Source organism: Eubalaena glacialis, chromosome 3, assembly GCF_028564815.1.
Source record: "Eubalaena glacialis isolate mEubGla1 chromosome 3, mEubGla1.1.hap2.+ XY, whole genome shotgun sequence".
Taxonomy (NCBI): Eukaryota; Metazoa; Chordata; class Mammalia; order Artiodactyla; family Balaenidae; genus Eubalaena; species Eubalaena glacialis.
The window spans coordinates 112,454,966-112,672,606 of NC_083718.1; the positions used below are offsets into that span (position 1 = coordinate 112,454,966).

The following is a 217,641-nucleotide window of genomic DNA, read 5'->3' on the forward strand; positions in this document are numbered from 1 at the left end:
ACAGCCATAATTTTTTTAAAAAAAATCTACAAATAACAAATGCTGGAGAGGGTGTGGAGAAAAGGGAACCCTCCTACGTTGTTGGTGGGAACGTAAATTGATGCAGCCACTATGGAGAACAGTATGGCAGTCCCTCAACAAACTAAAAATAGAGTTGCCATATGATCCAGCAATCTCACTTCTGGGCATATATCCAGATGAAACTATAATTCAAAAAGATACATGCACCCCTATGTTCATAGCAGCACTATTCACAACAGCTAAGACATGGAAGCAACCTAAATGTCCATCGACAGAGGAATAAAGAAGATGTACATCTATACAAACGGAATAATACTCAGTCATAAAAAACTATGAAATAATGCCATTTGCAGCAAAATGGATGGACCTAGAGATTATCATAGTAAGTGAAGTCAGAAAGAGAAAGACAAGTACCATATATCACTTATAAGTGGAATCTAAAATACGACACAAATGAACTTATCTATGAAACAGACTCAGAGACACAGAGAACAGACCTGTGGTCGCCAAAGGAGGTGGGGGGTGAAGGAAGGATGGACTGGGAGTTTGGGATTAGCAGACGCAAACTTACAGAATAGATAAACAACAGGGTCCTACTGCATAGCACAGGGAACTATATTCAATATCCTGTAATAAACCATAATGGAAAAGAATTTTTAAAAGAATGTATATATATATGTATAACTGAATCACTTTGCTGTACAGCAGAAATTAATGCAACATTGTAAATCAACCATATTACCACAAAACAAATTTTTTTAAAAATGTGTATTTTCCCATCCCCCTATCTTTTGGCATCTCTTATATTTTCCATAGTTTCTTAGATTACAGACAGTGACTATACTCAGGAATATATTTGATCCCAGGTATATGAGCTCATTGAAATAGGCTTGGTGGGTTTTTTTAGTATTTTTTTCACCTGCACTAATACCTTCTTCACAAAGAAAACCTATCCTTTTCAACAAGTCTGAAGATCCTTTTCCTTTTACTGTTTCCTTAATACTGTTATGAGGATGTTATCTCTCCCTACCAAGTACGATTTGACTTCCCTGATCTTGGTTCAGATAGTAAAAGTCCTTTTCATTGTTGAGTTTTCTGGTGGACACTGTTTTCCTGCTGTTTTGTTTTGTGTGTGTCCCTACTTCCAAGCTTGGCGTGGATCTCTAAATTTTCATCTCAACAATTGCAACCTTTCATTGTTCAGAATAAAACCCTGAGTTTTATTCCCTTTTAGGGTTTCTAGAAGTTACTAGTCATAGTTTCAGATTTGCCCTTTTAAAAAGGTTAATCTTCTGAAATTAAGACTTCCTAAAATCACTGATGTGACACTAATTGTGGCAAACATTCTCTTTCCATGTTTTGAAATGCGATGAAGACACAGGTGCTCTCTCTGACTGATCAGGAACTCAAGCAGAAGCACGGGAAACGCTGACCAACCTGAGGCTAGATCAATCTATGTAGTATAGGGACAGTTCCTATGGATGCAGAGGCTAAGATGGTGTAAAAGCAAAGTCTGTGTAACATAGCTACTGTAGAACAAAGATTAAAAAATACTATTACCTTAACTTAAATTCACTGTAAAGAAAGTTAACTTTTTTTTTCCTTTAAGAAAGCTTGAGAGAAACTAAAACTAGAATAATATTTTCAAAACTGCTTTGCAAAAATTATTGCCCAACACAGATGCTTCCATTTATGGAACCTGGTCATCTACTTTGTATTACCTGGAACTTAGCATATTCAAGAACAAAACCATTACATCTCTTTAGTTCACACAGCAGTAAGAGATAATACTATACACCTTAACTGACCATGAAAAGATTATTTTATTCCATGAAAATATTCTCAACAGAGAACACTATCTTAAACAAAGCATTTACATTAAGAAATCAACATGTGCACAAAAAGAGTAAAAATTACTGAAAAATTAAAGACTTCTTTTGGACAATTCACATGTTCAAATTTAAGAATGATTTAAACTGTGCAAGTACAAATGTCTCTCCTATTGTAATAACCCATACACAGGTTGCACTATTCCACGTGAGGGAACTTGCCTCCTACGGAAGCAAATCCTGCTTTAAGAAAAACAAACAGTAGCTTGAAAAGAACAGTTAGTCCTCACAAGAAAGCCTTAAACTTTGCCCTCTGTGGCTGCTGCCAAAAAGCACAAGCACCTCAGGCTTTGTACAGAAGACAAACACAGCCAGCTCACGTCGTTTCCTCTTCATTGCTAACCTTTAAAATAAAAATAGCACTGGATCTGAAAACTACTTTATGTAGTCTGTCAGTACTGAATAATGTCACATTATATAAATAACCCTGTAACGAGATTTAAAATCTAAAACTTCATAGTTTACTAGCCTTAAAGGTAATACACTATCATGTCAGCTGTGTAACGGGCGTACTTGATCTTACGAAGGCATCGACTTTCACACAATTGTCATTCAGCTTTAGTATAACTGGTAGTACGATTCAAATAACACTGGGAAAAATTATTAAAGCAGTCACACAGTTTCTAAAATATTGCTTGAAATCCAACAATACACAGACCATTTCACGTTCTTTCTTCCTTCAAAACAGTAAAGAACCAAATTAATGAAGCTTCCATGTTACAAATATCCCCCCACCCCCACCCACCTCCCTATTAAATGCCACTAAGAAATTAGTTAAGATACAAGTCATTAACAGAATCACAAATGCGAGGGAGGACAGCATGAGCAACATGAGCATAGGGGCACTGATGACAACTATATTTACAAGTATAAACATACAGAAACTCCCATTTTACAAGGAAAAGTGCACACAGATCATTACAAAGTTTCACTAAATTGTATGTGGTTCAAATAAAATCATCACTTGGAAACAGACTATCATTGTAATAATTAAATGAGAAAACAGTAACCCCAAATTAAAAGACAATGGGAGGGAGGTCCATAAAACTTCTCATGAAAACACTAAGTAAAATGGACTCAGACATGTCTTTAGTTTGATGCGTAAATTTGAAGATGCACCAACAAACATGGTAGAGCTCTAAAAGCCACCTACCGAGGTTGTATCGGCAGCTACAGCAGCACTGCCGAGTTAATGGAGGTCGCACTGAGCTGACACATAAAGCCCTTTGTGGGATACTGTAGTGGTAGTGTTGGCAATCAGCAGATTTAGGCACTCTAGTTTAAGGCAGCGTTTGAATGGAAGCAGCTGACTTCTGACAACAGTCCTTTGTCTTGAGGTGGTGAGTTATCTTCTGTGTTTATTATGCCAGGATTTCAGTGCTGACTATAGATTCTTCCCAGACTGAGGTGCTGAAGATGTATCATGTTTCAAAGAGTTCTTTCAACTGGGCTGTAGGCTAGAGCAGAGATGTTTTTTCTTCTGATCATAAATACTTCAGGTTCACAAACTGCTTCTTCATAATGCCAAAACTGGAATGTTTTGCAGTGGGGAAGTTATAGCAGCGTACACAAATACTAGGATGGAAACATTAGTGCTGGAGATGTTTGACAAAGTGATTTGCACTACAAATGTAAAACAAAACAAAGGCTTTGACAAGAACAAGGGATTATAAAGACATGCCTGAAAAATCTAAACCTGATCACTCTAGACATGCAACAGGATGTTAAGCAAGCACAGAGGTGACGCAGGCAGACACTGACAAATGGCAAGGATTCTAACAGACAATGGGTCTAAAAGCCAATTAAAACAGAGCTGCGATGGACAGTCCTGTTGGGACAGTCAAATATGACAAACTTAAGGACAACTCTGCATTCTTTCTGATTTGGAGATCAGTAAAATAAATGGAAAAAAAGGTTAGCCATTGTTGGCTTTTTTTCCTTTATGTGAATAACTGTAATTGACAAGTTTAAGGGTTGGTATTACAATGATTTTTTTAAACAATGTACAGAAATGCTAATGAAGTTAGTAAAAAATAATCATGTCTGCATGCACTCATGCAACTTGCTTCTCTCACTCTCTCTGAGCCTGACAACTCTAATACCCTCCCCCCAAAAGCAGCTGCATGTAACCTCCTTCAACATCTTGCCCATTTCCTCAGAAACCCTCTTCAGGAACCTGCAGTCCAGGAGGAAAAAGAAAAGAACAATTACTGAAGACCTTTGGTAAGACCAAAAGGAGTGTTCAGTTTAAAGTGTCCATCCCAAATGTCTCTAAAATCATTTTACAGTCAGCTATTAAAAACACCAAAACATGTTGGAACATGAGCAAAATTAAGGACCAGTCTCTTAATTGCTTCCTCACTTTACTCCACTACACAACTAGCACTGCACATGTCTTGATTATACAGTGTTTCCAACAAATGCTTATTAAAATTAATTGGAAAAAAAACTCCTAATAATTGACGATTCAGCTAAAATGAGGAAATGCCCTCAGTGATGGTAGAGATATAGTCCTCCAACCCAGTTAGTGAAAGAAGTCATTTTTCTTTCAAGCAAAATTTGCCAGTACTTCTCCTCCACGCAAGATTTCCTCTATCTTAGTTTATTTAGAATCCACTTTCCTATGTATAATTGCTAAATGCTAGTATCACTAAAGTGGTATTTCTCAAAAGACATTTAAAGATGAAAAATACAAGCATTAATTTAGAAGAAAGTTTGTACATTATTGAAAATTACTAGAAAACCTGAAAATATCCTTGGGTCTCAAAAGAAAGCCATTTTATTCACTTAAAGAGCAAGACCAGGCCCGTTTATTTTGCACGTCTCTTGATTAGCCTACTACTAAAACAGATTATGCGTTAGGTGCCTGTTTTCTTCCTTTAGGAAACCGAAGTTGAGAATAAGGACAAAAATGAAAATGATTACATTCGTATTTTATCCAATTAGCCAACTATTATTACATTTTTCCTAGAAACTGTAGGTACAATTTCAAACTCCTAGACCAAACCACTCTTTTGGGCATCAGCTTTTTATAGCAAGCATTTCAGAGCAGTTTTACTTGAGTTCACTACAGTCACTGTGTTTCCTGAAGCAAAGTGTAGAGGGGTAGGGAGCTTTCTATCCCTACCCCTCTACAGGATGGATTCCTGCCCAGTAGATTAAATTCTATGATTTATAAGGCAGAAAAACACAAATCCTTCACACAGACTTAAGCAGGACATAAAGCAAAAGGCATCAATTAAGCTTCACACCAACATCACTCAAATGGTAAAGCGTCACGAGAACAGTTTCTTGTAATAGTCACATCTCTAAGATCGAGCCTACACTCAGCTCACACAGTGAACAAAAAATCTTGGATGCCCTTTCAGCTTTCTTATGTTTTCCCACCCACTGACTGTTTTCATCTTGTTATCGTTCCTATGTCATACACGTTACAAAGCTGCTGGGTTAGTTTAGATGTAAGTTACTGCACCTTTACTGTTTTTCTCTAGAGTTACATCTATGTATGATGTGGGAACGTAGCCTTCTTCACCATTCTGTCTCCGAGCTCTTGTCCATCCATCACCCTTGTCCTCCTCAATAATGTATAGAACTTCACCTTCTTTCATTGCCAGAGTACCTTCATTATGTCCTAAATGAGAGTTTTCACAGCACAAGTATAATTTAAGTATAGCAATAATTTTGAATAAAAGTTACAAACACAACAAAAAACAACATGGAACCCTACTAGATTTCAATGTAATAGAACTATGAGCCCACTGACTCTCATTACCAACACCTCTATGATGCTTTGTAGTTTACCCAACAGTTTCATATACTTACCTCATTTGAACTGCACAATAACCCATGAGGCTGGCATTAACAGCAGCACCATGTAACAGATGAAGTATCTGAGCTACAACAACACTGTATGATTTGACAGGGTATGCTAACTCCTACTTCACTACTCCAACTCCTTCCCCAAATTTGAGTGGCACTGCTATCTAGAAAATTCATGAAGTTCAAAATAGTAACAAGACAGTGAGAGGGTTGGAAGAAAGAAGGAAAGAATATAATTTGAGGAGATAGCAGAGAAAAATACAGGTCCAACTCTGGTGATGGTAGAAGCAGAATGATCATAGCCACAAAGCACAAACTTCCTTCAAAACTTCATCAGCCTCAGGCCTCTCTTTCTTCCCAATCCTTCAACCATTCCCAACCTGCTTAGCAGTAACAGTTTTCACAAATGAATATTTATTTAACATACGCTAAATCCTTCCCTTACTCTCTGTAGCAAATTATAGCAAGATCTTATTTAATACTATTTTCTCAGAATGAGCAGCAACTAAAAACTACTCAATTTAAAAACCAAAACAATGGATGGGTAGGGAAGGGCCTTAAATTCATATACCATTTTATAACAACTTCTTTGTAAGGGTGTTACTCTGCTCCTCTGTGAAATGAAGAAAATGATTTTTCAAAGTCCAAGAGAGGGAAGGGTAACTAAAAACCTGTAAGAGAGGGCCACAATGCCTTTCTCCCCTCACAGAGTCTCTTCTCCAACTATCACAGGGGGAAGGATGGCATAGTCAGAAGCTACCACGTTTCCTCCTTCCCTCACCTGAAAATATGGCCTACAGCGTCAGCATATGGTGGTGGCACTCAGCTATGCCATTTGCCTAGTACCTGCCGCTCAATGTTAGCAAGTTACAAGGAAGAGCCTAAAGTGATATCTACCAGCCTTCCACTTTCTGGGTTGAGCTACATGCTCAAGCGGCTTCAACTTTGATGAGTACATCAAAGTTGGGAAATTCTGTATCAACCAAAGTTGATAATTAAATAATAATCTTTATTAGGATGCTGATAACATTGGTAATTTTCTTTCAATGTCATGTACGGAAGAAAAATCTCTATACTTGCAATGTAGTTAAAACAAAAATATTCACATTAATGAACTGGGATTATAATTTTCTGGCACTTATAGTTTTCTTATTTAGCTATAAGGACACTACAGTGCATGACTCTGTATGTAGACTTTAAGGAACCAATTTTATCAATTACAGTGTATTAAGAAAATCATACCATCGAAAGGGTAGATAGCTTTGCAGTGTCCAATAGCAGGCAAGGGATCGTCATCTTCAAACTCATCATCAAACTCACTGTGGTGACCATGCTGTTGGGGTGGCCCACGGACTTCTTGGTTTGCATCATCAGTATAGCTTCCCTCAGGGCTATGAAACAAAATTATCTCTGATCAAGTACATGGGAACTTTTTATACTACCTACAAGTTGATCTCCTCAGGATCAATTCAGAGAATCAAATAACCATGACACAGTTCCAAATTAAGTCTTCATTTTCTTAAATGTTGAAATGTGTGTGTGTGTGTGTGTGTGTGTGTGTGTATGGCTTCTAATTCAAAATGCTTTTGTTGAATTTCCTGAAATTAAAAAATTAAAAGATTACAATGTTCTAGGCACATAACATGTATTCAGTAAGTATGTCTCATTATCACTGGGTCCAGAGATAAAATGGAAAAATGTCATGGACATTTGGTTTTTATCATCCTGGATTCATCACCCCCTCTTTTTGCAAGAAAACCCTAAAATTTCTTAGGGGACCCACCCAGACCCATGTTCAGTTCACAGGCTTCAGGTAGAGTTGCTCTGTCCTGGTTCCAGAGGGTCCATCTTAGCACAGAACTTGTATTACCAGAGTGAATAGTTCACTAGTAGGCATGTAACCCGGTAAGATATGAGAGATAACACAAAGACTTTTGCTTGGGACTGTTCAGAGAAGCTCCCTTCCTTTTCCACTGGACGTGAACCTGGAGAAATATGAGCTTAAGAGCTTTGGAAGATCACCATATAGAGCCTTTAAATGAAGCCAACACAGTGTAAGGCAAAACTGGAAGGTGGAGAGAAACGGAGTACTGAAGATATCATCTGAGTTCCTAGATCAAGCTCTCCCTGAAGTCAGCCAATAAAATCCCTTTTCAGTTTAAGCCAGTATGGATAGAGTATTCATCCTGTCACTGAAAACCAAAAGACTCCTAGTAAAATTAATTTCCAATTAATCACGTTAAGAGGAAAGTTAGTAACTAAGAAAATCCCAGAAAGCAGGTAATCCAAAGGCATTTTTTCTGTAAATTTTTACTTCAAAAAGAGAAAAAATGTTGATTTTGCTAAAGAATCAAATGACTGAATAAGATTTTAATAATTTGCATGATGAGATTTAGCAGTACTTTCAGTATGCCTGGAAGCCAAGTTCTTAATAACACAAACCAGAGGGACTAGATTATTTTAATCTAGGTTTTACCTAATAACAAAAACCAGTGTATTTGTGACTATCTCTTGATATATTAAGGATATATACTCTTTCAAAAAGTGATAATGGAGAGGAAGAGAAGGAGAAATTAACATTTGTCAAGCACATACTAGCACAGGTATTTTACTAGTAGGTGCTTTATGCACGTTTTTTCAGCGGTCCCCAACCTTTTTGGCACCAGGGACCGGTTTCGTGGAAGACTATTTATCCAGGGACCAGGGCGGGGGTGGGGGAACGGGATGGTTCAGGCGGTAATGAGAGTGATGGGAAGCGGTAATGAGAGTGATGGGAAGCGGCAGATGATGCGTCACTCACCCGCCCACCCGCCGCTCACCTCCTGCTGTGCGCCACCCCTGCAGTTCGGGACTCCTACATTATTTCATTCATTACTAATAACCCTGTATGACAGGTATTTTAATCTTTATTTTATATTTTAGGAAACTGAGACTCAGGGAGCATTAAAAATGAACTGCTAAATGTGGAGGGGAGGGATAAATCAGGATCTTGGGATTAACATACACACACTACTATATATAAGACAGATAACCAACAAAGACGCACTATGTAGCACAGGAGACTCTACTCAATATTCTGTGATAACCTATATGAGAAAAGAATCTGAGAAAGAATGAATATATGTATATGTATAACTGAATCACTTTGCTGTACACCTGAAACACACTGTAAATCAACTATAATCCAATAAAATTTTTTTAAAAATGAATTTGCTCAAATTACAATGTAATTAGGTAGTAAACCAATATTTGATACTAGATCTCTCAAATTCTTCTCTAAGGTGAATCCAAATTTGTTGGATTTTATTATGAGGGGGAAAAAAAAACATTACCCAAAGGGAGAAAATGTCACAAGTGGTATGAAAACATGGAAATTTAGTAAAATGCCTTTTGGAAGCTCTGATCCAATTTAACAATATGAATTTTTTTCCTTCACAAAACTTTGTGTAATTTGACAGTTAAATTTTTCTTTGGCATAAGCTATCCAACTCCATCTAAACCTAAAGGCAATCTTCCCAGGCCTGGGGAGCCTATGCCTCTAGACTACAGCTCCCAGAATTTTCCAAGTTCCTACCTCTCTGTTTGTAGATGCATTACAAACTAGAACTGAGCAGCAATATGGAATTTCATACTTCACCTGTAGCTATTATAAAGAAACAGAAAATTACTTAGGTTCAAAGATTGAGTTATTAAAAGCCAAACTTGTTAAATTAGGAAAAAAGAGAATTGTATGAAGTTTAGGACAAAACAGTGAGAAAAGTCTGGGGGAAAAGGAGGAAATACAAATAAAATGCAAAAAATAACCTTTCTCGTCCCTGTGTTACAAGGTGATTTATGTCACTGCTATGTCTTCTGTCTCCTCTTCCACCTGTTTTGCCTTCAACTTCAGACAGCCAAGCCTTAGGGAAAAAACAAAACTGAGCTCAATAAATATATATATATTTTTTTTTAATTTATTTACTTTTTGTTTTATTTTCTATTTTTGGCTGTGTTGGGTCTTCATTGCTGCGCGTGGGCTTTCTCTAGTTGCAGCGAGTGGGGGCTACTCTTCGTTGCAGTGTGCGGGCTTCTCATTGCGGTGGCTTCTCTTGTTGCAGAGCACAGGCTCTAGGCGCGTGGGCTTCAGTACTTGTGGCTCACGGGCTCTAGAGCGCAGGCTCAGTAGTTGTGGCACATGGGCTTAGCTGCTCTGAGGCATGTGGGATCTTCCCGGACCAGGGCTCGAACCTGTGTCCCCCGCATTGGCAGGCGGATTCTTAACCACTGCGCCACCAAGGAAGCCCAATGTATATATTTTAAAGCTCATAAAATATTCTACATTTAAAATGTGCTTTGGGTCTTTGTAATTATGTAATTCTTAGATAAGGGAAACCTTTATTTCGTCAATGATCAACTTGATAGCTGATTAAAAAAATAGTACGTTTAGTTTTACATAAAGTTTTAAATAAGGAAAAAAACTTCAAAGAAGGATTAATTCTAAAGATTATGATACCTGAACTTCCCTGGTGGCGCAGTGGTTAAGAAGCTGCCTGCCAATGCAGGGGACACAGGTTCGATCCCTGGTCCAGGAAAAGCCCACATGCCGCAGAGCAACTAAGCCCGTGCACCACAACTACTGAGCCTGCGCTCTAGAGCCCATGAGCCACAACTATTGAGCCTGCGTGCCACAACTACTGAAGGCCATGTGCCCTAGAACCTGCACATCGCAACTACTGAGCCAACGGACTGCAACTACTGAAGCCTACGTGCTCTAGGGCCCGCATGCTGCAACTACTGAGCCCGCATGCTGCAACTACTGAGCCCGCATGCTGCAACTACTGAAGTCTGCGCCTACAGCCCATGCTCCGCAAAAAGAGAAGCCAATGCAATGAGAAGCCCGCGCACGGCAACAAAGAGTAGCCCCCAAGCACCGCAACTAGAGAAAGCCCTCTCGCAGCAATGAAGACCCAATTCAGCCAAAAGAAAAAGAAACAGAAAAAAAAAAAGAAAGATTATGATACCTTACTTTTAGATTATGGTACCTTACTTTTAGATCATAATGACACCTTACTTTTAGATCATAAACCCTAAAATATTTGAAGATAATTCTAGCAAAATCCAATCTATCATAATGAAGTTTATAAAAATGAACTTATCTTAGACAACTGCTAAATAACAAATCTACCTCATTCTTGTGGATTTCCATTCGCAGGCGGTCAATGTTATTCATGGTCTCTGCTAATTTAGGCTGCAAACTCCCTGGGTCCCCCATTTGTGGATTTTTCTCATATACATCTTTCATTTTGTTGAGTGCTTCTCTGAAAATGAGCAGGAAGACATAAAATTAAACATTTACTTCACATGTTCCCAGATAAAAGAGTTTCATTTGATTCTGGAGACTCACATGCAGCCTAATCTTAAAAGTCATATCTCTTTAACTTTAATCAAACATTACCTGATTAAAGATAATCTGCACGAAGCTGATCATGTATATAGTTAGTAGTTTATGGAGGCAGTCCTTTAAAACATTTAGAATTAAAAAAAAATGATTTCATTTCTCATTTCTTGCTTCCTAAATGAGATTGTATATATTTAATCAAGGACTGAAAGAATATTCCTCAATATTGTTAAAATCATCATGTCCTAAATCAAACTCATCATATTCTCATCCAGACACATTATTCCACCAGTGTTCCTTATCTTAGTTCACAGCATCATCATCCTCCCACTCATCTATACCATCTTTAACTTGCCCCTCTCCCTCTAAACTCAAGTCATTCATCCTCTTCACTTCTCTAATCATATCACTATAGATTATGCCTCAATTAGCTCTCCTTGGCTCTAACATCTGATATTACTAACACTCCTTAATACTCTTTTTTTCCTTGATTTCCTGGAGGTTACATTTTCTTTTCCCTTCCCTTCACCTCTGTCTCATTATTTCCCTCACTGGTTCCTTCTCTTCTGTTTATCCTTTAAATGTGTTACATAAAATGACAAGGTTTCTTCTCATCTCATCCTACAGTTCTCCTTTTTAAGGGTGATCTCTTAATGCTTTGTTTTTTCCAGTTTTATTGAGACAAAATTGACTATTTTAATATCACCTATCTTCAGATCATTCTCAAATATGAATCTCTTCAATCACTCATGTCAGAGTTTAAGCTCCAATGTTATCTTCAGTGTAATAGCAGATAGTAAGTTACCAATCCACTGTAATAACCCTTTATTCATCATATATAAATCTCTATATTCATTAAAACAAAATTGAACTAAAAGAAACTTTTTATAAAATTGAAAAAAAATTAAAGCTACGAATGAATCTGAAGCTGTAAGTAATCACTGTTTTCCAACATTCTTGCTGCAAACAAAATAATTATAGCCTCAGATTTCTATTGAGCTCAATTTATATACTAAAGCAAAATAAAAATTTATCAAAATATAAGAGGTAGTTAGTGTTGGTGAAACTACCCTTGATAATCATCAAACTATTTTGAAAATTTATGGAAGGCATAAATATATACTATTAGCATCCAATAAGTAATCTGCAACCTAAGAAACTCTCTAACATTTCATTTTAAAAATATGACAGAGCACAATTTTCCAAAGTTTAGGACTGTATTTTTCCCTCAAAAGATATTTCAATTAGGATGTATAATTTTTAAGCCTTTTATACATCACATTTAAACATATCATTCAAAGTAGACTCTGAAAGGAATAATGATGGCAGACAGAACTTAATGGGAAAATACTTTTGGTCTGATTCTTTTTGAAGTTCTCTGTTAAGTTCATCGATGCGCTGCTGTAGTTTCTTACGTCTCTGTTCTGGTGGCAGATGACTGAAATCTTCTAGTGCTGGGCCCTGAAAAGAGAATCTAAATCATTATAAAAGATATTTTCATTAAATTTTATTTCTAAAATATACTCACTATAAAGTAAGAATATATATCAATTTTAAGTTTAATTTCAAATTAGCCCCGAACACCTCCTTTTAAGAAAAAGAAATCTACATAGATATGTATGTGTATGTTAATTAAAACAATCGTATTGAAGAAAGAGCTCAGATGCCAGTCACTTTTAAAAAAATCATGAAATAGAATAGGTAAAAATATCAGCAGATACAGATAATTGGTAATTACCAGTATAACATTATATTCAGGTCTCGGCAGAGTTAAAATAAATACAGATGAACCTTCTTACAGCAACAACAACGAAATGGAAACACGTAACATTTCTCACCTATACAAAGTATTTTTTATATAACATACTGCACCACATTCCCAAATCAAATCTATTGCCGTGATACTCGGGATGTTACAAATGTTCAGACTGAAAATATGAAGTTCATATAACTGAGTTAAACAACTTACCTCATAAAGGCAATATAACTAATGAAAAATATTTTAATATTACACAGTCTTTGAATGATTATATTTATTAAACCATTCATTAGAACCGAAACATACTTGATCATTAAAAAATAAAAGGTAGAACTATCCACCAAGTGAAATGTAAGTAGAAATTACATTCCAATAAGGAATTTATTTTCAGTTATCCTTTGTACAACCAAATAGCATACCTCAGTTGTTCTTGAAATAAAGATATAATCCAAAGAAAGATAAAATCATTATTTAGGAAGGATGCTTAATGTCTGAAAATTTTTTAATGTTTTGATATTCAAGAAACTATATCATTTAAGAAACAGTTCTAGTATTTAGATGTAACTTCTGATTCAAATGATGTCTTTCTCCTCTTAAATGTTAATCATGTCATTGTTACCGTAGTTATCTTATTAGAGATTATACAACCAGACTAATGTTAGCAACTATTGATTCCATTTAACATGAGCCCATATTTATGTAAGATTTTACATACTCAAAAATTGTTGACAACTATTATTCTTCATTTTTCTCTTTAAAATGGGGATTTTAAGAATATGCAATTCAATTTTTTAAGTGTTGCTGAAGTGAGCTCCCACAACAAATGCATCCTTGCTCCTTGAACCACTGACTCCTATAACACATCTAAATAGCTTTATTTCACCATCTGTAAGAGTGCTTCCCTTGCTTTTAAAAAAGATAAAACTCACTTTTCAGATAAGCCATGATCAAATGTAACATTTAATTCATATGAAAATTTTTTGCAAATGGCCTGAACATTATGGAGATTCAACAAGCCTGTCTTAAAAAAAAAAGGAGGACATCTTTTCTAAGTGGCTTTTGTTTTTTAATCTACCAGTCACCAGAAATAAAAATCTGTCAATCACCCAAATCTGACCTAAATAAACAAATGGCAAAATTTCCTACAAGGTGCTTTCAAATTTAGTGGTCAATTATCAATGTAAGTTGTCAGTACAACTTTGGGGTACAGGTATATAATAGTTTGAAAACTATTATATTGTGCCAAAAGTAAAACTTTCTAATTTATATTTTTAAATTTAATGAAATGAATAAACACATTTCAATATTTTTTTTTGATAGTATTGTAATAAACTCACAATTACCTACAAGTAAATCCTCCAGATTTCCACTTATCCTTAATCGAACTTGTTCTCAAATTTATTAACAGCAGATAGCTAGGCACTTGCATTTTTAATATCCCATTTTGACATTATAACATATTCCTTTATAGAATATGAGAACTAAACTCACTCTATTTCCTATTGCTGTAAAGAAGACTCTGAGACATTTAAAAACCTCTCCTACTACATGGGAATTCATAAAAGGCCAAACTGAAATAGTCTGAAAAAGACTCATTTGTTTTCCAAAAAATGAGAAACTACATAAGCACCCAATAATTTTTACATTAGGTCTTCACAATGCAGTTCCATTAATTTGTTTGAAACATATGTATAAAGGAACATCACACACATGCGCAAGCACACATGTGCACACACACACGATATTTAAGTCATTTGTGCTTTTATTCCCATTCATTAGTAGACAAGAAGAAAGCACTGACTCTAATGAAACTAGCAAGAAATCTTTCTTTCTTGCATTTTGGAAAATCTAATGATTCTTGTGATAAACTACAAAACAAACTTATATGATCTTTTTAAAGAGTGTTAAGAAAAATCATTTTTGTTTAATTTTTCTTTTGTAAAAACATAAACTTTTGTTCTACCATGTAACTTTTAAAATGATGTTTAACTATAATTTCATTCTCTGTTACATGACAAAGACTCCACCCAATAACATTTAAGAACTTAATGAGTTACAGTTAACCACATTATTATTAAATTTTATGACATCAGAGGTACTGGCATGTGTTGGACTATGGATTAAATTATAAAAAGAAAAGACATACAAGGTAACATGTGGGGATGTACGTTACCACTTTGTTTTGAATTAAACAAAACAATGTTTTGTGATTATTTAATGTTGGCACAGTATATAGATCAGCACATAAGGCTTACCATCTTCACCGACCACTGAATAGTTCAATGGAAAACAGAAAGAAATGGTATATTATTCACATGAAACCATAATACAGAAGATGCAATAACTTATACTTTTTTTTACAATATTAAAATAAATCATGTACATTCCACAATCCAAACAATTATGCCAGAAAAACAATTTTAACCACACTTTTGGGAAAGTAAATTACTTGCAAAAAAATATATACACTGATGATAATGGGCAGATATTTTCCAAGTGCAACTGAAACTCAAAAGTAAATAGTAATCATTCCATCAGTAAACACGTATTTTCTTCTTTAAAAAACAATTTTTACATAAGTGGATTTCACTTACATAGCTCTTTACTCTCAAAATACTAATATTTGAAAAGGTGAATATAAAAGATTTAATATTAGCCATTTTAAAGAAATATTATATGTAGTATTAAAGAATGGAATACTTTTCCCAATGCATTAAACAAAACACCATTATCTGAATTATTATACTTCAAAATACTGTTTTGAATTTAAATATACAATGGGTCAGTAAGGGTAACATTTCTACTTTAGTTTTAAGGTGCTATTTTTAATGTACGGACACATTAAAAAACACACTATTATCAAAATAATGAGTCACCCAGCTTCAAGTTTCCCATACATATTTGCTAATGGACACAAACATATGGGTTGAATTTTGCTTTGAAGATATAGCTTCCATTTTTCAGTTTTCATTCTGAAATCCATGTGCTCAAAAAGCAACACTAAAAATACATAACTTCAATTTTTAGAAAACTGGTTAAAATTTATTCTTTCTGAAAATGTGAAATGACATAGCACAGAGTCCTCTCATATTGTGAATATATATATGCGTATTTATATATCACCCACGTTCTATGAGTTACCAGGATTCTGCAACTGGCACTGCATTTGTCTGCCATCCACACTAAACACACGTGTATACATGCACATGCGTGCGCACAAACACACTCACACACACATTGTGACCCATAATACTCAGTAGAGCTTTGCAAAGTTCATCTTCATATCCATTTCATTTGTTTAGCGGCCTCTAAAATTTTTACTTGTCCCTATTTTCTAAGTCATGATGTTTTAGAGAATATGGAGGATGTCAGGTAGAATTTCACATAAAAAATATAGATTTTAACAAATAGCTGACAAAAATATCTACCCTTTATCTCTGATGAACTGGCCATATATATTAATGGTTACGATGATAAGAAAAGATGACATACGCTATCCATTATCTTTCCAAATTAAGCTTAACATTCTTTAGACTGTCAGTAGTTTCAGGGAACAAAAACCACAACTTATTTTGCTATGACAAAATTCCTGGTAAGAAGATTAGAAGGTTTAAATTTTAAAAAGATATTTATGGTCTTCTATAAATATTATTAAAACAAAATCATATAGATGATAAGAAACAAAATAGGTAAAGCATTTGAATTTATCTTTTATGATAATCTCCACCAGCTAAATTTCTAAGTAATACAAATTATTTTTTCAGTTTCTATATTAATAGTTTTAGAGAAAACAATAATATAATTATAACTGAAATATCAAATGCTTCAGTTTTTAGCTAACCTAGTTTTACTATCAATTAGAAAATAAATTCATAGTTCATTAACCTTAGATTTGGGGACATTAAAAACTCAAGTTCTTTGTAAAATATTAGAAATAAACTTTGTCTTTTTTTTAAGCAATTCACGTTCAATAGAGAAATGCTATATTCTCATATGCAATTTTCATATCCCTATAACTAGAAAATTTCACATACCCACTATATCTTAATAAATACATAAGGGACCTAAAAAGGAAATCAGTCAGGCAATTCAAATTATTATGTGTATTTAATTTAAAGATAGGAAAATCCTGAGAACTGTATTCTGGATAAATAAAAGCTTACAAAAATGACTCTAGAAGTCTATAAGATCATGAATAATTTAAACAGAAAACATGGACTTGATACTGCTAGATAAATATACTTCTTAAAAAAAAAAAAAAAGGAGTACCCAGTAAGCTCCCATGAAGTAGTTATAGAGTAAAAATTATTCATTTTTATATTAAGTAGTTAAGTTTGGGTGTGCACCAAATATCTATTTAAGGTTAGATCTTGATGTCACAGAAGGAAATTATAAACCCTCGTCCCTCAGAGAAAGTCTACCAGTACCACCATCAAATTCAAAAACACTGGTCCAATATAACATTTCTCATATCCTTAAAGAAACTGCAAACTGTATACAACAGGTTTTCTTAAGAATGAAAGAAAAAGAAATTATAAATTTTTAGAAAAGCCAAAAGCAGGTACTTAGGAAAAATGATGTAACAAATATAAGTCAAAACAAGAGCTTCTGCTTTGAATGGTACAACTCATCAGCTTTATGAAACCTTAAGACTTTGTAAGTTTAATGGACTTACATGGAAATCCATGTAAAAACACATAAACTGGCTTCTTAAAGCTTATCTTCTTTTTCTACACTGAGAAAATTCTTAAGTGGAAGAAAACATAATTTCGAAATAGTATCTAGTAAACTACCAAATACCAATCAAAATAGAAAGAAACTTCTCAATGCCAAGGTAATAAACTTTACTTCCTGCTCTATTCGCCAATCTCTAGTTGGTTTGTCTGTCATATTTTCCATCGTGCATACTGCTTTTTTCTTTGGCATGATAACTAATAATAAAAGTGGGACCATTTTGGCCTTCTGGAACTAGCCCCCCACTCCCCCCGCCAAATGTACTAATATTTTAAATTAAAGCAATATGTGGAAATACGATAATGACCCCGCAGATACTTTTAAGTTCTACGGTTATATAATTCTACCTATAGATTTATTCAATAACAATGAAGATGGCACATATTTAAGCTTCTCTCTCCAGGGCTCACAGTTCTAACTGCCTAAACTTTTTTCAAAGAATTATATTTACTTCATATCCCTATGACTATACTGTGTAGGGTACTGTAACTGGGCCTGGTAGACTTGATATGTAGGACACATACGTGATTACAAAAATATGGCTACTAGAAATTACTATTTGTAATTTCTCATGATTTATGCAAAAGCATAATATTTAACGAAGTCTAAGTCATCAAAGAGAAGAAAGATGGGAATTAATTCTACTCTCATAGTTCAGGCAATAGAAATCCCAAGTATGATTTCTTAAAGTCTTTTAAACAAGTGATAAGAGCTTTGAAAAGTGATAACAGGCACCTATGGTGCTTGTAGGTATAATACAGACTCATTCACAGGGACTTTTCAAAATGTCATGAAATTAACCTATAATATCATTCACATACAGAATTAGGAAAGGTAGACGCAAAGAAGTTCATGTCATTATAGGAAAAAAGGAAGTCCCAAAAAGAACATAATACACTAGGATATTTCTGTTGCGTTACTGATACCAATTGTTTGTCATACTGTTTCAATGGAAATGTAAATAATAATGTAATCTTGCCCTAAATTAACATATCTTGTCCACATGTGGCCAGAAGAGAAACCCAACTAAAGCAATTTGAAGATAGAAAGGGCTACAAACAGTGAGAAACACACAGGCTAGACAGAGAAGGAAAAAGAAGAAAGAAATGAAAGGGAGAGAAGGAACAAAGGGAGAGAGGAAGGGAGGAGAAGCAGGAAAAGGGAAGGAAGAGTGAGTCCAAGAGTGAGTGTATTGCTGTTAATGATTAGAGTTCTTATGACACTAATAGACTCTGAGTTCTCATCGGTGGGTTATCACACCTATGTTTTTTATATGTCCAAACAAATGCTCATACAAATCTCATTAATGTATCTAAATTATGAGCTATGAATATTACAAACACGGCCTTAAAATCAGATCATAAAAGAAATTAGCCTAACATAATGAAGTAACACTAATTTATCAGTAGTATAACAGTTGTCGCTAAGAAACAGTTTAATATTTGCTTTTTACTATTCTAAAACTTTTCATTTGCAGAGTATCTTTAGTTTTAAGTAAATGCCAAAGGCTAGCCTATTGAAAAAGAAAAGGAAATATTTGGTAAAAAATACTTCCTGTAACAATTACTCAATACAAATTCCATATAACCATTATTCAATAATATCTAGTATTTTTACAGGCTTTACAACTTACAAAGTACTTTCTGATATATTATCTTAATTGATCTACAATCTTGATATTTAACATGCCTATCTTTGATTTTTTATTTAACTATTGGAAATTGTGTTTTATGCTTCTGAAAGTAGGGCAATTAAAATTAAAATAGAACTTGATTTTTTTGGCCAACAAAACTTTATAAATTCGCAGAGGTCATCATTAGTGACAAATTATTACATGAGTAACTCCAGTGACAAATTACTGAAAGTCTTAAAAATGTAAATACATTACAAGACAATGGCGGACATATGACTTCACATAAACAACAACAACAAAAAAAATAGCTAATATGATTGTACCCAGCACCCTCTTTATAATACCATTCTTTTATGGGTGAGCATTTCAAATGTTATAAAGAGGAGTTGTTTTTAACTTGAGGGCAGCTATACTTAATTCTGTCGTGTTTTAAACTACATATATATAGGAGAGAGCCTTATAATGAGGGTGGAGAGTATTAAAAGCCACACTACACACACAATAGGCCATCATGCATTTTAACCCATTATTAAACTTACCCCTCTTTTGAGACTTCTGAAAGAAGGAATTCTGGGCTTCCCTGTTTTTATTTCATTCATACAATAATGCACGGGCTCAATGGAGAATGTGAGAAACTGGGACCCATTAGGAGTACTGGATGTGAATAAACTAGTAGGGGTTAAGGGTGGGGACTGTGGCTAATATGGAAATAAAGAAAGGAATCAATAAGCCAAATGTGCATAGCTTTTTTTCCTAAATGAAAATTCTATTTTTGGCAACATACTTTTTACAAAATATATCTCAAATAAAGTTTTCTATAAAAATATTATAAGAAAGTTAACATAGCTTTGCCAAAACTGTCATTTTAAAAAGTCAAATTTACTTTTAAAAATGTACCACTTCATCACTTTTTTACAAGCTGACAGACTGAAAATATAGAGTATACAAATTATAAGGTTAGAGAGAGCAATATGACCTAGACAAAAAAATTCTCTTCTGATTTCTAGAATATTAGCACCACCTAGTTAGTTATACTTAACCTATAATACTTGTCAGAGATAAAGGCAGCAGCTACAGTTAGAGTTATCTAAATAGTCAATGTCTATTAAAATAAAATATTAAAATTGTAACTGATTATCATAAATAGGCAAAATAATTTCATTACGTTGTGGCTTTCCTCTCAAAACTGTTTCTATTTCATCCCTGTTGCACCTCTTTTTTTAAAAAAAATTCAGTATTCCTTGTTTTTCTAAGCTCTCCTAGCTACTCTTATCTGACTTTAAAAAAAGTCTCACCTCTCAACTTCTCAATGGGACAACATTATGAAAAGCATGAATAAAGCTTGAGTTAATTATAATTGTGCTTTTAAAGATATTTACAGGTATATTATAATGAGTTAAATTTTATCTACATTCCTATGTCAAGATCAGAAAAATGAATTAAAATAATCATGTATACTTTAATAAATACAGAACATCAGATTAAAAGTACATATCTATTCTCCTACTGATTATGACACTTTGTAGTCATTAAATTGATAAGAAGATTAAGCACGCATCTATTCCATTTGCTCACCTGCTGAGCTAAATTTATCTATCTAAAATAAACAGCACATCAAAAGATGGGTTTCAACAGGAGGTTAAGAGAGATTCTCTTAGTAAACTAGAGATTTTTTTAAACTTCATATAACACACGCATTGAGCCCTTCCCATTAAATATTCACACAGATGATAAAAATAACCTTATTAGTATGATCTATAAAACCTAATCTGACATTTTATTATTGCTGTGGCCAATTGTTCATTCCAACTGAGAACTGCAATTTTTGTGATCTTAGAGTCAGATCATAATGATTCTGAAAAAATTTGAACTGAAACTACATACAAATGAAATTTCAAAAGCATATAATTTAAGAGATGTTAACAACTTATTTAATATTTTTACTCATTTTTATATGGCAGTCAAATGTTAAATCCAGAAATAATTTTTACTATTAAGGTACAAAATTCTATGTTTCTACTAAGTGAAAAGTTAATTGAATCATTCAAATCAAAATATTTATTATCTATTAATAGTAAACCATTAACCATTCAATACCTACATCATTTTAAATGACAAACTAAAACAAAATTATTAGCATAGAGGAATTTTATGACTTTTACCTTTGGCTTCTTTCCAAAGAGCCACAACTTGCCCTTGGCCTTTCCTACTGTGGTTTTGGCATCCACCTTCCCACTTTCCTGTTTGGATGCACTGATAGTCCCATCAGAAATGGTTCTATAAATATGCTGACTGTAATCTTCAAATGGAAAGTCTCCTGGAGGTTCAAATCCGGACTTAAAGGAGTCTACTACCATCTGAGAGTCCTATACACAAGAAACATGTTTTTTTTAAACCATTTTATTTGCTTATGATACCATATTAGCTTTCAAAAACCTTAATCAGTGTTAGAAAACAACAAATAAAAATTTAAAGAAATAATTCTACAATACTTATTAAAGGTTTAAAGTGAATAATTTCTTCCTGTGAATATGTAATAAACCATAAATATTTTAATTCCTATAGAAAAATAATTTACAAACAAATTACTACTTTATTAATTTGTAATATTCATGGATGTTTTCACTCCATGGTTATTCTCAAGTAGAAATTCTAAGTTTTAAAGGAAAAGGGTTTTCTGTTTTACAGGATGTCTCCAAAGAAGGTGACCTATGGAACAGAGGAAAGGGCATCTAATTGTAAAAGAGGGTAAGAGACAAGTAGAAAGGCTTTCATTCACGCAACAGGGGAAAGGATAAATAAAATGTATTAAAGACATACGAGGGAATGTTAACAGAGGAATGAAAAAAGATCTCACAAACAATACTGAGTGCAAAAAATAACTCTGAAATAAAGTTTAGCACCATTTACCCAAAACTTTAAAACTCACGTTAAGTATTATATATTGATTTTGGACATACATACCTCTATCTGAATGTTCTACTGACACCTTAAACTCATTATTTGCAAACAGAATACTTTATCTCTACAAACTCCTCCCCCACCCCTACCCTAACCACCTCTCCTCTTTTATTCCCTATTTCTGTTGGTAGTACATTTTGCCTACCATTTAGTCAAAAGTCATCCTTAGGTCATACCTTTTTTTTTTTTTGTCACTAATGCCACCCCCACCAATCATCTGCTTAAGGGTAAGAAGAGGGAGAGAGGAGGAGGACCTAACTATATTTGTAACCTTGGATGCAGCTATACCAAAATATAAATGTATGTTTGAATTCCCAAAGAACCCCAAAATCTTCTTTCCTTTTTAAAATTTAAGTCAGAATTCTGTTACAAGAAAGACCTTCACTCATATAAAACCAACTTGCCGTGAAGACTAAAATACGTAGTACATATTTGGCACTCCCCAAACACTGGTTCTCTTCTCTTCCTTTTCCCTCATATCCTCTTTTTCTGTTAACCTTAGCTTCTCAGTCACTAAATCAACATTTACTGAAAAATGACCAGGTACAAGACCTTTTCTAGACCTTAATCAAGATATAATGTGATTAGATTTATTTCTTCAAGAGGAGCAGGGCTTCTTGAAGGCAGTACCTTCTACTCATAATGCCCTCCTTCTTTTCTCATGAGCCATCATTCCATACACTACTCAGGCTTCAAAATGCAGCTCAAGTGCCAACTCCTGTGGTTACAAGCAACTCTTACAACTCTAGATCTGACCATTTCCTTCTTTAAACTTTCACTAGACTAACAGTATCATACAGTTTGTAACATACAGTTCATAGGTTAGTTATACTCTTGGAGTAGAACTGAAAAATTAGTGGGGAAAGGAAAGAGAAGCATTAGAACTCTTTCCTTTTAAACAATTAGAATTTTAGTGTTTAGAATGATCCTTACAGCCCAAAGGAGTCTGGCAATAAGTTACTTCTACAGAATATAACTTAAAATCAGCTAACCATCAATTACTTCCCCCCTTTCCCAATTCATTTCACTAACTTAAACCAAATATATTATTCAAATTAATTATAAAACACTTACTCTTCTTTCGTCAACTGATTTTGCTGCAAGAATCATTCCTTCCAAACACTTTGAAATGATAGGAATAACTTTGCGTTCTGAGTCTGCAAATCCTCTGTAACACTCACTGAGTTTAACAGTCCTTCGTTCATCCATTTCTTGTAGTTGCTAATAATTAGGAATTTTAAAAAAAAAGGAAAACTGAATTTTCTTTTCATTCTGAAGCAGCCCCCTTCCAAAAAAAAAAAACCCACAAAGATTCTACCCTAACATTTACACTGTTGTAAATACCTTTTAACAAGTGCTACAGACTTAAAGTACTTAAAACTTGAGGCCTGTGAAGTAGCAAAAAAAAAAAAAACAACAAGGCTTTTAGTATATCCTAAAACCAGGTGACAACAGTTTTCAAGCCTTCTAAGGGACCCCCTACAGGCTACCAGATCTCTGCCTCATACAACCTCCACCTTTCATTCTTCAGTCAGAGCAGTTATTGTTGTTTATGCTTCTAGGAAAAGTTTCATTTTAACACAGAATTTTGACATTTTTTTTCCTTTTTAAGCAACTGGCATAAAATACATACAAGTGTAAGCATTCTAAACCCTTAAGTTAGTTCAGAACATTTTGGTAAGATCTGAATGGACCAAGAATCCACAGTTGACCGCATACCAATGGGTACCCAAACCTACCACATTCTACAGCTCAAAGTGACTATCGAAAGGTTGGAGACACAAGAGGAAAAACAAGAAGCCACAAGGTCAAAGTGATACATGTATGGAATCCCTACAATTCAAAAATTCATTGGCACACGCCACTAAGAATTATGCCAGGACACAATTATGCCAAATAACTTAAAGGCATTTTTTGACACTTCTTATTTGTCAACAGTGACCTTTCTTTCTCGTAGGAAGCAACTACGCTGCTCAAGTCCCCTAGCTCCCAAAGCCTTCATACTACTTTTTTCCTCTTTACTTCCCAAAGCCTGGGAATTTATTTTGAGACCTGCATTTTCACAAAAGAACTGCGCCCAGCATCACAAAGTGGCAAGACTGCTCCATAGCAAAGTACAAACAAAAGGATCAAGCCCCAAAACACAGAAAAGCAGTGGATCTCCAAGTTAAGGTCTCCCCAGAATACGAAGGCATAGCTAGTAAGTTTAGAAAAGCACCACAGAGTGAGGACAGGCTGACAGACGCTCTGGATTAAATGACTGAAATCTGATACCCTCTCTAGTCCACCACCTCTCACTATGCTTCCTTTGTACTTCTAACTTGCCTCCAAGAAAAAAAAGGTGTATTTGGACTGACACTCTTTTCACAGAAGCTCTGCTCTCCCAGGTACTACTGTTTTCAACACTGTTTTACTAAATCCCTTTTCTCTAATTTCTCTTCTTTCTAGAATAGGCGGTATCATAATTTAACCTCCGGTGTCTTCACCTGAGGGCCGTTTGGCAATTAGTATCATCAAATGATGATGGATGGGATTTATAAGCCTGAATTACATTTATGATCTGGCAGCTAGGAAGATAAGCAGGCAAAAACCAGTCTAGCAAATGCATTTCTTAAGATTTATTTCTGCCATCTGGACTAATGCCAATGATTCTGTTATAGTGTCAAAAAGCTACATCCAAATTCTAAGTGAGCAGACTACAATACACAATTCCAATGAATTCTCCCATCTCATAATACTTAATAATGTAGTATTAAAATTTATCTAGAAAATGTCATTGTTTTAGTGAACTGTTTAATATACTACTAATAAATCTGTAGAAAAATCTGTGATTTCAAAGTCAGAAAAAATCTACTTTTCACATCTATAATCATAAATTTCTTATCACCAATCTTGATGACTAGTGAATCTAGAAACATTCTGATTGATGCCTGAAATTTTAAAGTTTTACATTTAAAGACTAGCTCTTCCGTATCTAAAGTTAGGTTAATTTCACATCTCTAAATTTTACCTTGTAAATCTGAGGAATCACTACGTAGAAATGTTTGTGCTGTTCTCCATTGAAGTTTTGTAATTGTGCAGCATATTCATTCTTATTTTCGTCAGCCATATGTGTACGTAGATTCAACTGCTGTTTAGCCTAGAGGCAATTTGGTCCAAATCATCACCAACGACAAGACGAGCAACAAAATCACAGCTAATTCACTTTTCTAGAAGTTATACTAAAACGAGACTTTTTCTAACTACTGATATCATTTAAAAGTAGAGGCTTACAGATCTTATGGCCAGTCTCTCTGTTGCAATATTCCCTTTCTCTTACTGCAATAATAAATCCTCTCCCTTACAATAATCCATTAAAATAAAGTTTCTCCTTAACAAATTCAGATTTTTTAAATTAAATAAATGACAACATTATGGTTTGAAATAGTAAGCTTTTAATCAGAAGAGAAAAAAAGCATCAGGAATAATTTAGACAGTTACAAAGTTAGCAGTAAAACATTTCTTTAAACATAATCCAGTTATATACAACTCAGAACCACAGTGAAACCAAATAATAGTAAAAATGGGATTTGGGGATAATGTAATGCTTAACAATAATTTCTACCTCTATACAAATCCACAGGTACTTTAAGGAATGCTTATTTAGAATATAGTTCTGTTCATCTCAAGGAAGGTGTTATAGAAATGCTTTTTGAATGAGAACATTAGTACCATCTACTGATACATTGGTGAGAACATCAGAATACAAACAGCACAAATCTAGATTTATTGGAGGGGAATCTAAACAATTTTCTCAATTGTTATAAAGTAATAGAAAAAAACAAAATAAGAATTGAAAATTTTTCAGTGTTCCAAGCTATAAATCATGTTAGATGAGAGTGCTTTGAAAATTATATCAATAAAAGCACATTGTGAATACACTTCATTATTCTAATTCTAGAATGTTTTTACAATTGTAATCCCTAACCTTCTAATAGTAGGTCTACAAGTTAGTTCTTCTGAACTCAGAAACAAACTGATCTACAGAAATACATGGTAGTCAAGATCTCAGATAAGTCCACAAAAATCCATTTAATCCACAGTGTACTTGAAAATTAAAATAAATAAGTACTATGAAAACTAAACGCCATGGCCCAAAATATTTCTACAGAAAAATACACTTCAAGTTCTAACCTGGGATCGTAAGTACACATTCATTCACTCCTTTCCCTTTTCTCCCTCCTCTCACAAACTATGATGGAATAAAAGGATTCCAAAATATCCCCTACCCACGATGGTTCTTTCAGGGGAAGCTCCTCATGTTCCAAGTCACTGGCTGTGATTCCCAAGGCCTGGGAGAAAGGCTCCAGCAGGTTATGTAAGAGAATAAGGCTAGAAGCTAAAACAATTGACACCTTCCCTGGCATACTCTGGGCTTCACATCTACTGCCTTTCCTTTCTTTCTTTCTTTTTCTTTTTATATTTCATTAAATTTTTTAAAATTTTAATTGTGGCAAAATATACAATACACATAACATAAAATTTACCATCTTAATCATTTTTAAGTGTACAGTTTGATAGTGTTATGTATATTCACGGTTTTGTGCAACTGACTTCCTTTTCTTTAGGAAGATACAGTAATCGGCCTGCTCCCTCTTCACCTGTTTTTTTATGCTTTTTTTTAAACTTTCATAAGTAGTTACTTGAAACTATGTTCCCTTCCCTTCCTGGTCACTTAAAACAGAATTCCTCTACTCTCTGGTATCTAAAGTAAAACCTCAAAGTTTTCCTAATTCTCTAATAATTAAAGGGGTTGCAAACAAATAAGAATAAAAAAGGAAGATATAAACATTAAAATTCTGAACTAGTTAGGTGAAACTAACTAGTAGACATGTTACATTTAGATTTCAAGATGTCTGACCTGTCTCTAAAGATATCTTCATAGACAAAATGAGTAAGTTAAAAATGAGAGTCCAGTTAAGGAGTTCGCCTAACTTGCCTAGTACATAAACTATGTATTCAATTGATGTTTGATAATAAGTCAAAGGAGTTCTTAAGGAGTCAATGTCAACCAGCAAGGAAGTTTCCCATATATAAAATGGTGATGTTTGCAAGTGTTGTGGTCCACATTTTTATCAAGTAATGATAACACATTATGTGTATGACATGATGCCTGGAAGGAAATTAATATAGTGGATGATCAAAATCAGGATCCAAAAATCTTAACAGCAGGATCGAACCTAATAATTGATACAGATGTAGCATATACATTTAAAAGACCAACAGTACACGTTCTGTCTGAGACACATATTCTTATACCATACCATATGTGAAAAGACATGGGGATTTCAGTTAACCATAAACTCAATGAGAGTCAAGCCAAACAATGTGGTTGCCCAAAAAGCTGATATACATTTAGGGTATAATTAACATAAATTTAGTGTTCAAAACAAAGGAGGTAATCAAACTCAGAACTGATCAGACTGAACTATACCCAATTTGAGGTAACAAAGAATATTGGTTAATTAAATGGTATCCAAAGGAAAGTAGTAACTTGAAGATATCTGAAAAGTAACTTGAAGATATTTCATATGTGCAATAGTTGAAGAAACACAATAGTTCATCTAGGGGTAGAGAATCTGCTACAAATATCTAAAAACCTATTTTGAGAAAAATATAGATTTGTTATTTTTCTAGTACCTCAAAGAAACTAAAGCTGAACAGGGAGACAAGTGGGGTCAATATAAGGAAATGGTAATTTTTTTTAAAAAAATGAACAGACTATTTTAAGACTCTATATTCCCAATAACAGGGAACTTACTATCATAAGAAATATGTTATTAAAAATAGGGTAGACAAGATAAACGCCATCATAAGTTATACTAGAAGAACTTTAAGGTAACTGTAACCTGAAATGTATATGATTTTGGGGTTTTTTAAAAACTGGTAAAGAAAATGGAAGGTAGAAAATAAATTATTCCTTTCTTCTTGCTTTTTCTTGCTCTGATGCTATAGGAAATTACAAAATTCTAAGGAGAAAATATACTAATGTTGGGCCTTTGTATATAGAAAAACATGGAGTGAGGTTCATCTATTTTTCAAAATCCCAACATTTCAGCACTATCACTGTGTCAAATGTCCTAAGATAAAGAGCATACAGCAGGGGAGAAGGAGAAGCTAAGCAGCAACAGATACAGGGCTGATCCTACCAACAGTAATGTTACAGAACATCTGGCCCAGAATCAGTCAGTGAATGACAAGAGAGAATTCAGTTTTCCAAAATGAATGACTGAATTAATCAAATAATAAACAAATAGTTGATATCACATTTCTGACAGTTTTATCATGTTTTCCCTTCTGTATAATTGGGAAGCACACTATCCAACCTCTATTTGCATACCCCATCAACATACCTTAGACTTTCTTATTTTTAAATAGGATAGAAGCTCATTCCTAATAGCAACTATGTCTTTCCTATACACTCAGAATGCAGTTGACATTAATATATTAATTTTATTCTAATTACTTTCTCAGACCAATATGTGTAAAGTATGCAAATATTTGTGTATCTTAGATTTAGATGTAGTGTATCTCTTGAGGAAACTAATACCAACACAAATATTGTAACTACTCTCCATATGCAAGTAATAATATTTTGATATTAAAGTCAGTTTAGATTATTTCTTACCTTTTCAACATCTGCCTTGGTTGCATTAGTATCATTATCCAATCTTTCGTAACTCTGTTGTGCCTTCTCTGCCTCTCTACATTCTCTTTCAAATTTCTTTTTACTCTGTTAAAAAAAATTAAAATGCTGAAAAATAAAATTAGATTTATCTCATTTAGAAGTTAACAAATAATACTAAAATTTATATGGAATCATAAAAGACCCAGAATTGCCAAAGCAATCCTGAGGAAAAAGAACAAAGCTGGAGGCATAACCCTTCTAGATGTCAGACAGTTTGTTTGGTGTTTTTTGTTTGGTTTTTATATGTTTGGTTGATTGGTTTTGGTGTTTGCTTGTTTTCTTTTCTTTTTTTTTTTTTTTGATGGAATCCCAATGTAGCTTAGAATGTGGAAACATCCCTCCAAAGTGGTTTTGTGTTGTTTCTTCCAAGTGTCCCAGGAATACCATCTGCCCAGAATGGCCTCTAAAATTTTTTAAATTTAATTCAAATTACTATGACTTTGCAAAACCTATTCACAACTGAGCATGTGATATATTTACTTTCCTATTTTTTTATCCTGAAGTTAATGTCTTTTTCTTAAAAATTTGCTTTAGTTTTCAATGTACTTTTCTCTAATTCAACCCTAGTGTCCCCAGTTCTTTACATCTCTCCTCAGTTAATTCAAACATATGCAGAATTCTATCAATTTTGTCTTCTTAATGAAATCAAGAACCCAGAGGTTTGTAACCTGTTAAAATTTGAACTGGTTACCAAACTAGGCCTACTGAATAACTGTTACCTTGGGATTTCCCTTCACCATTTCCTGGGGGATTCCTTTCAATTCTCCCTTAATTCGAATCTCCTATTTCCTAGTTCCACATCTGCCCCTTTCTTGGTTCATTTCTCTATTTTGCTAGAACACATTCAGCAGTAGCTTCCTAAAAGAAGCTTCCTAAAAGAGATAATTGTTTAAGTCTCATGACTGAAAATGCCTTTCCATCTATTTTAATTGATAAAATTTGGCCAGGTATGAAACTCTGAGTAGGAAATCTTCTTTCTTCAGAAATGTAAAAGTACTACTCCACTGTCTTCTGGCTTCCTGATCCCATTCTGATCCCTGATCCTTTGCATAAAATATGTTTATTTTGTTTTGTTTTTTCTCTCTGGAGGTTGGTAGGATCTTCTCTCTCTCCTAACTGTTCTGAAATTTCATGAAGATATGTCTTGCTGTGAATCCACTGTGCTGAGCACCTGGAAAATCCTTTCCATCTGGAAACTTATGTCTTTCTGTTCTGGGGAAATCTTCTTGAATTAATTTTGCGTATCCATTTTCTATGTTTTCTCTTTTTTAAGATGCTTATTATCTTGAAAATGAACCTACAGGATGAGTCCCTCTAATTCTCTTATATTTTCTCTCATATTTTCAATCTCTGTCATTTTGCTCTACTTTGAGAGATTTCTTCAATTTCATTCTTTCTAGCGAGCTTTTCATTTCTGCTACCATAAAGTTCTTTTTCGTTCTTTATACATTCCTTTCTTTAGAGTATCTTGTTCCTATTTCATGGATGTAATAACTTCTCTATTCCCTATGAAAATGTTAATAATAGTTCTGGGTTTTGCTTGTTTGTTTTTGCTTTTTAATTTCTATTTCCTTTCACAGTCACTGTTTCTTCAAAGTTGCTTTTTTTCCTGCATACTAGCTTTTCTGCATACTCTGGTGTTTACATTAGATGTTTTCTTTAAATGTCTGGGGATACCTGCCTATCTGCTCTTATTTTAAAAGCTAATTGGATTATGGCCTTTTCCTCTACAGTGATAAGGCCAGGCAGTTTCCTTGGAGAAACCATGGTGCCTGTATCTTTAAGTCTTTCCTCTCAAACTAATTAAATTCCACAGAGGAGACTCTTCCAATTTCTTGTCTGGAAAATATATGCCTTGCTACCTGTATTCTGAGAATTACTCAGAAGAAAGCACAGGATGTCAACATTTTCTATTTACCTAACCAGTTACAATGTCAATTTCTTGTCTTGAGGATTACAGAACTATTCAGATAGTGCAAACCTCATAACTACAAGGTCAAAAGGTTTAAATTTCTCACAGGATACCTCCTACTCCTTGACCTTCAGACAGAGACAAGGTTCTTCGCTACCTCCCTTGGCCAGTGGGCAGAGTTCCTGCCACCTTTCACTAAAGGTTTAGTCCTTCAAAGAGTCAAACTTTATACAGGGATTTCAGTTCCAACTCTCCAAACATACAGAGCTAAAACCTAAACTTTGTCAGTGTGTGAGTACTAAACCCCAAGCCCTTAGCAAGGTCCTGTAAACCATACCCCAAAACCTCTAGAACCACTTTTCAAATGCCACTGTATCAGCTCACACAACTATTGCTCTGGCTTTTAGTTTACCCTTAGTTTCCAGCAGTTAGAAATTTCCCTTTCTTTCAGGTAGCTATGCTAAGAACTTAAAATACAATAAAAAATATTTTAGCTTTTATATCTAGGTATTTGTAGCCAAAAGTTGTCTGAGTTAGTTCAGTTTGCCTTATACCTAGAACCAGACATACCTGTAACTTACATCAAATAAACGTACTCAGAAATTTCTTATAAAAAATTTAAAATGTACTTACTATTTTGATTAGTATGAGATATCAAACGAGATACATAAAATTTATTCAAAGCATAAATATATCTGAATATACATAATATACAGAATGTCACTTTCCTGTGAAGATTAAAATTAAATTTCCACACTTAAGTCTCTGAAACTCAGTTCAGAGCTGTGTTTTCAAATTGAACAGCTATAGCTACTAATTTTGGTGTAATCTGAGGCAACTCATATACAAAAATACTTTTATATTAAGTGTCCTATTGTTTGTGAAAAAAATCTACCTACTAATTTTCTTGCAACAGCAAAAGAATCATGAGTACAGTAATATTAAAAATACTCCTTCCCTGAAAGATATTATATCATTATACAATACAGGGATATACTCCAGAAAAGATTCTCCTTTCTTCATCCTTTGTGTCGCAGACTAATCAACGGCCACATCTACTCCCCTATTCTTTCTCAGAAGAGCCCACCTCCCTGTATGGAGGCTGAAAACAGCTGATAACTTGCTTTACCAGCCTTCCCACAGCTGGGGCATGGTCAAATAATCTAATCCTGTCAAAGGCACCCATGAAGAATTCTGCTGGGGTTTTCTGGGAAAGCTTTCCTTCCCTGATAAGAGGAAACAGAAGAGAAATGTTTCCTCTCTCCTGCTTCTGCATGCAGCTGAATGAGGATGTGGTGCTTGGCTGCTTAAATCAACTGTTGACCATAAAGGGACAAGCCTGAGGGAAAAGGCCATGGTCAAGCCAGCAACGTGGACAGACAGAAAAGGCAGCCTTGGTGACATCACTGAGCTAGCTACTGACCAACTCTGGAACTGACCTGTTTCTGAGCTTTGTTCTTATAAAGTCATATGATCTGTTACTTGGAACCACCTATCTGATAGACCTGGCATTTCTGATGCTTCAATCTTCTCAATCTCTGACCATTCCTTCAAAATCTTCTTCACAGGCTACTGTCTTCTGCCCTCAACTTAAATGTCAGTGGGGCCTATTTTGTTTATCCTGGGTTAATAACTGTCTTTAAAATTTTTTTTTCTCAATGTTCAATACTCTGTCACTAATTCAATCTTTCTCTCCTAGTTCTTTAAATATCCTCTCAATTATTGCAAACATGTTAGGAATTTTACAATTTCATTTTCTTGGTTAGACATGAAGACATGGGACTATAAAAGGGATCCTGCACATATTTCTACATATTACACAGAAATTATATTTGTGTCTCTTTCTCACTAGACTGCAGGCTCCACAAAAACAAGACCATATCATATTTGCTTTTGTACCAGACTCAATACATGTTACAGATGCCTTCAATAAACATGAGTTGAGCTGAACTCACCTTTATTTCACAATATTGTTAACGCCTTAAAGAAATCTCTCCTACATTTTTTGACGCTTGTTTCTTATGACCCTTATGACTTTTGCTTAATAACTAACAATTGTTCTAAAGGTAAGTCAGCACATATCAACAAGAATGATTTGTGTCAACTCAAGTTTTTAAAGGGACCAATAACTCATGAGTGTAGGAGTCTGTTATTTTGTGCAAATGAAAGACACACATACATACACATTCACTGGGTGGCAGATACTAAGGATGCTAGTTAAGGCAATTTAAAATTTAATAAATGTAAACACTCCCTAGAAGTCTTTCTGAAACCAATTAGAAAGAAAATCAAAACAAAAATGAAAACAGACTATTAATATACCTAAGAATTCTCAATCAGTACTGGTGATTAGAATCTTACATCAGTGACAGTTATATAGTAGAAATTTAATCTAAGCTTTTAATCCATGTCTTTAAAAAAGAAAGAAAAAAAGCTGAAAACTGTACACGTATATGCATACTTTATTTTTAATCTCAAACTTGTCCTTTTTCCAACAACCACAAGCTAAATTGATTAACATGAAAAACTCCCTTCAGCATAATTTTCAAGGAATACAGTGTCCATCATAAAAATATGCAGGGAAAGAGTAAACTGCTTGCTAACATGAGGGTTCAAGAAAGAATATTAACCTTATACGACAGCACATCATTTGGCAGAAAGTTTTAAATAAAGATAAAATGTTCCATGTAAACATCCTGGTTTTCAAATGACTGTATGCCAGGATATTTAAGAAAAACCACATTAATAAGTACCTTTGGAAAGTTTTTAAAGTAAATAATTATTATGCTTTTATAATTTTGCCCTATAAAGTACTTTATTTCCTACAGTGAGACAGTCTATGACCAGCAGCCCAGTACTAGAAACACTCAATTATAGAATCACTGAACTGGAAGAAACATTTCATATAATCTAGTCCACTGTCTTCATTTTTCATTTGCTAAAACTGAAGTCAAGAAAAAATCAGGTGCTAAGGAAAAGGCAGAACTAGAATCTAGTTTTTCTTAGTCTCAGTCACATGGTCTTCTAAGATATCAATATTTCCTTATTACTTCTATCCTCTATCAATATTTTATAGTAACAACGGCAAAGTCAAAAAGAATCTTCCTAAATGTTTACAATTATCTGAAGATTATAGAATTGGTACAAGTACAGAACCATGAAGAAAAAAAGGAAAACGGACAAAATGGTCTCATATTCTCTATTTACACCAATGTCAAATTATAAATAATACTAAATTGAGAAATATTAAACTCAAATAGATATGAAGCATAAGAGCATTTAGAGCTAAATGCTACAAAATTTTATGTTAAACATGAAAACACTATATCTCACATTATCCATCTGCTTCCAGCACATGTCAAGGTATTGCTGAGCTTTTCGTCCCTCTTGAAGATGCTGAAGATCATAACAACAACCAAAAAAACAAACAAAACAAATTTTTAAATTACAATTAAATACCAATTAAAGCCTAAAGTCCACAAAAGGCTTTTCACTTAATTTTTTTTCAAGGTACTAATTATGTAAACTTTATCAAGACTTAGGAAGAGATTATTAGTAAAGCAAAAATTCTCTAAAATGCATTTTATAGACTATTATTTAAATACTTTAAATATAATCTTTAAGACAGATATAATCTCTTGGAAAATACATGATTATCTAAATAGGGGTTGACAAAGTTTTCTATAAAGGGTCAAATAAACATTTTAGGCTTTGCAAACCACACGGTCTCTGTCTCTGTTACAAACATTCAACTCTGCTAATATAATGCAAAAGCAGCCACACGCAATATATAAGTGAATGAGTGTGCGCCTGTTCCAATAAAACTTTACAGTCACTAAAATTTGAATTTCATATAATTTTCACATGTCATAAAATATTCTTTTTTTCATTTTCTTTTCAACTATCTAAAAATGTAAAAACCATTCTTAGCTCATGGTAACTAGGAAACAAAAACAGGCAGTAAGCTAGATTTGTCCCACTGGCTGGAGTTTACCAAACCTCAGTCTTAAATCCAAAAGGATCACAAATTAGCAAGAATGTCTTGAGATAATTTTAGCTAGAAGAAATTTAGAGAAATAGAAAACCAGTTTATGCTGTATGACTATACATTATTTTAAAAAGCAAAGTAATTACTTCATTTCTGTGAAAATATTTCATATACTATAACAACTGTATAAAAATGATAAGAATTACCATTTTTCTTTCAGTTTTCAGATCATGAGCGTATCTCATTAATTCACCATAAACTCTGTGCGCCATTTCTTCTGCTACTACTTCTCGCTGTCCTGCATAGTCATTTAACTCGTTAAGGATGTTAAAAAAGGCTATACACGAAGTAAACCTGACAAAAACATATTAAAAATGGTAAAAATGGTGAAATTTGTTTTTACTTTCATTATAAATGTTCTTGTGAGGTAAGATTGAGCCTGATACTTAACAAATTTTAACATATTCAACCTAAATCTCAGCTACTAGCTCTAAATTAACTTTGTATGAAAAGAATCCTGCTTAAGCTCAAGTTGTAGATGTTTATATATCTTCGGGTAGTCTTAATTTATAAATAAAAGGATATTTGGGGTCAAAAAATAATACTACTACTACCTGCAGGCTCTTTTAGCATACTGGAATCTCTTAAGTTGCCAATTAACTGGCCTGAGCTTGAGAATGAACTTGGTTGGATTCCTAGGCTTGGCAGCTGAACCTATTACAGAGATGATATGCTTGCTCTAGAGGACAGAACCTGCCAATTATACCACTCAAATGCATCTCGATGGGTGATCTACAGAACAATTTTGCTATCAGCTCTGGACACAGCTGCCTGTATGCCTGCCCACATCCTGAATGCAAGTGAAGTGCCGCTATGGTTGGCACCACAGAGGGGTAAGAAGGGGCAAAAATAAGGGTAAAAAAAATGTGTGTGTGGAGGGAAGGAGAGAAACAAAGAGAATCACTGTATTAAAATTTATAGATCTACTTGAATACACTGCCAGAACACTCTTACATAAGCTGAAGGTGGACAGCTCAGCTAGGACTCCGTTAACACTAAACCTGAGACTCCTCTAACAACTGACAATTACATACAAAGTTGTTTTAAGTCTAGTCTCCTTTTGTTTCTGCACTTTACAACTATCCATGTATCCCCATTTAAGAATGCCAAAAAGCTCATAGGCAATTCCTAACCTTTTGTTCAGAGTTCCAAAATTACCCTGAAAACCTTATTCCTTTTCATTACCCCTTTAAACCAACCAGCCAAATTGTTTTACTAACTGTAAAAGTAAAAGCAAGAATCTAACAAGCTGACAGCTACAAAATAAAGCATGGAAAAAATACCCTTTTCTTCTGGACACTACATCATTCAAGTGGAGTCCCAGTCCACCTATTACTTAGAAATCACACTTCAACTATTCTAAAAAGCTATTATCAAGCCCACTGAAGTATGCAAACTCATAAGAAAAAATAGTAGTTTCCTTTCATAAACATTATGATTTTTTATTACAATAAACTTTTAAAAATCTTTATAAAAAGCTAATAGCATAATATCTATTTTACTAAATAACAAAAATATAGGTCTTCTTTTAAATTTCAATATGCAACAGTAAATAGGTATATAATTTACCTTGGCTCTTCATCTTTGGTGGAACGTTTGGGACAGTACTTCTTAACCAGATTTCTATAGGAAGAAGATTTTTTAAAATTTACTAAAAATACTGTTGTTGAAATTCAAATACTCTAAGTTTCCAATTTCATTAAATCAAGAATTTAATGATGTAAAACAATTAAGACAGCAACATGATCATCTATTACCATCGTAATAGACAATCATTACTTACATTTTCTCCTTAAAATACTGATTCCTGTAGAAAGAAATATTATTTCTATGTTTATACGAGTGTAATAGTAACAATTTGGTTGATTATACTATCAAACTAAAAAGAATTAAGAGGAAGAATAAAAGAAACAAAGTACTCGGTATATGAAACAAAGTACTCAGTATATGAAACTGAGTTATGGCAGAAAGACACTTATTTCAAGGAAATACTATCATTTTGTTTTGTAAATCAGGGATTATAATACTAAGGTAAAATGTAAACAGATGCGGACTCACTACAGGATAAAAGAACAGTTCATCAGTATCCTCTGTAACTCTACTTTTATATGAAAATCACTGTGATCCTTAACCTTCTCTTTTTTTAGGCAAATGAATTAATTCCAATTTGTAACTTTCTCTGCCTGTATCTATGTCCATTCTTGACAGTCTCGGACTAGAATGCTACCTCATTTCATCTTTGCAAAATCAGAGGCAGACAAGCACATGGACTCTGGAGTCAAACTGGACTACGTGAGTTTTGTGTGGCATCTGTGTGACCTTGGGCAATTTATTCACACTCTTTGTGCCCAGTTTTCTGTAAATGGTGATACACAGTACCTCTAACCCATAAGGTTATGAGATTAACGTAGATAATATTTGCAACGGATTAACCACAGTCCTTCATACCACGCTCCTGAAAATATGATCCATGGACTGACCAGTAAAGGTCCACAGACTCTTCGTTACCTATCCCACAACAAGCTAAGTACAGAAGTTGAGAGTAGTTTTATAACTGTTGAATCTAACAGTAAAAAAAAGTAGGGCCCGTATTTCATATGTCTCTTTTTATGTCATTTTGTCTAGCATTAAATTTTTATTGTATTTTATAAAAGCATCAGTAGAAACTTTAAAAGAAACTAGTCCATCATGACAAATAATTTGAGATGTACTGGTTTAAACTATAATATCCGTGGAAATCAGCAATTATGAGGTAACTGATTAACTTATTATGGTTATAACCACAGTCTCCAACCTATAAATGGGTTGCATTCTGGAAATTAGTTTTAAAGTCAGTGATTTTCAACCATGAGTCCATGAATTACTTTAAATAAAAACAAGTCAAACTTGGGCGAAGAACATTCCAAAGAGCAAGTAGTTTCAAATTCTGAACACAATTTTGTATATCAACATTTTAAGCATTGTTTAGAGTTATAGGCTATAATTGACATTTGTCATCTATGCCTACCTGCATCACTCAGGTGATGCTTTTTTATTCTGTAACAGTTTGTGGCAGACATATTTCTGCTCATCAAAGAACCCTATTATTTCACACATTTTCCAGCACACTTGCAGTTAGGCAGAACCATGTGGCTAATTCTGTATAATAGGCTGTAAGCTCTGTGTCAGTACCAAGCTAAAGCATTATAGCTCATGCATAAACGTCTGGGCTTCTTCATTCCCTGATGAAGCAACTGTGGAGGCTTCATGTTAAGATCAAGATGAAAACAGTATGGATTCTTGAGTTACCACATGGACTACTAGAGTTATCACCTAGCCTTGTGGCTGACTTTGCATGAGCAAGAAATAGGCTTTTGCTGCGTAAAGCCCCTGAGATTTGGGAGTTATTATTCTAGTACAGCCTAGAATAACCTAAACTACAGCTCCTCTATTGTCATGTCTATGTAATTGTGGTGGGTTGGTCACATATAACAGTCCAGGAACACTTATTTGATCCAGGCCCATTAATCCAGGCCAAAGTCAATGCTAAAATTTCCATTGAAATTCTTGGTAAGATACGTTCTTTTTCTTTTTTTAAATTTTTATTTTATATTGGAGTATAGTTGATTAACAATGTTGTTAGTTTCAAGTGTACAGCAAAGTGATTCAGTTATACATATACATGTATCTATTCTTTTTCAAATTCTTTTCCCATTTAGGTTATTACAGAATACTGAGCAGAGTTCCCTGTGCTGTACAGTAGGTCCTTGTTGTTCATCAATATGTTCTCTTTATGCTGAAGCTAAGTTGATAGAACACAATCCTGGAGCCCCCACGTGTAAAGAGCCTACTTGGGTATTAAATCAACAGAAAGGATAACAAAACCAAGAGAAAAAGAGAGAAATTCTTACTTTTCTGAGTACCCAGATCCCTAAACTTTTCAGTCAAATAAGCCACAAATTCCTTTCTTTGCTTAAACCAATATGACTTGGGCTTCTGACACTTCAAAGAATTATGACTACTACCACAGACATTAACACAAAAGTCTTAACATACTCATAGCTTAAACACAGCATAAACAACGCTAATTTGAACTCTAACTTATGGGAGGAAGAGCACATATATCACAAGAGGGAAAGGGAAGAAGAAGAAAGTAATATTACTTTTACCTTTTGAGCATGCACAGTTAATCCTCAGCAATTTTTTAAAATTTGTCTTGCCTCTCTTATGTAAAAGTCACCCATCTATGGGAGACTCTTCCCAAGCCCCAATAAAGCCCTCAGAAACCATATACAAGCCACTAAGACTCCATCCAAGCCTACCCTGCCACTAGAAAAACTACAGCATGGTCCAAAATGTTCTTGTATTCCACTAAATCAAAATTTCTATTCTAGGAAAACATATGCCCTAGAAGAAGACACAACAAATTATTTATAGTACTCATTTCTAGGGAGATGGACTGGGAAGTGACTCAAATTTAAATGTGTTACAGTGATCATATACTGTTTTTTTAATTTAAAAAAAAATTAACGATAAAAGCATACCAAAAGAATTTATCCCCTCAAATCAGCTGATCTCAATTGGGCTTTCTAAGAAAACAGTCTGAAGTCAGCAAAAATACATGCCAAGGTGTGACTGGTTACTAAGTCCCACAAATCCTTGCTTTGAATTTTTAACATAATATGCTTATTAGGTCAAATAAATCTCTGGCTTGTCTTAAATATGTAAGTGTAAAACAGGCAGGTTCCTCCTAAACTAAAAATATTTTAGGCAATTCATCTCTCTCAAGAAATCTGCCCTTAGAACCCTCTTGCACTGTTGGTGGGAATGTAAATTGATACAGCCACTATGGAGAACAGTATGGAGGTTCCTTAAAAAAACTAAAAATAGAACCAAGATGGCGGAGTAGAAGGACGTGCTCTCACTCCCTCTTGCGAGAGTACCAGAATCACAACTGGCTGCTGGACAATCATCGACAGGAAGACACTGGACTTCACCAAGGAGGATACCCCACGTCCAAGGACAGAGGAGAAGCCACAGTGAGACGGCAGGAGGGGCGCAATCAGAGTAAAATCAAATCCCATAACTGCTGGGTGGGTGACTCACAGACTGGCGAGCACTTATACCACAGAAGTCCACCCACTGGAGTGAACGTTCTGAGCCCCACGTCAGGCTTCCCAACCTGGGGGTCCGGCAACAGAAGGAGGATTTCATAGAGAATCAGACTTTGAAGCCTAGTGGGAATTGATTGCTGGACTTCGACAGGACTGGGGGAAACAGAGACCCCACTCTTGGAGGGCGTACACAAAATAGTGTGTGCATCGGGACCCAGGGGAAGGAGCAGTGACCCTGGGGGAGACTGAACCAGACATAACTGCTGGTGTTGGGGGTCTCCTGCAGAGGCGGGGGCTGGCTGTGTTTCACCGTGGGGCCAAGGACACTGGCAGCGGAGGTTCTGGGAAGTACTCCTTGGCGTGAGCCCTCCCAGAGTCTGCCATTAGCCCCAACAAAGAGCCCGGGTAGGCTCCAGTGTTGGGTTGCCTCAGGCAAAACAACCAACAGGGAGGGATCCCAGCCCCACCCATCAACAGTCAAGTGAATTAAAGTTTTACGGAGCTCTGACCACCACAGCAACAGTCAGCTCTACCCACCTCCAGAGCCTCCCATCAAGCCTCTTAGATAGCCTCAACCACCAGAGGGCAGACAGCAGAAGCAAGAAAAACTACAGTCCTGCAGCCTGTGGAACAGAAACCACATTTACAGAAAGATAGACAAGATGAAAAGGCAGAGGGTTATATACCAGATGAAGGAACAAGAAAAAACCCCAGAAAAACAACTAAATGAAGCGGAGATAGGCAACCTTCCAGAAAAAGAATTCAGAATAATGATAGTGAAGATGATCCAGGACCTTGGAATAAGAATGGAGGCAAAGATTGAGAAGATGCAAGAAATGATTAACAAAGACCTAGAAGAATTAAAGAACAAACAAACAGAGATGACCAATACAATAACTGAAATGAAAACTACACTAGAAGGAATCAATAGTAGAATAACTGAGGCAGAAGAACGGATAAGTGACCTGGAAGACAGAATGGTGGAATTCACTGCTGCAGAACAGACTAAAGAAAAAAGAATGAAAAGAAATGAAGACAGCCTAAGAGACCTCTGGGACAACATTAAACGCAACAACATTCGCATTATAGGGGTCCCAGAAGGAGAAGAGAGAGAGAAAGGACCGGAGAAAATATTTGAAGAGATTATAGTCGAAAACTTCCCTAACATGGGAAAGGAAATAGCCACCCAAGTCCAGGAAGCGCAGAGAGTCCCATACAGGATAAACCCAAGGAGAAGCACGCCGAGACACATAGTAATCAAAGTGGCAAAAATTAAAGACAAAGAAAAATTATTGAAAGCAGCAAGGGAAAAACGACAAATAACATACAAGGGAACTCCCATAAGGTTAACAGCTGATTTCTCAGCAGAAACTCTACAAGCCAGAAGGGAGTGGCATGATATACTTAAAGTGATGAAAGGGAAGACTCTACAACCAAGATTACTCTACCCGGCAAGGATCTCATTTAGATTTGATGGAGAAATCAAAAGCTTTACAGACAAGCAAAAGCTAAGAGAATTCAGCACCACCAAACCAGCTCTACAACAAATGGTAAAGGAACTTCTCTAAGTGGGAAACACAAGAGAAGAAAAGGACCTACAAAAACAAACCCAAAACAATTAAGAAAATGGTCATAGGGACATACATATCGATAATTACCTTAAACGTGAATGGATTAAATGCTCCAGCCAAAAGACACAGGCTTGCTGAATGGATACAAAAACAAGACCCATATATATGCTGTCTACAAGAGACCCACTTTAGACCTAGGGACACATACAGACTGAAAGTGAGGGGATGGAAAAAGATATTCCATGCAAATGGAAATCAAAAGAAAGCTGGAGTAGCTATACTCATATCAGATAAAATAGACTTTAAAATAAAGAATGTTACAAGAGACAAGGAAGGACACTACATAATGATCAAGGGATCAATCCAAGAAGAAGATATAACAATTATAAATATATATGCACCCAACATAGGAGCACCTCATTACATAAGGCAACTGCTAACAGCTATAAAAGAGGAAATTGACAGTAACACAATAATAGTGGGGGACTTTAACACCTCACTTACACCAATGGACAGATCATCCAAAATGAAAATAAATAAGGAAACAGAAGCTTTAAATGACACAATAGACCACATAGATTTAATTGATATTTATAGGACATTCCATCCAAAAACAGCAGATTACACGTTCTTCTCAAGTGCGCACGGAACATTCTCCAGGATAGATCACATCTTGGGTCACAAATCAAGCCTCAGTAAATTTAAGAAAATTGAAATCATATCAAGCATCTTTTCTGACCACAACGCTATGAGATTAGAAATGAATTACAGGGGAAAAAACGTAAAAAACACAAACACATGGAGGCTAAACAATACGTTACTAAATAACCAAGAGATCACTGAAGAAATCAAAGAGGAAATCAAAAAATACCTAGAGACAAATGACAATGAAACCACGACAACCCAAAACCTATGGGATGCAGCAAAAGCAGTTCTAAGAGGGAAGTTTATAGCTATACAAGCCTACCTAAAGAAACAAGAAAAATCTCAAGTAAACAATCTAACCTTACACCTAAAGAAACTAGAGAAAGAAGAACAAACAAAACCCAAAGTTAGCAGAAGGAAAGAAATCATAAAGATCAGAGCGGAAATAAATGAAATAGAAACAAAGAAAACAATAGCAAAGATCAATAAAACTAAAAGCTGGTTCTTTGAGAAGATAAACAAAATTGATAAGCCATTAGCCAGACTCATCAAGAAAAAGAGGGAGAGGACTCAAATCAATAAAATCAGAAATGAAAAAGGAGAAGTTACAACAGACACTGCAGAAATACAAAGCATCCTAAGAGACTACTACAAGCAACTTTATGCCAATAAAATGGACAACCTGGAAGAAATGGACAAATTCTTAGAAAGGTATAACCTTCCAAGACTGAACCAGGAAGAAGCAGAAAATATGAACAGACCAATCACAAGTAATGAAATTGAAACTGTGATTAAAAATCTTCCAACAAACAAAAGTCCAGGACCAGATGGCTTCACAGGTGAATTCTATCAAACATTTAGAGAAGAGCTAACACCTATCCTTCTCAAACTCTTCCAAAAAATTCCAGAGGAAGGAACACTCCCAAACTCATTCTATGAGGCCACCATCACCCTGATACCAAAACCAGACAAAGACACTACAAAAAAAGAAAATTACAGACCAATATCACTGATGAATATAGATGCAAAAATCCTCAACAAAATACTAGCAAACAGAATCCAACAACACATTAAAAGGATCATACACCACGATCAAGTGGGATTTATCCCAGGGATGCAAGGATTCTTCAATATACGCAAGTCAATCAATGTGATACACCATATTAACAAATTGAAGAAGAAAACCATATGATCATCTCAATAGATGCAGAAAAAGCTTCTGACAAAATTCAACACCCATTTATGATAAAAACTCTCCAGAAAGTGGGCACAGAGGGAACCTACCTTAACATAATAAAGGCCATATATGACAAACCCACAGCAAACAACATTCTCAATGGTGAAAAACTGAAAGCATTTCCTCTAAGATCAGGAATGAGACAAGGATGTCCACTCTCACCACTATTATTCAACATAGTTTTGGAAGTCCTAGCCACGGCAATCAGAGAAGAAAAAGAAATAAAAGGAATACAAATTGGAAAAGAAGAAGTAAAACTGTCACTGTTTGCAGATGACATGATACTATACATAGAGAATCCTAAAACTGCCAGCAGAAAACTGCTAGAGCTAATTAATGAATATGGTAAAGTTGCAGGATACAAAATTAATGCACAGAAATCTCTTGCATTCCTATACACTAATGATGAAAAATCTGAAAGAGAAATTATGGAAACACTCCCATTTACCATTGCAACAAAAAGAATAAAATACCTAGGAATAAACCTACCTAGGGAGACAAAAGACCTGTATGCAGAAAACTATAAGACACTGATGAAAGAAATTAAAGATGATACCAACAGATGGAGAGATATACCATGTTCTTGGATTGGAAGAATCAACATTGTGAAAATGACTATACTACCCAAAGCAATCTACAGATTCAATGCAATCCGTATCAAATTACCAATGGCATTTTTTACGGAGCTAGAACAAATCATCTTAAAATTTGTATGGAGACACAAAAGACCCCGAATAGCCAAAGCAGTCTTGAGGGAAAAAAACGGAGCTGGAGGAATCAGACTCCCTGACTTCAGACTATACTACAAAGCTACAGTAATCAAGACAATATGGTACTGGCACAAAAACAGAAACATAGATCAATGGAACAAGATAGAAAGCCCAGAGATAAACCCACGCACCTATGGTCAACTAATCTATGACAAAGGAGGCAAAGATATACAATGGAGAAAAGACAGTCTCTTCAATAAGTGGTGCTGGGAAAACTGGACAGCTACATGTAAAAGAATGAAATTAGAATACTCCCTAACACCATACACAAAAATAAACTCAAAATGGATTAGAAACCTAAATGTAAGACTGGACACTATAAAACTCTTAGAGGAAAACACAGGAAGAACACTCTTTGACATAAATCACAGCAAGATCTTTTTTGATCCACCTCCTAGAGTAATGGAAATAAAAACAAAAATAAACAAATGGGACCTAATGAAACTTCAAAGCTTTTGCACAGCAAAGGAAACCATAAACAAGACGAAAAGACAACCCTCAGAATGGGAGACAATATTTGCAAACGAATCAACGGACAAAGGATTTATCTCCAAAATATATAAACAGCTCATTCAGCTCAATATTAAAGAAACAAACACCCCAATCCAAAAATGGGCAGAAGACCTAAATAGACATTTCTCCAAAGAAGACATACAGACGGCCACGAAGCACATGAAAAGATGCTCAACATCACTAATTATTAGAGAAATGCAAATCAAAACTACAATGAGGTATCACCTCACACCAGTTAGAATGGGCATCATCAGAAAATCTACAAACAACAAATGCTGGAGAGGGTGTGGAGAAAAGGGAACCCTCTTGCACTGTTGGTGGGAATGTAAATTGATACAGCCACTATGGAGAACAATATGGAGGTTCCTTAAAAAACTAAAAATAGAATTACCATATGACCCAGCAATCCCACTACTGGGCATATACCCAGAGAAAACCGTAATTCAAAAAGACACATGCACCCGAATGTTCATTGCAGCACTATTTACAATAGCCAGGTCATGGAAGCAACCTAAATGCCCATCGACAGACGAATGGATAAAGAAGATGTGGTACATATATACAATGGAATATTACTCAGTCATAAAAAGGAACGAAATTGAGTCATTTGTTGAGACGTGGATGGATCTAGAGACTGTCATACAGAGTGAAGTAAGTCAGAAAGAGAAAAACAAATATCGTATATTAACGCATGTATGTAGAACCTAGAAAAATGGTACAGATGAGCCGGTTTGCAGGGCAGAAGTTGAGACACAGATGTAGAGAACAGACATATGGACACCAAGGGGGGAAAACAGCGGTGGGGTGGGGATGGTGGTGTGCTGAATTGGGCGATTGGGATTGACAAGTATACACTGATGTGTATAAAATCGATGACTAATAAGAACCTGCAGTATAAACAAACAAATAAAACAACTAATACTAAACTTTCATTGGGTTATTTGTATGGAAATATGTTAATATAAATGTTTCAGACATTACATGAAATTTCTAAAAATCTTATATGTTCTGGTATAATGTTATAAGTCATAATCCTAGTTATTACTTTAAAATGTATATCTCAGAAATAACTAATTTTCTTGTCAACTGCATTATTATGAACTTTCATCAAATCGTTAACCGTGGTCATTTTTAAGTCTTTTGTCATTTACAGACAGTTCTGGGTGTACTCTGATGCTTTTGTAAATATGTTCCTATAAAAGGGTTTCATCTTCAGGAAATTCACGGAAAAGACTCTGACAAGTACAGGTTTCTGGCACCTGACTGTACTGCTGAACTGAATGAATAAGCATTTTCAGAACTCTAATGAAAAACTGATGAGCTCATAAAAGTGCTAAGAAAAGATCAAGATAAAAAAAAATTAATTAATTAATTACATGGGACTGAGTGAACTGATGAGGATGAGTATAATTTTTGTGACTTTCTGTTTGAATTTAAAAAAAAGAAAAAATCCCACAAGGAGTCAGAGGCAAAGAATATACAAATCAATTTTCACTGCAAAGTAAAGGAGCTGTTACAGTGGAGGATTACTGGACTGAATGTCAATATTACGAAATAGTATGAGTGTGTTTCATGTTTGGTAATTGCAATCATTGTTGCTTTTGTTGTGGTCATCCATGTACAATGCTTGGTGTCAGTCTATCTCTTGTAAAAATAAAATACAGTGTGTGTGAAAAAAAAAAAAATATGTAGAAGAAATGAGGTTTCTCAGAAATGAAAATTTTCATTGATTACATGATTCCCAGAAGCATATGGATGTTTATTTTGCTTTGCTTTTTTTGTGTCCTTTGATATTTTTCAAAAATTTTTCAAAATATTACTAGACTGGAGCAAACAGAAAAAAGAAAAAAAAAAAAAAAACTAAAAATAGAACTACCATACGACCCAGCAATCCCACTACTGGGCATATACCCTGAGAAAACCATAATTCACAAAGAGTCATGTACCACAATGTTCACTGCAGCTCTATTTACAATAGCCAGGACATGGAAGCAACCTAAGTGTCCATCTACAGATGAATGGATAAAGAAGATGTGGTACATATATACAATGGAATATTACTCAGCCATAAAAAGAAACAAAATTGAGTTATTTGTAGTGAGGTGGATGGACCTATAGTCTGTCATACAGAGTGAAGTCAGAAAGAGAAAAACAAATACCATATGCTAACACATATACATGGAATCTAAAAAAAAAAAAAAAAAAAGGTTCTGAAGAACCTAGGGGCAGGACAGGAATAAAGATGCAGACGTACAGAATGGACTTGAGGACACGGGGAGGGGGAAGGGTAAGCTGGGATGAAGTGAGAGAGTGGCAGGGACATATGTACACTACCAAATGTAAAACAGATAGTTAGTGGGAAGCAGCCACATAGCACAGGGAGATCAGCTTGGTGCTTTGTGACCACCTAGAGGGGTGGGATCGGGAGGGTGGGAGGGAGGGAGATGCAAGAGGGAAGAGATATGGGAACATATGTATATGTATACCTGATTCACTTTGTTATAAAGCAGAAACTAACACACCATTGTAAAGCAGTTATACTCCAATAAAGATGTTAAAAAAAAAGAAGAAGAAATCTGCCCTTAGAACCCTCTTACACTGTTGGTGGGAATGTAATTGGTACAGCCACTATGGAGAACAGTATGGAGGTTCCTTAAGAAACTAAAAATAGAGTTACCATATGATCCAGCAATCCCACTCCTGGGCAATATACCGGAGAAAAACATGGTTCAAAAGGATACATGCACCCCAGTGTTCACTGCAGCACTGTTTACAACAGCCAAGACATGGAAGCAACCTATACAATGGAATATTACTCAGCCATTAAAAAGAATGAAATAATGCCAGTTGCAGCAACATGGATGGACCTGGAGATTATCATACTAAGTGAAGTAAATCAGACAGAGAAAGACAAATATCATATGATATTGCTTATATGCAGAATCTAAAAAAAAGATACAAATGAACTTATTTACAAAACAGAAACAGACTTAAAGAACGAACTTATAGTTATCTGGGGTGGGGGAGGGGCAGGGGGAGGGGGAGGGATAGACTGGGAGTTTGGGATTGACATGTACACACTGCTATATTGAAAATAAATACCCAACAAGACCTACTGTCTCAGCTCAGTACTCTGTAATAACCTAAATAGAAAAAGAATTTGAAAAAGAATAGACACATGTATATGTATAACGGAATCACTTTGCTGCACATCTGAAGCTAACACAACATTGTTAATCAACTATACTCCAATATAAAATAAATATTAAAAAAAAGAAAGAAAAGAAATCTGCCCTTAGTGTCAGTTTCCCTAGGCTACTGTTTTTGAAAAAATTTTCCTCTCTTCTAAGTCCAGAGATTCTCCAAGTAACCAATTATGATAGTAGTTTTTATATGTAAGACATGTTTTGAATAGCATGTTATGAATCAGGAATTAATTAAAACCAAGTTTTATACAGATACAATACATATTATAGAAATTATAATAGATGTCATAGATAAGCTGATACTTTGTTTTGATGTGTGTGTTTCATCCATGTTTTCTAAGAACCTTAGGATCATGCATTATGGATACAGAGGAATTAACACTCTTCCTTCAGTAGCCTGAGAAGGCTTCTAAATGTAATGGGTTTCTCCAAATATTATAGTATTCTCTATATATCCTAATTATATATGTGATATTAAATATATCATACTACTTAATTTATATTTAAATTGCTGATTTTAATATTTTTTACCCATTCTAGTTTTGTCATGTTTATATTTGAGTTTTAGTGAAAATTATAAAGTATTCCAAATGATTTCTCAAAACTTTAATTCACTTTTATTTTAACTACATTTTACAGTTAAATGATGAGGTACAAGATACCTCAAAAAATTTTAAGCAGAAAATCACCTCTACACGTTTTCAATCTTTCAACATTTGAGAGGCTCTGAGTTCTAATTGCTGTTTAACAGGTGATCAATACCATATTTATTTGTAAAATGGGACACAAATCATACTATGGCAGAAGGGTAGTATTAGATATCTGAGACTGACTAGTATCCCTTTTCTTAACTGCTGTCCCTATATCTAACGGTTACCATGCTTAGGAATTACCAGATTAAGACAAATGACCCTATTTGTGGGCCTCAGTTAAGTGATCCAGAGATAGAAAACTGAATCTAGGGCCAAAGAGTTCTCTTACTGGAATTTTTAAGTGTTTGGACCTGATACAGCTTTGAGATCAGTACGAGAGCTGAATCTGAGACATAAAACTGAATGATGGTGAGTATATTTCCTGCCATGTGGAGAAAAAAGGCCAGTCTGCACTGAAAGAATGAAGCCAACACATAAAAAGAAGCCCAAAAAGGAGCGGGGAAGGGTGGGCGCGGAGGAAAGGAAGGAGGGGAGGGAGGGAGGGAGGAAGGAAGGAAGACAACAAAGGTCTCTGGCTCTCTGGCTGTGTTTCAGATCCTGACTTTTTTTTCCCCTGTGACCTAGCTGCATCCCAGGACTTCAGGCAGCTGAACTGTTCAACCTCTTTTTGAACTCAAGTTAAAAAATCAAATCAATAAAAGATATCAATAAATATCTCTTCTCAATACATTTACCATTAAACTGAAACTAGCTCACTGGGGTTTCCAACACTTACAGACACAAATCTTTCCTCATATAGTAGAAAACTGAATGTAAAAGATATCCACATACAAAAGAATGAAGCTATACCCCTACCTTACAACCATATAAAAACATTAACTCAAAATGGGTCAAAGATCTAAACATAAGAGCTAAAACTATAAAACTCTTAGAAGAAAACATAAGGAAAAGCTTTACAACATTGGATTTGGCAATGATTTCTTGGATATGACACCAAAAGCACAGACAACAAGTGAAAAAATAGATAAACCAAACATCAAAATTTAAAACTTTTGTGCATCAAAGGCCACGATCAACAGAGTGAAAAGGCAACTGTGGAATGGCAGAAAGGATCTGTAAGTCATGTATCGGATAAGAGGTTACAATCCAGACTATATAGAGAACACCTAAAATGCAATAATAAAAAAACAAATAATCCAACCTAAAAAATCGGCAAAGAACTTGAATAGCATTTTTCCAAAGATACACAAATGGCCAGCAAGCATATGAAAAAATACTCAGTGTCACTAATCATTAGGGAAGTGCAAATCAGAGCCACAATGAGATTTCTTACACCCATTAGAATGGCTACTGTCAAGAAAAAAGAAAGAAAGAAAACACCCAGAAAATATTAAGCGTTGGCAAGGATATGGAGAAATTAGAACCCTTGTGCATTGCTGGTAGAGATGCAAAATAGATCAGCCACTGCAGAAAATAGTATGGTAGTCCTCAAAAAAATTAAACACAGAATTACCATAAGATCTAGCAATTCCTCTTCTAGGTACATAGCCAAAGAATTGAAAGTAGGGACTCAGATATTTGGACACCATGTTCATAAAATCATTACTCACAATACAGAAAAGGTGGAAAAACCCCAAATGTTCATCAACAGATGAATGGATAAACAAAGTGTGGTATTATCCATACAATGGAATAATATTCAACCTTAAAAAGGAAGGAAATTCTGATACATTTCCCAACATGGATAAGCCCTAACAACATTATGCTAAGTAAAATAAACCAGTCAAAAAAAAACAAACAAATACTGTACGATTTCACTTATGTAGTACCTAGAGTAGTCAATTTCGCAGACACAGAAAGTATTAATAGAATTGCCAGAGCCTAGAGGAAGGGGAAAATGAGGAGTTGTTTAATAGGCAGAGTTTCAGTTTTTCAGGATGAGTAAGTTCTAGGAATTGGTCACAGAGCAGTACGAATATACTTAATATACATATTTATATTTCAGCTTAAGATACAGCTGAAATACACACTTAAAAATAATTATGAGAGTAAATTTCACGTTAGGTACATTTTACCACAATTTTAAAAAACTGAAATGTAAAAAAAGTGATTACTACAAGTAGTATTAGACAAATTCTGAATACTGTATTTGTTTTTTTAAGGGACATGCTTCATTCTCATTATACCTCTACTGGTGGTAAATGGTGAAATAGACTGATAACAAGAAGAAATAAGAGGACTTAAGTATTTATGCCTGAAAGACCTAGGAGAAGAAAAACCAAACAAGCTTCAATGGATGTGAAGGTAAACAAAGTATCTCATTTCTTAAAAATGCCAGTTCCTAATTTTGTTTGATCTTTAGCATGTCAAGGATACACAGTACCTAAAATGTGAAGGGGACTACGCATTTATGGTATCAGCTTCATAGTCTATACCCAAAGAATATATTCAACAACTCATTGCTATTTAGGATGTGATAGGCATAACAATGTGATCTCTAATCAACTGCAAATCTTCCAGAAGAATATTTTCAGGCATGTTCAAGACAGAAAAGAGGAAAATTATTTTATGGCTCAATTTAGACTGAGGAAGGAGCAGACTGGCACAGACTTAAGTATTATACTTTTCAGAGAAATTTTGTTCTGCAAGTTGATAACTTCTGTTTTCCTTCTAAATATTAGATTCTTAAAGCAGAACTATATAACACAGCCCTAGCTTCAAGTCAGCAGCTTAATCTATCTGATTTGCCTATATTTTAAACCTATAGGATGATGAAATAAACACTGTCTCATTTTAGACACTCCTACACAATTCAAATGGCTAAACAAATAACTTAGAAATAAAACTATTAAAGGCGTTATGAAAGAGCTAAGAGATTAAGTGATCTATATAGCCAACATTATTGACAACCTTATTTCTTTATAGTTGTTTAAACAAGATCTTTAAATCCTTTTCACTGGAGAGCTCACTATCGAAATGTTTACCACAACTGGGTTGAACTTATTTTCTTTCTTAAGAGCTTTATGTTTTACTTGTTAGGTTCTGCTTCATCTTTTAAGAAAACAGTTTAATATAAAAATCAGGAATAGGCTTCATGATTCTTGTTAAGGTGATGAGCTTGAATTTCTTGACTAGTAAAGCAGAAGAGTTCATTGAATCATTCCACAAAAGTTTACTGTTGTATGCTTACTACAGGGCAAGTACTCTACAGGTCTTAGAAATACAATGACAAAGATCAACAAACTCTTGAGGAGATTAAATGAGATCTCAGCCTACATAAACTGAAAATGACAAACAACCCTACTGCTGCAAATGTAGGTTAGTAGTCTGGTGGATAATTAAGTTGGAGGTTGGAGGCATCTTTTAGGTATAACAGAATGAATTGAGATAAAATTAGAGCTCCATGGCACACAAAAAGACAAGGATAGGAGCAGAAAAAATGCCAATGATCAAAACACAAACAGCTAGAAAACTGAAAACAAAAATAAATAAATTTTTTAAAAATTTTAAAAAACAAATAAAAACAAACCAAAAAACCAAACAGCTAAAATATTGTAATGATAAGTATATGAAGTCCAAATCAAACATAACAAGAAAATATAGTTATATTACATTAAAAAAATGTTCTCCAATTGTCATGCTATTTCCTCTCCTCTGATAAACCACCAGAAGAAAATAGCTAATAGAGTTAAGGAGAATATTAAAGGCAAGAAGCAGAGAGAGCTAACATTATGCTATCCCTAGCTCCAATTTATAATAGGTTATAGGAATAATAAAAGTAAAAAGTATTTATCTTAAATTCTCATAATTACATTTTTAAACTTCCTAATGACAAGTACACTTTCTTAAAAGGAAGGACTTCTAAAATGTTAACCTTTTATTTTAACCTGTTCTTATCTTTATGGAAAAAGATACAACTAGCCCTAAATTTATGAAGTACATAATTTAATTTATATTTAATTAAATTTCTATAATTTAATTGTTTATAATTAATTGTTACATTATAAACAGATGTGTTAGTTGGAAAGAGTATGTTATGTAGTTTTTAGATAATTTATTATTGTCCCTAGTAAAATACCTTAGAAACCCAAAGATGTCTCAATGGCACTAGGTACTGGTGATAGAAAAAAATCCTCTTCAATGAGAATCAGTCATTCTCCCTATGCTGAGAGGCAGCACCAAGTACTCAGACTCTGCAGCCAGATTTGAGCCAGCTAGCTCTTTCTTCACCTCTCTGTAACTCAGTTTCTTAATGTATAAAGTAATACCAACATCTCATTGGGTTTTTATGAAAATGAAATATATTATAAGATGTGTAAAAGCACTGAGAATAGTGCTGGCACATTAAATGCTATGTTAAGTGTTAAGTAAATACCAAAAAGTGCTTGTTCTGTGCCAGGGACTATTCTAGAAGTTAGGAATAAGCACTGCACAGAACAAACAAGAATCTTTCTCCTTTGTGGAGTTTATCTTTTATTAGGGAGACTATTTTCTAGAATTAAGAGGCAAAAATTATTTAGCCAGTAAGTCATCTGGATACAGGCACCTAGATATGTACCAGGCAGGCTCAGGAACTACAAGAGACTGACAAGAATGAAAGAGTTCCCACAAGATCTAATTCTATGAAGAAAATTAATATAGGGAATAGTTCGTCCTGCTTGCATCCAGATGCCACTCTTAGGGTTTACTACATTAAGCAGTTTGATCAAAAACTCAGGGGAGGCCAAAGAGTCACAAGTTAAACAATGGCCAACCAAAGAATAAAAGTAATCTCTACTTTCCACAAGTCAGTACAAAGATGAGCTCCCTAGGTTCTTCGGAGACTAAACAGTGACATAGGAATAGAAAATTCTGATAAAGAGACATGAGAAAATAAAGACTAAATAGAAAATAGAAACTGGTTTTATTTTCATTATTCTATATCTAAGCCTATTCTAAATATTCGGGACAGCTCTTAGTAGAGCAATCTCTTCACATTGATGTATATGACATAAACTCTAGTATGGACAGAAAGCAGTACACGGTCAAAGGTTCACCATATAGTTAGAGATCCTAATTTCTAAACTAAACTGAAACACAGGTCATTCAATTATTTATGCATTCAACTTACATTCACTCAGCTCTAGAAGTACCAGCTATGTTGCCAGGGTTGGCAAGGTACAGAAATAAAAATAAGATCCAAGAAATTTGGAGAGATTTCTGTTCTGGTTAAGGTAAGAGGAAGTTTTAGGCTTCCCGTTGTCCAATCTATTTCTCTTCCAGTACCACGCTGTCATGTTTGAGCCAAAAAGGAATGATCTGGGGTGGAAGTAGGGGAATATAATTTCATGCAGCAATCTCTATGATAGAATTTAATGCTGTAATTATTTTTACTAGAAAAAAATGATATATACTATCAGGTATATATACCTGATATATATACCTGATATATATATATAAAAAAGAGCTTCTTTTTTTCACTTTAGAAAACTTAGTCAATCTCTGTCATACAAATACAATATTATAAATTTATTAGAAGAATGACTGATTTCAGTTTTTTATGTCCACAAACAAAAAACATTCTACCAAGTGATTCAAAGTCACCACTTATTATCCATCAAAATGGACATGGTTCAACTGTTTTTGGGGTTGTTTTTTTTTTATACAGCAGGTTCTTATTAGTTATCCATTTTATACATATTAGTGTATACATGTTAATCCCAATCTCCCAATTCATCACACCACCAGCACCCCCCCCGCCACTTTCCCCCCTTGGTGTCCATACGTTTGTTCTCTACGTCTGTTGTCTCTATTTCTGCCCTGCAAACCGGTTCATCTGTACCATTTTTCTAGGTTCCACATATATGCGTTCATATACGATATTTGTTTTTCTCTTTCTGACTTACTTCACTCTGTATGAGTCTCTAGATCCATCCACGTCTCTACAAATGACCCAATTTCGTTCCTTTTTATGGCTGAGTAATATTCCACTATATATATATATATATATATATATATATATATATATATATACACACCACATCTTCTTTATCCATTCATCTGTCGATGGGCTCAACTGTTTATAACTATGTCTCCAAACATGATTAGATGCTTTATTTTTTTTTTTATTCCTGTCCTCAAACCACTACCAAAAATGAAGCAATACCAAACTAAAATAAAGTTAAACCAAAGCCATCAAAAGAGACAAACAGAAGACAGAGAATAAACTGGGAGTGCCAAAATTATGCTGCAAATTAAATTTATGCAAATAAAAAATATATATTTACAAAAAATATATTGCAAAATTTAATCCTGCAATATATTTGAAATGTAAATGTTTAACATTCTGAATATAGTTGTTATTCAGGAGACAAAAGATCTGCCTCACTATGAAAAGAAACTGTCCTCTGCAGTAGCAAAAACAGGAGGGAGTCAACCAAAAGAATTTCCCATTAAAGAAGAGGAAATAAACAAGGCACACTTCTTCCCTTTGGACAAAACAGATACTATAAAGAGTAGCTGATAATCCAGTCATTTACTAAGCATTCATCCAAAGCAGCAAATCTCAATGTAGAGAAAGGGAAGGGAGTTGATGGTTTTCAAGTTACACAAGCCTCCTCCCAACTCTTCCTTATTGGAATTCCTCAACACCTTCCAATAATCCTGCTCTTGCTGAGAATCACTGCAAGTGAGAGCCATTGTTAGGATGACAATGTACTAAATTTCTTTAGTCTGCTGGGACAGAAAAAAGATGCAAATCACTTAACCTGAGCATCTGTACATGACAAAACCTACTTTCTCACTACAAAATTATATTTTCATATCAGGGAATTGTGGGTTCTAGCCACTCCTGCTTCAAAGAAGTGGTGTTAAAATCTCTTTTTGCAAGTTAAGTGAAAATTATAACCGTTATTATCAGTCACAACACAGAAAGGCAAACAAGTTTGCCATTTGATTATAGTCCTGTTACTCTGGTAAAACCTTGGCCATCCTGAAACCCTTGAGGCCCAAGTTATTCTGGACAATTAAACATTGCAGATTGCTGAAGGTTTACCTTATAAACTACCAATTTTTATTCTATAATTTGTGATAGGATTCTTTTGAAATATACCATCTTCTTTGCTTAAGATTATACAATTGTTGAAAAGACTTCAATAATTTAAAAATACAAGTAAAAAGTGTAAGTTCCTTCCCTTCTCATCCCCCCACTCTCATTCCTTAGAGGTAACCAGTGTAAAACAATTTGGGGTGTACGCTTTTAGACCTCTTCAGAATACATACAAATTTTACATATAGCTATATACTCAAGCTAAAGTAAGCAAGGAGGTCTTGCTGTACATTCAGTTCTGCAACTTGCTTTTTACACTGACAGACTGAGTAGCCTTTTAAATATGCTGCTACACCTGACTTTTTCAAATTGCATATTCCACAGTATTTTTCATCATTCCCTTACTGACAGGTACCTTTAGGCTGGAAACAATTTTTTCATCTGTTGTTTGCAATCTTTTAATCTTTTCTTTATTATTTGTCACTTCACACTGCCATCACATCACTGTATTGTCTGTAGCATTTCTTTTCTTCACTTCTATTGGAATACTTAGAAACCAGAAAACTTAATGTGCTAGAGTTGAGATCAAATTATAAAGTAAATGAGGGAAATTTTTCATTGTTTACACACGAATACATTTTTTTATTGTTATTTTAACTTTTCAGAGGTCCTTAACGCTTCCAGATTCCTGAACGGTAAAGTTCCCAAGTCAAAACTTTTGGACAGGTAAAATATCATCACAATTATTATTAATATACTAGTAGGTTCCCTGTTTATATTTTCATATGGAAATTCCTTTGTTTAAAAAAAACATAGGAAGCAAATGGATCATGAAATTAGCATGATGCTACTATTTCAATAGATGTCATAATAGTAGTATGTATATCATTATAAACATAAGTAACCTATTCATCATACTAGTCTATTTCATCCCTACACCCAGTCAGCTCCTTGCATAAACTGCTACAAATGGTGGACATATGTGGTTTATCACTCAAATATCCCCCTTCCTTCTGTGATCTACTACCTTAAATTTCTTTTGGGCACCTATCCCTCCCCCCACCATTAGCTATAAATCAATCTAATATTCTCATTTCGGTGAATTGTTCAGGATAAGCATATAATCTAACCAGGGTCAGCAAGACAAAAGGAGACTTTTGCTGGGATTTCTGGAGAAAAGAAGCTGATACACGCTTGTACTCTGCTCTCCTTCCATCTTCTTCCTCTCCCTTCTTTCACTTTCTTCTTTCCCCCTTTCCTTCCCTCTCTCCTCGCCCAAATGCACAAAAGAGAAGACCATCATTCTTCCCCAGGATATGGGGGTATGAAGATATGAAATCTAGAGCTATGGGGATAAAAAGGATGGTACTGAATGAAATCTGAGGATAAAAGCAACAAGGGGAAGCAGAGCCAAGAAATGGAGCCTAGACACATTTGACCCATTAGTCAAAATATGCCTAAACTTTTTACTCATGTGTGCCTTGTGGGTTGGATTTTTCTGTCACTATGCAATATAAAGAATCCTAACCCCTACAGCTAGAACCTTATATTGTTGTCTAGTCTTCAGGCTTCAAACACCATTTTTATTGAATAAGTTGCAGCAAAACTACTTGTCAGGTTGTGGTCTAACGACAATTTTCTGCTTGAACAATATCTTAAGATAAATTCCATTTAAGATTAAAATTTTCCCTTTATTTTTATTTCCTAACACATATTTTTATTTCCTAACACATATTCCAAAATCACTTTCATCAGTAATATCTATCTATCTCTTTATTTATGGCCGCGTTGGGTCTTCGTTGTTGCACGTGGATTTTCTCTAGTTGCGGAGAGCGGGGGCTACTCTTCGTTGTGGTTCACGGGCTTCTCATTGCGGTGGCTTCTCTTGTTGCAGAGCACAGGCTCTAGGTACGCAGGCATCAGTAGTTGTGGCTCGCGAGCTCTAGAGCACAGGCTCAGTAGTTGTGGCACACGGGCTTAGTTGCTCCACAGCATGTGGGATCTTCCCGGACCAGGGATCAAACCAGTGTCCCCTGCACTGGCAGGCGGATTCTTAACCACTGCACCACCAGGAAGTCCCTGTATATCTAGTTTTTGACAGAAACTCAGCTCATCACACTCACTTTCTAAGTCTTCGAAACTCTGAAGAAATGAGAAACTGGAGAACTCTTCAACACTTTGCAAAGATTACTAAAGCAAAAAGTTACAGGGGAATAAAACTGTAAAGCACAGAATTAATACCCAGGTATTTCTTTTTCCTGGAATTTTGCTTCCTGATTTTATGACTTTAAGTATCTTTCTGGAATGAAAGCTACTCATGATCTAGCTAGCCAATATTCCTTCTGATACTAGGCAATGATTTAATTAAATGAGTCATTAAAACAAACCAGTTACCTAATTCAATCTAACTCTGATGAAAAACACAGAATTTAACCTCTGGTATATCACATTTATCTAATATCCAACTATTTAAACATGTAATTTCATTTCTGAGAACTGAAAAAAAAAATGTAACTTACCTCAATTGTTTTGCATAGTTCTGTTCAATTTCTATCCTCTCTTTAACAAATTTGGCGTATCTTTCCAAGAAGTCAATTCCCCATTGTGTATGCTTGTCTAAGCTGTCGAACTGATCCTAGAAAAGGAAGGTAAAACCACACTGAAAAGTCTAAAATTTTATCCACAAATATTTTAACCAGCTTCTGATATCTGTACAGGCAATGAGGTATGAAAAGAGAAACTTAGGCTCTTCTGCTGGTCCCCACCAATCTCATCCTTTAAGGCCTAGACAGAAATAGGTTCTTCAGCATAAATCATGCTATTTTTATGCCTGAATATCTTTACACATGTGGTTCCCCCTGGCTGCAACACTCTCCACAGATCATCTCCTTTCAATTAACTCTTTATTCCTCCTTTGAGATTCAGTTCAGGCACTATGTCCTACAGAAAATGAGGCACTATGTCCTACAGAAAATGGCCCTAAAATCTCAGACTGGGCTAAGTGGTCTTTCTCTAGCTCCCCAAGGCTCCCTATAAATTACTGTCTTATTCACTTGCAATACTATATTGAGAGCAGGAGCCATGTATTATTCTACTCTGAACTCCTAAGGCACAAGCACTATGCCCGGCACCACAGCAGGCTCTCAGTGAAGAATAATTTGAACAGAATCAAATAAACCTGGGTTCAAATTCTGGACTCTGCATGTTTACCATATGTTTTGACCTTGGGCAAGTTACCAAGGCTCTTTATACTCTTTCCATCTTAAAATGGGAGTCCCATCACCCACCTCAGTAGGATTATACTGATGTCATAAAGTGTTATGCAGTGAACATGATACTAACACATAAAGATCACTGTCCTGAAAGGCTCTTTGCCTTCAAAAGATATTCCCTTCTACCTGTTGCCTGAAAAACCATTATCTCCTATTTTTCAAGAATAGTCTCCAAATTGGCTAATAACTTGGTGCTCTCTACATCTCCCATATCAAAAATCTGTAATTCTAGCAAAATATTCAGATATCATCCCTTTCTATATCTCTAGTTGTTTTATCTTTCCAAATCATCCATGGTTTAATCACATGTGTTATTTACAAATGAATCATCTCAAAATCTTTGCCTTTTATCTCTTTCCCTACCTTAAATCATTATAAAATTCTACCTATAAAGGTAAAGTCTATCTAAACAGCAGAGATAGAATTCATCTAGCTATCATAGTTTGGTATTACTACTCTAATTCTATTCTTTCATGCAACTTTTTCATTATTATTTGGCTACCAAAGTAGATTTGAAAACAGCAAGAGAATGCACTGCTCAGTAAACTTAATTGGTGTATTAGTAATATTTCCCATTATAAATTGGAATTCTATTTCAAATTGAAGAACTCTCAACAACAACAAAACATTCCAGAAAAAGAATAGTCTGAAGCTGAAACAGTCATCCTTCATTTTCCAAAATGCTTCAAAGGCTTCTTCCCATCATCCTCTTCATCAAATTTTATATTAAACTTCCTTTATCTTCTAGATGAAATCTCCAAAAATTTTTATTATATACCCTAATCAGTAAAAATTCTGAACAAATACCCCTATATGTATATTTATCTATAAATTATATACTATTCTATTATGTTATTATGAAATCCACAAGAATAGAAATTTTAAAAAGAAATGAAAATGAAATAAACATTATTTTAAATAGTTTTTTAAAACTTATTTAACAAACAAACAAAAGCCCTGGGGCCATAACTTTTTAAAATATTAACAACAATTTTAGTGAAAGCAATGAATTCAGCAAGCTTCATTACTTCTAAAATCTTGGTTTAATACTTAATGGCAAAGCAATCTGAAAGCCTTGGTTCTAAACTGGAACATTTAGATTTAGTGGTTGTCACAGCTGGGGAAACAAATGACACTTCACAAAGATATAAAGATAAAAAGGTCTAAATGGAAGAAGTCCACTGTTGACTATACCTTCCAATTCCTTTTTATGCAAAAATTTGGCTTAATCAGAAAACACTGCATCTTTATATTTTAACAATAATTTCAGTGCAGTTTTAAACTCTGCTGAAACTGACTGTAATATGATTTTATGTGTCAATTTGGCTGGGCCACACTGCCCAGATATTTGGTCAAATATTATCGGATGTTTCTGTGAAGGTGTTTTTGGATGAGGTAATATTTAAATTGCTTAATTTGGAATATGTAAAGCACATTACCCTTCATAATGTGGGTGGGCCTCATTCAATCAGTTAAAGGACTTACTAGAACAAAAACTGACCTACCCCCTTCAAGAAAAATGCTGCCAGTAGGCTGCCAACAGACTGCCTTTGGGCTAGAACTGCAACTCTTCCCTGGGCCTACCTGGCAGAGTTTGGACTTGTCAAGCCTCCAAAATCATGTGACCCAATTACTTATAAATCAATCTCTCTCTCTCTCTCACCCCCTCTCCGCCCCCCCCCCCCGCCACACACATCCTTGGTTCACACTGACTTTAAAACAAGCAATAAATTTCTTTTAATGTTTTAAGTGTGCAGATACAGTAGTTGCAGGTGACAAACATCATTTTCAGCAACAAAATTCTACAATGATAGATGCATTTCCAAACATTCATCATCAAAATTCTTTTTCCGTAGCTCAAGTTTCTTTGGAAAAGCAACTATACATTCACTATTAAGGTTTCCCTTTTATCTTGAAAAACCAGATTACATTTTCTCAAAAGTACCTGCTAGGAAAGTATATTACTAACAGCCACTTATTAAACATCAACACATTAGAAACAACAGGAGATGAACAGCAAACCTGTGTGAAACAAAGTTTTTCAATAGTCCCTCCCCATTTCATTTGGAAATACTGTAAAAAGTCTACTATATTTCAAAGGTATTATTTTTATAAAATTAACCATAATAAAAATATGCTGTAATATTCTGTGGACTTCTCACTTTAATTTCCTTTGCTTACCTATAAATGATGAAGTGAATAAATTGCAACCATATCCCTATTTCCTTTTTAAAGGAAATTATTAATGCACTGCTTTATCATGGTTATTACATGGTTTTTTCATAAAACACTGTTCAAGTCACTTCCTGTTGAGAATAAATCTTCAACACATCTTTCCTTTAGTGGTTCACAAAAACAGTACTTCAAAATATAATTCACTATCAAACCAGAATCTAGCAAACGTTGTAAGCTGAGATATTAGAAATATGTGTACTATAATAAACTGTATAGCAAATTTTCAGCATATAATTTTTCCTAAAATATATTGCTTTACTCAACAAACAGTATTTGTTGAGATCATTAGTTAGTCACCATGTTGTTTTACACATATCACCACTTTTACCACAAAAGGAAAAGTAAGGACATTTCTAATAGCATGCTTTTTTTTTTTTTCCCCCACACCACGATGTTGTGGGATCTTAGTTCCCCGACCAGGCACTGAACCTGGGCCCTGGGAGTGAAAGTGCAGAGTCCTAAACACTGGACACCAGGGAATTCCCAGCATGCTGTCTTTTACCATTAAGTTTGAAATTTCAAGAGGATTCCAGTCAGTCAGGTTCACTGCAGCATTATTCATAATAACCAAAAGTTGGAAACCACATGTCCATTAACAGATGAATGGATAAACAAAATGTAGTGTATACATACAATGGAATATTACTCAGCCTTAAAAGGATATTCTGACACATGCTACAAAACGGATGAATCTTGAAGATATTATGCTAAGTGAAATAATCTAGACACAAAAGGACAACTACTGAATGACCTCATTTATGTGAAGTACCTAAAGCAGTCAAATGCATATAGACAGAAAGTAGAAGGTGGTTGGTTCCCAGGGGCTAAGGGTAGGGAAGAATGGGTAGTTACCATTTAATGGGTAGTTTCCATTTGGGAAGATGAAAAAAGTTCTGGAGACAGATGGTGGTGATGACTGCACAACACTGGGAATATACTTAAAGCCAACGAACTGTACACTTGAAACAGTAAACGTAATGTTACCTATATTTTACTACAGTGAAAAATATTTGTCAATAAATTCAATGAAATTTAGTACAGTCTTCATTGGTTATCACATGATTTTAAGCATCACTTTTAAAAAAGAGCAGAGGTCAGGGTGGCCAAGGTGCCAGAGTAGGAAGGCCCTGAGCTCACCTCCTCCCAAGGGCACACCAAAATTACAACTATTTACAGAGCAACTATTGATGAGAAAGACCAAAAGACTAGCAGAAAAGATCTACCACTAAAGATATAAAGAAGGAGCCATAATGAGACAGGTAGGAGGAACAGAGATGCAGTACAGTCAAGACCCATAGCCCCAAGTAGACCCACTTGGATATATAGGAGGATAATTACAACTGCAGAAGTTCTGGCCAAGGAGCCCCACATTGGGATCCCCAGCCCAGGTGTCCTGCACCAGAAGGACAAGCATCCAGAACGTTTGGCTTTGAAGGCCAGTGGGGCTTACTTTCAGAGAGCCAGAGAGCTGAGGGAAATAGGGAAACATCCACTCTTAAAGGATGCACACAAAATCTCACACATTCCTGGACCCAAGGCAGAAGCAGTAATTTGAAAGGAGCCCAGGTCAGAACCTACTGTTAATGTTGGAGAGACTGCTAGAGGGGTAGGAGGCAACTGGAGCTCACCCTAGGGACATAGACAATGGCAGCAGCAATTTAGTGGAGCTCGTTCTACCATGAAGACATTGGTGCCGGCAAGTGCCATTTTGAATCCTCCCTCTAGCTTATTAGCAGGGACCCAACCCTGCCCAACACCCTCTCAGCACCAGTACTGGGATGCTTCACGCCAAGCAGCCAGCCAGGCAGGGATACAGTCCCACCTAACAGCAGGCTGACACCAGCCCCGAGAAACCTTGGACCCAGCCCCAAACACAAGCAGGCCAGCACCAACTTTACAACACTCCAGATCCTGCAGCCAGCCATGTCAAGAACAGTCCCCACACACCAGCAGGCAGACAATAGATCCGGAACCCCAGCCCTGCAACCACCCACATGAGAAGCTAGCTCCACCCACCAGTGGGCCAGCACTAGCCCGGGGACCACCCAGGGCTCTGCAGCCAGAAGCCTCATTATCCAGCTCCACCCACCAGTGGTCGGCAGTCTCTGCACAAGGCAGGGCCTGGCAACCAACCAGACCAAAGGCAAACCATGCCTACCAGACCACCCACAGTTGTCAGCCCACCAAAACAGAGGGACCCACACAGCCCATATAGTGGCTACCACTGGAGCATACAGCTCTGGTGACCAGAGGAAAGTGTGCTGCTGGGATGCATTGAATGTATCCTACAAAAGGCCACTTCTCCAAGGTCAGGAAGTGTAAGCAACTTACCAAACACATAGAAATAAAAACAGTAAGTTAGGCAAAATGAGGCAAGAGAGGAGTATGTTCTAAATGAAAGAACGAGATAAAACCCCAGAAGAAGAACTAACTGAAGTTGAAATATGCAATCTAGCTAATAGAGTTCAAGGTAACTATCACAATGATGTTCAAAGAAACTGGAATAATAATGGACAAAGAGAATGAGAAGTTAGAAGTTCTAACAAAGACTTAGAAAATATAAAGAAGAATCAGAGATAAAGAATACACTAACTAAAAAATATACTACAAGGAAACAACAGTAGATTAGATGATACAGAGGAATGGATCAGCGAGCTAGAGGAAAGAGCAGTGGAAATCACTGAAGCTGAAGAGAAAAACAAACAAAAAAAAGAATAAAAACAAATGAGGACAATTTAAAAGACCTCTGGAACAACATCAAACACACTAACATTTGCATTAAAGGAGTCCCAGAAGGAGAAACAAAAGCGAGAAAGTGGCAGAGAACACATCTGAAGACACAATAGCTAAAAACATCCCTAACCTGGGAAAGGAAACAGACATCCAGGTCCAGGAAGACAAGAGGATTAACCCAAAGAGGACCACTCCAAGACACACTATAATTAAAACAGCAAAACATAAAGATAAAGAGAGAATATTAAAAGCAGAAAGGAAAAAGCAACAAGTTATGTACAAGGGAACTCCCATGAGGCCATCAGCTGACTTTTCAGGAAATGCTCTGCAGGCCAGAAAAAAGTGGCACAATATACTTAAAGTGATGAAAGGAAAAAACCTACAACCAAGAATACTCTACCCAGCAAGACTTTCATTCATTCAAATTTGTTGGGAAATCAAAAGTTTTACAGATAAGCAAAAGCTAAAGGAGTTTAGCACCACCAAACCAGCTTTACAAGAAATGTGAATGGGACTTCTCTAAGTGAAAAAGAGAAGGCCACAACAAGAAATATAAAAATTATGAGAGGAAAAATATCATTGGCAAAGGCAAATATAAAGTAAGAGTACAAATAAATAAATAAATAAATAAAGTAAGGGTATTAAATCAACCACATATAAAGCTAGTAAGAAGGTTAAAAGACAAAGAAGTAAAATCATCTATATCCACAATAAGTAATTAAGGAATACACAAAACAAAAAGATGTAATATACGATGTCAAAACAGTAAACGTTGTGGGGATAGGGGGAGTAAAAATGCAGAGTTGTTAAAATGCATTCAAACTTAAGAGATCAGCAACATAAACTAATCATACATACATATATATACACACACAGATTTCTACATGTAGACCTCACAGTAACCATAAACCAAAAATCTACAATAGATACACACACAAAAAAGAAAAAGGAATCCAAATATAATATTAAAGACAGTCTTCAAATCAGAAGGGAAGAGAGCAAAAGAAGAAGAAAGGAACAAAGAAAGAACTACAAAAACAACCAACAAAATGGCAGTAAGTACCTATCAATAATTACTTTAGTGAGAGAGTGGCATGGACATATATACACTACCAAACGTAAAATAGATAGCTAGTGGGAAGCAGCCGCATAGCACAGGGAGATCAGCTCGGTGCTTTGTGACCACCTAGAGGGGTGGGATAGGGAGGGTGGGAGGGAGGGAGACAAAAGAGGGAAGAGATATGGGAACATATGCATATGTATAACTGATTCACTTTGTTATAAAGCAGAAACTAACACACCATTGTAAAGCAATTATACTCCAATAAAGATGTTAAAAAAAATAATAATAATTACTTTAAATATAAATGGACTAACTGCTCCAATTAAAAGACTCAGAGTGGCTGAATGGATACAAAAACAAGACCCATATACATGCTGCCAACAAGAGACTCACTTCAGATCTAAACACACACACAGATCAAAAGTGAGACGATGGAAAAAGGTACTGCATGTAAATGGAAATCAAAACAAAACCAGGGAAGCAATATTACATCAGACAAAACAGACATTAAAACAGAGACTATAACAAAAGACAAGGATATTACTTAATGACCAAGGGATCAATCCAAGAAGACATAACAATTGTAAATATATACGCACCCAACATAAGAGCATCTAAGTACATAAAGTTAATATTAACAGACATAAAGGGAGAAATTGACAGTAACACAATAATAGTAGGGGACTTTGACACCCCAATTACATCAAAGGACAAACACTGAGACAGAAAGTCAATAAGGAAACACTGCACTTAAATGATACATTAGACCAGATGGATTTAATTGATATATAGAGAACATTCCATCTGAAAGTAGCAGAATACACATTCTTTTCAAGTGCACATGGAACATGCTCCAGAATAGATCACATGCTAGGCTTCAGGACAACTCAATAAATTTAAGATTAAAATCTTATCAAAAATCTTTTCCAACTACAACACTATGAGACTAGAAATCAACTATAAGAAAAACACTGCAAAAACCACAAACACGTGGAGGCTAAACAATATGCTACTAAACAACCAATGGATCACTGAAGAAATAAAAAAAAGAAATAAAAAAATTACCTGTAGAAAAATTAAAATGAAAACACGACGATCCAAAACCTACAGGATGCAGCAAAAGCAGTTCTAAGAGGGAAGTTTATAGCAATACAAGCCAACCTCAGGAAACAAGAAAAATCTCAAATAAATAACCTAACCTTACACCTAAAGGAACTAGAAAAATAAGAACAAATACAACCCAAAGTTCACAGAAAGAAAGAAATCATGAAGACCAGAACAGAAATAAATAAAACAGACTTAAAAAAAAAATCAACGAAACTAAGAGCTGATTCTTTAAAATGAAAAATAAGCCACTAACCAGACCTATGAAGAAAAAAAAGAGAGAGAGAGAGAGGGCCCAAATCAACAAAATCAGAAATGATGAACAGATTTCTAGGTACGTACAATCTCCCAAGACTGAACCAGGAAGAAATAGAACTATCAACAGACCAATTACCAATAATGAAATTAAATCAGTAAACAAAAAACTCCCAGCAAACGAAACTCCAGGACCAGATGGTGTCACAGACAAATTCTACCAAACATTTAGAGAAGACTTAACACCTATACTTCTCAAACTGTTCAAAAAACTACAGAGAAGGAACACTTCTGAACTCATTCCATGAGGCCACCATCACCCCGATACCAAACCCCCAGACAAAAATATCACAGAAGAAGAATATTAGAGGCCAATATCACAGATGAACACAGATGCAAAAATCCTTAAAAATATATTATCAAACCGAATTCAACAAGACATTAAAAGTATCATACACCATGATCAAGTGGGATTTATCCCAGGGATGCAAAGATGGTTCAATATCCACAAATCAATCCATGTGATACACCATATTAACAATCTCAAGAATAAAAAAATTACATGATCATCTCAATACACACAGAAAAGGCTTCTGACAAAATTCAACATCCATTTATGATAAAAACTCTCAACAAAGTGGTATAGAGCAAAAGACTTCTCAACGTAATAAAGGTCATATATGACAAGTCCACAGCTAACACACACTCAATGGTGTTCCTCTAAGATCAGGAACAAGACAAGGATGCCTACTCTCATCACTTTTATTCAACATAGTATTGGAAGTCCTAGACACAATCAGACAAGAGAAAGAAATAAAAGGAATCCAAACTGGAAGGAAGATGTAAAACTATCACTGTCTTCAGATGACATGATACTATACGTAGAAAATCCTAAAGACAGCACCAAAAAACCACTAGATCTAACTAATGAATTCGGTAAAGATGGAGAATACAACATTAATACACAGGAATCTATTGCAATTCTATACACCAACAACAAACTATCAGAGAGAGTAATTAAGAAAACAATCCATTTACAACTGCACCAGAAAGAATAAAATACCTAGGAATAACCCTAACTAAGGAGGTAAAAGACCTTAACTCATAAAAGTGTAAGACACTGATGAAAGAAATTGAAGAAAACACAAACAAATGGGGAAGATATACCATGCTCATTGATAGGAAGAATTAATACTGTTCAAATGCCCATACTACACAAGGAAATCTACAGATTCAATGCCAGGCCTATCAAAATACCAATGGCATTTTTTTTTTCACAGAACTATAACAAACAATTCTAAAATTTGTATGGAAACATAAAAACTCCCATATAGCCAAAACAATCCTGAGAAAGAAGAACAACGCTAGAGGTACCATGCTCCCTGGCTTCAAAGTATACTACGGAACTACAGTAATCAAAACAGTATGGTAGGGACGTTCCTGGTGGCACAGTGGTTAAGAATCTGCCTGCCAATGTAGGGGACATGGGTTCGAGCCCTGGTCCAGGAAGATCCCACATGTTGCAGAGCAACTAAGCCTGTGTACCACAACTACTGAGCCTGCACTCTTGAGCCTGTGTGCCACAACTACTGAAGCCCACGTGCCTAGAGCCCGTGCTCCGCAACAAGAAGCCACCACAATGAGAAGCCCGCACACCACAACAAAGAGTAGCCCCACTTGCCGCAACTAGAGAAAGCCTGCACGCAGCAACAAGGACCCAACACAGCCATAAATAAATAAATAAATAGATAACTTTATTTATTTATTTTTTAAAAAAACAATATGGTTCTGGCACAAAAACAGACACAGATCAATGAAACAGAACAAACAGTCCAGAAAGAAACCCACCCTTTAATGGTCAATTAATCTTTGATAAAGACGGCAAGAACATACAATGAAGAAAAGACAGTCTCTTTGATAAATGGTGTTGGGAAAACTGGACAGCTACATGCAAAAAGTCAAACTGGAGTACTCTCTCATACCATGCACAAAAATTAATGCAAAATGGATAAAAGACTTAAATGTAGGACCTGAAACCATAAGGCTTCGAGAGGAAAACACAAGCAGTAAGCTCTTTTACATCAGTCTTAGTGATATTTTTTTTTTTTGGATATGTCTCCTCAGGGAAGGGAAACAAAAGCAAAAATAAAACAACTGGGACTACATCAAACTAAAAAGCTTTTGCACAGCAAAGTAACTATCAACAAAATGAAAGAGCCACCTACTGAATGGGAGAAGATATTTGCAAACAATATATTAAATAAGGGATTAATATCCAACATATAGAAAGAACTCATACAACTTAAGATCAAAAAAACAAACAACCCAGTTTTACAAAAAGGGCAGAGGATCTGAATAAACATTTTTCCAAAGAAGACATACAGATGGCCAACAGGCACACAAAAAGATGCTCAACATCACTAATCATCAGGGAAATGCAAATTAAAACCACAATGAGATATCACCTCACACTTGTCAGAATGGCTATTATCAAAAAGACAACAGGGGCTTCCCTGGTGGCGCAGCGGTTGAGAATCTGCCTGCCAATGCAGGGGACACGGGTTCGAGCCCTGGTCTGGGAAGATCCCACATGCCGCAGAGCAACTAGGCCCGTGAGCCACAACTACTGAGGCTGCGCGTCTGGAGCTTGTGCTCCGCAACAGGAGAGGCCGTGACAGTGAGAGGCCCGTGCACCGCGATGAAGAGTGGCCCCTGCTTGCCGCAACTAGAGAAAGCCCTCGCACAGAAACAAAGACCCAACACAGCCAAAAATAAAAAATATAAATAAATAAAAATTAAAAAAAAAAAAAGACAACAAATAACAAGTGCTGGTGAGGATGTAAAGGGATTCCTTGTACACTATTGGTGGGGACGTGAACTGGTTCAGCCACTGTATAACAGTATGGAAATTTCTCAAAAAACTAAAAATAGAACTACCATATGATATAGCAATTCCACTCCTGGGTATTTACCTGAAGAAAACAAAAACACTGATTAGAAAAGATATATGCACCACTATGTTCACTGCACCATTATTTACAACAGCCAAGACGTGGAAGCAACCTAAGTGCCCATCAATAGGTGAATGGATAAAGAAGATTTGGCATACATACACAATGGAATATTACTCAGCCATAAGAAAAAATGAATGAAATTTTGCAATTTGTGACAACATGGATAGACCTAAACAGTATTATGCTGTTAGTATTATGCTAAGTGAAATAAGTCAGACAAAGACAAATACTGTATGATTTCACTTATGAGTGGAATCTAAAACAAAACAATGAACAAGCATAACAAAACAGAAACAGACTCAAAGATACAGAGAACAAACAGGTGGTTGCCAGATGGGAGGGGGATGGGGGCAGGAAAGAAACAGGTGAGGGAGATTAAGAGGTACAAACTTTCAGTTGCCAAATACATTAATCATGGGGATGCAATGTACAGTGTCGGGAATATAGTCAATAACTATGTGATATCTTTGTGTGGTGACATGTTGTAACTAGACTTACTGTGATCATTTTGAAGGGTAGGGAAATATCAAATCACTATGTTGTGCAACAGGAACTAACATAGAGCTGTAGGTCAATAATACTTCAAAACAAAACAAATTCATAGAAAAAGAGATCAGATTTGTGGTTACCAGAGGGGCAGTTGGGGGAATTGAATGAAGGCAGTCAAAAGGTACAAAATTCCCTTGTAAGATAAATAATTACTAAGGAATGTAATGTACAACATGACAAATATAATTAACACTGCTGTGTATTACATATGAAAATTGTTAAAAGAACAAATCCTAAGAGTTCTCATCCCAAAGAAAAAAATGTTTTATATTTCTTTAATTTCATACCTGTATGAGATGATGGATGTTCAATAAACTTGTGATAATGATGTGACTTACATACATCATTAAATGATTATCACAAGTCAAATCAATATGCTGTATATCTTAAACTTATACAGTGCTGTGTATCAATTATATCTCAATAAAACTGGAAAAAAATGCAGACGTCATAATCTGGATTCTTATTTTTCAAACTCCCGATAATTATGATGGCTTCACATTATCAGTATCTGATATCAAAAGATACAAAATACATTCAGGGCAAGTTTCATGATGAACACGAACAGATTAGTGGCCATATTTCAAATAATCTTCTCAATAATCTCTGGGAGGGAGGCCACCTCTAGTCCACATGATTATATAACCACTGTGTAATATGGAAGAACAAATATGACTCCATACTGGATCTGTTTCTTTTACTTTAACCTTTGTATTCTATCGATTGCTTTTACTGCAAATTAAGAATGTTGCTTATAACCTGAATTATACAGGATAGCCCATTCTCAAGGCTAGTCTGACCTTTCAAGGTATGACACTTTTCTATTCATGTAGAGATAAAAAGTTGCAGAACAGAGAATAACATTTATCTTGTTGGAGGTTTATAGGAACATTGTGACTGGACCTACATAGACAGCTGCAAGAACAAAGGATCCGGCACCAAGAAGTTTGCAGCAACCAATCACTGTCCCTCCCCTTTTAGTATAAAAGAAGCCTGAATTCTAACTGTGGTAAGATGGTTCTTTGGGACACTAGTCCACCATCTTCTCGGTCTGCTGGTTTCCTGAATGAAGTCACTATTCCTTGCCCCAACAATTCACCTCTTGATTGACGGGCCTGTCGCCTGTCGTGAGGTGAACAGCATGAGCTTGGACTTGGTAACAACTGTATTTTCTTTTCTAATAAACACTGTTTATATTTTTTCTCAAACACATTAACACGAGAAACATCAGTTTTGCCATTCCTTACCGTTTGCCTATGATCACATTATGGTATTCTATTTAATCCATGGTTTGTTTGTATAAAATGTTAAGTCAGCAGACAAGACTGCAGTGTCAATTCATACTTAAAATACAAGTAAAGTGCTGTTTCTTATATTTTAGATAACATATATAAATAGAAGCTCTAAGCTCTTTTCTCCCTATCTCAGTGGATCATCTTGTGTTCTACTTTGAAGACTCCTGCTTTAAAGTATGCATTAACATCTGATCTTTATCAAGTCCTCCTTACCCTACTGATATGGTCTTACTGTTTTTCTGTTATCTTTCCCTTCCCTTGTATCCACATAGAATTCCAGTTTTCTATTTTTTTTTTTTTATTTTATTTATGGCTGTGTTGGGTCTTCGTTTCTGTGCGAGGGCTTTCTCTAGTTGCGGCAAGCGGGGGCCACTCTTCATCGCGGTGCACGGGCCTCTCACTGTCGCGGCCTCTCTTGTTGCGGAGCACAGGCTCCAGATGCGCAGACTCAGTAATTGTGGCTCACGGGCCTAGCTGCTCTGCGGCATGTGGGATCTTCCCAGACCAGGGCTCGAACCCATGTCCCCCGCATTGGCAGGCAGATTCTCAACCACTGCGCCACCAGGGAAGCCCTCCAGTTTTCTATTTAAGTTAATCACCTTCCAAATTAAATTTAGAATACACTGCGCCAAATTTACATATTCCCCTAAGTCTATTTCAAGCTCTTTCAGGTTTCCCAAAGAAAAATTAAATCATCTAAAGGATTTGGGGGACTTCCCTGGTGGTCCAGTGGTTAAGACTCCGCTTCCACTGCAGGAGGCACAGGTTCCATACCTGGTCGGGCAAACTAAGATCCTACATGCCGCAGAAAAAAAAAGAATTTGGTATCTGAGATCTGTGTCAGACTATTTAAAAAGTTTTAATGTCATTCCTATTTTCTCCAATACTGAAAATACTCATACTATAATTCAACTGGACAGAACCTTGGGCTATATCTATATATTAACTCTCTAAAAGGTATTTTTAGAGTTGCTCACCCTAACAAACATATAAAAGCTAAACTATTCAGAATACTGAGAAAGTACGGTCCAATTTTATTTTTCAGTTAGTGAAGGTTAAGTTACAAGCTATAAAATCTCTTTGGATACAATTCTTAATTTTTAATGTTGATTTTGAAAATGTTCAAAAATATCACTGGAGAACTGAACAAACAGAAGATATTAGAGAAGCCCAATAATTAATTATATTTGACTAAGCTTTACATATTTTTAAGTAAATAGATCCCCAATAAAAGCCAACTAAAAGCATAGCAATCAGCATTAAAAGGTAGCATAGGACTTCCCTGGTGGCACAGTAGTTAAGAATCCACCTGCCAATGCAGGGGACACGGGTTCGATCTCTGGTCCGGGAAGATCCTACATGCTGTGGAGCAATTAAACCCGTGCGCCACAACTACTGAGCCCGCGCTCTAGAGCCCGTGAGCCACAACTACTGAAGCCCGTGCATCTAGAGCCCATGTTCTGCAACAAGAGAAGCCACCACAATGAGAAGCTCCCACTCACCGCAACTAGAGAAAGCCCTCGTGCAGCAACGAAGACCCAACACAGCCAAAAATAAATAAATTAATTAATTAAAAATAAATAAATAAAAGGCAGCATAAAAGCAAGATATACATGTTTGAATACAAGCAAAACAAAGTTCTCTGCTTTGTAAACACTTGGGGGAAAATGTGACTTAAAAAAAAGTGCCTCTAAAAAACGGAAGTCTTGAAATAGAAAAATTTAAATATTATCATACTATATAGCCCTGTTATAAATTACTTTTTGCCTCAAATTGTAAATCCACAAACTGTAAATAAGACTTTATGTCAAATACAGATTTAATGTCATACCATTCAATACAGAAGAAACATTTTTTATTTTAAGATAAATTTTATTTAATCCATTGAACAACAGATCTGGGTTTTCAACTAGATGTTTCAATTACAATACATTAAGAAACAATAGAAGTGTGACAACCTCTAAACATTCAAAAGTGAGTGATTAATATCTTAAAAGGAAGTGAGGAGAGAAACTGACTTAGCATTATTCATATAAATAATAAAAAGGCAAAGTAAATAGTAAGAGATCCAAACAAGATTCTTGCTTGAAATGTTAAAACATTCAGTGAACAAATGTCCATTTTAAATTCTGTAACTTTACTAGATATTTTACATTTTTCTAAGCAGGACTCAAAGCAGACCAATTTTGAAATTCCAAGGGGGGAAAAAAAAAAAAAACACCACTCTAAAGTTGGTCTCATTACTCTGAATCCAAGGCACAATGTTCGATAACAAAGTACAAGTTTACTTTTCATTTTTATATACCAGTTTCCAAACAATCATTCAAATAGCATCATTTGTTTCTTTTGGAAATTAAGCCCTTGTCGGTTGCATCATTTGCAAATATTTTCTCCCAGTCTGTAGGCTGTCTTTTCATTTTGTTTCTGGTTTCCTTTGATGTGCAAAAGCTTATAAGTTTGATTAGCTCCCATTTGTTTATTTTTGCTTTTATTTCTATTGCCTTGGGAGACTGACCTAAGAAAACACTGCTACAAACCATGTATGTCAGAGAATGTTTTGCCTATGTTCTCTTCTAGGAGTTTTATGGTGTCTTGTTTTAAGACATACATGGTAGCAATGTTTTTGAGTTTATTTTTGTGTATGGTGTGAGGGTGTGTTCTAGCTTCATTGATTTACATGTGGCTGTCCAACTTGCTGAAGAGACTGTCTTTTCCCCATTGTATATTCTTCCCTCCTTTGTCAAAGATTAATTGTCCACAGGTGTGTGGATTTATTTCTGGGTTCTCTATTCTGTTCCACTGATGCAAATGTCTGTTTTTGTACCAATACCACACTTTTTGTTTGTTTTTTATTTTTTATTTTATATTGAAGTATAGTTGATTAACAATGTTGTGTTAGTTTCAGGGGTACAGCAAAGTCACTCAGTTATACATATACATGTATCTATTCTTTTCCAATTCTTTTCCCATTCAGGTTATTACAGATATTGAGCAGAGTTCCCTGTGCTATACAGTAGGTCCTTGTTGGTTATCTATTTTAAATATAGCAGTGGGAACATGTCAATCCCAAACTCCCAATCCATCCCTCCTGTTCTGATTACTTACTGTAGCTTTGTAGTATTAAGTCTGGGAGGATTATGCTTCCAGCTTTGCTCTTTTTCTTCAGGACTGCTTTGGCAATTCTGGGTCTTTTATGGTTCCATATAAAATTTAGGATTATTTGTTCTAGTTCTGTGACAAATGTCACGGGTATTTTGATAGGTATTGCATTAAATCTGTAGATTGCTTTGGGTAGTACAGCCATTTGAACAATATTAATTCTTCCAATCCAAGAGCATGGGATATCTTTCCATTTCTTTGACTCATCTTCAATTTCCTTTATGAATGTTTTATAGTTCTCAGCATATAAGTCTTTCACCTCCTTGGTGAAGTTTATTCCTAAGTATTTTTTTTTTGATGTGATTTTAAAAGGGATTGTTTGTTTACATTCCTTTTCTGATATTTCATTGTTAGTGTGAAGAAGTGCAACCGATTTCTGTATGTTAACCTTGTATCCTGCTACCTTGCTGAATTCATTTATCAGTTCTAGTAGTTTTTGTGTGGAGTCTTTAGGGTTTTCTATATACAGTATCATGTCATCTTCATATAGTGACAATTTTACCTCTTCCCTACCAATTTGAATACCTTTTATTTCTTTTTCTTGTCTGACTGCTGTGGCTAGGACTTCCAATACTATGTTTAAGCGGTGAAAGTGGGCATCCTTATCTTGTTCTAGATTTTAGTAGGAAGGCTTTCAGCTTTTCACCATTGAGTATTATATTGGCTGTGGGTTTGTCATAAATAGTTTTTATTACATTGAGATATGTTCCCTCTATACAGCTCCTACAGTTCAATAACAAAAAACAAACAACCCAACTGAAAAATGGGCAGAAGACCTAAACAGACATTTCTCCGAAGACATACAGATGGCCAATAGGCACATGAAAATTAGCTCAACATCGTTAATTATTAGAGAAATGCAAATCAAAACTACAATGAGGTACCACCTCACACCAGTCGGAATGGCCTTCATTAAAAAGTCTACAAATAAATGCTGGAGAGGGTGTGGAGAAAAGGGAACCCTCCTACACTATTGGTGGGAATGTAAATTGGTGCAGCCACTATGGAAAATAGTACAGAGGTTCCTCAAAAAACTAAAAATAGAGTTGCCATATGATCCAGCAATCCCACTCCTGGGCATATATCCAGACAAAACTATAAGTCAAAAAGATACATGCACCCCTATGTTCATAGCAGCACTATTCACATTAGCTAAGACATGGAAGCAAACTAAATATCCATCAACAGGTGAATGGATAAGAAGATGTGGTATATATACACAATGGAATACTACTCAGCCATTAAAAAGAATGAAATAATGCCATTTGCAGCAACATGGATGGACCTAGAGATTATCATACTCGTGAAGTAAGTCAGAAAGAGAAAGACAAATACCATGTGATATCACTTATATGTGGAATCTAAAATGTGACACAAATGAACATATCTATGAGACAAAAACAGACTCACAGATATAGAGAACAGACTTGTGGTTGCCAAGGGAGAGGGGGGTGGAGGAGGGAAGGGTGGGGAGTTTGGAATTAGCAGATGCAAACTATATATATATCCTATATATAGGACGGATAAACAACAAGGTCCTACTGTATAGCATAGGGAACTATATTCAATATCTTATGATAAACCATAATGGAAAAGAATATGAAAAATATATATGCATAACTGAGCCACTTTGCTGTACAGCAGAAATTAAACACAACATTGTAAATCAACTATACTTCAATAAAATTTTAAAGAATTAAAAATAAAAAAGCAGAGAAACAAACAAAAAACAAATAGCTTCATTTGTTCATAATGATTTTAGTATTTTTATGGAATTCAATGACTTAATAAATGTTAAAACCAGAAAAGATAACAAAGTGAACTTCATCACACAGCCCAGCACATACAAGGCACTTACTCCCTGATTGAATAACCATTCTATTTATATATACTTTTGAATTTGCAAAGTGTCTTCACATATATTACCAGATATCACCTACAAAACTCTATTGATAAGGCATTTTACAAATGAGAAAACCAAGTTTCTGAAATTAAGGACATCAACCTTTGACTCCAGTCTCATTTTCTTTCTACTACAACATGCTATTATTTGATAAATAAGTATATAGTAATTAATGTTTATTAGTAAATAATGGTCCCAGACCCTTCATTTTATAAATATGGAAGCTGATGCCCTGAATGCTTACCTGATTTGCTCATAGATGACTAGCAACCAAAATGGGATGGCACTAGACAGATTATCTTTTTAAATCACTGCCAGTTTTGTTTTGTTTTTTTTTAATTTTATTTATTTATTTATTTATTTATTTATATTTATTTTTGGCTGTGTTGGGTCTTCGTTTCTGTGCGAGGGCTTTCTCTAGTTGCGGCAAGCGGGGGCCGCTCTTCATTGCAGTGCGCGGGCCTCTCACTGTCGCGGCCTCTCTTGTTGCGGAGCACAAGCTCCAGACGCGCAGGCTCAGTAGTTGTGGCTCACGGGCCTAGTTGCTTTGCGGCATGTGCGATCGTCCCAGACCAGGGCTCGAACCCATGTCCCCTGCATTGGCAGGCAGATTCTCAACCACTGCGCCACCAGGGAAGCCCCCCACTGCCAGTTTTATATTCTTAGTATCCAAATGAATAACTGTTATAAATACTGTTATTTAAAATGATGCATTACTTTCACCAGGAGCGAAATATAAGACTGAAAAAACTTTTTGATCACTGGGGAGCTTTGATAAAAGGAACAAATTAAAAATCTCAAAGTTAGAAACTGTCTAATACAAACACACACTGAATGCCATAACCACTCTTTACAACATTCCTGATAAGAAGTCGTTCAGCCTTTCTTTAGTGGTCTTACCATTAGTGAGTAAAACAACTTGGAAGCATGACAGAAGATGGCTGGAGATGAAGGAATGACTTCTACTACCACGAAATAAAGTACAAAGTACAAAGGTCTTAAATAAAAAAATAAGAATCAGAATCCTAAGGCTTTAGGCCTTCAAAGGTAATACCTTCCAATCCCTTCGTACATCTCCCTGCTCCATGCCAGCAAATATTTTAGACTATGGAAAATGTTGGGGAAAGACGAACTAAAGAATTAAGCATTATTCTGAAACCACCTATGGATTAGAAATAAGTAAGAATATTAAGTCATCAAAATAGGCAACTTATCCTCACTTTGCTATTCTTTCCACTTTCAGCACTGCTCTTATTTCTAGGATTTGTTCTGGATTACTATAGCCACGTCCAACTTCTTCCATTTCCTTGCCTTAATCATCCCCTTACTTCCTTTTCCAAAACATTCATTCTTTCCACAGCTTCTGTGAAATGTATCTCTCCATCAGAGGTGTGCCAGGATTAAATGTTACCATTTCATATTTAAACTCAAGAAAGCTCTTGTTTCCTTCAGGCATTGTCTTTTAATTTTGTAAAATGGTTAAAGTTATTTTACCCTATTCATTTGGGAACAAAAGGAAAACACTAAATTAAAGCTGGCATCAACACCAACTTAAATGTCCACACCATTCAGCATAAATCAAGTGAATTATATGTTGCGCCAAGATTCTACTGAATAGTAATAAGGGTGGTAATAAATTCTATATTTACTCAATCTTCTTACTTTTATCTATATGATGATATATTTAATGTAGTTTAAATAAAAAGAACTATTTTATGTATCACAAAATATTGTAATTTTTTTAGAAGTCACTACTAAATATTCAATCCTTGTTTCTCTAATTACTTTGACACAGCCTTGCATCCAAATGAAGTCCCAGTGAAGTGCTTTCAGTAAAGCACCAAGGGTCACAACTGTTTAAAAAAACTTTCTTCACTAAAAAGCAGAATAATGACTTTGCTGTCCTAGTTTGGGCTTACTCTATGGCTCCAATTTTCTGCCAAAGTTTCTCCAGCACTTCTGAATACCAAAGTACTACCAAAAACATTTTTAAGATCTAACACAACTGATTTTTCTCATTCTTTGATTCATAAGGGACTGTGGAAATTTCTTCTTTTTGTTTAAGTCTCATGGCACTGACAAGTCAATTTACAACTGAGGGTCAACATCTACCCCCAAAGTAAATTGATGAATATTCTTAGTTTTTAAAAATCAACTTAATTATTTGGATTTATTTTGTGGTTTTGTTTTGTTTTTTAAAAGATAGATGCAAACTTATATATTTGAGAAATTCACATGATACCTTTTAATTTTTACTTACATTTTTAAATTAAATTTTAAATTAAGCTCTTAGTGACTTCAAATCTATCCAGGTGATCCTTCCAACATCCTTCTACATATTTTTTACTTCTCTTCACAAACTTTCTCCTCTGCTACCTCAGGAACTCACTCCAATAGTCATCTCCATTGTCATTAGCCACGCCCCTCTCCTCCCAATAAATTTCAAGAATCTTATTCTCAGCTGGCCCTGCCAACTCAGTATCTCTAGTACCCCAAGGCCTATAATTTTCACTCCCCGCTAAAGACCTCAATCCATTGATTCTGACACATTATTACTATTCCTCACCCCACTCCTGTCTTCATTTCCATCTTCACAGCTTGGATTCCATAAGCCATCATTATAATCACTCCTTGCAAAGAGCCTCACTGTCCTTGCCCTCTCTCACTTTGTCAAATTTCAACCCTAGTTTTATATTCAACTCTTCATCAACCTTTCACACCCCACTGAAGAAAGGTGAAAAAAAGAAAAAGAAATAACCTTGCTGACTGGTCATACTTTGAAATCTGTGCCTATTAACTTAATAGGCTTTAATGCTACCTAGCCTGAAGTGATTCACTATGCCATTACCCTAGCCAACTATCTTGAACCTTGTTCCTTCACTTTAAACTTAGACCATCATCTATCCATCTCACTCTCAGCTAATAATCTTGCTTCTTACCTCACTAAAGAGAAGCACTCAGAACATATTTCCTCATTCTCCAACTCTATTTTTACCACAAACACTTATGTGTTTTTATTCTGCCTTCCTGCCTATATTACTTTGGATAACAGTCGTACCCTTACTGCTTCTGCTTACCTAAAGAACTAATACAGTTTCAGGTTTAGTTGTTAAAATGTTTAAGACCTTGAGCCTGCATATGCTTGATATATTCCAGGAAGAGCTAGAAGCTGAATAAGCAAGCTATGCTGAATGAGCAGGAGGAAGAGGAGTTGAAATGGAGGTGTGAGGGGTCAGAATGCAGATCACACATGCCTTATCTTCCACCATAAGGACTTGGCTTTAAGCTGGAGTAAGATGAAAACACACTGCATGGTCCTGACATAAGCCTGACAGGTTTTTTAACAGATCACTCTGGCTTCTGTTGATAAAAATTGCTTCAAAGCAAGGGAGACTTTTGGGGAAGGCTACTGCAATAATTCAGACCAGAGATCAGGCTGGCTTAGTCCAGGGTGGAAGAAGCAGAGTGGTGTGAAATGGTAAGATTTTGGATATATTCTGAAGGCAACATCAACAAAATTTTCTGATGTTCTGAGTGTGGGCTGTGAAAGAGAGACATCAGTTCTGAGCACCGTGAACTAGAAGGATACAGTGCTTTGAACTAAACTGGGGCAATTTAAGTGAACAAGTTTGGTCAAAGGGAAGACAAATATTTTGGTTTCAGACAGTTATGTATGAGATATCCTTAGGCATCCAGGTGGATATGTTGAGTAGGTGGTTAAATACATGCCTGGAATTCAACAGAAGTGGTCTTCCCAAAGATATATGGTAAAACATGATCCTGGATGCAATCTCAATTAAGCTCTGTTGCACACCAACAATCAGAAGTCAAGGAATTGAGGAGGAACCAGCAAAGGACATTGAGAAGGAATGAATGACCAGTGAGCTAAGAGTAAAACCAGAAAAGTTTGGTATCTTGGAAGCCAAATGAATAATGTATTATTTCAAGGAGGAGGAAGTGATCTACTTTGTCAAGTGCTACTCAAAGTAAGATGAGGACTGAAAAGTGACCATCAGGATTTAGCAATATGCAGATCACTGACAACCATAACAAGAGCAGTTTTATTGAAGTAGTGAGGGCAGAAGTCTGACTAAAATGGGTTTAAAAAGATTAGGAAGAAAGAGATTAGAGACAGTGAATACAGACACCACTTTCAATGAATTCTGCTTTTAAGGAGAGAAGAGATATGGGATGACAGCTAAAAAAGAAGTGTGGTTAAGTGTGGGTGGATTTTAGATGGAAGAAACAATATGATTGTATGCTAATGGAAATAATACAAAAGAAAGGAAAACTGATAATATAGAAGAAAGAGAAGAACTGGAGCAATGAGCACTGAGTAAGTAAGGGTAGATGCATGCATAAGTGAAGGGACTAACCTTTGCTAAAAGCATGAGCAGTTATAGTAATAGGAGAGAAGGCAGAGTAAATGGACTCAGGTTTAGGCAGCTTGGTGGCAGTAGCTTGTGGAAAATTCTCTTGTGATCAGTTCTATCCTTTTCAGTAAAATAGGAGGCAAGGTAATTACTTGAGAATAAGGATATAATAGGTATTAGAGATTTGAAGGGGAAAAAAAGAGCACCTCTCCCTCTTTTGCATTCATAATTTAAATCAATAAGCATCAAATATATATAAATATAAACAAATATATATATATGACAACACAAAAATATTACAATTCTTCAACTTCCCCTCCAAGTATGGTTTATAAATGAATACCAAATGTCCTTAATTAATAGAGCCATGTCTTTTAAAGGCAATGATTTAGCAGGTCATAATAGATTCCACACAAAGAATAAAAAATAACTTATAAAAAGATGGTGCTGCGGTTATGAGAATATTGCTCTCAGATTTCTAACCACAGGGAGCTAGCTGACCACGGCCCCAGCTGCCAGGCTTCCCACCACCAGCTGTTCCCACATAATGAAGGCAGGGATACAAAGAAAGATCTGGTTGAGGGAGACCAAGGACTCTTCCAACAGATGAATTTGGCTCAAGAACTCCTTGGCAACTTTGTCAAACTCTCCTTAGAACTTCACTGCAGCCTAAGGTACTTCTACTCAATCTTCCTTCCTTCCCCCACCTCTTCCTCCTTTAGGGTCAGACTTGCATCCTGGTCTTATGGCTCTCTCAGTCTCATTTGGCTCCCTCTCCATTTCCTCTCACATGCATTTCTTGCAGGTTAAATCCCATTTGGGAGGTTGCTTCTCAGAGAACCTAAATTAATACAGATGAAATTTCTTTAAATGCAACAAATTTAAATCTTTGGGAACAAAATCCTTGTCTCTGAAAATCAAAAGGGTACTTTTACATCATGTTTCTAGTAAGGCTAACAAACATAAAAATCACTGAATAAAAACAAAGCCTCTAGAGAGAGGGTATACAAATTTGAATATAATGTGTTTCCTGTCCTCTGCCCTGCTCTTGTTCTCAAGAAACAGCAAGCTAAAGTCCTTCAGAGTAAGGTACAAAGTGACTGAACACAAGATCATTTGGAACCTTCTCACTTCAGTGAAAAGTCAGTTCAGTACAATTTTTCACTAGTTCAGTACATTTTCACAAACCTTACACTACTTTTTATGTGACTAAAATTTTTGGATCTCACTTGTCACATTATGGCAGGGTTTTATTGAATATGCTTTTAAAAAAAGAATTTGATGTCAAGGCTAGAGTTCTATTTGCATTCATAATTTAAATCAATAAGCATCAAATATATATAATATATATATAAATATATATTATATATATTTATATATATAAATATAAACAAATATATATAGTTTATATATATAAATATAAACAAATATATATATATGTGACAACACAAAACTATTATATTTATATTTATTTTTGGCTGTGTTGGGTCTTCGTTTCTGTGCGAGGACTTTCTCTAGTTGCGGCAAGCGGGGGCCACTCTTCATCGCGGTGCGTGGGCCTCTCACTGTCGCGGGCCTCTCTCTGTCGCGTGTAAAGTTATCTTTTAATTCATTAAAAATAAGCTAAAGCTCTGAAATCAAAAAATTAAACTTGCTATTCAAAGTTATCTGCTCTTTTATAAAGTAGAAATAGTTACTAAGTGGATATATAATTCCAAATATGAAGCTACAAAGAAAAAAAGACATTTCTAAACAGTGTTGTTATACAGTTACTGCATTTGATTAGTTAGGTCGATTAGGTCAACAAATGCCCAAGACATTATTCTTTTTTAAAAAAATTTTAAACTGAAGATGTTTTACTGATTCCCTTCAATATCATTTTTAAATTGTAATAACATATACATAACATAAAATTTATCATCTTAACTATTTTCAGGCGTGCAGTTCGGTGGCATTAAGTACATTCACACTGTTGTACAACCATCACCACTATCAATCTCCAGAACTCTTTTCATCTTGCAAAACTGAAACTCTGTACCTATTAAACAGTAACTCCCCCTTCTCCCCTCCCTTCAGCTCCTGGAAACCATCATTCTATACTGTCCCTATGATTCTGACTACTCTGGGCCCCTCATATAAGTGAAATCATACAGATATTTGTCTTTTGTGACTGGGTTATTTCACTTAGCATAATGTCCTCAAGGTTCTTCCAAATGGTAGCACGAATCAGAATGTCCTTTCTAAGGCTGAATAATATATTCTATTGTAAGTATATAATACCATTTTGCTTATCTTTTCATCTGTCAATGGACACTTGTGTTGCTTCTACCTTCCAGCTATTGTGAATAATGTTGCCATGAACAAAGATGTACAAATATCTCTTCAAGACCCTGCTTTCAATTCTTTTGGGTCTATATCAAATGAAATTGCTGAATCATACAGTAATTCTATGGTTAATTTTTGAGGAACCACCATATTGTTTTTTCCCCAGTGGCTGGAACATTTTACATTCCCATCCACAGTGCACAAAGGTTCCAATTTCTCCACATTCTTGCCAACAATCGTTTTCTGTTTTTTTTTAATACAGCCATCCGAATGGGTGTAAAGTGATGTCTCACTGTGGTTTAGATTTTCATTTCCCTAATGATTAGCAATACTGAATATCCTGTCATGTGCTTATTGGCCAATCATATATCTTCTTTGAACAAATGTCTATTCAAGTGCTTTGCCCACTTCTTATAGGGTTGTTTAGGTTTTTCTGTTGTTGTTGACTTGAAAGAGTTACTTATATATTCTGGATATTAATCCTTATTCATATATATGATTTGCAAATATTTTCTCCCATTCTGTGGGTTGCCTTTTCACTATGTTGATAGTGTTCTTTAATGCACAAAAGTTTTATGAAGTCCAAATCTGAAGTCCAATTTATCTATTTTCTCTTTTGTTATCTGTGCTTTTGGTATCACATCCAAGAAATCACTGCCAAATCTAATGTCATGAAACTTTCCCTGTTTTCTTCTAAGATTTTTTATAATTTTAGCTTCTATTACATTTAGATCTTGATTCATGTTCATTCTGAGTTAATTTTTGTACATGCTGTATTCTTTTGTATGTGGATATCCAGTTTCCCCAGCTGAAAAGGTCCCACTGAATGGAGTTGGCACCTTTGTTGAAAATAATTTGATCATGCATGTGAGGGTTTATTCTGGACTTTCTATTCCATGCCATCAGTCTTTATGTCTGTATTCCAGTACCATACTGCAGCTTTGTAATAAGCCTTAAAATCAGTAAATGTGAAGTCTTCAACTATGTTCTTCTTTTTCAAGATTATTTTGGCTATTTGGTGTCCCTTGAGAACTCATATGAATTTTAGAATTGATTTTTCTATTCTGCAAAAAATTTCATGGGGATTTTGACAGAGATTGCATTAAATCTGTAAAATGCTTTGGATAGTATGGACATCTTAACAATATTAAGTCTTCCAGTCTATATACAGGGACATCTTTTATTTATTTGTGTCTTGTTTAATTTCTTTCAGCAATGTTTTATCATTTTCCGTGGATAACTCTTCCACCTCCTTGGTTATTTATTCCTAGGTATTTTATTCTTCTTGATGCTATTATAAATGGAATTGTTTTCTTAATTTCCTTTCAAATTGTTCATTGTTAGTGTGTAGAAACCCAACTGCTTTGGGAGTGCTGATTCTGTACCCTATAATTTTGCTGAATTTGTTTATATTAGTTCTACAAGTTTTTTGTGCAATATTTAGTGATTCTTACATATAAGATCATGTCATCTGTGAACAGAGATAATTTTACTTATTCTGATCAGATGTGGATATCTTTTATTTCCTTTCTTGAATAATTGCTCTGGCTCAAACTCCCAATACTACGCTGAATAGAAGTAATGAAAGCAGGTATCCTTGTGTTGTTCCTGTTCTTAGAGGGAAAACTTTCAATCTTTCACCACTGAGTATGATGTTAGCTATGGGCAAACAGATAAATTTTAAACTGAGTCCTGAAAAATAGGTAGGATATGGACACCTAGAAACAGGAGAAGAAGGCATTCCAGGAAGAAGGAACTATATTCAAAAGCAGAAAAAAAGAAAAGAAAGTAATTTTCAAAACTTCTGTTAAAATCAGCCACAATCAAAATGGAAAGTATCACCTAGGTCTATACTGTTCATTTTCCAAGAAATAACAGAAGTGGCTACCAAAAATAGGTATGCTATTGTCCAAATTCTCTATATCCTTGTTAACAAAATTATATGATACAGAAATCCTGTGTTGCCAATCTACAAATTCTACTGAACAAGATGGATTAGTAACTAGTGCTAAAACCAAAAACAAAACAAAACAAAAAAAACCCTGTGAGATGCAACAGCATGAACTCTTCTTACTCTTAGCAAACGCCCTTCTAAGTTAAATATAGAGAGCATCTTTTTTTAAAAGTAACCACCTCATTAGAACAAAAAAATCTGGTTAATTTCTGAAATAGTTTTACTGTGAGCACATAGAAAGCAAGTGATGTGGTTCTTGGGTAAGTCGCACTTGAACGGTTTTTATTTTAAGCTACAAATTTCTAAAATACAGGTTACGTAGATAGCTTGATATACAATATTTTCAGAAAGGTGACAAAATTTTAAAATTGTTATTCCATATCTTCTAAAATAACTGAATTCACTAGAGTTCTCTTTTCTATGAATACTCAAGTATAAAGCATAGTTTATGCAGTGTACTTTTTTCAATTATATATTTTTCTTTTTTATTGCAAAATATACAATACATGCAAAGAGTGTATGCAATGAATATGCACCGTTTCTACTACAAAAGTATTTGTTTTCAGTATTTATTTCATTTAATACTAAAATACTAATTTTAATACCCGTATTTCTTTATTTTGGCATTTACTTCATTTAATATTAAAACATCAGTTTTAATCGCAGTATTTTAAAGTGTTCGGAATCCAGTAACTCCTTTAAAAAAAAAAAGTGAAACTAAAGCATTTAAAATATAGATTATAAATACATTTCTGCATATATAAAATTAAATATATTACAAAATGGCAACTACAAACATAAATTTATAAAATGTGAAACATACATGGTTATTTTAACATAAACTAGCATAAGTAATAAAATATTCTAAAATGAACTAAACAGTATATACACTGATGACCATTACTTATAAAACATGAAAATGAAATTTCATTTGACCTTTTTTTAACATAACCTTTCAGTGAAAGATCCAATAGCATCATTTTTATTATGCATATTCTTATGCAAAGTTTTCTAGCTGCTGATACATTTTCTATGTGAAGAGAGCAGTGAGGAGAAAGCTACAAGCTAACACTACATATTTTCCTCTGATGCTTTAGTCTTCAAATAATCTCATCTGCATAACTTTTAAGAAAATCTTTTTAACAGACTTTTGTTTTCTTTTTAAAAGGGACTAAAATCTTTTTTACTGATAGGGAGCTACAGCTTTTACTTCAAAAAAGCATTTTTGGTTTGGTTTTTATCTCCTTAATTTCATCATGTAGAGATGGGAGGGTCCAACAGCTACTATATCATTTTCAGTGCTTTCATGTTTATATTCTACTTATTCAGAAAGTCTTTGAATTAAATTACAATTATTCTTGCCACAGAGCTATGCTTTATCAATTATTTTTTTCTTCCTCTTGAAAATTGTGGAGTTGACCCTTGCTCAATCTGAAATTCTAATGTAGAGTATGTAACTAGCTGGGAACATCTCAAGATGCAAATGATTCCAAGAAAACTGCATTAATACCAGCAAAAATAGTGCTACATCAGTGCATTAAAATAGCACGTGGGGGACTTCCCTGGTGGTCCAGTGGTTAAGAATCCGCCTTCCAATGCAGGGGACGCGGGTTCGATCCCTGGTCGGGGAACTAAGATCCCACATGCCACAGGACAACTAAGCCCATGCCACAACTAGAAAGCCCAAGCACCGCAATTAGAGAAGCTCGCACGCCACAATGAAGAGAACACACGCCACAACGAAGAGACCACACGCCACAACGAAGACCCAGCGCAGCCAAAAAAAAAAAAAAAAAAAAGCACATGGTATATCAGACCAAATATCAATACTGCAATAACTATGCACAAATAGTATGTTAATGTTTTCTGTGTTCACTTAAAGCATTTATTCAGCTTTTAGTAGACTATAAGCTCTATATGCAGGATCTTTTTATAATTCTCTGTATCTCCCACCTAGCCCAGTATCATCTACTAGCTCTTGATCTCTGAGCCAAAGCTGTAAAACTGGAGTAATTACATGACTCTAAAGTGAGAACATTAAATGAAATGTAAATAAAGCATTCAACACAGTGCTTAGAACTGGTGGCTATTATTATTCATTCATTTAATTCAACAACTGAATGAGTGTTGAGCTTGCCATTAGGGGTACAATATGAGTAAAAATATACTTAGTGGGAAGAAGAGTTATTAATCAAATAATCACAATTTCTCTTTGATTTCATTGGCCGGTACTCCCAGAATAATATTAAATACAGTAGTGATGTTAACAAATGTGGTCAGATTTGTACATCTGAACCTGGACAAACATACAGGTTTTATGTCTTCAAGCAAACTGAATAAAGAATGCTGGGTTTATAAAAAATTAGATTACAGTATAATTGTTCTCTGTAAGGAGTCCTTTAAAATAGTATGCATTTTTAGCACAACTAAACTGATTTTACTGATCCAAAATAAATTTACATACTATTAGAACATATCTGTTGTGTGAAGCAAGGTCTGACGCAAGCTTTACACCTGTATATTATCTAACATCTTCCTTGTTTAATTATATAATTTCCGATAACACAATGGCATCCATATTGATGATCTATCTTCCTACCTGTCCCTCTCATTTCACAGTTCTTTGTAATTTGGGGATCCTACAGATTTTCATTTCTGTTTCACATTAGTCTCTCTATGTTCAGTACTACTTCCCAAATCTCAAACTTGAGCCCAGGGTAATTCAGTGGTTACTTAAGATTAAAGCAGGAACTACAGTTTGGGATAAACAACTTTAAATCTAGTTTTCTTTATGTTATACTGTTTTGGCCTGGCTCAGATTCTCTGGTCATCTACTTTCATTGTTGTCCTTGCTACCTACTATCCTGGACCACTTCCTGCCACTTTTCCTCTGCCCTCACACCAATAATGCAGCTGACATATTAGCCTTTGTACTGAGACCAGAGAATATGATTAGCAAAACGGAGAGTCAAGAGCAGACACAGTCTTGCAAATTATAATATTCAATATATAGGATGGATAAACAACAAGGTCCTACTGTACAGCACATGGAACTATATTCAATATCCTGTGGTAAACCATAATGGAAAAGAAAAAAATATATATATATATCACTTTGCTATACAACAGAAATTAACACAACATTGTAAATCAGCTATACTTCAATAAAATTTTAAAAAGTAAAAATAAAAATCAGAGCCCAATTTGAAAAAAAAAGAGTAGAGACAGTCTTTACGTACAGGCATTCATATTTTTAACATGAAAATCTCTAGAACGGTGCTAACCATCCCTTTGCATTTTTCTCTCTTTGATTTCTTGGCTTTCTTTCCCTCAGGCTCATTTTCCTTTTTACTCTAGTCTCTTTCCCTTTCCTCTGTTTGAGACTCTTAATCTACCCCAGGAATGCAATGTAAGTGTGAAATCTAATCATAGGCCCTTCTGGCCAGAAGAGACTTCAAAGACCAGCCTCTTTATTTACAGATGAGGAAACTGAAGCCTAGAGATTAAACTATTTGCCCAAGGTAACAGAGCTGAGTAACAGAGCTGAATCAAAGATCCAAATGTCTTAATTACTTTTTCCTGTTTTGCTCCTTCAAATCAGTACACTTAGTTAAGTAAATGCTCTCAAACTGTATTTACTATTTACAGAGCAAATGGACTTCCTGGCTTTAATCTAACCTAAAGAGATACTTAGTTGTTGGCATATTCATGGCAATAACTCCAAAGAGTGACCTCATGCTACTCTTAGCATAACTATGGTCTAAATATTGACACAATATAGTTATATCTATATATGCTCTATTATATTTTGGAAGAAGCTGAACTGGCTCAGAAAGAAATTTTATGGTTTATTTTCATAAGTAGTACTGGAAAATCTTAATATTTAGAATTAACAAGTTATATAATAGCTAATGTTAGTATTAAAGTAGATTTTTATATGATAGGAAAATATTCCACATTAATCTAATCAGAGGAGTATCTAAGCTGCAAAAGCAAGAATATTCAGAAAATATGTACATAACAGCTGTTCTTTATTCTTTCTTATATGTAATGTAATTATAACATTGATGAGAGGCACTGAGTAAAGGGAAATGGTCAAGTAAGTGAATTATTCGCTTGCACATTAACATAAATTAGGCACTATTAATAACACTATTTTAATTTTACATGGCCAACTTTGTCCTTTTCATATCAATTCTATGTGATTTTTATTTCAACCTCAAAAACTAGCTTGTGAGCAGGTAAGGTAGCTGTTACTAGCTTTCATTTCCAATACTGTGCATAGTACTCTGCATGAATACATAATTTCAGACTTTTTAAAAGAAATTCATGTTAAGACTGATTCTTTTTCACTCCTAAAACAGCACTGGAGTAAACCTTGTACTGCATAAAGATTACTTACAAGTATTATAACTATGAAATAAGTTTTAAAGGAGACTATTAGAATTCTTACTAGACCTTTAATGTCTACAACAAAATGACTGTCAACAGAAAAAGAATGGCTTCTATTTGCTAAAGTGAAATAAATCATAATATTATGATAATATTGAAATAAATCATATATTTAGAATAACAATTAAAAGATAAACTAGGAGAAAAGTAACCACATGCAGGAAGTTTAGCAACTAAGAAGAGACATAAATAAGGCAAAAAAATTTCAGGTTAGCACTATGTTTTTCTAGTAGATTTGTAGTGAAATGGAATAGACTGAAATTTTACATATAGACCAACACTTTTCATTTTTTGTCTTTCTTAAATTTATTTCCCTGTCTACTTCCAAAAAGGATTGAGGAGAATGACCAACATTTATACAGAATTAGACTGTTTATTCACAGATGGCAAGAAAATATAAAAATGTATTACAAAGGTATTATTTGTAAAAATGTAATACAAAGGTATTAGTATAAATGGACAGCAGTCTGTTACTTTTTGCTATATTCCCAGCTCAGAAGTAAAATCTGACGCCAACAAGTTAGCCAATCTAGAAGAAATGAACAAATCCCTAGAATCATACAACCTTCCAAGAGTGACAGGAATAGAAAATCTGAATAGACCAATCACTAGTACAGAGGTTGAAACAGTAATCAAAAAGCTCCCCCCAAAGAACAGTCCAGGACCAAAAAACAGCTTTACAGATGAATTCTATCAAACATTCTAAGAAAATCTAATACTCTACCATCTCAAACTATTCCAAAAAATTAAAGAGAAGGGAACACTTCTAAACTCATTTAATGAGGCTAGCATTACCATGATACCAAAATTAGATAAGGATGCTACCAGAAAATTACAGGCCAACATCCCTATGAACATGAATGCAAAAATCCTGAATAAAATATTAGCAATCTGAATTCAACAATATGTTAAAAGGCCCATACACCATGACCAAGTGGGATTTATTCCAGGGAGACAAGGATGACTCAATATGCGCAAATCAATCAACATGATATGCCACATTAACAAAATGAAAGACAAAAGTCATATGAGCCTCTCAATAGATGCAGAAAAGGCATTTGAAAAGATGCAACACCCATTTATGATAAAAACTCTCAATAAAGTGGGTAAGAAGGGGGACTTCCCTGGTGGTGCAGTGGTTAAGAATCCACCTGCCAATGCAGGGGACATGGGTTCAAGCCCCGCTCCGGGAAGATCCCACATGCCACAGAGCAACTAAGCCCATGCACCACAAGCACTGAGCCTGCACTCTAGAGCCCGTAAGCCACAACTACTGAACCCGTGTGCCACAACTACTGAAGCTCACGCGCCCAGAGCCCACGCTCTGCAACAAAAGCAGCCACCACAATGAGAAGCCCGTGCACCACAACGAAGAGTAGCACCCACTCGCCGCAACTAGAGAAAGCCCGCACACAGCAATGAAGACCCAACGCAGCCATAAATAAATAAATAAATAAATTTTTTAAAAAAACTTATTAAAAAAAAAAAGTGGGTAAGAAGGGATGTACCTCAACATAATAAAGGCCATATATGACAAACGTACAGGTAACATCATACTCAATGGTAAAAAAAAAAAAAAACCAAGTTATCCCTCTAAGAACAGGAACAAGACAAGGATGCCCACTCTCACCGCTCCTATTCAACACAGTATTGGAAGTCCTAGCCAGAGCAATTAGGTAAGATAAAATAAAAGGTCTCCAATCGGAAAAGAAAAAGTAAAAGTGTTACTATGTGCAGATAACATGGTTTTATATATAGAAAACCCTAAGAACTCCACCAAAAAAACTATTAGAAATAATAAATGAATACAATAAACTTGCAGGATACAAAATCAATATACAAAAATGTGTTGTATTTCTATATGCTAACAATAAGCCACCAGAAAGAATAATTAAGAATACAATCCTCAACAAAAAGAATAAAATACATAGGAATAAATTTAACAAAGGAGGTGAAAAACCTGTACACTGAAAAACTATAAGACAGTGTTAAAAGAAATTGAAGAAAACACAAATAAATGGAAAAACAGTCTGTGCTCATGGGTTGGAAGAATTAACATTGTCAAATGCTATTATCTAAAGCAAGTCTACAGATTCAGTGCAATCCCTATCAAAATCTCAAGGTATTTTTTCACAGAAATAGAACAAAACATTCTAAAATTTATGTGAAACCACAAAAGACCCTGAATAGCAAAAGCAATCCTAAGAAAAAAGAACAAAGCTGGAGGTATCACACGCCCTGCTTTCAAACTATACTACAAAGCCATGGTAATCAAAACAGCATGGTACTGGCAGAAGAACAAATACATAGATCAATGGAATAGAACTGACAGCCCAGCAATAAACCCACACATATAACAGCAATAAATGTATGACAAAGGAGCAAAGAACATACAATGGAGAAAGGATAGTCTCTTCAATAAATGGTGTTGGGAAAACTGAACAACCACATGCAAAAAAATGAAACTAGACCACTATCTCACACCAGACACAAAAATTAACTCAAAATGGATTAAAGACTTGAACCTAAGACCTGAAACCATAAAGTTTCTAGAAGAAAGCATAAGCAATATGCTCTTTGACATCAGTCTAAGCAATATCTTTCTATATATGTCTCCTCAGGCAAGGGAAACAAAAGCAAAAATAAACACATGGGATTATATCAAACTAAAAAGTTTCTGCACAGCAAAGGAAACCATCAATAAAAGGAAAAAACCTACAGAATGGGAGAAGATATTTGCAAATGATATATCCAATTAAGGGGTTAATATCCAAATATATAAAGACCTCATACACTAAACAACAAAAATACAAACAACCTGATTAAAAAATGGGCAGAGGAGCTAAACAGACATTTTTCCAAAGAAGACATACAGATGGCCAACAGGCACATAAAAAGATGTCCAACATCACTAATTATTAGGGAAATGCAAATAAAAACCACAATGAGAAAAAAAAACCCACTATGAAATATCATCTCAGCCCTGTCACAATGGCTATTAACAAAAAGACAAGAAATAACACGTGTTGGTGAGGATACAGAGAAAAGACAACCCTGATGAACGTAAACTGGTGTAGCCACTATGGAAGACACAGTATGGAGATGTTTCAAAAAATTAAGAACAGAGAAACTAACACAACATTGTAAAGCAATTATACTCCAATAAAGATGTTTAAAAAAAAAAAAAGCTGCTTAAAAATGAAGTATGTTCTAGAGTCACAACTACACAGAAAAAAAAAAAAAAATTAAGAACAGAGCTACCATACGTTCCAGCTATCCCACTCTGGGTATTTATACAAAGAATATAAAAACACTAATCCGAAAAGATATCTGCACCCCCATGTTGTTCACTGCAGCATTATTTACAACAGCCAAGATATGGAAACAACCTAACTGCCCATCAATGGATGAACAGATAAAGAAGATGTGGTATATATATACAATGGAATACTACTCAACCATAAAAAAAAAAGAAATCTTGCCATTTGGAACAACATGGATGGATCTTGAGGTACTATGCTAAGTGAAATAAGTCAGACAGAGAAAGACAAATACTATAAGATTTCACTCATCTGTGAAATATAAAAAACTAATAAACAAACAAAAACAAAATAAAGGAACAAACCAAACAAATTAAATATGTAGAGGGACTTTCCTGGTGGTCCAGTGGTAAAGAATCTGCCTTCCAATGCAAGGGACGTTCGTTCAATCCCTGGTCAGGGAACTAAGATTCCACATGCCGCGGGGCAACTAAGCCCACAAGCCATAACTACTGAACCCGCGCGCCTCATCTAGAGAGCCTGCGTGCCACAAGCTACAGAGCCCACGCGCTCTGGAGCCCACGTGCCACAACTAGAGAGAGAAAACCAGCACACCACAACTAGAGAGAAACCCAAGTGCTGCAACAAAGATCCCGTGTACCGCAACTAAGACCCGACGCAGCCAAAAAATAAAAAATAAAATAAATATTTTTAAAAAACATATGCAGATACAAAGAACAGAGTAGTGGTTACCAGAGAGAAAGGGGGGAGGGTGAAAAGGATAAAGTGGGTCAACTGAATGGTGACAATGGAAAATAAAGTTTGGGTGGTGAGCACAATGCATGGTATACAAAAGTAGAAATATAGTGTTATACACATGAAACATGTTATAAATCAATGCTGCCTCAATAAAAATTTAAAAAAGAACTATTGTCTACTTTGAACCTCAATTTCTCTTGAATTTTACTATGCTTTCATTTTAGCATAGGAATTAAATTAATTACATGCTTATAAGTGTGACTCATAAATTGGTTAAAATTTTGGACTACTGTTATTTTATCCCCCAATTAATGGGCTACTCGTTTCCTTAATTTTCGCTCTTAAATATTCTTAAACATTTCAAGTATCAATACTGTTTTCCTTTCTGATGGCGTTAATGCCAAATGACTATTGATAGGCTGGCAGTAGTAATAAAGACTGGGTCTGAAGTTCAGTAAAATATTCAGGGAGTAGTACCCGACAAATGGCTCCCTGAGATTTTTTAGCCAAAAGAAAAAAAAAAAACGGCAACATTGACCTCTGAGGCCTAACTGCTTATAAAGAAATTAAGAAGTCTGTTTCACAATACAGTGGGACACCTACAACAAAAAGAGGGAAGTTTCAGCTGTTTGTTAGTTATGCACCTCTTCCACCGCAGCATTTACCTGAAGGGTTTCCATGGTAACACAAGTAAGATTAATAATATCATGCATTGGAAGAAGTGATCAAGATTATGGATTTAAAAAAAAAAAGATTTTTTTTTTTCACAAGCATTATTTGCTCTTGTGCTAATTGGAAGATTTGAAATACAGTCTGGAAACTTTATTATGTGGAAACTTGTTGAAGAGATTTAATAAGCTGCTTCCTTAAATTAGCAGGTTTTAGAATTTAAAGACCCTGAGAGACCCAACTTGTAAAGTGCCCCTAGGGTCATCAGTAAGAAAGTATAAAGACACCTGAAGGGAAATACACTCCAGTGCCCAAAGTGTGGAGGAATCTTATATGCATTATCTCATTTAATCTTCCACCCACAACTCTGTGACATTGGTGGTATTATCCTTATTTTATATAGAGAGAAATGAGTTCTCAGAGGTTAAGTGATTTATGAGGGGTACAGAGTGTCTTTCCATTTGACATTTCAGGAAAAAGACAAAAGCGTTATTGATTTGTCCAAGGTATTTAAATTCAGGCTGGTGCATGGAGCAAGTGGCTACTAGAGGTTTACTCATTTCTCCTTGCTAAACTGTCCTGAGTTCAGTAAAATCATAAACTGTGAAGAACTGCAGTGCTCTGGAGGGAAAATAAAAAGATTTAGGAAAGTTACAAATTTTGATGTATGAATCAATGGCTGCCTTTTGGAAAGCAAACCTCAGGATTTATCTGAATCACCAAGCATCTTTCCTGTCATCGTGACTGCATGAATTAAAGAAAACCTGAGCCAAAATTAAACTCCCCATTAGAAGAAATATTCTGAGATTTCTGGAAATAGCTACATAAATCTCAGCACTCCCCAGGAACTTCTGAATGACTAAATTCTGTGTAATATTTGTGTCTACTTGGCTTGGAAAAAGCATATTCTCTTTCATAAAATTGCTAAAATAAAAGCTGAAAGATGCAATATCTAAATCGCAGCATGGATTTGGGCCCTAAACATAATGCTGTAATTCCTGATAACAGTTAAACCTATGAAAAGTATTGAGGGGCTCTCACTTTTCTATGAATATAGTTGATTGCCTTCTTACTGCTTTTTTTTGTTATTGTTGTTTTTGGTGGTTTTTTTGTTTGTCTGTTTTTTGTTTTTTTACAGTAGGTCCTTGTTGGTTATCTATTACTGCTTTTTAAACTTACCAAATATTCATTTGACTTACAGTCTAATGTTTATCATTGTTATCAATAAAAAATTAATGACCTGTATACATTAATTTTTTAACATGAAGTTCCCACAGTTGGAAGACTTGAATGCCCCAAAGTAGAGACACTTAACCAAGTGTCCAGGTTACAAAGTATAGGGCATAATTCTGAGGCTATCTGGGGTGGAAAGCAGGAAGAGAGAACAGCCAACTGAAACTGGCGAAATTGGCCCTAGGGGAAACTGCCTGGGTGTCTTACTTGACCAGGCAGTTGAGTAGTCTAAGGCAAGGGGTTCCTGAACTTTTGAATTTCATGGACCAGTATAATTTCATATTAGATTTTAGAGACTGACAAAAGATTGTCAACCTTGTATCTGTTGTAACATGTTTACTTTAACAAATAAAATACATAAATTAGTGCCTCTACTCACCATCATTTTATAAAAGAAACAATTTAATACCCCCCAAGAGAAGATATAATCTCAGAATAAGACAGTCCTTTAAATTAGTATGATTAATAGCTTACTTTTTTAATCACCATGTAGTACTTATTTTTCTCATTTTTTGCAATATTAGTGAAACATTTGTTATGGGACCAGCATTTAAGAATCAACAGTCCAAAGCAAAGATTCCCTAACACTGATCCTCAAATAAGAAGTACCTAGGGTGCTTTAAAGGTAATGAATTTGGGGCCTCATCCCAGACCTACTGAATCAATCTCTGGGGTAAGGTGTCCAGGAATTTTGAGCTACAGTTGGGTTTGGGGACACTGGTCCACAGTATATATAAACTTAAGTATGATTTAGGCATTCTTGGTAACAGGAATGTCCAATCTAGTCTATCTGGGCAACAAAAGTTCCAGACAGAAATCCTTTTGAGAAATCAAGTGGAGTGGTGCTTGGGGCTCAGGTACCTGTTTATCTGGCAGATTTACTAAGAATAGTACATCTCACTTCAAGGAGTGAGGTCTACTAAGAACAGCAGGATGCCAGGAGCTTGAATGTTGGCAGGGACTAGGAAAGGGTAGTAAGGCCAGTTCTCCAGGGGGATTAAAATACTAAACACAAGCAAGATATTGGGAATAAACTAAGGCAAAAACCTAGGTTTTTAACTGGAACCACCATGATATATAGAGTGTTGTTACTTATATGAGTTACTAACTATTGCAGTAAGTCCCAGATTTGGAGAATGGGATTTATTTTAAGCCCTGTGATTTTAAAGCTCTATAAGGATTAGCTAAGGAAGTGTTTGACACAGTGTTTGTGCATAGTAAATGCTCAATAAAAATGTGTTGAATAAAGTCAATTTTTACTTTTAAACATTTTTTAAAACTCTATTTTTCTTCCACGCCTAGAAATGATTTTGAGGTTCTGGGAAATGTACACAATTAAAAATAGGATAGGGTGATAGGTTTAATATATCACACTCATAATTTCAGCATAGGAACCTTGCCCTTGTTGAAAGAAACATTCAGAACAAAAGTAAGTAATACACACAGCTCTTTCTCAGTTATCAAAAGCTGTAGAAGAAAACAGTATTGTTTATGATTTTTTTTAAGTCCCTAATATTTGACTCTGGAACACAGTTAACATTAAGTTTTTATGGCAGATTTACTTTCCAAATATTTTGTTCAGCTGGTATCTATAGTAATGTGTATTTTTTCAGGTTATATATACCTGTTTATTTGGGGAGATCTGGCTGGCAGATGAAGGTTAATCCAGGATTGAACATTTGCCACCAGCAGTGTCTGCAGGAGACAGAGCAGCAGAGTAGTCTAGAGTTCAGATCCTGAAGCCAGACCATCTGAATTTGAATTCCAATCCCACCTCTTACTGACTCTTGGATCTTTCTCAAACTACTTAATCTCTGTGGCTAACTTTACTCATCTGTAAAGTAAGGGATAATAATAATAACCTATCTTGTAGGGTTTTTTATGAAAAGTAAATGAACATGTGTAAACCATATATGTATATAAGTGTTCAATTATGTCAGTTACTTTTACTAATTTGGAACGATCAATACTGACTGTAGTTTTACAGAACCTTTAGACTTTTTTTTTTTACCTGAATAAGAATTTTTTTAATTCTCATGAACATATAACATATTCAATGATGTAACAAACAAGTTGTGTCAAACTTTCAATACATCAAAAATCCTGATCTTATTTTAAACAAACTTTGATTCTTTTTTTTAAAGATGGCATGTACCCCAACTCTAAGTCAACTTATACATGCTACCAGACAAAATTAACAGTAGGAAATGCAAGCTGCCATGGCTTTGAACATCGGTACGAGTTCTTACTAGATATGCCAAAATGCAAAGCATTGACTAACCTGAGAACCTTTTGACTTTCGACTTTCCAAAGGAGCTTTGTGTTGTTCCACGGTATAGATTTTTTAGGAAGAATGATTGTCCTTCCTTGAGACTATAGATACAGATTATAAATTAAATCATCCAGTGATTTTCATTTTTTTGTGGCTAAATATCAGATTTTTTTATTTTCATATCTTTGTAAAACCAGAATAGTTTCTATTTGCAGACTAGTATTTGAATATTGTCAAATATTTGAAAAAATATTGTCAAATTTTTAAATTATAAGCAAATCAAGTTACCTTTTTCTGACTCCTACTTCTGTTCTTGCTAAAGTCAAGGTATAACATAGAAGCTATAAAAGTACAGAAACTACAGAGAAACTTCATCTCCTAATAGCAAATAGGTTAGTATTAGATGCTGACCAATCTTGTGGCTTTAACTGAGCACAGAAAAAGATTCATTCAGGGTAGTTAAGAAAGACTATTGCTCAGTCATTACATATGTGTATGTATACACTGTCTTTGAAGAAATTCAGATTTTTTTTTAATTACAAAAACTAAATGCACAGGTTTAATGCTTTAAGAAGGAACTCCTAGCAGATTTCCTTGAGAATACACTGTCTTCACTCATTTCAAGTCAGTAAAAATCTATCTGGGCCTGCTATCATATTAGAGGTATATTCATCCAGTTCACTTAAAATGACTTAAATTCATAAAAATTAAGCTTGTATCCAAATTTTCATTAAGATTTAAAGACCAATCTGTTTATATACACGTAGATATATGCCAGACTTGATAGATACACAATTTTTACTAGTTAAAAAACAATCAATCTACGACACAATTCTCAACCGGGGTCAATTTTGACCCCTCCCCACCCAAGGGACATTTGGCAATGTCTGGAGACATTTTTGGATGTCACAACCGGGAGAGGAGAGAGGGGGAACTGCTACTAGTATCTAGTGGACAGAGGCCAAAGATGCCGCTAAACCTCTTAGAATACACAGCTCCCCCTCCACCTCAACAAAGAAATAGCCAACCCAAATGTCTATGGAGCCATGGTGGGAAAACCCTAATCTACCCTTCTTCTAGAAGAGACTAGAAGCCCAGACATTATTTTAAACTACTTAAAAGAACAGGAATGCTCTGAAGAACTGACCTGTGTGGGAAGAGAAAGTAAGAGAAGCAGTTGTGCCTTCTATGAGCCCTCACAGATGTAAAAGACACATACATAATCAAGACGAAGCCAAGAGTTTTAAGTTAGACTTTTTAAAGGATGAAAATGGGGGTGATGAGATTCTGGGTAAGATGCTGAAGAGGAATGACAGCAGCCAAAACTTGGAACTGGAAATGAGCACTGAATGTTGAGAACCATTAGTGAGAGAGACACTTGACCTCCATGATGAATATTTTTGGTATGAGCAAACAGAATCTTAGAATTAAACAATTTCAAAACTGTAAGATATCCAGAGGTACTATTTAATGTTTCTGCCTCAAGATAAAAGAGATGAGAGGGGAGGGTGTTAAAAACAAGACAACAAGCTCAAAACGGAGTTCCTTATGCTAGGCCCCAAGTCACCAAACCAAGACTTCACTTACAATTTCAGACTATCCCAGAAATGGAATCTTAAACCAGTCAATCAGGAACTGCCTGATCAGCACGAGTTATATAATCTGCTTGATAGACCCCTGACATCACCTAAGGAAAGTAACTTTGCAATAACCAATCCACTTTTTTGCCTAATATAACTTACTTGTTCCCATTCCCTTCTACCTATAAAAGTCTCATTTTGTACAGCTCCTTGGCGCTCCTTTCTATCTTCTAGGCTGAATGCTGCCTGATTCATGAATCGTTGAATAAAGCCAGCAAGATCTTTAAATTTTACTCAGTTTTTTAACAGAGGAAAGAATTATTTGGATTCCCAGGCATTCTATAATGAATTGAATTAAAAGTAACCTTAATACAGTTAGCACTTTGTAGGAAGTCTGATTAGTTAGTAACCGCTGGGGAGAGCCAAACTAGCTACCTCTTTTCATGAGAGTCTTAGAATAAGTGAGTCAATGAGAAATAAGTCCCCATTCTGATATAACATCAAGGGGGAGAGGAACAGTAGTGAGTAGTCTCATTTAGTCATTTATAATAATCACTCCCTTGCAAGCACCCTTAACTCTTTTGTCCTTCTCTCACTTTGATGTACTTTTGATAAAACCCCAACCCTGGGAACTAGACAATATCCAGTTGTCTAGCTCCTCCATATGACCATATCCAGTCAGCTAAATGTGGCTGGAGGAAAAACAGCCATTCGTACTGCTTGGTGTCACCTTTAAATTTTTGATCACAAACCTCATGAGGGCCTTCAGGTTACCTTTCAATCCCATTACATTTTCCTGGTCTGTTCACTCTCCTACTCTTCACAATGACTATTTGCCACTTCTTCTTTCTCATGAAACCTCCAGTACCATCTTTCCTTTCCTCATTCTCAGCTGTTAATCTAGATTCCATTTTTTCACTGGGAAAATTGATAATTACCTATAATTATAGGTATATAATTATAGATAACTATAGATAATTACCTCATCTTCGCATCATTAAACTATCAGCCTGTACTCTGCCTTCTCTGTTCCACTGGTCCCTGCTCCTAAGATCAATTCCTTCATTTGTGCACTGATCCCATGCCATTTCTTAAGTACATTGCTTCTGAAATTATACCCTCTCCTGTATCATCATTTTCTTTCCTCTACATCTTTCTCATTCCCAAACATATAATATATCCTGTAACATCATTCACGTTAAAAAAAAAAAAAAAAAGACAAAAACCAAGAAAGTCCCTTACTCCATGCCCTCATATAGCTCCATTACTCTGCTTCCTTTCTTAGCAATTCTTCCAAATAGTTGTTTTGTGTACTTGCTGTTTCTATTTCTCACACTTCCCACTTACTTCTTCTCACCCCCAAATGCTTTATTGTGTATTTTCTACAAACAACATTCTCCTACATAACAAAAAGGTAACCATCAAAATCAGAAAATTAACACTGATACAATACTATCACCTAACTCTCAGACCCTATTCAAGTTTTCTCAACTGGTCCAACTATGTCCTTTACAACAATAGGATCAAGTCTAGAACGATGTTACAATTATTGTCACGTTCCTTTAGTCTCCTTCTATCTACAACAGTTCCTCAGTCTTCCCTTATCTTTCATGACTTTGACACTTTTGAAGGTTCTGAGCCAGTTATTTTATTGAATGACCATTGATTTGAGTTTGTCTAATCTTTCCCTATGATTCAAATTATGCATCTTTGGCTGGAAATGATGGAGTATCCCTCTCATTGCATCCAATCAGGTGGCGAATGACTTTAATTAGTCCCATTACTTGTGATGCTACCTGATCACTTGATTAAGGGGATAAATGCCAGGCCTTTCCTGTATAAAGTTACTTTTTACCTTTGCAATTAACTTTGAAACTATGAAATATTTTTTCCTCATCAAACTTTCAATTTATTCATTTATTTATTTATATCAGCATGAACTCATGGGTTCCTATTTTACTCCATGGACTATCATTCATAACTATCATTATTTATTTTGATGTTCAAATTGTCCCATAGTTGGTCAGTGGGAGCCCCTTTAAGCTGACATCTGTTTTTGACATATCCTCATCATTCTTTGAACACTTCCTCACTTTCTAACACAAGATACTTCAGGCTCGTCTTTTACCTTCCCTGTCCCAGCCCTGGAAAGAGCTATTTCTCCAAGGAACTCTGGTTCCTTTTAGTGGAGAAAGATATTCAGAAGCCAAGAGTTGAATTTCATTGATTGCTATAGGTGTATCACTACTCCAAGGCCCTCTCAATGAACAGACCTTGAATACATGTACACACACATACACATAGGTAGACAGATACAGACAGACATATACACACATTTACCTCTTTATCTATCTAGTATATTGAAAACCTTGAGTTCACGCCAATTACCTCCAATTCCAATCTAACACCACCAACACCCTTTCAATATTTGTAATTCCCTTCTGCAAAGTGAAAAACCTGGTTCCCTTTATCCTTAATATATTTATTTACTCATTTAAATAATCCCTAATATGTAACCAATCTCCCTTTGTTACTGCCCCTACTCCCCACCTAGATATCTTCCTGACTGTACTCAGCCTTCACATCCTTGTTAGACTGATGCCACCGTCCCCTTCCCTCAGATTCTATTTTATATCCCCCATCTGTCACTTCCCTGCTTATCCCTAAATGAAAGGATTCTTAATTCATATAGTTTGCTTATTCTAGAACCAAAGTGAATTTGAGTGTGTTACAGATAGGCATTTTAAAAAATAAAGTTTCTCACAATTAAATAATTAGGAAGTCTGTGTCTATATGGTACTTAGAATTATAGAAAGGATTAGAATAAAGAAACAAAAGGTAGAATATTAAAAATGATGTTAATGTCTTATTACACCTTCCAGCTTTCTAGGATAAAAATGTTTTAACCACAAAATGCATTAATGCAGGATATGGGTGCATATGGATGGCTGAAACAGAAATATGGATTTTTCAAACTAGACCAAAGTATTTCTTTTCTGCCCATCTGCCTTTATTGATCAGGAAGCCTATGATTCTCAATTTTACCATGAGTTATCTCTTCCTTTAAATTCACTTATATTCACATTTTGAGCATTTTTCCTTTACTTCCATATCTTAGAAGCAATAATAGCTTTGTACTGTAATTTATTTTTGTGTTAAGAGTATTTAAAGGTTTAGGGCTTCCCTGGCAGCGCAGTGGTTAAGAATCCGCCTGCCAATGCAAGGTACACAGGTTCGAGCCCTGGGCCGGGAAGATCCCACATGCCGCAGAGCAACTAAGCCCGTGCGCCACAACTACTGAGCCTGTGCTCTAGAGCCCACGAGCCACAACTACTAAAGCCTACGCGCCTAGAGTCCATGCTCCACAACAAAAGAAGCCACTGCAATGAGAAGCCTGCACACCGCAACGAAGAGCAGCCCCCACTCGCTGCAACTAGAGAAAGCCCGCGCGCACAGCAACTAAGACCTAACGCAGCCAAACTAAATGATAAAATAAATATTTTTTTTAAAAAAGAGTATTTAAAGGTCTAATAAGAACGAGAAGAGCTTTATAGCTTCAAGTACACCAAGAAGTTTATAGAATGAATACATACAACTTATTATTTTGTAGATTAACATCTTTTCACATTTTTAAGATACAAATCTTGGTTGGTAGTAACATAAGTAAATCTAAACGGGTTTTATCTGCCTCATAATTTTTATTCCAACAGATAATTCAGCAATTATTGCTTATAAAAAACATATAGTAAGGCAGCATATTGCCATATTTATACATGTGTTTCAGACTCACTTTTCTGCTCATTTTTCACTTTATTCACCCAGGACACACTCACTTTGTATAATAGTAAACCACCTACTTCTCTGCATTTTCCCTATCATCACGCTACACCAAGCTACAATTACCTTTCTTAGAATACTTTAGTAGTTTCTTAACTGGTCTCTTCAAGTTTCTAGTCATCCTCTAATTCATTTTTCAATTGTAGCTACAGTGATCTTTTCAAAATACAAAAAGTTATCATGTCAGACAATACAGTACAATTGTTAAGAGCACTGATTCTGGAGCCAAGCTACCTGGATTCAAATCTAGACTCTACCATTTATTATCTGTGTCACCTTTGACAAACCACCTAACCTCTCTGCCTCAGTTTCCTCATCTGTAGAATGGACAACATGTGATTCTTAAATGATTATAAGGATTAAATGAACTAACAACGTAAGTGCTCTGTGAATGGCAGTCTACCTCATCAACCTCAACCACATCTTTACCTGTATTTTATTGTTCTAGCCATTCTGGAAGGTTCTTGTTTTGTTTTGTTTTTCCCATTTGAGAAAAGGGCCACACGCCCTGATGTTTGAGGGCCTTTGCACAGCTACAGCCTCTATCTGAACTTACCCTTCTGCTCTCTCACATACACTTGTTGCCTATTAGATCCTAATCATTTTTCAGATCTCTGTCAACATCTCTTCCACAGGCAGACCCTCCCTAGTGCTAGGTTAGGTTTTTATGTCACTATCACCTTAAAGAATATTGCTCCTTTCAGTCATAGTACTTACTGCTTTGGATGACTATTTGCCTAACAGCTATCCTTTCCACCATGCCTGTTTTTGCTCACATTATGTGCTTAGCTCAACACTCAATCATTTGTTCAATTAAATAAATGAATAATAACTGACACCTGTGCCAGGCATTGTGTGGCAGGCTCTTTTTTTTTTTTTTTTTTTTTTGGCTGTGTTGGGTCTTCGTTGCTGTGCGCAGGCTCTTCTCTAGTTGTGGCTAGCGGGGGCTACTCTTTGCTGTGGTACGCAGCCTTCTCATTGTGGTGGCTTCTCTTGTTGTGGAGCACGGGCTCTAGGCGCGTGGGCTTCAGTAGTTGTGGCACACGGGCTCAGTAATTGTGACTCATGGGCTCTAGAGCACAGGCTCAGTAGTTGTGGTGCACAGGCTTAGTTGCTCCGTGGCATGTGGGATCTTCCCGGACCAGGGCTCGAATCCATTTCCCCTGCATTGGCAGGCAAGTTCTTAACCACTGCGCCACCAGGGAAGTCCCTGAGTACTTTATACATTTCATTTAATCTCACCTGATGGCAGGTATTATTTTGCAAATGTTATAGTTTTTCGGTTTTAATATGTATCGTGATTCTAGATACCAAGAAAAATTTTAAATAGGTAGAGGTCACTTCACATTCTGCTCACTTGAGAAAACCCAAAATGGCCACAGCTCTAGCCTCCACTGGAAATTAACAAGCTTTAGAATGCAATTACTATTCTAGGGCTCAAAAGAGAGCAGTGCTACTGTTCTCACTACTTTTAACTTTATTTCTTCAGTCTCCTTAATATCTATTTCCTACTGAGGAATTAGAGGTTCAGGTATCAAAGAAAAAAAGCCAAGTGTGGGAATGAGAGTGCTGTGGAGAGAGGAAGAAGAAGCTAGACACAGAGCTAGCAAGGTAGCTTGGGAAAAAAATCCCCAATGTCTACCTACTAAGAATAAGGTCCAAAATTTTTAAGAATTGCCTTCAAGGTTCTGCCCATCACCTTTCTACCTTCATCTCACACCACTCTCTGCCCAAACCTCTAAGCCCCAGGCAAACTGGCCTCTCAGTAACTCTAAAAAATAACTGACAGAATCACCTGGGTAAGATTTTTTTTAAAAAAAAAACATACTCCACAACCCCACTGCAGACCTAGTAAATCAGAATCTCTGGAAGAGGGTACCAGGTATCTGTTTGGTTTTTGAATTGTTTTAAAAGAACCAGGATGTGTGAAGAACATTCCACAGAGAAGCCCTCTGACTCTTCAGACTAGGTACATCTATATACATTTCCACAGTACTCTGTACTTAGCACTCATCACACTTGTAACAATTTGCTCAATACCTATCTTCCCTGCTGGATGGTACACACTCCTTCAGAGCAGTGACCATGTCTGTGCTCCTTATTATTTCCCCCTCCAGAACCACACTCTACCTTTCATATTTCTATGGACCCAGTTGACTGCATCAATGGGTTCCCTTGCCCTCTAACTTCTCCTTGGGTTCAGTCAATAGGAAGCACAAGCAGGATGAAAATAAGGTTAAGGTTTTTATTCCTCCAACTCTCTTCCTGCCAGGTAAGTACAAATTTCCTACGTTCCTCTACTGAAGGCCAGAGATCCTATCAGGCAGCCTTAACTTACAGCTCCTGTTAAAGGTCTAGTAACTATTCCTTCTCCTTGCCCATTAAGACCTAAGTAATAACAGCTCCCAACTGTTACTAACTCCAGGGTAATGCACCATCCACCGTGATTCCACTGACCAGGCTCACACCTTTATAAATACTAATATCTTTATTAAACTCTCCCATGTAACACTTTCAAGTGCGCTATTTCCTACCAGGGCCCTGATACAATGTCCATTCAAAGATATGCTAAGCTGAAGATGACTTACACCTGTCAGTCATCAACAAATGTTTGTTGAATATATGAATGACCCTCAGTATTTTGAAGTTGTTGGGTAAATTAGATCCATTAGAAGCACTTAAAAAAAAAAAGGGCTTTGGAGTCAAACAAACCTTTAGCTTTGCATGACAAAGGTTAACCTTTCTTATTAGTTTCAACTTCTATAAAATGGGAATACCACCACTTACTTCATAGAGCTGGCATGAAAATAAAAGAATATCTACCAGAATGCCTGGCACACAGATATGTTCCAAATTCTAAGTTCCTCCTTTCCTCAAATTCAACTCTTTCAAAAAGACATTTGGCCAGAATTATATAAAATGGCTTAAAATCACTTATTAATTTATTACTTCTTAACACTTCCCTTTAAAATGACTTATAAAAATAACACAGCAAGATAAAATAATTTTAAAAGAGATGAAAAAAATGAAGGAGACAGAAATTTAAGATGATAACAAGAATGAACTTGTAAACAGAATGCAAACAAAAAACCCTATACACTTGCTGACAGTGAACCAGAAATCTGAATGTAAGTTTTCTAGCAGCAAGTTCAAAATGGGAAATGCAAAATAGTCATAGGAAACAGTTTCTATACAATAAAAAAGCTTGAGAGAAATTTCTCCCATGAGTCTCACAGAGGACACATTACAACACAGTGGACAATATTCTAAACAAAGTCCTTACGGTAAACTGGCAAATTATTAGGCCCTTCAAAAAATAACCTCTTTGCACATACACTGATGGCTGGCTTCTCAACCAAGCAATTCGATAAAGGTAGTGAGTGTAATATTCATGGTAAAGAATGAAGGTTCTGGGCTTCCCTGGTGGCGCAGTCGTTGAGAATCTGCCTGCCAATGCAGGGGACACGAGTTCGAGCCCTGGTCTAGGAAGATCCCACATGCCGCGGAGCGACTAGGCACGTGAGCCACAATTGCTGAGCCTGCGCATCTGGAGCCTGTGCTCCGCAACAAGAGAGGCCGCGACAGTGAGAGGCCCGTGCACCGCGATGAAGAGTGGCCCCCACTTGCCGCAACTGGAGAAAGCCCTCGCACAGAAACGAAGACCCAACACAGCCATAAAATAAATAAGTAAGTAAATAAATAAATAATTTTTTAAAAAAAAGAAGAATGAAGGTTCTGAATACAAATACCAGAATTCATATCCTAGTTCTGCCACTTACTATGAAGTAGTTTTAGACAGGACACTTAACCTCTCTGAGCCCCCAAAAGTAAGATACACTGCCTCAAATATACTAAGTATTCAATAATCATTCAATTATTCATAGTAATACTGCTAAAAGCAATATAATGGGAGTAGTAAGGGAATATGATGCAATCCAAGTAAAAGGAGTCTCCTAACATCCTGGCTTAACATAAACATAGATTTTGGAGCATGTAAAGCAATGGTTCTCAAATCTTGGTATTATCAGAATCACCTAGGGTGTTTTTCAAAAATACAAACTCCTGGGCTTCATTCCCAGATTCTGATACAGGAGGTTAGAGTAGGGCTTGGGAGTTTGTTTTGCTTACTTCCTTTAAATTCCCGAGATGCTCCTAATGATCATCCAGATTTAAGGACTGCTAGTTAACAGCAATGTTTCTCAGCCCCGGGTAAGAACCACAATCACCGACAAAGCCTTACAGAACTCCAGATGGCTGACCATGCATCACCCCCAGAACTTAATGAATCAGAATCTCCAAGCCAAACTGGCCAAATTATGAACAGCTGGCTGAAATAAGAATTATTGTTGCTGTTGTTCAATACAGTGTATAAAACCCACAAAATAAATCAATAACCTCTGGACTATCAGAAGTTCAATGAAGAAAGAGATCAACTTAACCCGGAAACAATTAGGACAGATAAGAAAAAACTAGGTTCTCAATCTAGAATAGAGTCAAAATACTAAGAAATAGAAAACAAAGATGTGGCTTCCACTAACAGAACAAATAACAGTCTATCTACAATACAATGAGTAAATAAGGACCAGTGCAGCATTTGTAGCTTTGCATCACTAAAAAAGAATATTGCCATTACTCTTCTTCGAACAGAACTATAGAAAAGCCAAAATATCTTAGTTATGGACATTAACTAAATTCTGTAATAAAATTCAGAATTCAAAAAGTCATGCATGGTAGGGAGCTGCAAGATGGCGGAAGAGTAAGACCTGGAGATCACCCTCCTCCCCACAAATACATCAGAAATACATCTACATGTGGAACAACTCCTACAGAACACCTACTAAACGCTGGCAGAAGACCTCAGACCTGCAAAAAGGCAAGAAACTCCCCACGTACCTGGGTAGGGCAAAAGAAAAAAGAAAAAACAGAGACAAAAGAATAGGAACGGGACCTGCACCAGTGGCAGGGAGCTGTGAAGGAGGAAAAGTTTCCACACACTAGGAAGCCCCTTCGTGGGCGGAGACTGCAGGTGGCGGAGGGGGGAAGCTTCAGAGCCACAGAGGAGAGCGCAGCAACAGGGGTGCGGAGGGCAAAGTGGAGAGATTCCTGCAGAGAGGATAGATGCCGACCAGCACTCACCAGCCTGGGAGGCTTGTCTGCTCACCCGCTGGGGGGTGGTGGGGGGACCTGGGAGCTGAGGCTCGGGCTTCGGTAGGATCGCAGGGAGAGGACTGGGGTTGGCTGCGTGAACACAGCCTGAAGGGGGCTAGTGCGCCATAGCTACCAGGGAGGGAATCCGGAAAAAAGTCTAGAGCTGCCGAAGAGGCAAGAGACTTTTTCTTGCCTCTTTGTTTCCTGGTGCACAAGAAGAGGAGTTTAAGAGCGCCGCTTAAAGGAGCTCCAGAGATGGGCGCGAGCCACAGCTATCAGCGTGGACCCCAGAGATGGGCATGAAACGCTAAGGCAGCTGCTGCAGCCACCAAGAAACCTGTGTGCAAGCACAGCTCACTGTCCACACCTCCCATCCCGGGAGCCTGTGCAGCCCGCCACTGCCAGGGTCCCATGATCCAAGGACAACTTCCCTGGGAGAACACACGGTGCGCCTCAGGCTGGTGCAACGTCACGCCGGCCTCTGCCGCTGCAGGCTCGCCCCGCATCCATACCCCTCCCTCCCCCAGGCCTGAGTGAGCCAAAGCCCCCGAATCAGCTGCTCCTTTAACCCCGTCCTGTCTGAGCCAAGAACAGACGCCCTCAGGCGACCTACACGCAGAGGCGGGTCCAAATCCAAAGCTGAACCCCAGGAGCTGTGCGAACAAAGAAGAGAAAGGGAAATTTCTCCCAGCAGCCTCAGAAGCAGCGGATTAAATCTCCACAATCAACTTGATGTACCCTGCATCTGTGGAATACCTGAACAGACAATGAATCAGCCCAAATTGAGGAGGTGGACTTTGGGAGCAAGGATATATTTCTTTTTTCCCTTTTTCTCTTTTTGTGAGTGTGTATGTGTATGCTTCTGTGTGTGATTTTGTCTGTATAGCTTTGCTTTTACCATTTGCCCTAGCGTTGTCTGTCCGTTTTTGTTTTGTTTTTTTTTTTAGTATAGTTTTTAGCGCTTGTTATCATTGGTGGATTTGTTTTTTGGTTTCGTTGCTCTCTTCTTACTTTCTTTCTTTTTTTAATTACTTTTTTAAAAAAATTTTTAATAATTATCTTTTACTTTTTATTTTAATAACTATTTTATTATTTTATCTTATCTTCTTTTTCTTTCCTTCCTTTTTTTCTCCCTTTTATTCTGAGCCGTGTGGATGACAGGCTCTTGGTGCTCCAGCCAGGCGTCAGGGCTGTGCCTCTAAGGTGGGAGAGCCAAGTTCAGGACACTGGTCCACAAGAGACCTCCCAGCTCCACATAATATCAAACAGCGAAAATCTCGCAGAGATCTCCATCTCAATGCCAAGACGCAGCTCCACTCAACAACCAGCAAGCTACAGTGCTGGACACCCTATACCAAACAACTAGCAAGACAGGAACACAACCCCATCCATTAAGAGAGGCTGCCTAAAATCAGAATAAGGCCACAGACACCCCAAAACACACCACCGGTCGTGGACCTGCCCACCAGAAAGACAAGATCCAGCTTCATCCACCAGAACACAGGCACTAGTATCCTCCACCAGGAAGCCTACACAACCCACTGAACCAACCTTAGCCACTGGGGACACACACCAAAAACAACAGGAACTATGAACCTGCAGCCTGTGAAAAGCAGACCCCAAATACAGTAAGTTAAGCAAAATGAGAAGACAGAGAAACACACAGCAGATGAAGGAGCAAGGCAAAAACCCACCAGACCTAACAAATGAACAAGAAATAGGCAGTCTACCTGAAAAGAATTCAGAATAATGAGAGTAAAGATGATCCAAAATCTTGGAAATAGAATGGAGAAAATACAAGAAACGTTTAACAAGGACCTAGAAGAACTAAAGAGCAAACAAACAATGATGAACAACACAATAAATGAAATTGAAAATTCTCTAGAAGGGATCAGTAGAATAACTGAGGCAGAAGAATGGATAAGTGACCTGGAAGATACAATAGTGGAAATAACTACTGCAGAGCAGAATAAAGAAAAATGAATGAAAAGAATTGAGGACAGTCTCAGAGGCCTCTGGGACAACATTAAATGCACCAACATTCGAATTACAGGGGTCCCAGAAGAAGAAGAGAAAAAAAAAAGGGACTGAGAAAATATTTGAAGAGATTATAGTTGAAAACTTCCCTAATATGGGAAAGGAAATACTTAATCAAGTCCAGGAAGAACAGAGAGTCCCATACAGGATAAATCCAAGGAGAAACACGCCAAGACACATATTAATCAAACTATCAAACATTAAATACAAAGAAAAAATATTAAAGCAGCAAGGGAAAAACAACAAATAACACGAAAGGGAATCCGCATAAGGTTAACAGCTGATCTTTCAGCAGAAACTCTGCAAGCCAGAAGAGAGTGGAAGGATATATTTAAAGTGATGAAGCAGAACACCTACAACCAAGATTACTCTACACAGCAAGGATCTCATTCATATTTGATGGAGAAATTAAAACATTTACAAACAAGCAAAAACTAAGAGAATTCAGCATCACCACACCAGCTTTACAACAAATGCTAAAGAAACTTCTATAGGCAGGAACCACAAGAGAAGGAAAAGACCTACAATAACAAACCCAAAACAATTAAGAAAATGGTAATAGGAACATACATATTGATAATTACCTTAAACGTAAATTGATTAAATGCTCCAACCAAAAGACACAGACTGCCTAAAAGGATACAAAAACAAGACCCATATATATACTGTCTACCAGAGACCCACCACAGACCTAGGGACACATACAGACTGAAAGTGAGGGTATGGAAAAAGATATTCCATGTAAATGGAAATCAAAAGAAAGCTGGAGTAGCAATTCTCATATCAGACAAAATAGATTTTGAAAAAAAGACTATTACAAGAGACAAAGAAGGACACTACATAATAATCAAGGGATCAATCCAAGAAGAAGATACAACAATGGTAAATATTTATGCACCCAACATAGGAGCACCTGAATATGTAAGGCAAATACTAACAGCCATAAAAGGGGAAATCGACAGTAACACAATCATAGTAGGGGACTTTAACAACCCACTTTCACCAATGGACAGCTCATCCAAATTAAAAACAAATAAGGAAACACAAGCTTTAAATGATACATTAAACAAGATGGACTTAACTGATATTTATAGGACATTCCATCCAAAAACAACAGAACACACATTCTTCTCAAGTGCTCATGGAACATTCTCCAGGAGAGATCATATCTTGGGTCACAAATCAAGCCTTGGTAAACTTAAGAAAACTGAAATCGTATCAAGTATCTTTTCTGACCACAACGCTATAAGACTAGATACCAATTACAGGAAAAGATCTGTAAAAAATAAAAACACATGGAGGCTAAACAATACACTACTTAATAACTAAGAGATTACTGAAGAAATCAAAGAGGAAATCAAAAAAATACCTAGAAACAAATGACAATGAAAACACGATGACCCAAAACCTACGGGATGCAGCAAAAGCAATTCTAAGAGGTAACTTTATAGCAATACAATCCTACCTTAAGAAACAACAAACATCTCAAATAAACAACCTAACCTTACACCTAAAGCAATTAGAGAAAGAACAAAAAAATCCTAAGTTAGCAGAAGGAAAGAAATCATAAATATCAGATCAGAAATAAAGGAAAAAGAAATTAAGGAAACGATAGCAAAGATCAATAAAACTAAAAGCTGGTTATTTGAGAAGATAAACAAAATTGATAAACCATTAGCCAGACTCATCAAGAAAAAAAAGGAGAAGACTCAAATCAATAGAATTAGAAATGAAAAAGGAGAAGTAACCACTGACACTGCAGAAATACAAACGATCATGAGAGATTACTACAAGCAACTCTATGCCAATAAAACGGACAACCTGGAAGAAATGGACAAATTCTTAGAAATGCACAACCTTCCGAGACAGAACCAAGAAGAAACAGAAAATATGAACAGACCAATCACAAGCACTTAAATTGAAACTGTGATGAAAAATCTTCCAATAAACAAAAGCCCAGGACCAGACGGATTCACAGGCGAATTCTATCAAACACTGAGAGAAGAGCTAACACCTATCCTTCTCAAACTCTTCCAAAATATAGCAGAGCGAGGAACACTCCCAAACTCATTCTATGAGGCCACCATCATCACCCTGATACCAAAACCAGACAAATACGTCACAAAAAAAGAAAATTACAGGCCAATATCACTGATGAACATAGATGCAAAAATCCTCAACAAAATACTAGCAAACAGAATCCAACAGCACATTAAAAGGATCATACACCATGATCAAGTTGGGTTTATCCCAGGAATGCAAGGATTCTTCAATATACGCAAATCAATCAATGTGATACACCACCATATTAGCAAACTGAAGGAGAAAAACCATATGATCATCTCAACAGATGCAGAGAAAGCTTTCGACAAAATTCAATACCCATTTATGATAAAAACCGTCCAGAAAGTAGGCATAGAGAGAACTTTCCTCAACATAATAAAGGTCATATATGACAAACCCAAAGCCAACATCGTCCTCAATGGTGAAAAACTGAAACCATTTCCACTAAGATCAGGAACAAGACAAGGTTGCCCACTCTCACCACTATTATTCAACATAGTTTTGGAAGTGTTAGCCACAGCAATCAGAGAAGAAAAAGAAATAAAAGGAATCCAAATCGGAAAAGAAAAAGTAAAGCTGTCACTATCTGCAGATAACATGACACTATACATAGAGAATCCTAAATATGCTACCAGAAAACTACTAAGGCTAATCAATGAATTTGGTAAAGTAGCAGGATACAAAATGAATGCACAGAAATCTCTTGCATTCCTATACACTAATGATGAAAAATCTGAAAGTGAAATTAAGAAAACACTCCCGTTTACCACTGCAACAAAAAGAATAAAATATCTAGGAATAAACCTACTTAAGGAGACAAAAGACCTGTATGGAGAAACTTATAAGATACTGATGAAAGAAATTAAAGATGATACAAATAGATGGAGAGATATACCATGTTCTTTGACTGGAAGAATCAACATTGTGAAAATGACTATACTACCCAAGGCAATCTACAGATTCAATGCAACCCCTATCAAACTACCACTGGCATTTTTCACAGAGCTAAAAACAAAAAATTTCACTATTTGTATAGAAACAAAAAACACCCCGAATACCCAAAGCAATATAGAGAAAGAAAAACGGAGCTGGAGGAATCAGGCTCCCTGACTTCAGACTATACTACAAAGCTACAGTAATCAAGACAGTATGGTACTGGCACAAAAACAGACATACAGATCAATGGAACAGGATAGAAAGCCCAGAGATAAACCCACGCACATATAGTTAACTTATCTTTGATAAAGGAGGCAAGCATATACAGTGGAGAAAAGACAGCCTCTTCAGTAAGTGGTGCTGGGAAAACTGGACAGCTACATGTAAAAGAATGAAATTAGAACACTCCCTAACACCATACACACAAAGAAACTCAAAATGGATTAAAGACCTAAATGTAAGGACAGACAATATCAGACTCTTAGAGGAAAACATAGGCAGAAGACTCTATAAATCACAGCAAGATTCTTTTTGACCCACTTCCTAGAGAAATGGAAATAAAAACAAAAATAAACAAATGGGAGCTAATGAAACTTCAAAGCTTTTGGACAGCAAAGGAAACCATAAACAAGACAAAAAGACAACACTCAGAATGGGAGAAAATATTTGCAAATGAAGCAACTGACAAAGGATTAATCTCCAAAATTTACAAGCAGCTCATGCAGCTCAATATCAAAAAAACAAACAACCCAATCCAAAAATGGGCAGAAGACCTAAATAGACATTTCTCCAAAGAAGATATACAGATTGCCAACAAACACATGAAAGGATGCTCAACATCATTAATCATTAGAGAAATGCAAATCAAAACTACAATGAGATGTCATCTCACACCAGTCAGAATGGCCATCATCAAAAAATCTACAAACAGTAAATGCTGGAGAGGGTGTGGAGAAAAGGGAACCCTCTTCCACTGTTGGTGGGAATGTAAATTGATACAGCCACTATGGAGAACAGTATGGAGGTTCCTTAAAAAACTAAAAATAGAACTACCATACGACCCAGCAATCCCACTACTGGGCATATACCCTGAGAAAACCATAATTCAAAGAGTCATGTACCACAATATTCATTGCAGCTCTATTTACAATAGCCAGGACATGGAAGCAACCTAAGTGTCCATCAACAGATGAATGCATAAAGAAGATGTGGCACATATATACAATGGAGTATTTCTCAGCCATAAAAGGAAACGAAATTGAGTTATTTGTAGTGAGATGGATGGACCTAAAGTCTGTCACACAGAGTGAAGTAAGTCAGAAAGAGAAAAACAAACACTGTATGCTAACACATATATATGGAATCTAAAAACAAAAACAAAAACAAAAAAAAATGGTCATGAAGAACCTAGTGGCAAGACGGGAATAAAGACACAGACCTACTAGAGAATGGACTTGAGGATACAGGGAGGGGGAAGAGTAAGCTCGGACAAAGTGAGAGAGTGGCATGGACATATATACACTACCAAATGTAAAATAGATAGCTAGTGGGAAGCAGCTGCATAGTACAGGGAGATCAGCTCGGTGGTTTGTGACCACTTAGAGAGGTGGGATAGGGAGGGTGGGAGGGAGGGAGACGCAAGAGGGAAGAGACATGGGGACATATGTATATGTATAACTGATTCACTTTGTTATAAAGCAGAAACTAACACACCACTGTAAAGCAATTATACTCCAATAAACATGTTTAAAAAAAAAAAAGAGGACTTCCCTGTTAGCGCAGTGGTTAAGAATCCGCTTGCCAATGCAGGCGACGTGGGTTCAAGCCCTGGTCTGGGAAGATCCCATATGCCACAGAGCAGCTAAGCCCGTGCACCACAACTACTGAGCCTGCACTCTAGAGACCGTGAGCCACAATTACTGAGTCTGTGTTGCCACAATTGCTGAAGCCCGTGCGCCTAGATCCCATGCTCCGCAACAAGAGAAGCCACTACAATGAGAAGCCTGTTCACCACAACGAAGACTATCCCCCGCTCGCCGCAACTAGAGAAAGCCCGTATGCAGCAACGAAGACCCAATGCAGCCAAAAATAAATTAATTAATTAATTTTAAAAAGTAAAAAATAAATTTTAAAAAAAGGTATATTGTACAACACAGGGAATACAGCCAATATTTTATAATAACTATGAATGGAATATAATCTTTAAAAGTTGTGAATCATTTTATTGTACATCTATGACCTATATAATATTGTACCTCAATTATACTTCCATTAAAAAATAAAAACAAATTAAAAAAATAAAATAAAATAGAAAGTCATGCATGGGGAGACTGGTTCAAGATAGCAGAGTAGAAGGACGTGCACTCACTCCCTCCTGCAAGAGCACCAGAATCACAACTAACTGCTGAACAATCATCAAAAGGAAGACACTGGAACGCACCAAAAAAGATACCCCACATCCAAGACAGAGGACAACACGCAATGAGACGGTAGGAGGGGCGCAATCACAGGAAAATCAAATCCCGTAACAGCAGGGTGGGTGACTCACAAACTGGAGAACACTTATACCACAGAAGTCCACACACTGGAGTGAAGCTTCTGAGCCCCACGTCAGGCTTCCCAACCTGGGGGTCCGGCAACAAGAGGAGCAATTCCTAGAGAATAAGACTTTGAAGGCTAGCGGGATTTGATTGCAGGACTTTGACAGGACTGGGGGAAACAAGACTCCACTCTTGGAGGGCACACACAAAGTAGTGTGCGCATCATGACCCAGGGGAAGGAGCAGTGACCCCACAGGAGACTGAACCAGACCTACCTGCTAGTGTTGGAGGGTCTCCTGCAGAGGCGAGGGGTGGCTGTGGCTCACTATGGGGACAAGGACACTGGCAGCAGAAGTTCTGGGAAATACTCCTTGGCGTGGCCCTCCCAGAGTCACCATTAGCCCCACCAAAGAGTCGGGCAGGCTCCAGTGTTGGGTCGCCTCAGGCCAAACACCCAACAGGGAGGGACGCACACCCCACCCACCAGTAGACAAGTGGATTAAAGTTTACTGAGCTGTGCCCACCAGAGCAACACCCAGCTCTACCCACTACCAGTCCCTCCCATTAGGAAGCTTGCACAAGCCTCTTAGATAGCCTCATCCACAAGATGGCAGACACCAGAAGCAAGAAGAACTACAATTTTGCAGCCTGTGAAGGAAAACCACATTCATAGAAGTACAGGCAAAATGAAAAGGCAGAGGACTTTGTACCGGATGAAGGAACAAGATAAAACCCAGAAAAACAACTAAATGAAGTGGAGCTAGGCAACCTTCCAGAAAAAGAATTCAGAATAATGATAGTGAAGATGATCCAGGACCTCAGAAAAACAATGCAGGCAAAGATCGAGAAGATGCAAGAAATGTTTAACAAAGACCTAGAAGAATTAAAGAACAAACAGAGATGAACAATACAATAACTGAAATGAAAAATACACTAGAAGGAATCAACAGCAGAATAACTGAGGCAGAAAAACAGATCAGTGACCTGGAAGACAGAATGGAGGAACTCACTGCCATGGAACAGAATAAAGAAAAAAGAATGAAAAGAAATGAAGACAGCCTAAGAGACCTCTGGGACAACATTAAATGCACCAACATTAGCATTATAGGGGTCCCAGAAGGAGAAGAGAGGGAGAAAGGACCCGAGAAAATATTTGAAGAGATTATAGTCGAAAACTTCCCTAACATGGGAAAGGAAACAGCCATCCAAGTCCAGGAAGCACAGAGAGTCCCAGGCAGGATAAACGCAAGGAGAAACACGCCAAGACACATAGTAATCAAACTGACAAAAAGACAAAAAAAAATTACTGAAAGCAGCAAGGGAAAAACGACAAATAACATACGAGAGAACTCCCATAAGGTTAACAGCTGATTTCTCAGCAGAAACTCTACAAGCCAGAAAGGAGTGGCATGACATATTTAAAGTGATGAAAGGGAAGAACCTACAACCAAGATTACTCTACCTAGCAAGGATCTCATTCAGATTTGATGGAGAAATCAAAAGCTTTACAGACAAGCAAAAGCTAAGAGAATTCAGCACCACCAAACCACCTCTACAACAAATGCTAAAGGAACTTCTCTAAGTGGGAAACACAAGACAAGAAAAGCACCTACAAAAACAAACCCAAAACAATTAAGAAAATGGTTATAGGATCATACATATCGATAATTACCTTAAATGTGACTGGATTAAATGCTCCAACCAAAAGACATAGACTGGCTGAATGGATACAAAAACAAGATCCATATATATGCCGTCTACAAGCGACCCACTTCAGACCTAGGGACACATACAGACTGAAAGTGAGGGGATGGAAAAAGACATTCCATGCAAACGGAAATCAAAGGAAAGCTGGAGTAGCAACACTCATATCAGATAAAATAGACTTTAAAATAAACAATATTACAAGAGACAAGGAAGGACACTACATAATGATCAAGGGATCAATCCAAGAAGAAGATATAACAATTACAAATATATATGCACCCAACATAGGAGCACCTCAATACATAAGGCAACTGCTAACAGCTATAAAAGAGGAAATTGACAGTAACACAATAATAGTAGGGGACTTTAACACCTCACTTACACCAATGGACAGATCATCCAGACAGAAAATTAATAAGGAAACACAGCTCTAAAGACACAATAGACCAGATAGATTTAATTGATATTTATAGGACATTCCATCCAAAAAGAGCAGATTACACTTTCTTCTCAAGTGCTCATGGAACGTTCTCCAGGATAGATCACATCTTGGGTCACAAATCAAGCCTTAGTAAATTTAAGAAAATTGAAATCATATGAAGCATCTTTTCTGACCACAACGCTATGAGATTAGAAATGAATTACAGGGGAAAAAATGTAAAAAACACAAACAGATGGAGACTAAACATTACATTACTAAATAACCAAGAGATCACTGAAGAAACCAAAGAGGAAATCAAAAAATACCTAGAGACAAATGACAATGAAAACACGACAATCCAAAACCTATGTGATGCAGCAAAAGCAGTTCTAAGAGGGAAGTTTATAGCTGTACAAGCCAACCTCAAGAAACAAGAAAAATCTCAAATAAATAATCTAACTTTACACCTAAAGGAACTAGAGAAAGAAGAACAAACAAAACCCAAAGTTAGTAGAAGGAAAGATATCATAAAGATCAGAGCAGAAATAAATGAAATAGAAACAAAGAAAACAATAGCAAAGATCAATAAAACTAAAAGCTGGGTCTTTGAGAAGATAAACAAAATTGATAAACCATTAGCCAGACTCATCAAGAAAAAGAGGGACAGGACTCAAATCAATAAAATTAAAAATGAAAAAGGAGAAGTGACAACAGACACTGCAGAAAAACAAAGCATCCTAAGAGACTACTACAAGCAACTCTATGCCAATAAAATGGACAACCTGGAAAAAATGGACAAATTCTTAGAAAGGTATAACCTTCCAAGACTGAACCAGGAAGAAATAGAAAATATGAACAGACCAATCACAAGTAATGAAATTGAAACTGTGATGAAAAATCTTCCAACAAACAAAAGTCCAGGACCAGTTGGCTTCACAGGTGAATTCTATAAAATATTTAGAGAAGAGCTAACACCCATCCTTCTCAAACTCTTCCAAAAAATTGCGGAGGAAGGAACACTCCCAAACTCATTCTCTGAGGCCACCATCACCCTGATACCAAAACCAGACAAAGATACTACAAAAACAGAAAATAACAGACCAATATCACTGATGAATATAGATGCAAAAATCCTCAAAAAAATACTAGCAAACTGAATCCAACAACACATTAAAAGGATCATACACCATCATCAAGTGGGATTTATCCCAGGAATGCAAGGATTCTTCAATATACACAAATCAATCAATGTGATACACCATATTAACAAATTGAAGGAAAAAACCATATGATCGTCTCAATAGATGCAGAAAAAGCTTTCGACAAAATTCAACACCCATTTATGATAAAAGCTCTCCAGAAAGTGGGCATAGAGGGAACCTACCTCAACATAATAAAGGCCATATACGACAAACCCACAGCAAACATCATTCTCAATGGAGAAAAACTGAAAGCATTTCCTCTAAGATCTGGAACAAGACAAGGATGTCCACTCTAACCACTATTATTCAAGATAGTTTTGGAAGTCCTAGCTATGGCAATCAGAGAAGAAAAAGAAATAAAAGGAATACAAATTGGAAAAGAAGAAGTAAAACTGTCACTGTCTGCAGATAACATGATACTATACATAGAGAATCCTAAAGATGCCACCAGAAAACTACTAGAGCCAATCAATGAATTTGGTAAAGTTTCAGGATACAAAATTAATGCACAGAAATCTCTTGCATTCTTATACACTAATGATGAAAAATCTGAAAGAGAAATTAAGGAAACACTCCCATTTACCATTGCAACAAAAAGAATAAAATACCTAGGAATAAAACTACCTAGGGAGACAAAAGACCTGTATGCAGATAACTATAAAACACTGATGAAAGAAATTAAAGATGATACCAACAGATGGAGAGATATACCATGCTCTTGGATTGGAAGAATCAATATTGTGAAAATGACTATACTACCCAAAGCAATCTACAGATTCAATGCAATCCGTATCAAATTACCAATGGCATTTTTTACAGAACTAGAACAAAAAATCTTAAAATTTGTATGGAGACACAAAAGACCCCGAATAGCCAAAGCAGTCTTGAGGGGAAAAAACTGAGCTGGAGGAATCAGACTCCCTGACTTCAGACTATAGTACAAAGCTATAGTAATCAAGACAATATGGTACTGGTACAGAAACAGAAACATAGATCAGTGGAACAAGATAGAAAGCGCAGAGGTAAAAACACGCACCTACGGTCAATTAGTCTATGACAAAAGAGGCAAGGATATACAATGGAGAAAAGACAGTCTCTTCAATAAGTGGTGCTGGGAAAACTGGACAGCTACACGTAAAAGAATGAAATTAGAACACTCAACACCATACACAAAAATAAACTCAAAATGGATTAAAGACCTAAATGTAAGACCGGACACTATAAAACTCTTAGAGGAAAACATAGGAAGAACACTCTTTGACATAAATCACAGCAAGATCTTTTTTGATCCACCTCCTAGAGTAATGGAAATAAAAACAAAAATAAACAAATGGGACCTAATGAAACTTCAAAGCTTCTGCACAGCAAAGGAAACCATAAACAAGACGAAAAGACAACCTGCAGAATGGGAGAAAATATTTGCAAACGAATCAACGGACAAAGGATTAATCTCCAAAATATATAAACAGCTCATTCAGCTCAATATTAAAAAAACAAACAACCCAATCCAAAAATGGGCGGAAGACCTAAACAGACATTTCTCCAAAGAAGACATACAGATGGCCAAGAAGCACATGAAAAGCTGCTCAACATCACTAATTATTCGAGAAATGCAAATCAAAACTACAATGAGATATCACCTCACACCAGTTAGAATGGTCATCAGAAAATCTACAAACAACAAATGCTGGAGAGGGTGTGGAGAAAAGGGAACCCTCTTGCACTGTTGGTGGGAATGTAAATTGATACAGCCACTATGGAGATTCCTTAAAAAACTAAAATTAGAATTACCATATGATCCAGCAATCCCACTGCTGGGCATATACCCAGAGAAAACCACAATTCAGAAAGACACATGCACCCCAATGTTCACTGCAGCACTATTTACAATAGCCAGGTCATGGAAGCAACCTAAATGCCCATGGACAGATGAATGGATAAAGAAGATGTATATATATACAATGGAATATTACTCAGCCATAAAAAGGAACGAAATTGGGTCATTTGTTGAGATGTGGATGGATCTAGAGACTGTCATACAGAGTGAAGTAAGTCAGAAAGAGAAAAACAAATATTGTATATTAACGCATATATGTGGAACCTAGAAAAATGGCACAGATGAACCGGTTTGCAGGGCAGAAATTGAGACACAGATGTAGAGAACAAACGTATGGACACCAAGGGGGGAAAGCCGCGGGGGGGTGGGGGTGGTGGTGTGATGAATTGGGCGATTGGGATTGACATGTATACAGTGATGTGTATAAAACAGATGACTAATAAGAACCTGCTGTATAAAAAAAAAAAGTGATCAAATGTATTCTATTGGAAAGAAGCAAAAATAAGACCATATTTACTGTCCAAATTATATAATAATTTAATGATAAAAAAAAAAGTACATTCAGGGGAGTTCCCTGGTGGTCTAGTGGCTAGGATTCAGTGCTTTCACTGCCGTGGCCCATGTTCAATCCCTAGTCAGGGAACTGAGATCCCACAAGCTGCACCGCATGGCCAAAAAAAAAAAAAAAAAAAAGTATGTTCAGAAAACAAACAAAAAGCATCTCTCAGAAATTAAAAATATAATAGCAAAAACGAAAATCTCAATGTAAGAATTTCCAGTTTCCAGTAGTGTCGGGCTAGGTTATTTGGATCAACTATCACTATTCCACTGGATAAGAACTTTAAAATATGGATAAAATATATTCCAAAAATTTTAAAGCACCAAAAAACAAGCCAAGACAATAAGGAATTACAAAGTCACAAGTGAAGTAAAAATGAGAATCCAGAAAGGGAAAAAAGCACATACCACCTATTTTTGCCCTGAGGATATTTTGGATTTTTTGTTTTGATAACATTGCAAGAGCTATGGGGACAAAAACAAAATCCAACAACCACAGGAGGGAATTTCAAGCCCTGAACTTGGTTTACGGTGGTCCCAGACTAGGAGTGACCCCAGGCACATGGCAGAAGAAAATACAAATCCTACATATACAGTGAAACACTACAAACTAACCACAGAAGGATGATTCTCAAAGAGACCATATTAAATGGAAGAAGTCAGGTGAAGTAGAGTACATACCATATTATCATTTTTGTGAGGTTAAAAAAACCTACAAAATTAATCAATGGCAATGCAAGTCAGAATAGTGATTGATTACCTTTGGGGGATACTTACTGGGGATGGCATAAGTGAGACTTCCGTATCTTGCTCTTGGTTGGGAGTGACATGAATGAGTGCATTTATTTTATTTTTTCAAATCTTAACGTACATATAAAAACTGTACACTTTAATGTATGAATGTTATAATTTAATGAAGCTTTTATTTAAAATGAAGATGAAATAAAATTTTCAAATTAAAAAAGTTAACAAATATTAATTATATTCAGCTTTCACAAATAGTAAAGGATGTTAATTTAGTTCATGGTCTAAGTCTAGAAGATGATTTAAAAGTAATGGTTGCTATTTACCATAGCAGTTTCAATGATTTTGATTTTTATAATTTATAATGGAAAAAAATCTCAACTAGCCACCATTAACATTTTTTTATTTTTTATTTTTTTTTAGTTATTTCTGAGATATACATTTTAAAGTAATAACTAGAATTATGACATATAACATTATACCAGAACATATAAGATTTTTAGAAATTTCATGTAATGTCTGAAACATTTATATTAACATATTTCCATACAAATAACCCAAAGAAAGTTTAGTATTAGTTGTTTTTTTTTGTTTGTTTGTTTGTTTATACTGCAGGTTCTTATTAGTCATCAATTTTATACACATCAGTGTATACATGTCAATCCCAATCGCCCAATTCATCACACCACCATCCCCACCCCACCACTGTTTTCCCCCCTTGGTGTCCATACTTTTGTTCTCTACATCTGTGTCTCAACTTCTGCCCTGCAAACCGGTTCATCTGTAACATTTTTCAAAAATCTCTCAGAATCACCGTAACTTTTGTACTCTCTGAAAAATCAATCTTTTATGTTTTCCCAATTCATTAAGTCTCAGACCATTTACATTCATATCATTCATACATGACAACCCTAATGTCAAAGCATAGAACAACACTGTTTTCATTTTTAGAATCCAAAGGGCCATAAAATAGGCTATAAATAAGATAATCATTTGTACTCAAATAATTTAAGGAGACGAGAACTCAAGACCTAAATAAATTGAGAAAAATTTCATATGAAAAGACAGAAGTAATTAAATTTCAGATTATAAAAAGGATCCCTAAGATTAAACAAAGGTATTAGACGTATACATGTTGGGGAAAAAAACATTAAAATAACCTTAGTTTTCAAAACATAGTTTGATGATGGAGTTCTAACAATTCATTGATTCCCTCATTTAACAAATATTTCACTGCTTATTATATGCCTATTCATTTTCTACAAATTAGGAATACAACAGGGATACAAAAGGAATAAAACAGATGACTTTACGCTCTAGAAACAACAAAATAATGGTGTGCCAAAAACAGGAAAATCTGATTCTATACATTTATGTTTTTGTCAACATATAACAAATATATACTAATATTTCACATATTTCACAAGGTATTGTTAAAAGTCTGATGATTAGTTCTCAATCAAGAACTTAAGGAAAAACTGCTAATGCATGGAAAAAGTTTTTGCTTCCTATAAAACAAAACCTTTACATAATATTTTCCTACTAGTTTTTAATACGCATATGACTATGTTCCCCAAAAAAGAATATTTTGTTTTTTGCTATTGAGATGAAAATGCTTAAAGTTGAAGATTATTAAATAAGATACCACTTGTAGGTACACATAGAAGATGTTCCATAATTACAAACCATTATTATTCTCTTGTCCTATTTCCTGCCTGCAAACAGGAGCTGATAAGGAAAAGTAGGCAGAACAGGCTTTTAAGTTTCTAGCCAAACCTGTATTTTATAGATTAGGGGAAGAAGAGAGTGCATTTTTTAAGATAAAAGGCAGGGAAGGGGAGTAGAAATGAGTGGTTTAAAGAATTAGCAATGAAGAGGAGATACTGGTTACAGGCAGCTCTCCAGCTTCCACCTTATTATTGTCAGAGCAGAATGGTGGCATAAATGGGTGTCTTGATTGCCTGTCACCCTCCTTAACTAGTAACAACAATACCTGTAATACAGTTTTGAACACAACAATTTCTACCCAAAAAAAAGGGATGTAAGATATAAATATTTATACCATTACTATTTTCCAAAGATTTGAATATATAAGAAATAAATATAAGGTGGTAGTCCCATAAGAAAGATAATATCCAGAATGTGTACTCTGGAGGGAAGGGGTGGGAAGGAACTGGTCAACAAAGGATATTCTGAACAGTGATATCAATGTAGGGGAATATTCTAGAGTTAGGAAAGTAATATCACCTCAAAATGACTCTAAGTTTTTCCACAGCAGGTCTGACATTATAAGCCTTAATAAATCTTACCATACATCACACAGCGCTTCCCCATAATAGACACTCAATAATTATTTCATTTTTTAAACCAAATTCCTACACTAGTTTCATGGCCTTTGAAAAAACAATACAGCTCACATGATAAGGAATTCTCTTTGTCAACCTCCTCTAGATAAGCACCTTCTAAAAAAATCTTAAGTAAAACTAAGATTTGGTCTAACCACTATAGACTACAATGGGACCAAATTCCTTTGTTCTAGAAAAATCTACATGTGGCCTAAGATTTCATCAGCTATTTGGGGGGTTTTTCCCCCTTCAGTTTTATTGAGATATAATTGGCATGCAGCACTGTATAAGTTTAAGGTACAGCACAATGATTTGACTTACATGCATCATAAAATGATTACCACAATAAGTTCAGTGAATATCCATCATCTCATACAGATACAAAATTAAAGAACTAAAAAAATTTTTTTTCCTTTGGGATGAGAATTCTTAGGATTCACTCTCTTAACAACTTTCATATATAACATACAGCAGTGTTAACTGTATTTACCACCTTGTACATTACATCCCCAGTACTTACTTATAACTGGAAGTTTATACCTTTGGGTTGCCTTCATCCATTTCCCCCTTCTCCCTACCCTCCCCCCACGACAAATCTAATCTCGCCATGAGCTTGTTTTTGAAGTATAACTGACCTACAACACTGTTAGTTCCTGTTACACAACATAGTGATTCGATATTTCTAAACATTTCAAAATGATCACCACGGCAAGTTGAGTTACCATTTCATTGGCTATTGTGGCAGTCACATCATCAGCCTATCAGGTAAACTCACAACAACTACCTTTAGAAGTCAGTTCTTCCCCGATCTGTAAAAATTGTTAACCGAAATACTAAAACTTAACTTCATCATTTTGGCTTCAGATTGTTAAGACCTTCTTGAATTGTTAACTAGACCACTAATTTATCATCACCTACGAAGGCCTTCAGAACCATAAAAACTTCCTCAAGGATGCAATTATTAATCAGTAATCAATACTCTGGGTAATGCAATGAACTACTAATTCAATTGGGCGAAACATGTATGATCAGCAACAGGCATTGTATTAGAGAAAACAAAAAGATTAACCCAGTCCCTACACTCAAGGACTCAAAAAGTCTAGTAAGTTTACAATTTAAGTGCTATATAGAGAAAAAAGATAAAGAAGCATTAAATTAAAGGGTTAAGACTAGGAGTGTAAAATAAAGGATCCACTGAATCTATCATGCAATGCACACTTTTCACTTTCTTCCAAAAAGATATCATGAGCTTTGTCAAATGCACCTAGCTAAAAAATATGATGAAAATAACAATGGCTTTTAAATTATACACTCTGAAAACTAAGGACAAAAAAATCATAGACCGGGAAACTAAGGCATAAAAAAGGTTTATATGTTTCCTATAAATTAAGTCAGACATTTGAACCTACTTCCTAATTTCCAGACGAGTCCCCTCATTCCCCGGCGGGGGGAAGGGAGGGGAATTTTTTAATAAATCATGATTTGAATGTGATGTGCTCAGCCATTTTCTTTCCTATCTATACACTCGCAGTCCATACATACACTGATTTTTTTTTCCATTGAACTTTAACTGGCTCCTCAAAAAACTAAAAGGCTATCTGCTAATAAATAAAACTTACTAACTAAACATAGAACTTCTCCAATCTCTAATTTCCTTATTTGTAAAAAGAGCTAATAATTACAAAATCTATGCTTTGCAAAATCATTAATTCATATTTAGACTTCTTGATCCAACCATTCTTCCTATGGTAATAAAGAAATCAACACAATAAACAATGCATCCTGAAGAAATGAAGACGCTGCCATCTCTTTGCGTTATATTACCCAGAACTGAGTCTCTAGCATATATTCACTACCTTGCTTAAATGCTCATTCGGAACACAAGAAATCCCTTAAAGCACAGTTCAAATTTATTACCAGTTAATTCATATCCCCTCACAACTACACAAACAAAAGTCTAACACAACCAATTTAGCCTATCACTATCAGTTCTGTCCCCCAGAGTCACTATTAGAGTGGTTTTAATTTTTTTACTTTATTCTCAAGTTTAACATAAGACTGAGATAGCAATAAACGCCAATGAATATTATAAGAAATAAACTTAAGTTTGAGTGCATAACTGCATTTTATCATAATTTTTTTTGTAACATGTTCTCAATAAAGTTTAACTCTGGGACAGTAAGGTGATCCTACACATGAAAATAATATAAGAACTGGTTTCTAAATTCAAATTTTCAAGATAATTTTCCCAACCTCAAATTCCTCAATGGCAAGAGCACAGTTCAGGTGTTTGTTACAATCTACTGGAAACACAATATCCTTTTTCAAAACTGAGATTAGTACAAAATAGGAAATCTAGTCAAATTTTTCTAAGGTCTCTTCTGGTCCCAACAATAGTCCTCTACACCAACTTCTATTTATGTAAGGTGTAAGCATCCAACTGATATTAGCTGATTCCACATTATTTAACTCCTAATAAATGTTTCTCTCAAATCCTCAAACCACTAAAAATAAATTTAAAACATGGAGATATATTAAGTTTTACGAGAAAAATTTTAAAATTTTTCATAATTTCCAAAAGGATACGAAACAATTTTTAGTTAGAACAGAAATTCCCATCTCTTCTATGGTTTACCTTTTTAAATTGCTGAAAAACTACTCAAATGCTGAACGTAAATAACCAAACTACAGGAGATGGGTAATTGCTTCTGATTGTATTATATTCTTAAATTAAAATTTTTTTAAAGCTTTAAAAATCACATTTTAGTCTTCACTAAAATATTTTGTTCCTCCTTAAAACTGCTTTTCTACAGTGTGATACAAAGCAATTTTTTCCAGTCTAAATTAAGAGTTACATCTAAATAATATTCCTCCACTGTTTTATTACTTGTACTTTCTAAAAGTATTCTGCTTATATTTTTGCTCCCTCTGAAACATGGATCATACAAGTATGTAAAAATAAAAATATTTTCTAATTATAAAAATGGAAAATGAAATATATCCATCTCCTTTAATTAGGAAATACTATAATCAGTTAGAGAATGTACTAAATCAAAGGGAAGAGATCAATAATGCCTGAGAATCTAACCAAAGTAAAAGATTAAAGCTCACATAATTTACTATACAATCCCCCCCAATACAAGAACGATTAATGCTATCTAAGAACGTAATGGAGAGGCTCCTAGGTAATTTCTCTTGGGTGGTGTGTTTACAGACTGGGCAAACACTTGTCCAGAACGCTGCAGATTCCTGGGCTTGCTAAGGAGGTGTTCAACTAGACGAACTCTAAAGTCTCTTTCAATTCTAAGATTCCCAATCTGTGAATAAAATGTGAAAAATAACATAAAACACTGTGCCCAATGAAGGCTGATCAATTAACCGATCTGCCTTCATTGCCACCCTAACTGTATGCCTGGAGACGAAAAAGTTCTTTCTCCTCTTTTCTCTGCAGTGATTTCACGAGATCCTGGTTAACAAAAGGCACGGAAAACATGCACAGGTGGGATAAAAAGGAGTGGCTGAAATGAGGAGGCTCTCGGGACAGCGCCCCCAGCTCCCCGTCCCTCGGGAGCACCTGAGAAATCACTGCCCTCCACACCTCCACCCTTCTGTGGAGGCGTCGCGAGAGAATTCTCCGACCTATTACAGTCCACCCGCACCTGGCCAGAGACCGGGCATTGTCTGGAGCCTTCAGCGCCCAAGACAAGCAAGGAGGAAAGAGAAAGAAAAGCGGGAGAAGGAGTGAGAAAAACGGACAACGGAAGGGGAAGTAAAGCAATCGGGAAGCCGTACGCTCCTTTTGGCAAAATTGGCTTCCCCATCGATCACTCAATTTAATTCATATCCCAAAAGCCAACCCCCCGGCCCAAGGTAGCAGCCAGGGGTGGCCCAGCCGGAGTCCCCGAAGCTACCCCGGTCAGAGAACGGAGACAAGGAGAGGGAAATGGGCGTGTGGGCTGGGCCTGGCTGGCCGGAGGCCGGGCTCGGAACAAAGCCTCCCGGCTCCCCCTACCTGGGGCGAGGGCGGCGGGCGGTGCCTCGCGGCTCCCCGCGTCGCCCCAGCCCGGCGACGCCCTCGCCCCGGGGACCCTTGCCGGGGCGAGCGGCCGCGGCGAGCCCCCTCCCCGCCCGCTAACAGCGCCCCTTCGGGACAATGGGCCCCCTCCCCCGCCTACGGGAGGGGAGATACAAAGGCAGAGAAGCGCGGCCCGGCACGGAGCCAGGCGTCCGGAAAGTGAAGGCGGAGGAGGGAGAGGGGACAGGAGAGGATGGCGGCGGACGCGGCAGCCCGCGGGCCGCTCCCCCAGCCGTCCAAGCCTCTGCCCTCAGCCTCACCGCCGCGGCAAGGGCGGGAGCGCGGACCAGCAGCCTCTCAAGTCCCGGCCGAGAAGGAAGAGGAGTCTGCACACAAAGAGGAGCGGGACCCCCACCCTCCGCCAACACCAGCGCCGGGGATGGCCCGACGCGCTCTGGCCGCCGACGGCCAGCGGCGCCTGCCCAGCCCGAGCCCCTCCGGGGCCGGGGTTCGCGCTGGGCGCCCCTCTCCCGGACTCACCCAAAGCTCCGTGCCCCAGCTCATGGCGGAACTTGAGGCGACTCGAGCCGTCTGGCTGCCCCGCTGTCCGTCCGTCTGTCGGCTCTGCAGTCAGTCTGTCCGACCTCCCACTGGCGGGCTCCCGGCTCAGCTGCTCAGCCTCCGAAGGTGCCGCCACCGCCGGTTTCCCCAGTGAGGGAGAAAGACGCAACTGGCAAAGCCGCCGACGCCGCGTCCCCGCCTCCCGAAGCCTGCGGGGAGGGGGCCCGGGCTGAGGGTAGGCGGGACGCGGAGAGGGGAGGGGGCGGGGCGCGATGCACCCTGGGATTGGGGCGGACCCGCGCCCGCCTGGCGGAGGCTGGCAGGGTCTCCTCGCTGAAGGGTTTACCCATTATCGGCTCTTCCCTCGTGCCCAGTCTCTTGCTTCCCATACCTCCTGGCTCGGACTATCCCACCGCCGCCGTCATTCGAATATCTGTCTCCAAGAAGGAAAGGGAGAGAAGGAAAAGTCGCCCACAGCCCTTCTCTACCCTGAGCCCCCTTAAATGAGGCAACTCCTTCCTGCCTCTTGCCTCCTCCACTTGGGAGAAACCCAGACAAGGAAACCTCATCCAAATCCTTGGGTTTAGATTGTGAAGAGTTGTAGTCCATTTATAAGAAAAAAAGTCTTAATGGTTAAAGTGATCTTGGGAATCACTGAAACGTGTAGAGCGTCAAAGGAGAAGGCAACTTGCCCCTGATTCTGTTTTTAACAAAACATTTTAATTTTATAAGTTCTGTCAGGAAATCATAAAAAGAGGCAGATCTTTCGGCATTCATTTGGGAATGTTGCCATGACAGGAGATGGAAGACATGCACAAATGTGACCCGAGCTGTCACCTGCAGGAAAGGAGAACTGACCTTGCCCCCTTTCTGGAATGGGCACCTCGTGCGTGGAGGAGTTGGGTGGGAGGCAGATTCCTAACCAGTAGTGCAAAGAGCCTCTTCCGAACTTCAGATATCTCTCACTCAGAATATCGGAACCTTGGATGCAGGTCCACCATTTCCTTTTTTCTCTGTGGAGTTACTTCCCGGCCTCTCTGAGTAATCATTAACTGCAGTCGGCAAGTTTGACTTGTTGCTATAAGACATCAAGTACGCTTAGCAACTCCCTAACTTATGCTTGAGCATTAATTGCTTGTCTCCGAAACACCACACACACACATACACACGCACAGAGTTCAGTCCAGTCACTAGTAGTAAAGTACTCCTCAGTGTGTCTTGATAGCTGTGTCTTAAGTTCTCCCAACCGGCTAGTCAGCATTCGAAACTCCCCCCCATTATAGGGCCTGCGCAGGTGCCCCAATCTCTTCCGCTTTAATCCTTGTCCCTGCCTAGCTGTACTTCCTCTTGGCCTTGAGGCAAATATCCTGAGCCCTCCTGACCTTCCAGCCACCACTCTTGCTAAATTGTTTGCTGCAGTTCTCTGAGTCCAGCTCCAGCATACAAATACCTCTTCCAAGTGGGTTGTCACCAATATTTAAATGCTCGTGTGCCATGCAGTGAAAAGGCTGTTAAGCACTGACTAAACACTTTCTCTTTCCAACATTTTTCTATTTCCTTCAAGGTTATTTATGTCACCTAACACTACTATCTACCTCTCCCATCCCTTTAAAAAAAATTGTGCTTTACATTTCAAAGTAAAATAATCTACCATTCACAATAAAGATTATCCTCAACCATACTGTTTACACAATTCCCCAACTGAACATAAAGTCTTATCTCCTAGATGAGCATTTTTCTTCTTCCAAAATTTCTGAACAGAACTCCACACTTAGAACAATTAATTTCTCTTCAAAAAGTTAGGTTTGGGGGCATCAAATTCAGAAAAAAATTCTGTTAGTCTACATTATCATAAATTTAAATATAATTAATATAACCAACTTAAATTTATAATCCCCAAATAATTATTTAACTTACAAAATTCTTTCATGATACCGAAATTCACTATTTACTTCAACAAACTCTTTAAGCAAAACTTATTAAAAGTGGAAACTATCACAACAAAAAAAAGTATGTTTTGTGTTATATTTTGTTATGAAAATAATGAAGATCAATCAGATTTCAGAGTGTTCCTTTTCATAACAAATCTCTAAAATAGTATAGGGGCATTTTAGCTAACAAACATCCAGAGGTGTTTTACACACACATATATAGTCACATACACAAATATATATTATCAGCATGGCAGTTTATAAGGCTGCTGATTTTTAACATAATCAGAATACATTGGGTACTAAATTATTTTTGTATATAAGATTTATTCTTTATGGACCCATGACAAGGTATTTTGTGAGCAGTTCAAACACATCATTTTTATCTCTAAAAAAGGTAAAACATAACTTTTAGCATCTTGAAAGCAAAATCTCTTTGGTATAACAGCAATCTATTATTAATACTTTCCAGATACTACCCCCAAATCATATTTTGCATCGTGATAAAATTCTGTCCAACCAATTATCTTGTATCTTTTTGCTACTTGACCTATTTGGCAATCCATCACCACATAGTTTCTGTTTCAAATTACACATTTTATAAGGTAATCAACACTAAGAAGGAATCGAGGAAATAATATTCTTCTAACTTTCGCTATATATTTTTACAATGGAGCCACTGTACCAAGTAAACTTGAAGGAGCTCAAATTACACAAGCTTATTAGCAATTTTAAAAAGTATTATACTGTCTTTTTATTGATTATGAAAAATAACTTTCATTTAATGCATTTTATCCTCAGGCATATATTTGAACTCTGCTCCATGATAAGCCATTAAAGTGTTGCATTTTCTTTTGCATATTTTTATCATGTATTAATTCAAATGTAAGCCCTTTTTATAATTCTTTATATAATAAACATTTAGCTAATGCTCTTTTCAGTTTCAATTTTTCCTGGCATGAAAGACATACAGATGGCCAACAGGCACATGAAAAGGTGTTCAACATCGTTAATCATCAGAAAATGCAAATTAAAACCATAGTGAAATATCATCTCACATCTGTCAGAATGGCTATCATCAAAAAAGAACACAAATAACAGATGTTGGTGAGGATGTGGAGAAAAGGGAACCCTCGCACACTGTTGGTGGGAATGTAAATTGGTGCAGCCACTGTGGAAAACAGTATGCAGGTTTCTCAAAAAACTAAAAATAGGGCTTCCCTTGTGGCGCAGTAATTGGGAATCTGCCTGCCAATGCAGGGGACACGGGTTCAAGCACTGGTCCAGGAAGATCCCACATGCCGCGGAGCAAATAAGCCTGTGCGCCACAGCTACTGAGTCTGCGCTCTAGAGCCCGCGAGCCACAACTACTGAGCCACATGCCACAACTACTGAAGCCTGCGCGCCTAGAGCCTGTGCTCCACAACAAGAGAAGCCACTGCAATGAGAAGGCTGCACACCACAGCAAAGAGTAGCCCCTGCTCACCACAACTAGAGAAAGCCCGCACGCAGCAACGAAGACCCAACGCAGCCAAAAATAAATAAATTTAAAAAAAAAACTAAAAAAGAACTAACAGATGACCCAGCAATCCCACTCCTGGGTAAATATCCGAAAAAAACAAAAACACTAATTTGAAAAGATAAATGCACTCCAATGTTCATAGCAGATATAGATATAGATATAGATAAACATATACATATATATATACACATATATATGTCACAATGGAATACTACTCAGCCATAAAAAAAGACTGAAATTTTGCCATTTGCAACAACACGGATGGCCTTGGAGGGTACTGTGTTAAGTGAAGTAAGTCAGACAGAGAAAGACAAATTCTGTTTTATCACTTATGTGTGGAATCTGAAAAATAAAACAAACTAGTGAATATTACAAAAAAGAAACAGACTTACAGATACAGAAAACTAGTGGTTACCAGTGGAGAGAGGGAAAGGGGGAGGAGCAAGGTAGGGGTAGGGGATTAACAGGTAAAAACTACTATGTATAAAATAAATAAGCTACAAGGATATATAGTACAGCACAGAAAATATAACCAATATTTATAATAATTATAAATGGAATGTAACCTTTAAAAATTGTGAATCACAATGTTGTACACCTGAAACTTATGTAATATTGCACGTCAACTATACCTCAATAAAAAAATTCCTGGCATGAATTTCCTTATTAAGTCAAATTGTGAAACACAGTTGTTCACTGCTACATTCTAGAATATAGAATAATTTACTTGTCCAAATGTATCAACCTCCAACCATAAATCAATCTCCTGTCAAAATTAAATTTTTGCAAAAGTTTATTCCATGTATAAAGTTAGTAATGTCTTAAACACTTTTTTGAAAAGTGTTTCCAAAGAAAAAATAAAGCTTTAGATCAACTTAATATTTGGAGCATAGAGAACATTCCTATGCATATGTGCATCAATGTCCCATCCACAAATGGTTACCAATCATACATAATTTCCACCATTGAAAGGAAACAATCTCCGGCATAAACAATGGCAATTCCTTTCTTGTCATTTAAATATCTTAAAACTATGTCTTAAAAATAAAACTATGGAGGCAGTGTCCACAAATAGAATTATTGCCTACATAGGATGGCCAGAACAATCAAACTAAAATTACCTTTAGGGCGTATATCAAGGCAGTGTACTTGGCATCTCTGTTTTAATGCTTCAAATGGAGCACCACACCAGAAATGGGATCATACTAGAGTACTGATCCACACAGCCAAATGAAGAATGGTACTGGCTAGTTAACAGTTATCACTACTTTCTGCACTAACAGTTTTCCTAACCAAGAATAGGAAGAAATTCAAAACGTCAAGAGCATACTTTAAGGTGGCTCACTGAAGAGAAAGAAAGAAAACCACCTACTATTTTGTCTTTGGGGATTCTGCTCTCCATTATTGAATCCAGTTAAAGCATTTTATATAACTGCTCTAATGAAACTTGGCAAAAAGTAAAAGAAAATTCCACATAAATCAAACGGAATAGATTTGCTTAAAGGGGTAACTCATTTCCAGTTTTCTATGATGATTGGTTTTTTCCCACTGGTCGTTATGGAACTTTGTAACTCTAAAAGCATTTAGGTATTTATTTAAGTTAAATTCTCCTTAGAGCCAGGAGACCTGGTAGAACAAAAGTAACAGATTTCTTCAGGTGTTTATTAAACCTTTGCAAACCCATTCAAAATTTCCACTGATTAAATTCTTAAAGTGTTCCTTTTTTTGCTGTTGTTGTTGTAGGGTTCTTTTGGGTGGGGGGCTTGTTGACAAAATTTCAAGATATGCACATCAGTTAACAAAAAGAACACCTAGTTCTCTATTTTCTTTTTATGAAGTCCAATCGGGTGTATCATATGCACTTATAGAAATACAACCAGCTTTTACAGGCTCATAAGAGCCACTGTTAAGTTTTCAGGAATTTTGCAAACAGGTTATTAGAAATGTTAGATTAGCATCTGTCATGGTGAGAGTGTTTACCCCATGGAAATCGGCAAATATTATAAATCAGGGTTGGTTTTTCCCTTGGAGAACTAATTGTTAAACATCAGCACACAACTGTCGAAATCCTATGCAGATTAACAGTGAAGGAAATGAAAATATACCATTAGCTACTAAGTGAGAACAATTCTAAAATGGAATAATAAAATTTAATTTTACTGAGTCCATTCAGATGTATTTGGAATACTCAGGATCTAACCAGATTATAATTTTTTCTTCATTTCCTATGTAACAGAATCATACCCATTATGGTAACCCTTGTTTCTACTGTCTTCATATTAGGATTCTAACATTTGTAAGTCTTTGTCATTTGATATTTATTATTTTTATTAATATGTTATTGATTTACTTTAAAAGTCATAAATCACAATTTTGCATCGTCCATGTCAGGATTTTATACTACCTATGCTTAATCAAGTAATATTAACTCAATGCTTAATATTACTTTTGTTGATAATAAAAATGATTTAAATAATTAATAAGGAAAAGTTACCTCTAATGAGACATTGTGGTGATCATTTCACAATGTATACAAATGTCAAATTATGTTGTACACCTGAAACTAATATAATGTTGTATGTCAGTTACACTTAAAAACAACAACAACAACAAAAACTTACCTCTAGGCTGGTTCTCTTCATCCTTATCCAAACCCAATTAGCTAAGATTTTAATGCTCATTTTAAGGACCAAAATAGCTCAGACCTTAGATATTTTAAGTTTTTTGAAAGTAAAATAATCTACTATATGTAAATTCAAGGTATTTTTATTTCAGTGATCACTTTATTGTATAATACAGTTCTATCTTATTAGATAAAACAGCAAGTTAAAGCCACGTATTTCGAAATGAGCCAACAGCTATCCAATTTCTGGTTAAACTCTGAGTATTTGGCTTTAGCCTGAAGAGCCTGGTCCTATAATTATAATCTAGGTCATCTCCAATACAGGACATTCTAGACAGAATTAGTTGGAATAGCTTCCAGTGGATCAAAATTTTCTGTGGAGTTGCCTTATTTAGCAAATAAAAATACAGGACTCCCAGTTAAGTTTGTTTCAGATATTGCAAATATTACATGGGACATACTTACAGTAAAAAATTATTTGTTGTCTATCTGAAATTGAGAGTTAACTGGACATCCTGTACTTTATCTGTCAATGCTAAGTACTCAGGCTGATCTTGAACACCCTAGGTCAGGGACTTTTAACCAGATGAATTTAGACCATGGGTTTGAGGTAGTCAGTAAGCACTTGAAATTGGATGTAAAAGATTTTAAATAAATGTGTCTATAGCTTTTTCTGAGGAACAAAAGCATAGCTTTTTTCAGTCGCTCTTAATGAAGAATTTGCTTCAAAATCTCTTGGAGAGTTTATTAAAAATTTTGTGCCTGACTAGGTTGAGAACAGTGGTTAGAGGATGCTATCATTTTTGTTTAAAGGGAGGAATTTTTAAATATGCATATATATGCAGAGAATACCTCTGGAAGGACACACAAGAAACTGAAGGTAGTGGTTCCCTCTGGAGAGGGGAATTTGGAGACTGGGGTGAAAAGATGTCTTACTTTTCATTATTACTTTTTTGTACCATTTAATTTTATTATATTGTCCACGTTATCTATTTAAAACTACAAAAATAACAACAGTGCCTAGGCCTCTAGGCCTATTAAGTCAGAATTTCTAAATTTCCAGTGGTTGGGCCATAATGTTTGTATATGTCTGTGGTTCTTTTTTTCTTTTTTTAACTCCCCAAAGTATTTTGATTATACATCGAAATCACACACACACTGTTCTATGGCATTTGCCAAAGAAAAAAAAAAAATGCAAATATACACACTCTACACTCACACACATACCATTCCCTGTATTCCCCAAGAAAGACCCAGAACATGAATGACTCACTTTAGCTATGCTGGAGGGTATCTGTGTAGAACTGACAGGGGTTGAGTCAAACCCGTCCCCACTCTGGGGTGGTGCGACAGGAAACAGCTCGATGTTTAAGTTGAAGGCTCCAGAGAGCAGAGTCCAGATTAATGTTTTGGGCCACTGGAGTACACCATGGAGTAATTGAGGAGTTGCTTACCCCTCTATTAAGTAACCTGCCTTTTCTGCACTTCTAGTGGGTGGGGCCAGGCTTAGCAAGAATCTGCCACTCCTGGAAACTCTTCCTAGTGTTCAGGAATCATAGGAATTCTCCCAGCCTGGGTCAGGAGACCGCCCCACCTGTTCACAATTTACCTTGTTAAAAACAAAAGGAGACCAGCCTTGAAAATTCCGAGCAGACAAAATCAGTTTGGCATAGAAATTAAGCTTAATTTAGCTTGTTTGGGGAGACTAAGCTGACCTGGGTCATTTCTTGCTTTTGCCTCTGGAAATCATAAGCAAAACTTGAACTGTTTCCCAAGGTTGATATGACGTAACCACTGAAAATTTTAATATTATAACCAACCACTGCAAAGAACAAATAGTACTGTTTTCTCACTATATAAGCTGCTTTATAATAATATGCCGCTGAGCCTCATTCCATGTTTTGGTTTGAGTGCTCCTGGTTTGCAGACTGTTTTTTTGGTGTGTGCACAATAAACTTTTACTAATTACTACTTCAGTGATTCATTGGTTTTACTTTGGCTATTTCTGAACTTTGACAACCTCATCCTACCTACTACTCAGCAGATGTCCTTCAATGTTCAGGGAATGACTACAGTTTTCAGGATTAAATCTGCAAAGAGAAAACTGCTCCCACCTGAGTGTGCTAGAGCAGTACTTGGGTCATTCTCCTGAAATTAGCCTAAAGAAATGGTGTCTCTTCTTTACCCATGCTTCTCTCCATTTCAGCAAAATTGGCAAACATAAAATCTGAGAAAAAATTAATTTTTATTCCCTTTTCTTAGTGTTCTATTTCAGGTCCATTGTATCCAGAGGAAATGAAGGCCACAAATTACATGACTGCACCACAACGAATGCAATGCATTTGGTTCATTTACAAAAACAACTCTGGATGTTATTATGAACCTGTGTCGTAGAAAATAGTGTCTGGTATTCTTCTATTGACAGTAGTCCTGGGCATTCTCAGAAATCCTTCTTCAGCCTCCAAATTTAATTTCTGAGGTCATATTGGTAATATTTCATTGATTCTTTGGAAGACAGTGGTCCAAATTTTCCCTTGATAGATCCTAAATATTTCGTTGGTTAAAAGAGCCCAGGATGGTAACCCTAAAATCCTTAAGTTGGCATTTTTAAGAAAAAGAAACATTACAGAGCTGTGAATTTTGTATTTTCTCTAGAATGATAACATTCAAGAACCTTCATGATATATATGGCCTCTAACTAACCCTCCACCCATCTCCTACTTTCCCCTGCCCTTGTTCCTAAACTCCAGCCGTACCCAACTGCCGTTAGTTCCACAACTGTCTGGGTACTCTCTCATGCCTCTGTGCGTGTGTCCCTCTCCATCTGGTTAACTCTTACAAGTTCTAAAGGGCAAACCTCACATGTGATAAACTCTGAGAAGTCTTCTATGAATCTTCCTTTCCCTCTCCTTTACTCTTCTGACTTTGAACTTGATGCTTCTTTGTATGTTCTTATTGTCCTCTAAGCAGATTACAATTCAAATAATCTTTTTACTTGTCTGTCTCCTTTGAGGACAGATCTATTCTTGGCACAGAATAGGTACTCAATTAACATTAATGAACAAATATCAAAGTTTTCCATAAATAAATAAAAATCCATGTTCTACATAGCTTTAAAGTTGACTATAGATAAAGGTAAGTCATATTTCCAGCATTGATTTTTAATTCTTTTATGCCGAATACCTGTTATCTCATTCTTAATTTATTTGCTTTCAAATTACCAATAAATTAGAATTAAAATATGATTTAAATGAAATCTTAAAGTGAAAATTACTTATGAAATAAAGTTCTTAATTGTACTCATTTTTGTACAGGAAAAGAATTGGCAAGAGCTAATTATTTTAGATTTGTAAAATTCACAGAAATTTTTGTAGATTTTAAAAAATGAATAAATTCACTCAAACTTAAAAGTTTTTTTTGAAATTGCATGTAAAAATGGCATCAGTTTGTTACCGTTTTAAAACTTGTTCAGAAATCCGGATTAAAAGAAACTGTTTAAAAATTAATGAAGGGAATTCAGAAAGACCATGAAAGCAACCATGACTTCCACATTCCTGGCAAAAGATCAGCTGAGGTGAGTTAAGTGCTTATTAACCGCAAAAAAAAAAGCAAAAACAAAAAAATGAGGCCAGCTTAAGGCTGATTATTTTTAAGTATGGAGAAAGTCAATTCAACTATGACTCCCAAATTTCTAATCTAAACATGTTATCTTTTTCTATTGTTGCTTTCCTGAGGAAGTATCGTGCAGATATATAGTTAATTAAAATAATACATTTAAACGTATTTAAGTACAAGAGATAATTTGACAAGGCTTAAATAGAAAGACAGCCAGATAAGGCCATCTGTGAAAATATACAATCATAAACTTCAAAAACAGTAAATGAGTTAATCTACATTCAAGAAAAAAATTATAAAGTACAGAAATAATTTTAGAATGTAATACCTCTTGTTTAAAACCACACAGTCTTGTTTTTAAACATTTGGGGACAGGATTCATGGTTGGTTTGTTTTCTTCTTCTTAACCAAGCCTACTGTGAAGAGGTAGGAATGAAAACACTTGATTTTATATTATTGTTTTTATATTATTTATTTTATTCTGTTTGTTTTCTAATGGTTGAATGTGTTCTTGTTTCCCCAACTTGATGGTAACATCGTCAAAGGTTTGCATCAGGTCGGTAATAAGGAAGTTTAATACAAGCTTTGAGGTTGATTAATTGATTTTAAAGTGCCAACAGGATCATCTTTAAGCCTATATAATCTGTTTCACTTCAAGAAAATTGTTTGTTTACCCTTTACTTTAAATTCCCCCAAGAAAGGAGAGTTTTAAACTCCCCAGAAAATGTGATACATTTTGGATAATGATGAAACTACACCCTATCGTAATCAAATGTGTTCAGGTTTTGTCAAAGCCGTGCAACTGTCTACATATTAAAGGATTTGAGTGGCATTTTTTCCCCAGAAAACCTCTACCAGATGATGAACTTTGTTAAATATGGACGTACTCTACTTTACACAAACCTGATACAGCTTAAAAAAATCTGAGCATAAAACATCCATGTTGGCACTGCAGAGTAGAAAAGCTACAGCCTCTTTCACATGGTGCTGCATCAACAAAATACCCATATGGAAAAAATAAATCTGACCCCTACCTCATATGATATACACAAAATTCAATTCCAGGTAGACTTTAGCTCTGTGAAAATTAATATAATGAAGCTTCTAGAACATACCATATGAGATCATCTTCATGACTTGGTATAGGTAGAAATTTTTTAAACAGGATACAAAATGCACTAACCATAAAGGAAAAAATGATAAATTAGGGTACATTAAAATTTATCAAAAAGTTCTTTTAAGACAATGAAAAGCCTAGAATGAGGGAATATTTAGCAATACATATGCCCAACAAAAGACTCATATCTAGACTATGTAAAGAAGTACAAAACAATAAGTAGACCACATGATAGAAAATTGGCAAAATACCGGAATCAGCACTTCACATAAGAAAATATTCAAGTAGTCTATAAATATATTACAAAGTGTTTAACCTTATTAGATATCAGAGATATGCATATTAAACCCCCCAATGAAAGATTGCTATATGTCTATCAGAATGGCTAGAATTAAAAAGATTGATAATACCAAGTGTTGGTGAAAATGCGGAACAATCGGATATCACGTTCTATATGACCCAATAATTCTACTTCTAGATATATACTCAAAAGTAATACATTCATATGTGCAACAAAAGACATGTACAAGTATGTACATAGCAGCAATTATTTGTAATATCTAAATATGGAAACAACCCAGATTTCCTTCTGTAGTAGAATGGATAGAGCTACATTCATATAATAAAATATATTACCGCAAAGAAAAAGAATGAAATATATCAACAAGTAAAAGTAACAAAAAAAATTGAATGAAAGAAGCCAGACACAAAGAACATAAAATACACAATTACATTTGTATAATTTCTCAAAACAGGAAAATCTAAATTATAATGTTGGAAGTCTGGATAATGTTTATCTCTGAGGAGAAGGAAGAGGGCAATGATTGGGAGGGAACACAAGGGGGTCTTCTGAGATGCTGGTAATGTTCTTTCATTTTATCTGGGTGATGCTTATACAGGTGTTTTCACTTTGTAGTGATACTTCAATTTTTAGAAAGTTTATTTTTTAAAAAAACTGATCTCTTAGGGACACTTATTTGCCTTGTAAAATAACTCTGGTTTCAAAAAATGTTGGATCATTTACAATGTCTTTCAATTTTCACAGAACTTTTCAGAAACATGTCCACTGAATAACAAATTGCAAATCATTATTAAACCTAGGTAGGGGAGTTTAATCTTTACCTTGGTTTTGCCTGCCACCTAATGGCAAGAATGCTGCACTACACAGAAGCAAACAACCTGTCCCTGTGGTGAGCAAAAGAAACTTGACTTTGGCTGCAATTTGCAGGACTGCTCTTCTGTTGAATTTATCATCTGCAAATATTAGATAAATATTTGGATTTGATGTAAATATTAAGTATAATATTAGGACATGTAAATATTAGGACGTGATGTAAATATGACATTCATTTAGGAGTGTTAAATCTGAAATATAACAGAATTTTCCATTCCTTTGTGTAAGAACTTAACGACTCTAATTTTTATTCTTTCTCTTGGCCACACTTTAGAGTCCTTACAGACTACAGCCCACTTGGTATGGCAAATATCAGGCAGCAACACAATATATATTCCTGTTGCCATGAAGATCCAAACGGAGAAATATGCACTATGATGAACTCTACAACTAAAAAAAGAAAAGTAGAGAATTCTAAAGCAAGAATTCTAGGTGAGAATAAGCATTTTTGAGCCTCAAGTATTAACTAGATATTTTTGAAAGCAAAGAAGCTTTTCCCTAGGCAGAGCCCTCTGAAAGAATCTTTAAGATAACTAGCAATCTTTCTGGTAGATTTCAACAACTTCTATGGAAAAACAAAAAGTGAAATGAAAAGTGAAAAAGAGGAATTTTTGGCTACATTTCTTCTGTCACCCCTCTCTTTATCAAATTCAGTTTTATTCCTGAGTAGTCAAGATGAATAGTTTCATCTTCCAGCAATGTCCCAATGCCTTATGTTATATTTAATCCAAATAGAACTAATCATTTTTTGTTTGTATTAAAAGCTTTATTGAGGTATAACTGACATATAACACTGTACATTTTTAAAGGGACATGTATATATATATGGTCATTAAATAATCATAACAATCAACATAATGAACATATCCATCATCCCCAAAAGTGCCTATGTGACCCTTCGCAATCCAGAACTTCCTCCCCCAATCCAGCTCTGTCCCTAGGCAGTCACTGGTTTGCTTCTGTTCATTATAGATAAATTTGTGTTTCCTAGAATTTTATATGAATGGAATCATGATATATGTACTCTTTATTGTCTGGCTCCTTCTGCTTGGTGTAATTATTTTGAACTCATCTATGTTATTGCTGTATAAATAGTTAATTCCTTTTTATTGTTGAGTAGTGTTCCATTGTACGGACATAGCACAATTGTTTTATCCATTCACTTGGATGGACATTTAGGTTATTTTTTGCTTTACAAATTAACTATTTGTAAATATTACAAATAAAGATACTATGAACAATTGTACGAAAGTATTTGTGTGACTATATGTTTTCATTTTAGGGGAATGATTATTTTAGTAGTGTTTGCTAGGCTGAATAATGACCCACCAAAGATGTCCATGTCCTAATACTCAGAACCTGTGAATATGTTACCTTATATGGCAAAAGGTACTTTGCAAATGTGATTAAGTTAAGAATCTTGAGTTGGGGAGATTATCCTGATTATCCAAGTTGGCCCAATGTAATCACAAGCATTCTTACGAGAGGGAGGCGGTAGAGAGAGAGTCAGACAGAAGGTGAAATGTTAATGGAGTAGAGGGACAGAGAGAGGGATTGGAAAATGCTGTGCTCCTGGCTTTGAAGATGGAGGATGGGACTATGAGTCGAGGAATGCAGGCAGCCTCTAGAAGCTGGAAGGCAAGGAAACTGATTCTCCCCTAGAGCCTCCAGAAAAAACCAGTTCTGCCAACACCTTGACTTTAGCCCAGTGAAATGGATTTTGGACTTCTGACCTCCAAAACTGTAAGATAATAAACTTATGTTGCTTTCAGTCACTAAGTTTGTGGTAATTTGTTACAGCAGCAATATAAAAATTATGTAATAGAATGTAATGGCTAGGTTATATAGTAGGTTTACAGTTAACTTTTTAACAACTTCCATACTGTTTTAAAAAGAGATTGTACCATTTTAAGTTTCCACTAGCAGTGTATAAGAAGTCCAGTTGCATCACATGATCACCAATACTTAGAATAATCAGTCTTTTTAATTTGAACATTCTAGTGGATATGCGGTGGTATCTCACTGGAATTTTAATTTTCATTTCCCTGGTGAATAACGATGTTGAGCATCATGTCATGTATTTATTTGCCACTCATATATCTTCTTTGGTGAAGTAACCACTTAAATCTTTTGCCCACTAAAAAAAAACTGGATCATTTTTCTTATTATTATTGGGTTGTATGAGTTCTTTATATATTCTAGATACCAGTTCTTTTTTGGATATATGTCTTGCAAACATCTTTTTCCACCCCATAACAGTGTCTTTTAAAGAACAAAAGGTTTAATTTTTATGAAGTCCAATTTGTTGTTTATGGTAAGCAGCTTCTGAAATGGCATCCAATGATCCCACCTTCTGGCACTTATGCCCTTGTGTAATCTCCCCCCCTTGAGTGTGAGCTGGACCTAGTGATTTGTTTCCAATGAAAAGCTTGTGGCAAAAGTGATGAAATGTCACTTCTAGGATTATGCTACAAAAGTCTGTGACTTCTCGCTTATATCCTCTCTCTGGCTCTTCTTTCATCCTTCATCTGATGAAGCAAGCTGTCCTGTTGAGCTGCTCTATTGAAAGGCCCACCTGGCAAAATCAAGGGTGACCTCTGGCCAATAGTCAGCCGGAAACTAAGGCTCTCTCAACAACCCTTGTGAAACTGAATCCTGCCAACAACCACATGAGTGAGCTTGAAAGTAGACCCCTACCCAGCTGAGACTTCAGATGAGACCACAGGTCCAATAACAATTTGATTGTAGCCTTGTGAAAGACTCTGAGCAGAGGGCCCAGCTATGTTATGCCTGGATTCCTGACCCACAAAGGTTATAATGTATGTTGTTTTAAGCCACTAAGATCTGAGGTAATTTGTTACAGAACAGTAGATAATGAACACAATGGATTTTTTTCTTTCATGCTTTTTGCGTCCTATTCAAGAAATCTTTGCCAAACCCAAGGCTATAAAGATTTTCTCATATGTTTTCTCCTAGAAATTTTAAAGTGTTAGCTCTTACATTTAAGTCTATGATTCATTTTGAGTTAATTTTTGTATATAGTGTGAGGTAAGAGTATATAGGGTGTGTATAGTGCGAGATTCATTCTGTTACATATGGCTCTATCCAATTGTTCTAGCATTTGTTGAAAATAGTGTCCTTTCCCCATTGATTTGCATTACTCATTTATGAAAAATCAATTGACCATATATGTGTGGCTCTAATTCCAAACTCTCTGTTCTATTATCTATCTTTACACCAGTACCATATCACTTTGATGTCTGTAGCTCTATAAGTCTTAAAATCAGATAGTGTAAGTCCTACAACTTTATTCTTTTTCAAAGTTGTTTTGACTGTTTTAGATTTTTTAAATTTTCATATACATTTTGGAATCAACTTGTCAATTTCTACACAAAATTCTGCTGACCTTTTTTAATAATTGGGATTGTATTGAATCTATGGGGGGGAATTGACATCTTAGCAATATTGAGTCTTCTGATCCATGAATATATCTTCCATTTATTTAGATCTTCTTTAATTTCTCTTAGCAATGTTTTGTCCTTATCAGTATACAGGTTTTCAACATCTTTTGTCAAATTTATTCCTCAATAGGTCATATTTTCAATGCTATTAAAAACAGTATAGATTTCTAAATTTTGATTCTTTACTGTGGCTAGTATCTTTATATATTTTCTATATTGACCTTGTACACTTCAACAAAGATAACTCACTTCCTAGCTATAGTAGCTTTTTAAATATAGTTTCTTAAGATTTTCTACATAGATGTTTATGCTGTCTATAAGTAAACACAGTTTTCTTTCTTCTTCTACAATCTATGTTTTTAATGTCTTTCTACAGCCTTAATACAATGTTGAATAAAAGAGGTGAACATAGACATTTTTGCCTTGTTTGGAATCTAAGAGAAGAAAGCATTCAGTCTTTTATGATTAATTACACGTTTAGCTGTAAAATTTTCAGATACAACCTTTGTCCTACTTTGTTGAAAGTTTTCATTGGGAATGAATGCAAGATTTGTCAAATGTTTTCCCTGCATCTATTGAGTGTGTGTGTGTGTGTGTATGTGTGTGTGTGTGTGTGTGTGTGCGCATGTGCCTGTGAATGTGGTTAATTACATTGATTGATTTTCAAATGTTACACCAGTCTTGCATTCCTAGGATAAACTACTTTAGTCATAATGTATTATCTTTTGTATACATTATTGGATTTATTTTGCTAAAACTTTGTTAAGAAACCTTGCCTTTATAATCATGAGGAATATTGACATGTGGTTTTATTTTATTGTTCTTGTCTGGTTTTTGTACTTGTTTAATGCCAGGCTCATCCAATGAATTAAGAAATATTCCCTCCTCTTCAATTTTCTGGAAGAATTTTCATACCATTTTTATTATTTCTCTTTTATCTTTAGGTAGTCTTCAACAGTGAAGTAAACTGGGCCTGGAATTTTCTTTATGGGAAAGTTTTTAACTAAAAATTTTATTTCTTTAATAGATGTAAAGCTTTTCATATAATCTATTTCTTCATGAATAAGCTTTGGTGGTTTATATATTTCATCCAGGTTTCTGAATTAATTGGTATAAAGTTGTTCATAATATTTCCGTACTACCTTTTTTAGTGTTTGTAGACTCAGTAGTGATGTCCCTCTCACCTTGATATTGATAATTTGTGTCTTCTTTTTTTTTTGTACCCCCTCCATCAGGCTAGTGGCTTATCAATTTTATTGATTTTTCTCAAAGAACCTGTTTTTGGCTTCATTGATTTTCTTCATTCTTTTGGGGACTTTTCCATTTCATTGATTTCTACTCTTAATTTATTATTTCCTTTCTTTGGCTTATTTGGACTTAATTTGCTCTTCCTTTTACAGTTTCTTTTTTTTTAACATCTTTATTGGAGTATAATTGCTTTACATACATACAGTTTCTTAAGGTAGAATATTGGTCAAGATTTGAAACAATGCTTTTTTAATATGAGTTTAATGCTATATACTTCCTCCTAAGCACTGCTTGATGATCATTCACATATTTTTCTTTTAACTCAATTCAAAATAATTTCTAATGTCCTTTTGATTGCTTTCTTTCACTTATGGATTATTTAAAAGTGTGTTATTTAATATCTAAATATATGGGGATTTTTCAGATAGCTTTCTATTATTGATTTCCATTTTATTTCCTTGTGGTCATACTTTGTATCATTTTAATTCTTTTCAATTTATTAAGACTTGTTTTTTTGGTCAAAATATGACTTATCTTGGTAAATGATTTGTGGATACTTGAAAAGAATGTATATTCTATTGCTGTTGGGTGGTGTGTTTGATAAATGTCAATTAGGTCAAGTTGGTTCATAGTGTTCAAGTCTTCCACATCCTTACTACTTTTCTGCCTACCTGTTCTGTTAATTAGCGAGAGAAAGATGTTGAAATCTCTGACTTTAATTGTGGATTTGTATATTTTTCCTTGCAGTTCTGTTGGTTTTGCTTCATGTGTCTGAAGCTTAGTTATTAGGTGCATTAGCATTAGAATTCGTATCTTCTTCGTCAGTTGAGCCCTTTGTTATTATTAAGTGACCCTCTTTAATTCTAGAAATATCCTTGCCCAAAAATCTATCTAGTCCAAAATTAATATTGTCACTGTATCATTCTTTTGATTAGTGTTAGCCTGGTATATTTTTTTCCATTCTTTTACTTAAGTTTAAGCTTTGATTTTTAAACGTACTTCTTGTAGGCAGCTTTTTTCAATCCAACTCCACAATCTCTCGGGGTGTTTTAAGACATTTACATTTAATGTAATTAATGACATGGTAAGGTTTAAATCTACCATCTTATTTTTTGTTTTCTATCTGTCCTATTTGTTTTCTGTTCCCTCTTTTTCTTTTTTTAAACTTTTTTGGATTGAGTATTTTTTATGATTCCATTTTACCTCCAGTCTTTGGTCTATTAAATATAATTCTGTTTTGTATTTTAGTGGTTGCTTTAGGATTTGTGCATCTTTTAAATTTTATTTTGAAGCAATTCTACTGAGATATAATTTACATACCATACATTCATCCATTTAAAGTGTACAATTTAATGGCTTTTAGCATAGTCACAGAATTTTGCAGCCATAACCATAATCAACTTTAAAACATTTTCATTACCTCCCAAAGAAAATCCCACACCCCTTAGCCCTCCAATTCGCCCACCTCCACCCCCAGCCCAAGGCAAACACTAAACTAATACCTGTCTCTATAAATTTGACTATTCTGAACATTTTACATAAATGGAATCATACAATATGTATTTATTTGTGACTGGAATTTTTTTCAATTAACATAATGTTTTCAAGGTTCATCCATGCTGTAGCATATATCAGTACTGCAAATCTTTTTTATTGCCAAATAATAGTCCATTACATGGGTATACCACATTTTATTTATCTATTCATCGTAAGTTGTTTCCACTTTGGGGCTATTATGAATAGTGCTGCTATGAATATTCATATACAAGTTTTTGTGTGGACATATGTTTTCATTTCTCTTGGCTATAAATCAAGAAGTGGAACTGCTAGGTCATAGGTTAACTTTAAGTTTAACCATTTGAGGAACTTCCAGACCATTTTCCAAAGATGCCACATCATTTTACATTCCTATCAGCAATGTATGAGGGTTCTAATTTCTCAAAAGCCTCACTAACACTTATTATTGTATTTCTGATTATAGCCATCCTAGTGGGTATAAGGTAGTGTTTCACTGTGGTTTTGACTTGCATTTCCTTGATGTGAAACTATATATCTTTATTTTATTACAATGAATTAAAGAAATATTATATCACTTTGTGTATAGTATAAGAACTTTACAACAGCCCACCACCAGTCCCTCGCATCAGGAAACTTACATAAGCCTCTTAGATAGCCTCATCCACAAGAGGGCAGACAGCAGAAGCAAGAAGAACTACAATCCTGCAGCCAGTGGAACAAAAACCACATTCACAGAAAGATAGACAAGATGAAAAGGCAGAGGGCTATGTACCAGATGAAGGAACAAGATAAAACCCCAGAAAAACAACTAAATGAAGTGGAGATAGGCAAACTTCCAGAAAAAGAAATCAGAATAATGATAGTGAAGATGATCCAGGACCTCGGAAAAAGAATGGAGGCAAAGATTGAGAAGATGCAAGAAATGTTTAACAAAGACCTAGAAGAATTAAGGAACAAACAATCAGTGATGAACAATACAATAACTGAAATGAAAACTACACTAGAAGGACTCAATAGCAGAATAACTGAGGCAGAAGAACGGATAAGTGACCTGGAAGACAGAATGGTGGAATTCACTGCTGTGGAACAGAATAAAGAAAAAAGAATGAAAAGAAATGAAGACAGCCTAAGAGACCTCGGACAAAATTAAACGCAACAACATGTGCATTATAGGGGTCCCAGAAGGAGAAGAGAGAGAGAAAGGACCAGAGAAAATATTTGAAGAGCTTATAGTCAAAAACTTCCCTAACATGGGAAAGGAAATAGCCACCCAAGTCCAGGAAGCACAGAGAGTCCCATACAGGATAAACCCAAGGAGAAACATGCCGAGACACACAGTAATCAAATTGGCAAAAATTAAAAACAAAGAAAAATCATTGAAAGCAGCAAGGGAAAAACGACAAATAACATACAAGGGAACTCCCATAAGGTTAACAGCTGATTTCTCAGCAGAAACTCTACAAGCCAGAAGGGAGTGGCATGACATATTTAAAGTGATGAAAGGGAAGAACCTACAACCAAGATTACCCTACCCGGCAAGGATCTCATTCAGATTTGATGGAGAAATCAAAAGGTTTACAGACAAGCAAAAGCTAAGAGAATACAGCACCACCAAACCAGCTCTACAACAAATGGTAAAGGAACTTCTCTAAGTGGGAAACACAAGAGAAGAAAAGGACCTACAAAAACAAACCCAAAACAATTAAGAAAATGGTCATAGGAACATACATATCGATAATTACCTTAAGCGTGAATGGATTAAATGCTCCAACCAAAAGACACAGGCTCACTGAATGGATACAAAAACAAGACCCATCTATATGCTGTCTACAAGAGACCCACTTCAGACCTAGGGACACATACAGACTGAAAGTGAGGGGATGGAAAAGGATATTCCATGCAAATGGAAGTCAAAAAAAAACTGGAGTAGCAATACTCATATCAGATAAAATAGACTTTAAAATAAAGAATGTTACAAGAGACAAGGAAGGACACTACATAATGAACAAGGGATCAATCCAAGAAGAAGATATAACAAGTATAAATATATATGCACCCAACATAGGAGCACCTCAATATATAAGGCAACTGCTAACAGCTATAAAAGAGGAAATCGACAGTAACACAATAATAGTGGGGGACTTTAACGCCTCACTTACACCAATGGACAGATCATCCAAACAGAAAATTAATAAGGAAACACTAGCTTTAAATGACACAATAGACTAGATAGATTTAATTGATATTTATAGGACATTCCATCGAAAAACAGCAGATTACACTTTCTTCTCAAGTGCGCATGGAACATTCTCGAGGATAGATCACATCTTGGGTCACAAATCAAGCCTCAGTAAATTTAAGAAAATTGAAATCATATGAAGCATCTTTTCTGACCACAGTGCTATGAGATAAGAAATCAATTACAGGGGAAAAAACGTAAAAAACACAAACACATGGAGGCTAAACACTACGTTACTAAATAACCAAGAGGTCACTGAAGAAATCAAAGAGGAAATCAAAAAATACCTAGAGAAAAATGACAATGCAAACACGACAATCCAAAACCTACGGGATGCAGCAAAAGCAGTTCTAAGAGGGAAGTTTATAGCAATACAATCCTACCTCAAAAAACAACAAACATCTCAAATAAACAATCCTATCTTACACCTAAAGGAACTAGAGAAAGAAGAACAAACAAAACCCAAAGTTAGTAGAAGGAAAGAAATCATAAATATCAGAGCAGAAAAAAATAAAATAGAAACAAAGAAAACAATAGCAAAGGTCAATAAAACTAAAAGCTGGTTCTTTGGGAAGATAAACAAAATTGATAAACCATTAGCCAGACTCATCAAGAAAAAGAGGGACAGGACTCAAATCAATAAAATTAGAAATGAAAAAGGAGAAGTTACAACAGACACCACAGAAATACAAAGCATCCAAAGAGAATACTACAAACAACTCTATGCCAATAGAATGGACAACCTGGAAGAAATGGACAAATTCTTAGAAAGGTATAACCTTCCAAGACTGAACCAGGAAGAATTAGAAAATATGAACAAACCAATCACAAGTAATGAAATTGAGACTGTGATTTAAAATCTTCCAACAAACAAAAGTCCAGGACCCGTTGGCTACACAGGTGAATTCTATCAAACATTTACAGAAGAGCTAACACCCATGCTTCTAAACTCTTCCAAAAAATTGCAGAGGAAGGAACACTCCCAAACCCATTCTATGAGGCCACCATCACCCTGATGCCAAAACCTGACAAAGATACTACAAAAAAAGAAAATTATAGACCAATATCACTGATGTATATAGATGCAAAAATCCTCAACAAAATACTAGCAAACAATCCAACAACACATTAAAAGGATCACACACCATGATCAAGTGGGATTTATTCCAGGGATGCAAGGATTCTTCAATATATGCAAATCAATCAATGTGATACACCATATTAACAAATTGAAGAAGAAAAACCATATAATCATCTCCATAGATGCAGAAAAAGCTTTTGACAAAATTCAACACCCATTTATGATAAAAACTCTCCAGAAAGTGGGCATAGAGGGAACGTACCTCAACATAATAAAGGCCATATATGACAAACCCACAGCAAACATCATTCTCAATGGTGAAGAACTGAAAGCATTTCCTCTAAGACCAGGAACAAAACAAGGATGTCCACTGTCACCACTATTATTCAACATAGTTTTGGAAGTCCTAGCTATGGCAATCAGAGAAGAAAAAGAAATAAAAGGAATCCAAATAGGAAAAGAAGTAAAACTGTCACTGTTTGCAGATGACATGATACTATACATAGAGAATCCTAAAGATGCCACCAGAAAACTACTAGAGCTAATCAATGAATTTGGTAAAGTTGCAGGATACAAAATTAATGCACAGAAATCTCTTGCATTCCTATACACTAATGATGAAAAATCTGAAAGAGAAATTAAGGAAACACTCCCATTTACCATTGCAACAAAAAGAATAAAATACCTAGGAATAAACCTATCTAGGGAGACAAAAGACCTGTATGCAGATAACTATAAAACACTGATGAAAGAAATTAAAGATGATACCAACAGATGGAGAGATATACCATGTTCTTGGATTGGAAGAATCAATATTGTGAAAATGGCTATACTACCCAAAGCAATCTACAGATTCAATGCAATCCCTATCAAATTCCCAAAGGCACTTTTTACAGAACTAGAACAAAAATCTTAAAATTTGTATGGAGACACAAAAGACCCCGAATAGCCAAAGCAGTCTTGAGGGAAAAAAACGGAGCTGGAGGAATCAGACTCCCTGACTTCAGACTATATTACAAAGCTGCAATAATCAAGACATTATGGTACTGGCACAAAAACAGAAATATAGATCAATGTTACAGGATAGAAAGCCCAGAGATAAACCCACACAAATATGGTCAACTAATCTATGACAAAGGAGGCAAGTATATACAATGCAGAAAAGACAGTCTCTTCAATAAGTGGTCCTGGGAAAACTGGACAACTACATGTAAAAGAATGAAATTAGAACACTCCCTAACACCATACACAAAAATAAACTCAAAATGGATTAGGGACCTTAATGTAAGACCAGACACTATAAAACTCTTAGAGGAAAACATAGGAAGAACACTCTGTGACATAAATCACAACAAGATCTTTTTTAATCCACCTCCTAGAGTAATGGAAATAAAAACAAAAATAAACAAATGGGACCTAATGAAACTTCAAAGCTTTTGCACAGCAAAGGAAACGATAAACAAGACGAAAAGACAACCCTCAAAATGGGAGACAATATTTACAAACGAATCAACGGACAAAAGATTAATCTCCAAAATATATAAACAGCTCATGCAGCTCAATATTAAAGAAACAAACAACCCAATCCAAAAATGGGCAGAAGACCTAAATAGACATTTCTCCAAAGAAGACATACAGATGGCCAAGAAGCACATGAAAAGATGCTCAACATCACTAATTATTAGAGAAATGCAAATCAAACTACAATGATGTATCACCTCACACCAGTTAGAATGGGCATCCTCAGAAAATCTACAAACAACAAATGCTGCAGAGGGTGTGGAGAAAAGGGAACACTCTTGCACTGTTGGTGGGAATGTAAATTGATACAGCCACTATGGAGAACAGTATGGAAGTTCCTTAAAAAACTAAAAATAGAATTACCATATGATACAGCAATCCCACTACTAGGCATATACCCAGAGAAAGCCATAATTCAAAAAGACACATGCATCCCAATGTTCATTGCAGCACTATTTACAACAGCCAGGTCATGGAAGCAACCTAAATGCCCATCGACAGACGAATGGATAAAGAAGTTGTGGTACATATATACAATGGAATATTACTCAGCCATAAAAAGGAACGAAATTGAGTCATTTGTTGAGACGTGGATGGATCTAGAGACTGTCATACAGAGTGAAGTAAGTCAGAAAGAGAAAAACAAATATAATATATTAATGCATGTATGTGGAACCTAAAAAAATGGTACAGATGAACCAGTTTGCAGGGCAGAAGTTGAGACACAGATGTAGAGAACAAACGTATGGACACCAAGGGGGGGAAACCACGGTGGATGGGGATGGTGGTGTGCTGAATTGGGCGATTGGGATTGACATGTATACACTGATGTGTATAAAATTGATGACTAATAAGAACCTGCAGTATAAACAAACAAACAAAGAAAAACAACTAAACTTTCTTTGGGTTATTTGTATGGAAATATGTTAATATAAATGTTTCAGACATTAAAAAAAAAAAAAGACAAAAAGACAACCCTCAGAATGGGAGACAATATTTGCAAATGAATCAACGGACAAAGGATTAATCTCCAAAATATATAAACAGCTCATGCAGCTCAATATTAGAAAAACAAGCAACTCAATCCAAAAATGGGCAGAAGACCTAAATAGACATTTCTCCAAAGAAGACATACAGATGGCCAAGAAGCACAAGAAAAGCTGCTCAACATCACTAATTGTTCGAGAAATGCAAATCAAAACTACAATGAGGTATCACCTCACACCAGTTAGAATGGGCATCCTCAGAAAATCGACAAACAACAAATGCTGGAGAGGGTGTGGAGAAAAGGGAACACTCTTGCACTGTTGGTGGGAATGTAAATTGATACAGCCACTATGGAGAACAGCATGGAGGTTCCTTATAAAACTAAAAATAGAACTACCATATGACCCAGCAATCCCACTACCGGGCATATAACCAGAGAAAACCATAATTCAAAAAGACACATGCACCCCAATGTTCATTGCAGCACTATTTACAATAGCCAGGACATGGAAGCAACCTAAATGCCCATCGACAGATGAGTGGATAAAGACAATGTGGTACATATATACAATGGAATGTTACTCAGCCATAAAAAGGAATGAAATTGGGTCATTTGTAGAGACGTGGATGGATCTAGAGACTGTCATACGGAGTGAAGTAAGTCAGAAAGAGAAAAAAAATATCGTATATTAACGCATATATGTGGAACCTAGAAAAATGGTACAGATGAACTGGTTTGCAGGGCAGAAATTGAGACACAGATGTAGAGGACAAATATATGGACACCAAGGGGGAAAGTGGCGGCGGGGAGGTGGTGTGATGAATTGGGAGACTGCGATTGACATATATTCACTAATATGTATAAAATGGGTAACTAATAAGAACCTGCTGTATAAAAAAATAAGTAAAATAAAATTCAAAGAAAAAAAAAGACATGAGGCAAATCTCTTTAGGATTTGATGATTCAACCGTATCTGTGGTATCACAGGGAAAGGTTAAATCACTATCATTCTTCTTGGTTATTTATTTTAGAAGAAAAATGTAAGAAGCAACTGACCTTATCAGATTGGAAAAAAAAAAGAAATCTTAAAACTCAGAATATAAATACCCACTTAGGTAGAAAAATAATGTTTGACTGAATTCAGAAAAGGAATTCAATTGTTTTTGATGAATGACAGTGATTCTAAAAATACATGTATGTGAATAAAAAAAAAAAAAGAAGTCTCCTAGGTTTTTACATCTTTGTTCTTCTCTATGTAACATACCTTTTTTCCTCTGGCTACTTTTATGAATTTCTCTTTATTACAACTTTATTATCATGTGCCTTGGTGTAGTTTTCTTTTTGTTTCTTGTGTGTGGGGTTCATTGAGCTTCTTGGTTCTGTGGATTTGTAGTTTTTAGCATATTTAGAAATTTTTCATTCATTGTTTCATCAAATTTTTTTCTGTCCTAGCCCCCTCTTTTTCAGGGATTGCAGTAATACACATATTAGGCCATTTGAACTTGTCTCAAAGTTCAATCTTTTTTTGTGTGTGTTTCATTTTGGGTAGTTTCTATTACTATGTTTTTATATTCATTAATAATTTCTTCCATAGTGTATAATCTGCTGTTATTCCCATCTAATGTACTTTTTATCTCAGATATTGTATTTTTCTTCTCCAGAAGTCCTTTTTATATTTTCTGATTTCTCTTTAACATGCTTATGCTCTCCTTTATCTTCTTGAACATATATAGTTATAATAACTTTTAACATGCTTATCTGCTAAGTCAGATGATGATACAGATGATAATAGATAAAAGATTGATGATAGATAATATTGAAAGTAACAGATGATTATCTATGCCAATCCAGCATCCATTTCTATTGATTAATTTTTCTGCTTGTTATAAGTCATATTTTTCTGCTTCCTTGTATGCCTGGTAATTTTTCATTGGATGCTAGACATTGTGAGTTTATGCTCTTTGGTGCTGGATAGTTCTGTATTCCTTTTGCTATTCTTGAGTTCAGTTAAGTAACTTGGAAATAGTTTGTTCCTTTTGAGGGTTATTTTTTTTTTTTCAAGTTTTCTTAGGGAACAAGAGTAGTCTTTAGACCAAATTTTGCCCCATTACTGATTCAATACCCTTCTGAGTATCCTACTTTATGTCTCATGTATTATGAGACTTTTTCAATCAGGCTGGTAAAAATAAAAAATATTCCCAACCCTGTGTGAACTCCAGGGATTGTTCTCCCAGCTCCATTCTGTTGATTCTTTCCCTGACCTTAAGTACTTTCTTCACATATGCATTGATCAGTACTCAGCTAAAGACCCAAGGGGAACTCTGAAGATATCTGAAGCTCTCTCTACGCAGCACTCTCTTTTCCGTGAAGTGCTCTCCTCACCAGTACTCTACCATATGAAATATAGCTACCTTGCCCTCCCGGAATTCTCAACAGTTTCCTCTACTCAGGGAGACTGTCAGGATCTATTTGAACTCCCTCTTCTTGTGCTGTGGACTGGAAACACTCTCCAGTCTGTAACTGAAGCCATTGTAGGCCTCACCTCATTTGTTTCCTTTCATGCTGCCCGCTGTCTGATGTCTCAAGATCCTGTGAAGGAGGCAGAATAATGGTCTCCTCCAAAGTGTCTATATTCTAATTCCAGAGGCTGTGACTATGTTACCTTACATGGTAAAAGGGACTTTGCATATGTAATTAAATTAAGGATCTTGAGATGGCGTGATTATCCTGGATTATCCAAGTGGACCCAATGTATTCAAAGGGGCTGCCAAAAGTTTAGTTAAGTTACTCCATGGTATTGCTAACTTGGCATCCATTTCATTTGACCAAGTGGCCTGTGGGGTCTTAAACTGACACTAGCCCCCCTCATGCAAGTGCATGCCCTAGATAACAGCACACAGGGTCACAAGCAAATGTGAGTTCTTGATATGACTTCCCCAACCTCTGCCCCACCTCTCATGGTCTTCTCCTTGTGTGCCCCTTAGATAAGACTTCTGTGGAGTTTACCAAAACCCTGCTTTTTTGGTTTGAATTGACCAATCTGGACTTAGTCCAGAAAGCCCAAAGCATTCTACCCACAGACCCTAAAATAGAGGCATGTGCCCCAGGTCCTATAGCTCTCTCTGCCTACACTTTACCTTGACCTCCACACGTGGCCCCTCAAGGCATGCCATGTACTTCCTAGAGAAGTAATAAACCTCTCTATTTCAATTTCTCTGGTAGCCTTTTGTTGAACTGCAGCTCACCATTGGGCACCGTGTGCTCTAATTAGCAAATATTAATTTAACAAGGTCATAACAGGTGTCCTTATAAGTGAAATAAGATGCAGGAGAATTAGAGAAGGAGATGTGATGACAGCAGCAGAGCTGTCTGAAGATGGAAGGGAGCTATAAGCCAATGAATGCATAAGCCAATGTTCCAGCCTCACAAGTTGGAAAAAGCAAGGAAACTACTCAATTTTAGCCCAGTGAGATCCATTTCAGACTCTGACCATCAGAAATGCAAAATAATAAGTTTACGTTATTTTAAGCACTATGTTTGTGATAATTTGTTATAGCACCAAAAGGAGAGGGATACATCTTTTTTTCAGACATTTATGTGTTTAAGGTGACAGTGTGAAGCCAGTCTCTTTACCACTTCCTGGAACAAAGCAAAAGTCCCTGTCAGTTCCATTTGTTTTTCTGTTTTGTTTTAATCCAAGCCCACAATTCCAGTCAGGTAGAAACTGAGTAAATATAAAACTTTTCCTCAAAGATCAGTTAAATTGAAATAAAAGTTGAGGGGCCTGAAAATATATATGGGAAAATCCTAAGATAGCAAAGAAAAGCTAAACATATAAAAGCAGAATAGATAACAAATTGAAGGAGAAAAACCATATGATCATCTCAATAGATGCAGAGAAAGCTTTCGACAAAATTCAACACCCATTTATGATAAAAGCCCTGCAGAAAGTAGGCATAGAGGGAACTTTCCTCAACATAATAAAAGCCATATATGACAAACCCACAGCCAACATTGTCCTCAATGGTGAAAAACTGAAACCATTTCCACTAAGATCAGGAACAAGACAAGGTTGCCCACTCTCACCACTATTATTCAACATAGTTTTGGAAGTGTTAGCCACAGCAATCAGAGAAGAAAAAGAAATAAAAGGAATCCAAATCGGAAAAGAAGAAGTAAAGCTGTCACTGTTTGCAGATGACATGATACTATACATAGAGAATCCTAAAGATGCTACCAGAAAACTACTAGAGCTAATCAATGAATTTGGTAAAGTAGCAGGATACAAAATTAATGCACAGAAATCTCTTGCATTCCTATACACTAATGATGAAAAATCTGAAAGTGAAATTAAGAAAACACTCCCATTTACCATTGCAACAAAAAGAATAAAATATCTAGGAATAAACCTACCTAAGGAGACAAAAGACCTGTATGCAGAAAATTATAAGACACTGATGAAAGAAATTAAAGATGATACAAATAGATGGAGAGATATACCATGTTCTTTGACTGGAAGAATCAACATTGTGAAAATGACTCTACTACCCAAAGCAATCTACAGGTTCAATGCAATCCCTATCAAACTACCACTGGCATTTTTCACAGAACTAGAACAAAAAATTTCACAATTTGTATGGAAACACAAAAGACCCCGAATAGCCAAAGCAATCTTGAGAACGAAAAATGGAGCTGGAGGAATCAGGCTCCCTGACTTCAGACTATACTACAAAGCTACAGTAATCATACAGTATGGTACTGGCACAAAAACAGAAACATAGATCAATGGAACAGGATAGAAAGCCCAGAGATAAACCCATGCACATATGGTCACTTTATCTTTGATAAAGGAGGCAAGCATATACAGTGGAGAAAAGACAGCCTCTTCAATAAGTGGTGCTGGGAAAACTGGACAGCTACATGTAAAAGTATGAAATTAGAACACTCCCTAACACCATACACAAAAATAAACTCAAAATGGATTAAAGACCTAAATGTAAGGCCAGACACTATCAAACTCTTAGAGGAAAACATAGGCAGAACACTCTATGACATATATCACAGCAAGATGCTTTTTGACTCAGCTCCTAGAGAAATGGAAATAAAAACAAAAATAAACAAATGGGACCTAATGAAACTTAAAAGCTTTTGCACAACAAAGGAAACCATAAACAAGATGAAAAGACAACCCTCAGAATGGGAGAAAATATTTGCAAATGAAGCAACTGACAAAGGATTAATCTCCAAAATTTACAAGCAGCTCATGCAGCTCAATAACAAAAAAAAAACAACCAAATCCAAAAATGGGCAGAAGACCTAAATAGACATTTCTCCGAAGAAGATATACAGATTGCCAACAAACACATGAAAGAATGCTCAACATCATTAATCATTAGAGAAATGCAAATCAAAACTACAAGGAGATATCATCTCACACCGGTCAGAATGGCCATCATCAAAAAATCTAGAAACAATAAATGCTGGAGAGGGTGTGGAGAAAAGGGAACACTCTTGCACTGTTGGTGGGAATGTAAATTGATACAGCCACTATGGAGAACAGTATGGAGGTTCCTTAAAAAACTAAAAATAGAACTACCATACGACCCAGCAATCCCACTACTGGGCATATACCCTGAGAAAACCATAATTCAAAAAGAGTCATGTACCACAATGTTCATTGCAGCTCTATTTACAATAGCCAGGACATGGAAGCAACCTAAGTGTCCATCAACAGATGAATGGATAAAGAAGATGTGGCACATATATACAATGGAATATTACTCAGCCATAAAAAGAAACGAAATTGAGTTATTTGTAGTGAGGTGGATGGAGTTAGAGTCTGTCATACAGAGTGAAGTAAGTCAGAAAGAGAAAAACAAATACAGTATGCTAACACATATATATGGAATCTAAGGGGAAAAAAAAAAGGTCATGAAGAACCTAGTGGCAAGATGGGAATAAAGACACAGACCTACTAGAGAATGGACTTGAGGATATGGGGAGGGGGAAGGGTAAGATGTGACAAAGTGAGAGAGTGGCATGGACATATATACACTACCAAACGTAAAATAGATAGCTAGTGGGAAGCAACTGCATAGCACAGGGAGATCAGCTCTGTGCTATGTGACCACCTAGAGGGGTGGGATAGGGAGGGTGGGAGGGAGGGAGATGCAAGAGGGAAGAGATATGGGAACATATGTATATGTATAACTGATTCACTTTGTTATAAAGCAGAAAGTAACACACCATTGTAAAGCAATTATACTCCAATAAAGATGTTTAAAAAAAATCAGAATAGAAAACTGAGCATGAAACTATCAGAATACTCTCTTTTACTATATAAGTATTAAAATACACAAATAACAGATAGAGAGAATTGTAATGTATAAAGCAATCATGTAGTCAAACATTCTTGTCCCTGAAGCTTTTGAATTAGGCATTTTTCGTTACATCTATGGGATAACTTTAAAGAAGACAAACAGGAAGAATTATAATTAAAACATTTATATTGGTTCCTGAGTTGAGGTTTTGTCTTCCTGCACTTCAAGCAAGCCAATCTTTTACCCATCCTAGGGGAAAAGAAGTAGCTCCTCTCATCCTATACAGGATAGGTCAGAGTCAGTATGTGAAAATATTCTCTAAGCTTGGAGTTCCTCTGTGGAAGATTTTCTTCTCCAATTTTTTTTCCTCTGGTAAAATAAACATAACATAAATTTACCATCTTAACAATTTTAAGTGTACAGTTAAGTAGTATTAAATACATTGATAATGTTGTGAAACCATTATCACAATCCATTTCTATAACTCTTTTCATCCTGAAAACTGAAATTCTATACCCATTAAATAGTTCCCATTCCATTCTGCTTTCTGTCTCTACGATTTTGATTACTCCAAGTAACTCATGTAAGTGCAATTGTACAGTATTTGTCTTTTTGTGACTGGCTTATTTCACTTAACATAATGTCCTGAAGGTTCATCCATGTTGCAGCATATGTCAGAATTTCCTTCCTTTCTAAGGCTGAATAACATTCCATTGTATGTATAAACCACATTTTATTTCTCCATTTATCTGTAGATGGGCACTTGGGTTGTACCCACATTTTAGCTATTGTGAACAATGCTGCTATGAACATGGGTATACAAATAGCTGATCAAGTCCCTGATTTCAATTCTTTTGGGTTTATACCCAGAAGTGGAATTGCTGGATCATATGGTAATTCTATGTTTAATTTTTTGAGGAATCACTATAACTGTTTTCCACAGCAGTTGGACCATTTTACATGCCATTAACAGTGACCAAGTGTTTCAATTCCTCCACATCCTCTCCAACAGTTGTTATTTTCTGTTTTTGTGATGATAGCCATCCTAATGGTATGAAGTGGTATCTCATTGTAGTTTTGATTTGCACTTCCCTAATGATTAGTGATATTTTCATGTGCTTATTGTCCTTTTGTATATCTTCTTTGGGGAAATGTCTATTCAAGTCTTTTACTCATTTTTTAGTGGCTACATACATATATATATTCTTTTCAAGATTCTTTTCCATTACAGTTTATTACAAGATATTGAATATAGTTCCCTGTGCTATGCAGTAGGACCTTGTTATCTATTTTATATATAGTAGTTTGTATCTGCTAATACCAAACTCCTAATTTATCCCTCCCCTTTTTTTCCCCTTTGGTAACCATAAATTTGTTTTTTATGCCTGTGAGTCTGTTTCTGTTTTGTAAATAAGTTCATTTCTGTCATTTTTTTAGATTCCACATATAAATGATATCATATGAAATTTGTCTTTGCCTGACTTACTTCACTTAGTACAATAATCTCTAGGTCCATCCATGTTGTTGCAAATGACATTATTTCATTTTTTATGGCTGAGTAATATTCCATTGTGTGTATATATGTATATACACATATATACACACAACATCTTCTTTATCCATTCATATTTCTGTTGATGGACATTTAGGTTGCTTCCAAGTCTTGGTTATTGTAAATAGTGCTGCAGTGAACACTGGGGTGCATGTGTCTTTTTGAATTATGGTTTTCTCTGGGTATATGCCCAGTAGTGGGATTGCTGGGTCATATGGTAGTTCTATTTTTAGTTATTTAAGGAACCTCCATACTGTTCTCCATAGTGGCTGCACCAACTTACATTCCTACCAAGTGTACAAGGGCTCCCTTTTCTCCACACCATCTCCAGCATTTATTATTTGTAGACTTTTGGATGATGGCCATTCTGACCAGTTTGAGGTGATACCTCATTGTAGTTTTGATTTGCATTTCTCTAATAATTAGCAATGTTGAGCATCTTTTCATGTGCCTCTTGGCCATCTGCATGTCTTCTTTGGAGAAATGTCTATTTAGGTGCTCTGCCCATTTTTTGATTGGGTTGTTTGTTTTTTTTGATATTGAGCTGTATGAGCTGTTTGTATATTTTGGAAATTAATCCCTTGTCAGTTGCATCATTGGCAAATATTTTCTCCCAGTTTGTATGTTGTCTTTTCGTTTTGTTTATGGTTTCCTTTGCTGTGCAAAACCTTATAAGTTTGATTAGGTCCCACTTGTTTATTTTTGCTTTTATCTCTTTTGCCTTGGGAGGCTGACCTAAGAAAATATTGCTATGATTTATGTCAGAGAATGTTTTGCCTATGTTCTCTTCTAGGAGTTTTATGGCATCATGTCTTATATTTAAGTTTGTAAGACATTTTGAGTTTATATTTGTGTAGAGTGTGAGGGAGTATTCTTACTTCATTGATTTACATGTGGCTGTCCAGTTTTCCCAAGACCACTTGCTAAAGAGACTGTCTATTTTCCATTGTGTATTCTTGCCTCCTTTATCAAAGATTATTGACCGTAGGTATGTGGGCTTATTTCTGGGGTCTCTATCCAGTTCCATTGATCTATATATCTGTTTCTGTGCCAATACCATGATGTTTTGATTACTGTAGCTTTGTAGTATTGTCTGAAGTCTAGGAGAGGTGTGCCTCAGCTTTGTTCTTTTCCCTCAGGATTGCCTTGGCAATTCTGGGTCTCCTATTGTTCTCTATAAATTTTAGGATTATTTGCTCTAGTTCTGTGATAAATGTCATGGGTAATTTGTTAGGGATTGCATTAAATCTGTAGATTGCTTTGGGTAGTATGGCCATTTTAACAATATTAATTCTTCCAATCCAAGAACATGGGTTATCTTTCCATTTGGGGGGATTTTATTTTTAATTGTTGAGATTTAGGAGTTCTCTATGTATTCTGGATATTACTCCCTCATCAGATATGTGATTCACAAATATTTTTCTCCCATTCTGTGGGTTGCCTTTTTACCCTGTTGATGGTGTCTTTTGATACACAAAATTTCTTAATTTTTATGAAATCTAATTTGTCTAATTTTTCTTTTGTTGCCTCTGCCTATGTTGTTATATTTAAGAAGTCAGTGACAAATCCAGACTTGTGAAGTTTTACCCTATATTTTCTTCTAAGAGTTTTATAATTTTAGGTCTTACATTTAAGTCTTTCATCTATTTTGACTTAATTTTTTTATATGGCATTAGGTAATGGTCCAATTTCATTCCCTTGCATGTGGATATCCAGTTTTCCTAGCACCATTTTTTTTTAAGTTTTTTTTTTTTTTTTGATGTGGACCATTTTTAAAGTCTTTATTGAATTTGTTACAATATAGCTTCTGTTTTGTATGTTGGTTTATTGGCCATGAGGCATGTGGGATCTTAGTTCCCCAACCAGGGATTGAACCCACACTCCCTGCATTGGAAAGCGAAGTCTTAACCACTGGACTGCCAGGGAAGTTCCCCCAGCACCATTTTTGAAAAGACCATCTTTCTCCCATTGAACAGTCTTGGCACTCTTATAAAAAAAAAATCATTTGACCACATATGCAAGGGCTTATTTCTTGACTCTCTATTCTATTCCATTGGTCTATATGTGTGTCTTTATGCTATTACCACATTGTTTTGATTGCTATAGCTTTGTAATAAGTTTGGAAATCAGAGAGTGTGAGTCATCCATCTTTCTTCTTTTTCAAGATTGTATTGGCTATTTTGTGTCCCTTGTGATTCCATATGAATTTTAGGATAGGTTTTCTCTTTCTACCAAAATGTCATTGAGATTTTGGTAGAGATTGCATTGAATCTGTAGATCACTTTGGGTAGTACTGACAGCCTAACAATGTTAAGTCTTCCAATCCATTAACATGGGATGTCTTTCCATTTGTGTAAGTCTTCTTTAAATTCTTTCAGCAATGATTTATAGTTTTCATTGTACAAGTCTTTCAACTCCTTGCTAAGTTAATTCCTAAGTATTTTATTCTCATTGATGCTATTGTAAATGAAATTGTTTTCTTCATTTTCTTTTCAGATTGTTGTTAGTGTACAGAAATGCAGTTGAGTTTTGTGTGTTGACTTTGTATCCTGCTACTTTGCTGAATTTATTTGTTTTAACAAGTTTTTTTTGTGGAATCTTTAGGAATTTCTACCTGTAGATCATATCATCTTAACACAGAGATCATTTTACTTCTTCCATTCCAATTTGGATGCTTTTTACTGCTTCTCGCCTAATTGCTCTGGCTAGAACCTCCAGCACTATGTTGAGTAGAAGTGGTGAAATGGGGCATCCTTCCCTTGTTCCTGATCTTAGAGGAAAAGCTTTCAGTCTTTCACCATTGAGTATGATGTTAGCTGTGGGCTTTTCATATATGGCTTTTATTATGTTGAGGTAATTTCCTTCTATTCCTAGTTCTATCATGAAAGGATGTTGAATTTTGTCAAATGCTTTTTCTGCATCAATTGAGATAATTATGTGTTTTTTTCCTTCATTTAGTTAATGTGGCATTATATCATACTGATCAATTTTCATATGTTGAACCATCCTTGCATTCCTGGAATAAATCCCACTTGGTCATGGTGGATAATCCTGTTAATATGATGCTGAATGAGGAGGTACTTACACTTAAAATTTTTATTTAACAAACACAAGTTACATTTTGTGTAATCACTGTTCCAGACATTCTACAAATATTAAATATTTTAATCTGCATAACAACTCTAAGAGGTAGGTATTATTTTTATCCCCATTTTACACATGAGGAAGTGAGTCACATAGAAGTCAAGTAAGTTTCCCAAAGTCACTTGGCCAACAAATAACAGGCTGGTATTTAGATATAGGTAAGCTTGGTTTCAGAATCCAAGGGCTTAAATACTGCTTTGTATTGCCTGTCAGCAAGTCTTCTCATCAAATGCTATTTGACCTATAGTTTCTTCCTGAATCAAAGCTTTTAGGTTTATCATTTTTATTTCCACTTATGTTTCCATTTGCAGGCTGCCATTTTGTTAACTAATCTATACACTCACAATAAGCTTCCCTACACACTGGAGTGAGACCCAGGCTATTATTTTTATCATACATGATACCTTCCCCCCTCTTCTCTAGTTGGCTACAGAGCTTCATTTTATTCTGGAAAATATATAAATTCATAAATTACATATAATACCAAGACATTTATTATCAGTGTCTGAGTTGTCAGGTAGATTCTGAGATAATGGGTATGAAAGCATTTGGTAAGCTGGGAAGTACTATGTAAGGGTCAGCTATGATTAACTATAAGGTATTACGTTATTCCAAGTTTTCCATAATGCCCAGCTTTCTTTTTAGGACAAAAAAATTCAAATTTATAACCTCTTATAGAAGTGAAAACTTTCCTGAGTTTTAAGGAGGTGTATATTCTTGTGCTTAGACACTTAAAGAGACCATAAAGACCATCTTATCTAATCCTCTCTTTTTATAATAAGGAAACTAGGATCAAGAAAAGATAAGTGATTTCTTCAAGGTCTCATTGCTAAATAGGAACAGGCCCAGGATTAGAAAACCCTATGCTCTTTACCCTCAGTCTAGCTTTCTTTCCATTATTGTACCAGCTCAACAAACATAGATTGGGGTTTATTATATTCCAGACATGGGATATCTAGGTATTTTAATATGCATAGTGGAACTACCTACCATTCAAACGGCAGGCAGTTGCCACAGTCAGTGACATCTCTATATAAATATTGTGTTGTTTACCTGCAGAAAACTATCAAACAGATCTATATGGCCTTTAATTTGAAAGTTATAAGTACTTACATTTTATTATTAACATTTTACTAGTAAAAATTCCACATACATAGAAAAGTGAAAAAAACAAATAATTGAACACCTTCCATTAGGATCTCCCTGGAATAGACTTAACATATGCCAACATTTTGTCATACTTTGGGTGTATTTTTTTCCTGAACCATTTAAAAATAAGTTGCAAGCGTCATGACACTTTACTCCTAAATAGTTTACCTCTAAATAGACACTTTACCCCTAAATAGTTTACCTCTAAATAGACACTTTACCCCTAAATAATTCAGCAAGCATGTTCTAGGAGCAAGGATTTTTGTGTGTGTGTGGTTTTTTGTTTGTTTGTTTTTTAAGTTTTTTAGCAATTTTAAAAACTTTTTTTCTTTTTTTTTAATTAATTAATTTTTTGGCTGCATTGGGTCTTCATTGCTGCGCGTGGGCTTTCTCTAGTTGCAGCGAGCAGGGGCTACTCTTCGTTGCAGTGTGCGGGCTTTTCACTGCAGTGGCTTCTCTTGTTGAGGAGCACGGGCTCTAGAGTGCACAGGCTTCAGTAGTTGAGGCACGTGGGCTCAGTAGTTGTGGCTCATGGGCTCTAGAGCACAGGCTCAGTAGTTGTGGCACATGGGCTTAGTTGTTCAGCGGCATGTGGGATCTTCCCGGACCAGGGCTCAAACCCGTGTCCCCTGCACTGGCAGGCGGATTCTTAACCACTGCGTCACCAGGGAAGTCCAGGATAATTTTATATTTAATCTCACTACCACACAAAAGAAAATTATTAGTGATTTTATGATATCATCTAATATCTGATTCATATTCACAATTTCCTCAAGAAATGTCTTTAATGTTTGCTCCTTTAAAACAATGGCTCCTACCAAAGAGCTACCAAAAGAAGAAAGCAAAGCAGAATTTATTACTTACTGTAGTAAGGGAAAATCACCACTTCCAAGACCAAGTTTTAAGTGTGTCTCCGATGAGGGAGGGTAAAGACAAGTATTTATGAAGTTTGGGGAAGTTATGTTTTAAGGCTGGTCATTTGATGTGGGAGTGGGAGCTTAATTCAGAGTGGGCAAGTTCATGACATAATAGGTTAGGATTGGTGGACAGAATGAGGAGAGGGTTTCCAGACAAATCTTAAAGAGTAGAGAGTTGTTTGATTTTATTTTAGATTTAAAGAAAAGTTCAAAGACAAAACAGAGAGTTCTCTTATACCCAGTTTCACTTAATGTTACATCATTGTGGTACATTTGTCAAAACTAAGAAACCAGCATTGGTACATTACTATTAACTATACTACATGCTTTATTTGGATTTCACTAGTTTTTTTTTTTAAATAACCATTTTCTGTTCCAAGATCCAATCCAGGATACCACATTGCATTTAGCTGTCATTTCCTCTTAGTCTTCTCTAGTTTGTGACAGTTTTTCAGATGTTCCTTGTTTTTGATGACCTTGGCAATTTTGAGGTCAGATATTTCTGTAGAATGTCTCTCAATTTGGATTTGTCTCAGGTTTTTCTCATGATTAAACTAAGGTTATGGGTTTTTGAAAGGAATGCCACGGAAGTGAAACACCTTTCTCATTATATCATATCAGAGTGTACATGATAGCCACATGACAACACTGGTAATGTTAACCTTAGTCACTTGGTTAAGGTGGTACCTGCCAGGTTTCTCCACTGTGAAGTTACCATGTTTCCCATTCTACACTCTATTCTTTGGAAATGAGTTACTAAGTCCAGCTCACTTCCAAAGCAAGGGAGGTGGTGACTAAGGTCCACCTTAGGAGGGGGCAGTATCTACATAAATTATTTGGAATTCTTCTGTAAAGAACATTTGTCTCTCCTCCCCCATTTATTTATTTCAATTTTATCTATGCCACTATGGACTCATGGACATGTGTTTTATACATTGGGTTATAACCTAATGCCACATTATTTTGTTGCTAAAATTGTTCCAGCTTCGGTCATTGGGAGTTCCTTCAGTTTGACTCTTGTGTCACTTTAACATGCCCAATTATTTTTTCTTTTTAGCACTCCCAGACTTTCTGGTACTACAGGATGCTCCAGGCTCATCTTGTGTTTTCCTGTCCCCACCCCAGAGTCAGCCATTTCTCTCAGGAGCCCAGATTCCTTTTAGTAGAGAATGGCATTTAGAAATGAAGATCTGGGTGTTGGCAGTGCTCATTGCTACTGGTCCTTGCTCATTTTGAAGTTAATATAAAATTTTTCATCATAAGTTTAAATAATTGTAAAAGACATATTTTCCATGGCATTTTAAATACTGCCTTTAAAAATAGACTGTGACTTTGCTCTTTGACTTGTACAAAAGAAAATGAACATACAGATCTTAACAATTTGATATCCACCATTACATCATAGACTGATTAGCTGTTTATCCAACCTACCTCCTCGCTTCATAGGCACAAAGCATCCCTTGAAGTTAGATGTGGCCATGTAGACTGAATTCTGGACAACAGAATGTGAATGGAAGTGATTTATGTTGCTTCCCAGTCTGGTCCATAAAAACTACCAATGCATGATCTGCAATCTGCACTCTCTCTTCCTCCTTCCATCAGCTAGATGTTGAGTAACTACTTTGAGCAAAGATCCCTTTCTTCTTACAACTGCCCTCCCATTACCACCTGTCTTGCCACCAGCTACTAGACTTTTATATGGGTCAGAAATTTTTATTTAAGCCATTGAGATTCAAAAATTGATTTAAAAAAATAAGGCAGATCAATTTTTTAAAGTATTGAGGACCCAGAAATTGACTCTTTAAAAATCCTTCCTGCAGACCCTGAGAGTCTTTAGGTGTCCGCCAGGGTAAGCGTTCATGTATTTGGGAACACTGAGAGATAGTCTCCATGTCTACTTTTGGTAGTTGAGAGGCTCTGCTCCATACTGTGAAGACAAGCAGCCTGAGTGATAAATAAGTCTTTATTGTTTTGAGCCACTGAGAATTTAGGGTTGTTACTGCAGCAAAATCTAGATCATCCTCATTTTAGGTAGAAATTGTTATCTAAAGTGAGGTGCTGCCATAACGAGAACCTAAAATATTTAAGAGACAGATGGCAGGCAGCAAGGAAACTATTTTCAGAGGATGGAAAGATAGCAATCCATGGTATGTAGTGGTGAAACATTTCACAAAACCGTTGCCTACAGTTAACTTGGAAGACAGGTCATGTAATAAATTTGTAGCTTAAGGGGAAGATTGGAAAACAGAATGTTGTGTGTTCATTGCTGTTGGCTGCATTTGGCAATATATTAAAAAAAAAGAGATGAAGTGGTAAAAAGAATTGACCAGCTTGCAAGCAAGAACGAAAGGAATAAAGATTACACCAATTAGAGGACTTGTAGAGTTGAAATAGGCAACTACTTCTCAACCCCAAATAGTTCAAGATAGAATTGAGAAATGCTTGGCCTGACAAAGGATAACTAAAACTCATCCTGGAGGCAATGCATCAAATTTTTTACCAATTTTTAAAAAACTTTTAATGAATGGATTAATAGGTCCCAGATCAAAGATCCAACCAACTAAGGCTGTTTGGACACAGTGGCTTAGGGAAAAGAGACTAAGGTAAAGTGACTCTCCCATCAAAACCTGATAAACCTATGTAATCACTGTGGTGGGTCAGGGGGGAGGGGAGAAGAAGAAGGGAGAGGTAAAGAGAGGAGGATGAATGAGGGCTAGAAAACAAAGAATTATGTACTAAATGAGAATTATGTCTTGAAAGGAAGTATGGAGCTGATGAAAATGACTAGTTTGGGATTTTTTCCCCTCCTGATTAAGTTTCTGAGAGAGTTGTACTTCCAAAATAACCACTAGCCTAGACTAAAGGAGATCATGACTTTTCACCTTTAGAACTCCGTCTATGTACAGAAAGCAGACTAAGAAGGCTGCTCAGCCCCTAAGGAGGGCATATTCCCCCCCAACACCCATTCCAGAAGTAGCCAAGGAGGATAATGGGAAAGGAAAAATCAGCCACAGAATCAGGAATAACAAGCAATGAACAAGGGAGTCACTTCCAGGGAGCAGAGTCAGGGCTTAATGAAGGAACATTCCCCACTCCCCAGGGTGATAAAGGGTCCTCAAAATAGCTGCCCAACAGGATTTCAGAACTACCACAGATGAGTGTCTGCTTCTGCTATGTGTCTTCTTCCAAAAGGGAATCTTTGCTGTGGCTATCCTGTCCATGGGGACAGATAACTTGTCTTTTCAGGCATAGGTCTTTAGATCTAAAGGAGGCACGTCTGTACCTGGTGTGTAGTAATCTCTACATCAGGGATCCTGGGTTTTGAACTAGATGTCCTGACTAGATGGTGCTTTTGGTTTGTCTACCTTGGGAAGCAGATAAGTGTATTTTGCAAGCAAAAAGGAGAATTAAGTGAATATTTGGTGACCAGAAGGGCAGTAGCACACATTGCTCTTCCCCATTATTTCTGATCTCCTTCCTTCCAGGCACACGGTGGGACTACACTTCCTTGCCCCCTTGAAGCTAGAAGTGGCCGTGTGATTTGCTTTCGCCAATAAAACTGAATAGAATTGAGGAGTGTCACTTCCAGGAGGAAGTCTTAAAGAGCCGTGGCATAATTTGTCCTTACCCCTCCTCTGGTCATGGTTCCGTGATGTTTCAGATAGTGAAGCCTCTGTCAACCTGTGTCTTTTAGTGAGAACAACGTGGAGCAGGGCCCCTGAAGATGGACATATAGCATGAGGGAGAAATACACTCTTGTTTTAGGCCATTAAGATTTGGGGGATGTTACTGCTGCAAAATCTAGTTTGTTCTGATGAACACAGAAACAAACAAACAAAAAAGATAAATAGGAAACCACTTGTCTTCAACTAAAAAAAGAAGAAAAGCAAATATTTTAAAATAAGAAAATCTTTAAAATTAGATTTTTTCCAGAATTTGGCTGAGTGTCTGGAAACACAATCGATGCCTGGTAGAAAATTTAAAAACCTTCTGTTCATTTTAGACCTTACAGTTTACAATGAATGTTTAAAGAAACTTCATAATTCTAATACTTACAGACTGGCTAGATTACATTCTATTGCAAAACACATTAAAAATAACTATTATCCCCAGTTTACAAGAGCCAAGGTGGAGTGAGTTGTTGAGAACAGATTAAATTAAATGACTCCTTAGAGTGGCAGCTGAGGTGATAGTAGTGTTGAGATTCCCATTGGGGGACCACGTCCTTTGCACATTCTCACCCCAGAACCTAATAGTGCCTGACATAAAATAGGCACATAGAAAATATTTGAAGTGTAAAATTCAGCTGAACCTAGTTGCTCACTTGAAAATCTAGTCTCCAAGACCAGCGTATGGAGCTGGGCTGTACCTAATCGGGGCTGCCAGTGAGGGTGGTGTAGAGGTATTGGGGGAGATGATTCTGATATTGTGGTAAAAGCAAGCTAGGTTGTCAATCCGCAGATCTTTGTTCCAGGAATAACAAATAAAAAATCCTAGTGTCCTCTGTTCGTATTGCTAACTACTCCTCTGTCTTTGTAATTTAGTTTCATGAGACAATAGGGTTTTTTCACCTGTAAGCAAAAGTGGTCTATTACAGCCCTTTCTCAAGAAATGAACATAACAGATATGAACAAATAATTATAAAACTGCCAAGTGGTATTGTGGAGCACATAAAAGGGCCAAGCCTAAAAGTCTAATGAAGTAGCTGGGTATAGTAGATATTCCTGATCTAGGCAAGCCAAACTTTGAGGTTCAGTGACTTGTTGACTTAGGGAGAAGTGTCTCAATATTCTATCACCAGATCCATGCACATGAGTGTCAGAAGTCCAGGAAGGCAAGAAGAGTCCAAATCCAGGAGTGTTAGTGAAGGTAAGGAGGACCAATGGGTTCAGCCATTGGGCTGCTATTGTGTTTCGTATTGTGCGTAAGACATTTTGCAGGTTTGTGTTTGCAGCTAAGAAAAGGAAGCACCCCACAGATGCTGAGAGGCCTAATTACACAGGGTGGGGGACTCCTGACACACTAGGCTGATGAGGCCATAGCAGCCCTGGGCTGCTCAACCATCTGCTTGGTTCACTGATTGATGGGTTTTATACCAAAAGAGCAATACAAGGGTAGCTTCCAGAGTCCAGTCAGCTTGTACTACTGTGAAAACACTTTAGGCCAAACCTATGACTAGGAAGAACAGATTAAGGTGAACTATTTTAAAACTAAAAATATTATTCTTGACAGCTATTCTCTAAAATAAAATAATTTACATCCATTTACTCCAAGCAGCCCAACTGACATATTTTAATTACTTAGATGTACATTAAAAATGTTTTTATTCCGGGCTTCCCTGGTGGCGCAGTGGTTAAGAATCCGCCTGCCAATGCAGGGGACACCGGTTCGAGTCCTAGTCTGGGAAGATCCCACATGCCGCGGAGCAACTAAGCCCGTGCGCCACAACTACTGAGCCTGCGCTCTAGAGCCCGTGAGCCACAACTACTGAGCCCACGAGCCTAGAGCCCGTGCTCCACAATGAGGAGCCCTCACACCGCAACGAAGAGTGGTCCCCGTTCACCGCAACTGGAGAGAGTCTGCGCGCAGCAATGAAGACCCAATGCAGCCAAAAGTAAAAATAAATAAAACAAATAAATTTCTTTAAAAAAAATGTTTATTCCAAAAAATTCTCACATACACAGAAGTAGAATTAACACAGAAGTTAGTATTAACTCCCATATACCCATCACTGATTTAAATAATTATCAAGTTTTACCATATTTGTTTCATCTGTCCCTTTTATTTTCTTCATTGCTAAAGTATTTTAAGGGAAATCTCAGACATCATTTCATTCTCACATACTTCAGTCTATTTTTAAAGAAAGGACATGCTTTCACACGACCACTGTGCTCTCATCGCATTGCAGCACATGGTGTTGGAGCTTTCTCCCGTATCATCTTGGTCCTTACCACTTCAGTGTACGTGCTCGGCTGAGGGCTTTCTCTGGCCCCTGGAGCCCACTCTGCCTGCACAGAGCAGGCTAGAAGGTCCAGGGCCCTCCTTCCCTCCACTGTGGGAGCAGCACTCAACCAAGGTCTGATAGGAGTCAGTGTATAATTTGCCTCAGCTCCCTTGGCCTGGGAGGTGGAGATTAGCTCTGAGGTGTATTCTAAGTTATTTCCCAAAGCACATCAGTGAGATTAAGTTCCACTTGCCCACAGGGGTTAATTTGCTTAACAGCGCAGGTTTTATTGGCTTCCATGCCTTCCCCATCTCACTTCCTTCTCCCCTTCCAGTGTTTCCTGAGTTCCCCTCTTGTATATGCTACTTGCCTTTGAATCTTTGTCTCAGCGTTGGGGAGAACCCAAACTGAGAATCTTATAATAATTCTCTGGTGTCATCTAATACCCAGATCTTATTGAGATTTTCCTAATTGTATCAAAGTTATCTTTTTACAGTTGGTTTGTTGAAATCATATTTTTATATTTAAATTGCATTTGGTTGTTCTTAAGCCTCTTTTAATCTAGAGCAGTCTCTTCTCCCTCACCTCTCTTTTTTCATGCCATTGACTTGATTGCAGAGACCAACTCAGTTGTTCTGTAGAATTTCCCACATTCTGGATTTGTTGCTTCCTCGTTGTGTTCCATTATCTCCTCTATTTCCTACAATGGAAATTAGCTTTAGAAACTTTCAGACTCAACTTTTTGGGGAGCAAGAATACCTCATTAGTAGTACTGTCACTTTCATATGGATCACATTAGAAGGCACGTGATTGCCTGGCTGTCCTGCTTTAAATAGTACTAAGATTGATAAGCAGGTTCAGCTGGGTTCAACAGGAAGCCATGTTCTGGGACTTGCCTGGTGGTCCAGTGGTTAAGACTCCATGCTCCCAATGCAGGGGATGCGGGTTCAATCGGGGAACTACGATCCCACATGCTGCGGGGCTGGCCAAAAAACAAACAAAAAAGCCATGTTCCATGTGTGCATGATTGAGAATTTTCTATGACTTCAGAGAGCAGCTACTGAGTTCATTTTGAACATTTTGTAGGGGAAAATAATTTTAAACAGGCTTTAACTGTTGACGTCATGAAGACATGAAATTTCATGTCCTAGAACAAATCCCAAACTATTTTCTAAGGAAAACTCTGTCCCACCTAGAGAGTATTATGCTCAGTGAAATAAGTCAGACAGAGAAAGAGAAATACCATGATTTCACTTACACGTGTAATCTAAAAAGCAAAACAAATGAACAAACAAAACAAAATAGAAAGACTCATAGATACAGAGAACATACCAGTCGTTGCTGGGGGTGGGGTGGGATGGAGAGAAATAGGTGAAAGGATTTAAGAGGTACAAACTTCCAGCTTTAAAATAAATAAGTCATAAGGATATAATGTACAGCATAGGGAATGTAGTCAATAATATTGTAATAACACTGTATGGTGACAGATAGTAACTAGACTTATTGTGGTGATCATTTCATAATGTATAAAAATATTGAATCTCTATGTTGTACACCTGAAACTAATATAATATTGTATTTCTTGTTAATAATTAAAAAAAGAACTCTGGTACCACTTGCAGCTTGGATCATAACTCAAGGCACTGTTAGAATGGGAACTAGACTCTCCTACTCCACAACACAAGGCCTCATGAATCCAGTTATTCAACAAATACTGAATACTGCCATGTGCCAGGCAACAGAATATGTACCGAGGATACAAGGGTAAGCTAATCACAGTCTTTGCCCTCAAAGAGCTTACAGTCTTGTAGGGATCTTACCAGTGATACAATGGCAAGCCATAGTAGTGGTACCAAATTTGGAGGGAGGAGGTCATCAGGGAAGACTTCTTAGAGGAAGTGATCATCTAAATTGAAACATACATGGTTAATTTCTTAGACAATAAGTGCCAGGAAAAGCAAAGCTTTCCTTATTCTTGAAACTATTGTGTTTCTTCTTAAGGACAACATGAATCACGTAATTGTCAACTCTTTTTGCTTTGGCCCCTAATAATTTCAATTTTGCAACTTTAATTATGTAAGATCTGATAGTTTGCATATCTTCATTCTGAAATTCTTTCTGGTCTTGATTTTCTTTTTATTCTTTTCCTGATTTTAAAATTTTTTTTTTTTTCTGTTTTAAAGTATATGTATTTTTTTTTTTAAGCAGATTTTTTTTTAATTTATTTTATTTATTTATTTATTTATGGCTGTGTTGGGTCTTCGTTTCTGTGCGAGGGCCCTCTCTAGTTGCGGCGAGCGGGGGCCACTCCTCATCGCGGTGCGCGGGCCTCTCACTGTCGCGTTCTCTCTTGTTGCGGAGCACAAGCTCCAGACGCGTAGGCTCAGTAGTTGTGGCTCACGGGCCCAGTTGCTCCGCGGCACGTGGGATCCTCCCAGACCAGGGCTCGAACCCGTGTCCCCTGCATCGGCAGGCAGATTCTCAACCACTGCGCCACCAGGGAAGCCCGTATATGTATTTTTGAAGCTACCTCAAATCCCAATCTCTTTTGACTATATTTAAAAACAGGAACAAAAAATTCCCATATTGAGCTTGACCAGGAATAAATCTAACCTTGGATATTGTTATCAAAAATGGTCTTAAGGAAGGCATAATTTTCATTCCTGCTATCAGTCATTACTCCCTGAGGGACAGTGGTGTAAGGGAAAGTGAAGTGAAGTCAGTTAGAGATATCCTTAAATCCCGGATCTGCCACTTCCTACCAATATCACCTGGGACAAGTTACTTAATGTGAGCTTAACCAGTTTCCTACTACCTTAAGTGTCGATAACATCTACTTTACAGGGAATTATGAAGACTACGTAAATAACATATATAAAATGCCCAAATAAATAAATGTCCAGCACATAGTTACCTCTTACAATCATCATCACATGTTAGGCATATGGCATTCTTTCTTGGTTGCTATTGAAGGATCTGTCATCTGTCAATTTGCTGAAAGCTTTGTTAAGTCTATTTGTTGGCAACCAGATCTAAATTAATTATATAAGTTAATTTTTCATTGTGCCAAGTAGTACTTCCCAAACAGAACCCATATTGTGTTTTCCCTTCAAAAAGTATTCCTCTTATTCCAATATTTTGGGCTTTAGTAAATTTTATATTTACTGTCATAATGTTCATAACTTTGAGATTGGGTTCACACCCGTCCTGGCTGAAGAAGGCCCTTAGACCGTTCATGTAAAGCTGTTTTTCTTGCTCTATTGTTCTCCTAATTGCTTTTCTCCAGGCTTTAATTCTACAGCTTTTCCCCAGTGTCCTTCCTAAATTGGAGATCACCCACAATGTTTTAGGTGTTGATACTCAATGGTTTTACTTAATCATAAAATCAATGCACATTTATTTAAAAAAAGCAAAATGCAAATACAAAAGTGTGTGTCTTCCTTTGCACTCCCACTTCCTAGAAATGTTAGCAATTTTAGGCCTTCTTGACCTTCCATCCTGTGCATATACAAATTTTAGGTCTATTTTTACACATAGGAGGTCATGGTATACATTCTATTCTGCATCTTCCTTTTTCTCTCTCAAAAATAAGTTATAGATAACTTCCACACTGATTTTCCACTTTTAAAATATCACATAGTACAAAACATGGAAACAAGCTAAGCGTCCATTGATGAATGAATGGATAAAGAAAAATATGAGATACAGACACACACACACACACACAAGAGTATTATTCAGCCATAAAAGAGAAGGAAATCCTGCCTTTTGCAACAACATGGATGGATTTTGAGGGAGTTATGCTAGTGAAATAAGTCAGACAGAGAAAGACAGGTACTGTATGTTCTCACTTATATGTGGAATCTAAAAAAGCTGAACTCAAAGAAATAGAGTGTAGAACGATGGTTGCCAGAGGCTAGAGGTGGGAGAGATGGGGAGATGTTAGTCAATGGGTATAAACTTCCAGCTACAAGACGAGTACGTTCTGGAGATCTAATGTATAGCATGGTGATTATAATTAACAATACTGTATCATATACTTGGAAGTTGTTAAGAAAGTAGATCTTAGAAGTTATGACCAGGGCTTCCCTCGTGGCGCAGTGGTTGAGAGTCTGCCTGCTAATGCAGGGGACACAGGTTCGAGCCCTGGTCTGGGAAGATCCCATATGCCGTAGAACAGCTGGGCCCGTGAGCCACAATTGCTGAGCCTGCGCGTCTGGAGCCTGTGCTCCGCAACAAGAGGGGCCGCGATAATGAGGGGCCCGCGCACCGCGATGAGGAGTGGCCCCCGCTTGCCGCAACTAGAGAAAGCCCTCGCACAGAAGCGAAGACCCAACACAGCCAAAAATAAATAAATAAATAAAAGAAAATAAAAGAAAAAAAGTCTTTTAAAAAAAAAAAAGTTATGACCATACACACACACAAAAAGTAATTATGTGAGAGGATGAAGGTGTTAACCAACCTTATTGTGGTAATCATTTTGTAATATATACATGATCAAATCACGTTGTACACCTTAAACTTACATATGTTATATGTCAATAATATCTCAATAAACCTGGAAAAAAATAAATAAAAGATCACATAGTATTTTGTGGCACAGACTATCACTGTTTGTTTATCCACTCTCCTAATAGTTAATTATTGGGTTGGCCAAAAAGTTCATTCGGATAATGAATACATTGTTCAATAAAATTCTGGGTGACAGTGAAAAATATCTTTTATTTTTACTTAAAACCGAACGAACTTTTTGGCCAACCCAACAGAAATGAGAACATCTGTTAAAAATGATTAATTAGTGCAGAGTCACCAAATTTTTGTTATACAGATGTTTACTGCAGTAACTATATCTACATCTATCTATTATCTATCCTTGTGCACTTGGTTATTTCTTTGGAATGGAATCCCAGAGGAATTACTATGTTTTATTTGGTTTTAATAGGTATGCCCCATGGTTTTATATAAAGGTGCGACAGTGTCTTCTTACCCCCTGACCCCTGGGATACATGAACGTTTGTAACAATCTTAGTTTTAAGTCCTATGGAAAGAATTTTCAGGGACTCTAGGATCTTTTCCTGAATTATTACCAATATCAATTATTACCAATTATTTCATATGGTTAGTTTGAAATTTTAAAAAAATCCTTACATTAATTAAGATATCTTTGCCTGCAACCAACAGAATTGACTTACGGTTTGTATTACTTCCTGAGGCTGCTATAACAAATTAGCACAAACTGGGTGGCTTACAACAACAGAAATTAATTTTCTCACAGTTCTGGTGGTCAAATGTTCAAAAGCAAGTTGTCAGCAGGGCCGTTCTCCCTCTGGAGGCTGTAGAGAATCCCTCCTTGCCTCTTCCAACTTCTGGTGGCTCCAGATGTTCCTTGGCTTGTCATTGCATAATTCTAATCTCTGCTTCTGTCTTCACCTTGTCTTCTTTGTGTCCATTTTCTCCTCTCCTCTGTGTATCTCTTACAGGACACTTGTCATCGGACTTAGGGCCCACCCTGATAATCCAGGATGATCTCATCTTAAGATCCTTAACTAATTACATCTGCAAAGATCTTTTTTCCAAAGGTCACATGCACAGTTTCTGGGGGTTCGGACATAGATATATCTTTTTATTTAACCACATAGTGGCTTAAACAATGAAGCCATTTTAATTATCTTATATAAAAAGAAGTCTGTATGTAACAGGCAGTTTAGAAATGATGTGGCTCAATGATCTCATCAAAGACCTAGACTCTCCATCGTTCTCCCTCCACAATTCTCAGCATGTTATTTTTGTTTTCAAGCTTGCTGCCTTATAGTTACAGGACAGCTGCCCCAGCTCCAGGTTTCACATCCCTTACAGAACAGTAAACATAGCAGGAAGGGAGAAGAAAGAAAAAAAAAGTGACTGTTTCTCCTTTTAAGGAAGAAGACCTCTCCCTGAAACTTCCACAGCTTCCCTCTATGCCCCATCATGTCCAACCCAGTTGTATTATTGGCAGAGGGGAATATGGGATGCCATGACTGCTTTCCATCTATCAAGTTACATGCCCTGGAGTGCACTGCCACATGGAAACTTGAGTTTTGAGAACAAAAAAGAAGAGGGGATGGCTGTTGGGTAGCAACTAACCAATATTTGCTACAATTCCTAAATGTGTTTCCTGAAGATCACTAATAAAAAAACTCACCAGCCCTTTTATCAACCAATTTACACCGCTTTATTCAATCAATATTTAAAACATCTACTATATGTTGGGTACTGTGATAGAAGTGGGAGCCTCAAGATCATCAAGACACAGTCCACGTCCTCAAGGAGCTTTTGGATGAGTTGAATAAAAATACACTTATGATTCCAGGACAGCATGACAAATGCTATGTTAGAGATACACGCATGGGGCAGTGGGGGAATAGAATAGATTGCAGCATCTTGAAAGGCAACCCTTGAGTTGAGTTTTTGAGAAGCAATTAAACAGAGAAAACGTGGAGGTGGGTAATGGTGTTTTAGATAAAGAGCATGTAGAAAAACACTGATGATTGGAGAGTACCACCACACCTTAGTGGAACTACAAACATTTTAATGAAGCTAGAATGGAGAGTTGTGTGGGTACAAGGAGGGCAGGTCAAGCTAGTGAGGTGGGTGGGAGCTAGATAGTGAAGGGCCCGTATATACTGAAATAGGGAAGTGACACTTGATCTCAAAGTCTATCGGAAGCAATTGAAGGATTTCGATCAAAGGAATGATCAAATTAGATTGTTAGGATTACTCCTGACAGTGGCTGGATGTGTTTGATTGGGAGAATGGGTAGATGGTGGTGCCATTCCTAAGGAGGGCAAGTAAAAGCGGAGGAATGAGAATTAGGAAAATGATACTGATTTCAGGTATGTATTTTGAAGTTTGAAATACCTCACCCAAATGGATCCTTCTTTCCTTTTTTTCTTCCTTCTAACTTACATGCAATCTGTCATGCGTTGTGACTTCAAAGGCCTCCCTTTGGGGGTTTTATTTCCAGTTTAAAAAATATATATATATGTCCTTGGATTAGAAAGGAATACATAAAAATGTTATCAGTGACTGTCTTTGTGGTGAGATTATATATCTTTTTCAAAATACTTTTCAGTATTTCCCAAAGTGAGTATTTTCCATACATTTAAAAACCAAAAAACCCTCAATTCTAATTGCCTGAGATGTTTTTCATTCAAGAACCAATATTTTTCCCCCTAGAAATGGCATCTTCTTGAGTAATTTTAAGTAAAGTCCAAGTTTCTCATTGTCAATTAAAATTTAAAATTTCACCATTCAATTTTTTGGTCCTACTTCCAATTTCTTATCTACACAAATCACAATTTTGTGATCATTTGCTTACCAGTCTTTCCCTATGGATTATGAGGCCCTCATAGGAAAAAAATCTGGCCTTATTCATCTTGGTAGACCTAGTGGATGGATATTTAATAAATATTTACTGAATTGGGGTGTATAATATGCATCTTTGTGTTCCTAGTTCCAGGCACAGTTCCTATGCCTAATAAACGTTAGCAGTGCTGTATTTCAACTTTTGACCAGTATTCTACCAAAATCATACAGTCACTATGTGGCAAAAAAATTTTTATTTTCACAAAATACAGTATTCTTTTTGTCACACAATATAATATGCATGTGTGTATGAATACATTTATACACACAAACACATTTATAAGTACACATAAATAATTTTGTTCCCTAATAAGCCTTAAAGATCCTTCCACCTCTGTATCTTTGAAAGACTGCCAAGTCACATAGCTTTTCTAATTTACTAGTAAGAAAACTAAAGCTGAAAGTTGCCTAAGATCACTTAGTTCTCCAAAAGCATAACTAGTTCTAGATATTGGTTCAAAAGAGCACTTTTTTTATTGTATCAAATATTTAAAGCATGAGACAGAAACGCCTCCACCCTAAAATTCCGGTCTGGACAGAACTGTGGCGAGAGCTTTAATCACTATATTCCTTTTATAAGCTATGTTTATAATGCCATGTTCCAGATATTGTGATGTGTTCAGCATCACACCCACACCTTTATCACAGGGGCTGGGAAACCTAGAAGTTTCTTCAGACCCTCTTGGCAGCAGGGTTTTTGTTTAGAGTTCTGTCAACTGTGGCCATATGCAAGAGATGGGAAAGCTAAAGGAAGACAGAAACAATCTTCTAGCTCAGGCAGTGGTGGCACCGGAAGATTGTTGTACCCTTTCTCATAACAGTAGGCTCCTGTGGCATCTGGGTAGCAGCTAGACATGGCCTCCCTGTAGTGGCTGCATTAGCATCATGGAAGCAGAGGAGGACAATTCCGTGAAGTCGTGGGTAGTATGGGTTCTTGGATGAGTTGCATTTTACAAGCAACTGTAGGCTCTGGGGGAAGAAGCAGCTTCCTATAGTTACTCATCACCTCCTTTTGCTCCTCCAGCCTTTGCAACAATTTTGCTAATTTCCTGTATTAAATCCCTCCTTACTCGCAATACCTCAAGTAGCTTCCATTTTTCTGATTAATTATGTGGTATAACATTTTATCTGGTATTCCTAGAACCAGAGAATGTGCTATTCTGGGAAAATTATTTTTCCAGATAAGTTAAAAGTTTCAGGACTAAAGTACCAATTTTCCTGAAAATTTTGATTAAGTGATTCATACGTGGCCCTTTCTTCCAAAATGGAACACTTGAAATGCAATATTTTCTCCTTTTCTATTATTATCACCATTGAATATTTACTATCTCCCTTGTTTTAGGCCCTACATTAAAGCTCCAGGAATAGACGATATGCAATACCAGGTTAATTATTTCTGACTAAAAGTAGATACTTGTAAGTTCAATTGCAAAAACCTTTACTATGACAGTTACTAGAGATAGATGATGATGATGATGATATGAATCCTGTACCCAAGACATTCTCAAAGAAAAATATGTAAGAAAATTAATTATAAGGAATGATAGAAATACGCACCACAGGCACAGATTGTACAAAGGAAGAGGTTACTGATTATGCATTGGTGGCATCAGGGGAGGCCCTAGATGTGGGCTGAAATATAAGCTGGATCTTGTAGTATGAATAGGTTTGTCAGGAAAAGGAAAAAAACACATTCCAGAGCAGAGAAGCAGCATGTGCAAAGACAAATGTGGTAGCTAGTCTCCAGAGACAGCTCCCAACAATTCATCCCTTTCCTGTATGCTTATATCCTCTCCGTTTGAATCTGGGCTGGCCCTGAAATTGCTCTGACCAACAGAATGTGGTGGAAGTGATGTTCTGGGTCTTCTGAGCCCAGGGCTTAAGAGGACCAGCAGTTTTCACTTCCTTCCCTTGGGTACACTCTTGAGATACTCCTTAGAATCCCACTATGCTCTAAGAAGTCCAAGCCACATGGAGTAGAATCAAGGAGCTGCAATTGACCACCCAGGCTGAGATCCCACCTGACAGTCAGTGCCAGCCACCAGCCATGTGCGTGAGACATCTGGACATTTCTTTCTAGTTCAGCCCCCAGATGACTATAGCCTCAGACGACATCATGTGAAGCAGAATTACTCAGCTGAGCCCAGACAATTCACAGAACTGTGACAAATAATATGACTGTCGTTTTAAGCTGCTGAGTTTTAAGTGATTTCTTGTGCAGTAATAGGGCTCCTGCATGAGTGAAAGTCAGCAGATGACCGGAATCTCCAGAGGAGTTCTCATAGTTCTTCATCATTGAGTAATATTGCCCTTTTTTTGCTCTTCCAATAATTGTATTACCTAATTCCTTGTATTAAATCACTCTTTGCTTGAAATGCCTTGAGTGGCTTCTGTTTTTCTGGTTAATCACGTGGTATATGACATTTTGTTATCTTACATTCCTAGAACCAAAGGAGTGTGCTATGCCCCCAGGTGGGGGTGGGGTGGGGTGGAGGGGTGGAGTTTCCTGGTAATTTCCACCATTATAGTATTGAAATATGATTTTCCTGAAAATTTTTCCTAAATGATTTATACATGAACATTGCTTCTTAAACAAAGCACATGAAATATAATTTTTTCTCCTTTTCCATTATCGTCACCATCAAATATTTACTGAGTACCTGTTGTGTATTGTATAATAGCTCTAAGAGCAGATGGTATGAAACATCAGGTGAAATGAGGACTGACCAAACAGATATTTATAATTTCAACCGGAAAAATCTATCCTATGTCATTGCTAGGGATACTGAGATAACGATGATATGGTCTGTCCTCCTGGAGCTGCCACTGTAATGGATTTGTAAACAAATAAATTATAATATGGTATTATGGATTCAAAAATAGAAATGTGTACCACAGGCAAAGATAGTCAGAGAAAGGGTGACTACGAATGGAGGCTTCAGGGAAAACTGTTAGAAGCTAAAATTTAAGCTGGATCATGCTGTATGGTTAGACATTTGCCAGGTGAAGAAGAGAAAACGTCATTCCAGAGGGGGAAGAAGCACATCAAATGTAGGAAAGTGGAAAAGAGATGGCATTATTCAGCTCAGATTTCAGTATAACTAAGAAAGTATAGAAAAAGTTGAATCAAATTGTGAAAGATACTTTATGTAGGAGTTTGGACTTTATACTATGATCACCAAGAAGCAGAGGAGTCTCACATTCACATTTGTGTGTTAGAAAAATAACATAGGCAGCAATGTGAGGGATGGATCAGAACACGGAGGGACTGGCAGCAAGGCCAGTTAGGAGGCTCCAGCAAGATTCAGGTGAGAATATCGATAGGGTGTGAAATGAGGATTTACAGTTGTTCAACCTCCGAGGCACCATGACTGGACTACTGTAAAAATAAATACTACTTTGAAGGTGGAGGCAGCACTTTCCCCAAGCCCTTCCTCATATATTTACAGCTGCTGACTTATCAGTACCATTAAGAACACAATCCTTAGTTTCAAAATTCTAACTAATAGGCCACAGCTACCAGATATTGTTTCCTATTTGTGCAACAGTAAGCTTGTTATTGGGATAAGAATAGGGGACTTGCAATTAAAATTTTTAATTTGGACTTGGTTTTTGAGAGCTTACTGCAAAAAAATTCAAAATTCTACAACATTTGGATAAGATGAAATTGTAAAAACATGATACCAGGTCACATTTTTCTATAGGCTTCCAAGTATTTTGATCAAAAGAAACGTTCTATATAAAGCCTATACCATAAATGAACTTTATAAAATAGCTTCTGTAACAATACTTCATATTCTGCATAACACTGAGTGAATCATTTGGACAACAGTGAGCAGAAAAATGCTAAAAATATTACCAGACATGACCTCGGCTTCCTTAGAGTGAGCTCTACAATTATCTTGCAATAGCACGCAATTTTGCTATCTTCAGTCAGACTTACAATTTTTAAAATGACCTTCAAATAAAGGTATAAAGATTCATCCCAGTATTCCCAGAACACTTTCGTGGGGAAAGCAGAATGGTCTAGTGGAAGAAACATAATCCTCAGAACTACTTAGACTGGGGTTCAAATTCTGATGCCTTCACTTGCTAGATGTTATTGTATTACTTAGTTTCTTTTAACCTTAGTTTCCTTATTTATAAAATGTTTATAATAAAAACAGATCAAATTAGGTAGGGGCTACAATTATATGTATGATTCAACTGCACATGTAAACCTAACACTATTAGGCTTATAAAACATACCCTATCCTATGTAATACATTAAACAGATGCTTCTCAAAAAAATACCATTGTTGTCTCCTTTTATCTCAACTATACCTATATACTACTACACCCTACTACACACCCTAGAAGTTTATTAATGACATAAATATGAAGTTAATGGTATTTTTTATAGGTTCAATAAAAGCAAGAAACTTATTAGAAGATACTTGCATAACCAGACCATTTTGAGTTTGCCATATTTTCCCCTAGTAGTCAGAGGAGCCGAGCCTTAGCTGCCTGAACAGCAAGCATAGTTTCTTCTTCCATCATGAGATATATCCTTTCTGATTCTCTCCCTCCACCCTCAATCCCCAATAAAAACCTCTCAATCACACTAAAATTTTCTCTGACAATTCTTTTTCTAGCTCCACTACTAATTCCCTGTTGGTGACAAACAAGTGCTACTCATATAAAAGTATAACAAAAGCAAGAAACATACTAGATAAGATGAAATTGAAAAGAAATAACCATGGACTATATTATTTTCCACACTCACAACATTATGCATAAGACATTAAGTTTCATAAATGAAATAAAATATTGCAGCTTGTATGTCTACTATATTTAACGGTATAGCTATGTTACCAGTTTGCCACTCTGGACTATCGTTACCTACCCTTACAGAGGTGATGAGAAAATGAAATAACATACGTAAAGATCTAGCACCAAAAGTGTTGGTTCCCTTTGTTCATGTCACATTTACCATGTTGTAAATTTTTTTTTTAAGATGTTTTTCATGTGGACCATTTTTAGTCTTTATTGAATTTGTTACAATATTGCTTCTGTTTTATGTTTTGTTTTTTTGGCTACAGGCATGTGGGATCTTAGCTCCCCGACCAGGGATGGAACCTGCACCCCCCTGCATTGGAAGGCGAAGTCTTAACCACTGGACCGCCAGGGAAGTCCCTACCATGTTATAAATTGTCTTTATATATATGTGCATTCATATTATACTGCTTTCCTTTCAGTTCTCAATACAGTACACTCAAAAATCATGCTTGTTAGGGACCAAACAGGTATTCGTAACCATGTTCACAGCAGCATTATTCATAGTAGCCAAAAGGTGGAAGCAACCCATTCATAGACAGATCAATAGATAAAATATGGCATATACATGCAATGGAATATTATTCACCCTTAATAAGGAATGAAGTTTTGATACATGCTACAACATAGATGAACTTTGAAAGCATTATGCTAAGTGAAATAAGCCAGACTCAAAAAGACAAACACTGTATGACTCCACTTATATGAGGTACCTAGAGAAAACAGAATACTTACCAGGGGCTGGGTGGAGAGAAGAATGGGTAGTTATTGTTTAGTGGGTGCAGTGTTTCAGTTTGGGATAATGAAAAAGTTCTGAAAGCAGCGGTGATGGTTGTACAATAACAATGCACTTAATGCCATTGAACTGAACACTTGAAAATGGTTAAAATGGTAAATCTTATATGTATAGTTAACAACAATAAAAACATTAAAAAAACTCATGATTGTTAAAAGATATATATAGTAATAAAACAGTATACCTGATCTACCTTAAACTGGGTGTGGCTAGGATCTCTGAGTGAAAAACATCAAGGAGGTAAATTTCTAAGAACTGGACTTAGGGTCCTAGGGGGTGCAGGAATCAGCAGATGTGAAGTTAAGAGCCACCTTTAAGATTTGACCTTTCTGGAAATACATTTTAATCCTGGGCCTATTCTCTCCAAATCACCTTGTTTCTTTTTGTCTTTTTCTACCGACATCATTCATGTTTTGCTTCCAACAGAGGTTCAGTTTCAGTCTTTCCCCTAGTACCCTATCCTAAAAGTAAAAACCTGGATGTTCTAAGAAAGTGGTTCTCAACAGGGGGTGATTTCACAACCCAAGATGACATTTGGCAATGTCTGGAGACATTTTTAAGTGGTTACAATGGGGTGGAGAGCAGTGGTTGCTACTGGCATCCAGTACACATAAGCCAAGGATGCTGCTAAACTTCCCACAAGACACAGGACAGCCTCTCACAACAAGGAATTAACTGGCCAAAAATGCCGATAATGCTGGGTTGAGAATCTTGTTCTAAGATCCTGTTCTAAGGTTTTACTAAGTTGCTTGATTTCTGGTAGAAATTGATCATAAATTAAAAGTTACCTCCTCTGATTCCCTACTTTCTCTTTTCATTTACATCTTTTACAGGAAAAAGCAAAACTAAGCACTTATGCTAAGGGTAGGTCTTTTATTTTGTGGAAACAGGACAAGGATCAGCGGTGATGCTTTTGTGACAAGTGGGGGTAGGTGAGAGGAGGCTATTTACATTTACGCTGCCATTCTCTTCACCCTGGCCAATCCTACCCCTGAAACTCTATGCCATGGGGCAAGGTGAAAAATAGAGGGGGACAAGGTGTTAGGGACAGAGAAGAAGGAAAAGAAAAAACCACGTGAAGCCAGTGGAAGGCAGGCGCCTATCCTATCTGGATTGGATAATTCTTCCTAGTGGCCATTTGGATAAGAGGAAATATCTATGTCACCAAATAAAGTTGTAACAAAAAAATTTTTTAATTCAATTAAAAAGTTAAGTCATGGATTTTCTACAACATGCTATTTTTACTTTGTTGTATCTATTTATTTTTTGGCCGCACCACACGGCATGTGGGATCTTAGTTCCCTGACCAGGGATTGAACCCCTGCCCCCTGCATTGGAAGCGTGGAGTCTTAACCACTGGACCACCAGGGAAGCCTGACAACATACTATTTTTAAACTCAACATACTGTTTATGATTACCTAAAACTTGCATTTCTTCTGAGGAGCAATAATCTAATGAATGCATAATACTACTGTGTCAATAACAAGAACAAATACTTTTGCTTTATTTTCCTCTTGCTATCATACTAAGTAACAGGTCTGCTGTAGCAAGTATAACTCATTTGGTATAATTTAAGAATTTCGAGAAATTCATTAACATTCTCAGGCCACTAGACCATTAAAGTAATTCATTATTATAGTACACATTAAAATGGTGTCTTCTTACACTTTGGAAAACTGACAGTACGCACTAAACACCAAATATATGCACACCCCATGACCCAACAACTCCACTCCCAGGTATATATTCAACAGAAATGCATATATACGCTCACCAAAAGACATGTATAAGAATGTTCTCCACAGCATTATTCATAATAGCCCAGAACTAGAAACCACTCAAATGCCCATCAATGGTAGAATGGATAAATTTTGTATATAATAAAAATAGATAATGAAATACTATTCAGCAATGAGAATGAATGAACTACAAATACATGCAACAATATGAATGAATCTCACTCTAGTAGGTTGAGTAATAGCCTCCTAAGATATCCAGGATTGAAGCCCTGGAACATGTAAATGTTACCATATATGACAAAAGAGACCTTGTGGGTATGATTAAATTAAGGATCTTGAGATGGGGGATTACCCTGGATTATCCAGGTGGGCCCTAAATGTAGATGTAGAGGAATATCTGACTATAGAACAAGAGAAGATGATGTGATGATAAAAGCAGAAGCTTTGAACATAGAGGAAGAGCCCACAAGCCAAGGATTATAGGCAGACACTGGAAACTGAAAAAAAGACAAGGAAACAGATTTTCCACTCACAATTAATTTCCAGATTCAGGAACCAACCTCAGCTTTGGCCTAATGAAACTGATTTTGGACTTCTGATCTTCAGGACTGCAAGAGAATACATTTGTGTTGTTTTAAATCACTAAGTTTGTGATATTTTGTTACAGTGGCATCAGGAAACCAATCACTCACAAATATAATGATGAGCAAAAAAAGAGCGTATTATGTATGACTGCATTTACATAAAATAAAAGACAGGCAAAACTGACTTTAGAAGTCAGAATAGTAGTTACTTCTGTGGAGGAAGAAGAAGATAGTGCTGAGACAGGGGCAAAAGGAGAGATTCTGGGGTGTTCATAACACTGTTTCTTGATCTGAGGGCTGGCAAAATGAGTATGTTTAATTTGTGAAAATCCTTATTTATGTACTTACATGTATGGTATATGTAAGTTTAAAAATTGATGCCTTTTCAACACTTATCTGATAATCTGCTGAAAAAGACATACATTCAAGGAGGTGGGGAAAATACTTACTAAACAAAAACTTTACTTCTCAAAAACCGTAAAGATTTTGTTTCTCTCTCCAAAGGATTTTAAAAATCTCAACAGAATGTAATAGTTAACTGCTAAAAAATAAGATAAGAGTAAAATACTGCTTAATTAGCTCTGTTATGCCTGCACCCTAAGACTGTAAATTACAAAAATACAAGTAAAACCACATTTTCTGAAATAACAGCAAACAGAGGAGAAAGTCAAGTACTATATACCAAATGATCAAAATGTCTTTTGGGCCTAGGATTCTTGAAACTAGTAAAAATGGTAATAACAGAAATCTCATGCCATTAATCTATATAGATCATTAAATATAAAAACAATTTATAAAACACATCAGATTTTATTGCTTGAAGAATACAGCATATGAAAATCACAAGAATGTCAAAATGAAAAGTCACTAGGATTCAAACATATAATACATTATCAGATGCAGTAAAATATTAATTAACCTGAACTCTGCATCAAAAAAAAAAGTATGGAAAAATATCTAAGTTGTTTACATAAGAAACAGATATACTTAAAATAGAAAGTATAAGGATGTTACAGTACAAGTTAGAAAAGCCAACACTTATTAACTTATTATTTCTTAGACTAGACTACCTTTGGTACTTAAACTTTTAAAAAAACAATCCCTTCTATTTTGTCCAAATGCACTTCATGGATTCAATACCAACTTCAACTCAAAACATTAAGCAAGATTCACTTAGTTGTGGCATGGAAGAAGTGTATTTAATAAATGTATGACAATATTTCACTTTTTCTAAAACTGCAAAATATGATCATTAAGAAATCTAATACTTGTAAACTTTACTTATTTAGCTCTTCAATTAAAATTGGAATCCTGGCATCTGCAATCTATCTTTAGACCTGGTGAATATACAAATTTAAATGATTTGGCAACTGACATAGGAATTTAGATTACTTCATACTATCCTAAGTGGCTTTCCATTCTGTTTTCAAAATACAAACAATAGGCCAGTTCTTCAACACACTGGATTCCTATAAAAATCACTACCATACTTTATTTATTGGAACCAAATTAAAGCTTTTCCCTTGTAATGAGCAGGTTGAAACTATGTTTCATATAGGGCTGATCAATTATGATACACTTTCTTAAACAAAACAAAAACAATCATTTTTTAAAGCTCAATTATTATGGAGACAATGATGCCATTTCAAAAGGAAGCATTGGACACTCTAGGCCATCTAGTCAAGAAATTGTAAAAGTAATGCTAAAAACAAACAATAAGTAAACTATGACTACAAGTTAAATTACAAAAAAATCCGTCTTATAGCAAGCATGCTCATTAACTTTCATTTCTTTCCCCCAGCAAAGGTTTGAATATTCATGAACCTTAGTTAAACCAACGGAACCTAAGCAATTGTTTCACAAGTTCCAATAAACATGGATGGACTAAGCAAGTAATACTATTAACAATCATTGGAGTGAAATACTAAGAATCATGACAGTCCTCAAAACGGGACAGTCTTTGAAATGTAATAGTGTAGCTCAAGATGAATTATGCTATAATAAAACTTTAGTTTTTACCTCTACATAAAACAAAAACAAAATCAAAACATAACCTACCAAATTTTACAACTACTACTGAACATACTCATCCTAGTTTTTGAATGTCTTGTTTGAGACTTTTTAAAACAAGTATATTTATCTGAGCATATATATGCAGTGCCTGTATATATACTCATTTTAAAAGACAAAAAATCCAAATACTACAGAACTGAACTCTTTGTTTTTTCACCAGCCTGATCTAATATCTACTGCATCACATAGCACCTCCCCCCCAATAATTTAAAATTCCCAATTTTTAGTTTAGTTAAAAGGGCAGAGGAAATGCAAATGAAGATTTAGAGCTTCTGTATAAATTTCACTGTATTTTTATAAACTTGAAGTTTTCTGTAACACTGTTTATTGATCAAATAAAGGACTCACTGCTATCTAAAATTTCATAAACATCATTAAAAATTCAAAATTGATATTATACTGAGCCTTAAATTTTCAATAGTTCGAAGAGACAGTTTTTACATGAATAGCACACAATAGATGAAACTTAACGGCAGACATCCCTAGAATACCAATGGCAAGTCCACCAAGATGCATACAAAATTACAGATAAGCATTTCTTTCACTGTTTTCTTGTGCAGGGAAAAACATTTATAGAGGAAATAGAAACTCAGCTGGTGAATTTCAGATATCATCATCATCTTCTTCATCCTGAGAAGATCCTGCCTGGTTGGATGCACTTGCTGAAGCAGCAGCAAGCTGTGCTTGTTGGGCAGCTTGCTGCATTTGAAGCCATTCCTGTTGGGCTAATTCTGCTTGTTGCTGTCTAGCCTAAACACAAAAAACATTAAAAAAAATAGTAATTTTTTTAAAAACCTATAACATGCACACTTTCATAAACTTAGTCATTATCAAATTTGGATATTTTCCAACCACGATATAGTTGTTGTACATCAGGACAACATGAACTCTATAAAAAAATATAATTAGAGATTGCTTCTTCTCAATTCTCTTAAGGAGAGTTTCCAAAAGTTTCCATAAAAATTTTCAATAAAAGTTTCCTTTTATGCTACATAATGGTTCAACTGAAGAACCTAGAAAAGTTTAAAGAAAAATCACAACATTCACTCTTTGGTTCCTTTTCCCTGTGTTTCTCTCTCTTTTGTTTCACTTGATTCTTCTGTCCTCTCAACTCATAATTTTGACGTAAACACTTGCAATCTAAAAATTATTTCTGTGGCTTAAAAGTTCACTAGTACAATACCTCTGTTAGGGGAAAGTACTGTACGTGAATGCACTAGTTACCTTGATATTTTTTTTAAGTTTCTATCACAGTTCCCTACTCTATAGATACATCTCTTTCTTCCTCTGTCCCTCTCCCCTCTCTCTGTAAATACACACGTAGGTACACACGAAGAACATACCCTTCCCACATACACACTAGTGAAAATTATTTATCCAGTACTGAATTTAAGTGGGATAATTAAAATCCATTCATTTGAAATATCCTCTATAAAAACCACCACAGGATTTGAGAAACCAAGATGCATACATATGCATTACATGCCCTACTGCACGAGCTAAGGCTCCTTCCCAATTTAATTTCATCCATTAGCAGAAAAACCACACCAAGAAGGGAAAAACGAATCTGTTTTTGAAAAGATCATATAATTTCCCATTAGAGTTTACCAAAACAATGTTGTTTCTCCATTTCTGTCTTTTCTCAGAATTATTCTTTAAGCCTGGTTGATACCCTCCTTTATGAATGGCCAATTGCTAGTCATCATTTAAAACACACATCAGTTTTCAGTTTTTCTTGGTTATTCTAGGTCACATTTTCTGCTCTATTTCATATTCTGTAATTCTCTATGCATTCCCATACCTATCCATTTTGTTCTCTAATTACGTGAGTATACATCTTTTTTCTCCACTAGAGTGGAGAATAGAAAATGTTTCCATATTCATTGTTGCATTCACAACATACAGGACCCCAGTAGTTTCTGACTGGATGAATGTCTTGTGGGAAAACAATGAGGCTCAGCATAACCTTAAGATTTTACCATGTACATTCCTAACTTTTCTTAATAATCTGTCATGAATGTATTATCCAAACATTCCTAGGGGAGAATTACTACACTTAAAAAAAAATCATTTAGGGACTTCCCTGGTGGTGCAGTGGTTAAGAATCCGCCTGCCAATGCAGGGGACATGGGTTCGACCGAGCCCTGGTCCTGGAAGATCGCACATGCCTCGGAGCAACTAAGCCCGTGCGCCACAACTACTGAGCCTGCGCTCTAGAGCCTGCGTGCCACAACTACTGAGCCCGTGTGCCACAACTACTGAAGCCCGGACACCTAGAGCCCATGCTCTGCAACAAGAGAAGCCACCGCAATGAGAAGCCCGTGTACTGCAATGAAGAGGAACCCCCGCTCGCCGCAACTAGAGAAAGCTGCGCTCAGCAACGAAGACCCAACGCAGCCAAAAATAAATAAATAAATAAATATAAATAAATAAATAAAATAAAATAAATTTGTTTAATCTGTAATTTAAAAAAAAATCATTTAATTGTTACCAATTAAGTCCAAATTTCTCAGCCTAGAGTTCAGGACCCTCCAAATTACTGTCTGCCCCAATGTATTTCTCTAATATTCTTTCAAAACATTTGTTTTGTGCTCCAAAAAAAACAAACCAAAAAAAACCCTAGATAAACATAAAGTGTTTTCTAAATACACATCATACCCTCCCATTTTTGCTACCTTTACTCATGCTGATAGTCATTCTATTTGAAATCTGATTTTCACCTACTGAAATTCCACTCTTCCTTCAAGTCAAACTGAAATACTAGTTTCTCCATTAAGTTTGTTTCTGATTTCTTCCAGTATCATTCAGGGTCTAATCAGGAGACAGAAGTTACACTAGTTAGGGAAATAGAAAGAATGTCATATAAAAGACTATTAACCAAGTATAAAGGTGGTAACTAGGTAACTGAAAAGGCAAGAAATGAACACTAAGATATGTGGGTGGCAACTACAGGAAGCAGCCACCAACCCTAAAACTGGGGGAAACAAGGGAAGAGGCTGGGATTTTTAAAACTTGGAAGCTTAGAGGAGCAACCCATGTAAATGAAACTTAGACTTCTGAAGAAGGGGCATAAATTGGCTGGTACTACTACCATCTCTGAGCTTAGAGGAGAGCCTCAAGGTTTGAGACCCAAATCCTTGAGGAAGGGGATGCATGTTCAGGCTGTTTCTGTATTAGAGAAACTGCAAACCAGATTCAGTTCCCACTACAGGAAAAAAATGATGCAGCCAGGGTGAAGCATTGCTGGGTTGCTCAAAGGAACTTGAAGCCAACTGAAAGTAAAAGAAAGGAACATGTGCCTTCTTCCACCCAGCCCTGTAATCTCCCTCTAGAGCCCCCTACTGGCAGCAGTAGGAAGGAAGAAGTCTGGGCCCAGTCTCAAAGCGGAACATAGAAAGGAGGGTTTCATGCTGAGATAATTGCTTAGTAACTGGTACACTCCTATATCATTAAAATCTAATGTGATATCTCTGTACTTGGGGATCTCTTTATATCTTCTTCATGAGACTAGTCAACCTCATAATACAGCTGTTAATATACCTATATTATACCTTCCCTACAAGACAAAAACGTTTTTTGTGTTTGTTTAGGAAATTAAAGACCAGGTATTCTAGTAACTACTTCTACCCATTTTTATAAAGAAATATAGAAAATATTTCCATAACACACAGGCATGTTTACTTTTATGGCAGGAATACCCAGAGTTCAAAATAGACTAAGAACGCTTCACAGGAAATACTTGAAAATGGTAGGGCAAACCAAATATATCGATTTAATCAACTTAATAATACCTACTCTGTGGCCTAATCAACTATAAATAGATACAATTTTGTGGCACAGAAAAGATAATTCAAATAATTTCAAGTCTCTACACAGGTCTTACTGCAAAGTTGCTTTACCTTGTAGTTTGCTCAATGATCTACAAAGACATGTACTGGTTACACTAAAAATTTAACCTGACTTTTAGGTATCATCACCCCATATCAGCACCCATACTTTTCTCTCTGAACATAAAAGCATTCCAGTGTCTTTAAAATCAATGTTGATTGGTAAATATTATTTGTATTCATTTCCACAAATTAAAAATTTCAGTGTATTTATTCTGCTTTCTTTTTTCCCCTTTTGCTTCTCACCCAATCCATCCCAAGTATTTTCCTTCTAAAATGGAAGAGTGAAAGAGAAGTAAGTAGGCATATACTTCCTAATTCACTTCTTCTGGAGATTTTCATTGTGTTTTAAGTTTCCCACTTCCACACACTAAAATAACTCATTTATAATTTACAGCTAACTTTAATCTCAACATATTAGAGATTACCTCCTTTTCAAATATTTGCTGCTAACAGTGAAAGATAGCTTCAAATGAGGCTGCTATTGTGTTGGCATGTAAAATAAAGTCTAAATGATTAAGTGAAATGAATGTTATGAAAAAGATGTTATAATAATTTATCAGTTCCTTTTATATTTAAGACTAAAGTACTTTATGCTCTAGGAAAAGTACTAAGCGGCTGCTATAATTTTACTTCTCTTCTGATTTTTCTCACAATAGTAAAGAAATACTAGGGTATTTTCACCCATAGGTCAGGGCAAGAAAGAAGGGAGATAAGGGGAAAAAAACAAAACAAAACAGATGACAAGGGTAGAGAGCTGAAGACAGATATGGCAGTCAGTCAGTTATTTTTCATTCATCTTTTTGCCCTAGAAACGATAAAGCATGTTCATTTCACTTAAAAGTTCCAAAATAAATTTAAGCAAACAAAATGGTGGCTAGAGTATTAGCACAGTATTGTAGAAAGAGCACAGGTTTTGGAGTCAAAAGGTACTTACGCTTTCATTTGTTTAAGTCAATCCTTCCCAGTACTAAGCTTCATAACGATAGGAACCATGTCTCTTTTTTTTACTGTTAAAAGCCTAGCACCTAGCACTATATCTGGTAAATAGTGAAGACTTTAATAAATATCTGTAGAACAAATGATCTGATCTCATGCAAGCTTCTCTATATCTGAGTCTGTTTCTTAAGGCGTAAATGGGCATAGTAAAATTTGTATTACTCATTAAGAACTCTGCAAAGTATATAAAGTATTTAGCAGAGCATCTTTTTCCTTTTATCAAATATTTCCTTTGGCACCCTGTAGGTGATCTGCAATAGTACAGACTCAATAAATAATAGCCATTAGCTTTTTCTTTTTAAGACATCATGCTATTGCATGCCTCTTTTTTTTTTTTTTTAAAATAAATTTATTTATTTATTTATGGCTGTGTTGGGTCTTCGTGTCTGTACACGGGCTTTCTCTAGTTGCAGAGAGCAGGGGCTACTCTTCATTGCAGGGCGTGGGCTTCTCATTGCGGTGGCTTCTCTTGTTGCAGAGCACAGGCTCTACGTGCAAGGGCTTCAGCAGCTGTGGCACATGGGCTCAGTAGTTGTGGCTTGCGGACTCTAGAGCGCAGGCTCAGTAGTTGTGGTGCACGGGCTTAGTTGCTCCGCAGCATGTGGGATCTTCCTGGACCACGGCTTGAACCCATGTCCCCTGCTTTGGCAGGCAGATTCTTAACCACTGAACCACCAGGGAAGTCTGCCATTAGCTTTTAAAAAAAATCATCACTCCTCATTTGGTACCTCATATTCATATGGATTATAACACTGTTTGCATGTGCTCATGCCTGCCTCAAAGGCTTTTCCACTTTAGCACCTATTTCATAGGTTGTTTTGAGGATTAAATGAAATAATACTGGTAAGTTACTTGGCAACATGATTAACACATGTTTAGAACTCAAATGTTGGTAAGCTTTTATCTTCCTTATTACTTTAAATGGTATCTAATGTCTAGTGCTTGATAACACTTAAAATTCAAATGCTTTTAAATATAAACCAAATTGGTTGTTATGACTGCAAAGAGATCAGTTATGGTACTAATCTGGAAGAGATGACCTAAAATGGTATTTCCCAGTTCTAATGGTAATTACAGTAACTGGTAGCAATTCTTACCTCTTCTATTCAAACCAAACCTGTCTTTCAATTTCAAATGAGAAGCCAGAACTTTGTAGGGAAAAAAACAACACCACCTTCTCCCCTCTTTTTTTTTTAATAATGGTGAATAGGTTCTTTAACCTCCTCGAACCTCAGAATTGTAATTTGGAAGATCAAGGTTGAAGTAAATGATTTTCAAAAGTCTCTTCTACCCCTAGAGTTCTGTGCTTCCTTGACTTACCAACCCAACTCAGTCATCCATTCAACAAAGAGTTATTGAATACTCCCCCTGTGCTAGTTACCATGTTAGGTGGGTGCTAGAGATACAATTAATAATGGGTCCTGCCCTCAGGGAGCTTACAGACTAATGGTAGGGACAGACATTTATAAATGACCACACAGCTCTATTCCCATGATGAAATAAGTATCTCTATGGAACTGAAACACTCCATATTTTACATCCTTTTTGCCATAGAACAACCTCTGGCCCAACGATTTAGGTCTAACTTTCAAGATCTTCCCACTGGAAAGTCAGTCAAATGCTTTATTTCAAAAAAGTATTTACATATAGACAGTTTGCTTGAGCAAGCTGAGCATTTTAGTAGTACCCAAAAATGGAATGGATTATTTTTTAAGCTGTTATCATAAATTTTCAAGTTCATAATTCCTTGCCCCTGCCTTTGCAGGGTAGGTGGGGAGGAGGTACAGAGAAGAGAAAGTAAAAATGCCGTTAAGGTACCTCAGCCCCAGCCTATAAATTTTGCCTTGAACAGTGATTTGCATTCTTAATAATCAGGTTATTAAGCTCTCAGTCTTATGTGGAGTAAATATTCAGTCACATTCAAGAATCACTGTACTCTGTAACTGTCTTCTCCCCAGCTTCAAGGAACCTGGTAGAGAAGAAGGAAACGCCAATTTTTCTCTCTCAATTTCTTCCTCTTGTTCTTGCCCTACATACCTGTAGGTATTCTAGGCGTTGCATCCCATGCCTGAGTGGAAAGGACTGATGGAAAGCTTTTTTGTGTTGGTCTTTGCCATCAGCATGGGCTATGCGTGCATACTGGTTGTAGTGTCTATTCACTCCATGTGGAAGCTGTGCTGTGTGGGCTTCTGCATCCCCTTATCCTCATCCCTAGGTATTTTTATTAGGTAATAAATGCTGCCAGCCTTTGTTGCCTCTGCTATAACACCAAGGCACAGTGAACCATGGGGAGAACACGAGGGGTGAGATATACTATAGCAGTCATCTTTGGAAAATATAATCTTCCACAGTCATCTTTGGAAAATATAATCTTCCACAGCTCCAAAATGTATTACAGAGCTTGCTTCTATTTTGCCACCAAGGGGAACTGGAAGGGAATGAAGAAGGTATCCAGGATTCTAAGGATGGGCCAAGGCAGGCCCAGAAGATGGTACAGAGATAACATTGGGGAAATTCTCAGAGGCTAGCCACAAATTCCATTCAGTCCCAGCTCCCTGTGGTCCCCTCCTTTCTTAAAAAATAAAGGAATATTAGTACTTTTTGCTAATCCTTCACAGACGACATTAGAACTGTGACAAGCAAGAAAGGAGAAAAGTTTTCTCCCTTTCTTTGCTCCACTGGCCCTTCAAAGTTTTTAAGATTAGAATGTTTTAAAGGTGTATTAAAGACCTAATTTAACTACAAAGTAGATGTTAATCAGATTTTTCTTATATGCCATTCATCTAAAAATTTGATACAATATTTTCTCACCCGTCTATCATTTTAAATCTTAAGAATGTTTAGGTATACTTTTCATGCTTTTAAATGGCCATTCTGCCTGAAAAAACATCAAAATAAAATCTCAGTAGTTATTTGGAGTTGTTCTCCTCAGAAAACAGGCTGCTGCAAATATTTGCTTTTATATAAAGTAAAAAACTAGCCAGAGCTAACATCAGACTCTATGATCAAACAATCAGCCAGAGAAAGAAAATTTTTTGGGTACGTATGTTGACTAAGGAAATGATTTTAGAAACCAGTATGATTTTGGTTAGCAAAAAGGGTCAGATTCAGATGAAAATAATTTAAAACGTGTTACTTACTTTTGCAAATAATTCCTGTTGCTGTCTCAATAACTCTTCTTCAGGAATGCCAAGGTTTTCCAAACGAGAACTGGCCTTTCTTCTTTTTAATGCTACTGTCTTGCATTCTTGTAAGACTTCTTTTACTTCACTGATATAAGAGCCAAAGCCTAAACTTTCTAGTGCTGGGGAAATGAAAATATGAAAACATGAAAAAGTGGTAAAACACAACTTTTTCTCTCACCTATGGAACATTAAGTTTGGTGAGGGTTTTGGGCTGGGGGTTGGAGGGGAAGGTTGTTGCTTTCTAATAATTTTATCTATTTTATAGCTGCACAACAATCATTGGTATGGCTAAGACAAAATATTTTATTAAACTTTCTTAATATTAGATGGCAAATTAGTTAAAACTTAAGGAACATTTCAAGGCACTGGCCTTCACTTTTCCTTTTCTTTCTAATTTTTTAAAAGCCAAAGCATTTCCTGGAGGAAGAAAAAAGTCCAATGTAAGAACATGTGGTTTTAGTAAGAAAACATTTTTCCTATACCACTCATAGTAAATCAACCACTAAGTCATCACTTTCTCAAAGAATACAAAAAAAGCAAATATTTGGAATATATTTGTTAATAAAACATATTTTGTACCATTTGGCTTAGAAAAAGTAGGCTGGTAACACATGCTCTAACTTTCAGCAGGATAAGATGAAAGAATAGATAAGTTCTTTTGTCTAATATACCAACAGGAAACTAGTATTTTTAGCAAAGACACTCAAACTGCCAAGTTTAAGAAATACTGGTGGAAAGAGCTTATGAAATTCAGCATTTATATTCAATCAAAGTTTCTCTTGAAAATAAAACTTAACAGGAAACACTATAAAAATATTTTAAATGACATGGCAGAAAAACTGGGATAAAGGAAGACTATAAGGATAGAAGAAACATTAACAAAAAATTCTCTCCCTTTATTCTTTCACATTTAGAAGAAAAATTTGTACGAAAAAAAGGCGTTCTGTAATCCAGAAAGTCAAAGCATAAAATTTCCTTTTGGCTCACGGTATTTAAAATCATATAGTTTTCTAAATGCTAAGGCCCCAAAATCATATTTTGCCTTCTGAGCCAATGATGAAATATAGGTGGTGAAAAACACAGTAAATCAACGTAAGTTAGTTCATCAGTTCTTACAGTCTTTCAACAACTATGATGAGCCAGACTCCCTCAGTAAAGATGCCCTAAGTTCCAACTTTAGAAATTTGCTCTTCAAGGAGAATACCAAATACACCTTTAAAATCTACATTCCCATATAAGCTGTGGTTTTTAAGGCATTTTGAATGACTTACAACTTTAATTATTTCATATATTAAGCTGTTTTCATCAACCGTCTTTAGAAATAATGTGATGCCAAAAAGCAGACTGCTATTCCTTGAATTTTAATTAACTTACAGACCCTCTCCTTGTCCCCCCAAAATTTCAATAAGACATTATTCTTATTCTGAGTTCTGTTTACCAAATTAACCACCACCTAATCCCTGGCCTCAAGGAGTTTGGAGTATCGTAGGAAATTAAGTGAAAATTAGGCAGCCTGAATTTTTTACTTGAATTGACAGACATTATTTTTTAAGTGTCAGTGCTAGAAGCCAAAGTTTTATCTTTTCTCTCTCTCTTTTTTTTTTAAATAAATTTATTTATTTTTGGCTGCGTTGGGTCTTTGTTGCTGCGCGTGGGCTTTTCTCTAGTTGCGGCGAGCGGGGGTTACTCTTCGTTGCGGTGCGCGGGCTTCTCATTGGGTGGCTTCTCTTGTTGCAGAGCACGGGCTCTAGGCACGCAAGCTTCAGTAGTTGTGGCACTCAGGCTCAGTAGTTGTGGCGCATGGGCTTAGTTGCTCCACGGCACGTGGGACCTTCCCAGACCAAGGCTTGAACCCATGTCCCCTGCATTGGCAGGCGGATTCTTAACCACTGCGCCACCAGGGAAGCCCCAAGCAGGGGCTACTCTTCATTGCGGTGTGCGGGTTTCTCATTGTGGTGGCTTCTCTTGTTGCAGAGCACGGGCTCTGGGCGCACAGGCTTCAGTAGTTGTGGCTCATGGACTCTAGAGCGCAGGCTCAGTAGTTGTGGCATACCGGCTTAGTTGCTCCGCAGCATGTGGGATCTTTCAGGACCAGGGCTCGAACCTGTGTTCCCTGCATTGGCAGGCGGATTCTTAACCACTGTGCCACCAGGGAAGTCCGTCTTTTCTCTTTTTTAAAGGCACAAGCATAGTAGTGCATTTTCAATAATACTGGCTGGAGATAGTACCAAAGAAATCAGTAAATGATTTAAGGTGTCCCACCACATTCTAAAGAAAAGTCTTATTTTCTTATTCTAAAGAAAAGTCTTATTTCCTTAGCCCTACAACAAGGTTCTCCAGGATCTAGCCCCACTTACCTTTCCAGCTTTATTTCTCCCATTAAATCCCTGCATACTTTGCTAAACCTGACCGCTCAATGTTTCCCAACAGGCACCAGTTTCCCACATTCGTGCTGACAGTAATTCATTCAAGGCCTGGATCAAACTATATCTTCAAATTAAGCTTGCCTGATCCTCCTAGACAGAAGTAATCTCCCCCTTTTGAAATAAGATAGACTTAGAATTTGGAACTTGGTTGTCACTGTATTTGTATAACCTTGGATATGTTGCTTAATATCTCTAAGCTTCAATTTCCCATCTCTAAAATGAAAACAGCATCTATTTCATAATATCTTCCTACAACCAGAAGCACTATAGTGGTTAAGCATGCAGCCCCACAGGGACTGACTCCCAGCTCTGCCTCATATTAGCTGTGTGAGTCAGGGTAAGTTCCTTCACCTCTGTTCCTCTAAAACAAGAATAACAGTACCTACATCTCATCAGATCAGGTTGCTGTGAAGAATAAATGAATATAAACAAAGAGCTAAGAACAGAGGCTGGCCCACAGAAGGAGCAAAATTAAGTATTCACTATTATATTTTTAATACTTTAAGGATTGTGGGAATCAACAAGTGATTAACCTAAGGCATTTAACAACACAGTGTCTAACGTGTAAGAGTCCCTTAACTAACTTGGACATATTATTCATCTTTTATTTTTTTATTCATCTTTTTGTTGTTGTTGTTCAGAAAACATTTATTGTAGTTTGATGACACTTAGTCAAGTTGTGGTTCTGAAAGCAAAGCAAAAACAGTATTAGGGGAAATTTAGGGTGGACACATTTCTTAGAGATAGTTTATAATTCTACCACTTCAGAAAGAGCAATAATTTTACTGAAAATATTTAATTTAAAAAACATCACTCAAGAACTACTATGACTTTTCAGATGGGCAAAGCAAGCCCCTGGGAGGGCGAGAGCCCAGTCAGGCAGCTACTGGGGGAGGGGCTGGGTGCCACTGACGTTTGTGGCTTCACTCAGCAGGCCGACTGCCCCCTCCCTGAGGCCACTCAGAAGTCACTGGGTGGGGAAGGGGCATTCAACAGGTAAACATGATTCCAGCAGGGGACAGCCCCAAGGTCCCAAGGGAGGGCTGGTCGGGCAACGGCTGCCTGGACAGGCATCATCTTCTCGTGATGAGATGAGGAGGCTGAACGTGAAGACCTTCTTCCAGCTCCTGTGTGAGCGAGAGTAGATTCAGAAAACTGCCGCTACGTGGCAGCAGTCACGGCTTTACTGTTCACCAGCTTCCCAGTTGAAGGGTTGTCAGGGCACACAGGTGCACACGGCCACAAAACACGGCATCTTCTCAAATAATTTCCAGAATGTGATATAGCACAGCCCCAGCCTCTCCAGCAGGAGACTTCGCTACAGCTTAGGGTAATATTCTGATGATGTGGGGCTTCCTGCAGCTCCCCAGTCACCTTCCACGAGTCGGGGGGAATCATCTAAATGGACCCCGCTTCCCGGAGCAGAGGCCTAGTTGTCGCACTGCACTTCCGCCCGGAGCTCCTTGGGGACGTAGTTGGCCAGCGTCGCCAGCAGCTGCTGCTGCAGGGCCTCACTGCCCACGACCAGCATGGTCAGCTGCATGGCGTCCGTCCGTTCCAGGCGCCTGACGATGGCAGTGGCTTCGTTAAAGAGCTTCTGCTGCTCGGCAGGTGGCAGCTCCATTATGATCTGAGGAACTGGCTTAAACTGTCCACTTGTCATCCAAGCGCCTAACAAACCCCCGACGGCCCCCCCAACGGCTAGTCCCGGTGGCCCGCCCACCAAACCACCAACGAAGGCCACGGCCCCTGTGACCAGGCCGCCCCTCCCAGAGTGCCTGACGGCCGCCCGCATTTTCCTCTCCTCGGAGACGGAGCACAGGAGCCTCATGATGTCCTCCACCGCGACGGGCATCGCAGCAGACCTGCGGAGGCGGCGCCGCGAGGTCACAGACTGGCAGGCGCGGGGACTTTTTTCATTCATCTTTATCTTTTCTCTTACACTTAAGAGTATGCTAGTAAGTATACAGGGCCTAAATAAATGTATAGCTATGCATTATCACACCATTAAATTCAAGATGAACAAGTATACTAAATTTACAAAATTAACAAATCAATACACTTGAGAGACAACTCTTCAAAATGTCATGAATTACTAGACTAGACATTAAAAACTTCAATCCAATCTACCTTAAACCATGGAGGGCTTGGGTTAAAAATTAAAAAACAAAAACAAAAAACTCACTTTTAAAAAACATCTAAGGTTGAGAACACTGTTTTCAAAAAAAAAAAAACTGCAAGTAAATCCAAGGTTAATATTTAATATTATTGAAAGAGCTATACTCTCAATGCTGAGTACAAACACTGCACTCTCAATAAAATGGTTCAACAGGAGCAGCCATAAATTTAATTTCAAAACTGCATTGACTTTAATCCTAATTTTAAACACATTTTGGCTAACGGATATGAGTAACTGGATACAGCATTTTCTAAACGGGGATATTTTACATCATCTGTTATCATGTAGTAGTAATATCCCCATTTTACATAAAGGAGAATCTTAAAGGATAAGGAAAATGGCTCCTAAGCAGGGCCATCAGTTAACAGTTGTGCAGGTGGTTCAGTGCACAACAGCAGCATATCTGAGGAGAGCCATTCATACTGTAAACATCATAGATTTGTATGCTTATTATAGCACTTTTTCTGGCAGATGGTAGTAAAGGTTTTTAAGGAAGGAGTGTCTCAACAGCCATTTATGATAAAAACTCTCCAGAAAGTGGGCAGAGAGGGAACCTACCTCAACATAGTAAAGGCCATATACGACAAACCCACAGCAAACATCATTCTCAATGGTGAAAAACTGAAAGCATTTCCTCTAAGATCAGGAACAAGACAAGGGTGTCCACTCTCATCACTATTATTCAACATAGTTTTGGAAGCCCAAGCCATGGCAATCAGAGAAGAAAAAGAAATAAAAGGAATCCAAATTGGAAAAGAAGAAGTAAAACTGTCACTGTTTGCAGATGACAGGATACTATACATAGAAAATCCTAAAGATGCCACCAGAAAACTACTAGAGCAAATCAATGAATTCAGTAAAGTTGCAGGATAACAAAATTAATACACGGAAGGAGTGCCTTTTTCTAATTTGTACAAAGGGATTTTATGAACTATTGATGGCCCTCACTCTAAGGATCTCAGAGTAAAAGCCAAAAAAATAAATAAAATAAATAATAATACATATATTTTAAAATTTGTGGATAAAACACATATCACTTGTTTTTCAGAGGTCTGTCTGCTACCCTCTGCCATCTATCTTAAAACTGTACCCAGAAAAGTGCATGGCATATTAAGGAAAAAAAAAAAAACATTTAGCATGCTTTTTTCAATTTGAAAGACAGATATTAAGACAACTACTTAAAAAAAAAAAGGTAAAAATGTCCACCAACAATTTTAATACAGTCGTATCTTATATTTTACCAAAAATGACGTACTCCTCAAAAGTTTTGTTATAACATGAATTTGTGTGAATTACTTTATACTTCAAATGCATAATGCATGCTTTTCATTTAAAAAAACTAAAGTATAAAAAATAGCATTCTCTAATTTCTCTATTTCCTTTTGTTTGTATGTTAGGTGATGGAGGTATGGAGGTGATGTAGTTAACTTTAAATACATTAAGAGGATGTAGGCCAAAGTGACTTCTTGGCTTACTGGCCTGACAAAGACCCTTAAGAATCATGCCCTCTATGGTATCACCACTCCTGGGAATCTGGGACAACAATGAGAGACGGATGGCAGAGCAAGAATCAAATATCATTCATCTTTATATCCTTAGCAGTATCTAGTACAGTGCCAAGTACACAGTAGTATTCAAAAGTAACTGCTGGGTGGCAGAAGGAAAACAAAAACAAAAGACATATCAGTTTTAAAGAAAACAGTAAAATCCTAACTTGAAAAGCACCTGATTATGTGATAAATTGTGCAATGTAAATTACATGTCCCTTCAGAAAAAAATTTCAGTATGGATGATTATTTAGGCAATACAATATCATTCTTCTTATTATTACAACTTCTCTGCAATCACCCAGATCCTCTGATTTCAAAACTACTCCACATCCACTTTCCAAAACAGACTGTGGTTTAGGCTTTAGAGCAAGATTCTCAAAGTGTGGTCCATGGACTTGTGCCAGAAATGCCTATAAGCGTCTGCAATGAGTTAAGTACGGAAATTCAAAGTAAGCATTTTAAGAACCTTCACAGCAAAACTGTAACTATGTGAAGTGCCGGCTGTGTTAACTAATTTTATTGTGGTAATTATTTCATAATATATACACACATCAAATCATTACATTGTAAACCTTAAACTTACACAATGCTATATGTCAATTATATTTCAAAAAGCTGGGGAAAAAAAAAGAAACTTCATAGCAATTTGACAAAGTAATTTTATTTCTATTGAATGCAGTATCAAAAGATTTCATTTTGTTTTTCTAGTGATCCATTTTTTTTGTATTTTACCATAGTACCAGTGTGAGAGGGATTATAATTTTTTTTTTAAAAGTCCTTCAACATACAGCTTGGAGCAACATAACTGCTGAAGAAGTGAATCCTCGGAGACTTTTTCAAACTTTCACTACTTTCAGTTACTATTCTCAAAAACATGAGGAAAAAGAAATGATGTAGCAAGAGATTTAAAATGCAGAAATAAAATAGTATCACTTAAAATATTCTTATGTACACTTTGGCTTTACAAATGGCATCATGATGTAAGGTTAAACATAACAGACTTTCAGCTTTATGTTTCAATCAGTATCACTATAAAGTTTTTAAATTATTATTTATTGTAGCATATTTCATGTAAGTTTCTCAATCCTGACAGATTCTCAGTAATTGCTAATTATACCTGAAACCATTAACTATTATTTATACATAAATGGGAAAACCTTAGTTAACAGACTTGCCTAAGGCCAGACTTTCCAGTACAGAACCTGCAGCTCCTAACTCTCAATGTCAATTCTTTCCATAATGCAACAGAACATGTTAGTACTCATTTAAAGATATGTGTTCACAGAAACCCAGCAACGAAATAAAAGGAACACCTTATAAGCTTAGAACTCCCTCTGCTGTGTGTATGTGATCTTCAATCAAAGTCCATGTTCTTAAACTAAAAATAAGCAAAATATTTAGATAATTTTTAAAAATTTTAACTAGGTTATATAATTTCAGATTTACTGGCAATAAAATTATTTTAACTTCTGCATGCATTTTACAGAACTGCCTCAAATGCTTAATATGCCCTGACAAGGTAAAGCAAAGTGGCAAGTGAACAAGTGAAATGTTCTGAAGCAAAGTTTAGTTCATTAAACTTACTACTAAAAAAATCCAAACTTCAACATGTGAAAATCAAACCACTTTAAAACGTACATTATTCCACTTGGCTATATCTTACATTCTTAAATAATCAACATTGACAGAACAGCATAAAAAATGTCATACCCAGCTTTCTAGAGTTAGTCTATAAACACACACTTTAAACACCTAAAAAAATACACAACTTAAGGATTTCTTTTAAAAAATTTTAATCACTCAAGACAAAAGTTTCTTTAAATGATTAAGCAATATGATATCAATATGAGATTAAAAACGTATAAAATCTATTCCCCTAACTGGGAAGAATTTGGGGCTAAAATGTAGGTCCTTATCCACTTAACAAAGGCAATGTTAAAAAGAAAAAAAAAAAGGTAAATTTATAAGGCTGTAGCAGGTTAATGCATGATTTTTTTTTAATTAATAAATCATTCTCAGTACACAAGGAAAATGCTTTCACTGGAAGTTTTTGACTCATATGTTAAACTGAATTTAGCATATTCCGAAGTCGAGCTGTTTAGCATACTGTTCACTACAGCTGCACTTTTCTTCCATCATGTCAATCAGAAATCTAAATATATCCTAGAAAAGAATAAACTCTACCCAAGAAGACAGATTGTAGTGTGTTTTTAGATTTTTGGAATGATCCCCACTTCTGTGGTGTAAACAAATGTTTAGGCAGATCCTTTTGAAATCTTTTGCAATTTTCATTAGAAAGACAATGTTGATAAAAGATCCTTCTTCTCTTTTATGAGTTGTAAAAGGAAATTACAGCTATTTGTGTTGGATAATCTTGTGAAAGACTTGTGACAACAACTGCACATACAATGTAAAAATAAAAACACAAGAGGAAACATAGACAACTTGGCTTTCATTTTACTTGCCAGAGTACACCAAACAAGTAGAAGAAAACACTAGCTTTAAAATCAAATATACTTTTTCCTAGGGATTTTTTTTCTCCTTATGTACTGAAATGGAAATGGCAGAGTATGTTTTAAATCTACCTCCTACACATCATTAAGAATCAAAAATGAATCATTTAATCCTTTTGTCAATATTGACCATAAAATACTGCATATGGTGAATATGAGCAGATGTGTCATCTACTTCAGAATAACAGGGAAGTCACCTTTTAAAAAGTTAAATTTTAAAAATAATATGGTAGACAACCGCCGCCTACCAAAATTAAATTAACCATGATTTTTTTTCTGACTTCAAAAGCAATCAAGAAATTGTTAGAATTTTAATTGGGTTATTATAAAAAGCAAGTTATCACCTCAAATAGAATGCAACCTTTTCATAAGAGTATATGTACAAGTCACAGGAAGTGCTTCCCAAAACATTATGACTAGTAAATGTCTCCCCACCCCTGAAACAAACCATCAGAATATGGTCCCCCAAATCCCTATTAACAGAACTAAATCCTTTCCAAGATGAGAGAAGAAACTGTTAAACTTTCAGAACTGCTGTTCAATAAAAGCTGAAGTGTTTACATCTAAATGGGGATGACAGCAGGAAACAAGTGGGAAATATTCCATGAAAAACATCTCTCACAATCTTTCAACCCAAGCTGTAAAAATCTATCTCATGGAACAAAGCAAGCTACAGAAAAAAAGGAAGAAAGGAAGGAAGGAGGGGAAGGAAGATTAAAGAACACTGCCCCTTTTCTTACAGAATAGAACTGGAGTGCTTTGGCAACTTGTTGATGAACGTTAGGACCATGAAACCATTTTTAAAGGAGAAAATATACTCTCTCTATCCAACACTAATAAACTTTACAACGTTGAACATGCACGTTAAGAATATTTTTTACTCGTGTTCTGAAAATTCATCTTTTCCTCTACACTGGTGAAAAGGTCGGGTGGCACTCATGCTTGAACTTCCGGTCTGAATTCTAATTCTCCAAGGCAGAACTTCTGGGTTCCTCTCTCAGTTGTCATGATCTAGGTTCCACTTTAGGCAGGCACTTTCTCAGTTGTCACGTCTAGGTTCCACTTCAGGCAGGCAAAATTCTTGTTGCTTGGGCTTACCTGGCTGTAAATTGAGATCGCTGCTACTACCTTATTTGGGGGGATGTTAGCTGACCTAATCGTTTGCAACCCTTACCTGCATTCGCTGTTTGAAAAGGACCACGAGAATATTACACAGGGATTTTAAGGTACCGGCTGCCTCTATGCCCGCGCAGCTTTTTAAGTTATCAGTACTAACCAGGGGACAGGACTGAAGGCTTTTGACATGAACGGGTCACGCGATTAGCAGTCTGTCCTCGGCCCCTCTTTGAAACAAAATCCCACACATACCACTTACCTTGTATGACGTGCTCTGGCGAGATGGTCTTCTTTTCCGATTTATTGCAAATCTCATTGGCTTCAGAAGAAATAAGGTGAATGAATTCAGTGCAGCAGTTCACCACCAGCTCCCGGGCATCGTTGGCCACCCGGACATTGGGGAGAGTCTCTTTGATCATCTTATTGATAGCAGCTCTGGGTATAGTGAGATCATCATCGTTCCCAGATGAGGAAGCCATCGTACCTTCCTATCTCTCGCGCCCCGACTTTTGAAAACTCCCCAGTTCTGGTCCACTGCTCCACGAAGATTTTTCAAAAGGCTGCCCTCGGAGAGCAATCCGGGGGGCGCTCTGAGAAGAGGGTGCAGAAAATTAAGGGGCGAGGGGTTGGCTCGAGAGGGCGTGGAACACCCACGTGTGTGAAAGATTCAGGGCGAGGCTGGGAGCAAATTTGGGGGAGGGGGGGCTGAGGATTCTGGGGACAGCACTGCCCAGGTCGGAGAGGGGAAGGCTAGGTGGTCCGGAAATCTGAGCACTGGAGAACCCCCTTCGTGTCTCCTCTGAGGGGCGTGCGCTGTCGCCTAACCGTTCCCCAAAGGCGCCAGAGCAGAGGCAAGGTCCAGGGGCACCGGTCTGGCCGCGGTACTGGGCGGACACCCAGCGGGCTGGGCTCTACAGAGCCGGAGCCCCCGCTGCCAACGCCGCCGCCAATGCCGCCGCCGCCAGCAGCCGCTGCTGCCGCCTCAGCCAAACCATCCTTGAGACACCCGCGCCGCCGCCTCACAACATGTCGGCCGCGGCCGCTGCTGTAACCGGGGCGGCCTCCGGGGAACAAATACGGTCAGAACCAGGCGCAAGGGGAGCGGCAGTGGCGCCGCTGTGGCCGTTTAGCCCGAACGCAGATCGTAGAAGCCAAAGCCGCGGCAACGGTGGTCCGTCCCTCCAGAGGCCAGAGAAGGTTTGCTGGAAGCCTCTCCCGATACCCTTTGCGCTACCGGAAGCCTCGCCCCCACATGTTCCCCCCTCCCTTCCAGACCGACTTCCGGGTGTGGCTGCCGCCCTTCCCCCACCCGTGCTGGCGGGAACCGCCCGTCCTCTCCGCCAGCGGCTTCCGCCTGCCGCTGTCCCGGCACGCGTCCTGGCATCCCGCCCTTTACCAGGGACAGTGGCCGGGCGAGCGCGCGCCTCGCGGTACCGGGGAGCCCCAAGCACGCGCCGGGGTTTTGGCGCCAGACTCGGGTTGTGGTGGGTGGGTGGCCCGGCGAGGGTGGATCGCCGCCACTACCTTCTCCCAGCCAGCTGAGGCCTCGGAATCCTTTCCTAGCCAAGTTTGGAGACAAAGGAGCGCTGGATTTCGTTAAAAGAACTCTTTGCTAACCTTCAGGAGCCCGAATTGAGGTTGAAAGGAAGAGGAACGAAGCCTAGGCTCGGGAGTGGGATGCGGGCAAAGCAGAACCCCGTGTGCCTGGGTTTGCATCGTCCGGAGGAAAAAGCTTTTGATGATATCTAATAGACGTTATTCGGCTCAAAGCTCTCTATGGTCCTCCACCCATTTTCTGGTTTTATGGGAAATGAAACATTCAGAGAAGTGACTTGCCCTACCAGCCACTACTAATAGCTAAGCTGGAAACTAGAAATAAGATCCAACGTAGTGGAAAGGCGTAGTGTACAATGAGCCAAATTACAAGGTTCCAACTTAGACATTTTTCATGGTGTATTGCACGTTGGCTTCTGATGAGGCGGAAAAAAAGTGTGTTAAAGTATCTTAACTCTGATTTTTGCTTCTCTCCAGGGAAGCAAACGTGTGTCAAGTTCTTAACAAAAATTGCATTATTTTTAAAAACTAAGTTTGCCATACTGTCATTTTGAAGAAGAGGCTGTGTTATAAATAGCAGGGTGTTGCAATTTCTAAAAAGTAACAAGATACCATTTAAATCAGTTTAGGCACTTTAGTTAATGGGATACTTTGTTCTCCATACATTGGCAGCAGCTGGCTTGTTTGACATGTTTTAAAGTTTTTTATTTCGGTTTAAGACCCTAGATGTGGCACCTTGAGGAGACCTTACTTAATTACACTTTTTTTTTTTTTCATTTAGCGTTTTCTCCAGTACACTTGCAGGTTCTTTAATTTCTTAAGTGTAGACACTTGTTTTTCAGTGTTCCTAAGTTTAGTCAAAACAAAATTTCTTTGACAAAACAATATTTTTAAAATTTTCTTCAAAATAGGAATGTGAAGGAATGTGTTGGCGCAGATGTTGGCTCTCTAAGTGTTTTTGTAAGTCAGTTTACTGTTAAAGAGTTATAGTGTCTAAATTTATCTCAGCCTTACCAAGTTTGTCAGACTGAAAAAGCTAGCTAGCAAAAAATGTCCCCCAAATTATCACATTATTATCACTGACCCAAATATTATAATTCCTGAAAAAATGTAGTAATGATAGTTACGCTTGTTCATGTAACATTTATGCTACATATGCTTATAGAGTTATGATACATAAATCAGTAGAGCATATGTGTTGTTATTCCAGTAATGGTTTATCACTACAGCATTCTGTGGTAGCATAAGCAAGAAATGTGTAGTAAAGGAACCTAGGTTCCAGTCCCAGTTTTTCATTACTTTAGACAGGCCACTGTCCAAGTCTCCTTTTCTTCAACTAGAAATGGAAATAATATATAACTCAGAAGATTCAAAGTCAAATGAGACTATGCAAAAGCACTTTTAACATTATGAATTATTATACAGATGTGTTTATGATTGTCATCTTTACCAGGTCTGGGCAGTCTTCAACTAATAATAAACCATACATAATATGGCTGAGAGAAAATTTAATTAAATATAAATAGTAGGGTGATATTGTAACTGAAAGTGGGTTCTGGCTGCTTGCCGCTCAAAAGCCAATAAAGAGGCAAGGTTGGTGGACAGGAAAGTTTGCTTTATTCTGGATGCCAGAAAAGGGGGTGCGGGGAGGTTGGAGGGTGAACGCCTGTCCAAAGACCGACTCCCCCCCTCCTACAACTAGTGAGCAAGAGCTTTTATAGGTTGAGGGAGAGGGCTACGTGCAGAAACAGTACAGTCAGCTCTGACAGTTATCTTGAAATTGGCCATGTGGTGGTCTGACCAGCATCATCTTGGTTTTTTTAGGTACAGTTGATCTTCAGTTCCATGGTCGGTTCGTTCCCATTTCCTTGAGGCCAGTTCTTGGAATTGTGGCAGCTTATGTCATGGCTACAGTCTGGTCATCATGTAGTTAACTTCTTCTACCTGGTGGGGTTTCAGCATCTGTAAGACAGCTCACAGGATACGGCTCAGAATATTATCTCTAGCCCTTGAGAAGGAACTAAAGGCCCTTGACTATGCTCAATGACTAAACTATTATTATTTGGTCTCCTTTGACTGTTTTCCTTTGTTTCTGCATTTTCTCACTTCTCTGACTAAAGTTATTATTTGGCTAAAGTTTTTCCACAGACAAAAGGCAAGCTGAGGACATGGGGGGCATAGACCGTAGGGTCCTGCTCCGTTTCAATATATCATGAAATATGCTCATCTGGATCCCAAACTTAAATAGTTATTTATAGAACAATATATCCCTATTATAACTGGGCTTTTGAAAACAAGGATAACATCTCTTTAATAAGCTTTAAAGGTTTTAGAGAGAATGCATATATATGAAATGTTATTTTTTTCATGGTATCCAAAAATTGATGATATGAAAAGAAGAAAAGCTGTTTCTTATGATGAGTTAGACTAACTCTATAGTAGTTATCTTAAAATGTTAATTTGTAGATGCCTAGGTTTTCAACTAAAATTACTGACAAGAATATTATACCATATGTAATTTGAAGTTAACATTTGAAAAAGCAAACAATACTCTCCGTTATGCTCATTTGTTATTACTAACACACCAATTGCTAGCTGGTGATAATTCAAAATTTTTAAATAACATTTGTATACTTCTTTTGTGCTTAGCACTGTGCTAAGTACCTCTACCTGTATTTTACCCACATACTTTTACCTGTATTCCCTCATTTAATCCTCAGAGCAACCTTATTTGATAGATACTGTTTTTTTTTGTTGTTTTTAATTTTTATTTATTTATATTTTTATTTTTGGCTGTGTTGGGTCTTCGTTTCTGTGCGAGGGCCTTCCCCAGTTGTGGCGAGCGGGGGCCACTCTTCATCGCGGTGCGCGGGCCTCTCACTATCGCGGCCTCTCTTGTTGCGGAGCACAGGCTCCAGACGCGCAGGCTCAGTAGTTGTGGCTCACGGGCCTAGTTGCTCCGCGGCATGTGGGATCATCCCAGACCAGGGCTCGAACCCGCGTCCCCTGCATTGGCAGGCAGATTCTCAACCGCTGCACCACCAGGGAAGCCCTAGATACTGTTTTAATCTCTATTTTACATATAAGGAAAGTGAAACTTGGTAAAGCTAAATTATTTCCCTGAAGTCAGTAGATCAGTCAGGATAGGCTAGATTATGTTGCAAGAACAAATAACCCCCAAATCTCAAAGGGTTTATTTCTTGCTCATGTTACTGTTTCATCATGGGTCAGCAAGAAGACTTAACACATAGTAACCACTCAAAAATCCATTGGAACTGTTGAGAATAAGTAATGAAGGAGCTTTGAAGTACAGGCTTTTGACTATATTTTGAGGTAGAAAAGAACAAAGTATTTGTGTTCAAAGTAACAACGTGAAGTTGTGGAGACAGAAATTGTTCTGGAAACAATGAGGAGATTGCCTTAATTGGAGTAAAGCGTTTGTGTTGCCCAATAGTGAGAGAAAAGTAAGATAGCCAAACATAGGAGGCAGCAGAAGTCACGAAGTAATAGAAGCCAAGAGGTAGAGGGAGAGGAGAGAAGTCAGTTGTAACAAGGGCAACAGAAGCAAGGAGAGAAGCCTTAGGGCCTCAAATGCTAATGTCAGAGAGCTCCCCAAAATAACTAGATCGCTAGAGTGTGGATGTATTCTGCTTTCGAAAAAGACAGTACGCGTCCATGAAGCAGTTTCCTGTGCTTGTTTACTTCCTGTATATCTTCATAATACTCTTCTAAAAATCCTATTTTTGTTCTACACAACTTGAAAGAGTCCAGCTCTAGGCTTTGGCTTCACATCTGGGTTTGATCCCCACTCTGCCACTTAATTAACTGTAACCTTGGGCAAAATATGTAAGCTGTGTCTTGATTTTTCTCATCTGTAAAATAAGAGTAAGAGTACCTGCTTCACAGAGGTGTTAAAGATCTAATGACATCATGTATACAAAGTATTTAGCCCAGAACTTAAATGCTCAATAAATGGTGATAGTTGTTAAAAATAATGATTGATAATCCTAGGAATGGAATAAAGAAAGATGAATCCAAGAACTATTTCACAGAAAGAGTTGGAAGAACCTGGTAGTTTGGCTCCTAGGTGGTCAAGGAAACAGATCAGTCAAATACAATTCTAAGATTTTTAGCCTCAGAAACTGAGACTAGGGATTAGGGTAGTATCAAAAACAGCAAAATTGAAAGGGAGCAGTTTAGGGAAGGTGTGCTTGCTTTTGCACATGTTTGGGTTTGAGGCAACAGTAGGCATTTAAGCAAGTGATGTCCTGTAGGCAGTAGAAAGAGAAAGACAGCATCGATTCTACATTCATTCAATAACTGAGTGTCTACTGTCATAAGTATAATGTGAGAGAAATAAACATACAACATACAACATCCTCCTTGTTTCCAAGGCCCCTACAGTCTGTTGGGAGAATCAGAATATAAACCAGATTGGAAAAAAATGTGCTCTAATCAACATACAAGCTAAGACTGTACAGAGGAAGGAGAGATTAACACACCAGTTGTGAGATACACAGGGCTTTAGGGAAGACAACATTTTAACTGAGCCTTGAAGACTTGAGTAGAATTTTAATAGAGAAGGAAAGAGTATGCAGCTGAAGAAGAAACACAAAAGTACATCATATGAATTGAGAAAATCAAGTAGCCTGGAGTGGTAGGGTTTGTGAAGAGGTATAGTGGGATATGCTGCAGGAAAAGTAAATTAGGCCCAAAAGATAATCAATCAGTGCCTATTGTAAATTACACACTGTGGTGGAAGTTTTCACATTCACTATTTCATTTAATTTTCAGACAGCCGTACAAAATGAGTGTTTTGACAGGTGGGAAGAGAGTTTTAGAGAGGTGTACTAATTTGTTCAAAGTCTCATAGATAATGAGTAATAAAGCTGAATTTGAAACCAGGTTGTTGTTTAACTCTGAAGCTTAGGCTAGTATCAATATGGTAACTATCTCTAAACAAACTAAGAAAAAAGAGTTATATTAATTTTAGCACTTTAAAAATATAAAGCACTTTCATGTGTATTTGGTCCTTATTACTAGTCATTAATCCCATCTTATAGGTGGGAAAATCAAAATGCAGCAAGGTTATTTAAGGTCACAGAGTGAGTAATTGGCAGATTGGGAATACAACCCAAGCTTTCTGACTCCAAAGCCTCAGGTCTTTCCAACATCATTTTAAGGAGTCTAGTGTGTCTTCTGCAGGCAGTGGAAAGAGCGAGTGAACATTTTTTAAGGGGGATGACATAAATGTTTAAAAAGATTAGTCTGGGACAATATGTGGGATAGACTGGAATAGAGACGAGGACACTAGTTATTAGTTATTAGGCTGCTGCAAAAACAAGTTGATAATGATGTAGACCTGAACAAAGAGAGTTTAGTGATAATAAGATGGCACAACTCAGAGTCATTTGGAAACAAATTATAGGATTTTACTTCTAATTGCATCTGCAAGTGAGGAAGGAAACGTAAGTACTACAGAGCCAGTGAGCATCTGGTTTGTTCATCCCTGCATCCCTGGGGCTGCACAGTTCCTGGCACATGATAGGCACTCAGTAAATATTTGTTAACTCTGGAAGTGAATGAGGACCTTTAAGGATAGTAGAGTAAAAAAGAAGTCCAAAGACAAAAAGAAGAAAGTATGTCAGGGAAGACTTGATAGAAACCAAAAAAGCATAGTGCAAAGGAAACCATGAGGGGAGAAGTGGAAGGGTGTGAGATGCCACAGAGAGGCATTGTTGGAAGGGGATCAATCACTGAAGTAAAAGGTCAATAGGCGAAAGCAGAAGTCAACATGCAAACAGTTACGGAGAGGAATGAGGGAAAGAACTGGAGCCAAGGAGCACAGAGTACACTTTCCAAAAGTTGGGTGGTAAAGGGAAAGGGGCAATGGGATGACAGCTTGGGGGAAAAAAGCTGGGTCAAGGAAAAATTGCAAAGGCTAGGAGACACATGTAATTCAAAGGAAAAGAGGTGTAGATTGAAAATACAAGCAAAATAAGGTCTTCAGGAAATGGAGGTGGATGAGATTGAAAAGGCACAAATAGAGTGATCAGGATTAGATATACAGATCTGGGCATGTTTCACAGAGAGGAGAGGCTGAAGGCAAAATTATAAGTGAGTGATTATAGACAGTGATCGCAAAAGGAGATGACCAAAGGAGAAAGGATATCGTTAGAGGATGACCACTGGCAAGGACAAAAGAGGGGTCAGAGAAATAGCAAGAAAGTTGTATAAATTCACTGTCACATAAACTGATACATGACAGAGTTTAAGAAAGAAGTAGCCAAAAGTGTCAAGAGTTGCAGAGAGGGGAATAAGAACTGAGAATAGATGGTGTTCATCTAGTGATATTTGTACAAGCAATTCATAAATAAAAAACTTGGAATTCCTTCTTTTGTCTACTCTATGGGTCAACTTTGCAACTAACTCAGGATTTTTAAGGTGAATAACAAATTCCTTTGTCTATAGGTGATAAATTTAAGATGTGATGCAAATAAGTTTTTCTTTCAAATGATATGACTTTTGAATACAATTCAATTGTGCTAATTTAAAAAGCATTTGAAGCACATGAAACTAGGAAGCCTACTTATGTGAATCCCATTATTCATTCATGCATTGCATTCATTCAATGAATGTTTATTGAGTGTCTGTCATACACTTTGCTAGGTAGGTACTTGGGATATAACTGCATTGGCAGTAAATAAGAAAGACACCATCCTGGCCTTCATACCTAAAGCAATAATACCAAATAAAGAAAAAAACTGTATTTTGCCATCTTCTCTTCTTTTTATTTTTTTTAATGGGAAAATGCTTATGATATTGTTCGGTAGGGAAAAAAAGTTTATGACTCCACTTTTTTTAATGTACAGAAAAAAATGAAGATAAATATCAGAAAGTCTTTTCTTTTGATTCTGGGAGGTGAAATTATAGACGACACTTTCCCTTCTCTCTTTACTCTTCTGATATCTTCTTGATAATAGGAAAAAAAAGTAGTCTAAAATAATACAGAAATAATATAGTATATATGTTTGAAGAGTTATTATGTAGCTATTAAAATTATTATGTATGAATTAGCACTTTCCCTTGAATATTAAAGCAAAATATAACTATTGTTATTAGAACTATATAAAAATACATATGTAAATGGATAAAAGCTGAAGAGAAACATTCAAAAATTAACACTTGTGTTGGAATAGAGAAATTATTGGTGATTTTACTTTTGATTTTTCCTTTAAAGTTTGAAAAAAAAATCTTAGTTTTTTTAATGTCATATTAGCAAGTAGTGAGAAATTTATTTTTCTATTGATTTATAAATGTATCCGTTCTTCACATTCACAATGTGACTTGAAAAAGCAGTCCTTGGATTTTAACTCTTTTGTTTAGCTAGCAAAGCTCTTAAGTTGGTGATCCCCAGGTGAAATCTAACCCACAAATATTGTACCAATTATTTATTCCCCCCAAAAATGCTGCCTAACAAGCTACCCGAAAGGTCAGTAGATTAAAACACTAACCAGTTATTATTTCTTAGGTATCTCTATGTTAGTTGGGCAGCTCTTCTGGAATTGGCTGGGTTTACTCATTTTCTGGGTCAGCTGTGAGTGAGGTAAATGGCTCTACTAATTTTGGTTGGACTCTCATGTGTTTGGGGACCAGCTGTCATCAGATCTAGAAAGGTTCCATTGTCTTTCACATTCTTCCAGCAGGTAAGCCTGAGCATGTTCTCATGAAGCAGAAACTGTCTGCTCATTTATGCATTTACTCAATGGGTCTCCTATGTGCCAGACACTGTAACAAGGAACTGGAGAAATAAAGTAAAATAGAAAGTTACCCCTTCTATCGAGGAGCTTGCCGTCTAATGGGCAAATAAACCAGGGACTACAGTGCAGTGTGTTACGTGCCGTGATTGTGGTGTAACCGGCCCTATGGGCATAGTGGAGGATCTTGTAAATCAAAGTGTCATAGAGGAGGTAATCGTTGAAAAAGTTTTCAGGAAGAAGGGGGAGGGAATTTCATGCAGGGGAACAACAAAAGCTCATTTAAACAGAACATCACGGCATTCTTGGTGAGCTGTGATACTTTGGTGGAAGGTATAGGGAAAGGAACATATGAAGGAGTAGCATGAGAGAAAGCTATTCAGGGAAGTGTAGTATTTAAGGTTCTTCCAGTTGCAAATAGCAACTCTAGCCAGTTAAGCTGACTTTACCAGAAGGATGCCGGTATATCTCACAGAATGTTGGTAATTGTTGGATAATCAGGGAAACTCAGTAGTAGGAATCCATAAACTGTCCTCCTCGTGGGCTGTAAACAACTCCCCATCTCTATGCACCTCAATTCAAAATTCCAGTTTCCCAGGAGAGCAAGTCTGTTTGGCCAGTTTGGGTCAGATATCTACCCCCATGTCACTCAGCCATGACTAGACTACAAGTCACATGTGTGGCTGTTGCTGCAGTTCTGTCCCCGTGCTGGGGAGGGCGATGGCAGTGTGAGCTGTGTGTCTGGCCTAAGAGGTATCCATTGTATTTTATTATTTAGTTGCCTTTCCCCACATGTACAATGACAAAAACACCTCCAGCCTACTTGATCCAGCCATTCTAGTCCAACAGCCCCTGCTCTTGCCCTCTTCCATGCCCAAAAGTACATCCAACTGGTGGAAGGACATCTAGAGTTATTGCTCTCTTAGTCCTGATCTCTGGAGGTAAAGTGCCCATTCTTCTAGGTCTCATCTAGGTGTGGGTCCTCATGGTCTT

General features: G+C 36.5%; 3 protein-coding genes across 5 annotated transcripts; all 3 read right to left on the reverse strand.

Moving 5' to 3' along the window:
* Positions 1 to 1,825: 1,825 nt before the first annotated feature.
* On the reverse strand, positions 1,826 to 129,215 carry FNBP1L (formin binding protein 1 like). Of its 2 annotated transcripts, XM_061183877.1 has the most exons (15): positions 128,986 to 129,215; positions 58,115 to 58,230; positions 36,450 to 36,503; positions 35,027 to 35,174; positions 34,166 to 34,228; positions 28,861 to 28,965; positions 25,204 to 25,332; positions 23,268 to 23,414; positions 21,395 to 21,598; positions 12,458 to 12,567; positions 10,894 to 11,026; positions 9,534 to 9,628; positions 6,972 to 7,120; positions 5,383 to 5,541; positions 1,826 to 4,086 (listed from the first exon to the last, which is right to left on the reverse strand). In XM_061183877.1, the coding sequence occupies exons 1-15, from the start codon at positions 129,007 to 129,009 to the stop codon at positions 4,079 to 4,081; spliced, it is 1,644 nt and encodes a 547-aa protein (XP_061039860.1). In that variant the 5' UTR covers positions 129,010 to 129,215; the 3' UTR covers positions 1,826 to 4,078. The 2 variants fall into 2 exon arrangements, with proteins under 2 accessions (XP_061039860.1, XP_061039859.1); XM_061183876.1 differs by lacking the exon at positions 1,826 to 4,086 and having other exon boundaries at positions 4,099 to 5,541.
* A 59,123-nt stretch (positions 129,216 to 188,338) lies between these two features.
* Positions 188,339 to 208,561, reverse strand: DR1 (down-regulator of transcription 1). Its single transcript, XM_061186304.1, has 3 exons — positions 207,597 to 208,561; positions 197,509 to 197,672; positions 188,339 to 190,232 (listed from the first exon to the last, which is right to left on the reverse strand). The coding sequence occupies exons 1-3, from the start codon at positions 207,814 to 207,816 to the stop codon at positions 190,086 to 190,088; spliced, it is 531 nt and encodes a 176-aa protein (XP_061042287.1). The 5' UTR covers positions 207,817 to 208,561; the 3' UTR covers positions 188,339 to 190,085.
* LOC133088394 (protein C19orf12 homolog) lies at positions 201,372 to 201,903 on the reverse strand. 2 transcript variants are annotated; one of them, XM_061186303.1, is made up of 2 exons: positions 201,545 to 201,834; positions 201,372 to 201,489 (listed from the first exon to the last, which is right to left on the reverse strand). In XM_061186303.1, the coding sequence occupies exons 1-2, from the start codon at positions 201,832 to 201,834 to the stop codon at positions 201,378 to 201,380; spliced, it is 402 nt and encodes a 133-aa protein (XP_061042286.1). In that variant the 3' UTR covers positions 201,372 to 201,377. The 2 variants fall into 2 exon arrangements, with proteins under 2 accessions (XP_061042286.1, XP_061042285.1); XM_061186302.1 differs by having other exon boundaries at positions 201,372 to 201,903.
* Positions 208,562 to 217,641: the final 9,080 nt, after the last annotated feature.

Coding starts and splice junctions, on each gene's coding strand:
- FNBP1L (XM_061183876.1), bottom strand. CDS start 129,009: ATGAGCTGGGGCACGGAGCTTTGG. Junction 23,415..25,203: donor TGATTCCTCAGATTTACAAG/GTAAAATTTAGA, acceptor CCTAATTATTAG/CAACTACAAGAAATGGATGA. Junction 7,121..9,533: donor GTAACACAGGGACGAGAAAG/GTTATTTTTTGC, acceptor TTTGTTTCATAG/CCCTGAGGGAAGCTATACTG.
- DR1 (XM_061186304.1), bottom strand. CDS start 207,816: ATGGCTTCCTCATCTGGGAACGATGATGATCTCACTATACCCAGAGCT. Junction 197,673..207,596: donor GCCAGAGCACGTCATACAAG/GTAAGTGGTATG, acceptor TCATTTCCCCAG/CACTAGAAAGTTTAGGCTTT. Junction 190,233..197,508: donor AACAGGAATTATTTGCAAAA/GTAAGTAACACG, acceptor TTTTGTGTTTAG/GCTAGACAGCAACAAGCAGA.
- LOC133088394 (XM_061186302.1), bottom strand. CDS start 201,903: ATGAATGAAAAAAGTCCCCGCGCCTGCCAGTCTGTGACCTCGCGGCGC.